This window comes from Eulemur rufifrons, chromosome 2 (genome assembly GCF_041146395.1).
Source record: "Eulemur rufifrons isolate Redbay chromosome 2, OSU_ERuf_1, whole genome shotgun sequence".
NCBI lineage: Eukaryota > Metazoa > Chordata > Mammalia > Primates > Lemuridae > Eulemur > Eulemur rufifrons.
The window spans coordinates 32,979,257-33,267,614 of NC_090984.1; the positions used below are offsets into that span (position 1 = coordinate 32,979,257).

The window sequence follows — 288,358 nt, forward strand, 5'->3', positions numbered from 1 at the left end:
AAAACATTCTTTAGGAACAGAAAAAATTAATGGTACACAAGTGTAGTTAGTAATATGGCATATGATAGCAGAAAGAGCACTAGTTGGGGAGTCAGAAATTGCCACTAACAAGCAAGATAAACTTGGAAAATCCTTTCATTTTCTGATCTCACTTTTTTCATCTATAATATGAGGACACTGAGCAAGTTATTTCTAAATTGACATGTAGTTTTAAATTCTATCATTTTTCACGAACTTTCTTCTTTTTTATTTAAGTTGATGTTTGAAAGTTTTAATGTTTAAGGATGGTAAATATTTGTCAAATTTCAGGGTCTTGGTCCAGTAAAGCAATTCTCAGGCCTCAGTTTTAAGCTTAGAGAAATGGGTTACATAAAATAAAAAGTAATTTATCTGTCTTGTCTCAAAACCAGCTATTTTTTAGCATAAAAATTCAATTTGCCCACTTTTCAGAAAAGCTCATATGTTTAAAGTGCTGCTAACTGCATAATTAATTATGCAGAAAAATGCCTTTGAAAGATAGAGCAATGGTGTTATTCAAGGGCAACCCGGTATACTGTGAGTGAATAAATGGAAGTTTGACTGCCCTCTTCTAGCTGTTAACAAGACACAGTGATGTCTATAATTTAGTTTTATGTGCTAAAAAGTCAATAAGCAAAGTTCCCAGTAGGTGGCAATATGATCACCAATAGAACCTTCCCTAAACGTGCCCCCAGGAAGATGTTGGGGACCTAAGAAACAGTGTTTCTGGAACACATTTTACTTACGTTGGCTCCAAAACCTATTTCCTTTTCTAAAGCTGTCCTTCTCCCTTTCTTCTCGGATCCAAGTCCAGCCCACCTTTTGGGTACCCAAAGCCTACCAGAGGCCTTGTGGTCACGTACACATGGGTCTAAATCATTGCTTTCCCCCTTATCGGCTGTGTGACCATGCTCTTCTCTGAGCATCAGGATTGACTTATAAAGTTCTTCCCCACATGGCTGTGGCAGAGATCCAATAATGTGTCTAGTGCAGGGCCTGGAACATGGTGAGTATTAAATAAATGTTGGATCACACACAGTCTCTACTTGCCCTGTGTGGTTTTAGTAGAAGAAGAATTTTTTTTTTCTGCCTAATATTCTCCACCAGATTAATGAAATCCAATTCCCAAGAATAGGAGACTGGCTTAATGGGATGTGGGGAAATGTTCTTTGCTGCTTATTCATTCTCATTCTCATCTATCTTCTTGTCTCACTTTTCAGATCTCTTGTTACTTGACTACTAATGCAACTGCTCTCTCCACAGTTACCAACTCAGCTTTTAATGTGTGTAATTTCTAGGGAAGTTCCAGACAGAGAGAATGAAGGAGCTCTAGAAATTTCACCCCAAAATATGACTCCTTGGTATAAAGAATTTTTTTTTTTTTTTTTTTTTTTTTTGAGACAGAGTCTCACTCTGTCTGTCACCCCTGTTAGAATGCAGTGGTGTCATCATAGCTCACAGCAACCTCAAACTGCTGGGCTCAAGTGATCCTCCTGCCTCAGCCTCCCAAGTAGCTGGGACTATAGGCACACATCACTATGCCTGGCTTATTTTTCTATTTTTAGTAGAGGCAGGATCTCGCTCTTGCTCAGGCTGGTCTTGAACTCCTGAGCTCAAGTGATCTTCTCACCTTGGCTTCCCAGAGTGCTAGGATTACAGACATGAATTAAAGGGTCTCAGAGATTAACAGACCCTTGGTAGAGGCTTGCCCTCTATCTGCATAAACCAAAAAACCTCTCCCTGTTATCTCAATATATTGCAGGAAGGAAGATCAAGAATGCAACCAGACTGGGCCCAAATAATTTGAAATATACTACCTGTCTCTGAGGTTAATTTGTAAGTCAATCTGTTTCTCCCCCAATCCCCCCTCTATTCCTCCTCCATAGCAATTGTTTATTGCCCCTAAATAGAATTTCCTATACTCCTCATTTCCCTCTCCTCCAAAAAGGCAGGTATAAAAATATCTGAACTTCATTGGGATATTGGGTAGTCAGTCTGTGATTCTCCCCATGTGCCTGGTAAATAAGCCTTTCTCTTATTAAAAATAAAACAAAAATAAATAAATAAGTAAATAATAAATGAATGTTGGGACCTTCTTCACTTCCTGACTCTCTTTTTTAAGAATCCTTGTCTATGGTACTATTGTTTGCAACACTTACTTTGGCACCTTGTATTGTTCCTCAAATTACTCACATGAGCATAACTTGGTTACTAGCTCTCTTAGATATAGAGTCCAAGCTCTAAGATAAGCATCTATCGAACATGCTAGAAACTTGAAAGTCCAGTAACATCAACCATTCAGAAGAAGCAAAAACAGAACTAATATTTATTGAGTGATTCTACATACCAGTCACTGCACTGAGGATTTATGAATGTATTTTCTCCTTTAATCCTTACAGAAATCCCATGTGGTAGGTAATATTACCCCTCTCTACTAATGAAGAAATGGCATTTAGAAAGGCTAATTGATATGACCAAGAGACACAGATACTAAATGACAGCTGAGATCTGTAACCAACATCCCTCTGATTTCTAATTTAAATTCTTCTTAATGAATTTATTTTCAACAACAGTTGCAGAGTTGCTACAGAGTACCCAGGGCCCAGCACCCAACCCCGGATTTGTAGATGGAATGGTGCTTTTGACTGATGACTGTTAGAAACTGGTTCTGCAGCAGTGCTCTAGTGCTGATGTCACTAGACAGCTCATATTTCTGCTCCACCAGCTGCAGGGTAATACAGAGAGGAAAGGAGAGATTGTCGGCTCCTTGACAAAACTGAACTCTAATAACTTACCTAGAAGACAAGCAAGAGAGTCCCTAATCCCTATCTGTATTCAGACTTTTCTTTAATGATATAATTGTTATCTCCTTTAATTGACTCTTAAAAAATTTGATTCTGCTCTATGATAGATCTCTTTTATCTGTATTGCTTTTAAGTGGCTAAATTAATGGCTTTTGAAAAGAAACCCAATAGCTTTTATGGAATTCTAAAGCTGTTGAATCAGCACTGAATATTTAAAAATCCTGATGTTCCGGGATTCTTTAATGGAACTAGATAGTTTATGAATATCTCATACCAAGATAATGATTATATTACTTTGAAATTCTTTGCCTAATCGTTATTGCTACTTTTTAATTATTAAAGTAAAACTATGGTCAAAATTATTGAAGGTACATGGTTGTAAAAATACATAGGTAACAAAAAATGGAAACTTTAAATACAGGTGATCCTTGACTTATGATGGTGCTATATTCTGACATGTCCATTTTTTAAGTAAAAAATGCATTTAATATACTTAATCTACTGAACATCATAGCTTAGCCTAGCCCACCTTAAATGTGCTTAGAACACATACATTAGCCTACAGTTGGGTAGAATCACCTAACACAAAGCATATTTCATAATAAATTATTGAATATCTCATTAATTCATTGAACACTATATTAAATGTGAAAAACAGAATGGTTGTATGAGTATTCAAAGTATGGTTTCTACTGAATGTGTATCAGTTTTTAACCACCATAAAATTAAAAAATCATAAGTTGAACTATTGTAAGTTGGGGACCATCTGTATAAATCTCCTTCAAAATGTCCTTATATGTGCAAGTGTTGCTGAGGATGTAGAGCAACCAGAACTCTCATATCTTGTCAGTGGGAAAGTAAAATGATACAACCACTTTGGAAAAGGGTTTATCAGTTTCTTAAAAAGTTAAATGTACGCATACCATATGATGATCCAGCTATTCCACTCTAGGTATTTACCCAAGAAAAATGAAATCATATGTCCATGCAAAGTTTTATACATGAATATTCATAGCAGCTTTGGTCACAATAGCCCCAATAATCTAAATGGTTATCAACAGATGAATGGATACTGATTCTGGAAGTCTAGCTTCCTGAATGGGGTCAGCTTTCCTTCTTTAAGCTTGGAATGAGCTCCAACACATAAAAAGCTTAGGCATTGTCACTCCCATTCTTACAGTAAGAAAAAAGATAAACAAACTAAAAATTAATGACTTTTGTAGGACCTATCAGAGATTTGAGGTAGCAAGACAAACCACCACACTGAAATCTGGAGAGGCAGGCTGATATGGAGAATCTAGCCAAGATCAGCTTACCTGAAGCAGAGGCTACCAGAGCCGTAAACTGATAGGAATACTTAAATGGTAATTTTGACAAATTGCTGGAGGTCAAGTAAGAATTAATGCACAGTTTTGGCGTGGGAGTGAGGATATTGTAGGTGGCACACTTTCATTGGTTATTCTCCAGAAGTCCCACCAGGTTTTCATGGTGAAGAGCTAAGAGAAATCTAAATAGTAAGAGCTAAAATTTTGAAATATTCTCAAAGAAATTTCCATAACAAAAAACCTTTCTTTCTTTCTTTCTTACTTTCTTTCCTTCTTTTTTTTTTTTTTTTTTTTTTTTGAGACAGAGTCTCTCTCTATTGCCTGGGCTAGAGTGCCTTGGCATCAGCCTAGCTCACAGCAACCTCAAACACCTGGGCTTAAGCAATCCTACTGCCTCAGCCTCCTGAGTAGCTGGGACTACAGGCATGTGCCACCATGCCTGGCTAATTTTTTTCTATATATTTTTAGCTGTCCAGATCATTTCTTTCTATTTTTAGTAGAGACGGGATTTCACTCTTGCTCAGGCTGGTCTTGAACTCCTGACCTTGAGTGATCCTCCCACCTTGGCCTCCCAGAGTGCTAGGATTACAGGCGTGAGCCATCGTGGTGCCCGGACCCAAAAAACTACTCTTTAAGAGAAAAAGACTAAGGGGAAGGGCAACTACCCAACTCTAGCCCTGCTAGGCTTCCTGTCTCACCTAGGGGGGAAAAAGATAAGGAACCTTTGTGAAGGCCACAGCCTAGGGACACAGACCCACTAAAAAACTGAAATTTAATCATAGGATTATAGATTGCTTCCCCTCTGCAGCATTTACCACCATATCAACAGGGGTCCAGGCCACCCATGGATAATAGCTAAAAGAGCTGCAAGGCAGATACTCTATTTAAGAAGGTTTTCTTAGGGAAACTCAGCTACAACAGAAGATATTGAAACAAGGACACTGAAAGAAACTGAAGCCTCAGATACCAATGGCTGTAACAAACAGTAACCACAGCATAACTCCTACAGATATACATAAACTCTCTTACTAAAGGCCTGTTCACCTCAGTTCCCATTATCTAATGCATTATGTTCAGCTTTCAATAAAAAATTACAAGGCACACTAAAAGCCAAGAAAAAAACACTCTAAAGAGACAAAGCAAGAATCAGAACTAGACTCAGATATGATACAGATTTTGGATTGATCAGATGGAATTTAAAATAATTATGATTAGTATGTTAAGGGTTATAATGGGGAATGTAGACAACATGCAAGAACAGATGGGTAATGTAAACAGAGAGACGGAAATTTTAAAAATGAATCAAAAGGAAATGTTAGAAATGAAAAACACTGTAACAGCAATGAAGAAAGCCTTTGATGGCTTCATTAATAATAATAGATTGGGCATGGACAAGGAAAGAATCAGTGAGTATGAAGATATGTCCATAGAAACTCGCCAAACTGAAATGCAAAGAGAAGAAAATGAAACAAAGAACAAAAACCAAAAAAAAAAAAAAAAAAAAAACCCCAAAAAAGCAGGGCAGAATATCTAAGAACTATGTGATATTTTCAAAAGGTGTAACATATGAGTAACAGGGAGGAGAAAAAAAGAATAAAACAAATAAAATATCTGAAGTAAAAATGGATGACAGTTTTCCAAAATAAATGACAGACACCAAAGAACAGATGAGTGAAATAAATGACAACAGTGTTTTAAGGGATGGAAGGGAGGAATGGAAAATTCACTTTTATAACATACCTGACTAACTACCCATGAAATGGTATAGTGTTATTTGAAAGTGGATTTAGATTAGTCATAAATGCATGCTGCAAGCACTAGGATAACCACTAAAGAAATTTTAAAAAGGAGTATAATTAAATGCTGAGAGAGAAGAGAAAATGGAATCATATAATTCCATATATAACTTCTAATATAAAACACAAATTTTGGGCATAGGTTGTCCAGAGCTGGTGGGTAGGATCAGCCGTGTCATTGAGGAACAAAGATCATATAAAATTCTCAATTAAAACCAGAGAAAGCAGAAAAAGAGGAGAAAGTGAAAAAAACATTAACAAGCATAAGGAATAGGAATCCATTATGAATGGATAAAATATTTATGATTGTGATTTATTCATTACATAGTCCTATATTCAGCAATATAAAGGAACAAACTATCGATATAGGCAACAACAGATATATCTCAGAATAATAAAGCTGAGTGAAAAAGCCATTCCCTCAAAGCCAGCCTTTCCCTGGGAACCAGAGAGAGGAGGTGAGGAGGGGTAGGGGATGGGGATCACAAAGGAGTGTGAAGAAACTAGCAGGATTATCTTGATCGAGGTGATGGTTTCATGAGAGCCTGTGTATGTCAACACTCATCACATCATATGCCTTAAATAAGTGAAATTTATAATATGTCAGTTATACCTCAAATAAACAGTTTTTTTAAAAAATGGGCTTACATAAGGAGATGTCTCTCACTGTTGTGAGATGTCATGAAAAAAGCAGTGAGCACGGAGGTCTGAGAGGTCTGCAATTAAATTCATGGTTTACTTGCTGCATGATCTTGGGCAACTTATTCAAGTCTTCTGGATCTGAGTGTTTTTCTCTGTATAATAGGTATTGTACCCATTAGGATTTTGTGTTCATACATATCTAAACACTTGAGAAAGGTTGAAATAAGTAAGGGATGGATTTGTCTCAGGGACACCAATTTTGGGTGTAGGTTGTCCAGAGCTGGTGGGTAGGAGCAGCCATGTCACTGAGGAACCAAAATCTCTCTGCCTTCCTTAGTGCTGGCCGCCTTTCGTTGTGCATTCCAGCAGGAACGAGGAGGAAGGGGAGGAGGCATCATCAACTGACTTCTTGTGTCTCATTAGCCATAGCTGAGTTGCGTAGCTATCTGAAGCTGCAAAATGGTTTGGAAAGATAAATTTTTGTTTTCTAGCTTCTATAGCACAGAACAGAAAGTAGTAAGGGGTTGGATTGGGTGTTGAAGGAGCCAACCTACAGCATCTACCACAGGTACTATGAGAGTAACTAACCTAAACAGTGGTAGAAAAACTTTAAGGGCGTCAAGGTTAAATGTTTGCTGTGAAAACCATAAAATGAAAAGAATCACGTCATTATTTGCTCCTTGTCCTAGTCCATTTGGGCAGCTATAACAAAATACCATAGACTGGGTGGCTCATAAACAGCAAAAATTTATTTTTCACAATTCTGGAGGCTGGGAAGTCCAAGATGAAGGTGCTGGCAGATTCAGTGTCTAGTGAGGGCCCATTTCCTCATAGATGGTGGTCTTTTCAGTGTAATCGCACATGTGAGAAGGGGTGAGGGATCCCTCTGGGATATTTTTTATAAGGGCATTCATCCCATTCATGAGAGCTCTGCCTAATTACCTCCCAGTGGTACCACCTCCTAATACTATCACTTTGGGGGTAGGATTCCAACATGAATTGTAGGGGGACATATACATTCAGTCCATTTTATTCCACCCCTGGTCTCTGAAAATTCAAATCCTTCTCACATACAAAATATATTCATTCATCCCAATAGCCCCCCAACTCTCAACTTGTTCCAGCATCAACTCAAAAATCTAAAGTCCAAAGTCAAGGCCACTTGTATATTCCAGCAGAAAGAAGGAGGATGGTGAAGACGCACCATCAGCTGACTTCTTGGGTGTTGACTGCTTGGATTGGGTATTGAAGGAGCCAACCTACAGCAGCAATACCAGGTACAATGACAGTAACCAGCCCAAACAGTGGTTGAGAAGTTTTAAGGGAATGAAGGATAAAAGTTTGTTGTAAAAACCATAAAATGTTAAAAAAAAGAAAAAAATATATTGCTATATTTGTCCCCTCATCCTAATGCCCCAGGAGGCCTAATCTGAGCAGAGTTTGGCATCCTCTCAAATTAATGCAATAGCCATTATAAGCCCATAATAAACTTCTTAGCTAATGAGATTTTGCCATACACATGTACAGAGTAGTAAACATAGAGTTTGTAAACACAATGGGCTGTGTTTACAGGTCTATTCCATTTGTTGAACTAACAAGTCTGGAGTCAGAATAGCTTCTTATATACCAGGGCTGAACCCCACACTAGGGGGTATTTCCCCATACCAGTAAGCTACTAGCAGACATTCCAAGGAATGCACTTATCAGGTGACCCTGGGAGGCTGCGAGTACCCAGACCAGCACATGGGATTGAAATACAATAGCAAATTTAAGTGACACATAGAGAAGAGACTCATGTCAGGTCTTCATAGAGGCCTTTCTTAACTTCCCAACCTAAGGTGTCCCCTCAAATCATTTATTGTATCTATCTTCCTCTGACTTCACAAATTTAATTCCAGAGAGCAGGGATTTTTTTGTGCCTCATATACAGCTATAAATCTAGAATCCTGAACAGAATTAGTCCCATAATAGATGTTCTAAACCAACCTGTTGAATGTCTTCTTATCCACTTATATGTTTTTCTTGCTTTAATATTATACAGATCACATAGTCCCTACTTTTTGCCTTGTCTTTCAAATGTCTTTAGCCAAAAATAGTATTTTGACCTAAGTCCTGGGAATGGATATAGGGAGAACGTTTGTGAATCATTGAAGTGTGTATTAAAAAATTAAATTCAAAGATATAATCTTCTAGGCATGTTTGGGCCATATGAAAACTAGTGTTTTAGGTGTAGAATGCCTTATCTTTGTAAACCAAGTGACAATGCAGTTATTTCTAAATTTTTACTCACCTAATGCCATTTATACTGGCATATTCTCTGTTGTGTAGGGTTTTTCTTTGAGTATGTTCAGATGTTTAAACCACAAAGAGGAAAGATCAGGCCATATAGTTTGTGGAGAAGATGGGGTACCTAAAGCCTGATGAGAAACATGAGTACTCAAAGCAATTTTCTGCAAACAACATGCCATTGCCACATATTCCCAACTTTGTTATTACTGGGAAAAGTTTTTCTCCTCTTTTTTTTTTTTTTTAATCTAAAAGATTTTTGGCACCTTCTGCTATTGGATAGCTGTATTTAGTTTTTTTGAGATTTGACTCTTCACCACAATGTAATATTAGCAAATATCTCCAAGAACATAAGGTTTGGGCATTAGATTGGTCTTTATTTAGTTGAGATGGTCCAATACTAAGGAGTTAGAGCCACAGAGAAGACTCTTGAGAGATCCACTAGAGGGCAGCAAAGTGTAAACCAAATTTAAATTTGTCCCAGAAAAGCTGATATCGAAAAAATTTGTATTGCAAATAAGATTTCTTAAATGTAAAAAATTCAAATTAGGTCAGTGATGTAAAAATAATTTATGTACAAATGTTTCTACTTTCCTGGAAATAGTGGTGAAAAGACTCACTAGACTGAAGGGCAAAATGAGAATAGAATTCGTTCTAGTTCCAGCTCTTTTACTAACAGTGTGATTTGGGGCAATCTAAAATTTGCTTCTCTGGTCCACATCTGTGATATATAGATTTGCACAAAATGATTCTTAAAGTTCTTTTCAATTCTGAAATTCCATGATTTGTGATTCTATTTCACTCCTTTTAAAATCTTTTTGATTAGGCTCTTAGATTATTTGATCAACCATAACTTGGCATTAATGGAGATTCTGTTTGGAAATAATCACCATTATTTCATGGAAAATTTAGGTCCCTGAAATGTGTTGATTTACTTTCTTGGAAAAATCTACTTAATAAAACTACATGTATATAATCTAGTGACAGTAGTGATTGCAATGTTTTCTGGAATAAAGCCTTGCTGTCAAAATTACAAGCACAATCTGTTTTTATTTTTTAAAAAACAGAAAAATAAAAACCCACAATGATGTTATACATAGCCAAGTTATTGTCTCTCTCCATTTATTGTCCTTTTAAAGTATTTACATTTGTGAAGTCAGTAGTAGTTACCCTACCAAAATTCTAAAATCACGAAGTGGGTTATGCGTTTAAAAAAAAAATGTTGGCTTGAGGGCCAAGGAACTAGTGACTGAATACATAGAAAAGTACATGTTAGATCTGAACTACTGCACGTCATCATTCATTTGGTCAACCGCTGCAAGCTTCGGGATGTCCTTCACTTTGATAGAGTCAAAGAATTCATAGTATTCTTCACAATTGTTCAATGGTCATCTTTGTAAATACCCATCACAATAATCCATATTCAGTTTATGCCTGATTTGTGACTGAAACTGGAACTCTTTTGTAAATAGCATTTTTCAAGAGCACCAATGGATAAAACTGTTAACAAGTGTAGCGGAAACAGAAACCATTTCTGAATCCAGACTGATAATGTGCCACATAAATATTTTCAACTTTTCCAGCCCTCACGTAGGACACATTTTCCTCCTATGTGTATAATAAAGGAAGAAATATGCCTGGCTGGCATTGAATGTGAGGAATGAAGTCAAGTCATTTGTTAAATCATAGGATTATTAGATCTATTATTATCAGAAGCCAGGGGTAGAACAAAGTTCTATGTATGTGCACCCTAGACGGCCTGTTCTAGCAGATTAACTCACCTGGTGAGTCAACAATTTCAGAGGGAAGTTGCACAATCTTACAACTTTAATAAGATAAGCCCTTTAGACCTTGTAGTGTTACTTATATGAGTAACAAGTGATATACTGCTTGCCTGGGTTCAAATCCCAACTCGGCTATTTATTCTGTGCCTCAATATTCTCATCTATAAAATGGGGATAGCAGTGCCTACTTTTTAGGGTTGTCTTAAGAAGTAAACAAGTTAAAATTTGTAAAACTATTATGATTATTATTTAAACTTAGAACATTAAAATGGTTTCATTTTCTCCAGTGCTTTTCCAGCAAGATGTAGCTAAGAGAACCAGGTTGGAGTCCTACTACCTACTAATAATTCGCTGTTGACCTTGGACAAGTCATGTCACCTCTCTTGGCCTCAGTTTTTTAATCCAGGGTCTTAATGTTTTAAAAGTAATACATGCTCCAAGATGGTCTCAAACGATGCTGTGGAATGAACAAACTTTAAAAGGAGGCTATCGGAGCAAATAGATGGCCAAGACACCTTCTAGTTCTAACACTTCATGTAATTCATTCTTTTCCAACGGAAGTGTGTGTGCTACGTATATGCAATTGACTATCTGCATTGGGAAACACTGCAGAACACAGTTCCATTTGCTGAAATAATTTTGAAGGTATCTACGCAAAATATCACATCTTTTACTGTGATAGTTAATCCAGTATCATCTCTCCCAGCAAAGGCCATCTCTGAAACAAAGGCCTGATTAGAAAAAAAAAAAAAAATACACGTTTATTTTGTACAAAGCAGCTGTCAGAGTCCAGTGTCCCCCAGCCGGCAGAAAGCGCCCCGAGGGAGGCCCGCGCCCTCAGAGGAGCAGGAGGGCGCCCAGCAGCAGCTCGCCCTGGCCCAGCAGGCGGCCCCGCTCCAGGCCCCGGCCCTTGTTCTCGGCCTTGACGCGCACGGCCAGGCGGCGCACTTGGTCCTCCGTGAGCCCGTCGAAGCAGAAGTCCTGGTCCAGGGCGGCCTTGCGGCTCCGCCGGAGCACGGAGCTGCGCTGCTTGCGCGTCGTGCGGGGCGGCTGCAGGACCAGGCTGATGCGGCAGCCCACGGCGCGGGGCTCGGAGGCGCCTCCGGCCAGGCCCTCGGCGCGGAGCAGCCGGATGCGGAGGCGCCCGCTGCCCGGACAGTACTCGGCGGCCAGGCGCAGGACGCCGCCGGCGCGGCCCAGAGCCACGGTGCCCTCGGCCTCCAGGCGCTCGGGCCGTGGGCCGGGGAGCGACGGCGGGCGCTCGGAGGACGCTCGGGTCGGGGACTCCGGGTCGGCGCCGCGCTCCTCGTCCTCGTCCCCGCTGGAGACTGAGCGGGCGCGGGCCAGACTGTGACTCCTCCGGGCCCGCAGCGCGCGGCTCAGCAGCCCGTCGGGGGCGCGCAGGAGGCGGCGGCCGCAGGCCCGTAGGGCAAGTGCGTCCCGGGGCGGACGAGGGCCACTGGGGCCCGTGGGGGCGACAGCAGAATCTAGGCACAGGGACCTGAGTGGGGCGACTCGACCGCCACCGCCGCCGTAGGTGTGGGCCCGGGGGCGGGGCGCGGGCCGGGCGGCTGGGGGCCGGAGGAGCGCGGTGGCTCCCGGGTCCCCGAGGAAGAGCGACTCCTTGCGGCGGGTGTGCGGGCTCTCGAGCAGCGCGCAGAAGCCGTAGGCGGTGCGCGCGCGGGGCAGGTGCAGCAGCGAGAGCGCCGCCTGCGAGCGCGGGTCCCAGTCGGTGGGGCCAGCGCCTTCGTCCGTCTCTGCCTTTTCTCCCCAAGAATTCCGGAGCGCAGCCAAGGCCAGGCTGGGCACGAGTCGCGGTGGGATACAGAACTCGGGTATGCGGTCCGGTGTGAGCACGTTTGCGCACGCGGCGGTGGTGCGGACCCTGGCTCCCCGGGCCCGACCCAGGAGAAGCCAGTCCCCGCCCCGGCGGAGGCGTTCAGGACCCAAGCAGAGCTTCTCCAGGCACCACATCTGGCGACAGCTGCCGGATCGGGGCGACCCTCTGTTGGATCCTGCCTGCCTGCAAGGCACAAACAGAGGCCGATCGTCAGAGCGAGCCCCGCAGGGTGCAATAACTCCTATCCCTTTTCTTCTACTTTGAGTGTGTTTCCTCCTGCTTCTCTCGGGAGAAGGCAAAAGACACTTCACGCCCGTATTGCAAACTATTTTTCAGTGATTTAAAAATAATTGTTTTTCTCCTGTCCCGTCTCAATCCCGTTGTCATGTACACTTCGGAATTTGTTGCTTTAGTTTCCATCCACCCTCGCCGGCCTACGGCAGAGATCCTCAAAATGTTGGTTTCTAATTTTGGTCGCACTATCCTCGATGCTAATAAGCAGCTCTTAGGGCAATCATTTCCTGAATCCTAGGACTATTACGTTCTAGTTTTCAGCGAGAATTAAAACAATAATGAATATCCCCTCCAGGAAACTGTGGCTTGTTTTCCCCTTTCAGAGGCAAAGTACCTGAGACGAACCCCCCAGGGAATTAAGCAAGCCGGTGGGTCCCTCCTAGTGTACCTGAAGTCTGCCGTCAGAAGGGTCTCCGCACTGGTCTGCCTGGAGCGCTGACGGGGAGAGGCGCGTAGCCTCGGGGAAATTCAAAGCGCGCGCCGCGGGGTTCAGCACCGGTGCTCAAGGACAGCTGGCGTGAGCCTTTATACCCACTGCCGGGAGCGGCGCTGCCCAGTAACCTGATGCCAGGCCCTCCCTTTCCCTTTGCTACGTGGCTGGATCTGCGGAGCAAATTTGGAAGACCCAGTTTTTTTTCCTCTTTCCTGCTTCAGGTGGAGATATTCTCCTTGGAAACTCTGACAAGTTTGTTTCCTCTCGTGCAAAAGACGGTTAAGCTTTGACTCTATCGCAGTCATTGTGAGGATCGACGGACACAATCAATGTGAATGCATAGAAGCATGCTACATCACAATTAAAATGAAGACACAAGTCGGGTTTGTCTTATTCTTACCTGATACCCTTCCCCCAAATCCGGCCTCCCGTTGCACACCTTTCGAAGTGCTTTACTTGCTTTCTGATTTTCAGTTCTGATTTGAGATGTTCCTTATTGATTATAAACACTCTGGGTTAGGGGAAAGAAACCTTATGAGGTGCTGCAAACGTTCCGTACCTTGATTTGGGTGGCATTACAGGGGTGGATCCATTTATTAAAAAAAAAAAATCACCTAGTTCACTACACTTAAGATTAGGGCACTTTATTGTATGTTATATCTCAATTTTAAAATCACAACCCACTTCTTAAGCCATGTGTGCTGACTTTTTGACTGTGAACAAATGTTTTGGTTGTTGGAATCATCCTTTGGAGGCACCCTGACTACATCTGGCCTTTCTAGGATGTGCCAACCTGAGAGACCCTTTTCCTTCCTTTTGCAAACTAACCTGTGTTCATTCTGTAAGAGAGTTGCTTCCAGCTAGCTCAGGCTGAAAGAGATCTGAGGCATTTTGCTCATGGTTTGGTGTATGATTTCTGCTTAGGATACTGCCTTGCAAACTAATCTATTCACTAAATAATGTTTAATGAATTAAATTGGATTCATGAAAAGGTGATTTCAGAATAGAGCATGTGCATTTTGTTTTCAGGACACACAGACACTGTGCTGGATGATTTACATATAGTTTCCAGACTTGTTATAGAAACCCTGCAAATTCTGATCATTCCTATCTTACAGATGAAAAACTGAGTTTCAGAGGTCAAGTATCTTATCATGGGAGATGGAAGAAATAATACCTATTAATGGGTATAAAATGAGTTGTTTGGGGAATTGAATTAATAGTTTAAAATATTTTGCACAATGCCTGGAACATGGTGAGTGCTGAATACATAGAGGTGGTTAATAATAATTATTATTAATATACACAGAAGGGAGATTGTTAAGAAAATTGGGTCTGATCTATTTTTGATTCCAGAATGGTAGCTCACTATATGACCTTGAGCAAATTACTTAACCTTTCTAAGCTTAAGTATCACATGTAAAATTGGTAATAGTATCTACCTTTAGGGTTGTTGTGAGTATAAAACAGGATAATGCATATGAAGAGTTTAGCATAGAGCCTGACATGCACAATGTTAGATATTATATTTATTATCATTAGAGAAGAGAACAAATGCTCATTAATTAATTAATTCAAAACAATATTTACTGAATGTTTCCTAGGTTCCAGCCACCATGATAGGCAGGTGTGTCCAGGCTGTACAAGATCATATTGGCTGTGTAAATTCATCAGAAGAGGAATGAAATGATGAGGATGAAATATTTGAATTCAATCTGGGTGAAGCAGGAGCAAGAAGAGACTACTGAACATTATTTACATATTTAGGAGGCAGGATTGGTGGATTTCTGGCTTTACTAGCTACTCCTTTGTCTTGGTATCACCTCCACTCCTGGCCAAAATTCTTGGGCCAGGCCTAAATCTATGTGAGAATGATTACCAAATTGTATGCTTGAGGGCCATGTGCATGTGTTCTGACTAAACATTTTAAAGAGATGAGATGCTATTAGTTCTGTGACAGCCCAGGTTGCCCTTGGTTAAAATAATGAGGAGCACAGACCAAAACTCATAGTCTAAGTTGGCTAAGAAGTTGTTAAGCAAGTTAATTAACCTGTTTGAGCCCAAGTTATAAAATGGAGATAATAATATCTACCACATGATTGTTGTGAGGGTTGAAAAGATATGCCTGAAAAATGCTTGGCAGGCAGTTAAGTGCTGGCCAACAGCTGTTATTATTGTATTACCATTATTATTATTATTGTGAATGTTTGGCCAAGGATTAGCTGATTCACACATGGCTTCCTTTAAAAACATTCCTCTACTCATCCAAGTGAAGCAGATTTGCTTTGTTTCTATTAACAATTCACCTGTTCAGTAACATCTTAATAGCATTTCCTGTATATGATTTCTTGAAAACAGCAGAGACATGCCCTTGTGTGGTTGGTCCACTGTAACCACATTAAGCCTTATGTTTTACTTAACTTGGAAGCATAAACAACCCAGTACTCGGGAGGATGGTGTACAAGGGTCAGGAACACACAAATCTGCTCCGAGGAAGACTGCTCATTCCCAGCTCACAGATGTAGCCATGGGAACATCCTGTAATGGACCTGGAAAACAATTCTGTGAAGTGAGTATGAGTAGATCACACACCATCAAGGCCAGAGGTGCTCTCAGAGTAAAAGGAAATTGAGTACTTTGAAGCTGAATACAAAAGTATTATACAGGAGGCTGGATGTCAAGGAAAGCTAGCGTTTAAGACCAGTAAAATACTGGTGTTCTGACATCCATGACATTCAACACAACTAGAGTAGGGAGTGCTCAGGGAAGCAAGGAAATTAATACCGGCTGTGTGATTTTGGGTAAGTCACTGAATATTCTTGAGTTTAATTTGTCTATAAAATGGGGACAATACTACTACCAGCATTACTTACCTCCCAGATCTTTTGTGAGGATTACATGAAAATACCCTACCTTGGTGTAATAATGATATGAGAATAATGACATGATAGCTCATGATAACTGAAACATAATATTAATAAAATGGAATGATGCATACAAAAGCACATGTATACATTCTTTCAAAATTGTAAAGTACTATAGAACTGTAAGGAATTACTGTATTATGCAAGGCATTAATATTGCTCACTTCTCCCAAAAGATTGTACCTTCAGTTCCACTGGCTTGATGGTGCCAGACTGCCTCTGCTGTCTTTCAAATTGTCTGGCACTGTTAGTCATACATCCTTGCAGCAGTTTGTTTCTTAACGTTTTATGGTGCGTGCCTTATCTCTTTTTTTTTTTTTTTTTTTGAGACAGAGTCTCACTCTGTTGCCCAGGCTAGAGTGAGTGCCGTGGCGTCAGCCTAGCTCACAGCAACCTCAAACTCCTGAGCTCAAGCGATCCTCCTGTCTCAGCCTCCCGAGTAGCTGGGACTACAGGCATGCACCACCATGCCCGGCTAATTTTTCCTATATATATTTTTAGCTGTCCATATAATTTCTTTCTATTTTTAGTAGAGATGGGGTCTCGCTCTTGCTCAGGCTGGTCTCGAACTCCTGAGCTCAAACGATCCGCCCACCTCGGCCTCCCAGAGTGCTAGGATTACAGGCGTGAGCCACCACGCCCGGCCTGCGTGCCTTATCTCAACCAGAACATATTTCTTTACATTCGCCTCAGTGTGAGCATACCAGGGGAAAGGGATTGTTAGGGGGAATGAGTAGAAAGAACTTGGGGACAGATTGAAGAGGGTGTTTAAACACTGGGAAGTTACTGGATGTTTTTGAGCAGATTATCAACCTAAGCTCATCTGTGCTTAGGAAACTAACTCTGGTGACAGTGTGGAGAATAGATTGGAGGCAGAAAAACTGGGGGCTGGGAGGCCAGTTGCAAGGTGATTGCATGGTCCAGGGAAGAAGATACGAGGAGAATTTAGCAAATGGCAAAAGCAGAATAGATAGGTTTGGCTGTGGATAGTGAAGAAGTCTAAAGTTCCTGGTAGGTATTTTGACTGTGACCAGCTAGGAAAAACAAATGGTAAAGAATTTGTGTGTGCAAGAGTTCAAGATGAAAGTGGATATTGATAGTATAGTTAGTACTGCTTCTTTCTTTGTACCTTCAATTTTACATAACACCAGTTGTAGCCATCTTGACTTTTTTTCTCTTCTTCAATAGATTTTGAATTTAAGACATGATTTTTTTTTTTTTTTGGTGATCCTGCACAACCCTAGGTGGGTTAAAAACAATACATAGTCTTGCAGAGATTACTTTCTGGCAAAGCATTTAATAAATGCTTGTGATGACAATCTGAACATTTCTTAGGTTTTTTTCTGCTTCCTCTACCTCAACAGCCTTTTGAAATATATTTTAGAAAAAAAAAATTCCAGTTCTCTGAAGAAGCGCATTTCATTGAGTGCTTAAACTTCACCAAGGTTGGAAAGCATCAGAGACAATTTAATGATAACATGGAAGAAAGTGGTATATAAATAACGTGTTACTTATACTTAGGGAAAAAAAGGAAATACCGTGATTGTTTATTTTCGCAATGGGGTAACTAATTAGTGGCATGTGAATTAACTAAGAGCGAATCTTAGGGGAGGGAGCAAAAGAAGTAGTTTCCAACAAAATGCACATTCAGTTCTATCTGCCATTTTGATGCAGTTCTGTTCCCCTCCACCATTTAAATTATTAGTGTGTTTTCAAGCAGCAAAAGGCAGCGGAGACCTTGCCCAGGAGGAGTCGAACTCTTGCAGGACAAGAATGCAGAGTCTCCTTTCCCCGTCCTGATCCACAGGTAAATGGGTGGTCGCTTAGTAGACGCTCAGCTCGGACGCGAGGCCCGGGGAGCGCCCGGTTCCGGCCGGGCCGGGTCCGGGAAAAGGGCTGCGGCTGCTTTGGTCCTGATGGTAAGCTCTGCGGGACTGAAGTCCACAGCAAGCGACGGCTGGGAAGCAGAGCTGCCAAGTAGATGTCCCTGTGCTCAGTAACTCCGGCTTTCCCCTTTTCTTCTCGAATGTCCTTCTCTTCTCGTGCAGGCCGCTGGAGCACGACTGCCTAGGTAGGCCCAAAGTCGGCTTCCCGGCTGCTCTTCAGCCTGCCCCCGGTGGCCGCGACCACAGTGGCCACTAGGCCGCCCACTCGCGCCGAACCCACGCCGCTCCCGGGCCAGGTGGCGGCGCGCCTGCGCACTGGCGGGGTCACGCGCGCGGCGCGGGGGCGGGCCGGCGCCGGAGGGGCTGTCATTCGCGGCGCGGGTCGCCGCCCTCAGCTGCGCTGGGGCGGTTCCGGCTCCTCTCGCCGCCTCTGTCCCACCATGGTGCTGGAGTCGGTGGTCGCGGACTTGCTGAACCGCTTCCTGGGGGACTATGTGGAGAACCTGGACAAGTCCCAGCTGAAGCTGGGGATCTGGGGCGGTAAGCGAGAGGGGCGCGGCCGGCGGGCTGCGGGCGCTGAGGGCCCACGCCGCGGACTCCTCCCGCCCGGGCCCTGCTAAGTCCGCCGCCCGAGACTCCGCCTCCGGGCAGGCGCCCGGCGGGACCCCCTCGCGGTGCGACAGGTGCGAGGTGCCGGAGGCCTGTGCCCACCCCGGCCCACCCGCGAGTCCGCACGGTGCCGAGGTCCCGGCTGGGGGGGGGAGATGCGGCGGGATCACGCCCGCGCTAAGTTCGCACCTTTCCAGTCCTTGAGGCCGAACCCCTTGTCTGCCCATCTTTAGGGGGTCTTCCCGCTGCTCTCAGTATGGCCCCTTGGCTCCACAGCGTTAAACAAAAAAGCCTTTTCTGCCTTGGTACTGCATGGAGTGAGCATGGTTGCCTGGGTATGTATGCTCAAAGAAAGTGGCAGCAAGAAAAAAGAAAAAGGAAATTGCGTTTTCCAGTTATCTTCTCTATCATTTTTTAGGAACTGGGTTCCTTTTCTTTAAGGTTGCCGGGTTTGGAGAGGATAGGTAGGAGATCTTTAAGAAAGGCGTGTCCGTAGGGCTTCTTACTCCTGATGCTTTCAGCTCCTGAGAAAGTGATTTCTTCCCTTAGTAGTTTACTTTTCCGTCCATACAAAGACTTTCAGTTTTGTTTTGGAGCAGTAGAGAAAAATTCAAGCCTCGACCAGCATCGTCATTAATTAGGTGCCTGCTTGGTTGCATGCCCAGGAATTTATGCCAAGGTTTTTATCCTAGAGATTAAGTATTTAGAGGTAGACAATAATATGCTTGCACATGCTTCAGAAAGCTTTATTTGCCTGAATTATGTGTTGAGCTTTGGGGACTTTGAGGGTACTTTATCACTCTACAGAAGATTTGGGAATTTTGTCAGCTTTCCAGGGAAATCCGAAAGACTACTCAACTGGATGGAACAAATAGTCTCTAATGGGGTAGCCACTAGCCACTGTAGCTATTGAGCACTTGAAATGTGATTAGTGGGAATTGAGACGTGCTAGTAGAATGAAATGCATACTGTTTCGAATTGAGTATTTTTCCTAATGAAGCAGGAGAATAAGAATGTAATACTTCATTAATAATTTTTTATGTTGATTACGTGTTGAAAAGATAATATTTGAATATGTTGATCTAAATTATATTAAAATTCATTTCCCCTGTTTCTTTTTACTTTTTTTAAAGCCTGGCATTTAAAATTTATAATTACATATGTGGACCATATATTTATATTGGGCAATGCTGTTATAAAACCGTGAGTGTTGCCCTGAATTGTAGAGGAGCCTGTTTTTATTAATAATAGGTTACTGATCATCTGATTGGCTCACTGTGATTTGTTGAACAGTATGGTGGTCCTTTGGTATACCCCCAGGATTGATTCCAGGACCCAATTTAGGATACCGAAGTTGGAGGATGCTCAAGTCCCTTATATAAAATGGCCTAGTATTTGTATATATCCTGTGCACATCCTCCTGTATACTTTAAGTCAACTCTAGATTCTCTAGATTACTTATAACACCTAACACAATGTAAATGCTGTATAAATAGTTGGCATACTGTATTTTTTATTTGCATTATTTTTTATTATTTTTCATTTTTTCCCCAAGTATTTTGTATTAGTTGGTTGACTCCTTTGATATGTAGGGCCTACAGCACATACTTTGTTTACATACCCCCCATCGCACCAAGTATAATGCAAAAGAAAGGGAAGTAAAGAAAGAAACACTTAGGGAATTAAATGTCTAGTGCCTTCTGCAGAGATCAAGTATTTCTTCAGAATACAGGCAATATTATTTCAAGTTATTCCTTATAGTTTTCAAATATTATTTGAAATTTGAAAAAGCACGGGATTAGCAAATCTGAAATCTGAAAAAGCACTGAGTTCTAGGCCTAAGGTGTGCTGTGCTGCACAAGCCATTTACCTTCCTGGGCCTTCATCTTAATGGTTGTTGACGGTTCTTTATCTTACTTGTTTCTTCATCTTAATTTAAACTTTCACAGAAAAGATATTTTTAAATTCTGAAAAGTTTAAGTCATACTGGGCAGTATAATATTTCCATGTAATTACTACTCAAATTTCAGTAAGTTATAATATTGTGCTGTGTTTACCTCAGACACTTTTTAAAGAGATAAGATGTATGGATACAGTTGAAGGTTTCTTCACCACCAAATCTTATTCTTATCTTTGAAATTAGAAGTTGGACTAGGTACCAAGTAAGGGTCTTTCCAGTGCCAATATTTATTCTAATTGTAAATGTTTTTACTATGACATTGAGAAGTATGCTGCCTGAAGATTTTGAACCTTTTCACAACTGAAATTGAAATGCCATAATTTTATGCCATTTCCCCATGTCTTTTTTGGTGAAATCTAGAAAAGGAGACTTTCTTTTCTTTCACCCTGCTTTCTCTTAGTAAGGCATTCTGCCAGTGACCAACATTAACTTATAATAGTCCTGAGCAAATAAACCCATTTCTTTCACAATTTGTGTCCAGCGAATGTCCAATCAGGAGTCTCTCAGCTTTGTCAGCCCATAGCTCTGCCTCTGTAAAGTTTTGCTGCCTTTTATTTTTGTGGCTCCTGTAAATAAAGCTAGAAGTTATGAGCTTTTATAGTTATTGTATAATATATTGTCTATAACCCTAATTCCCCATTAAAATAGGCAAAATACTTGAGTTGGTTATTTCTGTTCTTTAGAAATTTTTCTGGAGAAATTTGTCTTAAAGTTTTTAGGGTAAACAAATGGGAATATTAAGTTAATTTAATAAGATAGCTGATATTTATGATATCCATGGTGTTGACAAGTTTTACAAAGAATGGATAATTTGATATGTTATTTGAAAACTATTTGCTGTAGGAAATATTTCATGAGTTTGGTCTTTCAGTTTGTCTTGTTGACTATTTAAGTCTTTATTTATTTATTATTTATTTGTTTTTGAGACAGAGTCTCAACTCTGTTGCTTGAGCTAGAGTGCTGTGGCATCAGCCTAGCTCACAGCAACCTCAAACTCCTGGGCTCAAACAATCCTCCTGCCTCAGCCTCCCAAGTAGATGGGACTATAGTCGTGCACCACCACACCCTGCTAATTTTTTCTATTTTTAGTAGAGATGGGGTCTCTTCTTGCTCACGCTGGTCTTGCTTGAACTCCTGAGCTCAAGCGATCCTCCTGCCTCGGCCTCCCAGAGTGCTAGGATTACAGGCGTGAGCCACCACGGCTGGCCAAATTTTTAAGTCTTAAGAAAGGGAAGAATTCATTCTGTAAAAAATTCACAGACCTAGCCATGTGCGGTGGCTTGGGGCTGTAATCCACTTGGGAGGCTGGGCAAGAGTTTCATTTGAGGCAGGAGTTTGAGGCTCTAGTGCATCATGATTGCAGCCTGTGAATAGCCACTGCCCTCCAGCCTGGGCAACATAGTGAGATCCCTCTAAAAAAGATTTCACATATCTGATCTCACTATTCTTTGGAAACAAATGATAAACTACATTGATACATCTTAAGAGTATTTGAGTAGTCTAAAGCAGTGGTTTTCAATCAAGGGTGACTTTGCTCCAAACAGGATATTTGGCAATGTCTGAGACATTTTTAGTTGTTACACTGTGAGAGTAGAGGTGTGTTACTGGCATGTAGTGGGTAGACCGTAGGGGTCCTTTATCCCACAATGCAGAGGATAGCTCCCTGCGCGGAAGAATTATCCAGCCCAAAATGTTAAGAAATCCTGGTGGAAGGAGAAGACTGAAGTTGTCTTCTACATTTAGAGGATATCTATAGGGTGCTGAAAAAATTGTAGTAAGGAGTTAAAAAGGACTTAGAGGAAGTACATTATTCTTATGAAATTTATAACTCAAGAGAGAGGGAAACTGATGTTTTAAGAAGTAATTGAGGCTGGGCGTGGTGGTGCTCACACTTGTAATTCTAGCATTCTGGGAGGCCGAAGCAGGAGGATCGCTTGAGCTCAGGAGTTCGAGACCAGTCTGATCAAGAGCGAGACGCCATCTCTACTAAAAAAGAGAAAAATTAGCCAGGTATGGTGTCGCATGCCTGTAATCCCAGCTACTGGGGAGGCTGAGGCAGGAGAATAGCTTGAGCTCAGGAGTTTGAGGTTGCTGTGAGCTAGGCTGATGCCATGGCACTCTAGCCCAGGTGACAGAGCAAGATTCCACTTCAAAAAAAAAAAAAAGTAGTAATTGAAAGGTTTCGTGTCAGTAAAAATGCATACATCTTTGCTTGGATGATATCGGGAAGTAGTTTTAAGAATAAAAATATTGTGTTAACATGATTTGAAAAAGATTGTGCTGTGCATACATTCACACGTACATAGGCATTCACAATGAAATGCACAACAAACAAAAAATTATAGAGTGACAGAGATGGGGAAAATTATTACAGTTTCTAGAAGCAGGAAGCGTATTGCCTTTAATTTGGAGAAACTAAAACTAACCAGCTTCTCTCTGCCCCCACCAAAAGCCCCGAAACCTTGCTGTTTTCTTTCTGTATTCTTAAAGTTTTTTTTTAATGCCAAGCAATTCCTATGTAGTTTTCAAGTGGTTTAAACCAAATATCCTTTAAAACATTCTTGCCATTATAGAAACATGAGACCCTGATTATTTATTAGCTGTGGGACTCTGGGCAAAATATTTTAATCCTACAAGCTTCAGCCTCCTAATCTATAAAATGGATCTGTGACACTTACTGTGTTTGTGAGACAAATGATGTGAAAATCCTTTGTAATTGTTCATAGTACTGCTAGTAATAGTGATAAACAAACTTACTTGAGTGATGGACAACGGCCTGCTTTGTTTTATTTCATTTTCATAAGTATGTTTCTTCTAACATCAGATTTTAATTTTGTGTAGAGCTAACATTACATATCTAAACATTTCTTATTTTCCAAATAAATTTCTGGGAAAAAAAACTTATTTGCATTTGAGTTTACCCTTATAATACTTACATAGTATTCCCTGCCAGTTAGTTTGTAAGTCAGGCTTTCAAGATTTAGAAAAGTGCCTGGTGGGCATGTGCTGCCTACAGAGGTAGGAGGGTTTATCTAGATTTTTGTTCCTCACAAACTGGTACCAAGAGATAAATTGCACAGCCCTTAGCTATTTGAGGTGTGTCAGGGATATAATTGTTTTAAGAATAACATGTATTTGAAAAGGTACGTTGAAATGCTATATCTTTTGCAATTTGGTTTAAGTAGTATTGTTGCAATGTAGAACCTTTGCCAATTTGATTTTTCAAAGTGATTTCCTGTCACTTTGAAAATCCTCCAGGAAAATCCTCCATTCAGAACTCTGTTGCTCTTACTTCCATTGGATAGGTGGAATAAACATAGAGGCTGTGATGTGTTGGATGCAAGGGTGGCTGTGATGACCAGGAGCCAGGTGGAATGCCTTTAGAATTTGCAGCTCTGCAAACCAGGCCCAGCCTGTGCTGTTTACTGTACTGACCCTTCCCCATGAGCTGCCACATATTGCTGGAACAGAGGAGCCCAAGGAAGGAGGATGAGCACTGGAGCAGGAGTGAGCAAACCTGGGATCTAATTCCATCTCTGATACTACCCAATTGTGTGCCTTTTAGCAAGTCTCTGACCAGTGACCATTAGTTTTTTATCTGTAAATGAAAGGGTTAGACAAGGTCATCTCTTCTATCTTTAAACTTTTGTGACTTGAACAAGGCTGGATCAGCGTGAGATCCTTTACTAGAAAAGTGGTACTGCCACTTTCTCTGTATTCATAGTGAGAATTGGTAGTCAAATAATGTATCTTTATCTTTTCTTTTTGTTCTTCATACAATACTGGTGAATAAAGAGCCACTCTTTGCTCACAGCTGTGAACTATGACAAGATAAATGAAGTTCCAGGTGCATGTTATTTGCAAATCCAAATCTAATATACTGTATTACATTGTCTTATTAGGTACCTAGGGCAGCTTGAGAATGAAAGAAAAAGCAGGTCTCTTTGCCTTCTTTTTGTTTGCCTTGACACATAAAATTATGGCAATATCTAGGTATTTCTACACCTGTAGAGGGATGTTTTTTTAGTCCTTTCCTCCAAGCCTCCCAGTATAGTGGAGGCCACATTTTTATTAGCTTGTCCCATAACAATAAAAAGGTCAATACTGTGTAATGTATTCAGGCTCAGTTACTATCAGTTAAAGCAACGCTTAAAAACTTAAAACTCCTTTCTATGTATTTAAACAGCATTATTAGTTAAAAATGTACTCTTTTTCTAGAAATAGTACTGAGAATTGGTACTTTGGTAACCATTCTGCTAGAAAGCTCTGCCATACCACTCACTATCATGAAATCCTTGAATTGTATGGAAAGGTAGAAAGCTCTTTGGTAACATTGCAGCCTCCACCTTTCTTTAAGAAGGCTTCCTATTTTAATAGGGAAATGGAAAGAGTAAGAGTCTATTGTTTCCTTTCTCTCTTCTACCACATTGTGAACGCCTGTTGGAAGGGATCTAGATTGGTATATTTGGGTTGAATAGCTAGATTCATTTGAAATGAATAGCTACGATATTTTCTTCAGTATTCTTTACTAAAACATCAGTCATTAAAATAGATTCATGCTTTTAAAAACTGTTCATTTACTTTAGATCACTTCCTTGGAAAATAAATGTGTCTGAACATTTTAATATACTTTCAAATAAATAATGAATGTTTGTGTTATAGATACATAAACGAAGTCTTAAAAAATAAGTATATAGCACTATGTGTTCTTTTTTCACTATTTTACAATATGCAAAGCTAGTTTTTCATGGACTATGGCATGGCATTTTTATTTGTTGGTTTTTGTTTTTGATAACAGTTTTGGATGAATCTCTATGTTTTATATTAAGAATATTGACTCAGGAGTCAGGAGACATAGATTCTATTCTTAGTACTGCCACAAAATAATTGTGTAACCTTGGATAAACCACCTAATCTTTTTATACTTCAGTTTCTTGTGTATAAAGTGAGAGGGGATTAGATTTAAACATCTTTGTGGTCCTAAATAGTTCTGGATCCTCAGTTATTAATTTCTGTGTTATGTTTTGAGAAAAAATAGGTTTTTTACAAGTACTAAAACCACCATTTTGCAATCCCATCTCCTGTGTCTGTGCTTTTCCCTGTGGCACTACCTCTTCTGGTAATGTTCCTAACATAATCCTTTGACTTTCTTCTGCATACGCCCTTGCAGAAATTTAGTTACCCTTTTTGTTTTTGGATTTCTTCATATCTCTTTTAAAATTCAGAGGCAAAAAGTGAAAACAGCAACTACATAGGCCTGACAACACTGAGTCTGATTCTTTTATGGCAATTTTTTGGGCAAGAAAAGTAGATTTACATTTACCTTCTGAATTAAAATCCTGTATCCTTTCTACTATGTAGAGTAGTGTTCTGGACATAGCATTGAGTGCCGTAAGATTTGAGCCTTAGCACTACGACTTCATAGGTTGCCATAGGATTCTTAGCCCAATTGTTTAACTGCTGTAAGCCTCAGTTTCTCTTGCTTAATATATATGCCCTGCCTTGTATCCACGAGGCCCTGAGGATTGAGTAATGTAACAGATCTGAAAGTGTTTTCTAAAATACAAAGGTTTATGTTATTATAGTTGTTTCTACCCCAGCACAATATGCATTCTAAATCAATTAAATCAATATTTATTGAGTACTTATTATAAGGAGAGTCAGTAAGGAGTTTATAATCAGGTTGGGGATTTATATAAGGTTAAGTCTTAAGTACCATAAGAAAGGTATATCCTAAACTTTTGTAGACGTTCAGAGAGATTATTTCTAGTTGGAGGTATGTAACAATTAGCACTATATTTCTTATGTTTATTTTGCAGACCATTATGTGTTTTACTTATTTTTAATTAAATTTTTTTTTTTTTTAGAGACAGGGTCTCACTCTGTTTCCTGGCTAGAGTGCAGTGGCATGACCATAGCTCACTGCAACCTCAAACTCCTAGGCTCAAGCTATGCTCCTGCCTCAGCCTCCCTAGTAGTTGGGATTACAGGCCACCACACCCACCTAATTTTTTTTTAGATTTTTTTTGTAGAGGTTGGGTCTTGCTGTATTGACCAGGCTGATCTCGAACTCCTGGCCTCAAGTCACCCTCCTGCCTCGGCCTGCCAAAGTGTTAGGATTATAGGTGTGAGCCTTGGCACCTGGGCCATTATGTGTTTTAAAGGGTATTCTTAGACTTAGGCAGGCTTCTTCCATATTATGCCAGTACCGTTTGATTTTTATTCATAAATGTACCAACTGGGTTGTTTTCTATAATTTAGCATCTATTTCTATTTTATTTTCTGAGATGACTCCAGCTCTTGATGTCATTTGCTAATTTGATGGATTTATTTCCATTTTCTGGTTCATTGACAAAGATTATTAGATACATTTTGATCCAGGATTTACCCCTTCAGTGTACTTCTTAAAATATTTTTCAAGATTGACTTTGAAACTTTAGGTGTGACTTTCCCACAGCATATACTTATCCCATATATTTGTAGCTTATTACTGAGAATGACATGGGTCTTTTCTGAAGCATAGACTGTACCTGTTGCTTACCCTCATCCTGTAGGCCTGTCAGTCCAGCATAGGAGGAGATCACTTCACGGAACTTTCTAGTCTGTCCCCTTAGTCTCTTTGGACTTGATGAGATTAGAGCCTCCTGATTGTGGGATTGGCTTTAGTGCTTTCCTTGCTGGCAGAGTTAAGTTTCGTCATCTCCAATCATTAGTCAATTAGTCATCCTGTCCCTATTCTTTTCTTTCTTTTTTTTTCTTATAAAGATTAGACACAAATATTTACCCTTCTTTTAGTTTTTCAGGAACTTCTATGGCTTCTGTATTTCTTAGTCCTGGTGGTTTGGCTACAGCAGTAAGGTTATTTACATGTGTATAGAATTATTATGTTAGAGTAGAAAAGGAGAATAAAATCTTTCTATTTGGTATTCAGTTAAATATAAAATGGTTGATTTTTAGAGGAGAGCTGCTTTAATCTTGGTTTTACAATTTATTTTTTTAAGTGGAATTTCTAGCATTTCATAGGCTATATAAGAAACTGCTGCATATTTATCCGTCAGATTAGCATGCAGTTTAGTGGAGATAAGACACCTACTGGTTAAATGAATGAATGTACTTTTACCTCATGTTAATCTGAAATTTGCTGCTACTCCTCCCCTTTTCTTTGTATCAGGACTGGTATCTCCTCCTTCAGTGCAAATAATTTATAGGATGTAGCTTTCTTGTTTGGTTGTTATAGTTACTATTTGTGAGACAACATTCACATTTTCAAAGAGGAAATATGCATATGTTTGTTCCACTCTGGGTAGTGGAAATAGACATTTCTTTGTTATTTTTGTGTGTCTTGGGTAGATGTTAAATATACAGAGAATTTAGGTAAAAAATATTGAGGTCATATTGACATTAGAATTTACCTTTGTTTTATTTCCCCATTTCCCTTGTTATAATTTGTATAATAATTTCACATTAAAGTAATATCTAATTATTATAAAAACCAGAAAATACTGAAACACATTAATAAAGAAGCCATCTTTAGTCCTACTACCAGTGATAATCACTGTAATCTCTTTTTGTCAGTCTTTCTACATATACTTGTTTAACTCTGTTGGCCATATTGGTAGTTTTTAGTATTTTATATCTTAAATATCACCCATTACTTTACTTTATCAAAGAACCAAAATGTCACGGCAGTAGTACTAGCCCACTTTTTTAAAAGATACTTATATTTTTACAAACATTATGTTAGTACCTTAACAATGATTGTAAAAACTTCATCTCTAATGCAAGTAACTTCTGAGCACTCCTGGCAGCTGACGACCCACCAATTGAGAGTTACGGGGTAGAACAGTCAGAATTCATGAGCAGGTTTGCAGGTCTGCATGTGGGCCTTAGATCTTGTTAAACTAGTTTGGATGGCTTCAAATATGCACTGGCATCTTTGCAGATCACTCTGTCGACTTGAATAGAGTTCCCAACTGTAATTTTATGTAATTCATTATGTAACAGAAGTAAATCCAGGAATCTTTTTCTACTTTATGTAATTTTAGTGCATATAATGCTTAAGGACTTTTTTCCCCCAATTGGCAAACATGTCAGTCTTCCATGATTGCTTTATTATCTCTACATCTGGGCATACCTGTCATGTCAATTCTGCCTGCAGTATAACTCTTTACCATAACTCTACCTCTTTGATCCTGAAGTCACTGCCTTATTTTAGGTTATCTTTTCTTTTCTCTGTTGTTTAGAAGCTGCCTGTCTGTATCATTTCACTTTCTTCCTGTTACAATACTGTAGTATTTTTTCCCTTTTGTGAGATTTCTTACTTCCCTTTCTCCCTTTGTTTTCTGCAATTTATTTTAGAAAATTTGAAAACCATACATATACAGAAAATGAACTTTATTGTATAGAAATAACCACTGTGAGCATTATGGACAAATCAGCAGTTATTCCTTAGGATAGTGGAGTAATGATTCTGAAATATTTTCATCTGTGTTATATATATTTTGTCTCTCTGTTGTGACCAGTCTGGACTTTTCATCCTAAAGGCTCTTTGTTAGTCTGGCCCTGCCTGCCTTTCTGACTTTATCTCCTATTCTTTCCTCACACCCTCCAGCTACACCAAACCACATGTGCTTTCTGAAGTGTGACTTACCCATGTCTATTTGCTTTTCTTATCTACTTCGTAAATACTTCTTCAGTCTTCCAGCCTAAACCTATGTGTATTCTTGGTCTACCTAGGCAGAGTTAGGTGGTTCCTCTTTTGCATCTTGTGTAGTCTTTGGTTGGCTTGCTAATAGAATATTTCTAAAATTTTCAAAATTTAGTCTCTTCCACTAGGCTAGACTGTGAGTGCTTCAATAGCAGGGTCATTGTTCTAGTAATCTTTCTCTTTCCAGCATCTAATGCATGGTAGATACTTAATAAAGATTTGAATAAATTTGAGATCTGGGGAAAAGCAGATCTCTAAAATGGCATAATCAAATTAAATACACTTTTTAATTTACTCTGAGATACCATGGAGAAAAAGTTATTTGATTGAAATATATGAATGGATAGTATAGATACAATAGTATATTTTTTTCTCATTTAAAAAATTTATTTATTTCGGCCGGGTGTGGTGGCTCACGCCTGTAATCCTAGCACTCTGGGAGGCCGAGTTGGGCGGATCGTTTGAGCTCAGGAGTTCGAGACCAGCCTGAGCAAGAGCGAGACCAGCCTGAGCAAGAGCGAGACCCCATCTCTACTAAAAATAGAAAGAAATTATATGGACAGCTAAAAATATACATAGAAAAAATTAGCCGGGCATGGTGGCTCCTGCCTGTAGTCCCAGCTACTCGGGAGGCTGAGGCAGGAGGATCGCTTGAGCTCAGGAGTTTGAGGTTGCTGTGAGCTAGGCTGACGCCACGGTACTCACTCTAGCCTGGGCAACAGAGTGAGACTCTGTCTCAAAAAAAAAAAAAAAAAAAAAATTTATTTATTTCAAAATATTATGTAACCTCAATATGTTGAGGTTATATATATTGCCTTTGCACCATCCGAGTCATAGCTACAAACATGCCCATCCCCAGATAGTGCTTACCGCACCTTTTAGGTGTGAATTTACCCATTCCCTCCTCCCCCCCTCCTTCCTGCCATACACTGATGAATGCTACTTGCATATGTGCACTTAAGTGTTGATCAGTTACTACCAATTTGATAGTGAGTACATGTGGTGCTTGTTTTTCCATTAGTGTGATACTTCAATTAGAAGAATGGGCGCTGGCATCATCCAGGATAAATAAATATTATGAGTGATTAAGAAAATATGTCATAGTAATTTATGCCTGTATTTAATGTTGAAACTGTAGTTTATTGACCTTTGGAATTTAAGTGAAATACAAACTTTTGGCTTAAGTTTTTATCTGAGCACAAATACTTAACTATCATATAAAATTTGAGTAGGGTAATAGCATCCTTAGGACTTTAGTTTTTATAACAGCATCTGAATGACTATAAGAAAGGTTGGACTAATTAAAGAATATTAGAAACATAAATATTAATCTTTGAGAAGGTAGAATGTTTGCAGTCGTGAAAGACTAACACCAGGTTTCCAGAGAAAAATGTTAATTGACACCATAATTAAGGAATACAGGATAATTGATCTGTCCTTGTAATCTCTTTATGTCCTCCTTTGGAGATTTTTGGCTTTATCATTCAAAATGATGGCTGCTTGCTTTGGCTTTAAAGTTCTTCGGTCCAAAAGGTCCAAATTCTTTCTCATTTTTTTATTTAAATGTTAGCCATTTCAAATGTTTTGTATGGCTTTAAAGTTCTTCGGTCCAAAAGGTCCAAATTCTTTCTCATTTTTTTATTTAAATGTTAGCCATTTCAAATGTTTTGTAGTTTCTTTTATGTTGGGCTAACTTAAAGTGTGCTACAACTAATAACTCTTGTCTATATATGGCAACTATTTTGTGCCAGTAACCTTTTAAGTTCTTTTAGTCTGCTTTGTTTGCCATCGTGTTCTTAGCACTTAGCACAGTTTCTTAGTATTTTTATTTGGTCCTGTGTTATGAGAGGTTATATTAATTGGCGTATTAATGTTATGTTTTTCCTCTTTTTCTTTTTCTAAAGGTAATGTGGCTTTAGATAATCTACAGATAAAAGAAAATGCCCTGGTAAGTTTTTTAAACTACACTAATAACTCAGTTAATTTGGTAAGTTTGCTTACTGGGCATCTGGTACCATGCACCAGATAAAGTGATTGAGTCACTCAAAGAAGGATTACTTATTTAACTATTTGTTGTTTGAAAATCTGAGATTAAAGATTTAGAAATTATTTTTCCCTAATGATTAAAATTGTACCCCTTGGAAACTGTAGTGTTTTTCCTTAATGTAATTTGAGTATATATCTTTGTAGTTGACTTTTTTTTTTACAGGAATATTTTCCTTCAGAATTATCTTTGCATATTTTTCAGGTAAATAGGGATTGATTTTTAACAATTTATCTAGTGAATAATGGTATTTTTGGAAATATATTGACAGTCTAGCCTAATAATAGTATACTAATATTAAGAGGTAACATAGAATTTTTTGGACTCTAGCTCCAGAAAGTAATTTGTGTTATTTACTGTTGAACTAAAAGCGAAACAACGCTCTCCCCCTCACCCCTATCAGGTTTATATTTTAGCCTATTGGGCCAAATTTGTGTTTATGAAGTCACTTAAGAATGAGTTTATTGTTTAATTTTTCAGTTTTCTTATTTCTTAATATCATTGAGCATCAGTTGATCATCGTAGAGTTAATTATGAAACAATATAATATATCTGTGTCTTTCTGGCTTGAATAAGATGATTAAGTAGAGCCTGGCATATAGTAGGTGCTTAAAATATTTAAATTTTCTTTCCCTCTCTTTATATAGGATGCTATAACTTTTAAAATTTTATACATAAATTTAGAATTTATGATTCTGTTGCCAGGGATTGGAATGAATGTTTTTTCTCTATGACAATATTTTATAAGAAAATAAATAGAAATAGAATTGTGGTGACAGGATGTATATCTAATGTTGTTTGAACTCTGTGTTAGCATAATTTGAATTTTGGTTGTAATTAAATACAATGAAATTCTTTGTAATTTAAATTCTCTTTTAATTCAAAGTAGTCACTAGCCTCCTTTTCCCAATTAAACCAGATTGGTCAGGTTTTACTGTGATATATATAGACTCTTTACATTTATTTTGTATGGAAATTATTTCAGGAGGATCAAAATGAACTTGAGACTGCATTTTTAGAAGTGTGTAGTTTACAGTTTGTATCCTATACAATATGAATTCCCTTGAATTTATCTTTTCTGTCTGAGGACAAAGCTGCTTTCTTATTGGCAGTGATTTTTTTTTTTTTTTTTGGTACAAAAACGACTTTTTGTGAAGAGCCATTAGTTTTTTGTTCAATTCCTATTTACCTAGAGTGCACCAGTAATCAGATGATCAGGTAAATTGACTATTTTAGTTAATTGTTACCTAAAGTACTATCTTTCAGTGGTCAGATTTTGGTAGTATTAGTATATATTACATCTAATACAAAGGCTGTACTGATTGGTTTAATTTTTAATAATTTTGAAGACTCAGGTGATCATTATGAATGTCAGTTATTGTTTAGTATTCTGAATAAAAAAGTTATCTGAACTTTCTAGTGGTTTGGAATCTAGGTAGGTGAAAGTTTATTATTTGTTGATACTTATCTAAAGGAAATGCTAATTTGGTAAATAATATGTTGGAAATCTACCTTTTAAAATTTTTATTTAGTCATTTACTAAATATTTTATTTGAGAGAGAATTGTTATAGTTTTCAACTAATTTAGCCTAAAGGATTCTATTCTTTTTCTTCTTGTGTTTCAGATAAGCAGTGCCTACCTGTTTAAATTCATTTGATTTGAATTTCTGTTCAATTTGATTTATTAAAATAAGTAACCAGTTTATTCAATTACTTTCTTTAACTGTAAACTTTTTCTATTTTTCCTATCTTATAATTTTGCTTCTCTGTGAATTCTTTCTTCAAAGTCAAAGTTTAAGTTAATGAAACTCCAGCCTGAGCAACATAGCAAGAAGACCTTGTCTCTAAAAAAATAGAAAAATTAGCTGGGCTTGGTGGCACTTGCTTGTAGTCCTAGCTGCTCAGAAGTCTGAGATGGGAGGATCACTTGAGCCTAGGAGTTTGCAGTTGCAATGACCTGTGATGATGCCACTGTACCTCTAGCTCAGGCAACAGAGTGAGACCCTGTCTCAAAAAAAAAAAAAAAAAAAGTAATAAAACTCTTTTTTTTTGGCCATAAAATGTGTTCTGTATGAGTTATTCAAATATAGAAAATTTGGTTTTTGTTTTTTCTTAGAGATGAGTATATTTGAATGATGATACAAAAGTGATTTGGGGGGAGCTTAATTTAAGATGTCCTTTAAATTTTTTCTTCCTTCTGAAGTGCGAATTGGATGTTCCTTTTAAAGTCAAGGCTGGCCAAATTGGTAAGTACTTCAGTTTTCATTTGAATTATTCTTAGTCCTTTTAGTTTTTTATTTTGCTTGTGTTATTTAATCTAAAATCTTTTTTAGCTTGACCAAAAGTGTGAGAGATTTTTTGAATCACATTAATTAGAGCTTGTAGAGTTCTGAGCCTAATGTATATAATATATAATACATATATACTTCAGTTTTTTTGCGGAAAGGGTAGAAAATTACTCTCTAAAATGGAAGGACATTTGAACTACAATTATGCTCTTTAGGCTTTGGTTCTACCGCATAAAAATATCTTCATTTTCAAAATTGATATCCAAATTTTGTGCTTTTTCTTTATATGTGAAAGTAGTATAATTTGCACACTCTAGTAAATAAATTTTAAATGTAGCTTATTTCCGTTATGTTTTTGTTCAACTGTTTTCACTTGATGTATTATGCAGCAATGTGTGGTAGAGGATATGTTTTGGTAAGTACATGGTCTCTTTCTTTGCAGCTAAACACTTATACTAAAGACCATCTATAAGTAAGCATATATCTTTGTTGAAGAAATTTTTCAATAGAAAATTTTATTTACAAAGTCTTCCCATCTAGACCATGTACCTGATTTTTACTTTTTTAAAAAAAGTATAAATTAAAACCCTACATGGCTTATTTTTATTTTAGAATTTTCACCTATGCCACATCCTCCCATCTCCATCATCCTGCAATTAGAGTACCTCATTTTTCGTCTTCAGTCAGTATTCTGTGTTCTAGGAAGGCTTGTCTTTCATTACTCTAGCATCTCTTAGCAATATCTTGACTATTTTGTTTGGGTTCATTTTATATCACATATATGTGTCCTTTTAATATAAAAGAACATTTTCATGTTTTTGTCTCTTGAAACAGGAGATATTCCCTTAGATTGAAAACATCTGTAGGGCATGTACCATCATTTTTATTAATATTTGTTAAATAATGCTGAATGTGGTGGTGATGTTTAGTGGTGCTCTAGAAGTATAGTTGTGGCCCTGCATGCTTGATTGAAATCCTAGAGTGTAGAAGTTGTAGTCATTCATTTATTCTTTTACCTTTGAAATATTTATGTACATATGCTATGTACAAGACTATGCAAGTAGCTATGGGAGAGGCAGAGGTTGAATATGACATCTTTGTCTTAAGAAGTTACAGAGATCTAAAATTAGGGCATAGATTGAAATTGCATTTCTAGCATTTTCAGTGAGTTACAGTTGACAAGAAATTTTGCATCGTTTATTATATTCTTACAAATAGATTTTTGTTTTGGAGGAGGTTTTCTAATGATTCAGAATTTGTTCTTTTTGCTTTTAATGTATCATAAGGATTAATATCCTTTAGGGTTACTCATTGAGTTACAAGAGACCTTTTACATATAAGGATGCAAAGCATATTTTTTAATATTTCTCCCTTTTTTGGCTTATGGAGCATTTATATTAGTTATTAAATTTCTGCTTAGGTTAAAATATTATACCTAGTGGTGTATACCTGCAGTCCTAGCTATTCAGGAGACTGAGGTAGGAGGATTAGTTGAGCCCAGGTGTTCAAGTCCAATCTGGACAACATAGTGAGACCCCATCTCTCAAGACAAAACAAAACACCTAAAAAACATTATACTTAACCTGTAGAGTCAGTGTGGCTAAGTAAGCTAAAACATGATTTGGTTTTTTAAGAGCTAGATATATTTGTGGGTGCCCCTGGGTTATCCTTTTACATAAAATTTTTAAAAAATTTCCTGATCTCTAAAAAGAAACAGTCATATAACTAACTGAATTCCAGGACCTTTTTGAGAGATGGAGGGAATAATGAGTTAGGATAAATGGAGAGAAGGAAAAGTTTAGGGAACAGATAATACCTTTTTGGTATGCTAGTTAAAAAGGCATTTTCCACTTTTTCAGTCTTATGTGCACCAAGAAGGCAATCAAATAAATTTTGTTAGGAGATTATGAGATAATTACAAATATAACAGTACCCATCTAAATATAGGTGGTACTCACTATAAAATCACCAGACTTAGAAATTGCCCAAAAGTATAACTGGTATTACCTCTAGGCTTCCCTGACAAGGGAGCCATTTAAGAAACTCAGCCAGTTTATAAGCTGAAGAGGAATGAATATTTAAATGGAGAAATAACTTGTTATTTTAACCCGGGAATAGATTCCTAGGTAAAACTGGCTTGCCTGTGTAGCCATCCAGGTGACCCAGAATATCCTCCCTTACATTGCATTATTTTATTTCCTCTTCAGTGTGTTATACTGTTTGAACTTTGAACTTTGAGCATCTTCATTTAAAAATGCCAATGATTGGCGGGGCACGGTGGCACATGCCTGTAATCCTAGCACTCTGGGAGGCCGAGGCAGATGGATGGTTTGAGCTCAGGAGTTCGAGACCAGCCTGAGCAAGAGCGAGACCCCATCTCTACTAAAAATAGAAAGAAATTAGCTGGACAACTAAAAATATATAGAAAAAATTAGCCGGGCATGGTGGTGCATGCCTGTGGTCCTAGCTACTCCGGAGGCTGAGGCAAAAGGATCGCTTGAGCCCGGGAGTTTGAGGTTGCTGTGAGCTAGGCTGATGCCGCGGCACTCTAGCCCGGGCAACAGAGTGAGATTCTGTCTCAAAAAAAAAAAAAAAAAAATTGCCAATGATTTTGGTTGAGTAAGTGACTTAATCATTCACATTCTAGCATGGCTTAGTTGAATCAGACTCTTTTCTCCTAAGTCTTGACCAGCAGTTCTGAGAGAACTGTAGTTTTTATAGTGTCATTATTTTTTCAAATTATGACAGAAGATATTTTATTTTGCAACATGGAAAACTTTAGAGGTAGGAAAGGTTTGGATAGAATTGCTGTAGTACTGTTGAGGGCAAATTGGGGCATTAGCTGCTTGGAGACCAGGAAAGAGGGAGTACTAAAGATTGGGAAAGGATAAGAAAATAAATATGGAAAGACATCAAAGACAGATTTTGTCCATTTCAAAACTTAGCTGAAAGCGTGCCTTTTTTGTCTTTTCTCTATTGCCCTGTACAACCTTTTCCCCATAAAACCCCAAACTTGGGTTAGTAATATTAGGGCTAGAGTTCATCTGTGTTATGAATGAAAGTTTTTGTGGTCTTATCTCTAAAGGACCTGACATTAATGCAATTGTTTGCAACAGAGAAAATGTTTACTGCCTTTCAAGTGATTTATAAGTAGGTATTTGGAATATAACTGGTCTCAGTTGCCTGTAACTCATAATACTATTCATAAAAGAGTATACCTTGCCTTTAGAGCTGTCCTCTTCCAGTCGTAGCGATTTGGCATCCTGTCAAAGTTCTATTCCTTAGGGACACTTCTCGGTGTTGCTCCTTCAATTCCTGGTATCATGTGCAGATATTATTTTACAGTTGATTTGTAGAGATTTAGATAGAACATTATGTGCAATATTAAGATTATTAACAGTTGTCATGCATTGCGTCTGGTTCCAGCACTCTCACTGATGACCTGGGTGGACTTAAGTAATTAATTTAACCTCTCTGGGACTGAGTTTCCTTGTTTTCAAAATTGAAATAATAGCTGCCTCATCCATCTTGTAGTTCTGGAATATTAAATGAGATAATAGTTATCCAAAAGTTTGGAAAATATAAAGCACAAGGTGAATATTCACTTCTAATAGTAATATTATATGGAAAAGATCTTTGTAAACTTTAGTGTTGGAGTTTTTTTCTTTTTCCTGAGTGATACACATACTGTATGCATGAAGAGTTTTGTTATACTTTTTCTCTTACTAGTAAGTGAGAAATTAATATAATTTACAATTGAAATTATGTTTCTTTAGATAAGTTAACTCTGAAGATTCCTTGGAAAAACCTTTATGGAGAAGCAGTTGTTGCGACCTTAGAGGGATTATACCTGCTTGTTGTCCCTGGAGCAAGTATGTTGTTTTAGGTTATGACCATTTAGTAACGTCACAATGAAACTAAATTGTTACCTGGGTTAAGCATTTTAATATATTTTGTAAGACAGAAGATAATTTAAGTAAACTAATCATATACATATATGCATATAAATACCTACATTTTATCATATTTGTATATAAGATACTGTTACGTTATTGTTGAAAAGAATAAATTTAACCATTTAAAAAATTTACTCTTTTCTTCATGAGTAATTATTTTGCAACGAAGGCTGCCTGTTGAATTGAGATGCATTAGGCACATTTACTAATGAGGAATGAAACAAAATATGTTTTGAAAACATACTGATGTGTTAATCTACAGATTTCAGAATTGGAAATTTTTTCCCCGATTTTGTTGCTTCTGATTTTGAGTGAATATCCTCTCAAAAATGTATGTAGAATAGGCAATTTTTTCTCTAGGAATTATAGTATTTTAGTGACTGTTTTAATGTAGTGATGTTCAGTGTCGTTAGTTATTAATTTTTTCAGTTAAAAACAATGTAATGTTAAGAAAAGTTTGATGTTTTAGGGAAAAATTACTTAATCATTTCTCAACCATAATATAAATATAATTTTTATGTTTGCATTTTGCTTTCCAGTTTTTACCATATACATACTTGATTTTAAGTAACAATGATCATCTTATATATACAACACTGATCTGGCCTTTTCACTTAATATATACATTTTTATATGTTTCACAGTTTTCATGGTGACAGTAGATTTTGAAAGGCCGTATGAAACTCTGTTGTGGGCTGGCTACCTACTCTATTGTGGGCTGGCTACCTACTCATTTTTGCTGTTATAGTAAATACTATAAATACTTCCTTCTTATAGGTCTGTTTTATTCTTTTGTGTTGTTTCCTTAAGATACATTATCAGAAATGAGATTACTAAATAAAAAGTGTGTATATATTTTATAATTGTTGATACAATATTACTGAATTACTTTCTGAAAATCTTTTTATCAATCTACAGTGATACCATGTGGTATTAATATTAGATATTAATTTTTTTTGTAGTTACTCAAAATTTTACCACTCAGAGATAACTGGCAATATTCTGGTGTATTTTCTGCTTCTCTCTGCTCCTCCCTCTTACCCATCTACTCACCCTCTTCTCCTCTTTCCCTTTTTCCTATCTTCCTTTCTCTCTATGATTGCTTACCCTCCCTTCTTTGTTTTTGATACAAATTTTATAAGTAAATAGGAGTCATATGTGTTTAAACTTTTTGTAAAACTAATCCGAAGAATGCAATAGTATTTTTGTATTACAAAAAATGACTTATGACTTAACATTACACACATTTATAATGAGGCTGAACTTTCCCATTTGTTTGTTTACTAATTCCATTTCTTTTGTGTGGATTAACTAAATATTTTTAGGTATTAAATATGATGCTGAAAAAGAAGAAAAATCCTTGCAGGATATTAAACAGAAAGAGCTATCTCGAATTGAAGAAGCCCTTCAAAAAGCAGCAGAAAAAGGTACAGTAAGTTTATGTTTCAGATAAGACTTAGATAACTATATTTTAGATGTATTTAATGTCCTTTAAAGAGTATGATTTCATGAGCCTGTATAAGCTGTTGTTCCAAAGAATCTTTTTAAAAAAATCTCAGAATATTGACTAAATATTTTAATGACTCATATGTAGGAAAAAGTAATTGCCTTTTTTTCTGTAATTGTTTTATCTCACTGCCAATTTGATTGTCCCATTTTTTCTTAACCAGTCATTTTTATTGTGCTACTTTAGGAGACTTTTCAAATTTTATGAGTTTTTACAGGGCTGTTTGTTTTGGCCAAATGTTAGTAGTTTCTTTGTTTGCGTTTTTACCTGTGTTCTTGCAAAATAATGAGGTTAAGCATATTACTATAGTGAAATGATGTTTAGAGGAAATGCTGCTGTAATTCTAGTCCTAGCTATCTCTCTTCTTAACATATAGGATATTTTTAAACACTTGATTTTTCAGGTTTCAACATTGTAACATCTTGCCTTAAATTTTAATTTTTGTATCTATCTAAAAATAAATCTGATGACTGTTTTGATTTGTATATAGAGCAAGAATAAGGATAAGGTGAAAAAGAATATTCTATAGAGTGATGAGTTGAGGGACTCAATTAATAATAAGAATTATTAGCATTTTACATTTTTGTGTCATTTAGTGGCACGTGTGTATATTTTTATGATGAAGGAATATATTCTTTCTTAAATGATAAAGCAAGTATTGGGTTAGAAATGGCATAAATTATCTTTATAACAAGATTTCTTTTCATAGCTTAGGCTACTGACATTTGATAGAATCAATGAGAAATCTGTCTTAAAAATATTTTCTCAGTAAAGTTTTTAATTAGTGATTCTAATTCTTGCCCCAAGTTTTTTTGTTTCTGTTTTTTTTTTTCCTTTTAAGAGACAGGGTCTTGTTCTGTTGCCCAGGCCAGGGTGCAGTGGCATCATCATAGTTCACTGCAACCTCAAACTCGTGGGCTTAAGCAATCCTCTTGCCTCAGCTTCTTAAGTAGCGAGGACTGCAGGCATGAGCCACTGTGCCTGGCCCAAGTATTTTTTCCTTATGGAGAACTATTAATTCTTTTACAAAAAATTACAAAACTACTTAAAATAGAAGTTACCATAATGGAAGAATTTTTTTTCTAAGCCTATACTTTTTTCCCTTTTTCTTCATACTTAAGCATATTTTGTCTTTCTGCTGAAGCTTAAATGTCTGTACTTTTAGGAAAACAGTTTTCTTTGTTTTCATTAGTTTTGTGTGCCAAATAAAGCAAGCTGAGAATGGTTTTATGACAATTCAAGTGTGATTTTTTTTCTTTATATTCTGTTTTGGTTAATTAGTGTTTGTAGAAATAGTATTATAAAGATGAAGAGGAAGTTGGAGAGCACTAGAGTTTCATTTCTTTCATGAAACTGTTCAGATTTAGTATATTTTATTAACATAATATGTAATAAATTCATCAATAGGTATATTGACATATACTTAGATTTATTGATACATAATTATACATTTATAATTTGTAATGTATATAATTATGGGTTCTTTTGATAAATAAACCCCAAACTTGTCCTTTTTTTTTTTTTAGATGGAAATAACTTGGGATTGTTAAAAAATATTTCAGTGTTTTCAGTCATGTGTAGGAAAAGTTATGGTATAGCCTCGTCTGTTTTAGTAATTGACAGTTTAATTGGCAAAATGATAACCTGCTATGCATACATTTTGTACTGAGTGCCTATGAAATTTTGTCTCCTGGGTCTTCAGTGCTTCTTCAGAAACTGATAAAAGACTATTCTGGATTATTGGGTTGATCTATGGAGGGTATATATCTATGATATTAATTTTGTGTAAATTGAACCATTAGATTTATGTAATCTATAATAATTACATTATAGCTTCTTGGACAGTAAAATTTTGGTTATGTTGGGATAGAATTAAAAATCAGAAAATGAAACCCAATTGTAACATACCATGTTAGAATTGTCGAGAAATGTTCTGAGGATAAAAGAGATGAATTCAGGAATTGGAAAATATGTTGAAAGAGATTATTTTTCCTTAACTATGAAGAAATATATTTAAGTATCTTGACTACATATATTTTCTAGTTTCTATGGATATGAGTCACATCTTCATATAATACTATACTTGGGAATGATGAAAGACAATGCTGGCCTTTAGATCTTTGACATTTTACCATTATTAATTAATAGTTATTAATTTATTTTCAGACTTATTATTTTTCCACTTATTTCTTGATTTTAAAAGCATGAAAGCACCATTGTACTTGAATAGGAACTCAGAGGGTAAGGAGAGAAGGTGATTCAATGGTGTGAGCAGCAGATGATAAAAATGAAAACAAAATCTTCATGCTGATATCAAAAAACCCCTATTTTTACTTAATTAGTTTCATTTGATAAAAGAGTATTTTCCACTATTGTGGGGAAAAAAAGGAAATTGAATATAACTTTGAGTATATTTCTAGAGAATTTGCTTAACTGTAAAAATAAACTTTGTGATATTTTTCTCCTTTTATTTCATTGGAGAGAGTTTATTTTTCTGGCAAGGGCTATCACACAGTAAAGGGAGAAAGTAAATTCCTAGTAGGGCCAAAAGATTTCCAAATGCTAGATTCTGTATTTAAAATTTGACTTTAGCAAAGTTGTATATATATATACACACTTAATAGTTTTGTCAAAAATACATGAGAAACGGCAGTCTCCTCTTCCACCCTTTGCTACTTTTCTGACCCATTCCTTAGAGGGAACCATATTTTTGTCAATATTAATATTTTGTCATTATCTAATTTATTAACATAAGGCATTATCTAGAACTTCCTGTTATGGTAGACAAGGAGTTTACCTCTCTTAGTATCACCTTTCACCCTAAATCATAATATGGATATATAAAATAATAATTTTTGGCCAATTGTCAATATTTATATTACTATGATAATATAATTATTGTTTACTGCAAAGGTCAAATAATGTACTATGATTATATTTCCTTTCTTAAACAAGCTTTTGTTTTCCTTGAATTTGTAAATGCTTCTTTTTTTATTTGCTTAGTCTTCTATGTAAACTTACCTTTAATTCTTTTCACATGCCACATGAAATCTGTCTGTTATGTAAGTATTGATGTTATTTTCCAATTGCCTAAACCCACCTATTGATACTCTTTACATATTCCATTTTCTTTTGGACTTCTCCCTTTGAACTGGTTATTTTTTAGGCCTGCTACATGGTTGTTACCTTGGGACTGGTCTTCATTGCTCTTCTATGTTTAATTCACTGTTTTCCTGGATCCCTTGCCTGTTTTTTTTTTTTTTTTTTTTTCTTTTTTCTTAGTTTACTCCTTTGTTTTGCTGGAGCACATGTAGAAACTTTTAAAGAAAGGATGCACTGGATATAATTTTCAAAATTCTTTCAAGGCTGAATGTCTTTGTGTTTTACTTCTACACTTGTTTGGTTTGTCTGAGGATAGAATGCTAGGTTGAAAATTAGAATTTTGAAGACATTATCTTCTAGCTTCGAGGTACTTTTGAAAAGTCTGATCCTAGTCTGCTCTACACATTGTTGGAAAAACAAAAAATAGAAAAATCCCTGGACCCTGCTGTCAAACACCTTACATTTTAATTGGGCAAATACGACATTTGCATAATTTTGAGCAAGAGAAAGTGTTGAGTCCTGTAAAAGAGATAAAGATAGAGTGTTATAGGAGTTCAGAATTCATACGTCACGTTCAGTCAAAGAGATCAGGGAAGAAGACACTCTGAGGGTGTATTCTTGAGCTGGGTCTAAAGGATGGATATGCAGAATGGAGAGAGGGCATTCTAGATAGAGGAAACAGTACAGGACAGATAGAGGGGAAAGTAAAAGGAAAAGTATAGAGCATCTTTGGGGAATAACTAACAATTTGGGAGTTTGATGCAGTACAGTTGATTGTAAGGTTGGAATGCTAAGTTTAGGTCAATTTTAAGAGGTCTGAATGCCCTAATGATGTTGCTAATAATGACAATGATAGCAGCTGACATTTATTGAGCATTTACTATTTGCCAGTCATTCTTCAAAATGCTTTATATGAATTAACTCACTTAATAGTCACTACCATATGATACAGATGCTATTATTGTTACCATTTTACAATTGAGGAAGCTGAAAGTTAATAACTTGTTCTAGGTCACACAGCTAGAAAATGGTAGAGCTAAAATTTGAACTCAGTCTAGCTCTAGATCTTATATTCTTAACCTTGTGCAATAGTGAACATTAATTTGTAGCCAGTGGGGGAGTCTTTCTTTAAAAAATCTAAGGAGTGACATGACAGAGCTGTGATTTAGGGAGGTTAAACTTGCAGTGTTGTCTAGGATAGGCTGGATTTGGGGGGAAAATGGAAGTTGATGCCATCTGGCCAGCATTAGCAAGAGTGGCTATAAAGGACTCGGACAGTGTATCTAAAGGGAACAGATCACACTTAAGTAAGAAGAGGTTGTTTCAGCTGACTCTAAAGTTAGTGTCTGGCTGGGCATGGTGGCTCACGCCTATAATCCTACCACTTTGGGAAGCCAAGGTGGGAGGATCGCTTGAGGCCAGAAGTTTGAGACCAGGCTGAGCAACATAGTAAGTTCGTGTCTCTACCAAAAAAAAAAAAAAAAAAAAAAATTAGCCAGGCATGGTGGCGTGTGCTTGTAGTCACAGTTAATAGGGAGACTGAGGCAGGAGCATCGCTTGAGCCCAGGAATTTGAAGTTTCAGTCGGCTATGATGACACCACTGCACTCTAGCCTGAGCAACAGAGTGAGACCCTTTCTAAATAAATAAGTAAACAAATAAGCTAAATAAAAATAAAATAAAATTAGTGTCAAATATCACAGTAATATTTCATTCTAAAAATGGGCAAAGTGGTAGGCAAAAAGAGAACGAAAATAGCAGATTTTTGCCGTTTGAAAATTTGTCAAAGATTTCAGTGAGATATTACCCATAATTGATATTTGCCTGCCTCATTTAATTTGAAATGATTAATTACTAAACTTTTAATCTAGAATTTTTGTTTTAATATTGTGAAAGTTAAGTGTACATGTTGAAAGAATGAAAATGGCATCACTATTTCGATTTTCTTAGAAATAAATGGTTTGATGTCACAAAATTTCAATTGTCCTGTTACATGATTTCTAATTCTTTAAAATTAAGTTTAGGCATATTTTACATGTGAAATTAAAGGTATCTTTTAAATGCTTTGCATTTTGGTTACTGCTGCCATGCGGATGCAGGCGCACATTCAGGGGAGTTCATATATGGCTTGGAAAACTTTGTTTACAAGGACATCAAGCCTGGTGGGTATGCATGGTTAATTGTATTCAACTATATAAGAATTATATTCTTATCCATACTTGTGCTTTTAGTGGAGTCCATTTGATGATGTGCTATCCTTTTAGAAAATATGGAAATGTAATTTGTGTTTTTTCCTATTACCATCATTTCCTTTTCCCCATTTCTGTATTCATTTATTCATTTATTAAATATTTGAGGGTCTTCTTGTGGCAAGCACTATGCTGGATGCTGGTGTTCATGAAGTAAACAAACACAATTCACTCTGCCCTTATAAAGCTTAGAATTTGATCTACTGATAAGTTTCAAATTCAGACTGCCTTTTTAACTTTAGTTCTATAGTACAGTAGGTTCTTAGTTAAATAATTTCTCCTATAGCAGTGTCTTCAAATTTGTAAAAGCAATAAAATGGAACCTTCTTTTTTTTTTTTTGAGTGAGACTTTATTCAGAACCTTGATGGGAGGTGCTCTTCTGAGCTTCTCATATCCTCCTTGATTTGTTTCACTTTTGTAGTAGCTCTGGAAGCACCTTTGGACCACTGTCCTTACAGCATATTGAAATTTGAAGCTTCACAAAAGGCAAATTGAAGGCTGTTTGCTTGAGGATTTACAATAGGATTCTTTTATATATTAGGAAATCCACAAAATGTATTAAAGTAATATTTTTTAATATTTTAAATGATTTATTAAACTTTATATAACACTTCAGGAATAAACTGAACCACACTTACAATTTGTTTTGATTAAATTATAAGTCTGTGCCTCAAAATATAAACAGTAAACCTCATGTAAGAATTACCTCTGTAGTGAAAAATTTCTTTAATATGTTGGGTCTTTATGACAAATAGAAGAATTTGCATGGCAGCTTTCACAGCATTAAGTGAAATTACCCTGAAAGCAGTTTTCCTTCTATCAAATACATTCCTTTAGTAAGTGTGGCTGACTAACTGTGTTAATTTTTCTTACAGTTACTTTGTTTAATGTAAAAGATAGCATGAAGATATTCATGTTTCACTGTCCAATTTTGTAGGTTATAATTGAACCAGCTTTCTGTAGTCTGGGCAACATTGTTAAAAAATAGCAAACTATAATAGTCATGATAAAGACAATCCTTAATTGATTCAGGTTTTTTTTTTTTTTTTTTTTTTTTACGTGCATTAGCCTGGATTAAAAATGAGGTCTAGAATGCTGATGTTTCTGAATTGAGAATAATTTTGTTGATGACATCTTCATTCATTTGGCTAAGACTTCATGTGTGCATCATGATTATTTCCTCTTTTCAATTTCTGAGTGTATATTCGTTCCTCTTTTGATGTTAGTTTCTTTTTTTATTCTACAGCAGTGATTGTCAAAAAGTCAAAACTATTTTCATAATCATACTAAGGCATTATTGATTTTTCACTATGTTGACATTTGCATTGCTGGTGCAAGAGCATTGATGTGTAAAATTGCTTTGCTGACTTCCTTAGCATGATTCGAGGCAGTGATACCAAACTGTACTGGTAGTCATTGTATTCTTCATTACCATGCATTCACAGTAAAAAAAAAAAAAAAAGTGCCAGTTTTACATAAGAACTTCCTTGATGAAGTAGGAAATTCTTTATCTTAATAAACTTCAATTTTTGAGCACATACCTCTTTAATATTTTGTGCAACAAAAGAGGATGTATGCATAAAGCATTTATGCTTACTGAAGTAGAGCGACTGTCTAAAGGAAAAGTATTTATGCAGTTGTCTGAGTCGTGAGCTGAACTAGTTGCTTTTTTTTTGTGGAATACTGTTTTTACTTTGAAGAATGACTGACAGACTATCATTATTCAAATTTGAGTGTTTGGTAGATATTTCAACAAAACAAACAAGAGTTTACTTCAAGTAAAAAAACAACTTGCAATATTTGTTGCCAGTGATAAAAGTTGAGCTTCTGAACAAAAATCAGAATTTTGGAAAACTTGTACTTATCACCTTGAGCTTCACGGCTTCCCAGTAGTATACTTTAAGACTTTTCTGATGAGATTGGTTTGTGTTCTTAATAAATGTGACTCTTGATACTAAATAATGAAAAGACTCAACATTTGGAAGATTTTTCTAATTCAGTAAAGTAATATTTCCATATTATCAATGCATACATATGTAAAAGGTCCACTTAAAGTACAAGGTGGACCATTGATTTTAATTTGGATGAAAAATTTGGTGATAGGGTTTGAGAGTCCACAATGCAATTACCTTTAAAAAACTTCCACTTGTTGAGTTTGCATGTAGTATCCATAATTAAATGAAAAGACCATGAAAATGCACCTCCTTTTTCCAATTACATATCTATAGTGAGATCATATTTTTATCATATATTTCAATTAAAACAGACTATCTCAACAGATTGAAGGCAGAAGCAGATACACTAATCCAACTGTCTTTTTACTAAGTCAGATGTTAAAGAGATTTGTAATGAAGTAAAACATGCTGCTCTTCTCACTACAATGTTTTGTTTGGAAAATATAGTTATTTTTCATAACTGTATGTTATCTGTTATATAATGGTTTATTATTTTTAAATAAATTAATGCTTTAAAATTTTTTCAGTTTTGATTTCCAGCATGGTAAATTTTAAATAGTTATAACCCACACACATAAAAAGGTGTTTAGACTTTAAGTTTTAAGTGTGTTAAAAGGGTCCTGAGTCCAAAATGTTTGAGAACCACTTTTAAAGTATAATTGAGAATCATGAATTTATTCATTGAATTAATTATAATCTTTCTCTAAAGAACTATGCAGCACTCAGATTAGAGTTGAAACTGTTTAGAGAGGTTTAAACATGGTGCATCTAACACTGAGATCAAAGACAGAACATGGGGCTAGAACAAATGTGAAACCAGAAAGATAATTGATTAGGTAAGAAGAGACTCTAAACCCAGACAGCTGAACTTCTGTCTCTGAAAGCTATTGAATCTGAGTGGAATGGTTTTTAGGGTTAGTCTGGCTTTCTTACTTGTTTCAAATGGTATTTCTCTGAGGATCCATTCTTTTTCTGTATGTTTAATTTATGAACGAACAGTCAGGGACCATCATTGTGGCAAGAAATACTGGTAATAGCACTATCTGCATTCTGCTGTATGTTTATTAAATATTTTCTTCTTGAAACACAGGGTTTTATTCTTGTAATCCAAGATTTGGTTCTTAATTTTTTTAGTGGCAGGACAATTTGCTTTGAACTATCAAGGAAGAACAAATTAAAAATTTCAAGCTATCTTTCACATATATTCTCTCATATATTACATTGAGTTTATATATTGTGCTATAATGTTCACATGTGGGTTTTTTGAATTATTTGAACAGATAAGTACTGTGTGCTTTGCACCCAGATATTAGGATAATGTCTGCCCTAATGAAGCCTCCTGCCTGATGGCAAGATAATTATGCAAACACTTCAAAAACAGTATAGTCACTGTTAAATGGAATTCTATGTAAGATATAGGCCCTGGAGCTGCTTAGAGGCCTTCCTATTGAAGGAAGGCTTCATACTGGAAGTAGTGCTGGACCTGAGATTTAGAAGCCCCTAGGAGTTTGCCTGATGAAGAACTTCAGGGAGGGCAACCCAAATTCAGGGAATGACATGTGTTAGAGGCATTAGGCATTAGAAGGTATGGTTTCTTTTTGAAAGTATCAATAGTGTTTCTGTAGTATCCAGTGCAAGGATGAGTGGTAGGAGATAGAACAGGACAGGGAGATAGGGGTCAGATCATAAAAGGACCTTCTGTGTCATGCAAACTCATTTTTATTTTAATGGGCAGGCTGCAGAGAATCTTTGAATAATTTTGAGCAGCCGATTAACAGGCTGTGATTAGAATTTTAGAAGACATCAATCTGGTAGCAGTGTAGAAGGACCTGTAGTAGGAGGTGAGGATGGAGACTTGAGGCTGTTAGACTGCCTCAGGAGTTTAGACTAGACGTGATGCCTTGTAGGCAGTTGCTTATGAAGATTTGTAAGTTGCATAGGACAGGTGTTAGACCAAAATGTGGTGAGGCAGTGTCAAATAAGAGGATGAGGTTTTAAAGGAATTACTAAGCTAACCCAGCATATAGTTCCATGTACATGGTATACTCTTTTTACATTTCTTATATCCTTCAGTTATTAAATAATTTGCTTGTGAGGCATATCATCCAAAGGAAGTCATCTGTCAGCAATCTACCCTTTCATTTCATTTGTGTTCCTATGTTCGTACCATACATTTATCAAAACCTTTCTCTGAAAGTTTTATAATCTGTCATTGTTACATCTCCAGTATTTTGGCAGCATTGAAATTAAACTGAATGTTTGTATTGTAAAGTCATTAATATTACAAAGGGCATTGAGAAATGGATATTTTTCCAATTTTAGTATAATTGTGCCTACTAAGTTATTTTCTAGATTACCAAAGGTTATTCTTTACTAAAGAAGGTTTGTGAATTTGTGTTTGTATTGAAATAGTAGGTCAGTTTAGAATAAGGTAAGGGGAGTTGTACCAAAATTTGCTGTCAGGAAGAATTCTCTTATTTTCTTTTCTGTCCTCTTGTCTGCTAACTTGAATTTTATCCTTTTCTCACTAAAATGCTTCCACTGAGAAGGACGTAAACGTAAAAAGCACAAAAAACATTTTAAGAAACATTTTAAAGGTCTTGATCGCTCAAAAGGTAGGTAAAAGTAGTTTTTATGCCATGTGTTGTTTATACACATTGCCACTTGATTTCTGTCTTGGAAGGTAAAATGAATGTTAGATTATAGTATAACTTCAAAAATAAGTTTTAAGTTGGAAATGCATATTAAAATCTAAACTAAATCTGAAATAAAACAAAGACACTAGAATAGGCTATAATTTCTATTGAGTAGTACCTTAGCTATCCTTTGGTTATTACTTATGAGATATGTGAGAATTTCAACTCTTGAGCTTATATTTTTCAATTTTTTTTATAGATAAACCAAAAGAAGCCAAAAAGGATACATTTTTGGAAAAATTGGCAACTCAAGTAATAAAAAATGTACAAGTAAAAATCACAGATATTCACATTAAATATGAAGATAATGTAAGTAACTTGTTTACTTGGTTTAAGTTAGTAATTAAATATGTATTTTATAATATTCTTGATTTATCTATATATGGATTATCTGTACCCATCTTTAAATCCAAGATTGATTTTTTTCCTGAGGAGTACACTACCATATTTTCTTTCCTGTGTCAGGCTAGTTTTATTGGGCATTTAAATATTAATATGTAAATGTACCATTAAACCTCCATGTGCTCCTTGCTGATCCTAATGTAAGAGATTTTTGGGTTGTCCTCTATTTTTTTTGAATTTTGTTTCATATGTTAAGACTCATAAGGGACTAAGTTTTGCTTTTTACTGAGAAAAGCAGTAGTTCCAAAAGGTGATGAAATGACTAATGGTAATAATAGCCAAAAGGGAACTAAAACCCTCGCCACTTGACTGTAGTCCCGTTCTCTTTGCATTTCACTGAGTTGGATTCACCACCCACAGCTGCTCACATACATGTGCAACAATGTATTTAGAAACCAAATTTCACTCATGACTAACAGTTTAAATTTAACTGTTTAATCTTAATTAAAATGTAAAAAATATTTTGAAGTTAATATGCATTGCTTTGTTTAAAAGTTTGAAACATGTAAGAAACCTTAACTTTTTTCATTTACTGGGGAAATTGAAAGTGTTATTCTATCTCTTCTAAAAATGAATTTATGTTCTTTTTTGTTTTTTATTTGCTTTAAGTTTGAATTGAATTAAAGCAATACTGACATGTATAGAATTTATTTTCCTTTCTTGGTAAATTTTTTGTGTAACTTGATATTCAGTAAGACATTTGTGGCTTTTCAAAAAATACTACCATCTCTATCTTATACCTACTTTATCTCTTAGCTTTATGGAGTCATTAAAATTAAATTTGTTAATAAATAAATGTCTTATAAAACCTAATTCATAAATGTCCTTGTTTGTAACAAACTTAAGAAAATAAAATGTATTCAATACATCATGGAAGCGAAAGAATTATTGTTAAAATTATGTAGAGAAAAGGGAACCCTTATGTACTGTTGGTGGGAATGTAAATTGCTACAGCCATTTTGGAGTTTTCTCGAAAAACTAAAAATATAATTACCATGTGATCCAGCAATCCTATGTCTAGGAACAGTAGTCACCCCTTATCTGTAGTTTTGCTTTCTGTGGTTAGCAAGTTAGTTACCCACGGTCAACCTCAGCCTGAAAATATTAAATGGAAAATTCCAGAAATATTAATAAATAACAGATAAGTTTTAAATTATGAGATATTCTGAGTAGCATGATGAAATTTCCTGCCATCCTGCTCTGTTCCACGTGGGACATGAGTCACCCTTTGTCCATTGTATCCACATGATGTATGCCGTTAGTCAACTCAGTAGCCTTAGTAGCCATCTGAGTAATCAGATCAGTTATCAGATTGACTGCTGTGGTATCGCAGTGCTTGTGGTCAAGTCATCCTTACTGTACTTAATAATGGCCACAAAGTGGAAGAGTAGTGATGCTGGCATATTGTTATAATTGTTCTATTTTATTATTAGTTAGAAATCAGTATGCTGAAGAGATTATCTGCACTCTCATGTTCATTGCTGTATTATTCTCAATAGCCAAGATATGGAAACAGCTGAAGTGCCCATCAATGGATAAAGAAAATGTGGGATATACAAACAATGGAATACTATTCAACCATAAAAAGAAAGCAATTCTGTCATTTACGAAAATACAGATGAAACTAGAGGACATTACGTGGAGTGAAATAAGCCAGGCACAGAGAGACAAATACTGAATGATCTCATTTATGTAGAATCTAAGAAGTTGAACTCACAGAAGTAGAGAGTAAAATGGTGGTTACCAGGGGCGGAAGGAAGGAGAAGATTGTGGCCAAAGGGTACAAAGTTTCACTTTGTGGTCAGGAGGAATAAGTTCTGGTGATCTATTTCATAGCATGGTACCTATGGTTAATAATAATATATTGTATATTTCAAAATTGCTAGAAGAGTGGATTTTAAATGTCTTACCACAAAGAAATGATGAGGGATATATTAATTAGCCAGATTTGATCATTCCACAGTGTATATATGTATTAAAACATCATATTGTATTCCATAAATATATACAATTATTTTTCAATTAAAAATAAAATTATAAAAAACAATAACAAAAAGTAATGGTATGTTATTGAATAAGAACCTCAGTTTGAACTTAAACTAAATTTTAACTGAGCAAATACAATTAGACAGGTACATTATTTCTCTCCCTTTATAAAAACAAATACATAGGTACACAGAAGAGGGATAAATAACATCAATCACATTTAAATTGGTGTCAGAGACAAAAGAAAATAATCTAAAAGAAAATTAAGTGCAAAGGATTCTTAAATTATGCTTCTTTCAATGTAATTACCTTAATTATTGTATATATTAATAGGAAGATAATGAGAAATATAGTGTAAGAAATGGCTGTAGGGAAAATATAATTTATCATAAACATGCTCATTGGTTAATGGCAGTAGTTTGTAGGAAGTGCATTAGCAACTGACAAGTTGTATTTAAACTAGTGAAAGTTTCTTCTGAAATAAGTACAAGTTATTTTGAGCTAGTTGTGTGTAGGTATAAAAAGATGATCATGGAAACAAAGGAAAATGTTTTTCCACAACTCATTATGTATCTGATATTAATTAAAATTAATTAAAACGAGGCTCATAAAGCTAGTTGTGCTTTTCAGCTATACCAGAGTCTGCATTTTTTCCTATTTGAGAAGGGTCCATGTGACTAAACTCTGTGCGAGTTGGAGGGTTTAGAATGTTATACTTTTCCCATTTCCCTAATTCCCTAGTTTCTGTCAGGACCAAACAATTCTATATGACTTCTGAACACCTTTAAGATGTCTGAAACAATGACCCTGGGCACATTGTGGTATAGTTTAAGCACTGTGTATAACTTAGGTATTGAAGATCAGAAATAGAACAATAATATTAATATAACATTGGCAGATTTTGGGTGAAGAGATTATGGAAATTTAGGTTTTCCTAACAAAGTATTTTTGAGGTGTCAAGAAAATTAAAGACTTAAAGAAATAGTTCACATTTCCAAGTGTGAAGACCTTAAATGTTTTAAAAATGATTTAGTGACAGTGTTTTCTGTAACACCTTTTTAAATTTATCTATGAAGAACATCCTTAATAATACACATAAAAAGACTGTCCCTTTTTAACTATCTAGAGACAAGTCCATTTAGTCATAGTGAGTTGTCTTCTAGTAGGAAAAGAATTCCACTGGGAAAGTATCATATAAGTGTCATAGAAGTGTTATGCCTTCAAAAAGTAGATAATCCCAGCCTTCCTCCCCTTTCTTTTCCACAAATTGAACTGGGTTGTGTGACTTACTTGTAAGTACATTTCTCTCTGCTGTGTATTATAAAGGGTAGGGTGTGGATCCCACCTTCACCATCAGTATATTTTAACGTCACCTTTTCTTCTTTGGTAGGTCACTGATCCAAAGCGGCCTCTATCATTTGGTGTCACACTGGGAGAACTTAGTCTATTGGTAATGTTAGCCTAATTTAAAATTTCTGTGGAACCTGTAAAGTATTCTGAAGTCACTTTAAAATTGATTTTAGGTGAACTGCCTAAAATCAACTGTCACTATTACATTTTTTTATGTATTATCTTGCTACAGCTTTTCTAGAAGTTTAACATTTTTAGTGATGCCATTATTACATTTTCTAATTATTTTGATTTGTCCTTCCATGTAACAAATATCAAAATACCATTAGCAAGCAATTAAAAAGAAATAAAAGTGATATCTTAAAAGTGGGGAGAGAAAGGGAAGATAAATTTCTGTAGAGTCATATAATCGTCCTTGGTACAGGTAGATGAATTTTCTAAGTAGCTTATACGTGTGTGTGTGTGTGTGTGTTTGTGTGTGTTACACTGGGATGTATGTAAAGTAATTCATTTTGATTAAGTATTTTATAATACAGTTTGTTTTTCTCTTTAAGGGTAGAGAGTTGTGTTTATACAGGCTGGACATTTTTTTTTCCCTAATAGGGAGAACTCAGTGGTAGGCAACATGTTTGGGTGCATACAATATGTGAGAAAAATAGGTAAATTAGGTTTTTCTGTAGAGAAAAAGATGTGGTTCACATATACTTGAAAGTTAAGGACAATGAGCCATAAATCATACCAGGTACAGGCTTGCCTTATGATTAGTTACAGAGAGGTCCTCAGTAGAGAAAGAAGAGGAAGAAAAATGGAAGGGAGGCAGACTGGCAGAGAAAGAGAAAGAAGGACATGGTTGTGTGGAAGGGTTGAGAATGACATGTGCATATAGGGAAGTAGAGATATACATCAAGTTGAAGAACAGAGCAGAAACAATAAAGAAAAAGAGCTGCAGAAACAGAGAGTCAAGGAAACTAGTGTTTAATATACTGTTTATCTTCTACCTGTTTTCCAAAATGAATTTGAAGTAGCTTTCAATAAAAAAGTGTACAGTAATACATTAAAGAGACCAGAATCTGTTCTGAAGGGCAGAGGGAATTGTTCCAGAAAACTTAGACTAACAATAGTCATCATAAGGGAATGCAGTATATAACTTTGAGCTTCTAGCAGACAAAATAGAAAATACAAAATAGTCATGTATCTCCTATAGTCTGATAACAAGCGTACTAGTATATAAAATATGTAGCTTTTTTGGCATTTGCTCTTGTTTGATCCTTTGTTCAGACTCTTTGTACTGTTTTATTTGCTTGTATTACTGTTGTTGCCTTGTCTGCCTGGTGATTCTACTCAGGTGTTAGTATTTATGTAATGTGTTACCTTGTCTTTCTCATTTTTTAAAAATTTTCTCTTAGAATTTACCTCTTTTATGTTTCCCATTATATTTTATCAAAGACCTGTAATGTATTATTATACTGGTTACCATGTTAATCTCCTTCTATCTAAACTGAGTTCATTCACTAATATAATAGTATCATACTTCCTGTTTAGTGGTTTTATAATGATTAAATGAGATACTTCGTGTAAAACACTTAGCATATTGTCTGGCTCAGTTATTTCCTGATTCAACTACTACTGTGGCTATTATAGCGACAGTAACCATAAATCTGTATCTTTTTTTTCCATACCATTCCTTTCTTCCATTTTTCCAATTAAAATCTCACTTAAATCTAAAGTAATCTTCCCACCTCTGATCTGGATCTCATCTTACCCATGTTACTGGCTCCTTACCTGTTGTACTGTGACTTGACTCACTGCACTGAAACTGTTCGTAACAAGTTCATCAGTAATGCCCTGGCTGCTAAATAAGTTTAGCATGTGGCATTGCTGACCACTCTGTCCTTTTAAAAACATGGTCTGTGCAGTGATTTTCATTCTCTCCTGGTTTTCTTCCTATTTTACGATAATTATTTTGTTTGATTTTTTTTTAATAAAGTGCACCCTCCTCAGTAGTGTAGGCTGGCTCTTTGTTTTCATTCATACCCAATTCTTTCCACAGCTCATACATATATTAACCCAATAATTATTTTCTGAATGAATGAACTCGGTTAAATTAGGACCTCCTCAATTCTGTTTTCATTGTTCCTTTGGTTTTGCCATTTCATATGTGAAGAAACAGCTGACATTAGCTAACATTAGCTAGATGTATTTTCTTCGTAATTTATTTTGTTATAGTTTACAAACATAAGAGCACTATTTTATTACATATATACTGCATTTCAGTTATTTTCTTTTTTCTTTTAGACTGCAAACAAACACTGGACTCCATGCATATTAAATGAAGCAGAAAAAATTATATACAAGGTATTATTAGAATAAAAATTTCTTGTTAGTTTCCTAGGTACAAATACTTAATGTGTTTTCTTGGAGAAACCTTGATGGAGCAGAATGTGCTATTGGAACATGAGTTAAAAGTCTAAGGTCTAGTTTTGGCTTTGCTATTTATTGATACTATGCGACCTTCTATAATCACTTCCCTATTCTGAGGTTTAGGCTCTTCATCTATCAAAGGAAGAAACTGGATAAAATTATTTCCCAAGTGATATTTTATGAAGCATTAGGTAATTGAGATATTTTTAAATGTTGTAGAAGAAATATTCTCTGGTCGAGTGAGATTACTGATTAAAGTACTATGCTACACATAATTAAATGGTATGTTTCATTTTGTTTTAAACTATAGGACTTCACAATACTTTAAATACGCTAGTAAACACTTTGTATCTCCAAGAGGGATGTTTAGCATGTGGCTTCCCCCACCTTGTTGATTGTAGACTCCTCTCCTATCGTTCTCTTCTGGAAACAGTCTTTCTCATATCTGCTGGAGGGATCATGTCTTTCATATTCAGCAAAACATTTATAGGGTCTGTTAAAAAATTCTCAATAAATATTTGATAATTGAATGAATGAATCTCTTGGAAATAGTGTTCTCAAAAGCACAATTTAGCGTATGCTAGACTTAATAAAATCTATGAATAACATGAATATATTTTCCCACCATTTTTGTATTATTTTATGTCTTTTAGAAGTTCAGGATTGCAGTTGGGTAATTTTAGAGTAATGAATTTGAGAATAATATTTTAATATTGATTCATAACTTCAATGTATTAGTTGCTTGACCTCTTTCATTTTTCTTTTATAGCTTATGCAGCTTGATAGTCTTAGTGCCTACTGGAATGTAAACTGCAGCATGTCTTACCAGGGATCAAGGGAACAGATTTTGGTAATTTCAATTTATACCTGTAAGAGCTAACTACACTCCCTAAATTTGTTGAATATAAGAGATCCTTAATGAGGACAGATATCAGTCATTTGTTTAACTTCTGTGTCACTAAATCAAAAGTGTGGAAAATATTCTTTGGCATCTACTGTGTGTCTTCAAAAAAGCAGTTTTGTTTTTGAAGATCTCTGTGTAATCATTCACTAGTTAGTGACATGAAAACCAATAGTATTAAGTTAAAACTGCATTTATGTTTTTTTACACTCTCATTTTGATGGCATTTTTGTTATGTTGTGGTATTTCATATGCAACTGATTACTTTAAGAGTATTATAAAGAAAGATAACTTTGCAGTATAAAGCATATATCCTTGGCAAATGTTTTAGGCATTGTGGTGATGATTTCTTGAATAGTGGAGTATTCAAATTCAAAACTTTTATATGCTAAACTAATCTTAGTCATGTAATTTACTTAGGAGAGAAAGGAAGAACAATTGAATTTTCTGAAGGGGGTTAATTTCAAAGTTCTTAATTTCTCATTAAGATACTGTAACAAATAATTTGCCTTTGAGAATGTGTTTGAGATCCCAATTCATGGATGTACATATATAAACATATGTTTTTTTCAAAGTCAGAGATAAACACATTACAATATTGTTTCCAGATATTTAGAATTTTTAAAAAAATATCTGCTTCTGTATCTTTTTACTAAAGAAATATACTTGTAAATAATGCTCAGTGTATTTTTCTTATGGACTACTAGTTACAAAAATAGAGGAATAAAAATACTGATGTAAGAACCAAGTTTTTTTTCTGTATGTATGGCTGAATATATGTGTATTTGCTTTCTTATTCTCATTCAATTTTTTTGTTTAGGATCAGCTGAAAAATGAAATTCTTACAAGTAGAAAGATACTCCCAAATTATCAATGCAGTAAGTAACAGTAAAAGTTTATTTCTTATTATAGGAAAAATGTGGAATTAAATATTTTAACAGACTTTTTCTGATAAAGTTACTTTGAGAAACAGAACATATTAATTTTATACCTTAGTGATATAATATAACATATTTGGGTTATAAATAATTATTTAAGAATAGATCATAGCACCTACACCACTAGAGAATAAGAGTTCACTCCCTACACCCAACGTCCTTTGGCCTCCACGTATACTTCTTACTTTGTTATTGTAGTCTTTGTTTTAGGATTTAGGTTTTCTTTGTTTTTTTTTTTTTAAATAACTGAATCTCTGAGATCTTAATATTTAGGTTACCCCTAGCATGTACTATTGTAGTGTTAAAATAAACCAACCACTATGAAGATAAAGATTTTTTTAGGTGAGCTGTTCTGTTTTTTGGCAGCCTCACCTTTATTTTAAAACTAAACAAAGCTACCTGCTTATTTATTTATTTTTTCCATCTGTTTTCTTCATTTCAGTTTCATTCTAAAGAAGCCGTTGGTTTGTTTTTATTTAGTATAACCCTTTATGATTGTTCTCAGCTTTCATACACATGCTATTCTGTATGACTCTGGTTCACTGTTGTTTTCTTCATGTTCTTTTATAGCTCATTGTTATTGGATGATAGTTGGCACTTTATCTTATGTTCATAGACTCCTGTATTTAATGATGACAAAATTTTCAAGTACTACTATTTTGTGAAAGCATTTCGTTTCATTGATGATAGAAGTAGTTCAGAAAAATCTACGACTTCATTCTTGGGCATTTTCCATTTATAAATAACCTGCATATCAGTTACAATTTTTGTATAATGTTATATTAATACAAATTGTAATTACCAGAAGGTATCATAATTTTTATAGTTTTAACATTATTTTCACAAAGTTTATCACCCTTTTTTCCCTGTCAGTTTCCCGTATATACCTTTTTATACTACTTCTTAACCTGAAGAATATTTTCTTTAGTTGATTCTGAGATTATGTATATATGATCATTTCTAAAATCATAAAGTGGTGACCAATTTTTTTTTTCTTGAATGAATTTTGTGTTCCTAAATTCTGTCAGTGATTACATAAGACAGAGTTATTGAGATTTCACTTCCTTCCTTGTGTTAGCGTTTTTAATGACTAATAAAATCATTAAATGTCTTGTAGCAAGGAAGAGAAGCCTGATTTTATACAGACTGAATAACTAAGAGTAGATTGTATGTTTTATACATTTTTACATAGAAGCATAGGACTCCACTTTCCTTCCTAGGGATTCCACTTTACTCATTGGAGCTTATTATTATGCGGACAAGTAGATGCTTAAATATTTTTTGGTAGCGATTTTGTTACACATATTTTTGATTACTTTTCTTTAAGAGTAACAGTATTCTCATAATTATTTACAATTGTTCACATGTAAGAGCATATACACATATCTTATGTCTTCCCATGTGCTGTAAGTTTTCCAGCCAATATCAGCCTCTGCAAAACTCTACATGAATCCTTATGCAGAGATGGAGCTCAAAACACCCAAACTGGACTGGAACATGGAAGTACAAAATATTGCCATTGAACTGACCAAGCCTCAGGTACAATTTATTTGGACATTTCTAGCTTTGTTTAGCCTTGAATTTTCACTGTTTTTATCCTTTGTGATTTATTGCTTCTCTTACGGTCTGGTAGTTCTTTTGGTTCGTTATATTGAGATTTGACTCTTAAAGAATCTTTTTTTTAATAAGAGAAAATAGATTTCAAGTTTAAAAAATAATTTCCTTTATTTTACCTGATCTTTTGCTAAATAGTGGAGAATCATATTAGGCTATAGTGAATGACATTATTTCCATTTAATTCACAATTGTTGGTGGAGGATTTTAATATGTTTTTCCCTCCTCAGTTTAATAACAGACATTCTTATATTAAATATTGTTTCTTTAATTTTTAACAGCTATATTAGCAGCTTTTTCCTCCATTTGTTTTGGAAGCATTGTTTCCAAGGTTATCTGTCCAGAGTGTTTGGGTAACAGATCTGGAGAACTGGAAGTGAAAGGAAGACAGGCAATTTAGCTAATTGAGCTTTTAGCCCAGTACTGTCCAATTAAAATGTAATGTGGGTAGGGTGTGGTGCTCATGCCTGTAATGCTAGCACTCTGGGAGGCTGAGGCCGGAGGATGCCTTGAGCTCAGGAGTTTGAGACTAGCCCCAGCAAGAGCAAGACCCTGTCTATCTCTACTAAAAATATAAAAATGAGTCCCAGCTACTTGGGAGGCTGAGGCCAGAGAATTCCTTGAGCCCAGGAGTTTGAGGTTGCAGTGAGTGATGATGACACCACTGCATTCTACCCAGGGCAACAGAGTGATACTCTGTCTCAAAAAAAAAAAAACAAAAAAAAAGTAATACAAGTTGTTTTTGTAATTTTAGTTTTTCTTGTAGCTAATTAGGAAAGTAAAAAGAAAGAGGTGAAATTAACTTTAATAACATTTTATTTTATTTAACCTAACATTTCTAAAATATTATAATTTTAACAAGTAATCAGTATAAAAAATTTAACAAGATATTTTACAATCTTGCCCCCTCCCCCTCTAAGTCTTTGAAATCTTATAGACTTACAGTACATTCAAGTTTAGACTAGACGTATTTCAAGTGCTGAATAGCCTCATGGTAACCCTTAGTTAAGAATTGCAGTAAGAAAAATTAGAGAGGAGGAAGGTAGACTTGCCCCTTTCTCTGTCTTGCGTGACTCTTGTTACCTCTGAGTGTGTGTGTTTTTCTTCCATCCACACAGAGTTGCTGTGTTGGTGGTAAGATGGGTGCTTAGATAGCTTTATCTTGCTTTAGTTATGCAGTAATTTTCTAGAGCAGTTTAAAAATCAGCACACAGATAGCTGCTGCTGAAATGATGGTCCAGAGGAAAAATTTGTAGTTCTAGAGACAGGCATGTTTCATGTTAGCAGTTACAGATACCATATTTTATTGTTTCTAAGACATAGATTTATTTCACATTTTAACATATCTGAAAATAGGATATATATTATTGGTGGTATGACAGTTTAATTGGCAGCAGTTTTCTTTTGTAGTGGAATCTAAAAATTATGTTATAACTTATAATTGATAGTGTCTTAAGTTTGATAAAATACAGTATATTATTGAGTTACCGGGCAGCATTGTTCAGGGAATTTAGAGTCTCACTAAACTGAAAAGTATAATAAAATTTGGTCTTCATTCATGTGTGCAATATAATAAATATAATTTTATTTTTGTTTTAATAGTACTTAAGTATGATTGACCTTTTGGAGTCAGTGGATTATATGATTAGAAATGCCCCTTACAGGAAATATAAGCCTTATTTACCACTTCATACCAATTGTCGACAATGGTAAGTTATACTTTGTTTTTTATTTTATAAGAAATGTATGTAGTTAGGGACTCTCAGAGTTAAAAATTCTTTAAATCCATGTAATCCAGCCACTTTTTTTAAAAAATGGACAAGAGTACGATATCTTTTATATGTCCGTGTTACCTTTTTCGTAAACGTTTTCACTTGTACTCCTGCTCCTAGATTCCCAAATTCTTAACTTAGCATTTAAGACTTTCAACATTAAAAAAGAAATCTTATTTCTCATCAGTCACCCACACGGATTCAATTTTATAACCATACTGGAATACTATTAATTTCCCATAACATGTCATTTTGTGCCTTTATGATTTTTTTTCACAGCCCCATCCTGGAAGATTTTTTTAAATATCTTAATCTATTTAAGTCAGAGAATTGTACTGGGGAATTGAAATATTATTGCTGAGCTCTTAAAGGAAGACACTTAAGAACAACAAAAATTTATAAGATCTGAAAAGTCAAAGCTATTTTTCTGCCTTTTCTTAAACCTTTATATTCAAGTGTGCATTAACAAAATTTGATTTTCAGGTGGAAATATGCAATTGATTCTGTTCTGGAAGTTCATATAAGAAGATATACACAGATGTGGTCATGGAGTAACATAAAAAAGCACAGGCAGTTACTCAAGAGTTATAAAATTGCCTACCAGAACAAGTTAACCCAGACTAAAGTCTCAGAAGAAATACAGAAACAAATTCAGGTATATCTTACATATATTAGTGAGAGCTATTATTTGTGTAATCATCTTTTAATATTAATTCTTCTGCATTTAATTTGAATCAATGTGTAATTTTAGAAAGAACTGAACTCGTCTCTTTTTGAGAGAGAATTTTATGGGAAAATTGAGAGTATTTTTTTCCCAGTTTTTTCTTTAAAAAAAACCAACCCTTTTCCCTCATCCTAATGTCAGAGAAAATAAGATTACTATAAACTATTTGGGGAAATGTATCTGGTTTTTAAAATAATGTTCAGAAAATCAGTATCTTAGCTATTTACATATATGTTTATTAGCTAGCTGTATCTTGTTTTGTTAGTACAAGCCCTGTATTTATATGGTAGTGGCTTTTTTAAATACTTCAATATTTTATTTATAAAAAATAGTTTTTACTCCTTGAGAAAGGAGAGGAATCTTATTTATCCCCTTTTAAAAGATAGAAAACACACACTGAATCCATAATTTGCTTAATGTCATCTGATCTAGGTTATAAAACTATTTCTGTCACTGATTCATAGTGTGAAGAATGAATTGAATTTCTATTATACTGAAATATATGACAATCATCAGTGTCTTATATTAGGAATAGCATAAGTATTGGAGTCAAATGGATTTAGGTTCAGGTGACAACTTGGATATTTACCAGGGACACAAGTTCCTCAACCTTTCAAGTCTAATATTCGGTATATAAAATGGAAACAATATCTGTCTTCCAGAGTTGTAAGAGTCACATGAAATGATACATAAAGCACCTATAACAGAGGTCATCCAGTTAATGTTAGATTCCCCCTACAAATTTTATATAAATTCCTCAAATCAGTTTCTACTTTAGCCTACTTATTAACTTATAGAATTTTACATTCTTAAATTTTGTGTGTTTTATGATGGTGCAGTGGTACAGTGGTTGTAACATAATATAGAATGGGAAGAGTAAGAAGTAAGAACCATAAGGATAATACCTAAAATAAGTCTCCTTAAATATTCTTATTTTCATGTGCATATATGGCCGTCTATGAATTATAATGGTCTTACAGAAAAATTATTATTTTCACACTATGTTTAATGAGTGTTTACTTTCTTGGAATACTTATTTCCTCTTATTGTAAAAATTAAAAAAATGTGGCCTGGCTCCGTAACTTACTCGTGTAATCCTAGCACTTTGTGGGGGCGGATCACCTGGGACCAGGAGTTTGAGACCAGCGTGGGCAACATAGTGAGACCTTGTCTTTATCAAAGAAAAAAAAAAAAAAATTTTGCTGGCATGGTGATGTGTACCTGTAGTCTCAGCAACTCTGGAGGCTGAGGTAGGAGGATTGCTTGGGCCCAGGAATTCGAGGCTGCAGTGAGCTATGATGATGCTGCTGCACTCCAGCCTGGGAAATATAGTGAGATGCTGTCTCTACAAAAAACAAACAAACACCACTAAAAAATTCAAAGCCTAGTGTACATTCAAATTTATACTTTCATTAGATCACAAATACTGGTAATGGACTAGGTAAGCCTAGAACTCATAGAAGAAAATTTTTTTCATCTAATGATCATTTTTCTTGTTTACAAACGTATCTCTTTGTTTTCTAGGACCTGGAGAAGACTCTAGATGTTTTTAACATAGTTTTAGCACGGCAACAAGCACAAGTTGAGGTAATCATTTTTATTACCTAATTTTATGTTTTAAATATGTTAATACTAGTCCTTTAAACCTATGGTCATGGTTGAGTTTTTATTGCTTAATTTAGTCTCAGGAGAAAACAAAATGGAATACTGGAAAAAGGCCACTGACATGAGGGGAAAAAACTTGAAAAATTTTATAAACTTTTGTAAATAATTTGAAAAACTCCTAAAACAAGATTAATAAAAGTTATCCATAATCCTAACAATTTAGAATGCTACTGTTAACATGCTGGCATATAGGCTTCCAGTTTTTCTCCCATGCTTGTATACCTACTTATTTATGATTTTTGTCCCTCGTTTCTTTTACTTTTTCTTTCCTATGTTTCCTCTTTGTTCCCTTCCTTCTTTCTCTTCCTCTCTTCTTTCTTGTCTCCTTCCCTCCCTCCCTCTCTCCTTCTCTTTGTTTTCATCTTGTTTTCTTTCTTTCCAAAATTGGAATTAATCTGCTTATAATGGTTTATAACAGTTTATTGATGCCCTGTGTATATTGCTCGATGTCCTTTCATTTCTAAGGAGTCAGTAACTTGACTTTTTGGTATTTAAAAAAATAAATTACAAATGCAATACAATTCATTTTGAAAAATTAGAAAATGTAGATGAACAAAAGAAGAGAATAGAAACACTCTTCTCACATATTAAAGGTAACTACTATTAATACCTTTCTGTATATCCTTTTAGTCATTTTTATGATTGTAGATCTCCATGTATACTCATATTTTAAGTGAGATTAAAATATATACAGTCGACCCTTGAGCAATGTGAGGGTTCGGTGTGCTGATCCCCCTGCGCAGTTGGAAAATTTGCATACAACTTTTGACTACCCCAGAACTTAACTGCTAATAGCCTGCTGTTGACTGAAGGCCTTACTGTTAACATAAATGGTTGATTAACACATATTTTGAATATTATATGTATTACATATTGTATTGTACAATACATATTGTATTCTAATAATAAAATAAGCTAGAGCAAAGAAAATGCTATTAAGAAAGTCATAAGGAAGAGAAAATATATTTATTATTCATTCAATGGAAAATCATCATCATAAATGTTCTCGTTCTTGTTTTCTTCACACTGAGTAGGCTCAGGAGAAGAAGAGCAGTTGGCCTTGCTATCTCAGCAGTGGCAGAGGTGGACACAAATGTGTGTTTAAGTGGACTTGTACATTTCAAACCCATGTTGTTCAACGGTCAGCTTTACATTTGTTCATTTATTCGGCAAATACTCATTGAGTGCCTATTGTGCTAGCATTATGGGTAAGAGTTTGGACTTGGGAGTGAGATGGTTTAGATTTTGATATCAGCTTTGCCATCTCCTACTTTTATGTGATTTTGGGCTATTTAACCTCTATGTGCCTTGGTTTCCTGATTTGTAAGATGAGATTAATTAATAGTACCTATATCATGGGTGATGTTGTGAGGAGTTCTATAATGCATACAAAGCACTTAAACTGTTAGGTGCCTGGCATGTAGTAATTGCTAAATAAGTATTACTTTTTCTTGGTCATCATTATTATTTGCATTAGCATACAGAAATGAACAAAACAGACACATTTGCAATGTAAACCCATAATTTACATTCTTGTAGGAGAGAAGATTCATAAACAAATACATAAATAAAAATAAAGCAGGAAAGAATATAGATAGTGCTGGAGCTAGGCAGTGGTGATGATTGCTGTTTTAAACAGGGTGGTCAGGGAAAGCCTCACTAAGAAGGAAACATTTGAGCAAAGACCCTGAAGAATGAGGGAGTCAGCCAGAAAGCTATCTAAGGGAAAAGTATAAACAGGCAGAAAGAATAAAGTGCTCAAAGATTTTGGGGTAGGGACATATCTGGCTCATTCAGAGAACTAACTAGAATCATGAGAGAGGAAATAGAGTGGTTAGTGGGGTCAGAGAGGTAAGGTAGCAGAGGATGTGTGTGGGGTGTTTGTGGGAGTTGGGGAGGAAGCCAGGTTGCATAGCATTTTATAAGCCACTGTGTAGATTTTGGCTTTTACTCTTTTATTTATATATATATATGTGTGTGTATATATATATATATATATATATATATATATCAGAATTTGCTTCACTATTTCCCACTGGTTTTATTTAATTATAAGTGATAATACAATGAATAGGTTTCTCTGTAAATTTTCTCAAACATCTCTTATTTTCTGAAGAACAAATTCCCCTAGGTACAGTAATTAGGTGCAGTTAAAAGATATTTGCATCTGCTAACTGTGAAATAGAGGAATGAATACTGGCAAAAACATATTGTTTTAATCCTCCCTAACTTAAGTTGCTTTAGTGTAATTATATCTTCTTAATACCCGTTACAGTTGCTTAAAAATTGAAGAAAGAGAATTAATTGTTGGATACAGTAGACAAAGAAGGATGACTATGAAAGAGAAGGCAATTAGAGTCATCCAAGATGGGTGGTTTTTCATTGTAGTGGAAAGTGCAAAGGGCCAGAGAGTTTATAATATAGGCTGTGGATTGGCTGCAGTTATTTACCATGGGCTCTTAGCTGGACAGGGAAGGGACTGAAGGCAGCAGATGGATATTTGGGAAAAAGTGAAAGGGTTCTGTATCCATCTTCACAGTTAGTCATATATATATTTTATTTATTTTAGGTCTTTCATATATTTTATTTTGAAATAATTATAGATTTACAATACATTGCAAAGATAGTTCACAGAGGTCCTGTGTACACCCCGTTTCCCCCCCCATGGTTACATCTTACATAGTTATAGCACAATGTAAAAACCAAGAGTTTGACATCGATATGACGTGTATGTTTGGTTCTTTGACAGCTCTCGTATTTTTTAAATGTTAATTCTTGTATTTTTAAATGACAATTGTCAACATATAAGAAAGCTTTTCTTCATTATTCTTTATTCTGTTATTTTTTTCTTTATAGCCTTTGTCATTGTTTGAAATTAGTATTTTTATTCGCTGCTTTCATATTCATTTCTGCTTTTTCTCTTAAGTCTAAGATTTTCAGTTCATTTTGAAATTTCTTCAGATTTATTATATGTTGGTCACACCTTTAACCAAGATTTCAATGCTCATAATAGCTTTATCTTTTCTTTTTAAATGTTTTTAGAAATTTAGGTAGAGATTTGGGAAAGGGAGAGGTGAATGTTGGGATTTGTCACCACGTTATCTTGATGTCTCTTATCAAGATATTATTTTTAAATCCTTTCATAGTTTATTTCAATTCATTTTTCCAAAATAAAAATATTTTTTCCTCAACATTAAAAAATATTATCTAATATAGAGTAAAATTTTTATGGGGGCTAAAAATATGGTAACAGTTAAAAAACAATTTAGTGCCTGCCCTTTTAAAACTATCAGTTTACTTAAAAAGATTTTAATAAAATATTCAGATGTTTTACAGCTCCTTCTGTATTTAGATTTATAAAGAACTATTATAAATCCATTTATTTTTTAAGTCCGAATATCAAAGAGAGGTTTGAACTTGCAATCTCTGGTTGCATTTTCCCTAAAAGAATTGGTAGTAGATTCTTTAATGCTTAAAAGCACAGATGATATACATTTAATTGCATGTCATTTCCAAAACAGCTCAGTTTCATCTACTTGGAAAACTGTTGAGGCAATTAAACTCCCTGCTTGATGGTCCCTGCTTTTGTTGAAGGAAACTTATTTGTCGTCATCTCAGTGGTTCAGGAACCCTGGTTGCACATTAGAATCACCAGGGGATTAAAAAAAATACTGATGCCTGGAACCCACTCCCTCAAGATTTGATTTAATTGTTGTGTAGTGGGACTTTGGAACTGGAATTTTTTTTTTTAAAGCTTCTAGGTGATTCCTATGTGCAGCAAGAATTGAATACCACCGAGCTGTGTATCCACAGTAGCGGACTGTCATTCACTTTCCATTTGCAAATCCAAACAGGGCTTGAATGTGTGCACTCACCCATGGCTTGTGACAAGTTTAACATTTTCCTTATGCTCAGTCTTTACATTCACTAATCAAACCTAGTCTCTTTACTATAGAATTCAATTCTTTTCATTTAATTTCTCTTTTGGATTATTTCACTTTTTATTATACACAGGTGCTTACAATATGTTATCAAATCACCCTCAATTTAAAATACTCTATATTCTAAGTGGAAAAATCATTAAGTGTACTTATTCAGGGAATGAGAACAACGAGTCTGAATTACTTATCCCTTTATTCTCTTTATCCCTCTGTTTTCTGCTTTTTGGTTATTCATCTATATTTCACTGAAAAGTGGGCAAAGAGAAGGAGCAATAGAAAATCAAGTCAAAATTTGTTGAGCAAAGAGGATGAAATGAGATTTGAGGACCATTTTTATTTACATCCCTCCTTCCCCTGCCCTGTTCATAGTTAGCAAGCCAGCAATGTATTAATATATGAACTCTGAAATATGATTGTTTTAAACTAATACGTTTTTGGGTGTGGTCACTTTCAGGGGACTTTTCGTCTTATAAACCTGCAGGTCTAGTGGCTCCTTAACTTAAAAATTTGGAAGTCATATTGCTCAGAAAAATTTTACTTGAAACCTTAACTATATATTGCTGACAAAATGCAGCCTCATCAAAATGCTATCAGTTGGTGTGGCAAGTCAGTTAACAGGGGGAGTACGTTAACCAAACCGTATTGTAAGCATTATTTAAGATCAAACTGGCTTATTTTGACTACTTTCATCTAATGTGGTGTTTAAAAAATTAATGATTGTTCTTACCTGGCTACACCTGAAAATGAAGAGGGCATTATTCCTCAATTAAATTTTTTAATTTTTATTTTTTAGGTGATTCGGTCTGGGCAGAAATTAAGGAAAAAGTCTGCTGACAAAGGCGAGAAACGTGGAGGCTGGTTTAGTGGGTTTTGGGGTAAAAAGGAATCTAAGAAAAAAGATGAAGAATCGTTGATTCCTGAAAGTAAGTTCCAACTCAGATAATGCATTGTACACTGATAAGAAACAAGTATTAAATGATATCTTGCCTGTTAGTTGAATTTTTTTTCAAATTACATTTAAAATAAAATTAGCTCAGTATAGTAAACATATAAGCAAATACATCAGGCTGGAACATTCCTGTGTTTATCCAACTAAAATAAGATTTTGATTTTTTTGGGGAAAAATTGTGTCAAATTTAAAATGTTTAAATTTAGAGGCCTCAGCATTTGGCATTCTTTATTGTTACCTTTTACATGGATATTTAATTCCAAGTTTTACTTAAGTTTTAAAAATACTTAAGAAATTCTGAAATCCCCATAAGAGAACTGAATTTCCTTCATGGTATCTCTTTGATTTTTCTTGCCCTAAACCAGCCATGTTTGTTTAACTAGTCAAAGTAGCAGTATATTTGAGATTACCGGGCTAACTTTGCTTTAGGATTTGTTTCTGTTGATTTTAAGACTGTTGTTAGTTTGATTTGACTTTTCAATTGTATCTGTAAAGCGGAAGCAATTAATTTCTTAAAATACTATCTTTTCTTTGTAGCTATTGATGACCTTATGACTCCAGAGGAAAAAGATAAGCTCTTCACTGCGATTGGTTATAGTGAGAGTACCCACAACCTAACTTTACCCAAGCAGGTAATTATTGAGTGGTTTAATAGGTATTTCTGTCTCATTTTACTGTGTTAAATTGAATTGGGTTAGAGTTATTGATTTTTTAAGCAATTAATAAAAACATATTATTAGTTTCTACTTTACTATTTAATTGTTGAACATTTCTAGTCAGGCCTAATTAAAGTTCTCTCTATAACTTTAGATTTAGTTGCTTTAGTGAATGTAAGAATAACCTGATAAAAAGTACTTATTGTAGTGTTAAATTGAATCTTTAAAAAATTTTACCTTAAGAAAAATTTTTAAATTTTGACATGTTAATATAACTCATATGTAAAAGCATGAGCAAAACCAAAATGTACTGCTCATTTGATCAAAAAGGGAACAGGTATGTAACTATTATTAAGGTCAAGATTTAGAATATTGCAGAGCTCCACTGTAGAAGCCCCTGCATCCCCCATCATTGCTTCTGCAAAGGTAACCAATATTCTGATTTTTGTGGGAATCATGTCTTTGATTTCATTTTGTTTTTTGCTGTAAACACTATGATTTTGTTTTGCATATTTTTTATCTTTCTACAAACGGACTCATAAAATATGTATTTTTTTGTGTTTAGCTTTGTTGTTGGGAGATTCAAACCTGTTGTTGCTGTAGATGTATTTTGCTCATTTTCATTTCTGTATAGGATTCAATTATTTGAAAATACCACATATTATTTATTCATACTTTTGTTGATGAACATTTGGGTGGTTTCTATTTTTTGATTGTTATGAATAATGCTGCTCTGAACTTCTAATTGTCTTTAAATGTGTATATGTAAGACTTTTTGTTTATCTGCTTAGGAGTAGAATTGCTTGGTCATAGGATATGACTATGTTTAATATTAGATTCTACTAAACAATTTTCCAACTTGGAGAGTATTTCCAGTAGCAGTATATGAGGATTCTTATTTCTGCGCATCTTCACCAACAGTAGGCATTATCAGTCTTTTAAATTTTAGCCATTCTAAATGGGGATATATAGGAGTGTTTTGTTATGGTTTTAATTTTCATTTCCTGGATGACTAAAGAGGTTTTACACTTATATATTTATTAGCCTTTAGATAGCCTCCATGTGAAGTGGCTTTTAAGTCTTTTCTCCGTTATTAGGTTGTCTGTCTTTTTCTTATTGGTTGCAGGAATTCTTCATGTATTCTGGATATGAGGCCTTTGCTAGTTAGACATGTTGTTAGCGTCTTCCTCCACAATATGGCTTGACTTTTCATTTTTAATTGTGTTGCAAATATCTTATCCCACAATGTAAAGTGCATTTTCACTCTCTTAGTAGTGTCTTTTGATGGCTATTTTTCTTATTTTTAATGTTTATTTTATTTATTAATCTTTTCCTTTGTGGCTTGTGCTTTTTTGGGTCCTGTTTAAAAAGTCTTTTCTCACTGTAAGATCATGGAACTATTCTTCCAGAAGCTTTATATTATTTTACTTTATATATTTAGATGTATGGTTCATCTAGAATTGGTTTTTGTGTGTGGTATGAAGTTGAGGTTAACATTTGTTTTTTGTCTGCTTGGCTATCTACTTGATACAACACCTATTATGGGAGTGACCATGCATTCCCACTACTCTGCATTTACCCCTTAATCATCAGTCAAGTCTTCATATACTCATGGAATGTCATTCTCTACTACATTGGTCATTTGTCTGTCTTTGTAGTATGCTGTCTTAGTTACTATAACTTTATGATCAGCCCTGCAATCCAGCTGTGTAAATCCTTCAACTCTGGTCTTCTTTAAGATTGCTTTATTTTTTCTTGGCCCTTTAAATTTCCATATAAATTTTAGAATCTGCTGGTCAGTTTTTTCAAAACCTGAGATTTTGATTTTATTGAATCTATAAATTAATTTTGGGAAAATTGATATCTTTGTAGTATTGAATCTTCTAATCTGTTAACATAGCATATGCCTCTATTTACCTCTTTTTTCATTTCTCTCAATAACGTTTTGTAATTTTCTCTGTAGAAATTGAACATCTTTTGTTGGTTCTCTGTCCTACTTCTAGTCTTCACCCAGCAAATTTTGGGCCAGGAATTTTTTTTTTGGTGTCTTATTAACGCTGTACAACTATCAAGCAGATGTTCTCTATAGTTTTTTTTTCCTTATCCAGAGGATTGGTCCCAAATACTTAATTTGCTTTTGTGAAAGCTGCTGAATTGAATCTTTATGCCCAAAAATGTTTTATAATTGTTTCATCGTTATAACCTTTAAAACTAAGAGAAATGAATTTTTTTTTTTTTTTTTTTTTTGTTGAGACAGAGTCTCACTTTGTTGCCCAGGCTAGAGTGAGTGCCGTGGCGTCAGCTTAGCTCACAGCAACCTCAGACTCCTCGGCTTAAGCGATCCTACTGCCTCAGCCTCCCGAGTAGCTGGGACTACAGGCATGCGCCACTATGCCCGGCTAATTTTTTCTATATAGATTTTTAGTTGTCCATGTAATGTCTTTCTATTTTTAGTAGAGACGGGGTCTCGCTCAGGCTGGTCTCGAACTCCTGACCTTGAGCAATCCACCCGCCTCGGCCTCCCAGAGTGCTAGGATTACAGGCGTGAGCCACCGCGCCCGGCCAGAAATGAATTTTTGAATCTTTTATAAATGTCTTATCGGAACAGGCAATTTCATATTGAATTTTTAAGTGTTTTTCGTTTATAGTGAGCATATGAATGCCAGAATGTACCATGCTCTATTTGTTACATCGCTTTGTTATTCAACAAATTGAAATAAGAAATTATCAAAGAAAGTAATTATTTAAATTTTAAAACTTTTCATTCTTTCTGTTTAGTATGTTGCCCATATAATGACCCTGAAGTTAGTAAGCACCTCTATTACAATCAGAGAAGACAGAAATATTCCAGAAATACTAAAAATTCAGATAATTGGCCTGGGCACTCAAGTATCTCAGCGACCAGGAGCACAAGCACTTAAGTAAGTTCTTAAAAACTTCTTATTTCAATTTTTCTTTCTAGTTATGATTTTAGGACAAAAAATTGTATGTTATTCAGGATTAAAAAAACTCATTAGTAGTAGCTCTTCTTTAATTTCTTTTCCTTGTATGTACCAAGATAATCTTTTTATCTTTGTTTTTGTTGTGTTATACAGCTATTTGGGTACCTCATCATTTGTTCCACCCTCCCTCCTTTCCTTCACAAATATTTGTTGGATACTGTTTTGATTTATAGGCTCAATTCTGTGAAAGTTTTGAATAGGTACACAGTAAGTTTCTGTTTTCAGGAAGTTTATGCTATTGTTCATTAGAGAAGATATACAAAAAGTTAATAATTCAAGAACAATATAACATATTAGTTCAAAGATGAGAAGGTATTGTAAAATTAAATACCTCATAATTAATGCTATACCAGCTCAGTCGTGGAAGAGGATAATTGAACTAGGAGAAGGCTTACACTAGCTGAATGGAAAGGACTAGGAGAAGGCTTACACTAGCTGAATGGAAAGGACGAGGAGAAGCAGGGATGAGGTGGGAGGGTGTTGAAGCTGGCATGGAAATGAGGAGAGGAGTTCATCCAGGTCGCATGAGCTTTTATTCATACAACGATGATCAAAACTTTTGCAGTATTCTAGAGTTAAATAAAATGGTTTTTTTATCTGGATAAAGAGAGATTAATAAAAACAACAACACCAACAGACCAGATTGTGTGGGTAATAGAATGCCAGGCTAAGGAGATTGAACTTCAGCTCTGGGTAATGGGCATGATCCTGGTTCTCAAAGGTTTTTAAAAGAAAAGGTATATTTTAACCTATTACATTACAAAGGATATTATTTATATCACTTCCTTTTTCTTCATTGGATTGTAGGGTGGAAGCAAAATTAGAACACTGGTATATAACAGGTCTGAGACAGCAAGATACTGTACCATCACTTGTGGCTTCAATTGGTGATACTGCATCATCCTTGCTTAAAATAGAGTTTGAAACCAATCCAGAGAATAGTCCTGCCGACCAGACTCTGATTTTTGAGTCTCAGCCTGTGGAGGTCATCTATGATGCTGTAAGTGCAAGGAGAAAGTGATTCTTTCTAAAAACCATCTTATATTTTTGACATGTGTTTTTCTTATTTCTCCTCTCTCATACTTAACATTTATTTACTTAACAGGTATATTTCATAACACTTTTTTCTTGTTTCAAAAACATGCTTAGCTGTTAATTTTGAGTTTTTTACATGCTATAGATTTTTTTTACTATAATGTTTACACTTATGTTAAATTTTTAAAAATCTAATATACTTTAAAAAATCATGTTTTTTGTACCAGCTACTACTCCCAATTAGTTATACACTGACTTCCTACTTCAACTCCTTATTGTGTATTGTTTCTTTGCTGTCAATGTTTGGAACCAATTCAAAGAGCTTTCGGAGTGATGAAAAGAAATTTCAGTATTGTTGACATGAGAAAAAAGTATCAGCATTTTATGTTATTGAAAATGTTAACTCTCCAAGTTCTATATCTGTGGCTTCACCTTTTATTCAGGCTATCTTACCCATCGTCTCACGTTATCAGTAAGATGGGCATGGTTCACTACTTGTCCCATTGCTTGGAGATTGGCCCCACCCTCCCGTTGAGATCCTTGACTTAATTTTACTTTGCAGTTTAGAGCTGGATTCACCGTGTGTATGGAAGGCAGTATATAAAGACTCCAGAACTCATTGTATTCTACAATTTTAAAAATTGTAGCGTTAGATACATTCACATTGTTGTACAACCAATCTCCAGAACTCTTTTAATCTGGGAAAATCTCTGATTTTTTTTTAAGTTTAAGTTTGCATGTAGGTGAGGAATGAACAGCTTTTTTGCTATTTCTTCTCTAAACTTCAAAGTGCAGGGGAATCCAATAATAGTGTGGAGAAGTGGAATTTCACCTTCTGACTAATTGGAGGCTACAACTAGAAGTAACGTCTGTTGCTGCATCCATATGACACTGGCAGACGTGTACTTGGCACCTTAATGATATACACACATTTGTTGTCTCTCCAATAAGCTTACTAGGGCTATTTCTTTCTCCAATTTCTCTTTCACTCCATAGGGAGATGTTTAATAGTAAGACAGAAGATCTTTAGAGGTCCTTGATTCAAAGCCATAGCAGTTTAGAATTGAGGTGAAACCTTAAAATTTATAATATAAGAAGTACTGTATGTAACTTGGTTATGTTTTGAAATTCTTTCACAGAAAACCATCAATGCAGTGGTTGATTTCTTTCAATCAAATAAGGGATTGGATCTTGAGCAAATAACATCAGCTACGTTAATGAAGCTGGAAGAAATTAAAGAGAGAACAGCTACAGGTAAAAAATTTTGAGTGTTTACATAAGCATCAACTAAACTTAAAACATTTTGTCTGTTCTATTGTAAACATTATATTTAAAATAGTATACGTTGCTTTTTTCTTTATTTTAACACATTGACTGCTACACTAGATAAAAGAATTTTTTCCATGGGGCCACAGTGTTTTATTACGAAAATAGAATAAAAACTTCAAAAACAAAACAATCCTTTCTCATTTAATGAAAAATTTGTTATTTTTAATTGTTTTCTGTGGGTGAGTTATATGCAACTTGGAAAGTAGTTCTTGAGGCTCCTGAGGCAAAGAGACGTGAGTTACATATGCTTCACGAGGCCCTGGGCTGAAAACTAGCGTGAGTTATGTACAACTCACAGGGCAGTTAATGTGTTAAATTCAGGCTGCATTACAGTGCAGGGCGGACATGGCTTACTTGAAGTCATATATACCTGCTAGACTGAGTGAGAAAGAGAATAAGATGAGGTGCAGATGATTATGTCTGCTATTCCTTTCAAGAACATGTGCTCAGATGAGCTTGAGATTGAAAACATTCCTCCATCTCACTTTTTAAGAAACTGTTCACCACTCCGTGTGTGAATCTAGTTTTACAAATACATACTCTTGTATAACATGGCCTCTAAACCCAGGCCCCATTTTATCTAGTTGCTTTATCAAGGAAATAATAAATTCTTCTATCCCTGGATGAAATACTAGCTATGCTAGGTTTAGTATACTGTGCTATGATATGATTGCTTCCCACTGACTTTGTGCAATTTTCACCTTACATGTTGAATTGACAATCTAATTTGTGAGGAAAACTGACACTCCTTCATAATGCTTTTCAGGTAAAATTCTTATTCTAGTTGTTAATAGTATGATTACATATTTCAAATTGACCATTCATTATTTCTTTGCCTTCTTTAGGACTTACACATATTATTGAAACTCGAAAAGTTCTTGATTTAAGGATAAACCTGAAGCCTTCTTATTTAGTAGTTCCACAGACAGGTTTCTACCACGAAAAGTCAAACCTTCTGATTTTAGATTTTGGTACATTTCGGGTAGGTATATATGCATTTTTTCCTCAGAGTTCACTTAAACTAAACCTAGACTTACTTTTTCTTAGCATTTTTTTTCAAGCCTAGCTTAGAGTATTTTATATATATTTTATGGTTTTTAAAACACCACCCCCCCCCCCCAAATTTTCTAGTGGTAGGTGATTTGACATTGAGGACTGGATTACTTCTATGTTCTCCTAATTAGAGAGAAGCATTCCTAGTTTTCATGGTTTCCAGAGTTTAATTGTTCAGTATTATCTGTTGCTTCTATATTTTGACAATAGGAAATTGTACACATATGAATGTATATTTGTTAAAGCACTGTCAATAACTAAATAGAGCAAGAGAACTTCTAGATTTTTGTAGGAATCTAAGCCCCTGTTAAACAGCAGAGATTTCAAAATATTTGAGGAGGCTTCAAAAAGTTTGTGGAAAATGGAATTAAAAGATAAAAATTTAAAATATAAACGTTATTTCTCAACATAAGCTCCGTCAAGTTCAAGACCCTTTTATAAGTGATGATACCAGGCATTTAGTCCATCCCTAAAGAACTAAGGGTCCTGAAATCTAAGCATGTCAACAGTCTTTTTTTTTAATATTACTAACTGAAGAAAACTGGGTGCCCTTTAAAGATTTTTTAAGATCAGGAAACAAAAAGAAGTCAGGAGGAGTCAAGTTAGGACTGTAAGGCTAATCAGACTGAAAGGATGCCTAGTGCTTACCCATCAAAACTCTCACAGAATTGCCCTTGTTTGATGAGAGGAATAAGCAGGAGGGTGGTTGTGGTAGAGAAGGACTCTGGTCAAGCTTTCCCAGGCATTTTTCTGCTAAACCTTTGGCTTATTTTCTCAAAACACCCTTATCGTTCTTTGGCCCTTCAGAAAGTCAATAAACAAAATACCTTGACCATTCCAAAAACCTGTTGCCATGACCTTTGTTCTTGATGGGTGCACTTTTGCTTTGACTGGGCTGCTTCCCTTGGGAGCCACTGCTTTGCTTGTGCTTTGTCTTCAGAATTGTACTGGTAAAGCCATGTTTCATCTCCTGTTACAATTCTTCAAAGAAATGCTTCAGGATCTCGATCCCGCTGGTTCAAAATTTCCATTGAAAGCTCTGCTCTGCTCTGCCGCTGATCTGGGTCCGATGGTATTGGCACCCAGTGGAAAGTGGAAAGTTTGCACAACTTTAATTTTTCAGTTGGAATTGTGCAAGCTGAACCTATTGAGATGTCTGCGGTGTTGGCTGTTGTTTCTGCTGTTAATTTTTGGTCCTGTTTCATTAGGGCCAGGATTAATTTTTTCTCGCAAATTGATGTGATGATCTGCTGCTGGGGGTTTCATCTTTAACATTGTCTGGTCTCTTCTTAAAAAGTTATTCGTTTATAAACTGCTGGTTTCTTTGGGTCATTGTCCCCATAAACTTTTTTGTAAAGCATCAATGATTTCACCCTTCCTCCACTATAATTTTGATGTTTGTTCTTGCTTCAGTTTTAGCAGAATTCATGTTGCTCTTGATAGGGACTTTTTTCAAGCTCATGTCTCATTGTTCTTATTGCCTCAAACTAGATCCTGTTCAGACATGTTGTAACAGGTTAGTATGAATTTATTTTGGTGCAAAATAATTTTTAAATCTGTGCACAGTTTTTCATAATATGCATTTTCCATGAACTTTTTGAAGACCGCTCTTATAGTCCTGAATTGATCCTTGCCACTGGAAAGGGGGAAGGGAAGTAGAGATTGGAACTGAATTCTAATGGCATAATTATGCTTATGGTATAGTGGTGAGAAGGAACAACTCTGCTATTTTGTGGTGAAGGGTGTAGGGTGGTTAGTAGTGGAGCTGAGCCATAAGTGGCAGTTACTTCTCAGAGCCAAGGAGGAGGAGTTGCATGTTAGGCAGGTTATTTGAGGCAGACAGCTGTGTAAATGATCTTCTAATTAATGAAAATGTGCTGAGCACCTATTTCTCAACTCCCAAAGAGAGATGTATGCTAAAATATATTCCTAATAAAGTATTTGTAAATAATTATCAGAAAATTAATCAAAATGTGAATTCATTAAGGGCAATCATTTATTTTAGTTAGGTTTTCAGAAGCTTAACTGGAGTATGTTGATGTATATACTTTGCTGTTTTGGAAAAAAAAATTCAAGTTTTTCCTCCATTTTAGCTCAACAGTAAAGATCAAGGTTTACAGAAGACTACTAATTCATCTCTGGAAGAAATAATGGATAAGGCATATGACAAGTTTGATATTGAAATAAAAAGTGTGCAACTACTCTTTTCAAGAGCAGGTAAACAGTTATTCAACTTTTAGAATCTTGAAATTAATGTTGAGTAGCTTCAGTAATATATGTGTATGTACGTGTGCATATATATCACCCCGACAACCGTCTTGCACACATATACTATTGGTCACTTAAGAGAACCAGATAGGAGCCTATTAGCATAAATCATTGCCACAATATCGTAGATACAGTCTTAAAACCTTAAAGGTAATTAATTATTTCCCAAAAAGCTTTGGTGTTTTCTACTACTTAAGTAAAGATTTTTGGTTTTTTAGACTTGTTTACTTTCTAGGAGCAAAAAGTATTTGTTAATTATCCTTGAATATATCACTTTGGAGTAGGTCATTGGAGGAAAGGGCAGACATAATCTCTGTATGCAGAGTTTATACTCTAGTAGGAGTGATGAGATTTATTAAATATAAATATATAATGCTCTACTTAATTTTTATATCCTAGGAAACTGTTAATTCCTTGAAGGGAAGTACTTACACAGACCATTAAAATGGCTTTTTCTTTTGTATGTACTTAAGTATAATTGTTTGAATTATAAGTGATAAAAAATGTTCAGTCATTGCCATCAGTAAAGATCTGCATAGGACTCCATTAGCCATCGGAAAATCTGTCTTGAGACCTTATTTGAAGAAAAGTGATTATTACACTTTTTTATCATAAAATCTTACTTGATAAAACTCATTTTCACTTTGGAATTATGTGCTAAGCTAGTGTAAATATTGCACTTAGGAACCCCATAAATCTTTTTTCCTTTTTTTTCCCCCCTATTTTTTCCCCTCTTTTCACTGTAACTGTCTACCATAACTAATTCTGAAATCAAGGTAATAAATTCCTGAGGCTTTTTTTTTTTTCTTATTTACTTTGACATGCAAGATGTTATATGAATGTTATGCAAATACTTAGAATTAATTTTATATCATAGTCTTTGACTCTCACCTACGTGTATTATTTAAATAGGTTTTTTAACTTGTATGCTGAAAGAAGTAAAAGTTGGTAATCATTGACTCTGTTTTAACTTAGAATGGTTTTCCACAGAATACCTGATAATTAAATAGTCATTTAATATTTTAAATTGTTTTTTAAAGAGGAAAACTGGAAAAAGTGTCGATTTCAGCATCCATCAACTATGCATATATTGCAACCAATGGATATTCATGTTGAGTTGGCCAAGGCAATGGTAGAAAAAGACATTAGAATGGCCAGGTAATGTATGAGTTTCTTTTGCATTAGAAAATCAACAAGGTGAAGTATATCTGCATCAGTTACTGGATTTTAAGGAAGGAAAGGTAGATTTCTGTAGGAGACAGAAAAAAATGATTATTCTATTTTGTAGCAGAAACACATTTTTAAGAAAATGTATGTTTGAATTACATATCAACCTCTCTTATTTCAGAAGTATTTGGACTTTTATAATATATTCTGTAAAAGTTGGTAATCTGTGTTTTGGAATGGATCCAACTGAAAGTTCAATATCAATGAAATAAAATCTTTAAAAAAATTAGAGATTCTTTTGATCATGAAATCATGTAGAATCCTGAAAAAACTAAGAGAATAAAAAATAGAAACTGAATTTTGAATTTAAGTAGACGGTTACGAAATATTTATGCTGCCTTTTTAAAAACAGCTTTATTGAAGTAGAATTGACATCCAATAAGCTATATCTACTGAAAGTTTACAATTTGGTAAGTTTGGACCTCTTCTGTATATCTGTGAAAGTGTCATCAAAATAATGATGATGATAATGAACACATCCATCACCTTCAAAAATTTCTTTGTTCCCTTTGTACTCCTTCCTTTCCTTCTCTACCTAAATCCTCTCCCCCAACTTCCTGCACAACATTGGTCTGCTCTCTGACATAGATTTGTTAGAATTTTCTATAAATGGACTCATAGCGTTATAACTTTTTTGTTTGGCTTCTTCCATTCAGCATAGTTTGAGATTCATTTATGTTGTTGTGTGTAGCAGTAGCTCAATGATACTCTTTATCCTGTGGATGTTAAGCCAGCCTTGCATTACTGGGTAAACTTCACTTGATAATGACGTGCAGGTTCAACATCCCTAATCTGAAAACCCAAAATTTGAAATGATTCAAAATTCGAAACTTTTTGAGTGCCACACCACAAATGGAAAGTTCCACACATAAGTACTTAACACAAACTTTGTTTCATGCACAAAACTATTAAAAATATTATATAAAATTACCTTCAGGCATGTGTATAAGGTGTATATGAAACATAAATGAATTTTGTGTTTAGACTTGGGTCCCATTCCCAAGTTATCTCATTATGTATATGCAAATATTCCAAAATCTCAAAATTACAAAGTCTGATGCGCTTATTTTCCTAAGAATTTTGGATAAGGGATACTACTCCACCTTGTATTGTTTTTTAAAAATATTATTGGATGTGGTTTGCTAAAATTTTGTTATGAAGTTTTATATCTTTGTTTATGAGGGATATTGGTCTGTGCTTTGCTTTTCTTGTTTTGTTAATGGCTTAATAGTGGCTTCGTGGAATGAGTTTTCTGTAAGATATTGTGTAGAATTGGTATTATTTCTTCTTTAAATGTTAGGTGGAATTTACCGGTAAAGCTATCTGGGCCTGGAGTTTTCTTTTTGAGAGGGTTTTTCACTATGAATTCAACTTCTTTAAAAGATAAAAGGCTATTCAGGTTATCTATTCTTTTGAGTGATCTTTTATATGTTTCAGGTTATTTATTCATTTATTTATTTTTAATTTTTTTTAGATACAAGATCTTGCTGTTTTGCCTAGGCTGAAATGCAGTGGCATGATCATATCTCACTGTAATCTCGAACTCCTGGGCTCAAGTGACCTTCCCACCTTAGTCTCTTGAGTAGCTAGGACTACAGGCATGCATTACTATGTCCAGCTAAATTTTTTGTCAAGATGGGGTCTTGCTGTGTTGCCCAGGCTGGTCTCAAACTCCTGGACTCAAGTGATCCTCCCACTTTGGCCTCCCAAAGTGCTGAGATTATAGGCATGAGCCACTGTGCCTGGCCTGAAGTGTTTTAAATGAGGTTTTGAGTTATTGTTTGTGTGACTCAAGGAATTTGTCCATCTTAGTTGTTAAGTTTATTGGTATAAAGTTACCTTTATAATACATGAAGAATCTGTATTGATGTTCTCTCTCTCACTCCTGATATTAGTACTTTGTGCCTTTTCTCTCATTTTCTTGATCATTCTGACTAGAGGTTTATCAATTTTGCTGATTGTCTTCTGAAAGATCCAGATTTTGGTTTCAATTATTTTCTCTATTGTGTTTCTATTAATATTTTTTATTTTGCTGATTTCCACTTTCATACTTATTATTGCTTTCATCTGCTTACTTTGGGTTTCATTGGCTTTTCATTCCTAGTTTCTTAATGTGAAAGTTGAGGTCATTTATTTGATATCTTTATTATGTTCCAATATTGGCATTTAGTGCTACAAATTTCCCCTAAATACTATTTTACTGTGTCCCAGTAATGCATCTAGCAGTTAGTCATCTGTCAACTTGAGCTGTTCACAGTTTAATCAGGAAGCCAAAGTTAAACAGCAATCTAAAAGTGCTTTATGAGCAGCAGGTAGCTGCCACAAAACTATTGAGACAGGTGAACCTGAGGCAGTTCCATAGAGTAAGGAAGCAGAATAGAAGCAGCTGGCAACAAGTGAGCAACTGATGGAAGGACGATGATGATTCACCAGTGAGTAAAACAGATGTCCCCATGGAGCTTACATTTTAATCAGAGGAAACATAAAATAAACAAGTGTATATTAATATATGATATGTCAGGTGCTGCCAAGTGCTCTGTATAAAAAGAAAGAAAGCAAGACAAGGGGATAGAGAGCAGTAATGGTGCAGATACTCTTAAGTGTTTATGATGAGAAATCTTTGATGCCAGGAACTAAAGTACGTTTGGTGTTTTTGGTTTTACAAAAGTAAACAATAGCCATTTGGAAAGATTTTCATAAAAATTAGTTAACTTAAAAAGGTTTGATTCCTTAAGAAGGATGTGTTTAAATTATCTGGAAACGTGGCTTACTGTAGAACTTCCCGTTTCTTGACAGTGTCTAAAGGATGCAGAAGTGTGATTAGATTAAAACAGGTCCAAGGAACTTTGACTCTGCAATGTAGTCTCTTCTCCCATCCCTTCCCCCCACTATAATATAGAGAAGCTGACCTTATAACCTTACAACTGAATTGTATTTTTAGATTTAAAGCAACAGGAGGACTGCCTTTGATGCATGTGAGAATTTCTGACCAGAAAATGAAAGACGTGCTATGTTTGATTAATAGTATACCCTTGCCACAGAAATCATTGGCACAGTCTCCGGAGAGACAGGTAAATGGATATAATACAAATGCTAAATCTCTTATTTTCACTAGTGTTTTAGAGTAGTACTAGAAAGTCAATCTTAGGGCAAAGGTTATAAGTGAAAGGACCAAAAATACAGAAATGAAAGGAAAATATCTTTCAAATTTATAAGATATGTCTTAAATAGGAATAGAAATTTTCTTTAAAATGATGCAGATAAAACACTTGGTGTAAAATTTCGTCATATGTTAGACTTAAAAGTTCTAGGTCATTTTAATTGGAATTGATCTGTATAACATAAAAGAAATGTTGGATTTCCACTTACTTCGAAATGAAGTTTGAGAGAGCCAACTGATGGTGATACCATTTTCCAGGGACCTGTAGTAAAAATGTACATTAATATTGTAATGGACAGCATGTAAATTATACACAATGACAAACAGACCTACTAGACTACTAGACTTGTACATAGTTTTGTCCTTGTAAAATGGAGGTGGTGGTTGTCTTAATAATTTGTAAATTCCACCCAATCATTAGTTAGTTGATTGCATAGTATGTTTTGTTGGAAGATTTGTATATTATGTGTAGAAGTCTTTCCATCTCTCTCTATCTCTATTACTTTTTAGTCTTTCTCTCATTTATATACATTTAGTCCTGCTGAATGAGTATTTTTAAGAAAACTTTTTGAATTCTTTGCTAGGTGTCCTCAACTCCCGTTATTTCAGGTGGGACAAAAGGTCTGCTTAGTACTTCCCTATTGCTAGATGGAGTGGAATCAGGTAAGGAAAGTATTAATAAAATATTCTTTATTAAAGCAAGCTTATAACTTGTTATATAGAGATAAAATTTTCTGAAAATAAAGGAATTCTGAAAGTGCTATAGTCATTTACTGGTTCTAGTTCCAGTTGTGTTACTAATAGTGTGACTTTGAGTCATTTATCTTCTTTAAGCTCAGGTTTCCTCATTGGATAAATGAAGAGATTTTTTTGTGGTTGACAGTGCTTACTTAAGATTTTAAATAAGCTACTTTTTTGCCTCAATCTCTATGTGTTCCTTTTCTCTAGTTCTGTCCTAATTTATCTCTTTTAATTCTGAACTAGAATGTAAGCTTCATGAGGACAGGACCATGAATATCCTGGTCATTCTGGTGTCCTTAGTGGCTAGTGCAGTCTGATACATGGTAATTGATGCCCAGTGAATATTTTGTTGTGTACTGAATGAATGAACCAGTGAAAAACAGAATTATCAAAGAAAAGATTTGCTATTTGGTTTTAAATATGATTACCACATGCCAGGTTAAGCCATTTTGTGGAACTTTGAAAAAGAAACTATTTTGATGTTTAATATGAAGATTATACCCAACAAGTGAAATTTACTTTTGGAAGATTTAGATTGGAGTGTTTATACAGTTTTCAATGGACATTGTCTCATATCAAATGAATGTTTTTTTCCTTTAGAGTCTGATGATGAGTATTTCGATGCTGAAGATGGAGACTCACAGACTGGCAAAAGTATGAAAGGATCAGAACTAAAAAAAGTTGCAGAGGTCCCAAATGAGGAGCTCATTAATCTTATACTCAAGTTTGAAATTAAAGAGGTATATACATTTTTTTGTCCATAAATAAATATATTCTTATTGTTACTATCTTGTAAACTATCTCAAGCTAGCCCTAAATGTTAAGTATATTAAAAATATGGTACTCTGTCTTCCCTACAGCACACCCATGCACACACACATACTCAACACACAAAGTTTCAGAAAAATGTTATTTTCTAAAAAACTAATGTAAGAATGATTCATGATGTATCTACTTTATTCTGAAAGAGCTTAAAACTCTTAATTAGGGTTTGCTTTTCCGCAGAAAATTTTTATGATGTTTAATTTTTTTAAATTTTTTTACTTTTAAGCTAAATAATATTGCTCATTTTCATGTTTATGATTTGGAAAACTACAAACAACTTAAATTTCCAACATGTTCTTTACAGCCTTTAAAAGTCATGTAGTAAAAGTAAACATGGAATGATGTTCACAATATATCATTATTTGGGGAAAAAAATTACAATACCAAGGACATTATGATTCCATTTAAAATGACATGTATATATTTTCATTGATAAATTACAGACAGTATTCATTTCTGGGTGGTGGGATTACAGTTTTTCATATTTGCCTATTTGCTTCTCCATATATTCTACGGTTTCTATAATAAATTTATATTGCTTTAATAATAAAACACAAAAGATATAAAGTGGAGAGATGTTCCTTATTGACTGTTTTATATCCCAAAGTGAGAGCATGTCCTAAAATATAATGTCAGAAATACCATATTTTAATTATGTGTACAAATCTAAGTAGTATTGATATTTGTTTTAGAGAAAGATATGTTCTCTGCTTTTAGCCTTGTTTGACTTCTCTCTTTCTCTCATACTCTCCTCCAAAATATGAGCAAATCCCTTAACCCTAACTTCAAAATACATTCAGCTGTTTGCTCTTTCCTTCCACTGCTAGTGTATTGTTCACGTCACCATCATCTCTTTCCTGGATTATTGCAGTAGCCTCTTACCTGTCTCTGCTTCCATCAGGTACTCTGTTCTTACAGTTGCCAAAGTGATCTTTTAAAAGTGTAAGTTAGGTCATGTCACTACTCTACTCAAAATCCTCCACTGAACTGACTTTAAATCTCTCTCAGTGAAGGACTAAGTCCTTCCCATGGCCTACAAGGCCTTGCATGTGTCACTTCTTGTGACTGGCTTTATCTTCATTCTCTCCTACCTTGCTTACTTTGCTTCTGCCATATTTCATTTATTCTTCCAATAGTATTTTTCATGTGCCATCATATACCAGACATTGTTTTAGGTACTGGAAAATAGCAGTGAGTAAAGTTCTTGCCTCATGGCGTGTACACTTGTCTTTTATTCTTCCTTATATATACCAAAGCACATTCTTGTGCTTGCTGTTTCCTTTGCCTGGAACACTCATTTCCTACATGGCTTAATTCCTTAGTTCTTTCAGGTATTTGCTCAAATGTCATCTTATTGGAAAGATATGACCACCCGACACAACATAGCAACCACTTTCCCCAACACTCCCTAGAATGTAAGCTTCTTGAGGATAAGGATTGCCTTTGTCCATTTTCTGTTGCTATAAGAGAATACTTTGGACTGGGTAATTTATAAAGAAAAAAGTTTTATTTCTTATAGTTCTTGAGGCTGGGAAGTCCCAGGGCATGGTGCCTGCATCTGGTGAAGGTCTTCGGGCTGCATCATTCCATCGAGGAAAGGTGGAAGAGCAAGTGAGCTTGTGTGAAAGAGAAAAGCACGAGGGGCTGGTCTATAATAGTCAGCTCTTGCAATAACGAACCCACTTTCAGAATAACAACATCAATCTATTCATGAGGGTGGAGCCCTCAGGACCTAAACAACTTCCATTAGGGCACACCTCCCAACACTCTTACATTGAGGGTTAAGTTTCAACATGAGTTTTGGAAGGGGCATTCAAACAATAGCAAGGACCATTTCTGTTCTGGTCATTCTGGTGTCCTTAGTTGCTGGCATAGCCTGTTACATGGTAGATGATGTCTAGTAAATATTTATTGAATGTTGAATGAATGACCTAATGTGAAAAACAATCAGAACCGTTGAAGAAAACAGTAGTGCCATTTGAAATATTTCTCAGTGTGACTTTTTTTGTTGTAGTTTCACATATTTCTGTAGTGAAATTTATTGCATATTTTCTTTATGTCCCAGTTTTAGTGTATGTTTAGAAAATTCTGTTACTAAAATATTTACCCATGATTCTATATATTATACTTTATTATTTCATTGCTTTCATTTAAATCGTTTATATGAAACTTTTTTTAATATCAATTTTGTACTTAATACCTTACTATACTATCTTATTGTCATCTTATTATTCTTCCGTTGATACTCCTGGTTATTCTTTTAAGTATATAATTATATCATCTGCTAATAATAGTATAATTTTTGCCTTTTGTTCAGCATTTATATTGTTCTGTTGTTATAGTTACTGTTGCTGCCTATCAGGTTGCCCTAAAATTTAGTAGCTTAAAACAGCTATTTCATTTTGCTCACAATTTTGTGCTTTAGGAATTCTGGTAGGGCCCACTTGGGTAATTTTGTGTATAATCTTTCATTTGGTTGCAGTTCAGTCTTGTCTGGGCTGCAGTCATATGAAGCCTCAAGCTAGCCTCCATGTGTCCCGCTCATGTGGCTGCCAATTGATACTGGGTGTTGGCTGGGAGCTCAGCTGGCACTGTTGACCAAAACACCTACTCATAGCCTCCCAGCACGACGGTCTCAGAGTAGTTGAACTTTTTACATTGCAGCTGGCTTCTCCCAGACTGAGCATTTCCAGGTGGGAGTTTCATGGCCTTTTCTTTTGACATCAGAGGTCATTATAGTTTCACTTCCTTTCTACCCTATGATCAAAGCATTCATAAGCCTGCCCAAATTCAAAGCGTGGGGATAAAAGCCGCCTCCTCTTGATTGGAGTATCAGAGAACTTGTATCTTTTAAAAATTGCTATGCATATGTTTTATTTTTTATTGGGTAATTATTCTGGCTGTCATTTCCAGAATTAAGTAGTAGTAAGATCACGAACATTCTTGCTTACTTTTGGCTTTAATGGGGATACTCTTTTTTTTTAATCGCCAAACATGATTTTCTTTTTCTCTTTTTTTTTTCTTTCTTCTCTTTCCATCCAGATTCTAGAGCAGATTTTTGTTTTTAAATACAGGTTTTAGAAAATCATATTAAGAAAGAACCCATACATTCTTATTTTATTAAATTTAAAAAAGTAAATCAGTGGAGTTAAATTTCATCATGATGTTTTATAGATGTACTTATATTCTCAATAATAGAATTTAAGATGATAATTTCTGATTATATTAAATAACATGATAGTGGAACAGTATGAGCAAAGCTTCTTCTATTTTCATAGTGAGATTTATAAAGAAAGATTTTGTTTTTGTTATTTTAAGTATGATTCAGACTTCTTACCAACTTTTCACTGGCTGTGCTAATTCTTTTAGGTGATTTTGGAATTTACTAAACAACAGAAAGAAGAAGTTACAATTCTAGTATTTAATGTTACTCAGTTAGGAACAGAGGCTACAATGAGAACATTCGACTTAACTGCAGTGTCTTATTTAAAGAAGATCAGCTTGGATTACTATGAAATTCAAGGTAACAGCCATAAAAAATAGCAATGATTGCCAATAATAAAAATAGCACTTTTGACTATCTGAAACACTTTAATTTATAATAAATAATAGCTAGCACTGTTCTAAGCACTTTACAAGTAATAACTCATTTAATCCTTATAACAATGCTGTGGGGTAGGCAATGTTGTTATCTCCAGTTTACGTGTAAGTAAACTAAGGCATAGATTGGTTATATAATTTACCCATAGTCACACAACTAGTGTGACTGAACTAGCTGTTAGGGGCTTAACCATGGTTTTAATGCTAGAAATCCGGCCCTAGAGTCTATGGTCTATTACCTATTACCTCAGAGAGTTTATAGAAATCCCTTTGATATAGGGAGTATTATTCCCATTTTACAAACAAAGAAAGGCTAAATAAAGAAAGATTAAGTGGCCTACTCAATGTCATGTATCTCTTGAATGGCAAAACCTAGGATTCATCTCTGGTCTTATGATATTGAAAGCCTTATTCTTTCTATTAGTTCGTAGATCACAAGAAGCACCAGGTTATGAAAATAAATATGGTAGGATGTAAAGTTAGCTCTTTTAGAAGCTTTTGTAGTTTATTCATTTCAATGTATATCTTGTGTGCTCAGATATTTGGGACATGAAGGAATGGATGAATCTACAGTAATTAAAATTCCCTAATATTTGCCTAATGCTTTAGTAAATACAGTCATCCCTTGGTATCTGTGTGAGATTGGTTTCAGGATCCCCACGGATACCAAAATCCGCAGATGCTCAAATTCTTTATGTAAAATGGTGTAGTATTTGCATAGAACCTACACACATCTTTCTGTATACTTTAGATCATCTCTAAATTACTTATAATACATAGTACAATGTAAATCCTATTTATGCTGTGTTGAGTTTTGAAATTTGTACTATTTTTTTAATTGTTGTATTATTTTTTATTTTTTCAAATACTTTGATTTGAGATTGGTTCATTCCATGGATGTAGAATTCACAGATATGGAGGAGTGACTATATAAAGACCCGTGTTTTGTGATTTTTTTTTTTTTTTTTTTTTGAGACAGAGTCTCATTCTGTTGCCCAGGCTAGAGTGCCATGGTGTCAGCCTAGCTCACAGCAACCTCAAACTCCTGGGCTTAAGCAATCCTCCTGCCTCAGCCTCCCGAGTAGCTGGGACCACAGGCATGTGCCACCATGCCCGGCTAATTTTTTCTGTATATTTTTAGTTGTCCTGTTAATTTTTTTCTATTTTTTAGTAGAGATGGGGTCTTGCTCTTGCTCAGGCTTCTCTTGAACTCCTAACCTCAAGTGATCTTCCCGCCTCCCAGGGTGCTAGGATTACAGGTGTGAGCCACCGTGCCCGGCCATGTAATTTTTTTAATTGTTGAAAACTTTAGAGGAAAAATGTTTTATGTCTTAGTAATTTTCTGTGGGCACTGTGTTAAGGTAAGAGCTTACTGTCTTGAGGGAAAAAATATAAATAATAAATTTTCTAGGCTATTTTGTCCTAGGGAAGGTTATGACCTTGGAAGTCAAGGAAAAGTTTTAAGATGTCTACGGAGCAAGACTTAATAATAAAAGATGTATAAAATGGTGGGCAAATAATTTCTCCCTCCACAGCTTTTAGAGGTGGTAGTTAGTTCCTTGGTACGTTTATGTAAGGTTATAGAGGACATCTGGTAGTACCTGTTGTTTTTAAGTTAAAAAGAAGTTTAACAGTTCTTCCTTAGGAAAAAAAATCTTTCTTCTTCTAAGTAAGTCATCTCTCTCAGTATAAACAAAGGAAAATTATTTAAATTTCTCCAATAGAAATAAGTTATTTGCTCTAGAATGTTGGAGCTCAAAAGGATATTAGAGATTTTTGTAGTCCAACCTCCTTGTTCTATAGTTGAGGAAACTGAAGTTAAATAACTTCTAGTAAGGACTAGAGATGGACTAGAATTCATATTTCCTGATTTTTATACCGTTGGTCTTTCTACTACCCTATGAATATACATATGGCCTTAAAAATATCTAGAGAAGTTTTATTTTTGAACACAGGTGTGAAATCAAGTGAAAATAAATGTGCATGTTTTTAAGTAAGTTGAATGCCAAAAGTAAGGTAAGGATTTGGATGGGTTTATTTTTTAAACAGTGATGGCCTTAGTATTTAATAACCATGACAATATGCACAAATATGTTTTTAAAGCTTAATTAACAAATTAAAAAAAAGACATCTAGAAAGTTTAAAAATTAAAAAAGACCAATTTATTTGAAACACTTTTTTTCCTTTTTCTTTAATCTAGGTTCCAAAAAGAAACCCCTTCACTTGATTAGCTCTTCTGATAAACCTGGATTAGATCTTTTAAAAGTGGAGTATATTAAGGTAAGGGCCATAGGATGATTATATATTTATTGCATACTCCAAAGTATACCCTTGGAAGGAAAAAGATAATAGTACATTACTAATGGATCTGGATCTGTATCACAGTTTTTAATTACAGGAATATCTACTGTTTCTTTTTTCATCTATACACCTTCTTTCACCTTCACTTAATTTCAGGCTATTACAATAGTACTAAGCTTCTTGTCCCTAGAGCCTGGGGACAAAGTAGGTGCTATTTCTATCTTCTAGGGCATATTTGCATACCTACACTCATTATGGGTCATATATAGGTGACATTTGGCTGAGTATCCTGCATCAGAAAGGATAAAGTCAAATTAGATTGGATTCAGAAGAGAAATTCTAGGATTGGGAAGGAACATACGGTATTTAGTTTCACTGAGGATTTGTTGATTTGCTTAATCATTTAACAACTATTTATTGAATTTCTGTATGTGTTATTGAATGTCTACATTGTTAGGCCCTTGGGATATAGAGATGAAAAACATTCCCTGTTCTCAAGGAAATTAAAGATAGACAAGTATACAACATTTAAAATATTAATATAATGTGATTGATTTTCTGATAAAGAAAAGCTCAAAGCGTTATGGGAGTAGAGAAGCAGGGAAACTGGCCAGGCCAGAAAGCATCTCACAGGAGGTTAATCTTTGAGTTTGAATTTACTACATTTATTCTCAAGGGACAGAACTTGGACCAATCGGTAGCTATGATGTGAGTTAAGATTTTTGGCTCAGTAGAAAGACCTCACTAAGTCAAAGTTCTCTAAAGATTGGATTTGTAAGGAAACAAGATTTCTTTCACTGAAGATTTTTTTAAAAAATAGACTTGTTAAAGACTTTATAGAAGGATTTAAGCATTAGGTGATAGACGGACTAGATGACCTCTATACCTTTCAGCCTTCAGAGTTTATCATTCTGATCGTAGCTACAGTTTCCCAGAAGTGAATGTTCTCTCATGTTTAAAGAGGATGACATACTTATAAAATACATTTATAACTAAATATAAATAAATTCACCAGAGATCATAAAAAAGTGATTTATTTACTTTGATCTTAATTCTTTCTTTAGAACTCTTGTTTGTTTTTTTAGGCTGATAAGAATGGACCTAGTTTTCAAACTACTTTTGGAAAAACTGAACAAACAGTTAAGGTAAGAAATTCTGTTAAAGGAATATATTCTATTTGCAAATAACCTCCTTTGGAAGTCTCTATCCTTTGAGGATAATTTGATGACATAATCAAGGACCAGTAAAAGTTGTATGTAACCTTACAGATACTTACCGTGCTCTGTGTTTATGATTCACCTTACCAAAGCTGTTGTTTCAGCTTACTGTATCATATCCTGATATCCTTAAAAGTTTTAGTATTTTTTCTAAATAAGGGAGTACTACAGACAAAGGAACTTTGGTTTACAAAGAGCTAACAGGATTCTAAATAAACCAAATTAGATTAAACCATTGTTTAATGCAGGGGCAAAAAAGTGAATCCAACTGAGTCAAGGAGAGATGTTGGATACTTTTGAAATTATATTACTTAGGTAGTAGCTTAGAGGAAGAAGAGGCAAAATGTGCTTATGAGTTACATTAAAAGGAAAATGAGAGAGATGAGCTCTTTTGAGAGATTGGAGAATCTGTTGTAATATTGTGAACCTTCCTTTTTGTAGTTTTTATGTCCATCTAGTGATTTGATGAAATGAAAATAAATTCTATAAATAGATTTTTATTTTAATTTGCTATTAGAAAACCACCCATTCTTGAAAACAGTATGTTGTTCCTTAGCTTTCTAAAGTCTTTGTTTTAAAAAATGTAGTACTTTCCCCCTAAGTAATATATAGTCTTTGTTTCTTTTTAAATGATTTGACAATTACTATAGTTTTAGATCATTTAGTAACTGAGAACTCACTCATATTGTCCTTTTTGTATTTAAATGTCATGGGATACCACATTTGAAATAATTTCTGGAAATACTAGTAGCCCATGATAGTTCTAGAATTTTGTCTTTGACTTGTGCATCTTATATAATCATAATGGTCATTGGAGATCCAAGAAACCATATATGTATGTTGAATGTTAGGATGGCCATGAGAAGCAGATTACAGACTCCATGACCATTATGCTTGGGAAACAGAGTAATAGATTATTGTGATACTCTAATGTAACCCTGAAGTGTGTAAGTATAATTTACTCTCTGTATATTCCCTAAGGGAGTTGTGAATCTTCCTCTTCTTTTCTCATCCTTCCAAGCAGTGGAAAGCAGTGATGCAAGCCCAGCTGTGGGAGCCTTTTGGGTCCACTGTGGAGACAGGTTATAATTTGCTGAGGAAAACTAATTTTCTCTTTAAAACATTCTTAGGTGGCCTTTTCATCTTTAAATCTATTACTACAAACACAAGCTCTTCTCTCTTCTATTAATTACTTGACAACCATTATTCCATCGGATAATCAAGACATAGGTGTTGCCAAGGAGGTACAAATTCCAACTGAAAAACAACAAAAAAATTCAACTCTACAGAAAGGTATGAAAACACATTTTAATTTCTTGTTAGAAAGGGTTTTAGAATTCTAGAACTAAATGAGGAATATTAGAGATCATCTAATTCAGTCATTTAAATGCTGTTTTCCCCCCTTGTATCCCTTTCTTATGCAGGTGCATGGTATATAAGGCAAATCTAATCAATATTATTGTTTTAAAAAATGTTTGTATTTGTTCTTATTTTGGTGGTGGTAGGGGATGTCTTTAGGTAGATAATAGAGGAAGAAGACCTATATTTATACTGAGCTCTTCCTGCCCTCTTGGTGGCTCCTGAAGGGGCTTTAGGAAGGGTTAATTTTATCTTCTATTTTACACACAAAGGAATTGAGACTCAGAGACAGAAGGTAGGCATTCAGGGATAGCATCTAATTGGCCAAGAGCCTAGATTTTGGATCAGAAAGAACTCAGTTCACATCCTGATTCTGCTACTTGAACTGTGTGGCTTTAGGCACATTATTTAACTTCCCTGAATTTCAATGTACTTATTTATTTATTTATTTTAGATTTTTTCTTGTTATTAAATTACAGAAGTAACATGTCTCTTAAAAATGTAAACTCTACAGAATATGTAAAGCAAAAAAAAGTATTTAAAATTTTTAAGAGTTTTGTAATTTTTTTTTAACAGAATAATGGTTCATTTAATATAAGGAAGAAAGCTGAATAGAATTTAGATTACTGGAATCTCAGTGTGATGGAATACTTTGTTTTATTTTTAGTGATTGTATCCTCTAAAGATAGTGACATTATTGGCTTCAGCCTATTTGCCAAGTTGAATGCTTTTTGTGTCATTGTTTGTGATGAAAAGAGCAATATTGCCGAAATCAAGATTCAAGGTAAAAGTTCTCAATGGTATTAAAAATTGCTGAAAAGATAAGCTCCTGCGTTCACTCTTTCTCCCCCTCCCGCCCGCCCCCCCCTGCTTCTTAATGCTAAAGAATATACAAATGGAGTGAGCTGTGAAAGCTGAAAGGACCTGATTGCCCTGCTTGCTTTCTTCTCTTTGGGGTGTAGGTGTTGGTCAGAATCTGACCATCCAAATGAAACCCATACACACTCTGGTGTTTGGGACCTTCCTGAGAGTTGTCTGGCAGGTGGAATGGGATACTGATGGCAGTGTAGGCATCCGGTTGTTGGACCGGAAGAAGTGTCAGTCTAGAATTCAGGAGAAGGTCTGTGGATATGCTTTATCTTTATAATATTTTATTTTTTGAATCTATTTATGTTTTTTACTTTTGTATTAACTTTTTATTTTTTTATTTGAAAAAATTTCTTAGATATACCCTTGACTATAGACATTTTTTTATTTTTTAAAATTTCTTAGATATACCCTTATATTATCTTTATATATGATATTTTTATATATAATTATATAGTACATAATTATATATTATATTTATATTTATTTAATCATGTTTTATCTTTATGCAAAACAACCTTACAATGAAGAACAAAATCTACAAGCCCATTAAGGTTTTTTTAGGCAAAATCTGCTAAAACTCAGCTAGCTTTTCCTCTGGCCTTATCTTTACCAACTTATTGTGATCTGGTAAAGGTAAAGAGTATGTTCAATGAGATTCTTTAAGAACTTAAAAACCAGAATACTATGGTCTTTTTTTTTTCCATTGTCCTTTCCAAACTGGCAGTGCATCTAGTAGCCTGAATTTGATTTGTGAAACTTTTCTTTTTAATTTTTTTTATTGATACATAATAATTGTACCTATTCATGGAGTACATGTTACATCTTGGTATAAGCACACAACATGCAATGATCAAATCAGGGTAACTGGGGCATGATTCACCTTAAACATTCATCATTGCTTTATGTTGGGAGCATTTGAAAACTTCTAACTATTCTGAAATACAATAAAGTATTGTCAACTATAGTTTCCCCATTGTACCACTGAACATCAGAACTTCTTCCTTCTATTTAGCAGAATTACCCCTTGATTTGTGAAACTTTTATAGTTTCCGTGTAAATGACTAGATAAAAGGTAAAGAGGACTTCCTTAAATCTCGAGATAATCTATTTGCACTAGATGTGTCTTTTTTTCAGAAGATTGAAAATTCAGATAATTATTTAACGAACTTATAGATTTTAGTGTTTATAAAACTGAAAATACCTAATATTGTCATTTGCTTATCAACTGAGAGTTCAAACATCGCTAAATTTAAAAAAAATATCACCCCAAAATAAAATCATGCAGTGGAAGGAAAGGTCTTATTTATGGTAGTTCTATAGAAATTATAATGATACAATTTTTTTTCAGGCCTTGATTCCTCCCTTTCTCTTCAGTCAAGAAAACAGTCACTTTTTGCCAGATTGGAAAATATTATTGTCACAGATGTTGATCCTAAGACAGTTCATAAAAAAGTAGGTGATAGTAAACAGTTAATATTTTTTGATGCTTGAATATGAGGTTCTATTATAAAATATATTAAAAAACATTAATGAAATATGCTTCAATAGAATGTTTTTATATACATAATCCCTTTTCTGAATGGTCTTTTATTTTGTCATTAACTTTCTGAGTAGAGTTCATTTCAAATATCTGTTTTTCAGGCTGTGTCAATAATGGGAAATGAAGTTTTTCGTTTTAACTTGGATTTGTATCCAGATGCTACTGAGGGGGATTCGTATACTGACATGTCCAAAGTGGATGGTGCACTGTCACTGAATGTTGGCTGTATTCAGATTGTGTACCTTCATAAATTCCTTATGTCACTTCTGGTAAAGTCATTATTTATATATTTTTTCAACTGAGAACTAATTAAATAACTCTGATAATTATGGCAAATATTATAAACTTTAGATTTTAGGGTGGGCATTGTTTTGATTATACAATAGGTGGTATTTATGTATGAATGTAGAGGTCAAAACTACTATTTACCAGTTGAAATCTGAATCATTTGACATTTTTTGTCTAGAACAATTTATTTTTGCTATAACATAATGAAGCTAAATTCTTGAATACAAAACTTACTGAAAAAATTTTTTTTTCTCTGTTCGTTAGACATATGACATTAGCCCTTGTCAGGCAGCTCATCACTGTAAATGGATTATCGGTAATTTCTTACTACCTCTAGAAAAATAGGGTGCAACGGAAAGTTATCTATTGGAAAAAATTAACATATATAAAAAGATGATGGTATTATTATTGATGTGCCTGTGTTGTGTTTGAATTTCTCCTTTTAACTTTATGTCCGTAGAACTTCCTGAACAATTTCCAGACAGCCAAAGAGTCTCTGAGTGCTGCTACTGCCCAGGCTGCAGAAAAGGCTGCCACAAGTGTGAAAGATCTTGCCCAGAGGAGTTTTCGTGTTTCCCTCAATATTGATTTGAAAGCACCAGTTATAATCATCCCACAGTCTTCCATTTCCACCAGTGCAGTAGTGGTAGATCTTGGGTTAATCAGAGTGCACAATCAGTTCAGTCTGGTGTCTGGTGAAGACTACGTAAATCCTCCAGTAATTGATAAAATGGATGTTCAGCTAACAAAGCTCACACTTTCTAGGTATGCTCTCAGTAATTATGGATTTAAGTATTAATGTTTTCCTTGAAATTTTATGACCATTGAAATTCATACCCAACATACTTCTTCTGTTGTACAGAGCAGTTTATTTTTTCATGAACTTTTTATTTTGAAAATTTCCAAACCTACAGAAGAATTGCAAAAATAGTCTCATAAGTGTACCTACATATACTTGTAGATTCACTGTTTACATTTGCTTTAATCTATGTATATACATATTAATATTATTTAAAGCATTTTTTGCTAAATTATTGAAGAATAGACATTGTGACCCTTTGCCCCTTAAATACTTTGTGTGTGTCTCCTAAAAACAAGGACGTTCTTAAATTAACCATGATGTAATTTTCAAAATTTGGAAATTTCCTTTTGATAAATACTATTATTAACATCTAAAATACAGTCACCATTTGGATTTTGCCTGTATCTGAACAATGTCCGTTGTAGTAATCTCTCCCACCCCTGATCCAGGATCACCCATGGCATTTAATTGTATTCTGTAATACTTAGGGGAATTTCTGTATCCATGGAAACTTATTCTGGAATAGTTCTTCAGCCTTTCTTTGTCTTTTATGTTTATGGGTACATAACTACTATGTTATGAATTTTGAAAAGTAAGGTCTAGTTGCATAGAATACCTCTCAATTTGATTTTGTCTGAGTGATTCTTCATGGTTTGATTGAGCTTAGACATTTTGTCAGGAATACTGTGTAAGTAATGTTACATCCTCACTGCTCACACTAGGTGACACATGAAGTCTGTACATAATTCATTTAAAAATCATTTTCTACCGCATCCAAGGAGATTTAGTTATTCAGAATAAAAAATAATGGTTATAAGACAAGTCCAGAAAATAATCTTGGAGAAGGGCTTTATGAAATGCCTGAGAAAATGCTAACTGTCCACCTTACCATGTTGTCTTCGGTCTCTGTACCAGTACATGTGTTGGTCCTTAAAGAAACTGTATTTGATGATTTCTTTTTTTTTTTTTTTTTTTTTGAGACAGAGTCTCACTCTGTTGCCCGGGCTAGAGTGAGTGCCGTGGTGTCAGCCTAGCTCACAGCAACCTCAGACTCCTGGGCTTAAGCGATCCTCCTGCCTCAGCCTCCCGAGTAGCTGGGACTACAGGCATGCGCCACCATGCCCGGCTAATTTTTTGTATATATATATTTTAGTTGTCCATATAATTTCTTTCTATTTTTAGTAGAGACGGGGTCTCGCTCTTGCTCAGGCTGGTCTCGAACTCCTGACCTCGAGCGATCCACCCGCCTCGGCCTCCCAGAGTGCTAGGATTACAGGCGTGAGCCACCACGCCCGGCCTGATGATTTCTTCCATCTCTTCAACAGTGTGAATTTCTTTTAAAAATTTATTCCATTTTTACCTATCTACTGTTTAAAGAAAGAAATTTTCTTAATGGTTCATTGTATATCACATATCTTAATCTGTCTCTCCTAGTGGATTATAGATTAAGTTAATTATAGATTTAGTTTTGAAAACAGCAGCACTGATTCAAATCAGTATTTAGACCAGCAAATAACTGCTTGACTTTGTTTTTTAAAATATGTTGCATTTATTTATGCATATGCATCATTTCTATTTTTCATTAGGACAGTGATCCAACCAGGCATCTCCCATCCTGATATTCAGATGTTGCACCCAATTAACTTGGAGTTTTTTGTAAATCGGAATCTAGCTGCATCTTGGTATCACAAGGTGCCTGTTGTTGAAATTAAAGGTCATCTTGATTCAATGAATGTGAGTATATGAGTGAAGAAAACTTTGCTATTGAAATTTTAAACTCTGAAGACTTTCTCAGTATAAATCCAAATGAAATGTAGAATTTTATACTGAATGGTGTAAGAAAAATTTCAGTGAGACATCGTCCAACAAGGTCCTTATTATTTTCAGTAGAACATTACTTAACTTTTAAATTTGCTATACGTACACATTGGTAGAATTGTATGCAAATTACTTTTTAGCATATTAGATTACATCTCATACTGTATATTTATACACACATTTTTATTGTTAGGAGTATCTGAGTACTCCTGTGATAATTACAGCGTTGAGGGAAATGCCTATTTTTTTTATATTGAGGACAACTCTATTTCATTGGAATTATTATTCTTATAAAAGAATTTATGTATTTTCTGAATTTTTCACTTTTTTAAATTGATCAGATTTTTTTGATCATAATTAATTTTCAGTAAAGATAATATGTTAAGCCATTGAAGCTAATATTGAATCATAAATTATATTGTTTTTTTGTCAATGTTTTATCTATCTTTGAAAATAAAAATTTTAACGTGAAATAAGTAGTAAAATACTTGAGTGAGTAGTTATTATTAACTTTTCAGTAAATGTTATTATCCTGTCCTTTGTGTTTTGTTACTGTGAAATTATTTTCTGTATTAAAATTGTTCCATTTTAAAATGTAATATATATTTTTTTAACATAATATTTCACAGGTTACTCTAAACCAAGAAGATCTTAATCTTTTACTTAGGATACTAGCAGAAAATCTTGGTGAGGCTGTTGAAGACGTGGATAAAGTGAAACCAAGGGTACAAGAGACAGGTAAGAGGCTGACAGTAGGGGGCGTAATATACGTGTCTATTTTACAATTTAGTGAGGAGACAGACAATAAAAATGAAGTAAACGAATACATATTTACACATTGTGATTTGTATTAACAAGAAAAAAACAAGATGCTATTGAGTACAATTGTAGTTGGAGATGATTGACTTTTCTTAGTTAAGCAAACAGTCAGTTACAATTTCAGACTTTTTTTTCTAAGTTGCATGAGTTGAGAGGAGACCATAAAGAAGGGTTTCAAATCAGTTGTGGATTCCTAGAATAATTACTGAATTTGTATGTATAGAAAAAACATTTTGAGTTGGCATGATGCTATGGTAGCACACACTATCTGATTTTAAAATAAGTCTTAGTAGCAAAATACCTGTAAGAATCGAAATAATTGATAAATTACCACTTCCCAAAGATACTGAAAAAATTGTACTACAATAAAAATGCAAAGAAAATTTATTTTATTACAGTGGCCCTTTTGACCTAATGACAAAGTAACTACCAGACTTATTTTTTAAGCTGCAGTATATGTATATTTATACATAATGTACATTTACATACAAGTATATAATGTTTAATTTTTTCAAACAAATGATAGTATCCTATATATATGTGCATTTGTGTGTGTGTGTTTATGGACCTTGCTGTTTTTTAAAAAATTAACCATCTCTTTTGGTGTCCATTCCATATCTGTAGATATACTGTGTTTAGATCTGCTTCATTCTTTTAATGGCTGCCTGGTATTCATTTCTGTTGAAGTGTCATAATTTATTTATTTAATGATAGACATTTCAGGTTGTTTTCAGTCATTCACCATTACCATGTTGCATCAAATATCCTTGTATATCCACTTTCACAAGTGCATGCATATCTGTAGGATAACACCAACTAAAGGATATGCAGTCTTTATTAATCTAACATAAATCCAATCAATAATTAAATCAACAAATAAATTCAGTGAGATTAAAGTTCTGACAGATCATGCTGATTGCCTTCCATAGAATTTGTACTAATTTTGCACTCCCACCAGGTTATTTTCTATACCTTTCTAATGTAGTATATTATCAGATTTTAATATTTTTGTCCATGTGCTAAATGAGAAGTGATATCCCACTGTATTTTTTATTAATAAAAAACCTTTTTTCTATATGTTAATATGTACACTAAAGTACACAAATAGTGTACAGTTTAATGAATTTTACATATGAGTGCACCTGTGTAATCACCACGATCAAGATACAGCACATATCTAGCACCCCAGAAGGCCTCCCTCTTGCCCCTTCCCAGTCCGTACCAAACACCCTGCCGCACATTTACCCGGAGGTAATTACCATTTTAACACATTGACTGCCACACAGAAAAAAAAATTTTTTCCCTGGGGCCACAGTGTTTTATTAAAACAAAATGATCCTTTCTAATTTGTTTTTTTTGTTTGTTTGTTTTCTGTGTGTGAGTTATATGCAGCACAATCCCCATTTTTAGAATTAAATTGTCAATATTAATTGTAACAATAAGAACATCAACAAGTAAGATTTTCATGAACCAACTGCAGGGTTTTGCTTCACAAGGCCCCAGGCTCAAAACTAGCCTGAGTTAAATACAACTCACATGGCAGTCAATGTGTTAACTTGTAATAGATAGATTAGTTTTGCCTCTTTTTGAATTTCATATAAATAGAATCATAAAGAATTTACTCTACGGTGTTTGGCTTCTTTCATTCAACATTTTGTTTGTGAGATTCATCCATGTTGTTGTATGTAACAGTAGTTATTTTTGTTCCTGTGGTATTCAGTTACATGGATGTATCACAATTCATTTTACCCATTCTATTTTTGATGGACATTTGGGTTGTTCCCAATTAGCTATCACAAATAAAGTTGCTATGAATGTTACTATACATGTCTTTCGATGTACTTATATACTCTTTTTTTGTATATGTAGGTAGGAGTAGAATTACTGGGTCATATGTTAGATTTACATTTAGCTTCAGTAACTTATGGTAAATTATACCAAGCAGTTTTCCAAGTGGTTATGCTAACTCACTTTCCTCCCAGCAGTGTATGAGAGTTCCAGCTGTTTCACATTCTCATCAGTACTTGGAATTGTGAATTTTTTAAAATTTAGCCATTCTGGTGGATATATAGTGGTATCTTGCTATGGTTTTTATTTATTTGCCTTACTAATGAAGTTATATGAACATCTTTTCATATACTTATTGGCCATTTGGATATCCTTTTTTGTGAATAACTGTTCAAGTCTGTTGACAATTAAGTTTATTGAGGTTTTTTAATTGATATATGGGAGTTTTAAAATTTATTCTGAATATGAGCCTTTTGCTGATTATATGTGTTATATCTATATATATGTGTTGGTATCTATGTAGAAATATCTTTTCCCTGTCTGTGGTTTGCCTTTTCACTCTTAATGGGTCTTTTGATGAATAGAATTTGTTAATTTTAATAAACTTCAATTTACTATCTTTTTCAATGATCAGTGCTTTTTATTTCCTATGTAAGAAATCTTTGCCTATTTCAGGCATTGTTTTTTAAAAGCAAAATATTTGCTAGAATTATTTCCCCTGTTTACATTATGTTTGCAATAGTGCTAGAACAAGACGATAGTTAAGAAACCTTAACTACCTCAAAGGTAATTACTTTCTCAAAGATAATAATTAACAGCAGTGGTTTTCCATATGGAATTCTGGTATAGTTTACACTGCAGGGTTCCTGTGTGTTGTATTATTGGTCAATATAATGCTAACTCTAATAATAGTAGTAATTAATTTAATGATATTGAGGGGTAGTAAAGAGTGAAGGCTATAAAATCAGACTTACAAATTTGGATTCCACCACTTGTGTGACACTGGGCAAACTACTGCATCTGTCTGAACCTCAGTTTTCTCATCAGTAAAATTAAAAATAAACGACAATAAAGTTCCTAACCTCAAAAGGATGTCATAAGAATTAAATAGAACAATCCACGTATAGCCTTAGAGCAGTGTCTGGCACACAACTATCACTTAGCAAGTGATAGTTGTTATTTTTGTGTATTACAATTTAGAAAGAAATTTTATAGCATTTCAGAGTGTGTGAATTCAGAAAAACAGCATAGGGTTTATATGGCTTTACTTTTGTTTCTTGGTATGGCATAAGAGGGCCTAACCTCCCACCGCTTTTTTTTTTTTTCTTTTCTAGTCTTACCTCTTGTTATCTTCTCATTAGTTAACCATATCAAATTCCATTCTGTTTGCAAAATGTGTTATTGTTCTTTGATTTTCCACACTTTCTTATCTTTTTCTTGGAATGTCTCCTCTGGGTGAGGAGATCTTTCCGCTTTCTTTGAGTGATGCCTCCTCCATTAAGCCTTTCTTGACCTCCCCACAACAATGCCATGCCTTGTTCTGTGCTTACAGTGCATTTTATACAGCGTCTGTTTATACTTCTCCACTTCATGTGACTGGGTGAGGCCTACTTATTTTGTTTATTTGTATTTTAAATGTATAAGTCTCTTCTACTAAACGATGAGTTTTCTTAGGGCCAGAGCTATTTCTGATTTGTGGATTTTCAGTGCCTGCACGAGGTCTAGAGTATTCATATAAGTCCACAATAAGTATTTGTGGAAGAAATGTGTGAATAAAAGTGAATGAATTTCTTTTAAACATTTTTAGGTGAAATTAAAGAGCCCCTTGAAATCTCTATTTCACAACAAGATGTACATGCTTCAAAAGATACTTTAACAACTGGAGTGGAAGAAATTAGATCTGTAGACATCATTAATATGCTGCTGAATTTTGAAATTAAAGAGGTGTGTAATTTTCATCTATTTTTGTATAGTGAGGTGAATAAATAATGGATATTTGGAATTACCTCTACTAAAGTAAACTTGTAGATAATTGATACAGATGAAAAATATCTTACATAGGCTACTTACATGTGACAGTGATGTTTCAAAATTTGAAAGTTTATTCAGGGTGAATTATATTTGGGAGATATAATATTTCATAGAGAAAATGGTAGCATGTCCTATTACATGCTTTTTAATGATTTTAGGACAGTTGGAATATACCTTTCTTTGGATTTCATATAAGAAAGTCCGGAAGGGTAATAGTGACAGAGAAATCCTTTGCAAATTTTAGAAACCCATAATAGAATAAAACACAATATGTCTACATTTTAAAAAAATTGTTATATTACTGTATGTTTTTCACCTGCAGATTTTTGAGGAAAGATTAAATGAATTTTCCTCTTTATTCACACATTTAACAAATATTTATTGTATATGCTAGGTGCTAAGTATACAGACGTACAAGGCAGAGACTTTGAACTCAAACAAGAAAACGAGCAATTAAAATTTTTATATGCTCCCTTTAAAAATACACTCAATGTACTGTTGGAGCTTGTGGTGTTGATGGTAGGGAGGGGCATCTAAGCAGACTGAGAGGGTCAGGGAAGATTTCTTGGAGGAGGTGACATTTGAGTCAGATTTTTAAAGAAAAATAAATCATCTGGGAAAAGAAAAAGGGGTCAGGAACGGCTCTGCATCAGGGTAGAAAGAAACAGGGCTTCAATGCTGGAAAAAAAAAAAAAAAAAAGAATGGCCAGCCTTCAGGCTGCAATCTTTTGTGAGAAATAAAGCTCTCCTTTCCAAAAAAAAAAAGAGAAACAGGCATGAAAGTATGTGTACGTGAGAAAACATAGGAGATGACAGGGACTTGCAAGAACTTCCTTCAAAATCCCTTTATCATAAATAGTTGTATGGAGGTGGTGGTCTTTTCTAAGTTAAAAATAATAAGCTTGTTTAAACAAATGAGGCGGTTCTCCTTTTGTGATCTGAAATACATGCTTTGAAACTATTCTCTTTCATCTTAAACCTCTGAGTTTTTTTGGTTAGTATCAGAGTTAGTGAAGATTTTTAATCTTGGGTAATTGAAACATTGATAGATGAATCATTCTATTTGTAATAGTACTTATTTAACTTACTTAAATCACTTAATTAAATTAACTACATAGAATCAAATAATTCTATTAAGTATTTAAGTAATTAAGAATTAATATGTACATAGAAAACTCAAGTCATTTTTAATATTATTTGTAATACATATTGTGATAGTTCTGCTTCTTTAAGACAGTAGTTGAGGGGACAGTAAAGGGGAAGCAATTTGCAGCCTCCAGGTAGATATTTGGCATTGTCTGAAAATATTACCTGGCAGGGAGTGTGCTAATGGCAACTAGTACATAGAGGCCAGAGATGCTGCAAAATGTCCTTCAGTGCACAGGACAGCCCCCACTGCAATGAATTATTAGCTCAACATGTCAGTAGTGCCAACGTTGAGAAAACTTGCCTTAGGAGTAGTATAAAAATTGGCTGTTTGTCTCACAGATTTTCAGATGGAAGGCCATCCATCAGACTAAGGCTTTGGGGAATTAGGCTGAACTGCCTATTTTTTTTGGTACTTTACCTTTGAAAACTATCAGACTGTTGTGGTGATGCTTCAAAAGTCTGAACAAGTAAATGGGCCTTCTGAGATAGATAATACTAGGCAGTTTTTGGGCTCAATAGAAGTAAATATCTTTACATTGTGTGAATTTCTCATATCCTAATGGTTATTACATTTTTGACTTATCTTCATTGTGTATTAGTGACATAGTTTGTGGTAATACTGATACCTTCTTTTAGGTTGTGGTTACTTTGATGAAAAAAGCAGAAAAGAAAGGTAGACCTTTACAGGAATTAAATATCCTGCACCTTGGAATGGAAGCTAGAGTCAAAACCTATGACATGACTGCTGAAGCTTATCTTAAAAAAATTAGTATGCGATGCTTTGATTTCACTGGTAAGTGTGCAATATCATCTGTGTAAATTGTTCCTTAGGCAGAAGGTCCCTATCTTTTTGTCAATGTAAGACATTTATTTGTGTCACCAGAATTATTTGGTTAGGTTAAATAAATTATTACACTGAAAATTGGCTGTACGTGGTGGCATGTGCCTGTAGTCCCAGCTACTCAGGAGGCTGAAGTGGGAGAATTGCTTGTGCCCAGGAGTTTGAGGTTACAGAGAGCTGTGATCAGGCATGTGTACTCCAGCCTGGCTGACAGAGTGAGACTCTGTCTCTTAAAAAAAAAAAAAAGTAAAAAATAAAAAAAAAGTTATTATACTGATATAGAGGAATTTATTATTTTAAGAAAAATACTAACTTATGTAGTTATTTATCATAAACTAAGAATTTATCTCAATGTCTGTATTTAAAATGAAATACATATCTTTAATGTATACATATTAATGTATAATACTTCAGTACTTGTAAAAAGCACCATTTCATTCTGACTGTGCAATGGAAACTGACATATTAGGAAATCAGAAGCCAGGTATAACACCTAAGTACAGAGTCCATGGACCCTTTTTGAAAAGTTGAGTTAATTTACTAGGAAATATAACTTTTATTTGTTTTTCATTTTTAAATTACATAAGTTTTTAAGTTTGTTTTTAATTACATTAATAGGAGCTTATGAAAAATAAAAATTAAATAAAGGAGTATATAGGGGGAAAAATTTAACATCACTTTGTAGTTTGACTTCCCCTCAAATAAATACTAAATTATTATTTAGTGGGCATCCTTGACACTATTTAAATTCACTTTCTAACTTGCAACAAGCCAACTTTTAAACTTATATGAGTGTTTAAAGTTTATAAGAATGCTATGGGATATCTTTAAGTAAAGTAAACTTGTATTGAGAATAATTCCTAGTTTATGTATTCTGTAAGTTTGTTCTTTAGTATAGTATGATTTGTTTAAATGAAAGTAATACAGTAGTACCAAATGTTATACTAGTTGTAATTGGCTGGTACTAGGTTTTTTGTTTTTATGGAGTGGCTTTCTTTTTTTCAAAGCCAAGTTTATTGAGGTATGGTTATATACAGTGTACTTTACCCTTTTTAGTGTACAATTCTATGAGTTTTGACAGACATACATTTGTGTAACTGGCTGGTCCTGTTTGAAAACATGTTTAAAATGTTTAAGAGACTTTATGGGTCAACCTTGTCTTTTTCTCTTTTAGACTCTAAAGGAGAACCTCTTCACATTATTAACTCTGCTAATGTGACTGATGAACCTCTTCTGAAAATGTTATTGACAAAGGTACCCAGTTTAATTTCTAGGATTCTTTAATGTTTGAATATATGAAGTTATATATATTACCCTCATATTTAATATTACAATTTTCTCTCCTAATATTATTTATTCTAAACCGTTGGTTGTGGTGAATTGTGCAAGCATTTGAAAATCCTGGATATTTTCATTAACCGTCTGAGTTACCCTATGTTGTTGAACAAATGGGAGTAGTACAAAGTTCCGTTGTAATTTGAAGCGAAGTGTGTTATAATCTAGATATATTAGCATTTTTTCCTACTTTTTGGATTAGTATACCTAATCTAGATATACTAGCGTTTCTTCCAGTGTAGGATAAGGAATTTGAAATTTTGCTTGTATAGAACGTGAGAAATGCTTATGTGGTCAGTTCATTTTGGCATGTTCTTCTTTGCCTTTAGGAAATATGTTTATATGGTTTTATTAACATACTTTGAAAAGTATTAACAATATGTGTATTTTCAATGTGTTTCAATTTTTAGTGTTTATAACCCAGTGTTTTAATTTTCTACTATTTGTAGGCAGACAGTGATGGACCAGAGTTTAAAACTATTCATGATAATACCAAACAGAGATTGAAGGTAAATTTTTTATAATTTACTATAAGCCTGGGTTGTGTTGATTAAATCTAGCTCCATAGCCATTTCAGTTGTGAAAATGTGAGTTCTAAAATTAGGAGGAGGGTAAGAACAATAATAGATCTAATTTGTAGATAAAATACATGGATATAGAATTGAAATAAAGTTCTTACAAAAAGTTGATTTGATTTTGTAAAAGATTATTTGTTTCCCAGGTATGAATTAATGATTACTTGGTAAGTATAAAAATAATACTCTTAAAGGGAATTTTGTTTATTTTAGTTCATTATGGTTATTTGGCCTAATATTGATGGAAGCATTGAACATTTGAATTACGTATTTGCATTAGGATTAGAGTAAGAGTAAGGACAAAGATAAAGCATGGCCTAGTATAGACATTGCCCACAGTCCATGAGAGCGTATCATAGTCAGTCTTGGAACCATCTGAAGTGTGGCCTAAGGCCTGATAATACTTCCTATTTGCTTAAAATTCATCAAGTTCTGTTGAGGTTAGAATTGTAGTCATACTTGCAAGTGGGCAGAGCATTGGTTTATTGTGTGGTGAGGATTAACATTGTAATAGTGACTCCTTTCTTAAAAAAGTAAAAATTTTAAAAAGGCTCTTCGTTGAACTATTCTTGTGCTATTTGTATCTGTTGAAGTGTAACATAAAAACGCTATTGTAGCTGAAATCTACCTCTCTAATTGTTCATTATCTTAGGTTTCATTTTCATCTTTAGACTTAGTACTTCATTTGGAAGCTTTACTTTCCTTCATGGATTTTTTATCATCTGCTGTTCCATCTTCTGGACCGTCCTCTTCTGAGAAGGAATCTGAGCTGAAACCACTCATGAGGGAGTCCAGAAGTATCACTGGCAAAGCTGGTATTAATTTTTGAGTCATGGTCTAATACTTTCTATCTGAACTTTAATAATCATATAATAACTTATTTTTTTTCAAGCTAAGATAAATATTTAGCATCTTGACATTACTGCTGCTCTGACAGACTAGGTTAGTTTCAGAAGAAAGCAAACGTTATCTCTATGGGATTATAGAGCAGCTTATGGGGGATTTTAAATAAACTTTGTTTAATATTGATTATTTATATTTCATTTTACTGTCTTGCCTTTATGTAAAATAGAAGTTGAATATACTCTGGGCTGAGGTTTCTTTGCAGTCTTCAGTCCAATGAAAGTGATAAAGAAGTTAAATTATGGATACAATCATACATAGTAACTAACAAAGGCCCGTTTCTATTAGTCAAGTATAGTGGTCAACAATTTGAAGTGCTTTGTGAGAAGCTGAAGGGAGGAATCTTATGGAAGAGACAGACTCAACTTTCGTTTCTAACTAAAACTGTTACTGAGATCACACACAGATATGGGTGCATGTTCCTCTGGTATATTACTTGTGCTATGAAATATTAAGTATGAAGTATCCTGAGTGAATAAAGAACATATGCCTGTTTTTAAGTCAAATATCATTTTAATTATTTTTCTTTCATATTACATGATATAAATATTTAACATCTAGTAATTTAATTTTCAGACCATTACCACTTTGAGTTATATTTACATTATTGGCATCTTTAGTGTAAAAGTGGAAGTACTATTAGCTCTGATACAAGGATCTGATTTTTTTAACAGTGCAACAGAGCACTAATTTTGTTATATACTAGAGTAAAGGAGTTTTACCTTCTTTGCCTCTAATATACTTGTCATATTAATATCCTTACAAATAATATCATTAGAAACACCTCTTCTTTATATAATATATATGATACAAACACAACACAGTAGATAAATGAAAAAGCCATGTTTAAACTCACAATAAACTACAAATAATATAATCCAAAGTAACAGTCTTCGAGTTTAGCTGTATAGTTGGTCTTAGTGGTTTGATTATGCTACAATAAATATTAAGGGAAAAAACAACCTGTCATCATATTGGTAACTAAGAACTGATACTCTTCATGCATTTGCAGTATTATCAGAAGGGTCTGTTTGCTTCAGGCAAGACAGATTGCTAGGAAAATGTACTCTAAATTTATCAATCAGGACCTGGACTACAGTAGATTTAGGGAATCCATTTGATTATGATTCTTATACATGTACATTATAAAATAATTTTACTTTTTAAACTGTTCATTTTTCATAGAATTTATTTTAGAAGCAACAGGATATAATCTAGAGAAATTGGTTTTGTAGCTAATAACATGAACTGTAAGTGCCATAGTAAATAATATGTATTTTATTAATCATCAAACTATTTCAGTTTTTTATGGATTATTCATCTTTAATTTATGAAAAGGAGTTCAGAATCAAAATTTTAGACTAACAGATTTATAGAATTCTAATATAGAGGGTTTTCTTTTTTCACAAAAGAAAAATTACTGTAAAGTTTCCATGTAGTAAATTGTACTTTCAATGTGCTATTAATAATAGTTGCCTTTATTCTTAATTTGAAGGAGAACATGCTAGTTTTTGTCTGATTGGCATTTGAAAATTGATTCAAAATCCATATTAATTACATGGTATCTTAATGGAGGCCTTTTGGTTCCTCATAGTACATTCTGTACTTTTGTTTTAGTGGATTTGAGGTTATTGTGAGTGTTATATCATCTTTGCCATTTGCTAATCACAGGGTTTCTATTACTTTTCAGTATCTAGCAACACCTCTCAACAGGATGTGTTTGATTTAAAAATCACAGCTGAATTAAATGCATTTAATATCTTTGTCTGTGATCAGAAATGTAACATTGCAGATATTAAAATACATGGTAAGTTATTATTCCTTGTAGGTATTTCTGTTTCTTTACATAAACATCCAGGAAAAATTGGCTTGTACATGGTAGATTTCCCATGAGTCATCTTTTGGTTTACTTATATTGAAGACTTATGCAAACTTTTCAAAGGTATACCTTAAAATGCTAGAATTAAATTTGTTATGATGCATTGCTGACTTGAGACATTCTTTATGTATTTAAAAAATTGCAGAATAAATCTGTTTTAATCTCTTATTGTTCTGACTGCATTTTTCAGAGTAATATAACTTTAAGTTGAGAAATGGATACATAGTAACATCTTACTTAGTAAAACAAAGTCATTATCCTTATTTCTGTGGACTTTTGTGCCTATATCACAAGGAAAGGAAGTTTCTAAAAGAAATCTTGTAAGCTTTTCCCATCATTAGCTTGATACAAGAACAAAATATTATATGTGGTGTAATGGTTTAGATTATACCATAGATTCTAAAGTCATCTTGCCAGGGTTCAAGTTTGGACTCTGACACTGGCTGATCTTGAGCAAATTAATTTACCTTTCTATACCTTAGTCCTCTTCTGTAAATGGAGATACTAATAATTATTCATGGGGTTATTGTGAGGATTAAGTAAAATTTACACATTTATGTATGTTTAGAAAAGTCCATGGTACATAGTAAGCAGTTTTTAAATAGGTTAAAAAATCACTTCCATTCAACACATATTACTGTATATATTTCATGAGGGGGCATGGTAATGGTTTAGGCTTGTTACTGTGTCTCAGCTTCAGTTATTGTCTATGTACTGAGGAGCAGTTGTAGAAATAATTATTCCCTTAGAAATTATGAGAATGACAAATTTTTTTGGAGAGCAATCTTAGAAGACTGTGTTCTAGATACAATTTATTGTAGAAATAAAAGTACTTATTTATCAAATGGTATTCATTTACTTTTAGTTATTGGAGCATCAGTTTTAATAATATAATAAACTTTTGTGAGATAGATGTTTTAGCAAATATTATGTCTTCCCAAAGGACCACTTCTGGTCTTGCCAGTGGACAGGATATTTGTGTTTGTAGAAATGTGATTAATTGTCTTTGAAATTTGGTGTGTGTTTTTTTGTTTTGTTTTGTTTTGAAATTTCTACAACTTTTATGTAGGAGATCCCTGTATCCCTTAAAGGCATTATTACCTTTCTTAGTTATCTTATACATGGACGTTGATACCATTAATATGTCTAGTAATGGGTAATTTTTATTTACTCTATATCTTGTCAGCATATTACTGGACTTAAACATCACTGAATTGGTTCACTTAGATTAGGTGAAAAGTTTGTAAATGTTATGTTTCCCCTAGGATTGGATGCCTCTATTTCTGTGAAGCCGAAGCAGACTGATGTGTTTGCCAGACTTAAGGATATCATAGTTACAAATGTAGATTTGCTGTCCATTCACAAAAAGGTAATTAAAAATACATTTCTATGTTGACATTTATTTTGCTCCTTGGATTTGAGATGCTATCATTCATTTGTTCAGAATACATTTATTAGTTGTGTGTCATGTGGCGGGTACTTTATTAGGGATTAGAGATGAAAATGGTAATGGTCTGCTTTCACATTGTTTATAGGTTAGGTCTCCTGGTACACAGTGATTTATAAAAGTTATTTCTGAACAGTTAAGTTATTGATATTTCAATTGATCAGTGATTTTTATAGAAATAGGAAAAGTTATTGTCAAGTAAAATATTTTTAAGTAATAATTTTTAAGGTTGAATTTATGTATTGCTTCTTTATATATCAAGGATTTTGTAATAAGGGAACTTATTTATAATACATTGATAAGGCCTGTACAGCTCTTTTGATACAATAACATGTTAATCTAATACTTTTAGGCTGTCTCTATTTTGGGAGATGAAGTCTTTAGGTTCCAACTGACCCTTTATCCTGACGCCACAGAAGGAGCGGCCTATGCTGATATGTCTAAAGTGGATGGCAAACTTAGTTTCAAAGTGGGCTGTATTCAGATTGTTTATGTTCATAAGTTCTTCATGTCTCTTTTGGTAAGTTTATTGTTTAGATGTATTTCTTACTGAGGCTGAAATATTTTTGCCTATACAACTGAACCTAGATAATGTAAATCATCATTGACAGGGTTGTGTGATAAACGCCCAAATACTGAACAGAATGTTATAGTTAAGGAAATCCCTTATATGATGGTTAACCAAATGAGTTTTTAAAATTACTGTTTTGAATATATAAACTATCATTCTCTAAAATTTCCATAGTTATGTATTTTGAAAGTACTTTTTGATGTTTTAATTTAGGCTTTTCAGTGTTACTTGTTTGATGAAATACTCCTAAGAGTATTTAGCTAAAAGAATTTTTTAAGGAAGCTGACAGGTATTCGAAAGACTAATACTGGAACTTGCAGCTTATAATTGCGATCAACAAGACCATGAAATTCTTTTCTTCTAATGTTATTTATTTCCATTTAAGTGTCATGGGCTGAAGAGTTTAAATCTGCTTATACTTCTTATCAGAAATGCTAATTAAAACTTACAAGTCAAGAATTTCTACTTAAACCATCATGTTCACTTTTTTAGATAGTAATTTATTTGGAGCCAGAAAGGGAGGAGTAAATTACTTTTGTATTATTAATAGATGAACATTAAGAATATTGCTTCTAAGAATGTTCTTTTCCTCATTGAGAAACATCTTTCAGTTTTTAGTTGAAATTGAGATGAGGTACATCTAAGTATAAATAAAGAACCTTTGATTCTGACTAATGATTACAGGGTCATTGACAATTAACCATCTTTCCTCATGTGTGAGTACATTTAAAAAAAATCTTTAGAAATAAGCCAGCAGAACCTTAGTTTCTAAGAGTAAACTTTATTCCTGTGTCCTAGCAGTACAGAATTGAACCTACTTTTGGAGAAGTACAGTGCTCTCTCTCCTCCATTCCTTTCATTTAAATCTGAATTTAAAATGACCAACATTCATTAATAAAAAGAATATTAAAGAATTGTTATAAAAATTTGCCATAAAAATAAAATAATTCAGAGATATAAAAAATGAAATTTAAAGAACTTTTTCTTCCTACAGGTAATTGTTACCTCTGGGTAGCTATTGTTAATAGCTATAGTTAATAGCTATTCTTAGTAACTATTTTAAGTTATTGTTATCTAGCTATTATTAATAGCTCAGAGTGTATATTTTAGACTTTCTCCATATAATCATAAATAAATAAGATCTCTTTTATGTTACATCTTTTATTTAGTTTTTCTTTTTCAAGTAAATGCTTTTTAAAGTGTTTCCTTTTAAAAATAAATACCTTTTTGGGAGAACTCTCTAAATATTCATTTCTTCCAACAGAACTTCCTCAACAATTTCCAAACTACTAAAGAAGCTTTGAGCGCAGCCACAGTCCAAGCTGCAGAAAGAGCTGCTTCCAGCATGAAAGATTTAGCTCAAAAAAGCTTCCGCCTTTTGATGGATATCAATTTGAAAGCACCAGTTATTGTTATTCCTCAGTCTTCAGTATCACCTAATGCTGTTATAGCAGATTTGGGTTTAATCAGAGTTGAAAATAAATTTAGCTTGGTTTCTATGGAACATTTTTCTCTTCCCCCAGTCGTTGATAAAATGAACATTCAGCTCACTCAGTTGAAGCTGTCCAGGTATAAACATATAATTTAATTGTGTATTGCATGTTAGAAATAGGGTTTTCATTTTTGTCTGAGGTGTAAAATACTCGAGTAATTTGTGGTTCTCATTCTTTATTTCTTCTAATTATGAAACCTTGGTCACTGTTTTTTGGTCAGTGGTTAATAGTAGTGTGCTTCATAGAATCTGTATTTTGTCTTACTAAATTTATAATGTGATAATTTTTCCATTTTATAAAAATTACCTGTTAACAAAATTATGGTTCACTCAATACTGAATTTAATTTTTTTCGCACTTTGCACATAGCTATTTCCTTTTCTGTAGGTGAGAGAAAACTTCTTAAAATGTAATAAATTTTAAGATTTATTTCTCATTTTCAGACCTTGTCACATTTGGGAATTCTCAGTGAGGTATTTAAAGGATTATTGAATCCAATGGGAAAGTGTTGGCTCTGTTGAATAGCAAGAGTACTTATTTGATTGTGGAGATGGTTGTTGGCAGGCAAGCTAGAATGACTATTACCATATGTTCATTTAACTTTTAGATTTGGTGAGTTTTTCCCTCCTTGAGTTTGGGAAGTACCAATAGCATTAAGTGCTCATTATACAATTACTGTCTTTATTGTTCAGTTTTAGGAGACTGTAATGTTTGTATGACATTGTACTAGTTGCTTTATCAAATAGTCTTTTTGAAAAATAGAAAATAATGCAGTGGTCATACTGTATGAAAATTATGTCTTTGAAATCAGTGTTATATAGGCTTTATTTTAGATAGTTCTACATATAAGCTTGATTTCTGATTCAGATTGATTTGTGAAAGGAAGTATCTTCTAAAAGAATTCTGATAGAAGCTTTTAGTGTTTATGAAAATGCTGTGTGGAAACTGTTACACTAATGATAGTCCTCATTTAAAACTGTAAATTTCAAATAAATAAATAAATTCTTGTTTTTCTTTTAGAACTATTTTGCAAGCTGGTTCTCCACAACATGACATTGAAATTTTAAAACCAGTCAACATGCTTTTGTCCATACAGAGAAATTTATCGGCAACATGGTATGTGCAAATTCCTGGGATGGAGATAAAAGGAAAACTGAAACCTATGCAGGTAAATACCTAGTATAAAATATATGATAATTGTTTGATAGACTTTTATCATGATCATAGGTGCTACACACAGTTCTAGTGTACATCAGAAGTGATGGTACATTGAAAGAGAAAACTTCGTTAACTGCAAATGAGATCATCCTTGTTTCCCACATTTTTCTTTATTTCATTTTAGTTAGATATTTAAAATGAAGAGGTTTGAGATAAAACCTATTGGAGTCTACTGAAAATATTATTCTCAATTTTGGAAAATTATATTAAAGTTTTAACACAGTTAAATTGTAAAACAATGCAAAGTGATGTTCAGAGACCACCTATTCAAAGCACCTTAGTTTTTTAATGTGTAGAAGCTTTCTTTTAAGTAGAAAAGTGGACATAATTTTGAATAGGTAAATATATTTGTTTGGTAAGCATAAATACAGCAGTATTTTTAATAGTGTAGTTAGCAGGTTACCGGTCGGCTCACAGGAGGAGGTGAGACTGGTTAAAGATAGTCACAGAAGTGTAGGAGTCTTGTGACTCTTGTGTGCCTATGTGTGAAACTGTTGAAGCCAAACAGCAGGAGATGGGGGAGGGGAGGACATACAAAACAAATAGAGTGTGTGAAGAACAAATACAAATTTAGTTTAGTGGTTTTTGATATCTGTGATTATTTCAGAGTTGGTTCTAAAGATAAACAAGAAGGGTCAAAGGAGCAGAGTTTTGCTAGGGAAGAAGTTAAAATTGAAGCTTATTGTGGAAATGAAGGTTTCTGTTTGTATGCACTAGTGTATATATTACATGAGGAAGAACTATTGAATTATGTCTGTTTGGTGTATTTATAGAGTAGGCTGTTTTCTGGAGTATGGATACTTTTCTTAATTTCTTCCTTGCTGCCAAGAGATTTGATTCCAGGTCTAATATTTGACTCTTCCTTTTAAAGATTATGTGGTTATGTGTTTGCTAAAAGCAACAGTAAAACCAAAATGCTTGTCAGTAGCAGAGTGTGGATAAAATTATGGTATATTTATGTAATACACATTGTAAAGCAGATAAAGTGAATGGACTAAAACTATATGAAACAAAATGGATATATCTTAAACATAAAAATGAAAAAAGTGAGTTGCAAAATGTTAGTACAGTTCTATATTATTTCAAATTTTATAACAGGCAAGATAATGCTATATATATTGTTTAGAGATGCAATAGTAGTAAATGTAAGCAAGTATTCATGGGAATAATAATTCTCTAAGATAGTGTCTTTCTCTGGGGATAAAAGGAGAAGGAAGTGGGGTCTCAGGTACACACGGGGCTTCAGCCATATATATCATGGGGAAATGAGATCTGAAGGAATATAGCAACTTAAGACTTGACAAAGCTAGGTGGTAGATTGACAGAGGAGGATTAATTATAGTATTCTCTATCCTTTTTCTTTATGCTTGAAGTATTTCAAAAGAAACAAGAAAAAAATAACAGGTCTGATAGTTTAGCATCGAAATATGATCTTTACTTTCACCATAAGAACCTTTATTAACTCAAGAGTGTAGCCATAGGGAATAAGGCTGCCTAACTTGTCAGTGATCCAGGCCTCTGTAAACACCCCATCTTTGGTCATAGTCTGTATAATTTTCCTGGGTTTGGGGTGCAACTAAGAAAGGGCATCAGGAAGATGACACCAACAAGTTGTTTTGGGTAAATCAGTTTGACAGTGGGGGCTATCTTTCAAAATTGTCCTTCAGACTTATCGAGGGTGAATATAATATATAATACAGTTGCTCTTTTTACCCACAGCAAACTGAAGGAGGTGGTGAAGTTAGCTGCTGTTCAGGCAGCTGTGGTATCTTGGTTGGTATCACCAGTGGGAATGGACACACAAGGAAGTTACAAGGAGTTAAAGTTACACCTGTTATTTGAGGACTAGGGCTTGGGACAAACAGGAAATCTCTGGTCCCTGTCTTGTGCTAAAGTATCTCTCTATTTTCATTTAGGCTGGGAACCAGGCAATTTCCCTGGTGATAGGGACCTAATTTGGGAGGCACAGGGTACTGTGGCCTTCACAGGTGATTTGCTGTACATGCATGCTTGTGTGAATTTGTGTGTAAGTGCTTGAGACAGGCCTTTTGGACCACTGTAAATGTAGGGGAAATTTACAAAAGGTAGAACAATAAGAGCCTTCAAAGAAAGTACTGATTTAATGGATCTTAGCAACCAGTAACAGCTTCGTTAGTTCTAGTTGCTTCACGTTGTTCTGCAGCCACACATGAGGAAGATAGTATTATTCCCTATTTTAAAGGTTATGAAATTTGAGTTAAGGAGACTAAGAAACTTGGCCAACAACACAACTTGAAAGTGGTAGAGCTAATACAGATCTTCCTGATGCAAAATCTCTAGCTTTCTTTTCTTTTTGCTCTACATACTCTACTATAAAGGTAGAGATGAAGAAGATACTGTCTTCCTGATTAGTTTTCTTGGTTTCTAAAAATTCTTTATAGATGCATTTGTTATTGTTTAAGAGGTGTTATTCTTGATAAGTTTAACAAATGTTTTATGTATGTCCAGATGCGTATGTACTGAGATGAAGAGGTACATATCAGGAGAGAATCTTTTTATTTTTTGGTAGAGATCAGAAACTGAGCAGCATTCTTCCTGTATTGAGTTTGGAGGGAAGTAAATAATGTAGAAGAAGGAACTAGTACTGGGTGAGAAGAGAGAGAGGCAGAATGGAGATGGGAAGATAGGGAAAGGGGAGAGAGACACAGGTCCAGGAACAGGATGGCATAGTAACAGATAAGGCAGGGAGAGTGTTAGAGTGCCAGAGGGGGCTTGGATATGGGTGGAAGCAGCAGTGTGCTTACACACCTTAGATGAGGTGAAATGCGTCTAGCCTGGTGTTTGTGGTTCTCTCTCTTACTCTCTCTCTTTAAAACAGACGAACAGTTAGTTAATTTGAGAAACCATAAATTGACACAAAAGTATGATAGTCTGTATTTTTTATTACTTTATGTTAACAAATTATTGGTGGTTTCTGTTAATAGGTTGCTCTCAGTCAAGATGACTTGACAACTTTAATGAAAATTTTGCTAGAAAATCTTGGAGAAGCTTCTTCACAGCCAAGCCCTACACAGCCTGTACAGGAAGCTATGAGAGTGAGAAAAGTAGATGTCCCAAGTGGACTTGACCACCTCAAAGGTACAAATCAATGAAGATGGTTTGCTTTTATTATGGAAAAAACTTAGTATTAATGTCATTTATATTTAGTGGTGTTTTGTTGTGGGGTTTTTTTTTTTTTTTTTTTTTGGTCGAATGTAATATGGTGTGAACTGATTCAGTATTGTACTGTTTACTGTGGAAAATCTTCTGGGGCTGGGACTGCCTCTTGAAGGTCCCAGGGAAGGAGGGAGCTGGTACCAGCATCATAAAGACATAGCAGCCTGAGACTATTTGTTATAAGGATATCATCTGTTTTTAGCCATGAAAATATTAACCTCTTTACAGTCTAATAACACACATGATATTCAATGTCTATGACTTTAAATGATGAAAAAACGAGTGAAATAACATTTCACATAATCTGTTTGAGAAAGTAAGAAGAAACCTTCTATTTTAAAATGACTGAATTCAAAAGGTTCAGTGCTTTCAATAGGTTCAATTTTGATGATCTGAAATTTTGTTTTATGTATCTGACTGCATAATTCTCCAGTACAGCCAAATAAGTAAAGCTGTTACTATGCAAGAATAGTAACTGTGCACTTGTTGCTTGCATGATGCTTATTTACTGTTTACTTATGAAAGCTAAATTTGCTGAATTCACTAGGCACTGAGGTGGTATAACTTAAGAGAAAAGTCAGACTAGGCATGCAGCGTAGCAAGATCCCAAGAATTAAGAGAGAAAAGGACCTTGGTATCGCATATCAAATTCAGATGAGTGAACTACGAGAAAGGTATTCTTGCATAGTAACAGCTTTACTTAAAATCACATGCCTACTAAAAGCTTTTTAATTTTCATATTTATGTTTGAACCATCAGAACATGAAGATTTGACAGACTCAAAACCTTCTGTGGACCAGAATGTCACTCTCCAATTTGACTTTCACTTTGAATCACTTTCCATTATTCTTTATAACAATGATGTCAACCAGGTATGTAGTAAATTTCTATAGTTAAAAATAAATTCTTATTTCTTTACATTCAGCGTTAGAATATTGACTTTTTTTGATGTGACTATCAGTAAAAATGTTAATATCTGTAAAATTCTATTTGGCCTGTAGAATATGCACTGATCCTGCCCTCTGTCTTTACTTTGTTAGTGTTTTTAATCTTACAAGCCTAAGGAAAATCACTGAGAGTTTTATTTCTTTCCAAGTAACATCAGCACAAAAACACATTTTGATTGATCATTAACACAGGAATTTTATATATGAGTGTTTAATTATATGTACAGTTTTATTACATAGCTAGATATATGTAACTATTTAAGAGGAATACTTTAGTAGTGGGTTTGGAGCTTTAGATGATTATTTTTAAATTCATGATTACCCATGATATATAAGCATTAATTATATATTTACTGAATAAATGTTGCATGTAGTAAATATGTATTAAGGATGCCAACTAAAGAATTGAATTAAAGCTTTGTGTCATAATGAATCTGTATTGATCATCTGTTATTGTAGTCCATTTGTATATGTTCATTTATATTTCATATTTTCTAAAAAATATACAATATTCATACATTGTTACTATTGAGTTTTGATCTAGTATATGTCATTTTTGCAATGAACTGCCTTAACTTCTAATGTTTAATATTCATGAAAACATCATAAAATGACCTTGTAGGAAGTGAACAGTAAAATGCATTCTTCATTTCACTTAAGGTACCATTGTTCTCCTGGTTCCTCAGCCTTAGAATTTTGCTATCTTCTTTTACTTCCTTCTTTGTTCACCTTCCTTCTTCATGTAGTTACTGAGTACTGTCAGTTTTTTCTTTGAATGACATTGTTTTCTTTTCTGTCAATTCTCACTGCTGCTTTATTTGAGACTCTTCTTAGCTCATGCTTGTAATCCTGCAATGGCTTCCTTGTTTGTGGTTCTTTTTCCTTTCATCCATACTAGATATTGGCACAAGTTCAGTTTACTAAATGAATTTCTTGTAGCCATTTCCAACTTCCCAATCTACTTAAAAACATTCAGTGTTATATTATTTGAATTTCATCTCATGGAAAAAAATTCAGTTGCTCCAAATTGTCTATATGAAGATACCATATTAGTAACCACATCAGGAAAACATTAGTATGTTGTGATCAGTAAAACATTAGTATGTTGTGATCAGTAGATGTGTCTGAGATCATTTCTATTAATGGGTACAGAAGAGAAGTTTGTGAATTACTTCTATTTTTTATAAGTTAAAGGCATTCAAAGTTTGCCAGTATTAATGTCATTCTGACCCTACTGTCTTGAGGGAGAAAAGGCACGGAGTTCTGACCAGTGTCCTAGGGATTGCACATCACCAGTACCGCTTTTATTGATGTCCTGGTCTCTAATATCACAGTGGTTTTTGCAGAAGAGCTCATGAAATATTTATTAGTTTGATTGATTGACAAAAATCTTTCCTGACTATTTTTATTTGCATTGAACTGTAAATCAGATAAATTTTTATATAATTAACCATTGTTGAATACTTGCACCACATATATGTATTTATTTGTATGTACATATATACTCATAAACATGCATATTATCCTCCATTCCATTTATGTCTTTTAGCACCCATACTTTTACAATTTGTGAGATTGATTGCCTTTAAGCTCTGAATTAAGTAATATGTTTAAAAGTAATTACATAATATTTAAAGATAACTGATTCTTTTGCTTGAAAAATATCCCACAGGAGTCCAAACTTTCATTACACAATGACACTTTCCGGCTTGGTGAACTCAGACTACATTTTATGGCCTCCGCAGGGAAGATGTTTAAGGATGGCTCAATGAATGTCAGCGTTAAACTTAAGACATGCACCCTTGATGATCTCAGAGAAGGCATTGAGAGAGCAACATCGAGGTTTGTCAGCTCTGAATTTGCAATACATTATTTAAGGTTGACATGGGATCTGGCATTGCTACCAGGCATTGCTAGGCTAGGAATCATCAAAAGAGATTTCTGTCTTTTGGTCTTACTTCCTTATTTGAATTGCATCAAGAAGTAGTGATAATTAGATTCAGATGCTTTAAAGTTTACATTAAAGAGAACTTTAAAACAAAAGGGAATGCTGTCTTAAAAATGGGAACTAAGAGAATATAACAGTTTTAATAGTTAAATCTGCATGGGATAATATGTTAGTAATATATTTTTCTAAATTCTCCCCAGTAGAATAATTTTTTAAAAAGCCTTCAAGTTATAGATCTTTCCTTTGTCTTATTATTTTGTTCATGTCTTTTTAAAATAGTTTTGCAAAATTTCTTTCAAAGTTTTGCTAGAAATAGAATCTCTAGCATATTCACGTCATCAACCTATTTTTGAAAGAGTAATTTATATTAGTCCCCTATAAAGTGGGAAATGTGTAATTTCAATAGCTTAATTACATTTTTATTTCTTTCTCTAATGAGACACATGATATTTTGTACTTGATTTTTTTTTGGGGGGGGGAACTGTGTTGCTGCTTAAATTTGGACTCCATTAAATACATACTAGATATTTCTGAGCCCTTTGTTTTTCTGAAAGATCAATAAATGAGGAAAGAGTGCCATCATGCAACTAGCTTTTCCAGTTTGCAAATTTCATGTCTGGGGTAGCTGTCATAGCTCTTTAGGCAAGGGTGATAAGTGCCATCATCTCTTTGGTAGCAGGCTCTCTCCAGCACATGTGAGGCTACAGGGGAATTATCACTGGGGACACTTGAAAAATGCTTGCTGATTTTAGTTGCATTGAATACTTTTGGATTCAAATTTTATAGAATAATATTTGGAGATAAATTCCTCCAGGGGAGGTTATATCTCATAAAGTAATATGAGATTACATTTTGTGTGACCACATTGATGTGTTTTGTTAATTGCTCAAATTCCTTTACAGCATCATTGGTTTGTTTCTCTAGGATTGCACTATAATTATAAAATATTCTGTAATTGCTTAATAATGTGGGTCTTGGCTTTGGAGATTAGGAGACCATGTCTTGGTTGCTAATGGGTAATTAGATCCATTTAACACTGACCTGTTTTCTATTTAGATGACAAACTGAAAGTTAAAAGAAAGATTATTGAGTTATATAGGAAAATTTTAATCTTTTTAATTATTTTAGCAGAAATAAAATAATGAATGGTATATATTTTTTTCAGAATGATTGACAAAAAGAATGACCAAGATAACAACAGTTCTATGATTGATATAAGTTACAAACAAGACAAAAATGGAAGTCACATTGATGCTGTTCTTTACAAGCTGTATGTATGTGCCAGTGTGGAATTTCTGATGATCGTGGCAGATTTCTTTATCAAAGCTGTGCCTCAGAGTCCAGAAAATATGGCAAAAGAAACACAGATTCCAAGACAGACTGTCACAGGGAAAGTTAAGACAGAGAAAGGTTAGCAGAATTTATCTGTTATAGATGACAACTTGAATATTTTAACAAAAGTTACAAAAAGAAAAAAAAAGAAATGAGAATTTAAGAATGCAAAATGAGTTTTCCTTTCAGATTTAAACATGTTATATATAAAAACTGTAGTACACAAACGTTTTTAAGAGACAGATGCAGTAGAAATTGGTTTAGGGGCCAGGAAATTCTGCTCTGGTTCCAACTGTGTCATTAACGTTTCTTTACTCATCCAGAAATAGAAGTAGTTAATCTGGGTCAGTGGTTGACATCCTGTTTTACAGGAGGGGAAACTTCTTTTCAAAGAAAACATTTTGAAAATTCTAGCACACTGAAGAGCAACTGAAATGTAAAAGCAGGTGGGGACATCGTACTCCCCTGGATATCACCTCAACTGCCTAAACTATGTGGAATAGTTTGCAAATGTCTGGTCTAGGTGTACCCTGAAGCCACTTTAGTTCTATATTTCTTTTATTCCAGCATTACCAAGTAGATCAGTGATTTTTTTTTTTATGTTAAATTATAATTGTCTAAGGTTAGGCATTTTTCGAATATATAACTCAGCAAAATTGGAAAACTGACATTTACTGGCAAAGTAAGAATGTTGTATTTTTATTACTTTTAATGTTTCTTAAACAGTGATCATATCTGATATCTCTATTCATACATGCCTTGAATATATTTATACTATAGATTACATGACATTGACTATGAACTTTGGATGAAATCAAAGTAAACATGTAACAGTAGTCTGTCTGCTTATCAGGGTCTCTTTTCCTCTTCCTGATATTCCCTTCTCCAGTTTTCTCCTCCTTGCCCCTGCAGCATAACATTACATATATGCATGTATGTATATAAATACACACACATCTTAATTTTGACAAAAAGAACTTCAAAACAAGATTATTCCTGCTAGGTCAAAGTGGTAATGATCTTCTTGGGACAGGGATCAGATTGCATTATCTTGCACAGTCAGCATTTGTTAATAATTATTTCCTCAGTATTATTAATAGTAATAATAATATTAATACCTAATTAATATATCATTAATTTCACCATGTTCATTATAGCAAAATATTTAAAACAACATAGCAACTTGTAGATAACATGTAGTCAAGTGACAAGATTAACTTGAAACTTATTTGGTTCCTGTTTTGTTTCTTCAGATGATTCTGTAAGACCAAACATGACTTTAAAGGCCACAGTTACAGACCCAGAAGTGGTATTTGTGGCCAACCTGACCAAGGCTGATGCTCCTGCCCTGACAGCCTCATTCCAGTGTAACCTCTCTCTATCAACATCCAAACTCGAGCAGATGATGGAAGCTTCTGTGAGAGATCTGAAAGTGCTCGCTTGCCCTTTTCTCAGAGAAAAGAGAGGGAAAAACATTACCACAGTAAGAATTACCTTGCATCCTAATCTTGGAGTGAAGAATGGCAGAGATGGTTGATTCTTAGAATCCTAGAATATGAGAGCTCTACAGAACCTTGGCCATTATTTATTACAAACTTGGGGTTTTACAGATAAGGATGTTGAGTTCCAAACATATTAAATGACTTAGCCATGGGGACAGAACTGGGGACTACCTCCAGATTGGTTTTGTTTTCTTGTACTATCTTCTATTGAAAAGTATTTGAATTTTAGTACAAATCAATTATCTTTTTCAGCTGTTTCTTTTGTTCACCATAGTATATCTAATGAGTGAATATTTAAGCTTAGAATGAAAAAATTAGAGTCATGTGACCAAAAGAGATGTATTCTGCTATTATTAAAAGTTAATTTCAATTATGTTTTCATATTATTGAAAAATATGATTTTAGTCAATTAATTTAATTACCATAGCAATTATTTTTTAATATCAATAATTTCATTGTAAGAGGCTCATTATATTATGTGACTCATTTGCAGCGGTAAAAATTTGTGGGCAAAGTGACTTGCATAAAGAAATGCAGTGCTAGGCTTCATCTATACTTTATTGTGAAATATTCTTTGATAGGACCATCTTTTGACATGTCACAGAAAGCTTATATTAATTATTCCATTAAAAGCTCATCCTAATTTTTAAAAAATGACAGTTATGTAAAACTAATTACCCTATACAGTTAAGCTGCAAGGTTATTTAATTTATATCTTTAATGATATATCCATCTACTTTGAAGATTTGAAATTTATTCTAATAAGGACCTTATATGATATTCAACACTGACCTGTTAATCATCTGGAAACTGCTCATTACCTGCCTTACTGTAGTCTTTAGATCATTTTTGTAGATATTTCAAAAACATATTTTACAGAGGGCATCATTTTAAAAATATCTTAGCAAAAGGAAACATTTTAAACTTCTGATAGTAAATGTTTGTCATTACTTAAGGATTTGGCAAGAAGAGATTCATCAGAACTGCTTAAATTCCTTTAATAGTGTTTGCAGATTTATCACAGCTCAGAAGAGCCCTCACAAGAGATTTTCAGCTAATTTAATGTCTTTTTGCTTTTAGTAGTAGACTATATAGTTAATAAGATCCCAATTTAAGACATGGTTCTTGTGTGTATAACATATATAATGGATCTATTACTTAAAGAAATGTAAATTTCATTTATTTGTTTCTAGGTCTTGCAGCCATGCTCTTTATTTATGGAAAAATGTACATGGGCTTCAGGAAAACAAAACATAAATATTATGGTTAAAGAATTTATAATTAAGGTTAGTGCCTGTCATATTATTTGAGTTAATTCTTATTCTTCTAACAATATTGTACATTTGCAGTTACTTGACATAGTATCTTTTGACCTCTCTCATAAGTCAAGCTGAAATCGATTTCTCTCTCTGTCCAAAGGACACAAAAATGAGGTGGTTAATATCAATAATGGTAGTAGCTTTACTTATATGGTCATGACCAGTGGTGACTGAACTATGGCTCAAACTCATTTCTTTTGAAGTACCATGTAGGCCAGGCGTGGTGGCTCATGCTTGTAATCCTAGTACTCTGGCAGGCTAAGGCAGGAGGATTGCTTGAACTTAGGAGTTCGAGACCAGCCTGACCAAGAATGAGATCCCTTCTCTACTAAAAATAGAAAAATTAGTTGGGTGTTAGTAGCGTGCACCTGTAGTCCCAGCTACTCGGGAGGCTGAGCCCAGGAGTTGGAGGCTGCAGTGAGCTGTGATGACACCACTGCACTCTGCCTAGGGTGAGAGTGAGACTCTTGTCTCAATAAAAAAGGGAATTGAAGTACCATGTAAATAGCAATGTAGTTTTTTCTCAATATTTTAAAATACTGGAAGTGGTTAGATCATGTTTTATTAATGGATTTATTTTTTAAAGATATAGAGTAGTAAATAGAGGGAAAACTTGAATTTGCATGTATTTTCTCTAAGGCACTAGGTTGGAAGCTTTGAGCTTTTACTGTGTATAAAAAATGTCCTGTACAAGACATTGGGTATAGATGGTCCTTGCCTTCAAAAAACTTAATGACCTATGTTGAAGAAAGAAGTAAATCAGTGATTATAGCTTTCAGTGCTAGAGGCTAGAGGCATGCACAGAGTACAGTTGGTAGCATAGGCAAGGCGCCTTTAATTCAGACCAGGACATCAGGGAAAGCTGTCTGGAAGCAGCTACTTGACAGGACTACTTGAACTGTATTTTGAGAGTCCAGTGAAAGTAGATGGACAGGGAAGGGAAGGGCTCTCCAGACAGAAATGGCAATATGCACAAAGGCAGAGGTGTGAAAAAATTCTTGAAGGACTTAGAGGGGTGGTCCCATATGGCTGGAGAGAATGGTGTGGTGGAGTTGTAGGACTGGGAGCATTAATTATCAGTGATATTAATAAGTCAAGGAAAAACAAATAGTTGACAAGTTAGGAAAGCAATGCAGACTACATCCTCCATTTGGTGATATAATTTTATCTCCTTAGCATATTAAGTAAGAATTATGAGAAGTAAACAATAAAGAAATACATTTAACTTATTTAACCCAGGATTGCTTAAACTTTAGGGAGTTCTGGGTAGCTGATTGAATAGGCACTAGGCCATAAAGAGCTCTATACACTAAGCTAAAGAGAGTTTGAATTTTATCAAAGTTATGGGAAGTTGCTGAAGATTGTAAACATGGAATGCCATGCCCAGATTTAGGTTTTAGAAAATTATGCTGCTGGCAGTTTGGAGGGTTGGCTGAGAGAGTGCTGACTAGACATGGAAGATATCATCAGTGTAGAACAAAGTTACAGTGATAGGAATGAGGAGAGTGAGCAAAGCTACTATCCAAAGATAATAAGAGGTAGAATTTGCAGATTGTGTGGTAAGTCAAGGAGATGCATGATTTACAGCCTTCCTGTTTCAATAAGACAAATGGAAGCCCAGCTGTGTGTATCTTGATGAGGAGCACACACTTTGGTTTACTTAATGCGGTTGATGTGTAACTGAATTTTTCATTTTCAGTCTACATTTGTCTGTTCACCTAACACTACTTTGCTCTGAAGTGATTGGTTTAATTTTAGGTTTTTGACTATTGACATATAACCTTGGTTACTTAAATTTAGGTAACCTGAGCAGAAATCATTGATATGTGGCTAGTTGACTTTACACATGATTCTGTGTGTTTTCTCTTGTTTTTCTTAGTTATGAATTTGATATACTTAAATTTTTAATGAGTTACTTTTTAACTTTTTTATCATGTATATATTATTTCTTCTCATCAGGGAAATAATTTATTTTAAATATTTTTCTGCTTTCTTTTTTAAAGATTTCACCCATAATTCTTAATACTGTGATGACAATCATGGCTGCTATGTCACCAAAGACAAAAGATGATGAATCTAAAGATACATCTAAGGAAATGGAAAATCTTTGGGGTGTCAAGTCGATTAATGATTATAACTCTTGGTTTCTTGGTGTTGACACGGCAACAGAAATAACAGAAAATTTCCAAGACGTCCAGCGTCCATTGATAGAGGAAAATTGTGCTGTTGTTGTGGAGTCAATTCAAGTTACCTTAGAATGTGGCCTTGGGCATCGAACTGTCCCCTTATTATTGGCAGAATCTAGGTTTTCAGGAAATACTAAAAATTGGACTTCCCTAATGGTTGCTGCTGCTGATATGACACTAGAGGTATGGCCACATCATTAATATCTTCAGAGCCAACTTTTTGAAAGTATAATTACAGAATTAAGATATGAGCTCTTCTCGTTTGTGCATGCCCACTGAAAGTATATATGTGAATAGATAATATATTCTAACATTTGATTTGTTGATGTATAGTGTTATTTTCTGGTAATTAGTTTTTAAAGATTCTTTTGCAGAATAATTTGTTCATGGTAGTAAAGTTAAGAGAATAAAGGAAATACACTCTGTATATTGTTTGTGTGTTTAGGTGGGTTTTTAAGATGGTTATGACATATTAATTACCTAATATTTTTTCCTACTGGTTACAGAAATATGTGATTAAAGTTGAAAGATTTGCTTATTATAATTTTGTGCCTTTCCAGGTTCACTATTACAATGAGATCCATGCTGTCTGGGAGCCACTGATTGAGAGAGTAGAAGGGAAGAGACAATGGAATTTAAGGCTTGATGTAAGGAAATCTCAACATATCTTTGTATACAGTGATACCATGCATATCCATTAATATTTTTTAATTCAGTGACTCTCGGGATGTGAGCCAGGATCCTTGAAGGGGATCTATGAGATCAAAAAACTCTTGTCATAGTAATACTCAGACGTTATATATCTCTCATGAGCATACAGTGGAGTTTTCCAGAGACTGTGTGAATGCAATATTGAAACATATTGAATGCAGAGCAGAAATGAGAATTTATCTGTCTTCTCTTAGGGCAGGCACTAAAGAGATTTTCATATGCCCCTCCTTTCACTATATTTTTAAATAGGATTTTTTATTAAACATCTTATTTATATTAACATATAAGTTTTACTTAAAATGAATATTAAAAATGTTCTCAATTTTAATTTCTAATAGAGTGTGTATTGGTAGATTCAACACATAAATGAAGCTCTTTAGGTTACTTGGTGATTTTTAAGGTGAGACCAGAATATTTGAGAACTGTTCTTATAGTTCGTGAACTCTTTTATGTTATTGTTTTATGGTATTTCTTGAGAATACTTCAGAATTCTAGATACTGAAGTGCATTTTTTCAGATTAATGGGAAAGTGTGAGTAAATTGTCACAGCACGCCTCTCTAGGGCAGCCGGACTGAGGAGTCAGGCACTGAAATTGACTCCACAGATTTTTTTGTTAAAGAGGAGTCACTTAACCTGTGTCCCAAGTAAAGTAGAAGTAATAGTCTTAGTAAAGTGGAAGTAATATTCTGACCTAGCTCTTTCTGACATAGGGAGGCTAACAAAGAATGTTTTACAAAGCTCTTGAAATGCTATTAGAACAAAAACTGATGGAATCTGATGGCTAGTTGAAAGCTTATTATAATACTTATTTGTAGGTGTTATTGCTAAAAAGTAGAAGGAAAAAAACTGATTTCCAGACAGTAACTCCAATAAGGATCAATTTATTTATATATTTTTTCAGTCTTTTAAAATTTTTAGTTGTTATGGATACATAATAGTTGTTTATCTTTATAGGGTACATTTGATATTTTGATACAATGTGGCATACAATGTGAATTAGTCTAATCAGGGTAATGGGGCTTTCCATTGCCTCAGGTATTTAACATTTGTGTTAGGAGCACTCCAATTCTACTCTTTTAGTTATTTTAAAGTATATATGAACTTATTGTTGATTATAGTCTCTTTGTTGTGCTATGAAATGTGGTTCATTCTAACTAACTATCTATATATTTGCACCTACTAACCATCCCCACATTATCCCCTCCTCCCCCATCCTTCCCAGCCTCTGGTAACTGTCATTCTGCTATCTCCATGCAATCCATTGTTTTTAATATTTAGCTCCCACATATGAGTGAGAACATGCAAGATTTGTCTTTCTGTGCTTGGTTTATTTCACTTAAAATAATGTTCTCCAGTTCCAATCCATGTTATTGCAAATGGCAGGATTCATTTCGTTTTTGTGGCCATATAATATTCTATGGTGTGTATGTACCACAATTTCTTTATCCATTCATCCATTGATGAACATTGACAACATCTTGACTATTGTGAATAGTGCTGCAGTAAACATGGGAGTGCATATATCTTTTTGATTTTCCCTCCTTTGGATATATACCGAACAGTGGGGTTGCTGGTTCATATGGTAGTTCTGTTTCTCATTTTTTGAGGAACCTCCATACCCTTCTCCATAGTGGTTGTGCTTATTTACATTCTTCCCGACAGTGTTCAAGGGTTCCCCTTTCTCCACATCCTTGCCAGCATTTGTTATTGCCTGTCTTTTTGATAAAAGCCATTTTAACTGGGGTGAGATGATATCTCATTATAGTTTTGATTTGCATTTGTCTGATAACTAATGATGTTGAACATTTTTTCATATACCTGTTGGCCATTTGTATTGTCTTCTTTTGAGAAATGTCTCTTCAGATCTCAGTATGGTTCAGTTTAGACTTCAGAGTCATCTTAGATTGCTCATCAATACATAATCACTAGTTAGGCAGTAGTGAATAAATATAGCTATGCTTTGGGGAATGCAAAAGAGACGGCTATTTTAGCTAACTTTGAGTACTTTCATGGCACAATTCTGAACCCATGCATAGACTATGCACTGAAAGAAAGAATGCTGATCTGTATGATATCAAAGTGAAGCACTGAATATTTTTGGAAATGAGACTTTTGAGATTATAAAGTGACCAGTTTAGGAGAACTTTATTAAGTATTTTAATTTTATTATTAATTGGCTCATAAGCTTGTTATATTATTTATCTTCATAGGTAAAGAAGAACCCAGTCCAGGATAAAAGTTTGATGCCAGGAGATGATTTTATTCCTGAGCCACAAATGGCAATTGGTATTTCTTCAAGAGATACAATGAATATAACAATATCCAAAAGTTGTCTTAATGTTTTCAACAATTTAGCAAAAGTATGTTTGATTCTTGATTGGAATATTTCAAGTGGAATTTAAAAATGAAACATATATGTATTTTTTTTTGTCATCAGAATTAGTTTCTGAAAAATATGTAGTCATGGTATATTTTGGAAAGAATGTACCTTTTGCAGAAATTTTATTCGATGCTGTGTTCCTTTTCAGGGATTTTCAGAGGGTACTGCTTCTACTTTTGACTACTCTTTAAAAGACAAGCCTCCTTTTACGGTAAAAAATGCTATGGGTGTTCCCATTAAGGTTCAGCCCAATTGTAATCTCAGAGTAATAGGCTCTCCTGAGAAAACTGATATTTTTGATGTTGATGCTGGCCAGAATTTGGAATTGGAATGTGCCAGCATGGAACTTTCACATCAAGGGAAACTGTCTATATTGAGCCGTCAGGAAAGCTCCTTCTTCACTCTGACCTTTGGTAGGCCATATTTATTTTATTTTAAGGACATCTTAGGATTGTTTGTATGGGCTTATTTTTGATAAAACATGAAGAAAAAATTTTGCTGTGGATATCTTAGGATACAGCATTTCTAAAGGCTTTAAACATGTAGTTGAAACTTGTCTCTTGTTTTCTTCTAAACTCGAGAAAATCAAACTCTACTGATTTAATTAAGTACCTAACAAACTAGGTAATTCCTATGCCTTTAAATAATACAGTATATAGTGTGCATCAAAAAGGACGAGCATTCAGTGAGGAGAGAAAATAACTATATTCAGAAGTCCTGAAATATTGACAGTAATTAGTACTATTACAAGGAAAAGGAGATGGTTGCTATATAGTTGAGAGAATAAGAAATAAGTTGAATTTTGTTTTAATAAATTCAAAACCCTAAGAAAAATCATTTGGGTCAAAAATTTTGTATCAGTAGCTGGTTTTCTTTCTTTCTTAGTTCCTTTGTCTTAGAAAAGCATTTTGTAGTGATCATTTCTAGTCATGAGGAAAAATACTCGTCATTATTTTGAGGTATTGATGATTATTCTGTCATAGAGAAGTATCAGTAAGTTAATATTTGGAATTCTTTTCACTTGTGCTCTGCCTTAGTACCTCATGGATATACAGAAGTTGGGAATATCCCTGTTGCCAGACCTGGACGCCGATTGTATAACGTACGGAATCCCAATGCCAGTCATTCTGACTCCGTCGTGGTACAAATTGATGCAACTGAAGGGAATAAAGTAATCACCCTTCGCTCCCCTCTCCAGGTGATACTTTAGAGTGACTTCTGTCCCTACGAGTATATCAAGAAATACTAAATCATTTAGCTGAACATAGTAAAACTTCCTTAAGTCAATACTGATTATTCAGAAATAAATAGTAAACTTAAGTGGCATCTATTCCCTATCCAACTTGCTTTTGTAATATTTTTTATTTTAAGTATCTATAGGTTTATTCATTTAAAGCTCCTTTTTGTTGTTTTCTGGGTTTAAAATTAATGAAGTTTTTTTTGTATATTCCTTTAAATATTCAGAAATGAGGAATATTATAGTTATAGTTGGTTGTCAAATAGTATAACATTCTATTCTCTTTGCATATCACTTGGAATTGTATTTTTCAAGTATAAAGGAATATTGGAATGATGTACTCCACTGAAAAAAAATTTAACCTCTTAATCTATGTAAATACTTTTCTACCTTTACGGCTTTATCATACATTTTCTTTTTCTGTGCATTACTACAAGTTTCATTATATGGTCAGCAAAAGAACATTGTTTTCCTGATAATGACATAAGCTAAAAATGAATTCAATTTTTGACCATTGTTATCTCTTTGTTATTAGTATTGGCATGTAACAGACTGTAGGCAAAAAAAAAATCAAACTTGTATTACTCTTCTCAAATTTCTTTTGCTATCCTTTTCTGTGTGGTAATGATGCATCGACAAAAAGTTGTAATTGAGAAAATATGGCTGAAATCTTCAAAGAATAACACATTTGAAAGATAATATTGACTAACAGTAAACATAAGCATGTAATATATAGAACATATGCATATCTTATTAATAATTTTCAACTGCCACTTAAACATCAAATTTAAAATATATGTAACACTTAACTATCCTAAAAGATTTTCAGTTGTTAATAAAAATATCTTCCAATGATGAGTTTGAAATTTTTAGATCTAAAGGTAATGTGTGCCTCTCACATTTTTCTGTTGAACTTACATATATTTTTAACAACTCGTATGTCCTTTTGTCCAACAGATTAAAAACCATTTCTCTATTGCATTTATCATCTATAAATTTGTTAAGAATGTTAAGCTGTTGGAGCGCATTGGAATAGCCAGACCTGAAGAGGAGTTCCATGTTCCTTTAGATTCATACAGGTAGATACTTCTTGGAATATACTAAGCTTTACAAAATTTATATATTTTTAATTTCATGATTTGGGGATCTATATTCTAGATAAAACCTCTGATTTTTATTATCTAAAGATCTATAAAAGCCAGATTTAAGATATATATTGTTTATCCTTCTGTAGGGAAATACATTATTATCATTGAATTTACCAGATGAAAATTCCTTACTGTGTATTTGATGTTTTCGAATTTTCTGACATCTATTTTTATTAGATTGCCTTTGTATTTGAAATGGAAAAAAAAATTTTTTTGAGACGTTGTCTTGCTCTGTCAGCCTGGGGAGAGTGCAGTAGTGTCATCATAGTTCAGTGCAACCTCAAACTCCTGGTCTCAAGTGATCCTCTGGCCTCAATTTCCCAAGTAGCTGGGACTATAGACATGTGCCAGGACACCTGGCTATTTTTTTCTAATTTTAGTAGAGATAGGATCTCGTTCTTGCTGAGGCTAGTCTTGAATTCCTGACCTCATGAGATCCTCCTGCCTCAGCCTCCCAGAGTTCTAGGATTATAGGTGTGAGCCACTGGAACTGAAATGGAAAAAAATTTTTAAATTTTTATTTACAGAGTGTTTTTTCCCCATAAATTTCCTCCACGAGTCAGCTGTGTGACTTTGGGCAAGTTTCTTAACCTTTTTTAGCCATGGTTTCTTTATCTTGTCAAAATAGGAATAAGGCACCCAACTTGTAGAATCAACATGAAAATTTAATGAGATTCTTTTTCTTAAGTTCTTGATCAAAACTTTTTTCCTCACTGTTTTTTGTTTGTTTGTTTGTTTTGGTTTTTGTTTTTTGCAGATGCCAATTGTTTATTCAGCCAGCTGGACTCTTACAGCATCAGTACAAAGAATCTACCACTTACATTTCCTGGAAGGAAGAACTTCACAGGAGCAGGGAAGTCAGATGCATGTTGCAGTGCCCATCAGTAGAAGTCAGCTTCTTACCTCTCATAGTGAATACAGTTGCTCTGCCTGATGAACTAAGCTTTATATGTACACATGGGGAAGACTGGGATCCAGCTTACATTATTCATCTCTATCCTCCTCTCACTTTGCGGAATCTTCTCCCGTATTCTCTAAGATATTTACTTGAGGTATATCTCTTGAATTTTGTTTGATTTTTGTTGTTGGACAGAGTGAATTCTGATTCTGTTTTACGGTATTTTTAGTTGAGGTACGTGTTTTATATAGCATATGTGTAATTCTTTAATAGTATTAATGATAGCAAAAACTGGCATAAAATCTATGTGTTTGGAACTATGCTAGGTACATTACATGAATTAACATAATTTAATTTTTACAGTAACTTCCTGAAGTAGATACTATTATTATACCCATTTTACATATGAGGAAACTGAGTCACAGTTCCTGTGACTGGCCCAAGGTCCCTGCAGTGAGTAAATGGTGCAGCTGGCATTAGAACCCAGGCGATTTGGCTCCTTGATCCCTACCACTTTTCTCTGCTGCATCTGCCGTAAATTAAGAACCATACCCATCCCTTTATTAAATAAAATTTCATTAACTTAATGATAGAAAAAAGCCAATGAAAATATATTTCATCTTAATTTAAGGTTTTTATGTTAATGTTAATATGATTATTTGGCCCAAGGTTCTATTGAAAATAAAAATAATTCCTGGATTTGTTAAGAAATAATAGGGAATATTTTCTAGTAATGAGGTATGATCAATTTTTTAAAGTTCTACATGCCATAATACTTTAAAATACAAAAATCTGGGAAGTGCTTAGAACCTAAATTATTTGTTTATCTGACAATGAGCCATTCCTGGGTTGTGGAGACAAAAATTAATTAAATGAACTAAATAGTATTTATACAAGAGAAGTTTTCAGTAAGGAAGCCAGATTTATATGTTGCTGTTACTTATTTTTAAAATAATTCCACCTTACTTAGATAGCTTGTCAGAGGTGTTTGACATCATTTTCCTTATTCCATTCATATGGGAACCATCAGGCATAGTATGTGAACAGAGAATGAAACTGAAGCCTGGACAGTTAAGTGGCTCATTTAATGACATAGCTCAAATGGTCATTCATAAATGGCCAGGATTCATGAATATGGCCTTTGATTCTTTATATAGATCTGATTTTTTTCCTCAAAACTTTTGGTTACTTGCCTATTAATGGCCCAAAGTCCATTTCTGCCTGTAGCTATGGTATAGTTTTTTAGTGATTACTGGACATTCATAATATGTAAACAAGGTACTTCAGGAAAGACTTGGCTAACTATTAACTGGCATTTGGTTAGTTATTTAGCATTTGTGTAAAATATGGATTTTGTTATTTCTGAAGTTTTAAAAAATACTAAGCAAACTTAGTTTTTGTTTGTTTGTTTTTAGGGAACAGCAGAAACTCATGAGCTAGCAGAAGGCAGTACTGCCGATGTTCTACATTCGAGAATTGGTGGAGAAATAATGGAATTAGTCCTGGTGAAATACCAGGGCAAAAACTGGAATGGACATTTCCGCATAAGTGATACACTGCCCGAATTCTTTCTTGTGTGTTTTTCTTCTGACTCCACCGAAGTGATGACAGTTGACCTGTCGGTACATGTCAGGCGAATTGGCAGCCGGATGGTGCTGTCTGTCTTTAGTCCCTATTGGCTTATCAACAAGACTTCTCGGGTTCTCCAGTATCGTTCAGAAGATATTCATGTGAAACATCCAGCTGATTTCAGGGATATTATTTTATTCTCTTTCAAGAAGAAGAATATTTTTAGTAAAAATAAGGTGTGTTTTCATTCACATAACAAGTTAAAATAGATAAGTTCCTAATCTAGAAACTTGGGAATTATTTGTCTTGCCTACAACCATACTTACCTGTTTGCTAAGTGCCATGGGTATGAATTGGGTCCTATTCCTTTTAAGAAATGCATAATGAAGTGGGTTACTAGGAACTAACAACAACAGTTTCCTGAGACTAAGTTACCTTTTTCTCCAATTCTTGTAGAATTACTTCTGTTCTTGGAGTAGTGTCAGATGGAATGGGTTGATTTTACATACTTTACCAATGATAAAATGGCATTTCTAAAGATGCAGCTGTTGAATTTGGCTGATACTAACTGAGCCTTCCTATATATGAAGCACTAAGCCAGGCCTTTGGGAGAGAAATCTAATGCCTAAGCCTAGTCCTTTGTGCTCTGCTTCCTTCTTTCCTCTTCAAACTCATGTTTTGCTATTCCTCACTACACGCTTTCCCAAGTGCCCACCTCTAGGCTTTTGCATATGCTGCACCTTCTGCCTAGAATGCCTCTTCCTGGTTGTCTGCTATTCATCCTTTGGCATTCTGCTCAAGCTTGATATATGTGAAGATTTAAAATGAGTCTAGATATCTCATCTCATTTGAGTAGTGGTTCTCAGATTTCGGCATGCATTAGAATTGCCTGAAGGGCTTTAAAACTGATTGCTGGGTCTTCCTGACTCTAAAGTTTGATTCAGTAGGTCTGGGTAGGGTATGATAATTTTCATTTCTAACAGACTAACAGATTCCCAGGTGATACTGATGCAGCTAGTTTGGGGACCACTTTGAGAACCACTCTCTTAGAGTATTGATTAATGCATAGTATTATAATTACTTGTTTATGTGTCTGACCTGTGGTTGTCCTCAGGTTTTTAATAATCTAATTGGGTGAATGGGGGTGTGATTAATACAGGGCACAGTTAAATATCTTCTGTAAGACTTTTCTAAAACCCAGAGCCAGAAGTAAACTCCTTACCCTCGTACCTTGATAGCATTTTGTACTTCTTGTATGGCTCTTACCACATTGAGCCTTGCATTATAATCATTAATATTTCCCATTCTCTCTGTTTAGTTGGAAGCTCATTGAAGACAGGAACTATGTCCTATGGTCTTCCATTCTGTCTATCATAAAACCTTTCATACAGTGTCTACTGAATAATGTTAAAGATACAAATTGTCTATGTGCTAAAATTTTAAGAATTTGTTAGCTCTGTATCATAAGTCCAACACTGGAAAATATTTTGCATTGTAATTCTTTTTAAAAACAACACAAAGTCTCATTGGCATACATCTCTAAATTCACTGTACTTACTGCACAGGTGAATGGGAAGGTCAGAACTATGCTTTTGTTGTATTGTTCTCAGGAGTTTTCTGTGGTTGTGTTACCCATTTCCAATATGGATTTCATTATATTTTTATGTGTCCCATGATACTAAAGAAATTTCTTATAAACCAGCAACTTTCTATCAAGTAAAATTATTATAGTCTTTTAGGTTTCTTATATGATGGTGTGTGTTCTCTGATACAGGTACAATTAAAAATTTCAACTAGTGCCTGGTCCAATAGTTTCTCCTTGGATACAGTAGGAAATTATGGGTGTGTGAAGTGCCCTGCCAACAATATGGAATACCTGGTAAGACTGCTTGCTTATTGACCTTTGACTCCACTCACCTTTTTCTATAGTTCAATAAACAAGTTGGCTCCTAAAGAGTACAGAAATTTGAATTCAAAGCATTATGTGAAGGGCTGTTATCTCTCTAGATTTTTATGGCCTTTGATATCAAAGCAAAATCTGAATTTGTCTAAGTTTAAAATAGTGAGTTGAATCCATTCAAGTGAGCAACTTGGTAAATACTCACAGTGTGCTAGAATCCTCATTCCATACCACCCACGTTTCTTAAATCTTAAATTTGACTACTGCGAAAATTTGAATAATCTGATGCCAGTCAACTTCTTTTATTATTGTTTTGAAATTTTTATTTTATTAATAACAAATAATGAAACAGAAAAACGTGAGCCCCTATAGTAATTATAAAGTGATTTATGTTTGGAATGTTAAAAAGTAAAGAATACTAACCAAATTAACTTTGTTATTGCAAGTTTTCATTAAATTACTGATTGATATTTCTTGGATTAGTATCTGGTGGAGCCAAACTAAGGAACTAAAATTGTTTTTCTTAGTGAAAAGATAGTATTGGAATATGGCTTATAGTAGTTACTTTATTTAAGAATTCTTATTTTAAAATATTTTAAGAAGTTTGTGTGTACATGAGGGTTTGTGTATGTATTTCAAAGAGATTGAATAAAGTACTAGAAAATAAGTTTGTTGTTTCCTTTCCATAGGTTGGTGTTAGCATCAAGATGAGCAGTTTTAATCTTTCACGAATAGTTACTCTGACTCCCTTCTGTACCATTGCAAACAAGTCATCATTAGAACTAGAAGTTGGTGAAATTGCATCTGATGGCTCAATGCCAACTATTAAATGGAACTATATTGCTTCATCAGAGGTAAAATTTTTCTTTAATATAGCTGGTTCCTAAAATATAGAAATATTGATATATAAGTAACAATTGTATATAGCTTTTTATCATACTCTACCATTATATTTATGTGTTAAAATGGGACAGCCAGCTTTGAAAGATTTTTCTTTCACATTGTAACTATATGTAAAAAAAATTTTTTTGGATAATTTTTACCACTTGCCTAGTGTAGATGGTTAATGGTCTTCCTCTAGTTCTTCTTGTATGTGTAGGAAATGGATATGTACTATAAAAAGCATATAAAGATAATGTACTATGTATTGTCTCAATAGTCAGGATACTGTCTCTATATTCAAGAAGCTATAATTTTGTTGGAGGAGTCTAAGACTCATATAAATCAACACCTGGAGAGAAAGGTAGCATATGATAAGTTATAGGTGATTATAGAATTTCTGAATAAGTAAGCTAGAAATTTCCTTGAAAATTAACTAAAATTCAACTCTCCCACTTTACAGAAGAGAAAATTGAGTTTCAGATTTTTCCAAGGTTAATAAAGCCATGGGGAGTTGGGATCATGGTGTTCTAGATCAAAAGGTAAAGTTTCAGGGAAGAGGTGGAATTCGAGTTAAGCTTTGTAGGCTCCGTAAGGTTTGAAGAGGTGAGGAGAATGAGGGAAAGAGTGGGAGAAGACAAGTGCAGAGATAAGAACTAGTGCTTGACTTTGAGTTTTCAGCCAAAGCGGCTGACCCTCAGGATAGCTGAAGGTCATTCTTCTTTTCCTGAAAGAAAAGATTATAAAATTATTTTAAAAAATACTTAACAAAAGGCTCAAGAGGAAGGATTTCAATTACAACATAAACTAATTTAGAGCTCTAAGAGGCCTGGTCTTTTCAAGGCACTGACAATGAGTTCCATGGAGTTGGCAACAAATTTGTATTATCTATCTTTGATGTGAGCTTGATAACAGTAGTATTTTTATTCAGAAATAGGATTTACCGAGTATTCTGTAACAGAAGGACATTTTGTATTAGGAACTAAACTTCCAGTTTTCCAGATAAGAAAACTGAAGCTCGAAAATAGCATATAGTTTGATTGAGACCAAACAGCTAAGATGGTAGTCGTATAAGGACTTCCAGCTAGATGTGTGGTGCTCTCTCCCCTGCCTTCTGTCTTTCTGGTTTATCTAGGGTAGGACACGCTGAGGAAGAATTCATCATGTTTTAATTTATTAAAATAGAATATGCATAAAAGCAAATATTACTAAGATTATATTTTTTAAATATTCAAGATATTTGAGGCATTATCAATCAACAGGCTCTTCCATTTCTCATAGTATGATTATACCATAAGTGCATATAGACTCATATATCTGTATTCTTCTGATGAAGTTTCTTTGGTTTCATAAATAGTCATTATATTGTCAGTAATCTTAATATGAGAAGTGGAGGGCATATTTTAAGAAACTTAGTAATAATTTAATCAAGATCAGATTTAGAATTGAAAACTTAATTAGGCAATGTCTTACGTATACCACAGTATTGTTTTAAGACTAATACTAACTTTTATGTTTTTAGTGCCTTCCATTTTGGCCTGAAAATTTGTCAGGCAAACTTTGTGTGAGAGTGGTGGGCTGCGAAGGATCTTCCAAACCATTTTTTTATAACCGCCAGGATAATGGCACTTTATTGAGCATAGAAGATCTGGTAGGTTTTCATATTTTAAAATAAAATGTCTTTGATTTTTAAAATTTACTTTAAAATATTTCATTAAGCCATGCTATAAAAATCTACTTGTAATTATTTGAAGGTGCTTCTGTATCAACATATAACGCCATACATATATTTGTAACAGTTTGGAGCCAGTTTGTTTTTTATTAAGAACTTAAGAAAACAAAGCTTTCGTGTGTACATAATTGATTAAAATTCCATATGTAAGTGCAGGTTAAACCAATGTGTCCAACATACTTTTTTTTTCTGCAATAGAATTGTGGTATCTTGGTGGATGTGAACACTGCCGAACATTCAACTGTTATAACTTTTTCTGATTACCACGAAGGATCTGCACCTGCTCTGATAATAAACCATACACCTTGGGACATCCTCACATACAAACAGAGGTATGAAAAAAAAGAGTTAATGGAAAATCTCATTTGTTTTTATTGCTCTACAATCCCTTCTGGGAGTCACTCGAGTTTCATGTTTCAAGTGTTTTCAGATTTTAGAAGGGTAAGATGGAGCACATGCAGTTGATTACTAATATCCTCAGCATATTTTAAGACAGTACTCTGTAAACAAGCACACTAATATTTCTGCAATAAAACTTATGAATATTCACACCAAGTGGGATAAATGGGAGTATTAATATTAAGTTTCATATCAGGTCAGATCAGGTTTTACTGTCAAATGACTTTTAACATCAAACTTCCAGACAAATCTTTGGGCTTTTGGAGCTTTTTAAATTTCAGAGTGGCAGATTGGGGAGTAAACCTGTTTAAGCATTATTTTTCCTTTGTAATCTGGTAATGTTCAATGAACTCTGTATAAATCTATATTTAGTTTTTTTGGCCAGTAGTATTAGAAGGTTAAATGGGAGAACAGTGAGTAGATAGTGGTGCTGAACGTGTAGTATAGGCTGACAGGGGTTTTGTTGTTCATGCCTGTGCTGTCATTTGGCTTGGATGATGCCGTTATTTGGTGGTGAATAGTTTAAGGCGTTAAACTATATAATAATAATTTTACATATATACATCTATATACACATATAAATATATGCATATATGTAGATTTCTTGAATATTTCTTTATTATTAACTCTCATGGAGTAAATCTAGTGAGAAATTTAAAAGTGCAGATTAGGATTGAATCCTAGTTGGATTACTTTTTTTTTTCAGTTCTCTGGAATGTTTTTTGTATTATATGGACCGATACTTCTTAAACTTTAATAATTAATTTAAAAATCTCCTAAGAATCTTGTTAAGATGCAGACTCTAATTCAGTAGGTTTTGGTGGGGTCCAGGGTTTTCCATTTCCAGCAAGTCCCCAGGTAATGCTGATGTTGGTGCACAGACCACACTTTGTGCAGTAAGTATGGACCTTTCTTTTTTTTTTAAACCCGTAGTATATGTTAAGTATTATATTTGATTAAAAAGTTTAGCTGGGTTTGGTGAGGCACGTTTGTAATTCCAACTACTCAAGAGGCTGAGATGGGGAGATCACTTGAGCCCAGGAATTCTAGGGTATAGTGCTCCATGATCTTCTTGCTTCTGAGTAGCTACTGCACTCCAGTCTGGGCAACATAGCAAGACCCCTTCTCTTAAAAAAAAACTTTAAGCACTGAGTGAAGTTCTTCTACTACTAAAGATATTTGCTATTTATAGCCATTTCTGCAGGTGGACTCTGATGTGCCAATCTTTTTGCCTTAATGAATTCCATTGGCATGATTCTGCCTGGAACAATTCAGAGTGTAACTGAAGCTTTGGAAAGGGCAATATTCTGTTTCTCCAAGCTAAAAACTATTAGTTTAGTGGACATTTTAGGGCACTTATTTTTAGGCAGAGTTGTGTTTTATTAACTAAGGCAATTTTGTAGGACTTTTGTGCCAATCCCCTCATCAATAAACTATAGGTCTGGGTTTCTTGAGGCCAAGATATTCTAATCTTCCCTCTGTTAATTGTGTTTTAGTGGGTCACTGGAACAAGTGGAGTTGCCACCAAGACAAGCTCGACTTTTTGCCTGGGCAGATCCTACTGGTACCAGAAAACTTACCTGGAGATATGCAGCAAATACTGGGGAACACAGTCTGTTGAAGGTATTATTTGATGCTGTGTGAGTTGCCTGCTTGCGAGGGAAGTAAACAAGCTAGCTTCACCAAATCTTCCTTGTCCTTACTGAACTAAAAATGAATTAGAAGTATTTTCAGAATAAATTACTTTTTGACTTTGGATTACAAATACTATAGTTCAAACCAGTATTTTATCTTTGTTTATCCAAGTAGTTTATTTACAATGGAAAAAATATGCCTGCTTTATCTTGCCCAAGTAAAGACTAGTAGTAAAGCATCTTTTTTGTATACATTTATAAAAGGAAGGAATTTTAAGGCTAAGTGAAAATAACTTTATTTTGAACATATCTATACTCCTGTTGGCTGTTAGGTTGTTAGGCATGTAAGGCTGTATGTTTTATTAGTAAAGTCAGGTAGTATGTAAATTATCCCATATAAGACATTTAATGAAATTTTTATTGAAACAATGTTTAGGTAGCTAAATTAATTAAATATGTTATTTATTAGATTCTTATATTCTGAAATGGGCTTAAGAATTCATCTGCTAGTCTCCCACCTGATACAGGAATTGCTCCTGCATTAGTGATAGATCATCTAGTTTCTTAATGAATATATTCCATGATGAAAAAGTTCATATAGTGTCATATACCATTGTCCATTAATGCCAGTTGTTAAAAAGGCTTTCTTGAGTTTTGCTTTAAAGTGGTAATTGCCAGCAGTGATCGAACTATCTTCATTTCTTCTCTCCTCACATTTAATACTACTCAGCAACCACAACTCCCAGTAAGTAGCATATAGACACTAGAGAGAAAGTGGCAATGACATTCTGGAGGAGGATATAAAGGTCAGTGCATAGAGGCAGATCCAGAAAGAATCCTAGTAACAGTGTATGCAGGGATTTCAGTTTTTAATGTTTCTCCTCTATTTGATATTAAAGAACCAGACAGTAGGAAAAGCAGGTGATTCCACCTCAGTCAGCAGATAGACTGCCAGGTATTGAAAACTGAGCTAGAAGCAAGGAAATTGCCCATTTTCTTCCTTACTGAATTGACCTGAGAAGGGAGTTCTGCCCAGACCCAAGTGGACATGACAAGGGAGTTTAAAGAAAATTCTTTGTTGGTAAACACTAGGTCTGCACAGATCTTTCCTTATCTAAATATGAATAAACAGGAAAAAAACAACCTGGGGTTTATGAAAAAACACTTCATGACAAAAATGTAACATTATCCTGTAGATTCAGATTATAGTTACACCTCTGGAAAATTTTTTACTATGGGAGCAAAAGAAAAATTTTAAAATGGATACCTGACATCCTCAACTAAGTTAGAAAGATATGATAGCAGAAAGCAGAGGAAAGCAAGGTGAAACAAAAAACAAAAACAACAAGCTGCAGTGAAAAGGGAGAGGGGAAACAATAGAATCGTTGCATACTATATATATGCCATTAATCCTAAATTTTAATTAGAGAAATTATTTATATAAAAGATTGTATCTTTTTTAAAAAGCTATTAATTAGAACTATTATAAAATCAGAAAGGAATTTCAAAATAATTGAGAAAATGAAAATAAAGCAAATTTTGCCCTTAAAATAAAAGAAGGAAACCTATGAAAATATATAATAAGTGACAGATAATGTTTTATTCAGTGCATATCAGACTTGAAATCTGTTTTTTCTGGTGTATGTATAGCTACTCCTGCTTTTTTTTGATTTCCAGTTACTTGGAATATCTTTTTCTATCCCTTCACTTTCAATCTATGTATGTTTTATATGTTTTATAGGTTGTAGGCAACATATTATTGGGTCTGTTTTTTTTATTCATTCAGCCACTTTGTTTCTCTTAACGGGAGAATGTAGTCCATTCACATTTAATGTTATTATTGATAGGTAAGGACTAACTACTGCCATTTTGTTACTTGCTTTCTGGTTGTTTTGTAATCCTCTCTCCCGTCCTTCACCTGGTTAAATTATTTTCTCTGGTAGTATGTTTTACTTTGTTGCTTTTTATTTTTGGTGTATTTGTTACACATTTTTGCTTTGTAGTTACCATGAAGCTTACAAAAAACATCTTATAGCTATAACATGTTATTTCAAAAAAGATGACCACTTAACTTTGGTCACAAAGAAAGAAAGAAACAAAGGAAAAACTGAAAAATTCTACATTTTAACTTCACCCCCCCATTTTGATTTTATGTCATCTCAATTTATATCTTTTTATAGTGCCTGCTTCTTAACAGGTTGCTGTAATTATTATTTTTGATAAATTTATCTTTTAGTCTTGACTATAGAGATATATTACACATCACAAATAAAATATTAGAGTATTCTGAATTTGTATGTGTACTTTTACCAATGCGTTTTAGAGTTTTATACCTTCAAATGTTTCCTCCCTTCCCCCCTCCCTCTCTCTCTCTCTCTCTCTCTCTCTTCTTCTTTCTTTCTTTCTTTTTTTTTTTTTTTTTTTTTTTTTGAGGCTAGTCAAGTGAAGCAGTGGGAGTGGAGAAGGAACAAAGAAATCTGTCAGTGGTTGTGATCAATTAGTTGTAAACATCATCACTGCACTCAGACCAGCCCAGATGTTTTCTTTTTACACATCAGTGTCCTTTTCTTTCATATTGAAGAACTCCCATTAGCATTTCTTGTAAGATGGGTCTAGAGGTGATGAATTCCCTCAGCTTTTTTTTTTCCCCCTAGGAAAGACTTGATCTCTCCTTCTTGTTTGAAGGAGAGCTTTGTTGGGTACAGTATTCTTGGTCAACAGTTTTTAATTTTTCTTCTTCCCCTTCGGCACTTTGACTATGTCATCTTACTCCCTCCTACAGAGTATGGTTTCCACTGAGAAGTCTGTTGCCATAAAAATCACAGCTCCTTTATATGTTGCTTGCTTATTTTCTCTTGCTGCTTTTGGGATCCTCTTTGTCTTTGACCTTCAAGAGTTTGATCATTATATGCCTTGGAGGTAGTTGTATTTGGGTTGAATCTGTTTGGTGATTTCTAACCGTTCTGTACTTTGATATTTATATCTTTCTTTAGGTTTGGAAAGTTTTTTGCTAATATTTCTTTGAATAAGCTTTTTACCCCTTGCTCTTTTTCAGCTCCCTCTTGACCACCAGTGATTCTTAGATTCACTCTTTTGAGGTTATTCTCTATTTCTTAGAGGCATTCTTTATTCTTTTTCATTCTTTTTTCTCCCCTGATTGTATTTTCCGACAGTCTTTCTTAGAGCTGACTGATTCTTTCCTCTGTTTGATCCATTCTGCTTTTGGGAGCCTCTAATTAATTTTTTCAGTTCAGCAAATATATTTCTCAGTTCCAGTATTTCTGTTTAATTTTTAAAATTTTAATCTCTTTGTTAAATTTCTCTGATGAATTTCTGAATTGTTTTTCTGTGTTATCTGAGTTTGCTGAATTTCCTTAGAACTGCTATTTTGACTTCTTAATCTGAGAGTTCACACATTACTGTCTCATTAGGGTCGGTCACTGGCTATTTGCTGTTGTTTCTTGTTGGCATACGTCTATGACTTCGCATTGAAGGATTAATTATTCCAGTCTTTGTTCTCTGTTTTGGTATTTCTGGGTTATATTTGCTTAGAGGTCCTTTGCAGTTGTCTGTGGGCCCACTTAATCCTAGATTACTGCCTATTTTCGGCACTAGATGGTGCCTTAAGCCCAGATTTGCCTTGGCTCTCAGAAATATTGGCATATTGCCCCTCCTGGGTGGTGGGGGATCCCAAAAGGGATACCTTGGCTGTATGGGAAGGCTGGGTAGGGGTTCATACCCAGAAGACCCATGGACTGTGCCTCCTGTAGTGTGCTGCTGAACAGCCACACTCAATTGGCATCTCCTTTGACTGAGATAAAGAGCAGGGTTTCGCGGGCTGGGATTTCTAGTCCAGCTTTCTCTCTTTGTCTCTACCTGCCCTCAGGGGTTTTTCTCCCTGTAGGCATTGGGGATGCTTCCCATGGGTTGAGGCAGGACTGTTTTTCCTGCAAGGGAACCCAAGATGGTGGGAAAACTGGCTGTCCACCGTGATCTTTCTTTTTCCATTGTAGAAACTATGAGTCCAGGAGGAATTTTCCACACGTGGTATTTCGCATATTGTGGGAGGAGCGTCACAGATAGAGAAATTTCTTTCTCTTACCATCTGCTTGGAGGTTTTCACTTCTCTGTGGCTGTAGGGAACATCTCAGCCTCAAATTCGAGTTCTGGGATATTGCTGGTAATAATCTTGGCACTGATGTTGTGTTTGGTCTTCTGTGGGAAAGAGTGATTGCTTCCACTCTGCCATTTTGGTGACATCCCTCTCTCTGTTGATTTTAATTTCTCACCTATTATAATTTAAAACAAAACCATTAAATAGATGATGATAATGTGACAAAGAAAGAATGATAGCCATAAACCTTCATGCAATGAATAGCATTGCATCAGTATATAGAACTTAAAATGCTAGAAACCAGCTGAAATACAATTGATTAGGGATATTTTAACATACCTCATTTAATGTTTAACAGATCTAATAGATGAAAAACGAATAGAATCAGAGTATATTGGAATAACAACTGAGATTGAACTAAGATACGTATCAAATTTTGTAGTTTACAAAGAAAATTCACCTTAATAAGTAGGTATTTCAGAAATTTGGCATTAAGAGTAAAAAAAATTAGACAGACTATTTTGACCATATAATACACCTCAAAAGTAATGAAATTTAAATGACAGCATTCAGCTATTCCTATGATCCTGATATATCATTTATTTGTTTTTTGTTTTTTTTTTTTCCCTCAAGAAAGCATGAGATGAAGTATATAGCAGGTACTTGTACTGCCTGTTGAGATGACCTGTTGTTATATTTATGTTAAGCCCAGAATGAAGAGGCATTTATTATTATTATTTTAGTGTCTGAAAACAGTGACCAAACCAAGCCTAGTATTTTTAAGTGCTATATGTAAGCCTCATCCAAGAAAGCTATTCTTGGTGAAGCTTAGTACAAACTGATTACCATAGTTGACTATTTGACAATGTGATTTACGTAAATATTTCCCTTGTTGTAGATTATTACAACATAAAAATAAACTAAATTAGTTTTGCCTGAGATTACTTTTCTAATAAAGTTGTGAACCATTCTGTTCTCCAGCTTGGAGATAAGTTATCATGTTACGGCATTGTTGTCACCAAATGATACTCTTGTCCTGTTTAGTGCCCTTTGAGCACTAACTAGGTAACTCAAATTAAGGTATAACAAACTAAGCACTATCAATCTTAGTCATTGTTTGAAAATAATTGGTGAGTATGTTTTAAAGTAGATTATAGCTTTATTTACATCATTTTAATGGTTACAATTTTTCAGTTTATATGCTTTTCAAACTTTTCTAATCTTCCTCAGTTACCATAGTTCAATTTCATGTAATAAAAACTTCTTATGTGTAGGTTTAACAAAAAGTCTTTCTTTTTCTAAGGATGGATGTGGACAGTTTCCCTATGATGCAAACATTCAGATACACTGGGTATCGTTTCTGGATGGGCGCCAGAGAGTTTTGCTTTTCACCGATGATGTTGCCTTGGTTTCCAAAGCACTGCAGGCAGAAGAAATGGAACAGGCGGATCATGAAATAACCTTGTCTCTCCACAGTCTTGGGCTTTCACTGGTTAACAATGAAATCAAACAGGAAGTTTCATATATTGGGATAACCAGGTATGTAAGAAGAAAAATAGGCATCAGAAACGTATAAAGGGCATTGAGCTCATAATATCCAATTTGATGAGAGTAAACTGATACCTGATCTGAATTTCATGTGCTGTACATTCATTCAGTAAAACTAACTGAATAATTGTGTGAACTGCTGGTTAAAAGGCCCCAAGGATAGAAAGATGACTGATGTCTTTGCCTTCACGATAATTGTTGTTGGTTGGTGGAGAAAAAAATGGTTTGCTTCTTTCTTTGTTGTTTGAATGTGTTTTTTAAAATGATTTATAAAAACACTGAGAAATTATACCAAGATGGATGTACATGTGCAATAGAAATACAGAGGTAGGAGTAACTACTTTGTTTTGTGCAATAGAAGTTGGAAAAAATGGCATGGGTCAGGGGAAAGAAACAGAAATAAATTGGAAAAAAGATTCATAGAGGATGCAGTATTTGATATGAGTGTTTCCTCTTTAATGGGTAGTCATTTAGAACTTTGTAGTACTTATTTTCTCTGGTTCTGTTCATACCTATATAAAAATACATTTGAATATATATTTGGTTTTTTAAATGACACTTAATTTGGTAGAAGACTCATTCTGTTTTTGGAGGGTGATAGGTGGAAAGGTTAACATGATACCAAATATAACCAGCAGGGGATCTGTCAATAATCATGTGTTCAGGGAATTAAAAGCAAATTAAGGAGAAAATTAAGTAAATAAAGAGATAATATATGTAATTCTCTGTACAGCACCTGACAAGTTACAGGTTCTCTAAGTGATATCATATATACCATTGGTATAATATTAATATGTTTATGTGTATGTAAGTAGTATGTTGTCTTGGTTATACAGTTCAGTATTATATAGTATTTTTAACTAAATGTGAAAATTATTTTTAGTCATATAGATCTAATTTTCTCTTTTGTTCTTTGGTATAACTTCTTTTTAATATTACAGATGCTATTGTATTTTGTCCGGTTGGCCTTTATAAGGACATTTTAAAAATTCGTCCAAAAGAACTTGATTACCTTTTTTCTCACATCGTATACATTCAATAAAATCTAGATTTTAAAAGAAATAATAAGCCAGTTATATAATTTTTTTAAAAAGACTCTCTTTTTTTTTTTTTTAAAGCAGCTTTAGGCCTAGAGAAAAATTGAGTATAAAGTATCGAGTTCCCATATACACACAACCCTGTTTGCCCTATTATTAACATCTTGCAGTGGTGTGGTACCTTTGATACTATTGATGAGCTAATATTGATGCTACATTACTATTATCTAAAGTCCGTAGTTTATATTAAAGTTTATTCTTTGTGCTGTACATTCTGTGAATTTTGACATTTGTGTAGTAACACATATTCACCATTAGTGTTAAATAGAGTAGTTTCACTGCCATGAAAGGTCTCCTGTATTCCTCTTGTTAATCTCTCCCTCCTACCCCCAAACCCCTGGAAGCTGCTAATCTTTTTACTGTTTCCAAAGTTTAACCTTTTTCAGAATTTCATATAGCTGGAATCATATAATATGTAGCCTTTTCAAATTGGCTTCTTTCACTTAGTAATATGCTTTTAAGGTTCCTCCATTTCTTTTCGTGGCTTGACAGCTCATTTGTTTTTCTCATTGAATAATATTCCATTGAAGGAATATCTTCAACTATTGAAGGACACTTTGGTTGCTTGCACATTTTGGCAAGTATGAATAATGCTACTATAAATATTTGTGTTAAGGTTTTTGCATAGGCGTAAGATTTCACTTCTTGCAGGTAAATATCAAGGAGTGTGATTGCTGGTCATGTGATAAAAGTGTGTTTAGTTTTGTAAGACCAAACTGTCTTCCAAAGTAGCTGTACCATTTTGCATTTTCAGTAGCAGTAAATGAGAGTTGTTCCACACACTTGTCAGCATTTGTTGTTGTTAGTGGTTTGGATTTTAGCCATTCTAATAAGTATATAGTGATATCTTGTTGTTTTAATTTGTAGTTTCCTGATAACATATATTGGTGAGCATCTTTTAATATGCTTATTTGCCATTTGTATATTTTCTTTCATGAGCTGCCTGTTCAGATCTTTTGCCCAGTTTTTAATTGGGTTGTTTTCTTATTGTTGAGTTTTAGGAATTCTTTGTTTATGTTAGATGCCAGTTTTTTATCATGTATGTGTTTTGCAAATATTTTCTCCCAGTCGGTGGCTTGTCTTTTCATTTTCATAAACAGTGCCTTTCACACAGCTGAAGTTTTAAATTTTAATGGGGTACAACTTACTGACTTTTTCTTTCATCACTTGTGTTTTGGTGTTGTATCTGAAAATCATCACTGTACTCAAAGTCACCTAGATTTTTTCCTGTTATCTTCTAGGAATTTTATAATTTTGTGTGTTACATTTAATTCTAATTCAATTTCAGTTAATTTTTGTAAAAGTTGTAAGCTCTCTGTCTAGATTCATTTTTGTTGCATGTGGATGTCCAGTTGTTCCAACATCATTTGTTGAAAAGACTGTTCTTTCTCCATTGAATTGCCTTTGCATTTTTCCAAAGATCAGGTAACTGTTTTTCTTTGAGTCTATTTCTGGGTGTCCTGTTCTGTTCGATTGAGTTGTCTGTTTTTTTCAACAATACCACACTGTCTTCATTACCATAGTTTTATAGTAAATCTTGAAGTTGTATCAATCTTCCAACTTTGCTCTCTCTTTCCGTATCGTATTGGCTCTTTTGCCTTTCCATATAAACTTAGAATCAGTTTGATAGTATTCACAAAATAATTTGCTGGCATTTCAATTGGAATTGCATTGAATTTATAGGTAAACTTGGAAAGAACTAACATCTTGAAAATATTGAGTCTTCATATCCATGTACATGTAATATCTCTCTCTTTATTTAGATCTTTGATTTCTTTGATCAAATTTTCATAATTTTCCTCATACAGATCATGTACATATTTTTGAAATTTTTGTTTATACCTAAATATTTAATTTCTTTGGAGCTAATGTAGATGGTGTTGTATTTTTATTTCAAGGTCCAATTGTTTATTGCTGGTATATAAGAAAGCAATTGACTTTTATCTTGTATTAACCTTGTATCTTGCAACCTTGTTATAATTGCTTATTAGTTACAGCAGTTTTTGGGGGTTTTTTTTGTTTTTTTTTTTTGGTTCTTGTTGATTTTGGGGATTTTCTGTGTAGCCAGTGTCATCTGTGAACAAAGACACTATTTCTTCCTTCCTTAATTTATTTTCGTGTCTTATTGCATTATCTAGGATTTCCAGTATAGTGTTGAATGGGAGTGGTGAGAATGGACATACTTGCCTTATTCCTGATCATAGTGGGAAAACGCCTAGCTTCTCACCATGAAGTGTGATGTTAGCTATTGGTTTTTTATAGATGCTCTTTATGAAGTTGAGGAAGTTCCCCTCTACTTCTAGTTTGCTTGGAGTTTTTATCATGAATAGGTATTAGATTTATATATTTTATAATAGATATTTAATTCACTACCTTCATTGTCTGGTTTCCCCTAAACACATATACTGAGGACATTGTCATTGACTAATATCAATAAGCTATATAAATTAAGATATTATAGATTTATATTTTATCATTATACAAGCAGTATTCTCTGATTCAAATGTCAGCAAAGTATGGCCTGTGAGCCAAATCTAGCCTATTGCCTGTTTTTGTACAGCTTTTCATCTATGAATGATGTTTTACATTTTTATATAGTTGAAAAAAATCCAAAGAATAATATTTTGTAATGCATTAAAATTATGAAATTTAAAGTTTGTTGCCCATAAAGTTTTATTGAAACACAGCTATTTTTATTCTTTTACATGTCTGTAGCTACTTTTGTACTGCTACTCAGTGCACGACAAATCACAGTGAGTGTTTGAGTGTCATATGTATTGCTGTACTGCAATATTTATTTATTTTTTATTACTAATGTAACCCATCATGTCCATACAAGAAGAGAAGAGTGTACTTTGAATTCGCTTTCTTAGGGCATAATGGAATGTGGAGTATCTTCTTATCAAATTTTTGGCAAAGCATTATTTTATTATGTAATGACACTAGAGTCAATGTTTATAAACTAAGTTGTTATCATATTTCCAAACCACAGGAAAGCAATGGCCAGAAAAATTAGAAAATTTAAGGTACAATATCTCATCACAGCAGAATTTCTTCACAAAAATATAAAACAATAATGTGGCTGTGTTTCAGGAGAATCCTGGGACAGTGTAGAAAAACCAGCCTGCAGACTGAGAGGGAGCCAAAAGACCAAAGAATGAAGCAGACAAGTCCATCTTGTCAGTTAGATGAGTTTATCAGAGGTTACTTACGAGGGCACTTGTTCCTGGGTGGCACAGGAATTTCTTCCATAGGAGCTTGCTTGCCTGCAAAAATCCACATCTGCCCACACTGTGGTGTTGCCTTAAATCCCTTCCCAGTGAGTAATGCAGAGCTTTTACATTGTGTCATCGCTTGTTCACAGTGAAACAAATCACACATAAGCAGTACCATCATCATGCTATCATGCAACCCATGTAATGTTATTGATATTACAATTTTCCACTAGGCAGGGATTTCAACATTACAGTTAGCTAAAGGGTACTGTAGGACAACCAAAACAGCCCAGGGCCGTTTGAGCCAGTTTTTAGGGCAAGAAAGTGCTGGGCACTTTTTCTGATCCCAGTAGTTATCTTGGTACCTGCCTAATCTACTTTGTGACAATTTTGCTAAGCACTCTAAGCTAGCACACTGTGTGGTAGGGAACCTACATTTTTCCCTCAGGGTGCAACCAAAGTTAAGTTTCTGAGTGACTCATTTGTGAGCCAAGCAAGAAAAGCCTTTTAATTGAATCATTTCTGATTTCAGCAGCTAAAGAAATGTGTCTTGAGAAAATAAACTTGTTTAGGGCTATTAGCCTTCCAGTGAGAACAGTTGCTTAAAGAATTGGGGACATTCAGAGCAACATCAATAGTCAATTAGAAAAACAAGGCAAATGGTGTTGAGTGGTTTTCCTTGGCTCTTGGTGAGTCAACAGATGTTACCAGTTGTATATTTGTGGAGTTAATGCTAAGTTTGAAGTGACTGAAAAGTTAGGCTCTATGAATCTGCCTAGAATACGGGTGAGAGTATTTTCAAACACATTGAAGAGATAATACTTTGGTGTAAGCTGAAGTGGAATCTTCTAAGATATATTACAACTGATTGTGGGAAAAATATGTGTGGAGCAGAAAAAGACAAAGCAGTTGGACAAACTTACAAAGCTTGTGAAAATGTAAAGCATTGAAAGCATTTGTCAGTAGGTACTTAGTGGAAAATATTAGATAGAATCCCTCGTGTGTTATCAAGCCATTAGCATCAAACACTGAATTTTATTCGGTCTTATGGACTGAATCATCATTTTTGTGAATTTTCGTCAGAAGTACAAGCTAAATGTCCTGATTGGTGTTCCTACACAGGAATTTGATGAGTTAGCAGCAGTAACTTTTTTATTATACTCAAGTGAGTTCTAGGCCAAGGTTAAAATCTTTCTGAACAAAAAGAGCCACCCTCAACCACTATTACGGAAAAGTGAGTGGGTTTGGAAATTAGCTTTTGCCACAGAATTGATACTGTTTCTTAATGAATTTCAATCTAAAATTGGAAGGCAAACAGTACTTACATGTACAACTTATACTGCAGTAAAAAGCCATTTCAAAGACAACTAATGTTTGAATCACAAGTAATACCAAGCTGTTTTATATATTTCCTGTGTTGGCCAAAGTTAAAACAAGAAGCAAGATCTCCACTCTCATACATGTTTTGAGAGGGTATTTTATGACCTGCAACTTCAGTTCCAGCAACATTTTTCCCAACCCAATGCAAATCAAATTTCCACCTTTCAGAATCCATTTATGCAGTTGAGGAGCTTCCACCTAATTTTCAATTGGAAGTGATTGGTCTGCAGTGTATTGATATGCTGAAAGGCAAATATCAAGAGAATAATTTAATGGAATTTTATAAATGCCTTCCAAAAAAGTAAATAAATGCCTTACAAGTGATGTATATGCTCAATTAAAATAATATATTCTCATAGATCAGTATCAGTATCTGGCAGTACCGATCTGCGTGAAAGGACATTTTTAAAGATGCTCATTACAGAACAGCATTAACAGATGAAGATTTGCAATTGATTTTGATACTAAGTGGCAGTAATTAGGTCAAATGTCTCTTGCTCAAAAGAAGTTTAGTTTTCTCATAAATAGACTTGTGTTTTTAAAAATTACACTCAAGTATTATTTTATATTTTAAATTTCAGGGTTAAAAAATTTATCGAAGATTCTTTTTCTCTCTCCTGAGTACCTGCATAATAACCTCAATTTTGTCTCAGCACACAAAGCTTTTAAAACATTTATTATATGGCCCTTTGCAGGAAAAGTTTGCCAATTCCTTAATTAATTGATGTCAATGTGTGATAAAAAAATATTTTCTTCCCTACCCCCGTCTTTCTGTAATTTTGCAACACAGATATAGTTTGTTATTTTAAAAAATCTCTTGTTATCAATATAATTTTTATAGAAGGTTGATAGTTACAATAATCTGGAGTTGAATAAAAGTTCCACAAACCTAAATATGTATTCCTGATTTAATTTTCTTTGTGAATTATTTTAGTTCTGGTGTTGTTTGGGAGATGAAACCAAAACAGAAATGGAAGCCGTTTAGTCAGAAGCAGATAATCTTATTGGAACAATCCTATCAGAAACATCAAGTATCAAGAGACCATGGCTGGATTAAGCTAGACAGTAATTTTGAGGTATATCAAAATTTTTTTGTTTTGATTTTCATGTGTGTGTATTGTGGTGGTGGTGGTGGTAGTAAGTAAAATTTTAATGCCCAAGGAAAGATGTGTGCAGAAATTAACTAATAATATATTAGTATATTTTCAGTTAAAACATATTGTTATTAAATGATATACCATGAAATAGGACTCAAGCCTGTTTTTCTTCTGTATTTTTATAATTTGTTCTATTTACAAATCAGTTTCATGGAACTTGTTTTGTTTTCAGTAAGATTATAGAGAAGATTGCTTATTGAAACTTTTTCTCTTATGATTTGAATGATACTAATACATGTGACTAAGTAAATATAGTTTACTGATGGAAAACATACAAAAGCCTGCTCAATTAAGTTCATTAAATGTGAATGATTGTTGGACATGAGTAGGCGTCCACAAATAAAGGTGTGCCCTACATGGGCTCTTACCCTGTTAAAACTACAAGTCACTCACCTTTCCTCCAAGAAGACTTCAGAAACTTGACTGCAATTTCCAGCTTGCTGTGGTTTAATCATGCAATTTGCTTACTCTTTGTCTTTGGTGTCTGATGGTTCAGTTTGCTCTGGTTGCCAGTTATGTTCCCTACCTACCCCTATCCATGTTAGCTGTACTTAAATGAAAAAAACTGTATGACTAGTGTTACACATAAACAAGCTATTAACTATTCATTGTAAAACAAAGTTTAAGAACTCTCTGGAATTATCCATTACTACTGAATTTTTTTTTTACATGCAGCATGTTTTTTTTCAGAACAAATTTCTGTAATTAAAGTTTCACAATTGTTTTCTTGTTTTTCTAATAACTTTGTTAGAAAAATTATGCTTCTGCTTCAAAGATTTCAACTGTAGATTACCTTGAGAGAGATCTTTTGGTGAAACACAGAGATAAAGATTTTTTCTTTCAACTTGATTAAATAAACATATTTAAAATGGAATAGCTACTGCGCTAATACCAGCTCATCACAAAGCCATGTGCTTTTTCTTCCAGGTCAATTTTGATAAAGTTCCAATGGAAATGCGCCTCCCTGTTCGGTGTCCTATAAAACGAGACTTTTTATCAGGGATTCAGATTGAATTTAAGCAGTCTCGTCACCAGAGAAGTTTAAGGGCCAGGTTGTACTGGCTTCAGGTAACATCATCATCCTCAATTAAATAGCTATGTCTCATCACTATGGGAATCTTGGGAATGAAATTTCTTATTATAATTGATATCTTTGCTTTCTGTTTGTATGTTTTTTCCCCCTTCTCCCACATATCCTATGGATTCAACATCTTACTTACACTCTAAGTCCAAAGACCTTGCGGCTGTGGAGACTATTTAGTTTGATCAGTTGGCATGCAAAAGTGTTTTCTTGCACTGAGATTATATTATTGTTAAATGTTTCTTTGAATTTGTCGTGGAGTACCTAAGTAAGAGTTTCCATTGTCATTCTTCATGGCAAAGAGCAGAGCTTTCTTACTGGGCATTCTTTTTGGATGTTTGCTTGCTCCCTCTCCGCCTCTCTCCCTTCCTTCCTTTTAACTATTGAATACTATTCAGAACATTTTTATCCTTTTCTACCTGTCCTCTTGTTTCATAGTCAGTCTCTACTTACATTTTATTTAAACCTTAGACAATTAAAATCTCACATTGATCCACAGGTACAAATATTTCTGTTAATGGTACACGTACTGTACAGTGTTAATGCAGTTATGAGGCTATTTATATATTCTTTTATTTAAAGGCTTGTCATTGCTGAGGTCTGTAAGAAGTTTTACAGATTTAAAATGAACCTTCTAATTGTACTACGTATATGTGCAGATACTCAATTATGAAATTAATGGCTTTTTCTATAACATTGTCTTTGAAACTAAAAATTTAAATCTAATTTATTTTAAATCCTGCTAAGTTGGTCTTCTTTTCTTTCAGATTGATAATCAATTACCAGGTGCAATGTTCCCTGTTGTATTTCATCCTGTTGCCCCTCCAAAATCTATTGCTTTGGATTCAGGTAAATAAGCATTAAGTTGAAATACAGATATACCATATTTATAAATGTTAAATAGACATTAGTTTAACCTAGTATAAAGCATGTTTTTTTCCTTGTGCTCTTTCTTCCTCGTAGAGCCCAAACCTTTTATAGACGTGAGTGTCATCACAAGATTTAATGAGTACAGTAAAGTCTTACAGTTTAAGTAAGTAAAGATTCCCCGTTTGTCTAAAGGAATTTAAAATGGTAATCTACCTTGAAAATAAATTTTACTCCTTTTTAAAAAGTGACTCATATAAAAATTATCTTCCAACTGAACATATTAATCCACTTTTGGTCAAATAATCTTTTATGCTTCAACTTATTTTAATAACAGTCTGTACATATTTTAAAGTGTAGAATTCCTTCAGCTTTCTTCTACCCTTTGTAACCCCAATTAGAACATAAAATAGTACATGAAATATAAATGACATATGTGTTTGTGTTCTTTAATGCTATTGCTGTGAACTTTAAAAAATGCATAATACACCCTATATCATCTAGTTGTATTTGTCTCTTTTATGGCATGATAAATGTGGCCATTTGGGCCTTTAATGCTAAGTGTTAATGCATCAGTATTACCTTGAGTGAAGCTTTCACTCTAGTGAAAATGTCTAAGTAGACTTTGATCTTATTAACATAATTTTAAAGAGATGAAGGAATGAAATCTTAACTGTGGCTTTTGACTAAAATCAGCTTTAACGTTAAAAATTACAAGGTTTAATAAAAATCCTTTTCCATTTTTAAAAACAAATTTTCCTTAGGTATTTTATGGTCCTCATTCAGGAAATGGCCTTAAAAGTTGATCAGGGGTTTCTAGGAGCCATTGCAGTACTGTTTACCCCAGCAACTGACCCTGAAGCCGAAAGAAGACGGGTAACAATTTTTATTTCTTTGGAAAAATATAACATTTTTAAAAATTTTAATTGGCCTTTTTTGAACAAAATCTAATTGTAGTAGAGAAAACACATTAAAGTAGAAATTCTTGATTTTTTTTTCAGACAAAGTTAATACAGAAAGATATTGATGCTTTAAACACAGAATTAATGGAGACTTCAATGACTGATATGTCAATTCTCAGTTTCTTCGAGCATTTCCATATTTCTCCTGTTAAGGTTTGTGGTAATTATTATTTTGAAAATTTAGTGGAATTGTTGTAGAATTTTAAAGGATGTGTGTACAAATGTTTAATTTATTACATCACATATTTGGTGAGAATTTTGTTTGATTAATCGGAATAATTAAGACAACTCTTGGTAACATATGTACAGCCTTAATTCCCACAGAGAAACCACCAGAGCATGTTCCCTAGTCTTGAATTAATAACCCCTTTATTCAAAGAAGAAGCTGACAAAAGCATTTCTTAATTAAGCGTAGAAGTGCTTGCCAACGTTTAATGTTTTGGTTGCACTTTGTAACTGCTATCACCATCTAAACAGAAAGCTATAATGGGGGCCCAAACCAGAATGTGAAAACGCTGAAGTAGGTATTATACTGTTGATGTGGTGTTTTTCCCCCTTCCAAAATTTGATTGTAACTAAGGGAGTGGAAAATTGGATACCTTTCACTTGCCTGATTTTGTGCTTTATGAATCCATTTCCTTTTCCCCTTTTGTTGTTCTTTTTAGCTTTTATTGAGAAAGGTGACTGCTTAGTAAATTCACAAATGCTGTCAACCATAATGCTCTAAGCTTGTGTAATGGGCCAGATTTACAATTAAGTAACTCTTTAAAATATTGATGATCCTCTACATTTTCAAAAACTGTTTACAGAACATTATTTTCAATTTGCATTCACCAGTCCATTCAGCTAAATGCATGAATTTTTAAAATGGAGTTATTTTTAATTGATGTATTAGTTTGATGACATCAGACATATGCATAGTGTCAGGTTTAAAATTGATAGTGCTTTATGTGATAGGCTGTACACAATTTGTTTCTCATTAAGTGAAAATCAGTTATTTATGGGATTGAAGAATACCTTCAACAGATATTTGCTGCCCATTTTCAAAGTTGGTGTGCAGGTATAATATGACTTCATGGAGTTTATAATCTAGGGAGGTATTAAAGTCTGATAATTTACTTACTCATGTTCTTAGGCACACTGGAATTTGTGCCATGAAGTTGAATAATGAAGAATATGGACCACAATTACTGTCCTTAGTCCATTGTGATTTTGCCCTACAGAAAGGCTGGATCTCTGTCCAGCTGTGCTTAGCTTTCCTGGGTCCCAATACTCCCTAACTCTGTACGGGGGCAGAAGTTCACATCAAAGGAAAAACCAAAAGCCAGGCATTCCTGGCCTTGCCCCAAGTCCACTTTACTTGAGCTTTATATTGATTAGGTAATATGTGGAATGATAAAATGGGAAGGGGAGAGTCATCTGCTTTATTTATACATGTTGAATTACCTTTTGCTTGTGTCTGCTTGCATTATTGCACTAATTAGAAGCTACATGAGAATGTGAAAATCTCGTTTACTGAGTTGGAGGGTCCATGGAAACTGAAAACCTTATTTTTTAAAAAATTTATTTGGAAACTTAATGATTGTTGCCTTACTTGTCATGTTGTTATTAATTGTTATGATTATTACATAATTTTTATTGTTATTTGTTGCCATAAGTGATTTACCTTAATTGGATGAAAATAAATGATTATCCATTATTTTGACTGGCCAGTGGATTTGTTTTTCTTCTTAAAACAATTACGCCATTTTTGTAAAGTGTATTGGTCTCTTCCATATAAATACAATGGTACTTATACACTTTGAATAAAATTAGAGCTCTGTTTTTAGAACAGAATAATTTTGGATTTTGTCAAAAAGTAAAGAGAATCAAATATAATTGGGTTCTGTATAATGTATAGAGTGACAAATAATAGCTTTCACTAGGACTCTAATTGAAAGATACTGTTTTTGTATCTCGAAGACCTGGTTCCTATGTATGCAATTCTTTTGCATTTAGCATTCATTTATTGAAAATTATTTTTATTTTAGTTGCATTTGAGTCTTTCTTTGGGTTCTGGAGGTGAAGAATCAGGCAAAGAAAAAGAGGAAATGATTGCAATTCATTCTGCCAACCTGCTGTTGAAAAGCATAGGTGCCACTCTGACTGACGTGGATGACCTTATATTCAAGTAAGACTTCTGTTCGAGTACGTTGGGAAGCAGGTGTGCCAAGGTCATGTTTCTGGATATTAATTCTCTCCATTTGTGCAGTGTTAGCTTAGAAAAATGATAACTTGGCCGGGCGAGGTGGCTCATGCCTGTAATCCTAGCACTCTGGGAGGCCGAGGTGGGTGGATCGCTCGAGGTCAGGAGTTTGAGACCAGCCTGAGCAAGAGTGAGACCTCGTCTCTACTAAAAAATAGAAAGAAATTATCTGGCCAACTAAAAATATATATATAGAAAACATTAGCTGGGCATGGTGGTGCATGCCTGTAGTCCCAGCTACTCGGGAGGCTGAGGCAGTAGGATTGCTTAAGCCCAGGAGTTTGAGGTTGCTGTGAGCTAGGCTGACGCCATGGCACTCACTCTAGCCTAGGCAACAGAGTGAGACTCTGTCCCAAAAAAAAAAAAAAAAAAAAGAAAAAAAAATGATAACTCTTACTACTCATACTTGAAGAGTTTGGCTCATTTCTAATTATACTTTTTAGATATGCTTATTTTATTCATAATGACAAGGTAGAGAGTCATATTTTCTTTGGGTACTCATATATACATGAATATAGAATAAATTTGAATTATTTTTGTTGTATATTATAAATTGACCATGTTTTAAAACAGACCCACATTTATAAATATGTAGCAATAGGGTGAGATTTCAGTATAATTGTATGGTAAAGTATAGATAAGAAGAAAAACTTGCTATATTTAATAGGAGAATATGTATCTATGCCAGATATAAATTAAATATTAATAAATGTTTATTGAATTGAATTTTCAACAGTGGTATTAGAAAAAGTAGTTTCATGGGAGGAAAAAACCCATTTAGATCATTTTCACCTTAATGTGTACACTACCAAATTTCGGAGTAAACAAAGGATAAAATACCAAATTCAAACTGAAAAAACTAAAAAAAAAAGTTAATTGCTATCAAATCTTTGAATAGAAGTCTTTATAAGTTCAAAAGCAATGAAAACAATCCCAGTGAAAATACAAGATAGATTTGACAACATGAATATTAAACACTACAATAAAATCAGTGAAAACAATTAAAAAGATAACTGGGAAAATATGACAGAGGATTAATGTCTTAATATTAAATATTGATAAGAAAAACCTAAAGATTTCAATGATATAATGGACAATGGATAATAGGTAATTCACAAAATGAAAGATACAGTGGCTGATAGTTGAAATGTTTAGCCATATTATCAAAAAATACATGCAAATTATTAAAAATTTCAGAATATGAGCAATCGTAGTAGAGAGGGTGAGTCTAAGAAATGGGCACTTTCTTATACTATTGACATTAAGTGGAAAACTTCATGTATCAAGAACATTACATATTTTTGTTGTTTTTCATTCAGTAATTCTCTTTTTGGGAATTCTTTTAAAAAAATAATCTTGAAATGCAAAGAGTTGTATTAAATATACACATGGCATCATTGATTATCATGTAAAAAATTGGAAATGTCTGACAGTAGAACAATTATTTGTGACAACACTGCCACGTGGTAGAATGCTATGCATCCGTTAAAAATGGTTATGAAGAATTTTAAGTTACATACAGAAATACTTATCCATAATGTTGCGTGTAAAAGTAGCATACAAAATGTTTTAAATATTTTATAATTGCATAGTAAAGAAAATAAAGAATTCAAAGTGGGAAATGAGGAAAAGAAAAAACTTTAAAATCTACTATGTGGTGAGATTATGGTGGACTTTTTTAAAATTTATTTTTGTTTTGTAGAAACAGAGTCTCACTCTTTTGCCTAAGCTGGAATGCCCTGGTATGATCATGGCTCACTGTAACCTTGATCTCCTGGGCTTAAGGAATTCTCCTACCTCAGCCTCCTGAGTAGCTAGGACTACAGGCATGCAGCACCACACCTGGCTAATTTTTAAAAATTTTTTATAGAGATGGGGTCTCGCTATGTTGCCCAGGCTGGTCTTGAATTCCTGGCCTCAAGCAGTCTTCCTGCCCCAACCTTCCAAAGTGCTGGAATTTCAGGCATGAGTACTGCGCCCAGCCTATGGTTGACTTTTTAAAATCATTTTACTCTTTATGTATTTATGAAAAACTTATATGGGAATGCATTGTTTTTATGATAATTTGGTTACCATGCTATTAAGATATCAACGATATTATACGTGGTAGATGTACAAAGTTAATTTTGAAAGCATTAGCTGTGATTAGAATTATCTATCATTGAAATTTTTTTTTTTTATTTTTTTTATTTTATTTTATTTTTTTTTCAATTTTTTTTTTAATTTAATTTTACAGAATCAAAGAGTCTAACAGTATATCTTGTTAGATACAGTATGTCCTCATAATGTATACATTATTTCTTGTACAATGATATGAAATAATATGGGAAATATTCATGATAAATTATTAAGTGAACAGTGCAAGTTAAAAACAATAGTTTCATATTTTTTCCCCACCCCCCCATCATTGAAATTTTAAGTCCCTTTTCTATCATGTAATCTTAGTATCTTTTAATCTTTCCTTTTTCTCCTCCAGACTTGCCTATTATGAAATTCAATATCAATTTTACAAGAGAGATCAGCTCATGTGGAGTGTTGTTAGGCATTACAGTGAACAGGTAATTTCCTATCATAGTAGCTCATAAAGCATATACTTCATAAAATATCAAAACAAAACATTTGTGTGTGATTGTGTAGTGTGCAGTAATGTTTACTTAATTTACCTCAGTGTGCAATCTCATTACTTAATGGTTTTCTTGAATGATTGATTTCTATTTATTTAGTTCTACCTCTGTTTATACACCTTTTAAAATTTCCTCCAGTTCCTTTTTTCCATTGCAATTATACTTTTACCACTTTGGGAAGAATAGTGATTTTGGAGTCATTACACTTGATTTCTTCAGTGATTATAGTTTCTAAGTGTAATTTAGTGTATTACAAGAGAAATTCGAAGCCAGTTTCCTACCCGTGCCTCAGTTACTCTGTGGTTCACGTATGTATGCACAGAGACGGAGTAGTTGTTGCAGGCTACTGGGGTGCCATTGCTATACCATGGAACTGCAGGGTGACATTTCTCTTTTCTTCCACCACTGGTACGTCCTTTCTCCTATGGTGTGTATGGACATTATGGTTATTATATTAATATATTCAAATAAGGATATATTTTCCCTTTTTTGTTTTAGTTATTGATTATTCTCTATCTAGTTTTATATCAATAGTCATGCTAAGGTAATAAAAGCGACTAACAATTATTGAATTATATATTCATTTAATATGCATACTTATCCATGCACAGTCAGTATGACCCCCATTTTATAGATGAGAAGACTAAGGCCCATAGTTACTAAGTGACTTGACTAAGGTCACATAACTGCTAAATGGCAGACTGTGCCTCATACATAGCTCTGTCTAATTTGAAAGCTCCATATAAAGTGTTAGCATATTGCCTGCCACCTAATGAATGATCAGTTAACGGGTGTGGTGGTCGTTATGCCCCACAGCTTTTCTTTAACACAAATTTAAATTTTATCAGTAAACCCCTTTTTTTCTATTTCATCATGATATTATTTCTTACAACAGTTTTAACGGACTTAATTTAATTATTTTTTTTCTTTAGTTCTTAAAACAGATGTATGTCCTTGTTTTGGGGTTAGATGTGCTTGGAAACCCATTTGGATTAATTAGAGGTCTGTCTGAAGGAGTTGAAGCTTTATTTTATGAACCCTTCCAGGTATTGATCTTTCTTTTATTTTAAGGATAGGTATAGAAAAATGGATGTTCTATTTTTTAATGACAAACAATAATTTTTATTTTAACTGTATTTAAGAATGGAATGTTTAATGTTAAAATAATAAAAATATATCAATTTAATAAATTAAAAGTATGTCAGATAACATTGAAAGATTGTTTAGAATTCGGTGAGCATTTCTAATATCTGGGCAATAAAACACACCCACATTTTCCAGGATTTAATGTCGTTGTAAGGATATTTAGAGTGCTGGCTGGGTAGATAAGACTGTGTCAAGGCTGTTCCACCACTGTGGAAAGGACTAATGGGGCATAAAAAGCAAACTTTGTTTCATATTCAAGCTTTTATCTAATCTCTTCACCTCCACTTAAAGGATCTGGGAGCTCAATGTGAGAGGGTTTTAGAAGAATAAAGCAGAGAGATACATGGGAGAACAAGATAGTAAAAAATTTCTGGGCTCTTAGTCTTGTTACCAGCACAGCTTGCTTTAGCAGTCTGATAAACCTTTGTCCTGGGAGGCCAACTTCAAATTTTGATTAAAGTCAATCATTTACAGCCATCCGATTTGTGTCTTATAGAATTTGCTAAGATCATGTGGGCTGAAAGTATCTTCAAACACAATAGATAGTCTATCATATTTGGGGTAGAAGGTGAAAATTGTTTAATCACAATGTTTATGGATCTTTGCAGATTCTGTATCTTTATGGAAACCCTGGAATATAAGATTAAAAGTCTTAAACTTAATTTTATTCTTTGGCCAGGGTGCTGTTCAAGGCCCTGAAGAATTTGCTGAGGGTTTAGTGATTGGAGTAAGAAGTCTCTTTGGACACACAGTAGGTATGTATCATATGTTTGTGTATTTGTATATATTTTTATTATGTTATAAAATTCTTGGTTATGCTTATATTTAATAAAAAAGAGATCACTTTCCTAACAATCTCTTTTAAAAAACATGTTTCTTTATTTTAAAATGGAATACAAGTCAACAGTGGCCTGCTGGTATTTTTTTATGTCTTTGTAGGATTGAACCAGTGTACTTTAGTTTTATTCTTCTTCTTGATAGATGGGAGAAATTAACTTCTGCATTTTTTTATGTGAGGCAGATTTTTAGGCACCTGGTTAAACAGTTGCATGCTGTATATTGTGATAATGCTGTTAAAAGAAATGTGACTTCTCTGAATCTTTTGTTTAAAATTTATTTTATTTTTTTTTAAATTGGCATGTAGTAATTGTACATATTTATGTGGTGGAGTGAAATTTGATATATGCATACAATGTGTGATGATCAAATCAGAGTAATTAGCATATCCATCATCTCAAACATTTATCATTTCTTTCTGTTGGGAACATTAAAAATTCTCTCTACCAGCTATTTGAAAATGTACAATAAATTGTTAACTATCATCACCTTACAGTGCTATAGAACACTAGAACTTCTTTCTCCTATCTAGTTGTAATTTTGTATCCATTAACCAGTCTCTCCTCATTCTTTTCTCTCCCCCATAATTCTACTCTTTGCTTCTGTAAGCTCAAGTTTTTTTAGCTCTATAAGTGAGAACATGTGGTATTTGTCTTTCTGTGCCAGACATAGTTCACTCACTTAACATACTATACTTCAGGCTCATTCATGTTGTGACAAATGACAGGATTTCATTTTTAATGGCTGAATAGTATTCCATTGTGTATACATACCACATTTTCTTTATCCATTCACCTGTTAATGGACACTTATGTTGATTTCATATCTTGGCTGTTGTGAATAGTGCCGCAGTAAACATGGGGGGACAGATATCCTTTTGATATACTGATTTTCTTTCCTTTGGATGTATACCCAGTAGTGGGATTGCTGGATCATATGGTAGTTTTATTTTTAGTTCTTTGAGGAACCTCCATACTGTTTTCATAATGGTTGTATACTAACTTACATTCCCACCAACAGTGTGTAATGGTTCCATTTTTTCCACATCCTCACCAACACTTGTTATCATTTGTCTTTTTGATAATAACCATTCTAAGTGGAGTGAGGTGATATCTCATTGTGGTTTTGATTTGCATTTCCCTGATGATTAATGATGTTGAGCATTTTTTCATATACTTCTTGGCCATTTGCATGTCTTTTGAGAAATGTCTTTTCAGATCATTTCCTCATTTTTTAATAGGATTGTGTTTTTTTGCTGTTATTTGAGTTCCTTGTGTATTATAGGTTTTAATCCCTATCTTTTGATAGGTGGTGCAGCAGGAGTTGTATCTCGAATCACTGGTTCTGTTGGGAAAGGTTTGGCAGCAATTACAATGGACAAGGAATATCAGCAAAAAAGAAGAGAAGAGTTGAGTCGACAGCCCAGAGATTTTGGAGACAGCCTTGCCAGAGGGGGAAAGGGCTTCCTGCAAGTGAGTCTCCTGCTAAATCTTCAAGAAATCCTCAACTTTTAAGTATACTTTAAAAATATGTACTCTAGCTGGTTGTTTGAAATTTAGAATGTTACTTATGAGTCTGGGTTAGTCAGAGTGGCAGTGATGGTAAATCATGGGCTTTCTAGTTTCCTTTTTACTCGCCTTCGCCATCATCACCATCAAATCTATTGCCCATATTTCCAGACTTGGTTTGGTGTCGGGCTAAAGTAAAACTGTCATGATGACAGGTTAGCACTAGCGTGGAAGATGCGGACGGAAGGAGCAGAGATGTACAGTAGTGAAGGCAGCTAGAGGGAGGAGGAGGTCTTCAGACCATTGGTAATTAACCATTTCTGCAGGAGGGATGTGTGAGAGTTAACTGTTGATAAACCGGGAACTGCCTTTCATTACTTTTCAGTACTTTTAAAATTATACAGGTAATGTATGAATCCTGTTTAATTATAGAGGTAACATATGATATTCTCCTTTTAATATGAGAACTTGTAAGTTCTCCTTTTAATAAGTAAGTAAAATAATGTAAGTAAGGCTGGAGTGCTCTTCACTCAGGTCCCCCTTCCAGAGGTGCCTCATCTTTTCAATTTAGTGTATATCCTTGCAGTTCTCTTTATGTTTGTTTATAGAATATACACGTAGCTTTAGTTACTGCTGTTACTTGACAATTAAGAATGTATTAATGAATTTATGTATTATTTTTGGAAATAATTTCAGGAAACTGTAACCACTGTGTGTGACAGTGATTTGTAATGTTGTGTGTTGTGTTCTCTGAAGTGCTGTATTTGTCAAGTTATTTGCTGTCCTTGGGAGTCCCTTTATCTTAAATTTTCTACATTTTCACTAAGTTACAAAGTCATCTCATTATAATTTATAATTATATCTTAGAGATTATTTGGCTCAAGTTACTCATTTTACTCATGTGGAAACTGAGGCTTACAGAGCTTGTATCAACTGCCCATGGTCTCATAGATGATTGGTACCAAGCCCAGATTTAAAAAATATTTCCACCTGCTTTACTGATTTCTGTTATAAAATTTTGCTCCTGAAAAGTACTTTCATTTAAAATTTACTATGATATAATATTTGTAAAATCATGGTGCTTACTTATATGTGTTATATATGTTTTGTTCACATTATCAAATAAGTCCTGAATTTTTTTAAAGTTATTTCCAGTATGTCTGTAGAGACCTCTAGTGGTTGGTTTAAAATTAAGCACCATCTAGTCAATGGAGACTTTATGATTGATTTCTCTTTCAGGGAGTTGTTGGTGGAGTGACCGGAATAATAACAAAACCTGTGGAAGGTAGGTTGAGAAAATTTCCTTCTTATACAAAGTCTAAAGAGTTGATGCATGGTAAACATAATAAATGTTACTGCCACTATATGTTTAAGAGAATTACTGATTGGATTTTCTATTCATAGTCTTAAATTGTTTAATAAGTATATTTTCCTCAGAAAATAGAGGGTTAAGTAGTAGACTATAATGCAGACTTTGAATGTCATTTTCAGCCAGGCCATAGATAAACTAGATTCCTTTGGGCCCTCAATACCACCAATTAACTCATTTTTTTGTTTTTTTTATCCCATTAAAAAAGTACATTGTTCATTTGATGTAATTCCTATCAAGATCCCAGTTGGTTTCTTACAGAAATTGACAAGCCAAACCTAAAATTTATATTGAAATTCAAGAGACCCAAAATAGCTGAAACAATGTTGAAAAACAACAAAGTAGGAGGACTTACACTTCCCAATTTTAAAACTTACTATAAAGCTACAGTAACTAAGACTGTGTGATACTGGCACAAGAATAGGCATATAAATTAGTGGAACATAATTAAGAATTGAGAAACCTTTACATTTATAGTCAAGTGATCTTTGACAAGGGTGTCAGATAATTCAATAAAGAAAGAATAGTCTTCAACAGATGGTGCTGGAACAACTTGATATCCACATGCAAAATAAAGAAATTAGACCCCTGCCTACACCATATATAAAAATGAATTCAGAATGGATTAAATACCTAAATGTAAGAGCAAAACTATAAAATTTTGAAGAAAATATAGGAGTAAGTCTTCACGATTTGGATTAGACAAAGCCTTCCTAGATATGACATCACAAGCACAAGTGACAAGTGAAAAAATAGATAAATGGAACTTCATCAAAATTTAAAACTTTTAGGCTTCAAATGATACCATCAAGCAAAGGAAAAGATAGTTCACAGAATGGGAGAAAAATTTTGCAAATCATACATCTGCTAATAAAAGACATATCTAGAATATATAAAGAACTCTTACAACTTGATAATAAAAAGACAAATGAACCAATTTAAAATGGACAAAGGATATGAATGTACATTTCCCTAAAGAAGATATACAGACGGCCAATAAGTACATGAAAGGCTGCTCAACGTTATTTGGCATCAGGAAAATGCAAATCAAAACTATAATGAAATACTGTTTCACACCTACTAGGATGGCTATAATCAGGATTGAAGAGGATGTGGAGAAATTGGAACCCTCATACACTGCTGTTGAGAATGTAAAATAATACAGCCACTTTGGAGGAAAATAAGTCTGGCAGTGCCTCAAAAGGTTAAACATAGAGTTGCCATGTGACCCAGCAATTCTCCTAGGTATACATTAATACCCAGAAGAATTGAAAACAGGTGTTCACACAAAAATATGTATGTGAATGTTCATAGCAGCATTATTCAAAATAGCCAAAAGATGAAAACAACCCATCACCTGATGTATGAATAAACAAAAGGTGGTATATCCATACACTGGAATATTATTCAGCCATAAAAAGGAATCAAGTATTGGTACATGCTACAAAGTGGATGAACCTTGAAAACATAATGCTAAGTAAAAAAAAAAACAAAAAACCAGTCACCATAGACCACATACTATATGATTCTATTTGTATTAAATGTCCAGAATAGGCAAATCCATAGTGATAGAAATTATCTCTAGGCTGGTTGCCTATTGCCTATGTCTGGGAGTGGGGAGAGGAAGGGAGGAGGGGAGGTAAATTGGGTAGGATTGTGTGGGCAGGGTTTGGGGGAAATGGGGATTGATTTTTAATGTACATAGGATTTCTTTTTGAGATGATACAAATTTTCTAAAATTGATTGTGGTGATGGTTACACATGTCTGAATATACTAAAAAGTATTTAATTTGTATACTTTAATGGGTAAATTTTATGATATGTGAACTATTACTATATTTCAATAAGGTTATTATATTTTTTAAAAAGTATACTGCTTGAAAAATCTTCTGATGGTCAGCACAGAAAAAGAGAATGTTTTCTGGTCAGTCCTTAGACCTTCTAGGAACAGGTACTGATGAAACTCTTGGATCAGTAGTTGCCAAACTTGAGCATGCCTTACCTAGAGTGCTTATTAAAACACAGATTGTTGGCCATACTGCCAGAGTTTCTGATTCAGTAGTTCTGGGGTGGGACCCAAGAATTTGGATTTTTGACATACTTTGAGTACCACTATTTTATCATGATAGGATTAACTTTAAGTTCTTTAGAAAGCCAAATTCTTGAAGCTTCCTGGGTAAAACAGTTCAGTATTTTAAAATATCTTTATACATTCATTGTCCTTGGTTTTCCAAAGGTGCCAAAAAGGAAGGAGCTGCTGGATTCTTTAAAGGAATTGGAAAAGGGCTTGTGGGTGCTGTGGCTCGTCCAACTGGTGGAATCATAGATATGGCCAGCAGTACCTTCCAAGGCATTCAGAGGTAATTGAGTGCATACTGTGTGCAAGGTATGTGTCTGTGTGCTAATTGTTGCTAGGAGTGCATAAATTGTTTACATACTTTGGCTGCTCCTAAGGATCTTAAAGTCTAATTGAAAGCTATGATAGCTTCATGAGGTAGAGGGCCACCAGAAATGAATAAGAAAAGACATTTTTTTAGTGGCTCAGCTTCTCTTTTATTCAGCAAATGTTTATTGGTATCTACTGTATGCCAGGCATGGTGCTAGACACCAAAAATACAAAGACTAGATGACCTAGTCCCCGCTTTTCTTATTTTGGTATTTCATTTTCTTTTAGAAAATGGTAGGGGGCTGGGAGTCAGATTCTCACACATTTTCTTACATTTACACTGATGCCTCATTTAGGGCAGCAGAATCAACTGAAGAAGTGTCTAGCCTCCGTCCCCCTCGCCTGATCCATGAAGATGGCATTATTCGTCCATATGACAGACAGGAATCTGAGGGCTATGATATTTTTGAGGTAAATTCTGTTCTTCATGGTCGGGAGTGAAATTGAATTTTGAAGATTTCTAGGTCCAGGATTTCATAGGTGGTTCTTAAAGTTCCTGATTCATAAACTTGTTTGAAGGATTACACATGATTTGTAGAGTAGAATCTGATTATTTGTTTTTTTATTTTAGTGTAACATGTTCAGTGGAAATAACTGATGATTTTTTTCTGCACAGGAGCAAGGCGTTTTTTGTGCAGAATAGATAATGTTAAAAGACGTCATAGGCAATATCACTATTTCTGTGATAGCTCATTTAGTTTACATTGTTAATTTTGGCTTCCTGCTTCGTAGCTAATTGTTGGAATTTCACTGCTTCCATTTCTCCCAACCAAATAACTTATTTGCATTACTTTGTAAATTTAGATTTATTTTGGTAAATAGAACTAGAAGAGAGGAAAAAAAAGATGATATACTACTATCATCTAGTTAAACCTTAAAAAAAATTTCAGTATTTTCTTGCTTTTATTTTAGTTTTAACTTTATTATATTTAGGTAATATATACATATATAAATTGCTATTCTTCCATGACTGGCTTTCCCCCAAAAGAAATTTATTAATATTTTTCTACCTGAACTTTAAAATAAAATGACTCTTTATTGTTCGTAGCCTTTGGTTTTTATTGTATGTGACTCCATTTTAAAATCATTCTGCATGCTTCTAACTTTATTTTCTTTGTTTTTCTGCCTACACAGCAAGAACTGGAAATACAGGAGTAAATGTTTCCTATACTACTACTTGATTTCATCCTTAAAAATCAAAACAAACTGTGGTATTTACTGTGTGTGAATTAGATTGTCAATTTTAATGAAATTTTCTTTACAACGCTCATCTCCATCTGAACTTTTTATAGTAGTGGCTTGATGACAAATAAAAATGGTGGTATTCCTAGTCATACTGTCCAGGAATAAGATCAGTATAAAAGATTAAAGGATGCAGGAAATCAATTTTCTCCTCTATTTAGTGGGTGAAAGACTTTATTGAGTTCAGAAGTGGATAGTTTTCCTATCATTTTGTAAATTTTATCTTTTCTTATGGTGTTCGTGTGCATTTCAGGTAGTTGAAGACCAGGACAAGTACTATGTCCAGTCTAGTGAATGTGTTCTTTTTGCTTGTAGAGTCCTAATGCTAGAATTATTAATACATAGCTTTCTGTTTCACAGGTCACTCTAAGTATAATCAAACTATGGGACTACTAATTGGGCATATGTTTTAATAATTGAAGTGTCAGTTGCTCAAACAATAGTTGGCACATGAATTTTGAGGATATATTCCTCAATTTATCTTTTTCTTTAACCCTTTGGTAATGTTGCTAAATAAACGACAGTTATTTTATAATTAAGTTATATACATTCTCGGCCTTTAGCATTTATGCTTTTGAAAAATTGAATCCCCTTGTTATTCTTATTTCATAATTATTAGTTTAATTAATGTAAATAGAAGTAGGAAATATAATTAGGCAAATTGAATATATAGATGTCTTTCTTTTTATAAACTAATCCTTTTTGCTTTTAAATCGTTAGAGAAGAAATCCTTAAAAAAGATTGATTATCTTAACGAGAATAAAAATGTTATCATCTTGAAATTAGTGCCCCCATATTTAATTCTCAAAATAAGTTATATTTTACTTTCTTTTTTTAAATAAATGATGGAAATGTTTAATTTAGCAGTGTCTTAGCAACATTGATGCTTCTCCCCAAAATTGAAACCAAAGTATAAACTTAGACTGAATGTGTTGTATATTTGAAGAGAATGAAACTGTTAACATACAACTATTCAGCTGCATTATTTATTTTGAAAACCATAGTTATCAAAATAACAAATTGAGTAGTTTATATTTAAAACAAGCACTTCAAAGAGGAAAGAATAACATCCAAAGACCAGCCTATGCTAGGTATACAAAAGAAATGACTCTGTCCTTAAGGGACCAAGTGTAACAAAACATGTAAATATTTTGAGTAACTGATGAACTTTTCTTGTGCCTACATAATTGATGGTTGACAAAAATGTCACTGCATGTATAGTTTTCTGTGGGAACCAAGCACAATAACTAATTCAAGGTGTTGTCTTAAATCATTACTAATAATTACCCTTCCTCAGATTCTTTGCTTAAAGTGACATTTTTTAAATTTTCCTGGATATATTGCTGTTTTAATGAGACTTTTGGGAATTCCTAGAACTCGTTAAGATTTTTTCCTTTACTTATTGCTTACTTACTTTTTGTTTAGTTTTTTATGTTATTAACTTTTTCCTTGTGACTTCTTTTTTTTACAACTATGTCAATAAGCACAAAACATCAAGAAAAACTTTTTGTTATTTTAGCTAGATATAGTTATATTGTCTGATTTATTAGTTTTTGGTAAGATATCAGGCAACTTTTAGACTTTAATGTATTATTATAATTACTGGAAGAAATAGAATGATTATTACATTGAGAAGACTTGGTAGTTTTTTCCAAGGGTGGCAAGTGTAGACATGGATAATTAAGAAATTTAGGCTATTTCATCTTTTGTCCATCTTGCTGTGATTAGTTAATACAGTAAGAAGTATTTATTGATTATCTAGACTGTGCTGGATATACAAAAGAAATAAACTTTCTATACTTTAGTGTCCAAGTATAACAAAACATATAAATATTAAAGAGCACCAGAGTGTATAATTATGTCCTCCTGGCCCTTATTGTAATATGGGCGCATTCTAAACAATTTATTTGGGGATCTTTTGATCCCCATTTTGTTTTTCTGTTGAGTATTTCTCTGTATTCTTTAATACTCAGCTTTGAGAGTTACTAAATTATATACTATATTTTTAGGATATACTCTCTACTTCTGTTCTCCATATATATGTATCTATGTATATATAGCCAGTTTTTTATTTAATATTCATTTTGGTTCACATACTTAGGATCATACAGTATTTAAAATGGTGTTCCTTTTTCTTTTTAGTTAAATTTTTCTATGTTCTTAGAAATGCTTCGTTGACATTTTTAATTCTTGCATTACCATCTATTGTGGTAATCTTACATTGTCTAGTTGGTGATTCTTAATTCTTGACATTACAGTTGTTTCTGTTATTTTACTAACAGTAATAATGCTGTGACAAACATCATTGTACATTTTGCTTTTTTTTATCTTATATTTATTTCCTTAGAATTTATTTGAAAAAACTGAATTACTAGGTAAAGGACTTTTACAAAGTATTGTTAAATTCCTTAAGTTTCATTATGAGAAGGAAGAGTGAACATTTTATCAACTAATCTGGTTGTCTGTTGCTTTCAGTGACTGAATATCTTAATCTGAATCTTAGAATGCAGCGGAGTTTTAATAGTGCTGAAAACAAGGTTTTCTAAAATGTATTATGGTGATAAATGTACTTTAAAAGCTCTCAACGGCTTGAAGCACAATAGCCTGATAACTAATGAAAATGCATACAAGATAGAAAGTGGGTAGTATTTCTGGTATTGTATCTCAAATCTAAATATTTTAACATATTTAAATTTCAGCCTGAGAATGCACTAAATTATTATGTTCATTTCTCATTTTCTCTTTGAAGACATTGAGACATAAATATGAAAAGATTTTAGGTAATTCACACAGGTGAACTGTTAAGTAACTATAGTGATGAAATCCACACTCTCTTCTTTAGAAGACTCATTCTAAAGATGAGATCCCATTTCTTCTTTGGCTTTTTGTAATTGTCACAGAATGACTCGGAACCACGCATCTTTTAAAAATGTATATTCAAGCATTGAAATATTAACATCAAGTGTACTTTCTTTGCTGTGATTATATTGAGTATTCTATCCTTTTAATAATATTGGTGTTATAGTCTTAGTTATAAAATGTTAAAGTCTTAATGTATTCAGTATGTTTATGTTCTGTATTTTCATATATATTGTCTGATTTTCAGTCATGCATTATAGATGTCAATACTGTTTCATTAGCATTCATTATAAAATCTCTTGTTTTTTAATGTGTGTTGACTAATTCAAGTCACAATAGTTTTGAGACAGTTGAAAATAAATGTATTTTAATGGGCTACTATTTATACTTGAATTATTTTATGCTTGATTTGTCTTTAGAAATAAATTGTGCCAGCTATTTTGAAATCTTAGAAATTCTTTATGTCCATATTAATATTGTCATTCCATTTTCTTTTCTATCAGAAATATAGTTTGCTATAGAAATAAACTCCTCAATGCCTGATTAATCTATAAGACCAAATGTTCAAAACCATTAAACATCAGTTATCTTGGAATTTTATTATATGTATAATGTCTACCTCTGTGTAAATCAGTGGGTCTTAACCTTTGAGAGGGACCACAGATTGCTTCAAAAAGTTTGGTGAAAAGCATGAACTGTCCTCTAAAAAAAGTTGCAGAACCACATTTTCAAAATTTTATATTCTATGTTAGGTGGTTCATAGACCCACTCCAAAGTCCTGCCATGGATGTCTAAGAACCTCTGTGATGTTAATGCAGTAGTTTTATATTAGCATGTTTGTTATTTAATTAAAATATGTAATTATTTCTGGTAGATATTTTAAAATTTCTAAGTTACTATAGAACAAAATACATTTTTCAAGAAGATAACTTGGTAAGCATTTAATACACTTTTTTATTTTAATGCAACAGTAGAAGTTAATTTATACATATGCTATGAATATTTTTCTAGCTTCATATGCCAATTTGTAGAATTGTACTTTTGTTTCTAATAAACTTTGTCCTAACACTGTTGTTATAATTAGCTAATATATGGTATTGTAAATGCTGTTTGAATGCACATACTTCCCGAATTTTGAGTCTTGTTTCTCTTTCAGAAGCATATCAAAAAGTTGGAAGGCGAGACTTATCAATACCACTGTGCTATTCCTGGAAGCAAGAGGACAATCCTTATGGTTACTAATAGGTATTAACTTGAAGTGATATTTTTTCAAATGCAACTTAGTTGTGTAGATCATAAGAATTTTAAAGGCTAAAATGGCAGAGGGTTTGGAGAACTATACTTCAGTGTCAATGAAGTATATGTTAATTTTCATAGAATCACAAGAATACAGATCTAAGTAAGTCCTTTGAAGTCATCTATTCCAACTCCTTCATGTTAGAGATACTGAAACTGAGATTTAATATGATTTAGGAGTTTATCCAAGTTATACAACTACTGAGAGACAGAGTCTGGAATAGGGTTCATACCTGCAGTGGTGATACCATTATATGTGAATTACAAATCCAGTTATGGAGTGTTAATTCATGAATCATTTTTTCTTACTAGATTTTATTTGAGGTGAATAGCATACCCCTTTTAAAGAAGGGCATTATTTCTGTGTGTAAGTATTTTGGAGTGGTAGATAATTTTTCCAAATAAAAGAACTTTGACTAAACTACTAAGCTTATTTTCCTGGGATTTACCTTAGATAATAAACTTATATCCCCAAATTATAATTATAGATTAATAATTTTCAGAACTTCATAAGTGATGTATTTTGTAGGATTAAGGCACAGTACTATTTATAGTAGGCAAAATCTAAATAAATTTCTCACTACTGTGTTTAAATATATTTAGATGAGAAGGAAAGAAAGGAAAACTGAGTAACAGAATTTTGTACTTTGAAACCTACAAGTTTTTTTAAAGAAAAAGTAAACTGGTCTTATCTAGTCATATGATTTGCCCATTAATTAAGAGGTAAAAATATCTACAAAACAATCTCTAAAAGGCAGATTTTATGCATTTGACAAGTAATTACTTATTTTTATGCCCATAATTTTATATTGTCTTCATTAGATTAAACCAAAAAACAATGTTCATTTGTACTATGTATTGCACTTAGCTGAGAGTGGCAATGTATTAATTCTTTGTCATATTCCTTTTATATAGATCAATACAAGACAATGGGAATCATTTAGATTTTTTTGTAATACTACTTTAGTATTTGTTTGATTTCATGACATTCTGTAGGAATATTACTGTATACAGTATATATCTGGTTTTCCTTCAAGTAAATTGAAAAATCATAGTAATTTTAAATTTAGTCACTGATGGAGCTTTTTAGGAGGCAATGAATAAAATAATACTCCTGACCAGTGCAATGACTTAGTCTCCCTACTAGCTTTAGTAGACTCTTTTTAACAGAAATTTCTTTGTTTGAGGTATTTATCATTATGCTAATCTGTTTGACCTTTAATGAATGGTTACATGAAAGTAGTAACATTTCTTCCAAATTCAGTATTCTTTTTTTTTGAGATGGGGTCTCATATCTCACTGTGTCACCCAGGCTGGAGTACAATAGTGCGACCATAGGTCACTGCAGCCTTGAACTCCTGGGCTCAAGTGATCCTCCTACCTCAGCCTGTAGCTGGGACTACAGGCACGAGCCACCATACCTACCTAATTTTTGTTTTTATTTTTTTTGTAGAGATGGGGTCAGAGTCTTGCTATTTTGCTTAGGCTGTTCTTGAACTCTTGAACTATGTACAAAAAAATGCATTATATACATTTTAATAATGTAAGTTTTTCATGTAACAATATACTATGATCATCTTCCCAAACCATTATTCTTTGACAACATGATTTTTAGTGACTATATAATATTGCTTTTGTATGTATACTATAATTTATTCAGATATTCCCTTACTATTTGACATTCGGTTTTCTTTTTCCCAATATTTTATATATTTGCAGTGAAATTGTTTTCTATTATTTTCTCAGAACAAATTCTAAAGAGTGGGATTGTTAATTTAAAAGTTGTAAAGATTTTTGAGGTCCTTTCTGTACATTGCCAAGTTCTTCTTCAGAAAAGTTATATCAGTTTTTTACATACCACTCACAATATATGAAAGTATCCTTTCTTCTCTGTTTTGCTAAGATTATCTATTATCATTTAAATTTTTATTTTTGCTAGATTGATGGATGGAAAATAATTTTTGTTTTAATTAGCATTTCTTTGATGACGGATGTGTATGAAAATTTTAATATATTAATATCTATTTGTACTTTCTATTCTGTGAATTACTTGTTCATATCCTTTACTCATTTTTTATTGGTATATTAGTCTTTTTCTTACGGAATTTAAAGAGCATTACATAATGATATTAACCCTTTTTATCCAATGCATTATTTTCATGTTAATGATTATATATTTGGTTTTCTAATATGTAACACTTTTAATTTTTCCATATTGAAATTCACCCAGAATTTGGTCGCATTATTTTTTTTCTTATGAGTTTTTAGAACCAAAACACAAGTTCTCATGACCTAAATTTCTTAGGCTATAGCTCCACTAATTGGTCTTAACTCCTCAATAATTTATTGTAGTAATCTTTTTAACCATCAATATATGACAGATACAGCGACACAGAGATGAAAGTTACATCTCTGTCCCTTCTGCATCTGAAGGGGGGAACCTACAAATTGTCAGTGACATCATAGTGTGATAGCTGCTAAGAAAAAATAACATATAGAGACTCCAAGAACATAGGAAAAACTCTTTGTCCAGTAAGGTGGGGACTAAAATGTCATAGGGAAGGTGTCAGGGAGGCCTTTTAGTTGAGGGAGTGCTTGAGCTGAGTCTTGCAGAGTATGGAGTTGTCACACTGGTAAACAAGAGGCAAGCAGGGGCATAAAACAGCCTGGCACTTTGACCAGTATGCTGAGTATGGAATGGCTGGATGGTGGGATGTTAATGGAGAAGCTCCGGGAGATGAAACTAGAGTCATAGGTGGCTGCTCGTGAGATCATGAGGGTTTAGGTTTTATCATTAATGTGATGGAGAATCAATGTTTTAAGTTACAGTCTGTTATATGCACATAGTACACATGAGTAATCTCTTTTTTCTTCCTCACTGACGACTTATAAACAAGGAGTAATATGATGAGGTGTGTAGTTGTGAAAGATCTCTGGCAGCAGGTTGGATGCTGGATTGGAAGAGGGTTAGACTGGAGGCAGGGAGGCCAGTTAGAGACTGTTAAAGTTCTCTGTTGCTGCACGACAAATCACCACGAATCCAAGCCCATTTAATGTTGTTGGCAGCATTCAGTTTCTTGCAGTTGTCGGACTAAGATCCCTGTTTCCTTGATCTCTGTCAAGCAGGGGGCTACTCTCAGCTCCTAGAGGCCACCCTCATTCCTTGCTGTGTGGCTCCTTCCATCTTCAAGCCAGCAAGCGTGCTTTGAATCTATGGCTTCTTGTTTTCTGACTCAGATTTAAAGAGTCTATGTGATTAGGTCAGGCCCACCTACATAAACTATTTTTGCTAAAAGTCATCAGTGCCATGTAACAAAACCTTATCATCCATCATAGTCACAGTGCTGGGGATTATACAGGGCTATATACCAGGGGATGGGGAATCTTGGGGACTGACTGTGGCAGTTACCATGGTAGGAAGTGGTAAGGGCCTAAACTCAAAGAACGGGGGTGGAAATAGTGGGTAGACTTAAGAGCCGGGGCTTGGTGACTGATTGGATGTTGAGGAGAAGGAAAGACAAAATGACTGTCTCGTTTTTGTCCTGTTACATTTACAGTAATTTGAGAAGAAAAGGTGATCTTTTTGTTTTTGTTTTGTAACTTAGTTTGACCTAGTTTTGAGATACCAAAGTGGAGATGCCTCAGCAGTCAGGGGGACAGATATAGAAAGATAGATTGATGGATGGATGGATTAGATATTTTATATATATACACACACACACACACACACACACACACACACCTATGTACGTACATATGTATGTGATAGATAGATAGACAATTAGAGTTTAGATAAAGAATTAGAGTTGAAATCTCAGAGACCACTCAGAGAGTGTGTTGAATAGAAGACGACCAAGATTTGAAGCCTGGTAAATATGGAACAATAGGAAGAGAATGAAGGGAGACCTAAGATGGTAGGAGAACAGTAGTATTATTGGGATAGTCAAGAGAAGAAAGAGTGTAAAATATTCAGAATAGTGAATTGTGTTTGGCACAAGGGTTTGTAACAGCCATCTTTAACTCTTAGCCCTATCATCTGATTCTCAACTGGGGCCAGGGGTGGGGGAGTGGGATACACTTCCTAGAAAGTGTTTGGAAAGTATGGGGGTATTGGAGGTTATCACAGTGACTGGAGGACACTACTGGCATATATTAGGCTGGGGCTAGGGCTGCTGAACTTTTCTACAGTGTACAGCACCATCTCACACAAGCCCGAAATTTCAGTGGCACCTCTGCTGAGAAATACAGTGCCGGGGTCTATTTTAATTCCCCACACTCCAGTGGTCACCAAGTTCATTCTCATCTACCTTCTAAACATCTGGAATCTAACCCTTCTTCTCTCTTCTTGAAGCCCCTGCTGTAATTGAGGCCCTTTAGTGTCTCCCGATTGGACAGTTGCTGTGGTTTGCTGCTTTGGTTGTCTGCCGCCCGTCTCTGTGCCGCCTCCCTCTGTTCACCACTAGGGTGTCACTCTAAAACAAGAAACTTTTTTTTTTTTTTTTTGAGACAGAGTCTCACTTTGTTGCCCAGGCTAGAGTGAGTGCCGTGGCGTCAGCCTAGCTCACAGCAACCTCAAACTCCTGGGCTCAAGCGATCCTCCTGCCTCAGCCTCCCGAGTAGCTGGGACTACAGGCATGCGCCACCATGCCCGGCTAATTTTTTCTATATATATTTTTAGCTGTCCATATAATTTCTTTCTATTTTTAGTAGAGACGGGGTCTCGCTCTTGCTCAGGCTGGTCTCGAACTCCTGACCTTGAGCGATCCACCCACCTCGGCCTCCCAGAGTGCTAGGATTACAGGCGTGAGCCACCGCGCCCGGCCTAAAACAAGAAACTTTATCATATCATTTTCTATTGCCTATAGATTAAAGTCAAAATTTCTTACAGTGACAAAAAGATTTTCAAGGCCTGGCAATAAGCTCATTTTCTCACCATATCACCACTGTACATGTCTGGTACTCCAGCTACTGACTTCCACATTCCTCAGATAAGTCTTCCCTTTTTTGTACTCTTACATATGTCCGCGTGCTCCCCCTTTGCCTGGACTGTCATTTCCCGTTTCCCATGTGGAGAAATCCGTCCACTCAGGAATCAACTCTTGGGTCACCTGCTTTATCAGTACAATCTGCCCCTCTCTCCTGTGCTCCAAAAGACTGGTCTGCACCCTGTTTGGTGGCACTTGTCTAATTGTGCTGTACCATTTCCCCTTCTAGCCTGTGAGTACTTTTCAAGCAGAAACTTTATCTTCCTTGTTTCTCTGGCATCCTAGGTATTTGTCAACTTAACGGTTCTTCTACTTTTCTAGTTTTGCTCTCTGTAATAGAAACTTAAAATCAAGTATAGTTATATCAGTAGTTAATCTGAATCACACACTGGGAAATCAATGTGGGACTCTTGTTTATTTTTTTTTATTGCTATTGAGTAAAATGGGATACCCTGCGATGAAGTACATACACGTTAAGTGTTTGAATCTGATATTTATTAATATTAGTAGGCCTAAAGTGAATCTTTGCTGACATTTGAGGTTTGTGACATTTCTTGCATATTCTTTCTTGACTGGAAGGCATAAATGACTGACAATAAAGAGCAATTAATAATTTTCCAAGTAAAACATTTTCAGGGGCTTCTGCCTTTACTACTTCCCAGATGACAGGACTGCTTATTCCTTATGTGTTTCAAACATGATTTCCCTATCAGTTTTTTGGTCAGTTACAAAAAAAAAAAAAAAAGTTATACTTTTCTGAATCCTGCAAGATTGGCAGAAGGGGAATTTTTGAAAGTCTGCTTCGTTAGCTGAGTAGTTACCATATTTACTCTTTGACAGTTATCTAGACTTTTAAAAAAATGTGAGGCACTTTCTTTTCAGTGCCAGTTTTTATTGTTTACTAAGCCAGTGCTACCTGTGCCATCCAGCAGAGTGAAATATTAGTGAGAATAATTGCCTGTCTTCATCACTACCTGTATGTTTTTGTTTTCTTTTACAAAACAGGCGAGTGCTGTATGTAAAGGAAGTTGAAATCCTAGGCCATATGTCGGTAGACTGGCAGTGTCCGTTTGAAGATTTTGTATGTCCTCCTAGTGTCAATGAAAATATGCTGAAACTTTCGATTAAGGTAAGAAAACATGAATCATATTTTTAGAGCTAAGAATTTATTAAATGAGTAGAAACTGATACTTTATGACAGTTTTAGTGCCATAATTATCGTTATTATTATATGCTTAGATGTAAAGAAAGATGTAGTCAGTTATTTGTGTGACTGTACTTTATTTTCTAATAGTCCTTGACTGTATCCAGTGAAATATCAGTCTGTCCGCCCAAAGAATTAGGATTCTGATATGCTGATATTTCTTTTTTGGTGAATTAAGCATTAATAAATAGAAGATTTTTTTTTTTTTTTTACTTCATATGGATACTCATTTTGCTATAATTAGGCATTTTTGGAAAAATTCCCTTTTTTAGGCTTTCAGGAGATTATTAAATGATTTGGTAAAAATAAATAATATGTCTAAAATACCCATATTTTATAATATTTGGCATTTACAGAATATGTAACAATACTTTTATGTCTTTTATCCCCATCATTTTCTAAGAAAGAACTTTAGTAAGTAATTAGCAAAAATGGTACCCCATGTTTTGCTTAGTTGTCAGATTCATGTGCTTAACTTTGGAACATGTGTTTATTACATTATATATAATGTATTATAAATGTATTTTCATGCCTTTAAAAAAAACTATGCATTGTCATCATAAATATGGTAGTTCTTATATTTGTTTTTCCTAAACAATAATGTTATTTCTATTACTAAAACTGTCTGAAAAACCTACCATAAAATTTAATAGAGATGCAAGTACTGTTATTCTTTAATTGATGTTAACTTTTCTTGAAGATCTTCAGTCTAACGCTCTCCCAACTGAGCTATTTCGGCCAGTGCTTGATGTTAACTTTTCTTTTCATGAAAATTTACAAATAAAAGAACTACCTTGTCACCCTACCATTTTGTAATTTCAGCATTATCTCATTGTACAGTGCCAAAATTTAAAGAGTGCCTTGGCGTATGAAACACAATTTTCAAACTAGGAAAGACTATGTCACTATGCATATATTTTACAGTTTTCTCAGCTGTCACTTTTCTTTCACATCAGTGGTGAGAATTGACTCAGTGTATTTTACATTATATAAGAATTTTATCTATCAACCAAGGAAATGAAGGAATGGTTTTTTGATTTGTCGGATGTGATGAGTTATCAAGTGGTGTTTCTGTAGGCTATTTATCATAGCCTGTAGAAAGCCATTATTTTATACAGATTGGTCTATACTCATCTAATTTTATAAATTCTAACAACTCACACATGGTACCAGTATCCTTATACCAAGATGATTTATTTCGTATCATACTTGAATATGTGTATTTGGTTAGTCTACTGATTATAAAATAGACATTTAAGCATTTTTTTCTTCCTCAGCATAATTTCTTTTCTGTCATTGTTTCTTTTGAAACAGGAGCAGGGTCTGTTCCACAAGAAAGACAGTGCCAATAAAGGTTGTCTTCGGAAAATTTACCTAAAGGATACCACCACAGCAGAGGTAAAAGATTTATTTTAAGAGCACTCTTCACTTTTTTTTTTTTTAGCTAAAAGGTTAAAAAAACAAAAAGCTCCCGTTACAATTAGCAATACCCTTTATTTCTCCCAAAACCTCTTCCAATTATAACTTGGTTGGTTATATAAGCTTAAAATAATAAACTGTGGACTCGGTAGGGAGGAAGGGTCTTATTTTGCATTACGTATTTGGACTGTGTCTTTGTCCTTGGCTATTGGACCTGTGTGGAGAGCTCCAACTCTGGCTTTTGTACCTTTCTCTTCCACCAAATGAGCCTGTACTTGTCATTACAATTCGTAATAAGTATTTTATTTTGCAGAGAGCGTATCATGCCATTGAGGATGCACAGTCAACAAGACACCAGCAAAAATTGATGAAGCAGTCATCACTGAGACTTCTCAGGCCCCAAATACCATCTTAATCACAGATCTCGGGGAGGAAAACCAACCATCAGTCTTGTCTATAAATCACTGCTTTATATTGCTAAAGAGAATTTTTCAAAAACTCATTTAGTTTTATTTTTCTCGAATAGCTAGTATTGAGTTTTCTACTTTTTTCCCCTTTTAGGTTTTACTCTAATTTTGTAACCATGTGTATTTTAGCAATCCACTTCTACGCTGCCACCTCTATGGATCAGACCATTGAAGGAACATCACTTCAAACTCAGAGTGAAATTTTCATTGATATTAAAATTGTGAAGCAGAGGGCAGTAGGCTTATTTTTAATTAAAACCCTTAGTGAAGAATAAGAAAGGACCTTAGAATGACTAGTGTTCTTTGAAAGGTTTTACCCATAGTCAAATGTTGGACACTTTAACATTTTGTTTAAGGGTGATATGATTTGTTTAATAATTGAACTGAGATAACATTTTTGGTAAACAGGGTCATTGACTGAAGAAAAGCCACTAAAGGGAGAAATGGCATGTTTTCTTTTTCTTTTTTTCATGAAAACACTGTTTTTCTCCTAAGAAAACAGGTTTTACTTTGGTGCTTATTTTTCCTCCTTGCACTATAATAAAAGAAATATGGACAATCAAACCTTAAAATATACTCTATTTTTGGTAATGGAGTATTCACAAAAATTTGGAAGTTATTTAGATGCTCTTTCAAGATGAACTTATATGGCACAATTATAATTTGCTAATATATGAATATATCACATTTTAAGTTTTTCAAGGCTCAGAGATATGTAAAATTTGGTATTTTTATATTTCCAGAATTGTTTCTTAGAAGTTGAAAGACTTTAAAGGCATCATAAATTAATGTTTAATTGTAATGCATACCTAGAAATGTATTTTAAATACTTACTAGGAAGAGTGAAAAATCTCTAGTTGCTTTATATATAAGTAAAATAGGCTTTGAAAAATAAGTATTAGATATATTCTTTGAAGGGGCAGGCCCATGAGAGTCAGTTCACTGCAGTACTTTTTATCCTTTTTGCAACTCACTTATGCTGATCAGAGATGCACTGTCCATTAAAACTAAAAAATACTCAAAGATATTTAATTTTTTGGATGAACCTTTATATTTGCTCATGGTGTTTAACATGGCATTTATTTCAAATTGCTGAATTAATGATGAGATGAAGATGTGGACACACTTGGTTTGCTCTATTTGTATTTATGTGTGGTAGTGGTTCTATCATCATTATTCATGTTTTTAAAGACCTGGCCATAAAACTTTAAAAATTTTCCTAGTGCTATTTAATGTATAATCTAAAAAGAGAACGCAATAACTAATGCCCTAAATGTTTGATCTCTGGTAGTCAGTGCCTTTTTAAGGTATTCATTTTTGTCTGTGAAGAAAAATATCATATATAAAACTTCTAGCTTTAAACCAAATTTTTATGTTAGTGATTAAGTGGAATTTATTAAAAGGATCATTATAAACAATTTCATAACAAGTGTTCTTGTATTTTGTGTCTTCAAAACTGACTTAATCAGGAATTTGGGATATCTAATTATATTTTTCATAGGAATCATAGCTATTGAAAACGTCCTAAATATTTAAGAAATTATATTACACGGATAGTTTATTCTAAAAATGCATGAACAAAACATTGACTAAGAAAAAGTATAGAAATTGATAAATTCATTATCTCAGTTGGTTTCAAAATCAACATTCATGTATTTGTAACGTTTTTATTTGATTTAATCTCCTGGGACAGAAGTAATTCATTGGTAAAGTGCAATAATGTCTACTGTGCATTTTTTAAATGCTTTGAGAGTCAATTATTTGCATATGAATTACTGAGAGAAATAAAACATTTGGTACATTGTTCACAGGTGTGAAAATTTTTTGAGTTTGTGTTATTCAGGTAACATTTGCTTTTACTTTTTGTCTTTCCTTTTTCTTCTTCTGATCCTATAATAGTGAAGAGTTAGATTAATAGTTAGTGGAGGGCTTCAAAACTTGCTAGTAAGGGAAAGCTTTTTCCCGGGGGTCCTACACCCCTTTACCACATTGCATCAGAGAATGCAGTTGACCAAAGGCCCAGTTGCACTTTGAAATCCATTGCTGCATTTGCATTGAGTCCGTGCCTTCCACGGTTCCTCTCAGCCACTGAGTGCGGCAAGTATACTAAGACAGGCCCTTCGTGGGAGACACAGAACTCCTCTGATAGCTGACTTTGGTTTGAGGACTTTTGAGTGGCCTTATGGAACCTTTCTTAAACAGCATGCCCTGCATGGCAGTCTGGGATGCTTCTACTCAGTCTCTCTCCCTCTCACCCCCTCTCTCCCTTCCCCTCCATCATCCACTTGGGGCTCAGACTACAAGTCTGAAAACTCACCCAGGCCTGCATTGTCCAGTGGGAAGGGTCATGCTGAGGACTGTAGCAAAACAGGGGCATCAAAATAAAAAAGGAACAAAAAATTGGAAGAGTGCACCCAAGCTTTACACGAAAAATTCAATCTAAGGTGGACTTCCCCACGTGTTTCATGATTTAGTATTGTTTTCATTGTGAATTATGTACAAAGGGGGACACTATCATCTTTTTGGTGCTTTGGGTCTTCTAAGCTTATTGATCTGGTGCTGCCTGGGCATGGATTTTTAACAAAACTCCATGTATATTTCAAAGGTACAGCCAGGACTGAAAAATAGTGTTTTGGATTTAAAATAATCAGACTTGTAAAGAGCTCTACAGATCTCAATGCCAGTTAAAACACAGAGTTGGAATTACTGCCAGAGCTAGAAGAATCATCTTTTTATTGGGGAACAACCAAAGATTCTTAGAGGATAGCAGGTTGTTCATCTCTGGATCATCTGTCTTCTAGGTAGAAGCCCTTTTGGTTGAGAATCACTACCAGAATGACCATCAGTATTGGTGGAAGTGTGTTCTGTGCCCTGTGTCTTGGCTCTGAGAAAAAATTGAGACTCACTGGAGCAGAGGGAGCACATTTCTCTTGGTTATGGTGCCTTTAGTGGAAGAATTTAGGCTTAATCTTTAATTCACGCTGGAGTGTTCTTACGTATGGTCTAATACTATTGTGACAGTTTACTAGTCAAAGTGAGAAAATAAAAACTTTGGATGTGAGACATTAAAACTTATCTCCATTTCTAATGCACGGTCAGAACTAAGAATCAAATGCCTGGTGTTCTACCATAAACCGTCATAGAGTTCTGCTGATACCGGAAGCAGAAAAAACACACCCAGGATGCATACTCCATCACAACTGGCTAGGGGCTTGCCAAAGAACTGATATTTTTGAGCATTGTACGTGACATTATGGAGTAGTAATGTAACAAATGAGCAGGTGTTCAAAGATTGCAGTTTGAATGGAGGCTATAAAGTTTGAGCTTCACCAGAGGATGCTGCCGCAAATTAGTTAAGCAAGCACTTATTGATGGTTTAAATTAAGCAGCCACTCTGGAACAGGGCACATTTCCCTTCCCTGTGGAGTACTGTGAGAGAGTCTTAACCTACTTTGACACTTCTGATCCAATCTTCCCTACTTCATTCAATTCAGAGTGATTCATGCTTTCAAAAATAGTAAAAAGAAGAAAGAAAAAATAGGGCATGAATTAGAGGATTAACATTAGAGTTCTTTTTTCAATAAAGATTTCCTGGACTCTACAGTCTTTTCAATAATCTATGCTATGGGGTAGTAGATTTTTTTCTTTAAGCCAAGAGAAGGGAGTCATACTCCTGAGAGATTTGGAATAGTTGTAAAGTCTGTGGGACATTTGAATATATCTGGAATTCCTGGTGTAGGAAACGATTGCTTATGTAAAAGATTCCTACAGTTAAAGTTTAAGGGCCTGGGAAACACTCTTTTCAAGTTGACCCCAAATGAACAGAATAGAAATCTTGCATGACTATTATTATAATCCAGGTGGTGAATATATACTATTGAAAAGACTGTTTTGTAAGTGCCCTAAAGACTGACTATGCATGACTTAGACCTGTGAATAAAAATATATTTCCCACTCTACCTAAAATTAATGCTTAATCAATTACTGTTGAATTATAATGGAGCTCTTTTAGAAACACTAACAATGTTTATTTTGTGTTTAATGGATTATTTTTAATGACTATTACCACTCATTTTTTTAGCAAAAATAATTCACTTGGGAGCTTTTGTTTTAGTTGTACTTACATTCGTAGTATTGTAATAATAGTTTATGGTTGGAAGGGCCTTAAATTGAGCATCTGTTTTTTTGTTATCCACTGAGCCCAAATCCTTAGGGCCATCAGAATAAGAATGACTTTTTCTATATATAGAAGCCTGTGTGTGGGAGCACTACCTAATAGAATTAAAGAATAGATTTGTGTCTACCATTCATTCAGCAAGCACATGAGTCTTCTTTTCAAGTTCTCATCTTTTCCTACCTAAACCATCCCTAATTAGGCTTAACTTCAAGTCATCCCATAATCCTGGTAGCTCTCCCTAAACAGTCATCCATGTCCCTCTTAGGAGATGGTGTGCTAATTTGCAGGAGTGTTCCAGGAAACAGCTAAGGCAGTTGATACTTGGATACTTGGACAATTCCATTTTTCTACTACTTTTCTAACAGTACTAAGTATCCTGATCTATTAAAGCAATTACTAATATAAAGTAAAATTTCTCATCGTAATTTATTAATCTTGTAACTTTTACTTACATAAGAATATTATCAAGTTATCCCCTTTATCACTTTTACTAAAAGAGTGAATTTGTGTGGTACTATAAGTTTAAAAATCAAAGACCCTAAGAAAATCCCTTTACCTCTCTTAGCCTTAGTTTCCTCATTTGAAAACAAGACTTCTGGAATGATCAGTTTAAGAAAATGTGAGATATGTTGCTTGAAGAAGTTTTTATTTGCTCTTTCTCAAAACATCCCCACACACATTAAATATACATTCTTAATCAGTGGGGTTTTTTTGTTTGTTTTGGTTTTAACTACAGAGCCTTTAACAGATAAAAGAGAAAGTGTGAGAGATTGTTGCTAGCCCTTAGATGGAAACGGTCGGGATGTAGAGACTGTGGGTAACTGAGTCCCCAAAGAGAGCCCCTGGAAGACCTGTGAGCAGGAATGGCCAAGTCTGGAGCCGGGTTGTTGCTGTGAAAATGGGATCCTGCTCCTCCTCCTCAGAGGCTCACCCTTACCAGTGCTGGTCAGGTGTCTGAGAAGCCACGCTGTGTGAGGTGGCCACAGCTAACACCAGGCCAACCTGGGCTCTCCGTAAGACATCACACACTCAGAAGACTTCTCTGCTAACCAGCCTTGTCATCTGAAATTTATTGGAATCATTGCTTTGGATAAAGGAATACAAATGTTAACCATGTGGGTTAATTTGCATGGATTAAATTACTAAATCAGAGAAAAGACATTTTAGTAACTAACATACTAAAGAGCTTTACAGTTTATAAGTCCATATTTCATCTTTTATTCTTAATAGCAATCCCATATGGCAGATAATGATATTTCCATTTTGCAGACAAACAAGGTTTTAGAAGTGATTTACCCAAGTTCACATAGCTGGATAGTGCAGTCTCAGGAACTGATCTAAAAGGCGAAAGATTTATACGATCTGAAGAGAAGCCAGAGTATAGGAACTGATTTAAATCACATTCCTTTCCTATCACACTATGCCACCTCTTTGTAAACACAACAGCCTGCAGAGATGGACCATTTTTAAGCTGGAGGAAGCAAGATAGATAAAACAAATTATAACTAATATGGATGCAGCTTTAAATATTTTTGACTAGTTGTGCATGCATTCAGATGTTCTTTTCTGACCCACTTGCATGAGAAGATGAAAAGACGTTCTGTGGTTACTTGTGGCTTCAACTTCTCATAGTTATCATCCTTTTTCCGTAGGAAGTTTTATAGAGTAAACGCAGGCTCCTCATGTGCCACTAAATCAGTCATCTGGTTAAAGCCATGTATTCTGGTTGGGATGAATTTATGCTCACCTTTGGGAGACTTACCACTAAATGGTAGGTTTACATTATGGTATATCCAGTAGCGTATTTCAGATGCAAGTAACAGAAAATTCTGATTTAATTGGCTTAACAAATAAGGGGATTTATTACCTAACATGTTGGAAAGTGACGTAGTGAGACATAGATGGCATCCTGTTTTGTTAGTTCATGACACACTACCATCATCCATGAAGGCAGAATCTTTCCGTCTTTTTGCTTTGCTGTCCTCAGCTTGGTGGCTGTCTCCTCTCATGGTCTCTGAATGGCCAGGACAGTTTCAGACAATACATCTTTTAGAGAAATAGATGAAGATAGATGCAACAAAACAGACTAACAACAGATCTGTGTATACATAGAAATATATAATACAATAATAAGAATAGTATCTAAAACTTATATATTTCCTACTATATAAGTTTTAGGCACTGTTCTAAGTGCTTTACATATTCTACTTCATTTAATCTCAAAGGTGACATTAAATTTTAGGCATAGCAGCATTATTCATAATAGCTAAAAGGTAGACACAACTCAAATGTCTATCAAGAGATGAAGGCCGGGTACGGTGGCTCACACCTGTAATCCTAGCACTCTGGGAGGCCGAGGCAGGTGGATTGTTTGAGCTCAGGAGTTCGAGACCAGCCTGAGCAAGAACAAGACCCCATCTCTACTAAAAATAGAAAGAAATTAGCTGGACAACTAAAAATATATACAGAAAAAATTAGCCAGGCATGCTGGCACATGCCTGTAATCCCAGCTACTCGGGAGGCTGAGGCAGGAGGATCGCTTGAGCCCAGGAGTTTGAGGTTGCTGTGAGCTAGGCTGACACCGCGGCATTCTAGCCCAGGCAACAGAGTGAGACTCTGTCTCAAAAAAGAGATGAAGAGATAAATTGTGGCATACAGATATAATGTAATAATATTCAGCCATGAAAAGGAATGAAATACTATATGCTACAAGATGGATGAATCTCAAAAACATTATGCTAAGTAAAAGGAGCCACATTCAAAAGGTCACATCTTGTATGATTTCTTTTATGTGAAATACCCAGAATAGGCAAATCTAAAGAGACAAAGAGCAGATTGCTGGTTACCAGAGGCTGGATGAGAGGGAGTGACTACTTAAAAGGTATGGGGTGTTCTTTTGGGTGATGAAAAGTTCTGGAACTAGAGAGAGTCGGTGATTACACAACACTGTGAATGTACTAAGTGCCACTGAATTGTACACTTTAGAACGGTTCATTGTTAATGTGAATTTTGCCTCAATAAGACAATTTTTCAGTCAGCAAAGATAGACTATTCAATAAATATTACTTGGGAAATTTATTCATATAAAAAAATTGGATTCATTCCTCATACCACACACCAAAATAAACAGCAAGTATATTAAAGACCTAAATGCAAAGAAGTATTTTAACCTTCTGGAAGAAAATATGGGAGAATATCCTTATGGTCTTGAGAAGCTAGAATTTTCTGTGAGAGAAAAGACCATTAAAATGTTAAGTGACAAGCCACAAACTGGGAAGGGATATATGCAACCAATACAACTGCCAAAGGGTTATTATCTGGAATATATGAAGAACTCCTTCTACTCACTATGAAAAAGACAACAACTCAATTGAAAAATGGGCAAATGCTATGAACAGACAATTTGCAGAAAAGGAAAACTGAAAGTTACCCATGGACATGCACATTGAAATAATCAAATGGTCTTTTACATCTGTCAGACTGGCAAAAATGGAAGTTTGGGAACAGCTGATGTTTCTCAGGATGCGTTGACACGCACACAGTAAAACATTGCCGATGGGATGTAGAACCACTTCAGCGAGCAATTTGGCAATGCCTACCGCAGCTGAACACACGCGTATATACACAGCAGTTCCACTTTAGATATCCAATCTAGAGAAGCTCTCATGCAGTCTAAGCAAAAAGAGAAATAAGTAAGTACATAAGGTGTTCACTGCAACACTTTAAATAAAAACAAAACTGTGGAAACAACTGTCTACCAGTAATGGATTAAAAATATGCAAAAGAATATTAAAATCCCAGCTGTAAGAAATGAGCTCTCTCTCCCTATCTCTCTCTCATTCTCATGTATATGTATATGCATATATATGTATATATATGAGAGAGAGAATCTAAAAAACAAAGATTTGAGGGAAAAGAACAGTTACAAAAGGATATAGATCATGTACATTTAATAATACATGAGTCATACATGAAAATTATACATGCCAACTTTAGGAAAATGATTATTTCTGGGAAGGGAGGGTGAGAGAAGGAATGGGGTAGGGAGCGGGATGGGCTTTAGTTATATCTGCCATGATTTGTTCATCAAATAAAAGAGAGATTGCTAGAAAAAAACAGTAAAATATTGACATCTGTTAAATCTGGGTAGTAAGTAAATGGATGTTTAAAAGATTACTTTTCACATTTTCTGTATCTGAAATGTTTCACATTTAAAAGAAAAGCCAGGCTGGGCGTGGTGGCTCATGCCTGTAATCCTAGCACCCTGGGAGGCCAAGGCAGGAGTATCGCTCGAGGTCAGGAGTTCCAGACCAGCCTGAGCAAGAGCGAGACCCCCATCTCTACTAAAAATAGAAAGAAAATATATGGACAACTAAAAATACATAGAAAAAATTAGCCGGGCATGGTGGCGCATGCCTGTAGTCCCAGCTACTCGGGAGGCTGAGGCAGAGAATTGCTTGAGCCCAGGAGTTTGAGGTTGCTGTGAGCTAGGCTGATGCCATGGCCCTCTAGTCTGGGCAATAGAGCGAGACTCTGTCTCAAAAAAAAAAAAAAAAAAGCCAGAGGGAAGAAGGAAGGGAGAGAGAGAGAGAGAGAGAGAGAGAGAAAAGCGTGGCGTCATGGTCAGGACAGTACCTGAAGGACTGTGTCAGCACAGCTAGGGGAGGCGGGAGCCTCCCTCTCTCCCATGGCTGTGCGGTGGTCCCCGGTTGCAGCTGGGGCATCCCTCGCAGGCCAGGCCGGAGCCCCCCATGGCTTTCTGAAGGGTTGCTTGTCCGGGAGGGCTCCTGGTGAGGGACGAGGCCCTCAGAGGAAGACGTTGAACTAACTCTGGGTCTTGGCAAAAGGCAAGAAGGGAAAACGGGGAGAGGGGAAAGGATCAAACTATCCCGGAGGCGTCGGGCTAAACAGAGCCACCTGTGTGTACCTGCACGGTTCCTGGCCCTGCCACGTGGAGGAACGATGGAGGTACGCCCTGCAAGGAGGGGACCGCGGATCAGAGACGTCAACAAACAGGAGGGGGAGGACTGGCTGCCCTTGGCTGAGCGACCTGGGTGGGGCTGGGCCCGAAGCCCCGGTGGGGACGTTGTCGTCACAGCAGAAAGCTACTGGACGCTGCGTACGCCCAAAGCAAAGCGAAGGCCAAGCTCTGAGTGGGACTGCAGACAAGATGATTAATTGGAATACTTAAAATTGGTGATTTTAAGACATCCCCACCCTCCCACAGCCAGCTGACATCCCTTCTGACTGGCAGGAGACGCGGGTAAGTGGGGTGTGTTGGGGGCAGCGGGGGCCCGGGTGGGGGTCGGCGCCTGGAGAAAGTGACTCAGAAAGTGACCCTAGAGAAAGTGACTCAGAAAGTGACCCTGGAGAAAGTGACCGACAGGGGCAGTGTGAGGCGCTGCTCTGCGGATGGGGAGGAGTTGAGGGACAATCACCGTTCCGATTAAGGAGACCCCAGTCCTCCTCCCTCACACCCCACTCCGAGCCTGGCAGTCAGGCTGAGAAAGCAAGAGAAATACGGATGCCTTCCCTCTGGAGAAGCTGCTGTGCCCAAGAGATTTTTGGCATTTTGAGATTTTGACATTACTATTTCTGACACTTGAGGTTCCCCCCAACGAAGTGGCTGGGTTTGATTCTGACGTCTGAGGGCCGCTGCAACCATGGGGAACCACGTTGTCAGAGGGATAACGAAGGGCAGAAATAAGGCCTCTCATTTCTCAGAGGGGTAAACAGGGTCCCAGAGGGTCGTGGGGCCGGCCGGGGGGAGTACTAAAAGGTCGTCAGTCAAACTTGAGATAGCCACATATAATGCACGTATTTTTTTCTCTTTAAGATAGAAATGCTATATAGTATAGTAAAAATATACAAAGTCAGACTACATAGAAGGGAATTTCTAAGGCAATCTAATTCTATGACTTTCAAGTACAAATAGTTTCAGTAACTTAAACTAGGCTATCAAAGTATGATCTGGCCAGGGCTCTGGGGGACCCGCTTTAATGAATTAAAGTTGATTCATATCTCATATACCAAATGATTGTCAATTGCTCCTCCTAAGGTAATTGAGAATGCTTGAAAGGTAATTTAAGTGATACTTTATACTATTAATTAGCTGTACCTAACTTTTATATTTCATTAATAGAGCAAAGGCCTGGCTTGAATTACTTTGACAACCGAGCTACTGAGGTTTTCTGTGTAAGAAAATGTTTCTGGATGTAGCACGGCACTACAGGAATCTGGTTCAGATTCCCAAAGCTTTTGACCTACTGTGGACACTCATTTAGCATTTCCATGTGTCAGATTAGCCCTGCGACTATCTGGTTTAGCCAATAATTAAACCTTTTGATTAGGAATCTCCCTCTACTAAGGCAGAACCCACGTACCTGAAACAAACATGTCTTAGGGTTGATCTGACTAATTAATTGAGAATCCAGGGCTTTGCAGAGTTACCTTGTTGCTTCTAGAAACATTTGCTTTTGATTCAATATCTTTGTTAAAACAGAGATAAGCACAATAATGTGGCCTCCCAGAGAAAGATAAGCTCCCACTCATTAGTTCTCTGAGGCAGCTTGCCACATCTTTCCTCCTTCCTGTGAGAAATACATGGAAATACCGTACAGCTGCCTCCAGAATGGCTCTTGTCTTCATGGGGCTGGCCGTCTGAACGGGAGACTCAACACAACACAACAAGGCCAGAGTAAGGATACTTGGTTAAGGATCAGCTCAGACAGATCTCCCACTACCTGCATTTGATTCCACCTTTTGATTTCCCCTTCTGTCCCCGCAAATCCCCCTTTCTCATTTGTCCGTTTTCCTCATTCCCAGCTGCTGAAGAGGAGAGACTCTGAGCTCACCTCCACTGGCGTTGAGCAAGGCCCACTGTGCTACTTGCTATGTTTGCCTGGACCGCCCCACGGAGAATGGGCTAGTCACTGAGGACAGAGAAGAGATACTGTTGTTTATCTCGGAGAAGCTGTTTCTTTGTGGTGTGGGCACCTCGTGAGGCCCCAGCTGCACAGACCTAAGACAGGAACACCAGTTTTGCAGTCAAAAGGCCTGGGGAGGGGTCTCGGGCTGCCCCTCACCTCTCTGAGTCTGTCTCCTTGATGGGAACTGAGTAGGTTGGTTCTGAATGCACTTCCAGTCCTTTAGTGGGTTGAGTAGGTTGAACCATGAGTAAAAAATCCCAGTTGCAATGAGCTTGGAGTTTTTGTTTTTGTTTTTAAAAGAATGATGGGTGTATTTGTCCTTGGTGAAATTTAGAAATCTTTCTAGCAATCAAACTTGCAACCTAGAAGTTGTTAGCACAGGTCAATTAAAGAAACATTTAGTGGATAACCTACCATGTGCCAAACACTGCCCTAGGCTGAGGACACAGAATTAACCAGTCTCTCCTTATCTGGGCCATTTGGCCTAGGAAGCACCAACGTAAGGAGAGAAACAATCACAATCAGCTCTAATAGAACTTTATAATTTTCAATGCTCTTCAGATCTGGAGGATAAAGTTTCCTTACTTTAATTCTCTTGCAATAGAGTAAACTTATATATTAATATCTCGAATATATTAATATATGCATAATTATTATTAATCTAAACACACTTCAATTGTATGCTTCAGAATTAAATTATGAAACACAGTCTTATTAATGCAAAAAGAAAAATGGACAGGCATGTTGATGGATTTAGTTACCTTTTATAAATGCTGAATTGGCTTCTTGAATTAAAATAATCATATGTGTCTTTTGAAAAGATATTTACACTGACAGTTTATAAATGCTAACTAAATTCATTCCAGACCAGGCAGCCAGGACCTTAGACTGGAGGCATTTAATTTTAGGAAAGGTGAAGTTTAAGATTAATTAATCATTTGAATTTTTTTCTAAGCATTATCAATAATGTTTTGGTAAGTGCTAAAATCTTACCAAAGTAGAGCCAAAGTTGTGTTTTTGCAGGGAGTGTCTCATTTGCTTTACAATCTCTTATTCAAAAGCTGTGCTTTTGGTAAATTTGTAGTTTATGTCTTTCTGAGATTACTTACCACTGTTTTGTGCACCGTTCGATTTTGGTCTTCAAGTTTCCAAATGTATTCATGTGATTTAGATGGGAGACACATCTCTTTTCTAAAGGCATCTTTGTATAAAAACCTTTTGCTGAATGCCTATACGATATCCTTTTCCTTTTGAGCAATTACTTTAATTTGACCTTTCTGATTTGAAATTCTTTTTGTTTTAGAAGTTTTTTTTTTTTTCATTCAGTCAGCATCCTTTGGTTTAGGTACTTTAGCAGTGGGTTACTATCCTTGCCAGTACTTACAACACTTATACAGGAGGAAGGACAGCGTAGTAGAAGACCATCGAATGTTTAACCAAACAGATGGGGCAAATCCCTGCTCAGTCATCTTGTGTCCCTGTTTAGTTTCCTTAACAATAAAATGGAGATACCTACTTCATGAAGGTGTTAGGAGAATTAAATACCTACTTCATGAAGGTGTTAGGAGAATTAAATGAGATTATGCATATAAAGTGCATGGTGCTCAATGCTCAGAGAAACCAAATAAAAGATAAATTCCTAATGTTCTTTGTTTTTTTTTTTTTTTTTTTTCTTTTTTTTTTTATTATATATATTTTTTTTTTCAATTTAGTTTTACAGAATCAAAGAGTCTAACAGTATATCTTGTTAGATACAGTATGTCCTCATAATGTATACATTATTTCTTGTACAATGATATGAAATAATATGGGAAATATTCATGATAAATTATTAAGTGAACAGTGCAAGTTAAAAACAATAGTTTCATATTTTTTTCCCCACCCCCCCTTTCCCGAGTCAGCACCTTCAAGTGTCACCACTCCCCAAAAGGTGTGCAATGCACTCGTTGTGCAGGCATACACCCATCCCCTCCCCCACCCCCCACCCCAGTCTGATGTCCAATTGGTGTCATTCCCAGATTTGTATTTAGGTGATGATCAGGGAAACCAATTTTCTGGTGAGTACATGTGATGCTTGTTTTTCCATTCTTGGGATACTTCACTTAATATAATGGGTTCCAACTCTCTCCAGGAGAACCATAGAGATGTCGTATCTTCATCATTCCTTATAGCTGAGTAATATTCCATGGTATACATATACCACAGCTTACTAATCCAATCATGTATTGATGGGCATTTGGGTTGTTTCCACATCTTTGCTATTGTGAATTGTGCTGCTATAAACATTTGGGTACACGTGCCTTTGTTATAGAATGACCTTTTTTCCTTTGGGTATATGCCCAGTAATGGGATTGCTGGGTCAAATGGCAGGTCTACTTGAATCTGTTTAAGATACCTCCATAATGCTTTCCACAGGGGTTGCACTAGTTTGCAGTCCCACCAGCAGTGTATTAGTGTTCCTGTCTCTCCACACCCACGCCAACATGTGTTGTTTTGGGTTTTTTTGATAAAGGCCATTCTCACTGGGGTTAAGTGATATCTCATTGTGGTTTTGATTTGCATTTCCCTGATGATTAGAGATGTTGAACACTTTTTCATATGTTTGTTAGCCATATTTATATCTTCTTTTGAAAAATTTCTATTCATGTCCTTTGCCCACTTTTTGATAGGGTTGCTTGATTTTTTCTTGCTGATTTTCCTGAGTTCTAAATAGATTCTTGTTATCAGTCCTTTATCTGATGTGTAGTATGCAAAAATTTTTTCCCATTCTGTAGGTGATCTGTTTATTCTCTGGACTGTTTCTTTGGCTGTGCAGAAGCTTTTTAGTTTAATCATGTCCCATTCATTTATTTTTGTTGCTGCTGTGATTGCCTTGGGGGTCTTCTTCATAAATTCTCTGCCTAGGCCAATGTCTGTAAGAGTCTTTCCTACATTTTCTTCTAGAATTCTGATTGTATCACGCCTAAGGTTTAAGTCTGTTATCCACCGTGATTTGATTTTTGTGAGAGGTGAAAGCTGTGGGTCCTGTTTCAGTCTTCTACAGGTGGCTAACCAATTCTCCCAGCACCATTTGTTGAATAGGGATTCTTGTCCCCGGAGTATATTCTTTCCCGCTTTGTCAAAAATTAGGTGACTATATGAGGATGGTTCTATATTTGGATTTTCTGTTGTGTTCCACTGGTCTGTGTCCCTGCACTTGTGCCAATACCAGGCTGTTTTAAGAACCACGGCCTTGTAGTATAGTTTGAGGTCTGGCAAATTAATACCTCCCATTTTGTTTTTATTGCTTAAAATTGCTTTTGCTATACGGGGTCTTCTTTGATTCCATACAAATTGTATAATTATTTTCTCTATGTCTGTAAAGAATGATGTTGGTAATTTAATAGGGATTGCATTGAATTTGTAGATCACTTTGGGTAGTATAGACATTTTAACAATGTTGATTCTTCCGATCCACGAGCATGGTATATTTTTCCATCTATTTGCAAGTTCTGCTATTTCTTTTCTCAGTGTTTCATAGTTTTCCTTATAGAGGTCCTTTACCTCTTTAGTTAGATATATACCTAGATATTTTATTTTCTTTGTTGCTATTTTGAAGGGTATTGAGTCTTTAATTTGGTTTTCCGATTGACTGTTATTGGCATATATAAATGCCTCTGATTTGTGTATATTAATTTTGTAGCCTGAGACTTTGCTGTATTCGTTAATCAATTCCAGGAGTCTCTTGGTTGAATCCTGGGGGTTTTCCAGATATAACATCATATCATCAGCAAAAAGTGAGAGTTTGATCTCTTCCTTCCCTATTTGGACTCCCTTGATTTTGCTCTCTTGCCTGATAGCTCTCGCAAGGACTTCCAATACTATGTTGAAAAGTAATGGAGACAATGGGCAGCCCTGTCTGGTTCCAGTTCTAAGTGGGAGTGCTTTCAGTTTTTCCCCATTCAGTATGATGTTGGCTGTGGGTTTGTCATATATGGCTTGTATCATTTTTAGGTAGGTTCCATCAATGCCTATTTTGTTAAGCGTTTTTATCATAAAAGGGTGTTGAATTTTGTCAAATGCTTTTTCTGCATCTAATGAGAGTATCATATGATTTTTGTTTTTGCTTCTATTTATGTGGTGAATTACATTTATAGATTTACGTATGTTGAACCACCCCTGCATCTCGGGGATGAAGCCCACTTGGTCGTGGTGGATTACTTTTTTGATAAGTACTTGGATTCGATTTGCTAGTATTTTATTGAAAATTTTTGCATCTATATTCATGAGGGAAATTGGTCTGTAGTTCTCTATTTTTGTTGAGTCCTTTCCAGGCTTTGGTATTAATGTTATATTGGCTTGGTAGAACGTGTTGGGGAGAACTCCATCCTTCTCAATATTGGAGAATAGTTTATGTAGGATGGGCACCAGTTCTTCTTTGTATGTATGGTAAAATTCAGGTGTGAACCCATCTGGACCAGGGCTTTTCTTTTTGGGAAGGTTTTTTATTGCTGTTTCGATTTCAGTTCTTGATATTGGTCTGTTCAGGAACTCTATTTCTTCCTGGTTGAGCCTGGGAAGACTATGTGTCTCTAAAAATTTGTCCATTTCCTCCACGTTCTCCAGTTTGTGTGCATAAAGATTTTTGTAGAATTCATAGATGATATCTTGTATCTCTGTAGCATCGGTTGTGATTTCTCCTTTCATGTTCCTAATGGAGGTTATTAGAGATTTTACTTTTGTGCTCTTGGTTAGTCTAGCCAGAGGTGTGTCTATTTTGTTTATCTTTTCAAAGAACCAACTTTTTGTTTTATTAATTTCTTTGATTTCATAATTTTTGATCCAACATTTCTGTTAAATATCCACATTCAAATACTGTTATTACATATAATAGGTTGTATCTGTATCTAAAACCACAGAACATTTAATTGCAAAGGCATATCATAATCAAATATTAATAACTCTTATATGGTATTTAATTCAATTTTAATATCAATTTTTAGTTTACATGAAAGTGTAGGCCACCCTGGTGCACGTCCACAAAATAGGACTGTGTATATCTGCTCCAAGCATTCCTGGAATCCAGTTTATACGAATGGGTGTGCGCTGCAGAATGGATTTTATATTTTAAAGAGACTAATAAAAAGACCAAATGCTCTGGAAATGAAGTGAGGCGTTTTAAAAAGAACAGCCACTATTTGTCTCGGTTTTCAGACCTCCTATTTGACAGGGCTGTGCATGGGTGTGATGCCCAGATTTGGAAGTTCCCTGAACCAGGAGAACCATGTGTGAAACGCATCAAGGGAGTAAAGCTGCCCAAACACCAAACTGCATTGTTTTTCTTGGAAGTGGAGAGAGCTGCTGTTCAGAAAAATTTCCAAGGTTTCTGTGATTTGTTACGAATCGAAAGTCGTTCCCTAGACTGGAGCACAGGAGGCACCGAAGTCTGCCCGCCAGTCAACGTGGAAGCAGATGTGTGCTGGCACTCCCGCAGCACAGGGAAGAAAACCCACGAGAAAAACTCCCTTGGCTTGGCCGGTTCTGTTGCTTTTCGCCTCTCTCCAGGCTGTCTTTTCATGATCTTCCACTAGAGGGCGCGCAGCCACCAGCAGTGCCCGTGCTCCAGCGGGCATCTTCTCCGATCCGGCCCTTGGCTTCCGAGTGGGGTCCCAGGGAACAGTTCCGGCCAACTACAGACTCGGGAGCATTCTGGGTCCGACCCGGGCTTCAGGGATCCCTCGAGAAGGGACCCTCCGATTCCCTAAAGAGGGTGGGGACTGTGAGAGCCCTACACTTCAGCGCTGGGATTTCAGAAACCCTGATGAGGGTTTTACATTTTCCATCTTTTATGTCACTTGGATTCAGAAGGACGCTGCAGGAATGAATAATGATCCCAGGGCCCTGGGGACTATATGTCCTGAACCCCAATTGTCAGGCCCTACCAAGCACATGTGTCCTTATGGGAGCAATAGACTGGAATATTTGAAACCAGAACTGCAGAAAATCCAGAACAGATGGTGTCTGTGATCAGGGCACGCTGTGTCCCAGAGCCCCTGGGCCTCCCTGCCCCCGCCAGACTCGGCCCTGCACTGGCACTCTGTGGCTGAAGGGGATTACTCCAGACCCAGAGTTCGAGCGAGCAGGCCCCTGGCTCTTGGTGTGGGGGTGGCGCCCCTCTCGGCATGCTCTGTGACCCCCACACTGAGCAGGAGGATGTGACGTGTCTGGTCCTCTACCCTGTGCCTGCCCCATTCTGTTTCCTCCTGGCTCCACGTTTGAGGAGCTAATTTTGAGCCACCTACCCCTGTATGAATTTCTTCTGACACTCTGTAGCATTTGAGGACAGTAACCGGGCGCCAGGTTCCCACTGTACTTTACAAGCCTTACAATGTACCTTTGCACACGTGTTGCCGTTTGCTACTCTTACAGCCATTAGGCAGAGGTAGGAATAATGACTCTCGTCTCTCCCGCCTCACAGGTGAGAACGGAAAGGCTCAGAGTGAGGAAGTGCTGAGATTAGGACTAGAACTCACATCATCTCATTCAACACGGATTGCTCATAACGTTTTAGCAGTAGGAACTGGGGGTTGACTTCAGAGAAAGCCTCTCACTCCGACCTTCAAACTCATGAGTGTGTGTTAGCAGGAGATTGTGGCACTCCCTCCAGACTTTCGTCACAAAATGGCAGTGATGTTTGTTTCCTGGATGGGTTGGAGGGCGTCCTTCGCTGGAGGCAGGAGGATGCGCTGGACACGGAGGTGGCTTCTAACCACACTGTTTTGCAGAACAAAGCACCCAGAAATAGTTGAATCGGTCCCTTGAAACACAAGCACGTTCGTGTAATTGTATGAAAGCAGGCGGTTTCCAGTCCAATTAATAACTATTGTGGAGCGTTTTAGAGGTGTTCGGACCAAAAAACTGCGCGCGCTGGGGCGCTCATTGTTCCAGGCTGGGTCTGTGTCCCGCGTGAGGGATGCAGTTCTCCCACTGGCCACAGGGTGGCGGAGCGACTTCAGCTTCTTGCTTGTGTCAGTCTCCGGCCGAAGCTCGGCTCTGGCCAAGAGCAAAATGGGGCAGCTACGACTGCGTTCAGAGAGACCTGGGCTTCACGTTTGTGAAAACTCTTAATGCCAGTGTTGGGAGATGGTGAGGAGAGGGGGTGCTGGATTCTGAAGAAATAGAAGGGGCTGTTCCAAGGAGCGCTGAGTGGCCAAAGTCTAATCCACCCATGGGATGGCCCCATTAACTGGCAGGTGACGGGTGAGCTCTGTCCTGAGGATGCCCACCTTTGGGAATTGCAAAATGATCGCCTTTTCTCCCATCTCTGTCTGAACTTTCTTTTCTATGTTGTTTGTCCCCCTGGTTTTTTTACTCATTATTTCTTAAAGGAATGGCTTACGTGTTGGTATACATTTTGGAGGAAATAATGTTTAACGGGGCAAGGATCCATTTTTGAGTCCCATATTGGTATGTATGTTTCTAACATGCATGGCTGTATTTACTGGAATGATGAGAGAAAATATTTAAATTTGGGACTAATTTGGACCCTCGGGGATGTGCAGGCACCACACACAAACACGCACACACAGACACCATAGCTGGCACCTAGACCTGAAGGAGCATGTGAGGTATGTCTGTGCCTGTCGTGTGCATCACAATGCACGTGGGAGCCAGGCTTCCAAACCCCGAGGCCTCACCAAGCTCCCAGGCTTAGGTGGAGAGGGCAGGAGCCAGCATGGACCCCACCCATGCCCATGTAGAAGCTCTGGGCTTGCTCCTCCTACAGTTCTCCCCAAACCCTTGGTGCCATGTATAAAGGTTTAAGTGGTATTAGCAAGATTAGCAGAAGGAAGGAAGGTTGAATGTCAACGTGGAAACAGTGTTCAAGCACGTCTTGAGAGATAGAAGAGCCCCTAATATTTTTTTGTAGAAGTAATTAATATTCACTTTCTCTCATTTGAGGTCATAGACGTGTGCAGTGTATGAGTATGTGAGACACACACGCACACATGCACCATGAAACGGGGCTGGGAGAACTGCTGCTAATATTTCAGTACAGAGTCTGTACATATTTAGCTTCTTTCTTCCTTCAATATTTGTGTTTTTTTGTTGACATTTGTGTCATTCATTAATTTAATCTTTTATATACATTCCTAGAACACCTACTATGTGCCAGGTAAGTTAAGATGAAACAGGATCATGCTTATTTTTAGCAAAAGATCCCTGGGTATCTGTTTTTTTAGTTTTTTGGTTTTTATGGGTTTTTTTCTTTTTTTGAGACAGGGTCTCACTCTGTCACCCAGGCTGGAGTGCAGTGGCATCATCATAGCTCACTGCAGCCTCCAACTCCTGGGCTCAAGCGATCCTCCTACCTCAGCCTCCCAGGTAGCTGAGACTACTGGAGTGAGCTGCCACACTTGGCTAACTCTTCTATTTTTTTTTGTACAGATGGCGTTTCATTCTAGCTCAGCCTGGTCTTGAACTCCTGGCCTCACGTGATCCTCCCACCTTGTTTTTTTTGTTTATTTTGTTTTGTTTTTGATAGGGAAAAAGCGGTGCTGTACAGTTGGCTGAGACTGTGGGCTTGGGGCAAGGCTGTCTGGGAGTGAATCCGGGCCCAGGATTTTCCTATCTGTGTGTCTTTTGTTCAGTTTCCTCATCCCAATATGTGGACCACAGTGGTACCCACACCAATGCAGTGTTTTCAGGACTCAATGAACTGATATCAAGGGCTTTCCACATGCTCATAGAAAGAACTCAATAAATATATAGCTCAAGGAATACATTATTCCTTTTTCTTTATCAACTAATGCGTTTCATAATCCTCTTCTAACAAATATCTACCCTGTGCTTATAGATTGGCTACTGTGAGAAATAAAGATGAACTGGACCCAGTCATTTCTGCTGGGGGAGCTGGGGAGACCTGTCGTTGTGGCCCCCGGGGAGGGGAGAGATGAACCCACCACTCTGGGCTCCGATGGAGGCGGGGGAGACCCGGCTGTGGCCCCTGCCTCTGATTCGGCTGCCTGGCTGGGAGCCCCGTCCCCCTGAGTGCTGCTTCTGTGTCTTCTCAGACACTGCAATCCCTGAAGGACAGTACGACCTTCAGAGACACAGAAGGTCCCTTCACCAGTCAAGAAGATTCTAGGGCTTGGGGCCGTTTCCTTAGAGCTGACTTAAGCTCCCGGTTGCAGGGACTGAAGCCCTGGGTGGTGGAGCCCTGTGCTGCCTTTTGGGGCCTGGCAATCAAGACGCAGGTCCACGCTGGTGCCCAGGTGCTATCTGCTCGTTCTAGCTGGGCTTCCTGGGCGGTGCCTGACCCCAGGTTCCTCCCGCTGGACCGATGCAGCTGTGTGGGGAAACCGTGTATTTAGCTCCCCAAGCCTTGAGTTCCCGGGGGGGTAAATGAGTAAACCCCCAGCCCTCAGCAGAGGTGGAACAGTGCCCTCGGGTGGCTCTGAAAGGCCGAGAGGTTCCTGCTGCCCCCGGCCACCCTGTGGCTCATGGCTGGGTGGCCAGACCCTGCAGGTAAGGCGACCTGCTGGGAGAGAGACAGAGAGAGAGAGGGTGAGCGCCCAGCACCTCAGCCCCACCACAGGCGATATGGTGATGATGAGGAAGAGCAGGGCTAGGAATTGGACACCTGAGTTCCCTGTCCTGCTTTCTCAACCAGGTGACATAGCGCAGATTAGCTCACCTCTCAGGGCCTCGGTTTTCAAATCTGTACAGCAGGGGAAACCGCTGCTGCCGCCTCCCTTGCTGGGCTCTGCCGCAGGTGTGACCTGGTGTGGCCGTCCGTGGAGAGAGGCTTCTCTGCAGGGCCACCAGGCATCCCAAGGCCTCCACCTCCGAGTCTGCCCCCAGGCGAGGAGCAGCCGCAGTGTCCCCAGGTTATCCGTCCTCACCACATGGCCAAGACATTCACTGCCAGGCGCCAACGCCACTCAGTTTTGAAGTCACGGGCTCTGACATCCGCAAACATCTCCTTTCCTCAGTCTCCCACTTGTGTCTCCTGCTCCCAGCTGGAGTCCAGATGCTCCCTCGCACGGGGGACCTGTGGGGCCCCACGCCTTTCGCTTCACCCAGACCCACAGCTTGCTCAGTTGCCACAAGGCCTGTGGGTGGAAACGCCCCAGCTGTGTGCCCATCCCCCAGCCTCTCCAAACCAAAGCACCTTTGCTCCTGCGCCTCAGGCTTAAGGCTTGAATAAAGAGGAATATCTGGGCACCACGGCAGGGCCAAGAGAGCCAGAATTCCTCTGACCCCCTTGCACTACTCAGGAGGCTTTGCCCCGACCTCGGCGTTGCTGGGCTGGTTCTCAGCGTTCTCCACTGGAGCTCACGGGGAGGGCACTTACAGCGTTCCCTCCCCCACTGTCCCCTCAGCATGCCCTGGTGCTCACCTCCCTGCAGGGTCACCTGACAGGGCCCAGCGCCTCCTGCTCCCAGGCCCTGGCTGGGTGCGGGGCCTGCGGTGGTGACTGAGACGTGGCCGCCGTCTTCAGGGAGCTCGCAGGCTGGCTGGGGGAGTCCCACTGGCTTTAGATCCAGGCTTCATTCCTGCATCCCTAAAACAGGTTTCTCTGGGTCCCTCAGCGGAGTGACACCAACCATCCTTGGTGTTCCTCTAACCCGCTGATGCCTGGCTGTCATTCATCCCCACCAACAGGTATGTGTTGAGCACTTATGTGTTCCAGGGGCTGGGCTGGGCGGTGGAGAGCTTTGCAGCGGGCAAGGCCATTTTCCCCGCTGAGCGTCTTGTCTAGCGGACAGACGCAGCGAAAGTAAAACTACATAAATGATCATATGTAGTAAACCAGGGATTGTTATATAGTTGCCATCCTTGCCTCTGTCCTGTGGCGTGCGAGGGTGCTGCTGGCTCCTGACATCTGGCTTTGTCATCTACGGACGTGCCCATCCGCTCCTGTCCATGTTCTCATCCCTCTGGGCTCCTCATTGGAACCACAGAATACACGAAACGACCCGAGCGACGATTTTCTCAATCCCGCCACGGATTGTTCACAACTGGGACCACTCCAGATGCAGAGGAGAGAAGATAATTCTCTACCTGCCGTGGGTGCCCCGGGGCCAAATGTTCACACCGGGGTGTTTTCCTTTTGTTGCTTCTTTGTGACGTGTTCTTCCATTTTCCGAACTCTTAACATTGCTTTCTCTAGCTTCCTGCTTCTTCTGAAGCCTTTCTTTTTAAATCTTCTTTCTTGAACTGTTTTCTCTAGCCTGTACCCTCCCTCTTGAGCACAGAGGGGGAAACGGAAACCCCAGGCAGGGGTGGGGCACTTTCATCGGGGAGGGGTGAAGATTCTGTTTGACTCAGAAATCTACACATAAAAGGGGTGGGATCTAAGGTAAAACACATGCTACTGTGTGTGGCCCAACCAGGATTTTTTTCAGATTAACCATGAAGAGGAAAACAATCAAATTCAGCAAATATTTATATTCCCTCCCCTCCCCTTACAACAGGCAACTTTGCAATAGAACAAGATTCTCTGACCTATCTCGTTTAAATGTGGCTTCTCTGTCCTCCCTTTAAAGTGTTATAAATTTAGTTTTTTGGATAGATAATAAGCATGCATGCCCCAAACCTCAACAGGTACAAGGGGCACGCAGGGAAGACCACCTTCCTCCCTCCTGGCTTCTGAAGCCACCTCACTCCTGCCCCAAGGAAACCACCCCCCTAATTTCTTTCAGTCTTTTAAAATTGCAATTCTCTTTATCTGGATCTCAGTTCTTTCTTGATACAATTCTCATGACCAAGGGATCAGAATTGACAGGTGAAGTGAAATGAATGGGCCATCCTGGCTGGTGGGGAAACTGAGTCATGATGACGGCTGGGCAAGAGGAGGCATTCTGGCTGATGGTGGTGGGGTTCACTGGCCGCAGGCATGGAGGCTCTGGTCATGTTTGCTAGCAGCCCGGGGTGCATCTCTTTCTCCTGCTTCCTTCCTGTGCTCCGCAGCTTCTGCAGGGGGAGGGGACCCCATGAGGTGTGGGCTGAGGCAGCCGCCTTTACCCACTGCAGCCTGGGTTCTCTCTATTCCTGGGTGCAATGCTGACACAAAGGGCATAGGCAGGATTTTCTTCCAAAAATGTCCCGCCAAGCTCTGGCTTTGGTGCTAAAGGGGGTTCTGCAGGTTGAAGACAATGATTTGTTATTGTTATTATTTAATATTCATTAAGTGCCTGTAATGTCTTAGACGACATTGAGAAAGATCCGTGGCTGGTGAAATTACACTGAGCTCAGAACTGGCCTGGTGCCCCTTGGTCCCTGGCAGGCCAAGTTCTGGTTTCTTCTATTTGCCCACAGGAGTGACCTCACAAACCAGGAATGGGAAATCCCCACCAACACGCACCTGCCGAGAACTCCCCTTAGAAAAGGCATTGGTTCTCATCTTTCCCCCACCTTGGGTTAAACAGGAGATAGTAATGCCGTTGCCCTTAGGAGTGAGAGAGCCAGAGAGGGAAGGTGACCCAAAAAGGTGACAAAACAATCAGTACAAACTGCATCCTTGAGCCAAATATATGACATCAGCAACGCTGGGCTTGGGTCTTTTGCCCCCTTTCCCTGGTTGGGATGCTTTCCCCTTGACATACAAGGATCCTCATTCTGGTTCTCCTTTCAAGACCACCTCCTGCAACAACCATATACTTATTCATACTAAAGAGTAATTGGCTGATAGCTAACATTGTGGGGTTCTTAGCATGTGTCAGGCATTGTGCTAGGTGTTTTACCTCTATTATTTCATTTAATACTCCCAACAACCTATTGTGGTAAATGCTGTCATTAGCCACATTTTATAAGTGGGGCCACGCAGTGTTAAGGCTGGAGGAGCCAAGGTGTTCAGCCAGTACTCGTAGCATTATATTTACCACACCTGGGAGAGTTTACCCTTTAACAAGGCAGAACAGCTTTAGGCTGGGGAGTTTCTCCCTGCCTGAACATTAGAATCACCTGGGGGCTTTTAAACACTCCAGTGCTGGAGCTCTTTTCCTGAGATCTGGATTGACCTGGTCTGGTGGGAGAGGGAGAGCAGCAAGGTATGGTCGGAACACTACCAGGTGACTTGAATGTGACTGTAGGTTTGAGAACTCCTGCTGACAGGAAGTCCAGAGGGAGGGGCAGTGAACACCGGGAAGGAGTTAAGGGGTGCGTTGGGAGAGACTGCCGCCCACGCTCGGAGGGGTGGCAGCTGTCACTGCAGTTACTAGAGGAAGCTGGTCTTGACCCCTGGCAGGGTGCAAATGAATTAACTGTGCTTGCACGTGGTCGTGTCTGGGCCAGTGGAAATTCTGTAGCCCGGGGACCAATTTGTCAAGGCAGCGTCTTCAGGGTGGCTCTCAAAGGGATCCATTTCATGGAGGGATCCAGGGCCTGACCTGTTTTTCTCCCCACCAGAGTGGCTGGCTTGACTGGAGGAGATGCTCTTGCAGGGCTCTGAGGGGCCTGGGAGGGGAATTCGGGGCAGGTGGTGAGGGAGGGGTGGGCAGGAGCACAGCACTGGGGAGATCAGACGAAGACAGCTATAGTCCTTGGACTTGTGCTGCCGGCTCGAGACTCCTCTCATGGCGCGGAGAACACCTGGTCCAGGTCTCTGAAGGCAGAGTTCGTCTCTCTGTGGTTTTCCCCCAAGGGCATGAGGCCTGTGCCTCCACTAGGTGCACCCCGGCAGGGCAGGGCTGCTTGTTCACCAGTCTGTCCTCATCTACATTGTAAAGGGACCTTGTGGTTTGAGAGTGTGTCTTGTTCATCCCCCATGCTTAGCACAGAGCCAGACACATAGTAGGTGCCCAAAAGGATGACCCGCTGTCTCGGTTTGCATGGGGCTGAGCAGGCTCCTGGGATATGGAACTTTCAGTGCTAAAATGGGGAAAGTACTGGGCAAACTGGGACAAGTTGGCCACCTCAGTGCCCAGGAAAGCCTCCGAAGTAAGAGCCCCAAGTGGCAGGAGGTTGGCTTCACTAAGGCCCCAAAGCTGCCGTGGACAGAGTTGGCATAGCCTGTCTGGAGGTCAGCTGTCTCCCTGAAGGGTGTCTCAGACAGGGCATGTAGACCTGCCAGAGTCGTCAGCCCCACCAGTTGTTTCCCATTTCTTCTGCTACCCGGGAAATAAACCACATGGGTGATAGGGGAGAGAGGAGGGGAAGAAAAGTCTTAAGCCGGAAACAGAGATTGCTCAGGGGAAGGGGGGAAACTCATCTCCACTTGCAACTACGAAGAGAGTGATGTTTGGGCAACAAGAGCCGGCTAGAAGAATGGGACAGAAAAATAAAATAGTCCTGGGCACAGTGCGTAGTAATGGCTACTCTCCTTTGAATACTTGTTTTGTGCTAGCTGCTGTAATAAGTTTTGTTTTGTTTTAAAATTTATTTGAAAAATACAGAAAAAACAAAAAAGTGAAACTGTGCTATAATCCCACTGCTATTCTGGGGTGGTGAATATGGTCACATAAAGGAAGACTCCCTCTGCGCTCACCTGGGCCATGCAGGGCGTTACCTTCCCAATGGACCACAGATAGGGGTTTGGGGCCTGTTCTGCCCGACTTTCTCCCACGTGATGCAGGGATGCAGATGCCTCTATGTCTATACAGACACGTCTTTACAAATGGGATCAGTCTGTACATTTTGGTCTGAAACTGCTTAAAAAAAAACCCCGTATATAGACATTCTTCTTCCCAGATCATTGAATAGTGATCTTCTGTGTAGCACGCCAGTGTATGAATGCAACATAATTTTTCTACCATTCCCTTATTGGTAATTTACTCAGATATTATTATCATTTTGTTATAATGACGCCTCATTAAACCTTTTTTACATATCTTTATGCATGTGTACAAACCCTTCTGTTGAATATATTTTTAGAAGTGTCTGGATCAGAATTCATCCACATTTTTATCTTTGTAAATATTGCAAAATTGACATCCAAAAGGATAGTACCAATTTATTTTTCCAACTTCATTTTTTTCTACACCCATGCCATAACTAGATGTTATCCTTAATTTTTTTTTTTTTTTTTGCTGGACCTGTGAGTGAAAAGTGGTATCTTGTTATTTTAATGTACATTTCATTGACCGTATTTCTGATACAAATTTGAACATCTTTTCATCTGTTTCTTGGCCATTTGAATTGCCTCTTTTGTTCATATCTTCTACCTAGCTTCTCTATAAAGCCCTTGTATTTTTCTTATAAATTTATTGCAGATCTTTTTGTATAAGAGACACAAACACTTTGAGCATTACACTCTATTATCCTCTTTTACTTTTTCAAATAAAGTTTTAATTTTGATATGGTAAAATTTGTTAATTCATTTCCGTTTTCTCTCTCTTGGGAAGATCTTCCTCGCAATGTTATAATATAAAACTATTCTCAATTGTATTCTAAAATTTCATGCTTTCAAAAAAATACTTAGATCTTTTATCCATCAGAAGACAGGTATCTAACTTTTTTCCTTTCAGAGGGATATCCTATTTTCCCAAGACTTGAAATGTCACCTTTATCATATATTGAACTCCCACATAGACTAAGATATATTTCTATGCCTTCTGTGCTTTTCCATTGATCTATTTATTTATTACAATGTCATTACTGCTTTGAATAGAGCAGCTTTTTGCTACATTTTCTATTTAAAATGATGTTCACCATCACTCTTCTTCTTCTTCAAAAATTCCTTGGCAGTCCTGTAAGATTTTATAGGGATTGTACCATCCTTGCTAAATTTTTCTCCCATACTTTTACATTTAAGTGAATGCTGCCAGGAAAAATCTGTAGGACCTCAGAGATACCAGTAAGTAGGGACTGTGTGACAAAGTGAAGAAAATCTAACAAAGGAGGAACATACACTTTAGAGTTTTGTTTGTTTTTTAATCATGGATGAAGTTAGCACACAAAAAGACTTCTATCTTTTGCTTACCTTCTCTATGCATTTTTGGGTCTGAAAAGACTAATACTTGAACATATGGCTTCACTGTTCCAGCTGTGAGCACCCTACCTGTCCTCCCTCCAGGCTTCCCAGCTGTGCCACTGTTCCCAAATCCAGGTGAGCTAGAGATGTTCAAAGATAGAATGGGCTGTCTTACATGGGGAAAAATGAGTTTCTACTCACTGAACGTGTTCAAATCTCTTGATGGGGTTATTATAGAGAAGATGGGGTCCCAGGGTCTCATCTAATCCTGAGAGTCTCTGATTCTGGGACTTAGCAATTGAATATATTAATGGGAAGGAATAACATACAATGCATTTAACAGGAATAGAAGTGGAAATCACAGAAGGGGAATGAGGTCTATCAAGTTTCACTGGAATGCAAATCTCAACCTGAAGAGAAGGTGCGGGTAGAGAGAGACACAGGACTTTTAGGAGATGATGGATAATACTTTTTAAAGGCAGAACACAAAACTGGCATGAGGCAAGATCCAGGAGTAAGAGAAGACTTCAACCATCTGGGCATCAGCCGGAGTCTCAGGTTTCTAAAAATAGATAATTCTTATCTGGCTTTGCTGATAGTTTCATGCCCAAAAGATGAAGGGAGAAAGCAAAGAGGAAAGCTGGCAATTGAGATCAGAAGAAATTTATTTGGGGGTAGAAGACAAAAACTCCAGAAGAAAGTGGCCCTAGTCCTAGAGTCTATCGAGGAAGGAAGAGAAGCTGAGAACAAAGTGAGTCACATTATCCACACTTGAGGAAAAGCGTCTAAAAGGATCAAGAGAAGAGATGTGATTCTGACCTCTCAAAGTCTTAAAGTTGACATGAATTACAGAGACAGCAGGCTCTATGATGCTATTATGTCTATATGATCACGAAGGACCCAAAGAGAAAGAGATGGGGAAGACTCTTAAAGAACCAGCACAGCCCCACAGAAGAGGGGAGAAGGGGTGGATTAGTCAGGGTTCTCCAGAGAAACAGTCCAATAGGACGGACACACACACACACACACACACACGTACTTTAAGGAATTGGCTCACATGATTGTGGGGGCTAGCAAGTTTGACAGACCTTTAGGTTGGAGATTCAGGTAAGAGTTGATGTTGTAGTGTTACGTCTGAATTCTGCAGGCCAGCACAGGCAGGGTTCCTATTTTGCAGTCTTGAGGCAAATTCCTCTACTTTGGGGAACCTTAGTCTGTGCTCTTAAGGCCTTCAACTGATTGGATTAGGTCTACTCACATTGTGGAAGATAATCTGCTTCACTCAAAGTCTACTGATTTAAATGTTAATCTCATCTAAAAATCCCTTCATAGCAACATCTGGAGTGGCGTTTGACCAAGCAACTGGGCACCACAGCTTAGCCAAGTTGACACATAAACTTAATCATCAGAAGGAGCATATGGCCAAGGGCAAACACGAGGACACTGTGATCATACCAGATGAGTCCTAGGAAGGCTAAAGCTGAGAAATGGCTGAAGAGCCATCAAGAGACCAGGGTGGGGGCACTTAAAAATTAGCATCCAGTAGACAGATGGTATCTTAGTCTGTTTGAGCTGCTATAACAAATTATCATAGAATGGGTGGCTTATAAAAAATAAAAATTTATTTCTCAAAGTTCTGGAGCCTGGGAAGTCCAAGATCAAGGCACTATTCAGCCCTCACAACTGAATCATCTCCCAAAGACCCCCACTTCCAAACATCATCACATTGAAGAGTAAGTTTTAACATATGAATTTGAGGGGACACAAACATTCAGACCATAGCAGATGGGGTGCCCAGCATAGTAGGGTGCAGATCACTTATCTTCTCTCTTTATCAAGAAGTATCTCTAACCTGGACTAGGTAAAATATAAGTGTATGAAAGAGACCTGAGGCTGAAGATAAAGGAGCCCCCAAGCACCTTTAAATCACCAGGTTATGGGCCGAGACCATTTACAGCCCAGGGCACTAAATGTTCCTAGAGATGTGATCACTGAAGCCCTGTCTGAAATTTTACAGAAATCATAGAGAGCCACAGGGGGCAGAGCATTGCAGACTAGCTATTTGGCTTTTCATAAAGGGAACATACTGCATGTAGTCTTTGGCCAACTTCTAAAACAAATTACAAGCCAATGGTCTGAGAATTTAGAAATCGAGGGTTGCAGTGAGCATGCCGGCCCGGGGTAAGAGATTTGCAATGTATTGTGCACCTGTGGACTGCATGCCTCACCCCAGGCCTGGGCGGCATTGCCCTCATTCACTGTAGTATCCCCACTTGTAAGTGAACAGAGTGAAGGGAAAGGGTGTGCCCAAGATCCCACAGCTGCAAATAGAAGGACTCAGGTCATTAGCAGAGCTTGTGTTCTTTCTCTTACTGTACAGCAGGGGCTGTCAAACGATGGCCATGGGCTAAATCTGGACCGCCAGCTGTTTTTGTATGCTCTGTGAGCTAAGAATGATTTTTACACTTTTAAATGGTTGGGGGAAAAAAACACAAAAAAAGAATTATATTTTGCGAGATGTGAAAATGATATGAAATTCAAATTTCAGTGTCCCTCAATAAAGTTTTATTGGATCACAGCCATACCCACTTTTTTCTATATGTCTATGGCTGCTTTTGTGCTAGAATGGCAGAGTTGAGTAGTTATGACAGACCTTCTGGTTTTCAAAGCCTAAAGCAGGGGTGGGGAACTTGTGGCCTTCTAAGTCCTAAAGTGTGGCCTTTTGATTGAGTCCAAATTTTACTGAACAAATCCTTTTATTTTTATTAATACATTTTTGTTCATCTTTTATATTTTTATTTTATTTTTAAAATGAATGTATTTAAAAAACCAAAGAATAAAATATGTTTCAATGAAATAATCCTCCTAGATTGACTGGCACAATTAGAGCATTAGTAAGCCATAAGGGCTAAATTGACGGCTACTATGCTCATGATTTAGTTCTAACTTCTCCTGCCTGACAGGAGTCCCTACTGGATGAAGCTGGTTGGCAAGAGTAATGGGGGTTGAGTATGCCAGTCTATTATCAGCTTTTGACAATGGTGCACTGTGTTTTTGTTTGAAGTGGAATTTGTGGATAGTTGCACCGCTTGACAGTATTTTTTAATTCTGTCTGCTTAATAGCCCATCATGTCAAAGAAGACCCAAGAGAATGCTGAAGGAAGAGAACAGATTTTTTAATGAGGATTGGGAATTGCAATATTATCTTGTTTCTGCTAAAGATAAGATGCTTTGCTTGCTTTGTGATACTGCAATATCAACATTAAAGAAATTCATTGTTCATCAACATTATAACCTTCCTAAGGACAACAATATTTTAAATTAGAAGGAGAGGCACGAAAGGTTGTGTTGCAGAAATTAAAAGATGAAAAGCAAAAGCAAAGACATTCTTTCAAGCAGCAATAAGACCTGGAAATAATGCTACTGAAGCAACTTACAATGTAGTTCATATACTCAGGGAAAAAAGGAAGCCATTCAGTGAGGTCGAAATTGTGAAAGAATGCATTGATGTAGGATGCTTAGACCCTGATAACATTTCAAACAACTGTCTCTTTCAAGAATCATAACTGATCTGCAGCATGAATTAGCCTTCAACTTAACAGAACAACTTCATGCAATACTTCAAAAGGAAAATATATATTATACAGTCTCTTTGAATGAATCAACTAGTACCTAACTGACTTGGCACAGGTTTTATACTTCATTTGGGTCATAACAGAATATTTTCTTTGCTATGAAGCGTTACTCACTTTGGGCACTCTTGCGAACAGAACACAGGGAATAGATATCTTCAACTTTGAAGATAAATGCTGTGAAGTTGGGCTGAATTTAGTAAATTTAGTGAGTGTATGTACTGATGGTGGACCTTCCATGACAGGAAAACATGAAGGGTTTATTGCACAGATTTAAAAAAGTATTAAAGGAGCCAGATGCTCTCATTTCTTTTCATTGTATCTTGTATCAGCAAAATCTTTGTGCTAAAGCTACTATTTTAGTAGTAGCTTTGCAACAAGTTATGAGTATTGTTAACTATATTGGTGCAAATGCAACACAGCATTGTCAGTTTCATAACATGCTAAAGTTGAATAATGAGGTATTCAGTGTGGATTTGCTGTATCATTCCAAAGTGTGTTGGCTATCGCAGGGACAGGTGTTACCAAAATTTTATCTCTGTGAGAACAGATAGTTAAATTTTATGGAGAACTGAATCAGCAATATGAATTATTGAAAGAAGATTTCTGTAGGAATGAAGCATTTATGTGTGATATCATGTCAAATCAAAATGACTCTAATATTTCTTTGCAAGGTAAAACTAAGTCTATATGTGATATTTGGCAACAAATCCAAGCGTTTCAAAATAAGCTGTCTTTTTTCAAAACACTTCTTCAAAAGGAAATTTTGGATGAACATTTTTCCCAGTTAGCAAAGGACATTGATGAGCAGGATGATACATGCGAATCATTTGAAGATTTGAAGCAGCTGTTATAGACCTATTAATTAGAGAATACAATGAAAGGTTCACTGATTTTAAGAATCATTACATCACATTCAAATTATCATTTCAGCCTCAGTTGATATCACCAAGGTACCTAAAGAACTACAGATGGATTGAGCTCTCTGTAGATGACATTTTAAAGTCATTGTTTGATGCTAAGAAAGATCCAATTGAAATATGGAAAAATGTAGTAGAATGCCCACACCTTCAGCAATGTGCCCGAAAATGCTTTTTTGCTTTTCAACCACTTATTGCTGTGAATCTAAATTCTCCTACTTAACCCAAATCAAGACGCCCTTAAGATCACAAATGACTGATACTCATCTAGAGGATCAACTGAAACCGCGGACCTCTATGCTGCAACCAAATATTCAAATGCTTTCCAACAAAAAGCAGACACAACAAAGTCATTAAAAGTTTATTTAACTTTAAAATTAACAAATAGTTTTCATTTTTGAAACTATTAAGTACATAGATTTTTACAAAACAAGGTACATTTTTAAGTTTCTTGAATACAGCCTGATTTGAGTATAGCTAATTTATGTGGCCTTCCAACATGAAAAGTTTCCCCACCCCTGCCTAAAATATTTATTATTTGGCCTTTTACAAAAAATGTTTGCTGACCCAAACTCTCCAGCCTCTTGGCCTGTTCTTCTAGAGCTCCGGTGTTAACAATTACCAGAAAAAGTTTATGGGACATGTCAGAACCCGGGAAGGGAAAATATGAGGAATGTTTTTCATACTGGCATAGCTTGAGTGAGGTAATTCCATGGAACACTGGGAGAGAAGGGGAGACACCGGACAGGCAGGGTGATGAAAGATCCTGGGATTTAATTTAATTTCATTCAGTCTTTTAGACAATGGGCCTAGCTTTCAGTAGGGCATTTGCAAAGTCTCTCATGATATCCCTGTGGATCGAATAGAGAAAATGTGGATTTGATGATAACAATTAGATATATGTGCCGTGGGCTGATCAACTTGTACTCGCAGGATTTGATTAATAATTTGCTGGCAACCTGAGGTCTCTAGCAATATGTTGTAGGGCCATGTCTTTGAACCTGTCCTGTTTCACATTTACATCAAATATTTGGATAAAGGAACAGACAGCATGCTTATCCAGTCCAAAGTAAAATAAGGCTGAGAGCTTTAGCAGTTTGAGTCAGAAGACCTGGAGTTTCATATTAACAGGAAGGAGACTATAAACCAAGAGTGTAATATGATGAAAAAGTAGATACATTCTTAAGACTAAGAAGAGAAGTATAGTGCTCAGATCTAAAGAAATGACAGGACTTGGATTGCATCGGATTGATGTGCGGGGGCATCGCATCCTGTCTCAGGCTTCATATCTTAAGAGAGACCTTTGCAAGTGAGATGACCATGGAGGAGCTTGGCCAGGGTAATCAAAGGTCTGGGAACAACATCACAGGAGGAGTAGGAGAAGGCACCAGGGTTATTAGGTGTGGGGCACAGAACTTAGGGTATTGTCTTACTTGGGTTCCCCAGAAACAAACTCTGAGACAAGGATTGGGTGCATGTATTTTATTTGGGAATTATAGAAAACACTGGACGGGGGGTAGGGAGACAGGGCCAAGGAGGCAGCCAGTAAAGAGTTGCGTTATCTGGCCGGCTCCCACTGTGATTAACTGGGGCTTAGTGCCTCAGGGAAATGCTGGGAAAAGGTGTAGAACATGCATCTCAGTCATCTCATCCAAGGCCTGAGGGACTGGGGCATTTGCATGTCAACTGCCATCCATCACTGATTGAGGGCTGTGCCCAGGAGGGAGAGGCCCTAGACAGAGATGAGGACCCTGCAGTGGGAAGGCTGTATGGGCAGGGTACCAGCACATGTGCTACAGGCAACAGACCTCGGATACTGGGAGAACTGTAAGGTGCATGAAAATTACAGGAATCAAACTGGAGGTGAAGGGGAAGAAGCTATTTCCAACCCTTGCAGCTCCACACGCTGGTGGCTTCACAAGGCAGCACGATTGCCAGCAGCAGAGCCTGAGGGGCCAGATCTTGGAAACGCTGTGGAGAGATTCTGGTTTCGAGGGAAATGTTGAAAAGAATGGCATGCTGTTCCTTTCCAGGTCCAAGACGCTCTCATGTTATGATGAAATTCTCATGGGATATTGAGCATTGGGCAGTGCGTGGACAGCTTGGTGGTGACGGCGGAGGGCTGGAGGAGGGGTGCCACTGCTGGCCACCCCCAGCCCGAGAATCATACCATGCTCCTCATTCTGCCAGGCGGAGATAAGACCGGGGCACTGTCAGCTCCCACCAGTCCCGGGCTTTGATTCCCTTGACTCCCCAGCATCAGTGTTGCTGAGCAAAATCGAAGGGCACTTAAAACAAAGCCTCAGTTCAAAAACATAGCTTTGGGCAAAAACGTTACTGCATGAGGAGGTGCGGGTCCTGCGTGCCCACCAGTCCCACAGCCCTCAGCTTCATTTCGGAGGCCTGTGGGCTCCGTGGCTGCGTCCCGTCCGCACCCCTCCCTCCCAGACCCTCTGTGTCGGAGCTCAGCAGCTCACGACAGAGGCAGCTCATTATTTTGCTGCAGTTGACTTGAAATCTGAAATCAATCGGGTATCAAATATTCAGTCCTCGGTTTGATACTGTTTTTCAAAGGTGCAATAACGTTCAGAAATGACACTGCATTTCCTAATTATGAAATTCTGTCGTTGCCGCTCAGTCTAGAATGAGTTGGCTTCAGGGTTTTCTTTTCTTTTCTTTTTTTTTTTTTTTAAGGTTTAGCATACAGTGCGATTATTTTAAAATGGCTTTGGAAGCATATATTTCATCAGCGAATTACGAGTGTGCTTATTACCGAAGTTTGGAGGCGATTTGAGAGGAAGGATAAATGAGCAGGCTCTGGGGGCCTGAGGAGGATGCCCTCCCTCGCCGCTGCCCCTCACCGGCGCTCGGGAAGCCTTCACGTCAGGGCCCCTGGGCCCCTGCCCACCTCTCTCACCTCCCACCAGTCAAGATCATTAGCAATTTGGGGAACTCCTGCTCCCCATGGGAAGCGTGGCACTACTGAGTGGAAGGGTGGAGAAGGGGGTGGGGATTTAGCCCAAGGGCTCCCTGAGAGTCAGGGGTCCCCTTGAGCATGAGGAGAGCTGCCGGCCACACCACAGCCTGAGCGGGGACACGGATGCCTTTGGGAGTAGTGGGGCTGTTGAGGGAGCTCCCAACATTGAAAATGTGCTCCGGAGCTGTCTTAGTCTCTTGAGGCTGCTATAACAAAATGCCATAGGCTGGCTGGCTTATAAACAACGGAAATTTATTTCTCACAGTTCTGGAGGCTGGGAAGTCCAAGATCAAGGTGCTGGCAGATTGGGTGTCTGGTGAGGACCTGTTTTCTGATTCCTTGATGGGCAATTTCTCCTGCTGTGTTCTGATATGACCTCTCTGGGGTCTCTTTTATAAGGGCATTAATCCCATTTATGAGGTCTGTGCCACCATGACCAAATCACCTCCCAAAGACCCCACTTCCAAATAGCATTACATTGGGAATTAGCTTTCAGCGTGTGGATGTTGGGAGACACAAATGTTCAGTCTATAGCAGGAGTGGATTACTGACACACACAGCGGCAGGGTGAATCTCAGAAACATGATGTTGAGTGAAAGAAGCCAAACAAGGATGGGCTGTGTGATTCCACTGATATTACTGTTCTAGAATAGGCAAAACTCATCTACGGTGAAAGTATCAGAAGAGTGGTTGCCTCTGGGGAGGAGAGGATTGACTGGAAGGGGGCACAGTGTGTGGTGAGGGAAATGTTCTCTGTCCTGATGAGGGTGCTGTTCCATGGGTGCATATGTTTGTCAAAGTAAATTGAACTCCACGCTTTAAAAAAGGATTGTGCTGGCCAGGCATGATGCCTCACACCTGCAATCCTAGCACTCTGGGAGGCCAAGGTGGGAGGATCACTTGAGGTCAGGAGTTCCAGACCAGCCTGAGCAAGAAAAGCAAGATCCCATCTCTACTAAAAATAGAAAAAAATAGCCAGGCATGGTGGTGGTGGTGCATACCTGTAGTCCCAGCTATTCAGGAGGCTGGGGCAGGAGGATAACTGGAGCCTAGGAGATTGCAGTGAGCTATGATAATGCCACTGCACTCTAGCCGGGGTGACAGAGTGAAACTCTGTCTCAAAAAAAAAAAAAAGAAAAGAAAAGAAGAGAAAAGAAGAAAAAGGATTGTGGTGACTTATTCCCACCTTAGATGAATGTAGATAGAAACTCATAGACAGTTGCAGCCTACCTGGAGTCTCACAGGTGACTCAGCTCCCACAGGAGATGCCACCTCAAGGGCTTACATTTGTTTTCTGTTAAGAAATGGAGTCGCAGCAGCTTCCTATTCTTGCATAGGGGCCTGTCCTGTTATCCTAGCCATGAGCTAAATACCTAAATCCTGCCCCACTCTCAGGGGAAGCAGCCTTATTTTCTGAGTAATATATTCAACCTGGAGCCCACGCCTGGCAGGACTAGCATAAAGTCACATGCTGGAGAACAGAAGCCGATGACACAGGTGTGCCTCCCGGAGCTGGTGCGAAGGGAGCTGCCTCATTTGCAGGAGATGATACTTACCCAGAAACTTACTTTTTTCTTTTTTCTTTCTTTCTTTTTTCTTTTGGTAGCAAAGACCTCTTCACATTGACAAATTATGAATATGTAGAAAAGATGGTATGAGACCACTCCGCGTCTCTGAACTGAGGCCAGTTTAATTCCTAGGACTCTAGTCACTGGTACTTTTCCTGCATTTTCAGCAGCACCTGAAATAGATTTTGCTTCATATGAAATGCAAAACACTGCAGAGTAAAAAGCTCACCCTGGTCTCTGATCCAGGCGAGTGTTCTCAAGCCTGGTGTTCATATTTTTTTCTCTCTGTCTTCAAAATACTGCCTTGCTAAGCCCACAGATGGGGATCATACGATAAGTAGATGCATAATATATTACCCAAAATATTCCACCAGGCATCTTCTCTTACAGGTCAGGAGGACTTGCAAATGGAGTCTTTTGGTCACCGCATTTCCATTCGAGAGAAAGTCCCTCTCGTAATTAAGATTATGTCAGCATTTCCATTACAGAACCCGGTGGTAAAATCCACTCTGAAATGCAGGTTGGTTTTAAGGCTCTCGGTCTTGGAGAGAACTTTCTCTCTCTGACAATGGTCGTGCCGCACTTTTTCCCTGGGAGACTAGAGAGGCGTGCAGGGCTGTGCTGCCCCGTGCAGCCATCGGCGAGCCTGGCTGATGGTCAAGGGGCTGGGGAGAGGAGGTCTGCCCGGGCCCCCTGGTCTCCTGGATGGCAGGCAAGCACAGCGGGAGGAGCCTCTCAGTTCCAGCCAGTGTCCCCTGAACTGTCCTCTGCCGAGTCCCTGCGTCAGAATCGCCAGGGCAGTGCCTGAGCTGAGATTCTTGCCCTCCTATGGCACCGTCTACCTGCTCCCTCAATCAGAATAGCCAGTCTGGGGCCTGGGAATCTGCATTTTATAACTATGTTTCCCAAATGAGTTCTTTGGCCAGGAAACATGAAGTCATGCTGTTCTAGGCTTTGCTATTTTGTTGCTGGAGGCCTCAGCCAAATAGCTTCTCCTCAATTTAACTTGTATCCTCATTTATAAAATAATAGCTGCCATTCATTGAGAGCTTACAATGTGTCAAGCACGTTCTAAGAAAGTCCCATAAATTCACTCATCTTATTCTCACAGCAGCTCCAGGAGATTGGTACTATAATTATCTATCCAGAGAGGTTAAGGAAGTTGCCCAAATCACACAGCTAACAGAGTTGCAGAGTAGGCTTTGAATCCAAAGTCGGGATAATATAACCCTTACCATCCTGGGTTGTTGGGGGTAAATGAAGTAGGAGACATAAAACTGATTTGTAGCCTGTGTGGTTATTTTTATGGTATTTTTACCACAAGTTGGGTAAACGTGGACCTGGTTCCATGTCTCTCTGTCCAGGTCCCTATGTAGGACTATCCTGGCTCGCCCCATTCTCCTCTATTTACTTCTCTGCCCTTCCTGGTCCCGCTCATATCTGACTTGTGAACAGCTAATCTTACCAGCTAATTTACACTCAAGTGTTAATAGACGATGATAGCCTAATGCGATTGCTTCTCTCAGATAACATGCTTTCAATTCAGCTGCAGTTTTAACTCAGAATTTCCTAATCTGCCCACACCAGGGACCCCTCGCTATCTTCTCCCTACCAGCCCCACGCTCTCTGAGACGTTTCTGAAAGAAGCAAACTTCATTAACTAATTAGGAATCTATCCCCTATATACAGCTTTATATTTAATAAAATGGAAGATAATCCATGGGTATTATTTCTGAGGCTTTTTTGAAATCTTGAAAACTTGAGAAGAAATCCTCCTCATCTCCAGCTTAATGGGTCACCAGTGTCTGGGGGAAGGCGTTATCTGTCCCCAAGGGGTGACAAGTAACAGGGCAGAAAGGAATCTGTCAGAGTGGTGGGTGCAATTCTGTGACATGTGTCGCGCTCTGTCTGCGGGTCAGGCGGGCCCTGCTCGCCAGGACTTTCGTCCCCAAGGAGCTGCTGAGAGGACAGACAGCTCATGGGGCGGTGGCTGGTGTACGGTGCCACAGGAGTGGGATGGGGGCGCGGCCAGCTGCTGCCCAGGGAGGAAGACATGGCTAGAAGTTGCTGGGAAAGGTGAGCGTGTTTGCCTGAGAATCATGACGGTCCGTCTCCACCCTGTGCAACTTGTCCTGTGCTGTATTTGATTAATTTATATATTCCCTGTGCTCAGTATATTACCCAACACACAATAGGGGCTGGGTAAGCGCTGGGTGCGTGAATGACTTGGTGGCTTGTAGCATGGTCTGTGTCATGCCCTCGTCTCCCACGCTGGGCTGTCAGCTGGTCTCTCTTTCTTAGGGTTAGTACTGAACGCCTGACATCCTGGGAAGCAGTCCCGGGCAGACGGAGATAGCTGGTCAGCCTACATTTTTCTGGAACGCTTTTCTCCAAGATACCAACAAGGCAAACTCCTTCACTGTCACTGGGCCCTTGCCCAAGTCTTACCTTCTCAGTGAAGCCCCTGCCTCTCCCCAAACCACTCCCCGTCCCCTACTTTGCTTATTTGTTGTTTTAATAGCACTTACCATCTTCTTTTGTGCTATGTTCTTCACACATTTATTATATTTATCACCAATTTTGTATCTGTTGCCACTAGAATTAAGCACCAGGAAGGCAGGACTATTTGTCTATTTTGTTTCCAGACTTAGCCCAAATGCCTAGAACAGTGCCTGGCATTTGGTAGATGCTCAGTGAATACTGAATGGCTGGCTGGCTGGGTGGCTGAATGAAAGACGGCTCTTATTTTCTGTGCAGACTGTACTAGGTACCATGGGCAGGGACTTAAAACAGTGAGAACTATAACTCCTGCCTTCAAAGAATTTATAATCTAGGAAGAGAAAGATAGCAAGAAGGGGTAATCATGCCTTTCCTATTTGAAAAAGATTCATCTTTTATCCAGAGGCCCACTATATATGATCTAATTCCTTCCACTTTTGTTGGGTTTTAACCATTTCTATGCCTGATTCCCACATCTCTGTCTCCAGCGCAAGCCTTGACTCCAATCTTCAGCCTGGCGACGTCTCCCTCATGCTTGCCACAGCTCCACAACTAATCCCCAGGGACCCCTGGCACACGCTGCTTCCTGTTTCCTCATTTCTATTGATGACACCACCACTTAGCTAGTCTGTCAAGCTGGAAAACGGAGACTCATCCTTGACCTCTTTTTTCCCCCTCACCTCTCATATTTATTAAACCATCAAGCCCCATGGATTAGCTCCCAAACATTTCTCACATGTGAGATCACTTTCACTCTGCACCAACCGTCCTCCTTCCCCTGCCTGGTCAGCTTCTCTGCAGCAGCCTCCCGAGTCTCCTTGCCCCGGCCTGGTTCCCTCAAGCTCAGCTCTACACAGCTGTCACTCTGTCCCTACTGAATGCCCACCACGTGCCAAGCCCAGTGATATGTACTAGGGACACGGCAGCGAACAAGACAGACAAGGATCCTATTCTCATCCGTCAGTGGGATCCACACAAATATAAATCTTACGCTGGTCCTCTCTGGCTCACAACCTTCAAACATCTTTCAACCCTTATTCCAGTGATCCTTAACCTGTTTGGGTCATGGGTCCTTTTTAGAATCTGATGAAAGCTGAATCCATGCACAAAAGGTTCCTTACAATTTCTGGGGAGAGGACAGAGGACGCTAACCTTGGAAGGCTGCAGACTTCAAGAACCTTTAACCTGCATGAACAAGTTTCGTCCTTTTATATAATACAACCGGCCCTTCCTGGCCTGACCTTTCACCCCTCTCCCCACCTTACCTCTAGTCTTGTCCACCTGCCCAGCTCTTTGGTGTCCTAGCAACATGGAACTTTCTGAAGTTCCCCCCTGTGGGTCATTCATTCATCCAGTGACCATTAATTAAGAACCCTATTTCTTTATATTCTGAGTCACCAGACCTACAGAGGTGAAAAAGAATATGACACTTAAATTTATATTCTGACTCCATGCCTTTCTCTGGCTCAGGCTGTACCCTCTCCTGGTGCCCCTGTGGCCTTCCCCGTTACGTGGCCAGTGTCCACTTTAAATGTCAACTCGGGCATCTGTCTTCCTGGAAGACTTTTCTAAATGTAACCTCCTCTCCATATTGGCTTTGTATTGGATTCCTTCTCTGGGTTCCCATATTCCCTTGTAAATATCTGCCTCTCTGCCCTTGCTACATTATACTGTAGTCATCTGTTTACGGGGCTATTTCTTGTACTAAAATAAGAGCTATTAAAGGACAGAATCACTTTTATTCTTGACTGTTTTATCCTCAGTGCCTGGCATCGATAAATATTTATTGAACAAATAAGTAAATGAACAGGAAGAATAAATAAGTCTAGAAAGGCTAGATCATACCTCACCGAAGGACAGCCCTGAATGCTCACCTACAAATTTTGTTCTTTATTGAGTAGTGTCTTAGTTCAACCTGCTATAACAAATTGCTGTTGACTTGGTAGCTTAAACAACAAATGTTTATTTCTCATAGTTCTGGAGGCTGGAAGTCTAAGATCAGGGTGCCAGATGTTTGGATGCTTAGTAAGTGCTCTCCTCCAGGTTTGCAGATATCTGTCGTCTTGGTGCAGCCTTGCATGGCACAGTGAGAGAGAGAGAGAGAGAGAGAGAGAGAACATATCCCATCATGGGGACTCCATCCTCAAGACCTCATCTAACCCTTCCCAAAGGCTCCATCTCCAAATACCACCATGTCCGGGGTTAGGGCTTCAGCGTGTGAGTCTCATGCACTCGGTCCCCAGCAGGTAGCTAACAGAAGAGCTGCCAGAGTGTTGAGCAAAGGACGATAGGGTAAGAGTGAGTCTTTGTGATCACACATCTGGCAGTGGCTTCCCAGATGGGTTGGAGGGGGGTGGGCCTGTGGCCCCGGCAGGGTGTAAGCGCTAGTTTCAGGAGCAGGGCAGGAGGCATGTGGGGACACAGCTCAGGTACCAGCTCCACCACTTTTTCGCTGCGTGATATTTAGTGGGCACTTCCCACACCTGGCCTTCATTTCTCCACCTGTTAAACAAGGAGGTTTAATTGGATGTACTCTGGGACCCTGCTGTATGCTTCTGCGTCTCTCCTGCTGGATATTGCCTCTCCGCTGCAGGCCCAAACCTGCCGTGTCTTTAGGAGCCAGAGATTTAGTGGCCGGTGCTAGAAACGGTCCCTGGAGGCTACCATAGCACCTCGTGCCGTGCTTAATTTGGATGCCTGGATAGATAACTCCAACTTGGATGGCATCCGAGGGTATTTCAGGGTTGATAGGAATCTCAGATGTCACCAGGGCTTTGACTGCCGGATAATTAGGCCCCAAGCGACAGCTGGCTACATCTTCAGCCCTTTTGTCCCATGTCGACTTGGCTCTCGCTCCCTCATTTTCTCTCCTTGGTGTTGAAGCAGCTGCTGGCTGTGATCTTCCTGTCGGGGATCGGCCCCTTATCAGAGCTGGACAAGGCCCCCCTCGGAAGGAAGCCCGGGTGGGTGGGTGAGGCTCGCGTGTCCACTCCTGCCTCTCACAGGCTGCTGCCTTAAACCAGACCCAGAATGCCCAGGGCAGGAGAGAATGGGAAGAAAACAGTGTCTCGCATGGGGCCCCCGAATGCTGTGCTCCCACGCTGCCCGGCAGGGGCATCAGGGAGTTTGTCCCAGGGCCTCACGACAACCCTGGCAGGTGGCTGCTTCTCCTGCACTTGATAAATGAAGGCATTGAGACTGAGGAGCTTTCCGAAATCGCCGAGCCAGGGCTCTTTAACTCTACAGCCTGTCTTCTTTCTAGCCGGCCAGGCAGAGAGAATTAGCACCGTGAGATGGTAAGTCGCCCACACTGGGACTTTGTATTATTGCAGAAAATGGTAGGGACCTTGGGGCCTGAGGTGTGGGTTTGAGTCCTGGCTCTGACACGTGCTGTGTGGCCTTAGGCAAGTTACTTCACACCTGTGAGCTTCATGTGTCTTTACTGGCTGTTAAGCTAAATTTGGCCTGAGGATGCCTTCGTGCTTTGAGTCCTTACACAAGGAACTGCGACCTAACTCAGTGCATACAATTGCCAAAAGCCTAACTTAGGAGTATCCTCTTATAACAAATAGCTGAGTCTGAGCCAATCAGAGCAGCTGAGCTTCAGTCAATCACAGGTGGCCAATTGATCAGGCCAGGCTCTCTCTTTGCTTAATTAAACTCTGTTAAATTTAATTCATGTGAAGTTTTTAACACTGTGAAATGGGGGTGATTCTGATGCCGAGGATGTTCCAAGGAAGGGAGAAAAGCCCCCTGAACTCACCAAGTGGGTTCTTGGCTTCACACGGGAAAGAATTCCAGTGTGAGACGACTAGCAACAGAAAGTGTATTGAGATAGAGACGGACAATAGATCCTACTCCACAGGCAGAGTAAGGGTCCTTTTCCAACCAAAAGAGAGACCCCTTATGGGGCAATGGTAATGTTTTTAAATGTTCAAAACTCCTGTACGTGACCAGCATTGTCTTGGGGTCAGGCCATAAAGGTTCATCATAAACTGCTGTCACAGAAAGGTACTTAACCGTTTGTAAAGGATTCAACTTAGTAATTCATCCATCCTCGGGTGGTCCAGGGCCAGTGACTTGCTGGTGACGTCCTTGTTCAGGGTAGTTAGGGTCTGCATCGGTCAAAATGTCTGCACTCATGCTCAGAAACCTTCCTTTTCTGCCTCACCTCTACATTATTCCACTCACTGTACACACTGGTGAGGAAGAGCTGGGACAACAGATGCTAATTCCTGTTACTGTGCTCTGTGCTGGTGATCTTTCGGAGGGTGGCAGGGGTGACAGTGAGCAGCTCCCCCCTTGCCAGTTGGAGCTGAGCTTCCATCCTGGGAGTTGTCCTGCCCACCTAGGCCCATGGCCGACCCCAGAGGGGGTCTTGGCTGCCAAGGGTGGCCAGAACCCAAGGGGAACGTGGGCTCCAGGCGTCCCAGGAAGTGCAGGACCACTGTGGGAGGAGGATGGGAGGGGCATCCCCAGGGCACCCTTTGGCCCTGCCTTTCAGGGGGCCCTAGCATTATAGGGAGTGGGGCTGAGAGGCCTCTAGGGCTTCAAGTGGGGGGATGGTGAGAGGGATGGAAGCCCCTGGCGGGAAGCCCAGTGCCCGCTTCCAGCCCTGGCACTCGCCGGCTGTGGGGCCTGGGGCAGTTTACACCCTCTCTGCATCCTACTTTCTGCACCTGTGACTTTTTCAGTGTATCCCACAGGCTAGATTTGAAAGAAGGGAGAAGAGAGGCTGAATGGTGAATAAAAATACTGAGGTCGTAGAGTTTTTTTAAAAAAAATTGAGGTTGCTGGTTCAACATGGATTTTTTTTTCTGATTTGTGAATTTATTGATATGAAAAGTCTTACAAAGTACAGAAATAAATTGTATTTTGGTATAATTGAATAAATAAATCATCTTTGTTTCAGAGACTAATAGCACTTCTTTGGAACTTTGCTAAAGAAGAAATATAGGCTATTTGATCACTGTCGATAAGAAATCCTTTTTATTCTTTTTTTCCTAATGTCAATGGCAAGAAGACCTTGGTAGAGATCATGGCAGAAGCAGCCAGGAAAAACAAAACCTTCCTTGTCCCTTATGACTATTTTGAACACGTCCACTGAAAATATTTTTACCTGTTGACTCTTATTCCCCAACAAGGACAAACATTTTCTCCCTTGCACGCCTCTTTCTTTTCATCTTCAATATTAAGTCTCTCCATGAGGCCCTTTTCTGGAAACCAAAATAAGTATTTACTTGATTATAAATAAGGACACAGTACATGGTCCTGGACTAACACGGCACACGCATCTGGGCTTGATGTTTCTCTATTATTTATTGTGCTATCAGCACAGCTTCTCAATTGAATCCTGGTCTTAAATCAGGGCTCCCATCACAGAGCCTAATGTGAGAGAAACAAGATGCACCAGCAGCCTCCTTTCTCTTTCCCCCCTGGCTTGTCAAGCAGTCTGCAGATGGAGACTCGACATTGAAAGGTATGTGGCGAATAACTCTGTCTGGTTGCTAATGATACTGTGATGTGGCAAGACACCAGCTATCGCTGACACTCCAGGCAGATCTGCATTCTAGAGGAGGGAGACCCAAACTCCTTTGTCTAATAAGACATTTAGCATTTAGAACATACAGCCAGAGCACCTAAAGGCATTTAAAATTTTTTCGAGTCTTATGGGAAATGTAAAAGGGTCAAGGAGTTAGGAGAGTTGTATGGACTCCGAGGTGGACTCAGTTGGTTAAAATTCACTGGGGTGGTGCTTGGAATGCCTGGATTTGGTACGGGGCTGGTCCCCTGATGAGCTGCATCTGGGTCAGGTGGCTGTTATCCCATTCGACACACACAATGTGGAGTGCCAACTACGTGCCAGGTATAGGGCTGCATTCTAGAGACGGATGTAGGGGTCAAAAGCCCTGGTCCCTGAAACCTATACTCTGAAGACACTTGGACAAATACTGCAATATCTTGGGAAAGCTTCTGCAAGACTCCCTGTGGGGGTAGCTGGAAGGCTTTGGGGTGTTAATGGGACTCTGGACTTTGGCGTGTTAATTCTAAAATGGATTCCTGAACCTTCCCCTCCAACCTCTGCCTCCTAGAAAGTAGTGGTGACCCCCAAGTTTCCAGGAGGGTGCTTTTCAAGGGTCTCCTTTGTTCACTTCCTCGCAGTAATTACCTAAAGGGCCAGCAAAGCTATTTCAGGTGAGATCGTGGATGAAGCTCTATGATGCAAAGATAGATCTCTCTCTCCCTGGCCCCTGCAGCTGGCGGGGAGGAGTAATGGTGCGACAGCAAAACTCGGCCCCCTTTCCTGGCCGTCGCTTGCCAGGCACGGAACCAGTGACGTGCTGGTAAACTGGTTTTCTGAGGGGGAGGACAAAAACCCTGATTTTCAGTGTCTGCCAATTCCCTGGTATAAATACTCCCATCATGGCCAATTTAAAACTGTCAATGGCTTAACAACTGGCTTGAAAAATTCCAGAAAATGTAACGGGCTGTGGTGAGCCACGGGAGCTGGCGCCAGCACACCACTGCATGGGACCTGGCTTAACCCTTGTTTCCCCTGAGGTAACAGCGTCGGCTCTGGTGCCTCCAGGGCTGAGGTAGACATGGGATGAGGTAGGCCACGTGGTAGACTGCCATGCGCCTGGCGCACAGGACGGTCTCAGGAAATGTCAGTTCCCTCAGCTTTGCCTTTCTGCATCCCAGGAATAGCAAAGCGATGTCTGTATCACCACTTATTCAATTAGTGAGCATTTATTGAACATCTACTAGGTGCCGGCTACCCTGCTAGGCTCTAAGGGTTTAAAGTAGACTAAGACATGAGCCTTGCCTGAGGCTCCCTACACATCACTTTAGGAGGCGAAGTGATGGGTCAGAGCCATGGATGGCGACTCAGAGGTTATTGCTGTGAAACAGCCGGGTAGAGGCCACCATGGGAGCAGAGAAGAGGTTGCAAAGAGGAACAGGACATTGGGGAAGGCTTCTTGGAGGAGGGGACAGCTGTTGTATTCTGAAATAGGAGGTAGATGTAGAGGGAGAGAAAGCCCTGCCATTAGGGTAGACAAGCAATCTTTTTGTTCATTATCACTCCCTTAAGGAGCCTTTTTAGACACTTTTTCTCTAATCACCCCTCCCCACCCACCATGCAAATTTTAAAATATGCTGCATTATCTGTTTATGTGCTGCATGCATATCTGTGCTTTATATATGAAAACTGTAGGATTTTTTCTGCTCTCCCAGAATCAAGGGGGTAATATTTCCCCTTGCTGAGAATGCACGCTGTAGGCCAAAAACCCTAAGGGGGCAGAAACCACAACTCCTCTTGCTAACCATTAAACACGTAACACGCCATGGATAATTATTTGCAAAATAAATGAATACAGAAATAAATGTCAGTGCCAGTAGAAGAACTAGTTCAAGAAGTGGGGCAGCGAACAGCATCGGGTGAATGAGGAAATGCAGAGTTTTGCTCCCATTTACAAATAAGGAAACCGAGACTCCAGAAGTGGTGGGATTGGAGAAACAAACTGGGTCCGGCTGGCAGGTGCTCGAATGCCAGGCTGAGATGTGCAGTCAGGGCGTGTGCGAGATTCCTAACCCCCAGCTCAGAGTGAGGACAGCTTATCAGGTGACTTGTAGGACTCCTTACTGCCCCTCTTAGAGATGAGCCCAGAGGGTCTGTGCTCTCGAAGGCAGAGATGAAAAACCCCGGCTAACTTATTATGCTCCCAAGTTTTAATGAAAGAGCTACAATTACCAGGCTCTCTGCTTTTGGCACTTGAGAATCCATCTCCATTTCCCCTTTCTTTCTGAAGCGACAGTGATTAAGGATTCATTCTGCACATAAAACAAGTGATCAATGGCTTCTGGCAGTTGCCATTGTCTCTCTCTCCCCCCATCAGTAGACAATGTATCTTGGGGAGCTGCCGGGGCCTGAGAAAAATGAGTTTGCCAGACACAGTTCTATTTTGATTTAGATCACAAATAGCTCAGCTCAGTTTTTACATTGATAACGAGGAGATGGGTTCCATTTCCCAAGTTCTGCAACCTGAGAATAAGTCCATCTCTGTTGAGAGAACAGCTGATCGTTTTGTGTGAGTTGTAATACACTGTACCCCGATTTTTATGGTCAGGTTGATGTGCAAAGAACCTCGGTCTGACTGACCTGGCTCTTTCCCTGAAACCTCAGGGATGGGTGAGGTCTGGTCTCTGAGGGGTTATCACGCCCAGGCCGGGCAAACCTGTCCTCTGGGCAGCAGTGCCTGGCTTCTGCCCTGGAGGGAGGGTGAAGGCATGGCTGGGAGGCAGGACTGTGGCCAGGGCTGCAACTCCGAAGGGGGTTGCAGTCAGGGGTGGGAAACCAGGAAGAGCAAGTTGTTGAAAAGTGAGGCAAAACTCCACTCTCTTTCATGGAAGATATTTTAGACAGCCAGCCAGCCAGATACCATCCTTTCAGGGAGAAGGATGGGCATTTGGGGAGAGGAAATTCAACCCCCAACCCCGACCTTCCTCCAAAATGATCTCCTTCCCTCCATCTCTTTTCTCCTAAAGGGGAATAAATACTGAATTTGCACCTGAGAAAGTTTAGGAGTTTAGGAGCAGGAGCTAGCCACAGGAACAAAAGGTGGTTCTGTGAGAGCCGTGCTGATCGTAATCCCCAAAGACTCCACCCCAAGCGCCGTAATCTCCAATGGTGGAATCTCGAAAGAGTCTAAATCCCTAAGATCTAAAATCTCTCACATCTAAAATCCCCCAAATCACAATCCCCAAAGATTAAAATCTAGAATGTTGAAATCTTGAAAGCTGAATTCTGGGGAAGGGATGAGTGTGATTTTGGTTGTATGCAGGATAGTTGCATCATGTTAGCTAGAAGTATTAACATTGACTTTGTGTGAACAGCATTGTGCATGTATATAGAAACATTGAAGCTTCCTCGTTAAATGAAGGAATATCCTTTTTGTACATCTGGATTTGTGAAAGTTAACATTTCTCAGGATCTCAGCTCTTTGGGGACTGCATAGGCAGTGGTGACCCATTGTGGTGTTTGATCCAGCTCATGAAAAGACTTAGGTTGCTTGTCATGATATTTTAGATGACTGCATGTATAAAGCTGGGTGTGCACAATTGCCAACCATAGTGATGTTGTTGCAATCCAACCAAGTTCATTGCCTGCTGCTCAAGAGGAAGCTAATATACTGACTGAAACTGCAGGGGTTATAGCAGAAAAAAAGTTTAATATTGCAGGCACCATGTGAGGAGACGGGAGCAATTTCTCAAATCTATCGCCCCAAGAATTTGGGAGAAAGCGTTTTTAAAGAAGTTTGGTGGGCAAAGGGCTAGAGAATTGGGTCTGCTGATTGGTGGGGGATGAACTCATAGGGTTGGGAAGCAGAGATTATCTTCTCAGGAGATTTCCTGGGTGGAGGGGGTCTTAAGACTGTTGGATCCATTCCCACACCTTTTCACGGGTCCTGTTGGCCTCAGTGAGTCCCCCTGGAATGAAGATTCTGAAAAATTCTTCAAAGACCAGTCTTAGGCTTTATAATAATAATGTTATCTAGAGAAGCACAAGTCTTGGGCTTTGCTATAGTGATGTTATCTACAGAAGTAGTGGGGAAGTCACAAATCTGACACCTGTCAGGGAGGATAGTGCCATTAAGCAGTAATGTTACAGCAGTAAGGAAGTTAGGGAACAATGGTTGGTTAAATTCTGGCTATATCAATACTTTTATAAAAATCAGACTTTGACTTCTACTTATACATTATGGCTCTAAATAACTTCAATATAGACAGTTTCAATATGTTTATACATTTTGCTTTTTGACCTATTTTTTAGTGAATACTGTTGGTCTGCTCATAACTATTACACCCATGCAACTGTTGTTAGTATACCTGAGTGTTTATGCTTGCAAAAATATGTATCTTATTATTGCCTGCATTATGATGTAAAGTGGCTTATGGAGGTTCTGTCATGTTTTTATTCAAGGGGATTCAAATAAATCCTCTTTTAAAATATACATAAATGCCTTTTAAATAATTGTCTAAAATTATTTTTTCCAGAATTATATTTTCAGGATATTAGTCTTTCAGGATTTCAACATTCAGAATTATGGCATTTGGGATTGTGTCTTTTGGGATTATGGCCAGAACCCCTATCCTTTTGCCAGCACCTGACACCACACAGTTTTGATTACTGTAGCTTCACAGTAAGTTTTGAAATGGTGAAGTGTGAGTCCTTCAACTTTGTTCTTCTTTTCAAAGACTGTTTTGGCTCCTTTGGATCCTTTGAATTATTATACGAATTTTAGGATTGACTTGCAAATTTCAGCAAAGATGGGATTGTTGCACTGAAGCTGTAGATTAATTTGGGGGCTTTAATTTTAAAGAACAAGGTGGTGTGGAAGTGAGGTAGTATGGTGTAGGGGAAAGAATGGGTGGAAGCTTCGAAGTCAGGTGACAGGTGGACATCCGTTCATGTCTGACCTTCCAGCACTGACTGGCAAATCAGTTTTGTGATCTTGGGCAAATCAGTCTTCTTCTTTGAGGCTCACATTCCTGATCTGTAGAAAGGCCTAAGGATGATGACTCTAAAGGTGCTTTGAGGATTAACACATTCACTGCCGTGTGTGTTGTATGTAACTCAGGCTGGTCTGAGCCCCGTGTGAAGTAAAACTCTGCAGTTGGTTTGTGAAAATCTTACTTGTTAATGTTCTTATTGTTATAATTAATATTGACAATTTAATTCTAAAAATGTAGATTGCCTTGCATATAACTCATGCACAGAAAACAATAAAAATTAACAAATTAAAAAGGATCGTTTTGTTTTAATAAAACAGCATGGCCCCAGGGAAATTTTTTTTTTTTCCTAGTGTGGCTGTCAATGTGTTAAATGAGTTTACCGTGCAGGCTGTAAGGACAATGTCTGGCACATAACTGTAGCATACATTCATTTCCTGGGGGCATTGGAGCTCACCCAAGTAATAGGAGGGAAACTATCAGGTTAGAAAAATGTGGAGACTGGAAAGGACCTCTGTAATTCAATTAATGCATATTGAAATTTCATCGTCTGTGACCTTAATCTTTCTTTTGCCCTAGAATACATTTTCCTCCACAGCTTTGACAAAATCCTATCCACCCCTGATGGCCTAGTGGGAAGTGATCTTCCCTTTTCTGAACGCACCCAACATATGTTCTTCTCTGACAGCATCTAATTCCGCTTGCCTCTTTTTTCCAGATTTTGGTATGAGTCTTGACTCCACTTCTAAACTGTAAGCCCTATAAAGGCAGGATTCAGCTGTGCCTTCCTTGACATATCAGTGTGGAGGGCTTGATAAAGCATGGCCCCATTCATGTCCCTACAAACACAGAGGGGTGTGTGGGGTCTGATTTCCCTGTACTCTTCCCCCACTTTTCCCGAGTACACACATACCCGGCCCTATGCCCCATCAGGCTCTGCAAACCAGGGAAATATGTAAGGTACAGGTGAATTGACTCTTGAAGACCAGATCTGTTTCTCCTAATTCTTTCATTTAAGCTCCAGAGGGAGCTTTCTTCTGTCTTTGGTGTGGGAACTTCCCCGACCGACACACCTGCGGAGGAGGCCAGAGACCTTGCCAGCAGGGAGGAGTCTGATTGCTTTTAATTTTGCCAATTTGACAGCTGAAAAATAGTATTCTGTCTTGATTTGTATTTCTTTCATTACTGCTAAGGTTGAATTTTTTCATATGTTTGTTAGCCATTTTTATTTGTTTTTTGATTAAATTTTCCACCTGAAGTATTTCAATATTTGGATTTCAACTGATAGGGAGGAGACTGGTGATTAGTAGGAGATGCAGTTCAACAACTTGTTAGGGGGCTGATCAGTCAGAAGTTTGAAAATGGTTCAATATGGAGTGTGTGTGTGTGTGTGTGTGTGTGTGTGTAGTATGGTCTGTGCTCATAGGTAGAGACGCAGCCTGGGAGACTCAGGGACTCACCATGGACCTCATTATGTGTCACTTTAAGTCATGACGGGACTCTTAGGCCAGGGGCAGCAGCCATGTTATGTTAGACCTGGCAGGCCACATTGAAGATTCTGGTTTTTATGCTAAAAAACAAACAAATAAACAAACCCAAAAACCACTGAAAATACATAATGAGATTAGTGTTTTTAAAAGATCATAATTTGAAGAAAGAGCAAGATAATGGCAGAGGTCAATGCCCAAGAGGCTTGGAGTCCAGTGAAAAGGGTAGGTGGAGCAGTTTGTTTCTCCTTCCCTCACATCTCTGGCAGTCAGCAGGCTCCAGAGCTGCTTGAGAGCCTTTCTATCCTCATGAGCCCAAAAGCTGCTGCCACCAGTGAACTGGGAGCTACTTGAGGACAAAGCGCCAGGCTACCAGCCCCCTGGAGGTGCTTCCCGTCTGCACAGATCCCCAGTAGTCTAATGGCACATCTCAAGGAACTAGAAAAGGAAGAGCAAACCAAACCCAAGTCCGGCAGAAGAGAAGAAATAATTAAAGTCAGAGCAGAACTAAACAAAATGGAAAACAAAAAAATGCAAAGGATCAGTGAAACAAAAAGTTGGCTTTGTGAAAAAATAAACACAATTGATAGAACCCTTGCTAGATTAACCAGGAACAGAAGAGAAAGGACCCAAATAAGCTCAATCAGATATGAAAAAGGAGATATTGCAACTGATAGCACAGAAATACAGAATATTATCTGTGAATACTATGAAAATCTCTATGCACATAAATGTAGAGGAAATGGACAAATTCTTGGAAACACACAACCTCCCAAGACTCAATCAAGAAGAAACAGAACTCCTAAACAAACCAATAATAAGCAACGAAACTGAAACAGTAATAAAAAAGCTTCCAAAAAAATAAAATAAATAAAAAGCCCTAGACCAGATGAATTCACAGCTGAATTTTACCAGACCTACAAAAAAGAGCTGGTACCCATACTGCAGAAATTATTCCATAACATTGAGAAAGAAAGAATCCTCCCCAACTCATTCTATGAAGCCAGTATCACCTTGATACCGAAGCCAAAAAGGAATACAACAAAGAAAGAAAACTACAGACCAATATTTCTTATTAATATAGATGTAAAAATCCTTAATAAAATACTAGCAAACTGAATTCAACAGTGTACCAAAAAAAAAAAAAAAAAAAAAAAAAATCCACCATGACCAAGTGGGCTTCATTCCAGGGATTCAAGGATGGTTCAACATACAGAAATCAATAAATGTGATTCATCACATAAACAGAAGCAAAAACAAAGACCATATGATTATCTCAGTAGATGCAGAAAAAGCATTTGGCAAAATTCAGCACTCTTTCATAAAAACCCTCCCCAAACTAGGTATAGAAGGAACATATCTCAAGATTATAAAAGCCATTTTTGACAGACCCACAACCAACATCATAATGAATGGGGAAAAGTTAAAAGCATTCCCACTAAGAACTGGAACAAGGCAAGGGTGCCCACTGTCACCACTTCTATTCAACATGGTGCTGGAAGTCCTTGCCAGAGCAATTAGGTAAGAGAAAGAAATAAAGGGCATCCAAATCTAGAAAGAGGAGATTGAACTATTGCTTTTTGCTGATGACATGATCTTATATCTAGAAAATCCCAAAGACTCCACCAAGAGAGTCCTGGAATTGACAAATAATTCAGCAAAGTCTCAGGTTACAAAGTCAATGTACACAAATCAGTAGCATTCCTAAACATCAATAACAGTCAAGCTGAGAGTCAAACAAAAGACTCAATACCATTCACAATAGCTGCAAAGAAAATAAAATACCTAGGAATATACTTACGCAGATAGGTGAAAGATCTCTACAAATAGAACTATGAAACACTGAGGAAAAAAATTGCAGATGACACAAATAAATGGAAAAACATATTACGCTCATGGATCGGTAGAATCAACATTGTTAAAATGTCCATACTATCCAAAGTGTTTTACAGATTCAATGCAAACCCCATCAAAATACCAAGTTCATATTTCACAGATCTAGAAAAAAATAATTCTATGCTTCATTTGGAACCAGAAAAGAGCCTGAATTGCCAAGGCAAACTTAATCAAAAATAACAAAGTTGGAGGCATCACATTACCAGATTTCAAACTATACTACAAAGTATAGTAACCAAAACAGCATAGTAGTAGCACCAAAATAGAGACAAAGACCAATGGAACAGAACAGAGAACCCAGATATGAACCATCTACGTACAGCCAACTGATCTTTGAGAAAGCAGACAACAGTATACACTGGGGAATAGAGGCCCTATTCAATAAATGGTGCTGGTAAAATTGGATAGCCACATGTAGAAGATTGAAACATAATCTATATCTCTCACCACTCACAAAAATTAATTCAAGATAGATAGACTTAAATATAAGGCCTGAAACCATAAGAATTCTAGAAGTAAATGTTGGAAAAACTCTTCTAGATATAAGCGGAGGCAAAGAATTTATGAAAAAAATCCCAATGGCAATCACAGCAATAATGAAAATGAATAAATGGGACTTGAATAAATTAAAAAGCTTCTGCACAACTAAGGGAATAATCAACAGAGCAAATAGACAACCTACAAAATGGGAAGAAATATTCACAGGGTATACATTCAATTAAGGGTGATAACTAGAATCTACAAAAAACTCAAGCAAATCAGCAAAGAAAAAGCAAACAACCCCATTAAAAAGCAGGCAAAAGACATGAACAGAGCTTTTCAAGAGAAGATAGACATATTACCAATAAACATATGAAAAAATGCTCAACGTCACTATCAGGGAAATGCAGATTCAAACGACAATGAGATATCACCTTACCCCAGTTAGAATGGCTTTTATTAAAAAGTCCAAAAACAATAGATGCTATTGTGGATGCAGAGAGAAAGGAATGCTTATACGCTGTTGGTGGGACTGCAAATTAGTATAACCTTTATGGAAAACAGTATGGAGATTCCTCAAAGAACGATAAGTAGACCTATCATTTGATTGAGCAATCGCAATACTGGGTATTTGCCCAAAGGAAAATAAGTCATTTTATCAAAAAGATACCTGCACTCAAATGTTTATTGTAGCATGATTCACAACTGTAAAGATGTGATCAGCCCAAGTGCTCATCAGTTCATGCATGAGTGGATTAATACAATGTGGTATATGTATACTGTGGAATATTATTCATCCATGAAGAAAGATGAATTAAGGCCTTTTGCAACAATTTGGATGGAATTGGAGACCATTATCCTAAGTGAGGTATCTAAAGAATGGAAAAACCAACAGCACATGTACCCGCTACTAAACTGGAACTAACCTGAGTCCCCAGGTGCACAGAGGGAAGGAAAACTCAGTGGAATGTAAGCAGAGGGGAGGAGGATGTGGGTAAAAACCAACCTAATGGGTACAATAAACACTATCTGGGTAATCGGCACAGTTATAACTCCGACTCAAGCATAACAAAATCAATACATGTAACCAAAAACATTTGTATCCTCCTAGTATTTTGAAATAATAAAAAAGCATGATAGATACATTTTATCCATGTTCTCTCTGTGAAATGCAAATTTTAGTAGCATCCTAGCCATCTACATAGGGCCATAGCTGAGATCTGTTTCTCTTAATTCTTTCATTTAAGCTCCCTTGCTGACTTCAGATGTTTACACCTCTTTCAAAACATCTCTTCTGTGTGCACAAGCTTATGATCGCTTCCCTTGGAAAAATAGAATTGAACATTGCACAGTCCTGTTGGGGTAAGATATTGATTTTTGTGTCTGTTGCCAGTTAATTACCTACATGTTTGATGAAGGCTAGAAGGAGGCAGGGGCTGGAGGCAGGAAGGGGGAGGCATCCGTGTACTCCCTCGCTGTGTGCAGAGCTCCTGGCACATGGCCCGAGCCGTTGGAGCAGGATGGTCAGGACAGAGTCCAGCTGGGGCAGTCCTGAGGCCAGGCTGGGACAAAAAGTCAGCACCTTGTCTTTGCCCAGAACCCGAGAGAAAGGCTTTGTGGACAGCTGCATTGGGCTGGAAATGTTGAGACCGACGGTGGGGACCAAAACATGACTGTGCTCCAGGTGCTGGGGACAGCCTGGGTGAACCTGGTGCCACTGAAGAACTTGATCCTTGGGAAATGGCAGGTGATGGAGGAGACTAGGCATGGGGTGTGGATGGTGGAGGCAAAGGATGAGGGTGAAAAAGTGGGTCTGGGCACCTGGAGCAGGTGGTGGGATTTATCCCTCAGGTGAGGGGAATATAAAGGTGAAGCAGCTTCATTTAGAGTACTCAGGGAGTGAGTCAGCTGCCCATGTCACTGATGGGCTGTGAGACTGAGGGGCAGGACCATGCAGGCTGACTCTGGCTTTTGGTTTGGGAGCCCGGTGAATGGTCTTTCCAGGAATGTAAAATACATTCAGGGATGTAAGTAATAAGTTCTGAGTTGACTATGTTGACATTGAGGAGTCTGTGGTACATCTAAGAAGATGAACATTTGGGAGAAAGATGTGGGCTGAAGATAAAGATACAGGCAAAGGTTTGATAGTCACCAGCTCTGGTGGTAGCTGAGTGTAGAGGTGCATGTCAAGTTGCCTAGAGAGAATGGCATGTGTGAAAAAATGAACAAGTCTCAAGGAACACCAGGATTCATGGGTGGAACAAGGAGAACCTGTGAGAAGTTTACACCACAGCATTGTTCTAGAATGCAGAAACAAACAAACAAACAAAAAAAACAGTAGTAGATGGGGATGGAGGCCATAGACTTGCTGGGCCCTGGGACTTGGGAACAGGCAGAAGTGTGTCTGCCATAGGGTGACAGGGACCAGAAACTCTAGATTCATGACTAGCAACTGGACCTAAGGTCACTGGGAAAAACTGGGGACTGTGTTTGGCCCCATCCCTTCAGAATAGGCCAAAAGAAACTTTGATCAGTGCTTGGAGCTGTAGCATGTTGTAGAGCTGAATGCCTGGGTGAAAGGAAGGGGCAGAGGAAAGTGCGTCACTAGGACCTCAACCAGCAGTGGCCAGGTGTGTGGATGTCCCCATGATCACCCTGGAAGAAGAAACCTGAGCCACTGTTACCAGACCTGGCCCGGGCTAGGAGTGCTAGGGTAGAAAAATGAACAACTCCCACACAGGGAGGAGTGAGAGGAGAGAGAGAGGGGTGGGAGGGAAAGAGAAAATACTCCCTCCATATGAACTTGCTAAAGAAAGTTCCAAAGCACATGAATGAACCTAGTGCTAAGAATGATAGCAAACAAGTTCAAAATTCAGTAAAATTCACTCCCATTGAAGTGGGAATAATAGAGCAATCTGAAAATGACTTTAAAATGAGTATGCTTAAGATTCTCAAAGATATAAAGGGAGGAGTAACACCTAAAAAAGAGTAAGAAATTATGAAACAAAAACAGACAGGTAGAAATCAAGAACAGGTGTGTATGAAAATGAACTAATTAGCCATTGGAAATGAAAAAAACAAGTAATTGGAATAAAAACATGTTTGGGAGACAGGATCAGCTCTGGACAAGATAAACCCAAGAGAGCATCAGTAAACTGGGAAATAACACTGTGGAATTTATCCCAAATTTTGCAGAGAGATAAAGAAATAAAAAATATGAAAGAAAAGTTAAGAGACCTGGAGGATAGACTGAGGGATTCCAGCATGTGTCTAATACGACTTCCAGAAATAGAGAATTGAGGGAATGGGAAAAAAGCTGTTTTCAAAGAGATGAAAGCTGAGAAGATTCTGAAATTGAAAAAAGACACTAGTCCTCAGATTAGAAGCACACACTAAATGCTGAACAGGAATATGCCTAACACTGTGCCTGGCAAAGAGTAGCTGCTCAATAAATATTAGTCCCTTCCCTCCCTCCCTCCCTCCCTTCCAGAAACAATTACTGAACATCTGGTATGAACTTGACACTGTCCTGGGTTTTGGACATAAACATGATAATTTCCCCCTGACCAAGAGGTAAGAGTCTGGCAGGGAAGAAAGACATGTAAGCAAGCACATGCCGTAAAGTCACAGGGCCTGTGGCAGGAATAGCTATAGAATCCAGAAGATGTGAAAAGGAAGGACAGGTATGTGCATGTGTGCAAGAAGCTTCACAGAACAGGCGATGCCTCAGTCGTTTTGTGGAGAGCATGAGTGAAGGAGTGGAAACAGTGTGGACAAGGCCACACAGGCCCCCGCCTCCATGTTTGGGGAAACCGCGATCAGCTCCTTGTGTTGGAGTGTAGGGTTTAAGGGGCACGCGTGTATCTTTCCTCTTTTTATCCCACGTATTATGAACTCCTCAAAGGTAGTTTGACTCTGTGGGGTCCAGTATTTTCCCAGAGCACATCCTGCAGGTTTCCTAAACAGCTGACCTTTAAAAAATACTTGCTGACTCGCCTGCATAGACACAGAGCTATCTTAGTGCATGTATTTTATAGCCAAACTCCTGGAGAACAGAGACGCAGTGCCTGCTACAGATGCTTTCTGTTGCTCCAGCTCAAGCACTGCTTAAACCCAAATCCCTTAAAGGAAATGCTCCAACAGCCCCTAGGGTGGTCGGGAATACCTTGGAGACAGGCCCGTGTGCCTTAGCGTGTGCTCTGCTGATTCGCTGAGGAAGAGCTTCACAGCTTCTCTGTTCTTTCATCTGTCACTGAGGAATGACAACGGCTTCCACCTATGTGTTTCGCAGACATGTTGTTATCAGGGACATTGGCAACACTCTTTGATATGTGGAGATGAAAGATGCTGGATTAATTCAAAGCTTTATTTGTTGTTTTTTTACTATTATTAATAGTTAAATTGCCGAACACACTTCTGACAGTCTTGTCAGAGCTCTCAGATACGTCCTCTTCCCTGGAAGAGTAAACATTGCCTTCAGAGGCTCGACTATTCCTTTTTTTTTTTCTTTCTTGGCAGCAAAAAATGACTTCAAATCACAGTATTTAGGATGATGATATTTTTGATGCACTCTATCCTCTTTCAAGCTCTCATTCTGCTCCCCACTCCTGTTTAAAAAAAATGAAAGGGCAGGAAAAAATGGAGATATCAGCGTTGGCTTGGTCTCCAGAGGTTTCGTGGGGCCACCGTGAGGGGACAGATGTTGGACGGTGGGTGAGGAGGAGTGGTCACCCGGAAACAAAGACGTGGTGGGTGTCTGAGGTTCAGGTCTGAAAGCCCTGGCTGTCGCTGTCTCCAGAGTCACCTCTGAGCACAGATTTTACTTCTTTCCTAAGACACGAGTTTCTTGAGAGCCTAAATTTTGTGCTACTGTCCTGTCCTCTGGGTGGAAAAGAGTGACTTCAAAGCTAAAAAAGTTTACACTTCAGTTTCTTTCATCTCAGATTCCACTCAAGGCCCTAGGAGAGGCCCTAGAAATGTGTTCTCATGTTTTCGTAAAATTAGAAAAAGTAGGATATTTTGACCACAACCCATTAAGACCAACTCTCTTTCCAGTCCAGCTTCTTCTCCCCCATGCTTGTTTTTGTGTCTGGGTGGCGTGAAGTGGCCACAGACATTTTTGGTATCCTGCTGAAGGAAAGTTGATTGGGAATATGCCAATTCGACTGCAATTTGGAAAGATCATGTGGAACATATCAATAAAACAAAAAGTTACAGACTCCTGATTTGGACTATATGAAGAGCACCTTCTTTTGTCATCTTTATTTATTGAAGAACTGGGAGAAAATTCAGATGAAGGTTAATAGACTGTGAAATGAAAGCAATAAGGTGAATGATTACATCAATAAAATCACTTCCTGGTGTCAGATTGTAACAAAAATTTCAAATTCTACTAAAAGCAGCAGTTCTATAAGAAAAAGAGGTACATTTTGGAAAGAAATACTGAGTAGCCTTTTGGATTGTTTGCTAATCCAACCAATGATGGGGAATGAGCCATATAAACGCACTCGGAAAAGATTTAATTTCTTTCTTTTTTTTGCTGATCTGATGTGAAATACTGATATCAACAAATAGAATAAAAGTCACCATACATCCCTATAACAAGGACATTGATAATAAAGTGATCAATTAAAAAGGTATTTGATGAGCTATTCCAGAGAAAACTTGAAAGGCACCAAGATCTTATAGCTCATATGTGAAATAAACTGGGTTTCCTAAATGTTACAGCAATCTTAAAAGCTTATAAGCCATTATCAATACTGAGCTGTGAGGCAGAAAGAAAAAAAAGCTTCTCTAAACTGTCAGTAATAAGAAACAAGATATAGACGTGGAAAATAAGCATATGAAAAATTGCTTAACACCGTTAATTATTAGGAAAATACAGCTGAAACTACAACCTCTTAGAATGGCTAAAATACAAACAAACTGCCAATATCAAGTGCTTGTAGAACAACTAGAACTCTACATTGTTAGTGGGAATGAAAAATGTTAGAGCCACTGTGGGAAATTCTTAGGAGGTTTCTTATATTAAACATGTACTTACCATAAAGCCCAGCAGTCCTGCTCTGGGTATTTATGTTAGAGAAATGAAAGTTATGTTGATAATAGAATATTTATTTGAATGTTTATAATAACCTTATTCTTAATCACCAAAACCTGGAAACCATCTGTCTTTCAACCAGTAGATGAATGAATAAAGTGTGGTACATCCATGTAATGAAATACTACTTAGCAATTAAAAAGGAATCTGATTCACCCAACAACATGAATGAGTCTTACATGCATTTTGCTACATGAAAGAAACCAAGCCCACATCTTGGTTTCTAAATATCATTCTCCAGTGAAAGGAACCAGGGTTCCTTAGAGAAGTGGTTGATTCCAGGGCTGGAGTAGGGAAAACACAAGATAGGCCTGAAGCATCTTTTGATGATTGAAAGTAGAAAAGTGCAAGAAAGAAAGGAAGGAAGAAATGAAAAAAAAAAAAAAAGAAAGAAAGAAAGAAAGAGAAAGGAAGAAAGAAGGGAGCATGCCAAAAGGGTATAGGAATCAGTCTTAAAAAGTTCCTAATGGTCGAAACTAGAGGAATTTGAGTCACAAAGTAAATTAAGATAGTATTGCATTATAACCCAAGGAATAAAATAAATATCCCTGAGTTCAGGCTCATACAAGAAGTCACGGAAAAATAAATGTAGAAGGAACAACTCTTTAATGCAGAAGAATTCCACTTAATAAATGTAGAAGGAATGAGAGACATAGAAAATCACCATTAAAACCACAGTATTACTGTAATAATAATTGCTATAAGCAAGCTATATTAATGGATAATAAAATTAGTAGGTGAAAGTTTAAGGACAGCCAAGATTTCTGCATAGTCTCAAAATATCTCCCCTTCAAATATGTATTAAATACAAAGGGAGAAATACTAACTTTACAGGGGCGAAATCTGGCAGATGCTACATTAACCAAGTAATCAAGATTAGCATCACCAGTAATAAGAAATAGGACATAATTCCCCCTGATGTGATATGCAGAGGGCATCTCACCTCTGTGGAGTTCTTTCTGGTAATGCATAAGCCCAATTTAATCATGAGAAAACACCAGGAAATTCAAATTAAAGAGCATTCTGCAAGGTATCTGACTAGTGCTCTTTAAAAGGGTCAAGATCATGAAAGACAAGGAAAGGCCAAAGAATGATCACAAATTGGAGGAGACTCAGGAGACACAACAACTAAATGCAATGTGATTTGGACTCTGGAACAGAGAAATGACGTTAGTGGAAAAGCCAGTGAAATCCAACTAAAGTCTATATCTCAGCGCATGGTATTGTACCAATGTTAATTTCTTACTTTTGATGATTGTATTATAGCTACATAAGATGTTAACAAGAGAAGGTGGATGAACTCTTTGTACTGTTCTTGTAACTATTCTATAAATGTAAAATTATCTCAAAATAAAAAGTTTTAAAATTTTCTGTTAAGTATATACTAAAGACTGAATTATCTTTCTAATTTTTAGGTAAGAAATACAATAAAATAATTGCCACATGAAGAGGTAATGAAAGAGTATGCAGTCAAAAATGTAGAAAAATAATATCACAGAAGTGTGTAAAGCAGTTAAGAAAAACATTGTTATTTTTCTGGATTTTGTGATAGTTTATATTTGCCAACTTCTTATATTTGTTAATTGTTGCTGAATTTTCTTATTTTATATAAATGTTCTGTTTTTGTACTTAAATTTGTATTTTTAATCATGTATTAAGAAAATTCGCTATGATTTGAGTCCTCCAAACATGGATCAATCTGGGAGTCGGTCCCAAGCCGGGCCCAGAGGGAGTATCTGTTGCACATGTAGGCTTCATGTCTTATTCCTTCAATTTCTCCTGGCCTGGTGACTATGAAAAGGACAGTTTTTTCCAACGGTTCACCCCTATTTTTGCATAACGGTGAGGCCAACAACCCACTGATAGTTTTAACACAGCCACAGTGCCTTCAAAAGACATGGATCCAGTGGTTAAATAAAGTCCCTGAAGTCCTGCTGACTCCAAGTCCTGCTGACTCCAAGACTCTGCTTTTAAATTTCTAGCTTTCTGTCTAGTGTTTCCAATTTACATCCCTTTCTGTGTTTTATCCTCTATTTTGATTGAGCTTCATTATTTGGGGTCTCCAATGATGAGAAATATATTTGCTTTTTCTCCCCTTTTCTAGATTTCTGTTATTTTCTGTTCTGAAAATAAATATTCTGTCTTTGAAATTAAAGAAAAAGAAAATCCAAAAAAGAAATCAAGAAAACGATGTCATTTATAATAGTTTCAAAAAAGGAATAAATTTAACTACAGAGATGAAAGGTCTATTCATTGAAACCTATAAAACATTGTTGTAAGAAATTGAAGAAGACTAAGTAAATGGAAAGATATCCTGTGTTCACAGATTAGAATTAACGTTGTTAAAATGTCCATACTACCCAAATCTATCTATAGATTCAGTGCTATCCCTACTAAAATTCAAATGACATTTTTTACAGAAATAGAAAAAGAAATCCTAAAATTCATATGAAACCACAAAAGACCCCAAATAGCCAAAGCAATCTTGAGCAAAAACAACAAAGCAAGAGGCAACACACTACCTAAATTCAAAATGTAATACAAAACTATAATAATCAAAATAGCATGGTACTGGCACAAAAAGAGATGTATCGATAATGGAACAGAATAGGGAACCCAAAGATAAATCCACATATTTATGGTAAACTGATTTTCAACAAAGGTGCCAAGAACATGTAATGGGGAAAGAATGGTCTCTTCAATAAGTAATGTTGGGAAAACTAGATATCCACATGCAGAAGAAGAAAATTGGACCTTTATTTCACTCCATATACAAAAATCAACTGAAATGGATTACAGACTTAAATGTAAGGCCTGAAACTATAAAACTACTGGAGGAAAATATAGGGGGAAACCTTCTTAACAGCAGTTTGGGCAAAGGTTTCTTGGTTATAACCTCAAAAGCACAGGCAACAAAAGTAAAAATAGACAAATGGAATTGCATCAAACTAAAAAGCTGCAACATAGCAAAGGAAACAACAGAGTGGAGAGAAAATCTACAGAGTGAGAGAAAATATCTGATAAGGGGATAATATCCAAAATATATAAGAAACTCAAACAACTCAACAACAAGAAAACAAATAAACTGATTTAAAAATGGACAAAGAACCTGAAAAGACATTTCTCAAAAGAAACCATACAAATGGTCAACGTGTGTAACAAAATGTTCAACATCACTAATCACTAGGGAAATACAAATTAAAAGCACAATGAGGTATTACCTCACTACTGTTAGTATGGCTACTACAAGAAAGACAAGAGATAACAAGTATTGGCAAAGATGTGGAGAAAAGGGAACCCTTGCACACTGTTGATGGGAGTAAAAATTAGTAGAGACATTATAGAAGACAGTATGTAATTAAAATTAAAAATAGAAGTATCATATGGTCCAATAATCTCACTTCTGGATATATAGCCAAAGGAAATGAAATTGTATGTTGAAGAGCTATCTGCACTCCCATGTTTATTTCAGCATTGTTCACAATAGCCAAGATATGGAATCAACTTAAGTGTTCATTAATAGATGAATAAAGAAAATACACAATGGAATACTAGTCAGTCTTAATAAAGAAGGAAACCTTGTTATTTGTGACAACATGGATGAACTTGGAGGGCATTATGCTAAGCGAAATAAGCCAGGCACAGAAAGACAAATACTGCGTGATCTCACTTGAATGTGAAATTGTTTAATTAAAAAAAGTTGAACTCATAGAAGTGGACAGGAGAACAGTGGTTACCAGGGGCTAGGATGGGTGGAAGGAGGACCGGGGAGATGTTGGTCAAAAAATACAAAATTTCAGTTAGGAAGAATAATAAGTTCAGGAGATCTATTGTACAACATAGTGACTATGGTTACTAACAATGTATCGTATAGTACTTGAAAATCGCTAAGAATGCAGATTTTAAATGTTCTTATCACAAAAAAATAACTATGTGAGGTAATGGAAATGTTAATTAGCTTGATGTAACTGTTCTACAATATATGAGTATCAAAACATGTACAGCATAAATATATGCAATTTTAATTTTTTAATTAAAAATAAATATGTATTTTGAAAAAGAATTATCTCCAAGATATTCTATTCATACTAGCCATTGTAAATATTTTGGTATAGCTTCTTCCTGTCTTTTCCTTATGCATGAGGATGTGAATATGTTTATTTTGAAGCATAATTGTGATACTACTATATGTACAACTTTGTTTCCTGCTCACAGTGCAATGTAAATATTTTATCACAGTGTTTTATGTAGTCTTTACATACGTCATGTTAATGCCTGCATCCTCTCCTATGGAATGAAAACCTGGTTTACTTAGCCATTCCTGAATCACTGAATGCAGTGATGGACTTTATTCATGAAGTGCGCATGCGTGTGTGTGTGTGTGTGTGTGTGTGACTTTTTTGAAAGCACTAAGGAATGGCAACCAGAAAACTTTGGCTAGGTGTAAGAGCACTCTCTACTAGGTCCCTAGAGTTGTCCCTTGGAGCCTGTGAGAAGTAGGGAGGCAATACCCACAGAAAGACAAGTTTTGGTTCTAGGAAGGGTCTGGAGTTCAGCTTTTTGGTTAAGCTAAATAGTTTTCTCCTTCCAGGATGAGTGCCCGAGAGAATGTTTATTAAGCAGCAGGAGAAATGAAAATTAATGCAAATGTCTATTAGCCACTAAAGCCCAAGGAAAGACAAGAATGAGACATTGCAGCAGAGAGGAAATGCAATCCATAATAATGGAGAAAACAGCATGTGTGGAAACTTCCAATGAAGACAGAGACTTACAGCATAATTAAATCAAGTCCTTGGACAGCGGAGAGACAGGGCTGTTAATGTGCTGAAGCCCACTCTGCAGCAGAGGAGGCTGAAGATGCATTAGAGAGTAGAGCCTTGGCTTCCCATGTCTGTGGAAGCCACACTGATCCTGTGGTCCAGTATCTCAAAGAGAATAATTGTGCTAATTAGTAACATGAGTGATACGGAGGGCCCTGATTCTGCAGATTTGCCTAGGGTGATGGAATGCAGATGGTCATTTATTTATCTGGAAAAACCAACAATATTTTACCAAGGGAAGAGATGATTCAGTTAATACAATTTTGACTCCTGATTATGTGTACAGTTTGCCTCTAAACAACCCACATACTTTGAAGGATATCAATGACATTCAAAAGCCCAGAAATGCTTGGCATGGGAAGAACAATAGGAACTTGAGACACATCAGCCCAGGAACTCTGCAAAAGCCAGTTTAGTACTTTGAGGCAAGCTGGTATGGGAGATAGTCAACAACCTATCAGAAGCATCCCAAGGATTATCAGGGCTGTCACTCAGCTCAGAGAAAGGGCTTTGTATCAGAAGCCCCAGCTCTTGCCATACATGCCTTCTTGATGCCCACAATGTCCCACAAATGTTTCTAAACAAAGCAAAAATGCTCTTCTACACAAATCGGCAGACCCTGCCAACTCAAGAGAGTCAGCATCCTCTCAGAGGCCTGCTCAGCTGCTCAATGGAGAAGAGAAAATCAAAGAAGGGAAATTGTTCCTTTGGTGAAGAATGGAGCAGGCAGAGGTGATTCTCCGTACAATGTTGGCATCTGACAGGACGAGAGTTGTTTCTGAGCCAAACTTAGAGGGGATGTCATTGCCCTTTTTAATGTGATTTTTTTTTTTTTTTTTTTTTTTTTTGCCTAATGGAGGCAAAATCATTTTGTGGATTTATTTCCAATAAGGCAATGGTTTTCAGAGGGGAAAGGTAATAAATCTCTGTGACAAAAATAAGCCAACGGCTTTGGATTCTGTTTCCTGCCACCCATAGGATGATGTTCCCCACTTTGGCATAGTATTTGAGGCTTTGTGATCATGCACTTCTGCATTGTTTCCCATCATGTTCCTGCCTCCTGCTCCAGCTCACCTTGTGGTTTCTAGAACATGTTATACTCTTTTTCAGTCTTCTAGGTTTGAAATGTTGATGAAATAGATGCTTTTCTCTGTGATAATGCACTTTCCTCTGGTGATCTTCCATGTGTTCTACAAGATGCAACTTGACATTCATTCCTTCAGAGAACCTCTGTATCAGGCAAGGCTCCCAAGGGAGACAAATAACGCACTCAAATGAGGGTGAGTCCAGGAGGGGTTAATAAAGTTATCAGTAGAAACACAGAGTTACTGTTCATAGAAGAATGGGCAGGGTGTAGACCTGTCAGCACTCCTGGTCTGAAAGAAATAAGAAAAGGGAGCAGTTACCAGAATTCAAACCCAGAAGGACAAAATCACACATACAGGCCGAGCTTGTGAGAAGTCAGGCACAGCTGATCCAAGGCTCTGATGTCCTCTTTTCTCTTCCTCCAGTCTCCTGCTGCAGCTCCCCATTAGCCACACCCAATAAGAAGCCAGAGGGTGTAAGAGTCTTCGTGTTGTGGCCTAAATGGATCAGCCCAGGGCAGAGAGCAGGGCAGGGTAGAGAAGGAAGGAGAGTGGATCGAAGGAGAAAGTGGAAAATATTCAGCATAGTCCACCCCTATCCCTATACAATCAATTCTTACCCTTTATCTATGTAAAAGATAGATATCTATGTAAAAGGTCATATTCTCCAAACAGCAAATATAAAATTTGCTGTTTTCAATTTGGTTTCACTTATGTGAGAAATCTAACCCCTTAGCCACTATTGATATTCTTTATATAAGGTAGTGGGGTAGGGGAGGGGGAGAACATAAATAATTAAGTAACATAGCTATTGTAGCCCTTACTTCTATAGTAGCCTGAGCCCCAGGTGCATAAGCAGCTCTTTACTACCAGATCCATGTTTTTCTTGTACTCTATGAGCCCCATAGGTTAGTTGGGATTCTTTACTTCATTTCTATATTGCTGAAGATACTGAAACCTTAATTCCTGCAAGATCAGAAGCTTTGGTGGTCTTGATTTTATTGAGTTCCACTGATTAAGTCATTTGGACAAAGGAGTGCTTAAAAGCACTCCAGTGAGTATTTGAGTTTCGAACCTAGTCCTTATTCTATTGGGTGTCAGCAGATCATTTTCCACCTGGTAATTGGCATCATACACATGCACACCAGCCAGTAGAATGACTCCCTTAAATTCCTTTTTGTTCAATGGCATGAGAAGCCCCCAAATGTTCAGAGGGCAATCTCAGCTTCTAATTCATTGGAACCATGACTTCCAAACCTACTGAGCCCAAGGCTGTGGGGATAGGAAGAAGAAATTCTTTAAGTGAACTTTTAGGAATAATAGTCAGGGGAACCACTCCCAATTCCACTACCAGTCTCTTGAACCCAAGCAAGGGAAAAGATGAAATCAGATAGCAGCTACTGGTTCAAGGTATGTTTTGCATCCTGTAGGGGAGTAACCTAACCTCACAGGGTGTTTTTTCAGCTGGTACTGTAACTAAACCTTCATCAGGCTATTTTATTGTTCCATCAAACCAGTTTCTTTTGAGTATTTTAAGACCAATTAATTTCTCAGTGTGAGTCCAGGTCTGACCCTTTGTTATAAAATGTGGCCCCTGGTTGGAGGCAACATTAATAGGATACCACAGTCTTGGATAAGATATTCTGTAAGTCTAGGAATAGTGGCATTAGCACAAGTAGTTTGGGTAGGAATGACAAATATACTGGAAATGTGTGCTTAATCCTGTAAAAACAAATCACTGCTTACTCCATGATCAGAAGGGTCTAATTTAATCAGATAGGCACCTGGTAGCTGTCTGGTCCTTCCGGGGACTGGTGCTGTTTAACATTGGTCTTCACTGATGTCATGTTGTATTATCAAAACCACAAGGCGGTTTTGGCCTAGGTCTAGTTGCTTGCTGCATAAAGATCCAATTATTGAGAAAAAGAGGAATGCTAAGGAAGATTTTTTAAATACAAAAGATGTCTTGTCAGGAGAACAGGAGAAACTGCTTCAAATCTGTGTATTAGACTAATAGAGATCATGAGCTCTTTAAGGAGGGGCCACGTAGCTTGGGGCAGGTTGTGGTGTAACTAACAAGGGATCATGTGCATTGGGGCAGGTCATGGGGGATGGTGCGTCTTGGTGTCAGGAAATCTGTCTAGGAGCCGTCAAAATTTCTACTCCTTTGTCATGCAAAAATCCCACCATTTCTGGGAAACAACACTGAAAGGTCATCAATTCCTATTGGCCTGAGAATCCAAAACATGAGAGGACAGGATTATAAAAAACATACAGAGGTCACTAAACTTTATTCATACAGCCAGCTACGGTTGGACACTCATTATTGAAGGTAGCCTTGATGAGTGCAAGACTGTGTTTTTCAAAATATGCATATCCTTTATCCCTGCAAATACAGCCACTCGGTAAGTGACCAGGTATCATACTGGTTGAGCAAGTACCAGGTGACCGGGAAAAGGGGTTACCCAATACCCACAGAATTGGTCATCTTATCTACCTGCAGAGGGCTACCTCTACTGTGGATGCCTCTGGTGGGTTTTTAAAGGGACAAAATATCTTCCCATTCTGTGCCCACTCTGAGAGTTTTATCCCCTTTCTTCTCTTCCAGTCTTCCTTGTTTCTACTTTTCTATTTTGGTTCTGACCAGCCAACCTACCTACTCCCCAGTAGAACCTTAGGCCATTTCTCCTTTTGTAAGATACTGGTTCTTAACCTTGGTATGTGAATAGATTTTAGGGAGTTCATGAACTTGGATGGGGAAAAAAGTTGTATCTGCATTTTCACTAACTGAAAATCAGCATTTCTTTTAATTACGAATGTAGTTAACAAAACACAGTAGTGCTCGTAGTACCTGTGACTTTGTCATAATAGAAATCACACAGTATTTAATAACACATTGGAGATTTTTTTTGTGAATATCTTAAGATATCTGTGCAACACTGCTTTGAAAATATAGCAGTTCTTAGACATGTTGTTAGAAGAAACATTCAGTCTTCTTACACACATACACTTGTGCAACAGTGGCACTAAAGGTAGAGTTAGTTACTTGTTCTTAGTTTGGTAATCCAGATACCTACGTCACTTTCCAGTATTCCCTACCTGCAATTGATAAAATTGTGAAAGTAGGTTAGCAGTGTTGAGAGTTTGTTGAAAGTTTGAAAAACTGGATGGTTCAAATGAAAATTCTTAACTCTGTATAGGATACTTCCAAATTTGGATTTTCAAAATAAAAGATTGGAGAGGTGATAGTAGAGCCATGTATACTAGACAAGGTCGCACTGGTCTGTGGACTGGAGCAGAAGAGAGAAAACTGATAACAGCATCCTTGTTAAATGGTGAGATCTGGTCTGGAATAGTTGATTTTTAAAAAACACACTTGGAAGTCTGTCCTTGAGAATTGGCAGCTTTGCCATCCCCCTCAGTCTACAAACAGACATTTCTCATTGCAGCCAGCCTCTCGCTCTTGCTCCCTATGTGCATGCTAGGGGTTTTAAAGAAGAATTCTTATTTTGTAAGTCCCTTGCAGAAACTACAAAGCCCTTTGGTATTTTGGAAAACAAAACTCTGCCTGGAAATAAAAGCTTTAAGACTGCACAGATGGTGCTTCTATAATACTTGGTGATGCATCTACTTTTGGTATATTGTGAAAATGGAAGCTCCTTACGTTGGTGTCACTCATTTCTTTTCACACAGCCATGCATTGACATCATAGACTCTTCTAACACTTCTGAGAGAAGCTTGGTCAGGAGCCATAAAGTCAGCAACTGTATCAGGAGCAGATCTCTGAATCATATATATTAAAAAGATTTTTCAAGAAATGGAGTGGAGTATGAGGAGCTTTTCTATCACACTGAAGTCCTCTAGCAAGAGGGCCTGGTAGCCACTGCTGACAAACTAAGGGCAGAATTTTACCTTCTCTCAATGAAAAAGAAAACCCTGCAACAGAAAACAAAACAAAACAAAACAACCTCAATCCAACTAAAAAATAAGCTAAAGACCTCAATAGACATTTCTCTAAAGAAGACACACAAATGGCCAACAGATACATGAAAAATGTTCAACATCACTAATCATCAGGGAAATGCAAATCAAAGCCACAATGAGATATCGCCTTACTGTAGATAGAATGGCTATATCAAAAAGACAAAAGATTAACAAGTGCCGGTGAGGATGTGGAGAAAAGGGAACCCTTATACACTGTTGGTGAGGATGTAAAGTAGTACAGCCATTACGGAAAACCGCATGGAGTTTCCTCAAGAATTTAAAAATAAAACTACCATAAAACTACCGTATAGATCCAGCAATCCCACTACTGGGTATATATTCAAAGGAAATGAAATCAGTATGTTGAAGAGATATTTGCACTCCCATGTTTATTTGAGCACTATTCACAATAGTCAAGATATGGACTCAACCTAAGTGTCCATCAGTGAATGAATGGCTAAAGAGAATGTGGTATATATACATAATAGATTACTATTCAGCCATAAAAAAGAATGAAATTCTAGCATTTGTGACAACATGGATGAACCTGGAGGGCATTATGCTAAGTGAAATAAGCCAGACACAGAAAGACAAACAGTACACGATCTCATTCATATGTGGAATCTAAAAAAGTTGATCTCATAGAAGTAGAGAGTAGAATAGTGGTTATCGGAGGCTTGGGAGGGGTATGGGGAGCAGGGATAGGGAAAGGCTGATCTGTAGGTACAAAGTGATAGTTGGGAGAAATAATTCTGGTGTTCTAGTCATAGTAGGATGTCTATAGTTAACAACACTGTTTTATATATTTCAGAATAACTAGAAGAGAGGATGTGAATGTACTCATCACAAAGAAATGAGGTGATGGATTTGCTAATTACCCTGATTTGATCATTACACATAGTAGATATGTATCAAAACATCTCCTTGTACTTCATAAATATGTGTACTTATTATGTATCAATTAAAAATAAAAAATAAACCTAAAAGAAAAAGAAAACACACTCTTGAATTTTTCTAAAATATAATTTTATCCATGAGTTGCCTTACCTTGCAGAGATTTTAACCATATGAAGAAAATAAATCTTGCAGTTCAGGGTCTTGAAGTTACCATTACAGATGCAACTGAAAAATTAAAAACTTTCTTGCCTCAGTTGCTGATATGGAAGAAAAAAGTAGAGGCCAATATCCTTCTAAACTTTAAACTACTGGAGGAGTTGCTTTTCCAAGATGGACTTGAGATACAAAATTCTCTGTCAATTTCTTCGAAAAGATAAATCAGAAAACACCTGGAAACTCTTCAAAAGTCTTTTAAAATTTATCTCTATCTTCTTGGCACTGAAGTTGAATTATGGATCTACAGTACGTTTCTCTCTGATATAAACTATATTGAAAATGTGGACTGAGCCAGAGGAACATGTTGAACTTAGGACAAAAGACTGACTATAAAAATACCCCTTACAATTAGGAGTTTAACTAAAACGGCCTTGAAAAATTTTGATGTTCCTTGAGAGAAATCTTTCTTGATCTTGTGAAATGATCTGTGGTGACTTTAGTTCCACTTGTAATATTGTGTCTTTGTGAATAGTTGTTTTTTAAAATTTGTAATCATGAAAACAAAAAATCACAATTGGATGTCAAATTTGACATGTGTGTTGCCATCTAAGGATCACTCCAGAGTTCAATGTTCTTTGTCAAGCTAAACACCATTGACATATAGCTTAAAAAATAAAATTTTACCTCAACTGCCTATATTATATTGGTATTTAATGTGTTAATAAAGAAGCACATAATGGCTATATCAGAAATACATATACACACATATATAAATTCTAATATACACAACTAAATATGTCTGTAAAAATATAAATCTACATTTCAATATGATTGGTTTTCTTTGTATGTCTTATATATTTTATGTATTTAAAAGTATTAATCTGAAAGTGTGTCTATACACATCACTTGATTGCCAAAGAGGACGATGTGACATGACAAGGTTCTGAAGCCCTGTTCTAAGTGCCGGATCTTCACAGAGGTCCACCTTCAAGGGCGGCAGCAGGTAGAGAGGAGGGAATGGTGACTCCGGAGGGGCCAATGGAAGATACACTCATGTTTTCTCTTCTCTTTCTCCCAAGACTGTGTTCCTTCACCATACATTTTATTCCTCTGTTACAGTAACTGTATTCTAATGATTTCAGTTCAGTTCTGCTCAGCAAACATTTTTGAGCACCTACTGAAATCCATAATTATATTGCTTAATACTTGAAAAGTGGACATCAGCACCTCCACTTTTTAGAGAAAATAAACTTTGCATATTAACCTTCTTTCTCATCAAATCATGCAGGCAAGGAGAGGAAAGATTCCGAACAATGCAAGAGAGGTAAAATGGGTCTGGGAACATTTGTCCACAAGTTTGTTAGCTATCGTTAGATGATGCAACAGGCTGGTGACAACTTTATGTGTGCACTATAGTCTATCATAAAGAATGGAAGTTCAAATCTGAATATTTATAGTGAATACTACAGGCCTGTAAATAACATCAGACTCATTTATAGGAAAATTTACCAGGCTGAGATTGGCATCAGCAGTTTTTAATCTTTCATAGGGCTTAGAGTTTTCTGGACTGTCTATATCTCCATGTGTGTACCTATAAAAGTTATATTCACATGCAATATGCATCATTTAGGGTTCTGGAAAGCACTGCCACTGCCCTAATTTAGGACTTCACAGCCATCTTTTTCTTTTGCAATAGCCTCCAAGCTATAGCCCTACCTCTCCTTTCTTTGTCTCCAATAATATGTGTCATAGACAAGGCAGATAGTAGGTTTAGGTGCTAAAATCCTTTTCCAAATCCCCATAATTCAATTTCTTTTTTGCTGAGAGAAATTCTGTTCTGTTCCTCCATACTGAATCCTCAGTTTCTCTTTTTCCTGGTCAGATCCATTTTAATTGGAGGACTGACCAAATCCAGTAGGTTCAAATGCCACAAAGACTTGATTCCAAATCTTTATAGCTATTTCTTTCTTAGTTTCAGACTCATACATGCAACTGCCTACTGCATGTCATCACATGCAAAGATGCACTGGGGCATCTCAAACTCAGTATGGCCAAAAATAACTCATTGTTTTTCCCTTTAAACTGGCTTTTTAACTTCTCAACAAATGGTGCTGGGAATACATAGGTAAATAAGTGAACCCATACCTTACAGCATGTAAAAAATTAACTCAAAGTGGATCACAGACCTAAAATATAGAACTTAAATCTTTAAAGGTTCTAGAAGAAAACACGGGATAAAAATTTTGAACTATTGGGCAAGGCAATGATTTCTTAAATAAGACACAAAAGGCTTTAACTGTAAAAGAAAAGTTTGATAAGCTGAACTTCATCAAACTAAGTACTTCTCTCTTTGAAAGCACTGTGAAAAAAATAAAAAGACCAACTACAGGCAGGGAGAAAATATTTGTAAGTAATACATGTGAAAATGGACTTGTATTGAAAACATATAAAGACTCTCACAATTCATTAATAAAACAACCAAATAAAAAATGGACAAATAATTTCAATAGATACTACACCAAAGATATGATCTTATAAGAACACAAAAGGATATTTAACATCACTATTCATTAGAGAAATGCAGATTAAGGCCACGATGAGACACCATTACATACCTATTAAAATGGCTAAAATGAAAAAAAAGAAAACAACAAAAAACTAACCATACCAAATGCTACTGAAGATACAGAGCAACTGGAACTCTCCTATGTTGCTAGTGGGGATGAAAAATGGTACAGGCACTGTGGAAAAGTTCGGAAGTTTTTTATAATGTTAAATCTATACTTCCCCATGCAACCTAGAAACACCACTCCTAGGTTGTTACTCTTGAAAAATGAAAACAAATGTTCACACAAAGACTTGCATGTTCATAGTAACTTTATTGATAATAGCTCAAAACTGGAAACGACCCAGATGTCCATCAAGTGGTAAATGGATAAACAACTTATGGTACATACAATGGAATGTTACCCAACAATATAAAGGAACAAACTATGGATACAAGCAACAGCATGGTGAATCTCAAAAGCATTATGCTAAGTAAAAAAAAAAAGTCACACAAAGCACCAGATACTATATGTTTCTATTTATGGAAAATTCTGGAAAGGCAAAACTATAAGGACAGAAATCAGATCAGTGATTGCTGAGGTCTCAGGTAAGGGGAAGAGAGTGACTTCAAAGAAAAATGATGGAACTTTATAGGGTGATGGGAATATTCTACCCCTTGGCAGGAGAGGAAGTTACGTGACTATACATGCTTGCCAAACCTCATATAACTATACATGTAAAATAGGTGAATTTACTGTATGTAAATTATACCTCAATAAATCTCATATTAAAAGATTGTTTTACAGTTAAAAAAACTTCTCCTCTAGTGTTTTTCTCATCAGACACTGGTTTCACCTTCTAACCAAGTCCTCAGCCCTGATATCCATATAATAATTGATTTTTTTTCTCCCATAATACTTCAAAGAAGCAGTTACAAAGTCAAACAAACGCTTCCTCCTTTAAAACTCCCAAATCTCTCTTTACCTCTGCATCTGCCCTGTTTCCCTTTCATCCATGCCATCATCTCCTCTTGCCTGGATTGTTGTGACACCCTTGAGGGACCTCTCTGATGCTGGCACTGCCTGTGCCACTGCTGCTGAGTAGATCTTTGGGAAACTCACCCCTTCTTCTGGCATTCTCCTGCTTAGGACTGCTCAATATTACCCATTCAGTGCCTGTAATATTAAGACCACCCTCTCTTTATGATCTGGCCTTTGCGTACTTTTCATTCTCATTTGCCATCACCCTCTCATCAACTCCCTGAGCACTCTAACCTCACAGAGCTTCTTCAGTTCGCATGAAGTATTTGTGGTTCTCAGCATAAGTTATACAAAAACTCTTCACTATATTAGGAATGTCCTTATTCCCTTCTCACTTGGCCAACCCGGTCATCCTTCCAGACTCTACCCAAACATACCATCACTGTGGAAAGGCTTTCCTGGATTCTCTATTTGGGCAAGACACCCCTGTGTATGTGTGCGTGGCACCCCATGCGTGGCTTGAGCATAGATCTTTCTGAATTGTATATTGTAAGGCTAAGCTTCTTGAATGCAGGTCCAGTGTCTTTTCTATTCACTTGTGTTCAGAACTCAGCACAGTTCCTGTTACATAGTTGAACTGAATGTTCACTGGGCAAATGTTTCATAGAAATGTCCACTAGACAGAATTCCTGAACAAACAGCATGACAGAGCTCTCCTGAATGGGGTTGTTAGGCTGATGGACTGGGCTTCGTTGAAGTTACAGAATTCCCTGACCTTGGTACCTCCCCAACCAGAGGCTCCCAGCCCCGCTCCCTGCCTCTGCCCATCAGCAGCACTGTTCTACCAAGCAGCCCCCACACCATTCCCTATACCCAGGCCCATGGGGATTTTCTCTGACCCAAGTTATTTCATAGCCAATGGTCCATAAATTATGAGGTATAACTGTTGCATTTGTGCAAAGTTCCTTGAAGAGGATTATTAGAGAAATAATCTAATAAACAGGATGTTTTAATATGGAGAGCATGGTGCATAATTTGATACCACTCCAGTATATAGCATTTTTGTTATCTGCAGCCTGACCAATACCAAATTTGAACTTGAACAGTAGCATACAAAGGGGTCTATTTTCAGCACTTATTGCTTGTGAGCAAGCTCTGTTAATGCTATTAGGGATTGTGTGCTCTCATGAGAAGGAGACGCAAAGCAAAAAACATGTGTCCCTAAGTCTTTAGAAATGCTAACTGGAGTCCTCTGCCAGTTAACTTTCCCGCTTTCTCTTCCAGAGGCAACTCACTCCGGCCCTATTAGGCAAAAGACTCTCACTCCTGAAGCAATGTGTGTGTAAGTAGGTGACTTTGATGCAAGGCAAGAACAGGGCTTCGTCCTGGATAAAGGTCGATGGGGAAGATAAATGCTCCCTCTGTGTCCATACTTCACACCGGTGGACAGAGTGATAGTCAACCTGTTTATTTTCCAGCAAAGGGGACGTGGCCATGTGACACGTAAAGAAAGAGCCTGCATTTACCTCCCAGATATTTGACCCTGTCCTTCTGAGACTTTCCCGAGCATATTTCAAGTCTAAATCCACAGGAGAGCGTTTCCAGAGCACATGACCCAGCATTTAGACAGAGACGAGGAAACAACCCGAACGGAGATGCATTAAGGAAATCCAATTCCATGACCTTCATCCGTGTCAAGCATAACACCTGCATCTCCTGTCAGTTTTTGGTGATACAGCTTGACTGTCATTTTTCTTCCCACCTTATAAAAGTTCGTACCTTAGGAGTTCCTGTAGGAAGCACATGATTAATCTTTTATAGACCTGTTCACCTAGGTTTGAAGGTAGTTTGCTTACAACGTTGTCATTCCCATGAACCCTGAATCCCCCTGGGGAGGGTGAGTGTTTGTTGAGCCAAGGACCCGGCTGAAAGGTGTGATCAGTCCAGTGCAGCTTGAGAAAACACGGAGAACTATTTGGTTTCAATTCAAGAGGGGTGATTTTTAAAGACAGTCAGTGGCTGATGAAAATGTATTTTGTTTATACAAATCTGACCATCTTTTTGTACATGTGTTTGTGTGAGGGATTGTGTGAGCTTGTGGGGCGGAGGATGAACACTTGCATGAACAAAACTGTGTCCCATTCTCAGGTCATGACTTTCCAAATTTTTTTTTTTTTTTTGGTAGCAGAAACTCATCATCAAAATCTCATAAGAAATAAGCATATTTAGCAGATAATTTGGTAGGTATTTTAATATCAAAATGTATTTTATAAGTTCAATAGTTGTTATACTGCACATTTAATCAATGAAAGCAGGGAAGTGTTGGAGGAACACAGAAAGTTGAAACTGCTAGTGACTGATGACAGTTGCAATCTTTTACAAGTTTCAGCATCCACTTTATTTCTATTTTTAAAAATATTTAGGTTGTACAATATCAGGAAGAGCCAGATTTATTAATACATAGGTCAGTAATTGCAAGGTGTAAGTTTTTTAACAGCTTACCTTACAATCTCAGAATGTCCTTCAATTAAGAAGAAAACACAGGAGAAGCTTTATTTCGAGAGCTGAAAAATAAAGTTATCTGGTGGCTCCAAGGAGCACATTGGTGTTTTCCTTTATGTTAAAATTTGGAGCATAACACATTAGCATGTCCACATGCTTTATAACAGTTTGATAAATAGAAATATTTGTTTAAAAATGAGAATAGAGAGTTCTGGTTCTATGGAACACACTTTCCTAGTCTCTCCAACTAAAAGTAAGGAGAAATCCAGGACAGGATGCACAAAGCAGATATCTGAAGACTCTGAAAAGCAAATGACAGCAGGCAGATTGGGAAGGACACCAGAATTTCAAGCTCCACCAAACTGGCCGTGAGGAAGTTTCCCTTTTTGTTTTCCTCTGGCCTCACCTGGCTGGGATTCAAAGGCAGCCCCAAACCTGGAAGCACACACAGGGCGTGGCCACAAAACTCTAGGAGAACTCCTCTCTTTCTGGGCTGAGGAGCAGCAAAGGGGTCCCTGCAAGTCAGGGAGTGGGAAAATTCTCTGTTTTTTTCCTCTTCTTCTTCTGTGCCCTATCCCTAGGCAATACTCCAGCAGCATTACCATGACAACCATGGTGACTGGTAGGTGTCTAAAATTCTAAGGGAGGAAACCCTTCTTTCTGACCAGAACATCTGTCCTCCCAAGAGTGTGGAGCAAATCCCCATCGCTTTTTTTTCCCTTTCTCTGTGCTCCCAGTGCTTGGCCCTGCACGCAGGCACGGTGGTGGGAAGTTCACGGCAGAGTGGGGAAACTGAAGCCTCAGCTTTCTGGCTGGAGGATGGGGAAGACAGGCTCCAGAGAGCCAGAAAGTACTGGGGAGATCACAGAGAGAAGGGAGGTTGAGGGAGTGATCCCATAAAGCTGTGTATGAATTTCTGGGTTCACTTTTGACCTGTGCATGCATGAATATGACCTAAACAACACACCACTGGCTTTGAGAACTGAGCTACAGGGTTGAGCCTCATGGAGGTCCCAGACTGGCTGTTCTGGCACACACACAGGACAGATCTAAATAGCACAGCCAACACTTTAAAATCTGGACTGACATTGTAACCATAGCTCACAGAAGGCAGATTAGAATTTGCAGCCTGAACCTAACCTAGTTGATCACCTACTAAAACAAATAAACAAAAATTAACATTCTTCTTAGGATTTAAACAAGACCTAGGATCTCATAAATTAATATTCAAAAGGCCCAATCCAATCCAAAGTTTGGATTATATCCAAATTTATTCAGCATTTGAATAACCAGGAAAAAATACAACATCCAAGAAAAAAGGTAATCAACAGATACTGACCCTAAAAAGGCACAAATATTGGAACGATCAGAGACTTTAAACCAGCTATTATAACCATGCTTAAAAAAATATGGTCAAGCATTCTTGAAATTAATAGAAAGTAAGTCTCAGCAAAGAAATAAGACATGCAAGAAAGAACAAAATGGAAATTAAGAACAGAAAAATATAATAGCCAAAATAAAAAAAATTTACTAGCTGGTTTCAATAGCAGAGTGAATATGACAGAAAAGAACCAATGAACCTTATGATAGGTCAATAGAAATAATCCAATCTGAGCAACACAGAGACAAAGAGATTGGAAAAACAAAAAAGAAACAAAAACAAACTAGAGTCTCAGGTACTTGTAGGAAAATATAAAAAAGAAAAAGGGAGAGAGAGAGAGATTTGGATAATATATTTGTATATCAGAGAGATTGGTAAACATTGAGTCAAACCATTGGTTAAATGCAGGGAAAATCTTTGCTTTCCTTGAGGAATTAGTATGTTATTTCTTTAAGACATGACATATCACTGACTATTTCCCTGTTATTTTTGTTGCCAGGAATCTGTGAGTTAAATTTCAGGCCCAGCTATAAGTTTGGAAACTTGCAGCCAGCTCTTTCAGCACAATAGGCTAGGAAAAAATAAAAGGGATAAGATTGGAAAAGAAAAACCAGAACTGCTTCTATTTCTATTAGCAGATGACATGATTGTCTCCACAGAAGACCTGTGGAATCTAAATAAAATATTAGAACTAATAAGTACATTTAGCAAGGTTGTTGTATATATTGGCTACAAGGTCAATATACAAAAATCAATTGTATTTCTAAATATTAGTATTTCTAAATATTGAAAATGAAAATTTAAAAAAATCAGTATAATTTATAACAGCATCAAAAACAATAAGATACTTAGGAATAAATCTAAGAAAGGATGAGGAAGATCTCTGCAGTGAAAACTATGAAACATTGTTGAAAACAATTAAAGAAAATTGAAAGAATAAAAAGAAGGGTTATACCATGTTTATTTTGATTTTCAAATGTTGTACCAGCTTTGCATTCCATGTATGAAACCCACTTAGTCATGGATTATTAACATTTTCATATAATTCTGGATTTGATTTCTTAAAATTTAAGAATTTTTTCTTTATGTTCATGAGGGATGTTGGTCTTTGCTTTTCTTCTAAAATTCAGGTTTTGATATTACGGTTATGCTAACTTCATACAATGATTTGGGAAATTTTCAATCCTTCTCTATTTGCCAAAAAAAATTGTGTTTGATTGGTGCTATTTCTTCTTTAAATTTTTGATAAAATTAATTTGAGATGCTATCTGGGACTGAACTTTCCACTGTGGGAAGGTTTCTAATTATTAATTTAATTTCTTCAATGGCTATTCAGATTATCTGTATCTTCTTGTGTCAGTTATGCTAATTTATATCTTCCAAGGAATTGATCCTTGTCATCTGATTTGACAGCTTTATTGGCATAAAGTTGTTCATAATATTTTTTCTTACTGTTTTTTAATGTGATATCTCTAGTGATGTCCTCTCGTTCATTTCTGACATTCATAACCTATGTTTTACTCTTTTATTTTTGATCTGTCTAGTTGTTAAAGGGGATATAACATTTTTTTGTTTTTATAGAACTAATATTTCTTTACCTTTATTTATTCTTTTGTTTCTCTATTTTCTATTTCATCAACTTGTGCTCTTCTCTTTCTTTCATCATTTTACTTATTTTGGTTTCAAATTGCTCTTTTTTGCTTAGCTTCTTAAGGAGGAATTTCAGATCATTGGTTTTATGTATTTTTTCCCCTCTAAATTTATTGCATTTAGAGCAATAAATTTGCCTCTCAGAAGTGCTTCATCTATATCCCACAGTTTTAAATTGGTGTATTTTTGTTATCACTTTTAAATATTTTCTGATTTTCTTCATAATTTTTTCTTTGACCCATGGGTTATGTAGAAGCATTTGGTTTCATTTCCAACTATTTGAGGATTTTCCATATATCTTATTACTATTTTCTAGTTTCACACCCTGAATGATTCCAGTTCTCTTAAATTGACTGAGCCAAGTTTTACTGCTCAGCATACAGTTTTCTTCAGTGAATTCTTTACACGTTGACTTGCGGAGAATGTGTGTTCTGCTGTTGGATGGGTGCAGTATTCTATAAATATTAGTCAAGTCACTTGATGATGTTGCTCCAATTTTTATTTTCGTCTACTTGCTTTATTGACAAAAAAGCCATGTTAAAACCTGTCAGTATGACTTTCAGTTGGTATATTTTACCTCTCTGTTCTGTCAGTTTGTGCTTCATGTATCTCGAAGTTCTGTTTTTGGATGTATACATATTTGGAACTATTATATTATGTCTTCTCCCTGAATTGATCCATTTATACTTTCGAAAGGTCTCTTTTTATCTCTGGTCCTTGTTTTTAGGACTACTTTGTTATCTATAAAGCCACTTATGATTAGTTCTTGCATGGTGTAAAATTTTCCATCTTTTACTTGTAATTTTTCTGTCTTTATATTTAAAGTATTCCTCTCATAAGCAGCATACCTGTTTGATCTTTATTTTTCATCTAGTCTGACATCCTGTAATGAATTATTGACATGGTTAACTTTAAGTCTACTCTTTTGCTATTTGTTTTCTGTTTTTTCCATATGTTTTCCTTTTGTTGTTCTCTCCTGATTACTTTTTGATTAGATGACTATGTCTGAGTATTCCATTTTACTTCTTCTTCCATTGGACTTTTTATCTATCCTAGTCTTTGTTTTACTTTTTTCCATGATTTCTCTAGGAATTACAGTATACTTCCTTAACCTATTATGATCTACCATGAATTAATATTATACTACTTTGCCTATAATGCAATACATTTACAATGATGTACTTCCAATTACCCCAGGCCATCCTTTGTGTTTTTGTGACATATTACTTCTGTGTTATAAACCCATACAACATTGTTATTTTGTTTTCAACAATTATATTTTAAATAAATTAAAAAATATATTATATTGTTTTACCCACATATTCACATTCTATTGCTTTTCATTTCTCTACGTTGATCCAAGTTTCCATCTGGTATAGTTTTCAATTAACCTAAAGGATTTCCTTTAATATTTATTGGAGTGTAGGTCTGATAATGATGAATTCTCTCTCTTTTACTTTCAATTTTATTTTAAAAATATATTTTACTGTATATAACATTCTCGGTCATCAGTTTGTTTTATTTTAGCTTTTAAAGATATCATTCCACTGTTTTCTGTTTTGTACTATTTTTAATGGGAAGTCAGTAAACATTTCTATTGTTCCCCATAGGCAATGTGCGATTTTCTTTGGCTACTTTTGGGTTCTCTCTTAATCTTTGTTTTTTACCTATTTGACTGTGATATATGTAAGTGTGGTTTTCTTTGTAGTTTTACTACTTGAGTTTATTGAACTCCTTGTATATGTTGGTTTATATTTTTCATTAAATAGAGATAAAAATAAAATTATTTATTTGATGAAAATTATTTCTTTACTTTTTTATGCCCTCATTTTTCTCTCTTCTACTTTTGGGAATTCAATTATGTGTATATTAGCTTGATGTTTTTCCACATGTCACTGAGAATTTTTTTTCCAGCCTCTTTCTGTTTTAATTATGATGCTTTCTATCATCCTATCTCAACGTCATTTTCTTCTGTAGTGTCTGTAAGCTCATCCAGTGGATTTTTTCTTTCAGTTATTATATTTTTCAGTTCCAGGATTTACAGAGTTTTTAAAAAATAGTTTCCATTTATTTACTGAGATTCCTGTTTTCATTTATGTCCATCTTTTCAAAAAGTCCTTCAACATATTATAATAGCTGTTTTGAATTCTCTATCTGCAAAATTTTTATCATCTCTGTCATCCTTGAGTCTGTTTCTATCGATCTTTTTCCCCTTGTTATGAGTTATGTTTCCCTACACATCTAATTTTTTTCATTATGTACTGGACATTGTTTAGAGATTGGATTTAATTGTATTTCTCTAAAAAGTTTTGTTTTAACAGGCACTGAATTTATGGTTGTATTTATTTGATACTTTTTGAGCTTTATTAATAAGATTTGTTAGGGTGAGTTTAGATTTGTCCTTACTCTGGGCTGGAGTCCCAGTTGCATGAAAATTCAGCAAGGTCTGGAAACCCCATTAAAAATTTCTATGTTTTGCAGCACTATGTAATTTCTGTATTCTTTATTTAGGTAATATTGCCTGTGCATGTACAGCTAAGTACATGCTCTCAGCGTGTTTAGCTTAGTATTCTACCAAAGAGTTAAGGGGACCTCTACATAAATTTCTGGAATTCCTTCTCTGTGTAGCTTCCTTCTCTATGGTACCCCGTCCTACAAATCCCCTTTACTTCATCAGCACTACATTCTAATCTATACCTCTTCAACTCATCAATACCTCAGAATTCTGCTTGGGCACCACTTACCTAATTTATTATCCAGAAAGTAACTTTGAGCATAAAGGTGGTAGTGGGTGGTAGCCATCATCTCATGTATTTTTCTTCTCTGAGGGATGACAGTCCTGTGCTGAGTCTTCTCCGAAGGAGGACAGTACTGTGCTCTATTATGTTGTTCAGTGATTGATAATAACTTATTCACATATTTTGTCTAGTTTGAGAGTTGTTTACAGCAGGAAGGCTAGTCTGGTACCAAGTACTCTATCATGATTAAAAGCAAAAGTCTCTCTTATTTTTTTATCGAGTTCAACCTATTATTTAAAGTGCAGTTAACTAAATCTGACTTTTGTTTCTCCTTACCCTCCTTAAAACAAGTTAAAAGCCTATGTGAGCAACTAAAATATCAAGGTCTAAGATCATGAAATATATCCAGTTAATACTACTACACTAACAAATTCTACTATGAAAGCATAAATTGGCATTTAAAGCTTGAAATATGAATTTGGCACGATAATTTCTAAAACTCTTTCAAGGAAGAATTTAGAAAAGGGTAGCCAATAGTTCTCTATAGATTTAATATTTGAAGTTGTTTTTTTCCATTTGGAAGCATTGATTTCCTCCAGGCATGGGTTTTTATGTGAGGCACTGATTGACGTGGCTGCCTTAGGATGGCAAGTCCATGCATTTTATATTTTATAATCTCCCAACATCTTGATTCAGGCCTCAGAGTCAATGATTGATTACAGTGTTGTCTTGAACCTTGTGATGGGTTGTTTTGTTTTAAAACTTAACCCCTGTGGGTAAATCAGAGAGGAGTCTACTATTTTGTAGATCCTCCTTTAAATGGTTAATTTTGTGACCATTCATTCAAATTCCTATAATTTGTGATTTGTGGTTGTTTAGGCAAATGCTAGAAAAATTCAATCTTTCTCAGGTAGCTCTTTCTTCTTAACAGAAGCAAAGATTTTAAGGATGCAGAAGACTCCTATCCCCATTTTCCTGAGGTGACCTTGACATGCAGAGGGATTCAGGGTTCCATATGTTGTAGAACATGACTCTGAAGAGTTAACCACATTGTTTGGCTTCCCATCAGTGCTCCAACTGAGTGGAACAGGAGATGAGCTCAAGATAGTCTGAGCTCACAGATTACAGAAACAAAAAAGCTTGTAGGTATCTCCACTTTTGTTTTCTAGTTCTCCTTTGCCAAGGGCTGGGGACTGCTTACTTCCTCAGCCTCTTACTAGTCTCTCACTCAAGATAGTGTTTCTTAGGCTCAATATATAGAGTGTCTCATACAATCTCAGCTTTTTTTCTCTGGTGGAAAGAGCTGGGAATAAACGTGGATATGTGGACAGTGTTATATTTTAATATTCCTAGTTATATTTTAATAAACTATTAAAATATTTCCTAAAATCATTGATTTTGTCATACTTGGTTAGGTTTACTGTTTTTTTTTTTCCTATACTTCTTGACAATAATAAAGCTATATTTGTTTAAATAATATTTCCCAATCCAGACTTTCTCCCTAGTTAGTGTAATGGAATCAATGACATTTTGCTATATTTTAATTTTGGGTCTCAAAATGGGTATTTTTTCCTTAGTTTCAATGCTATGTAGATTTGTAACATAGTTGAGCAAAAAGTTACATTATTCATTTAATTTAAAAAATGCTCTTAGATAATTTTCAGGCTCTATTGATGGAATATGTTTATTTGCTGTGATAGTTCAATGTTGTCTAATCCCATGCATGAGTAAGCCACAAATATGAGACGCTCAGGCCTCCATTTATCTTACATTGCCATTAACTCACTGTCCCAGGATATACTCTTGGGAATGGCTTGCATGGAAAACTGTGGAGTGGGTGAAGTAAAGAATTTCTGTAATGTTCCACACTTAGGAACATTTGGTCTATCAGACCCACTTATCTTTGGAGATCTCATGATGACCTGGCATTGCAAGGTGAGTTGAGAGTTCCCTGAATCCTCATGTATTCATACATCTCCCCCCACCCTTTCTACCGTGAAGATTTGTTAGGACACTTGTTTCAGACAAAAGGTTACCTAGACTTTTTACAATTTTTCAAACTGAATTGGTAGCAATCTTTAACTTTCTGCATGCAAAGAAAGAGAGGAGATATGTTAGTAATAACTAAATTTAGTACAAGTCAGAATTTATGGAGGATTTTCTAACTGAATCCTTACAATAATCCTGGGAGGCAAGCAACATTATTAAAACCATTGTACAGAGGAAAGAATGGAGAATTGTAAGCCATATCATACAAGGATTCTATGGAATGTAAAATGAGAATAATGTGATAAGTGAGTAGAAAGATTTTGGAATTTTGAAAATCATATTTTGCTTTTGATAGAACTGAAAGGTATCTGTGAAGTCCAACTCCACAGTCTTATTTTTCACAGAGATTGAGACCCAGGAAGTCAGGGACTTTCCAAGAGTTGAGGGGTCGCCTGGTGTCAGAGCTGGGGAAGGGCCCCTAGCTAGCAGGGTACCTCCTAGGGCATAGCTGACTCTTCATGTTCCCAAGAAGCTGTTTTCTCTGAGCTGTTTCTTAGGACTTTTGTCCAGACTGAGTATGGGAAGAATGTCTGACTTGTTGAGGTCACCTTAAGGGCAGGTAGCTATCTACTCAGGTGTGGCATGTTCTGCTCTAAAGTCACCTTTGCTCTAAGTCATTGGGTCTCTCAAGACCCTCATTAAAATGCAACTCTAAGCCACGGGAGGGAAAGACATGTAGGCAGTAGGCTCCATGGTTACACTAGCATGGGTTAGTCTAATTGGCTTGCTGTCACCTTGCAGTTTGACTTCCAAGGTGACAGCAGGCTGGGCTGGCCCATTTGGACTGGGGAAGAAGCAGAATGAAAGGCTAAAGGGATGGTAAAGGTGGACCTAAGTGGAGCACTGTGATGGGAAGTCCTGGGCACAGCAGGTTGAAAGGACACCAGGCTTCACTTAGTAAGTATACATAGGACCACTTGTACCCAGATCTTTCAGTGTGACTTCAAGGATCGATTGACCAAGCATTCATTCATTCATCAAACATTCTAGATTTCTGGTGTTTAAGGAATTTTGCAGAATCTATTATAGTTCTGCAAAACTATAATCAAAACAATACATTATTGAGAACCAAATATAGACAAGGCACAATGCTAGACATTGAGACAACACAAAGATGAAAGTGACCAAGTCTTTGCTCTCAAAAAGTCTACAGTCTAGTTCACAAGTAAGTACAATGAAATAAAAGGGAGGTGAGGTAGATGCTCAAGGAAGTATATAGAAAGTGTTATAAAATGGGATAGAGAAGTTTTCTGTAGCTGAGGGGAATTAAAGGAGAGTTGATAGAGGAGGAGTCATTTGAACTGGCCTTAAAGGTTGAAAAGAATATTATTAATACTCCCAAATTTTTGTCTTCAGGCTATACTCTTCCCCTAAGCCCAGTCTCATACGTCTGCTTCGTCAATAACCGCATGCAGTTATCAAATAGGTATTTCATATCTGACGTGTCTATAATTAGGCTTTTGATGTTACCACCCCAAACTGGCTTGCTCCCCAGTCTCACTCATCTCAGTTAAGGGAACTCCATTTTTCCAGTTGGTCAGGGCTTTTCTCTTTTCCTAAATCTACCCCTTTCATTTCTTGCCAAAACTACACTTTATACATTCTGTAGGTTATTGCTGTGAGACTTAGATTTTTGATGTGTTAATGAGACTGATACATAGCTAATAAGTACTCAATGGTGTTTAAATAAAAGATCTGATGAAAGATGATATTTTAGACTTGTAAGATAATCCACCTAGAGTCTCTTATGTGTGCCCAGGACTTCAGACGTACCTGTATTGTATAGGGGCTCATTCAGTCTTCACATTGGGGTCACACTTTCCCATTCGACCAAGTGTGGTCTCACTGTGCATTTTCATTTGATTTCACAAAAACGCCACCACAAATGTCTTTATTTTTCTCATTGCACATATGAGGAAACTTAAGGAGAACAAGTGGCTTACCTGTGACCTAACATCTGGTACAAGGAAAAGTCTAGACTCATAGCTTGGCCCTAAATCCTACTGGGCAGCCTGGGGCCTCTAGTCATCCAGTGGTTCAGTCTGAGTATGAATGAGGGAACAGTGGTAGATTACGCTGGAAAGGAAGTCTGGAATTCCATTATGGGGAACCTGAAATGGCACTCAACAGTTAGAACTTGATCTTCTGAAACTGGGGTCCCCATAATAAGACCCACTCCTTCCAGGAGTGTGCTAGGCAGTCCCTTAGGGCACAGAAAAATATTAAGATTTCTATACCTCCTCTTTCTAAATAATATTTTTTGTTAATGTTTTATAATATATTAATATATTTGAGGGTGAGACATGAATATATATAAGCCCATATATGTCTGTATCTCAAAATTATTTTTATTGGTAAGAGTGCAATGATGCTTTTTGAGCAAGGCAGTATCATGTCGACAGTAATTGTTTAAGGAAATTAATTGTGGGCAGTATAGCTGGGGGCGTGAAGAGAGGCCTGTCCTCAAGGGCTTATGAGCATACCAGCTAGTCTGTTTTGTATAGGAAGCCAAAGTGAAATTACATGACTGAAAGTACCCTAAAAATATGAAATAAACAAGAAAGCATACTAAAAATGCAAACAGAATTTGTAGTTAAAACTTCCCAACAGCTGATGCTAGATACTTGGAAATCAAGGACTCCATTAAAGGCTAAGAGGAGAAGCCTAAACAGTAAGATGAAGAATTTGGAACGGATGCTGGGGAAACCCTTTTCAGATCTGGCTGGGCAGATTTTGAATTGTTTATTTACTTGGCATTCCTACTGACTATTCTAGAATCATTAGAGTCTTCTATGTAGAAAAATAAAATCACTTTAGAAAGTGGAGCTTTGCTTTGATGCACTAGACTGAGTTTTTAAGGCATCTTTACCTTTGTATACAGGGTAGCATTTATCATTCTGTGGTCCAGCACTGATAAAATATTAGCAGAAAGGCACACAGTGAAGGAAACAGCCGTGTGAAGAAATTGACTACCCAAGCATTAATAAATAGGAGGTTCGGAGGTTCTATTTGTTCTAAACCTCCTCAAGCTTTAACATTTTTTATGCCCAGAAGCAAAGGCAACATTTTCCTGTTTTTTTTTTTTTTTTTTTTTTTTCCCAAACTGAGCTGAACCTGTGTTTCAGGAGCTCTGGCTTGAAAAGCTTTTATTTTATAAGGAACAAAGTGGCAAACTTTCTAATTTAGTTAAAATTCCTGTAACTTAAGAACCAGTTATAAAGGATCTCGGTGCAGAACAGTCTGCTTGCCAGAGTGAGGACTCCACTGGCGTGACAACTATTTTTAGGGAGAATGCTGGCAGGCAGCATTCTAATGAAAGGGACAACAGAAGTACTCTAAATGCCTTCCCTCTCTGTCCAACCTAGATTGGCGAAAAGGCCGGTTTTACAATCACATTTCCTTTAGTTGAAAGATTTCATGTATCTGTGCAAATTTTGTATGGTTGAAAAACTGCTAAGTTCCACGGAGTGGGGGACAATAGCCATTTGCAAATCAGTAGATTAATCGTTGTTGTTTGGTCAGGAATAATCAGTTCTTGGCTCAAGGAAGGTTGGATTGAGAGACATCGAATTTTAACGAGGAATGTAACTAAAAAGAGTATTGAGTAAACCTGAGTCACTGTAAATAAGTGAAATTTAAGCTTTTCTTAGAGGAAATAATGTATTTATTGTTATGAATGCCTTTGTTGAAGGCAAGAGATTTTTTTCTTGTTTGTTTGTTAGAACAAAGGATTCTACTTAAACAACAGAAGTATAAACAGGACATTCCTCCCTGGTGGCCTCTGGCTTTGGGTTTCTTGTGGTTTGGCTTCTTGTAAAGGGAATGGTGGCTGGGGAGAGGAAGGGCAGAAGGAGCCCTGTGCTGGTGGAGGTCAGGACACTTGGGTTTGTTTTGCCTCTGTCAAGGACTGACTCTTCAGTGTGACCTTGAGCAAAAACTTCTGTTCTTGGGTCCCAATTCCTTTCCTATCATATGGAATGGTGCTTCCAGAGGCTTCCTCTAGCTCTAGGAGTGTGACTCTGTATTTATAGCTTTCCAGGTTTCTCCTTTTTTCACTAAACAACATGAGAGTATCTTTTCTTTCATCCAACAACAGAGCCCTGCTCTGGGCTGGCCTTGTACTCTACCTGTTAAACTTGGGCTATCAATTTTGGATGCATCCTGATTTTAGAAATGTTAAACAAAAAGATAAGAGTGCATACTGAGGATGATACACTGTAGCTATTAAAGGTAGTGGAAAGTGGTGGAACAGGTGCTGGAGGAAGCAGCAGAGAGAGGGACAGTTGCTCTGCCTGGGAGAGGGTGTGTTTGAAGGGCTTTAACAGGCTTCCGGGTCAGCTGAGAGGCAGCGTGGCATTAGATTGCAGCCTGCCTGAGTTCTAGTCTGGTTCTACCACTTAATTGCTGCATGACCTAAGGCAAGTTTCTTCATCTCTTTATAACTTGGTTTTCTCATCTGTAAAATGGGGAGGGATTAGGGTGATAATTGCTTCTGTTGGATTGTTGTCAGGGTTAAGGGAATGACCATATGTAGTGTATTAACATATAGAACAGAGCCAGGCACTTAGCAAGCACTCCCTGAATGTTAGGAGTGGCGCAATTGATTGTGTGATTAATGCCTGGCTCCCCTGACAAGATATGAGCCCCAAGAAATAGGGGACAATTTTGCTCACTCACTGTAGTTCCTAGTGCCTATCCATGCCTGCCATATGGTAAGTACTCAATAAATAATTGCCAAATAAGTGAGTTTGTTCTTTGGTATCTGCTATTGAACATTAGCCAGCTTTCCCCTTTATCCGTGACAATATACCCTATCACTGATTTCACAGGCTGCCTGTTCCTACTCTTAGATGAAATGAGCGTGATAAAAACCCATTGAAATTAATTGTGGTACAGTTAGCAAACGTCTCACAGAACTATATTCCTAGGTCCTTGCAAATGATGGGTGTCTTTGTCTTATCAGCCTGTAGACTCTGGCCTACTAATAAGCACAGACGTAGATGCTAGAAATAAATGAGTAAGAAGACCCGCTGTTCCCACAGCTCAACTTTCTCAAGGCTGTGCTGATGGGAAGGCAGATGATGTCCTTGAGCGACTCCACAACCTAGATAAGGCTGTCTAAGACAAAGGGATTGTCCCTGCTTTGACAAATGGGACTGACCTTCCAGTCCTGGTAAAACATTCTGGTTTCAACAAAGTCTGTATCAAGTGGGAGATGATATATGGCTGGAAGTATGTAAATCCACAGGCAAGTGTTAACGGGCTGCCTCGTTATGCAATTAACCCACAATTCACAGGCACATCCAAGAAAAGCAGGGATGTTCTATTAGCCATCTCTTCTGGCTTTTTAGTTAAGTGGCTGTATTAAGAAACACTTCTGAAAAAGAAAGATTCATTAGTCGTAGATTCTGAGTCTCCGTCTGAATTAAGGCTCTGTAATTCAGCCTCAAATAACACTTGTCTAAACATAAGATGAGTCAATTAGTAGAATTGGAGGGATATTAAGCTTTCTTTGTATGTTTTCATTTGTGCCACCCCCAGCAGTCAAGGAAGATAACTGCAGAAACATCTTTACTCTCTCAGGCGGGAAGTGAAGTGGCAACCGAGGAATGAGAACTTCACATTTAATTTGAGTCAAAGGAAGAAAAGACATTATTTGGTTCTCCGGCCTTAGTTTCAGATAGGAGCTTGCCTCAGCGTCCATTATCTTTTTGTTTGATCCAACATGTCAGGTTGGTTCTCCTTTGAAATGAATCCGAATTCCTGTACTTTTCCAAACTTGCAATTCAATGTCGCTGTATTTTCAGATACTGAGATTTTGAACTATTAATTGAAAGTTTGATTTAATTTGTTAAAGTGAGGACCTAGGAGGGCATGATAATTATCTTCAAATCGTTGAAGGTCTGTCATGGGAAGGATAAAAAACATTGTTCTGTAAGGGTGTAGGACAAGGGAGAGATGGGGCACAGGGAGTTTTTAATTCATTATTAGGATGGATTGTTTATCAATCAAGGGTGAGAAAAAAATGAAATGGGTTGTCTCAGGAGGTAGTAGGTGTCCCATGCCAGGGCGGTCCCTGGATTTGCCAGGGATTGAGGATTGGGTAGTCATTAACGATGCTTTCCAATATTGGCTCTCCTGTCATTCCAATCACGTGGGGGAATGAAATTCGTGGTCCCCTTGTGGTCTAGCAGGGCCACGTGACTGCTTCTGGCTGTGAGGTCAGGTGTATCATGTTTAACTGCCTGGGTGAGACTTCCAGAGTTTTCCTCCCCTGCCAGTGTAATCAAGGAACGTGGGTGTAGGTGGAACTTCCATCAACCCTGCTCCTGGGGGGATGATGGTGAACAGAGACCCTTGCCATCATCCTGCGTCAGACGCACAACAAGAGGGAGAAATGAACTTTCGTGTTTTAAGCCATCACGGCATAACCTAACTCCCTCTGAACATGGATTTTGTTCTTATTCTTGGACAGCAGCAAGCTCAGAAAGGCAGATCCCTCCCCCAGCCTTGGGGTTTGGGTTCTGATCGGTCATGGCCAATCATGGCACTTTCACCTCCCTTTTCCAGAGAAAGACCCACCCAGGGCTGGCCCCGTGACCGGCCCGTGACCGAGCTCTAGCTGGTGAGAAAGGTCTTGGGTAGGGGAGCTTTGGAAAAAAATTTTCTTTCCTGGTAGAAAGAGGGAAAAGAGCAAGGAGGAGAATTATTGTTTTTTTTTTTTTTTTTTTTCTGCTTTTGATTGTTTCATGCGAGTGGGATCATGATGCTTGAAGAGGGGAAGAAGGACGTGGTCTGTCTGACACAGAGAGGGTGACACATTTGTGGAATGCAGTATCCCTGGAGATAGCAGAGAGTGAGTTGTGAGGAGTGGAATTTCCACTTTCTAAGTCCGTGTCTGGCCAGTTGATACTTCCACTCCAATGTGGAAACACAGGCTCCTGAAACTCAGGTTCAAAACCTGTTCCTCCTCTGAGGGTCCCTGTCTTAGCAAAAGGAACCATAACCCTCCCTGTTGTATGCTCAGAAACCCGGACATGACTCTTCACTCCTGCCTCTCCATCGCCTGTTCCCTAATACTCCCCAGCCGTCCTCTCCTCTCCCCCCGCCTTGCTCCTGTGGCAGCTCAGGCCACAGTGCCTCTGTGAGTGACCACTGACCTTACTAGAGGGCCTCAAACCTAGCTCCCCGTCAGCTTAGGTCCATCTTGTGGCCGGAGGGACCTTTCTTATAAGCACCATGTGCTGAATGACTGCACCACTGGAGCTCCCAAGGGGACCTTTCTAGAACAAATTGATCATCATATCAGCCCCCTGTTTGAAATAGCTTCAGTGGCTTCCTAATGTCCCCTGGATAAAGTCTCCTTGGCCAAGTTTACAAGACTTTTCGTGGTCTAGCTCTGGCTGTGTCTCCAGTCTCGGTTCTGCCACTCCCACCTGTCTGCCATCTTCTCCCCGTTCTTAAGTGCATACCTGCTGGTCACAGAATGCTGCATGCTCTCTCTTCCCCTGCCCCCGGTGCATGCGAACCCACTTCTTGGAAAAATCCCTTCCCTTCTCTCCCTCCCACCTTGCCTAGTGGACTCCCCATCCTCCTGCAGTCTTATTTCAGTCATTCCCTTTCCATGGGAGCTTTCTCTCACCGCCCCAGTGCCGGCTGGGCTGACCCTCTGTGCAAGCATCACACTTTTTTCTGCCACTATCTTAGTATTTTTCACCACGCGTTATAATTTCCTATTAATCCTCTCTCTCGTCCAGTAGATTGTAACCCCTTGAGGGTAATGATCATCCTTTCCGTCTTTGGAAAAGGGATCTGTCATGTTTCAGGTCCCCCAGGAGGCACTGTGTCACAGCGCAGTCTGCCTCTTTGCTAGGCAGAAGACGTCCGTGCATGTGGGCCGAGGGAACACCGCTGTGGTGACGAGCCAGGGATTGGTGGCAGGAGACAGGACAGGGAAACGACTGGGTTAGACAAGGCTCTGGGTCTGGAAGTGTAAACTAGGCAAACACCGTGTGTATGAGGTGGCCAGAAGTTAGAACAAGAGCAGGGATAGGAGCTGAAAAGGCATATCTGGGCCTGGGACATCGTCCAGCTGGACAGATTCTGGGCAAAGGCCCTGGGAGGAGAGAACACCCAGCTTGAGGTGACAAAGGCCTCAAACAAGGGCTGCCTCTGAACACAGAGCCGGGGTGGGGGGGGTGGAGCTTGCTTTCTTTAAGGCATGGAGAACTCAGCTGACCTTAGAGAGATACAAGGTGGAGCAAAACCAGAAGCCCGTGTTAAACTGGAGAAAGCTGGCTGTGTAACCGTGCATGCAGCTGGGAATCTCCTGCCCAGGACCGTGTACCCCAGGATCCTCCACTGTGCTGTAGATCAGGCCTTGTGTTCTGAACAGGCAGAAAACGGGAGGCAGAGCTGGGCTCCCAGTGCAGGAGGAGCAGAGCTGTGGGCCCGGGCCTGGCCTCCCGCTGAGAGAGGCAGCCCTAAAAATGACAACAAGCAGAGGTGTGAGGATGTCCCCAGCTTCTGTAACAGAGAAGCAAAATGGCTCAAGTTGGTGATGGATCCGTGAAGACCCACAGATCAGAGTGAAGAATTAATCAAGTAGGAGAATCAAAACTGGGCTGTTTTGGAAGAGAAATTTACCGAGTAGTAAGTGTGGCCCCTAAAGCCAGAAAATGTACTTTTCTCGGGCCAGCGTTTTCTAAAATCTCACCCCGGCACTTCATGTGACCATCTAGCTGTCCCCAGAACTTACTCAGAATCCCCGTGAGATGGTGCAGGCCTATTTGCTGGAGTTTTTGAAGGGTTAAGGTGGACAAGGAATCCATGCCTTCCTGGTGAACCCAGGAAACCCAAATGATGGGTTAGAATCTTCTAGGAAAGGTAGGATAATGGAAAAACCTGTCTCTTGGCTCCCCACTGCCTCGGCGGGGCCACGGTGGCCTCCACAGTCAGGTTTCCAATTTCCTCTACAGCCAGGACTTTGCCCTCGTCCCCTCCAAATGCTGATCACACCAGGATTCCACAGGGGCCACTACTTTTTCTTTTATGTTATGGGATGAAACCTACCCTGACGACTCTGCCCTCCCGCCTGGCCCCTTGTTGATGCTCTCTGGGTATTCTTTCTTAGCCCTGTTTATTTCTTTTCCATAACAGTGAGTCATTCTTCACAGCACCACCATGAGTGAGCAAAACATCCTGGTGAGTGTGCCCAGCTGGAGCACATGCCACAAACGCGCTTTCCACTTACTGTCAAGCAAGTCAGACTTTCAGACACCATCAGATTTCGAATTAAACTTAATGCTCTCGGAGACTTTCTGTCCGTACCCGAGAGAATTTCTTTACAAATATGTATCTAATCACTCTTCTCCCTTGTTTCTGTTTTCTTAAAGACCTAGTATTTTGTTTCTCATGGAACACATACAGCTCATGCTATTTTCTATTGTCCTTTGTAAGCTCATAAAATTTATCACACTCCATGAAGATTTTATAACAACCGAGAGAATTTCATAACAAGTAAAATGTTTACTGACCAGTCATGAACAGTGACATGATATAGACTGAGAAGAGCCCCCTGGTGTAAACGCAGTCAACTTCAGTGGTCAAGTTCAATTTGCCTGGTGTTCATTGTGTCCCTACTGGGCCCGGCATTGCATTTATATAAAAGAGTTAGATTTTCCGGAGAAATAAACAATATTCAAAAGATGGCAAAAATGACTAAATCTGCAAAACAGAAGTTGTCACCTAACATATCACTCAGATTAAAGGTGACCCAAGCAGGAATATCAAGGTGAAGGCCAAGGCGCAACCTCACAGTGAGAACAGGAGGGGATGAATATACTAGATTCAATTTCTTCCATTAGTGGACTGCAAGATTCTAACCCTTTAAATATCAGCACTAATGAAGGTACATGACCTGAATAATAATAGTAGTAATAAATGCTGTGTGCTCTGTATTCTAAGAACCTTACATATTTTATTTCCTGTAATTTCTACAACAGCCCATTGAGGTAAGTACTATTATTGTACCCATTTCACAGATGATGGGAATTGAGGCACAGAGAAGTTGAGTCACTTGCCCAGCTAGAAAGTGGCTGAACTAGGATTTGAACCCAGGCAGTCTGGTTCCAAAGCCTGGTGTATATTCGTGCCTTCCCAGACAGAGGATGAGAGCAAAACCTTGTAGTCAGCATTGACTTTGTAGTCATCATTGACTTTGTAGTTCATTTGCTGTTTCCACTTCAAGCAGTTCTTTCTTACCACTTATAAATAAATACATATAGTAAGACTTGTTGAAGTCTAGATGCCAGTTTGCATTGTTCGAGCCCTCACTGGTCTGGAGTTTGGGGAGAGATCCTTCGAAGGTGCTTAGTGGGGTGGAAACAATTGTCTGACGTCAGTAAAATCCACCGGCCAAGACAAAGTCAGGTCCCAGTGAGAGCTTGACACATAAGCCCCTCCCCTCAGGACTTCCTCTTCCACCCAGGCCTGTTCAGCTGGTAACTTTTGGGCTGTGTGTTTAGTGATGCATGTATGTGGAACAAAATGGTGTTTCCTTATATTTTATTCAGAGGGACAGGAAAGGAAAGAGTTGGAAATTAAAAAGAACGTGGTCCTCCACTTGGGGCAGACCAGCCAAAAGAGAAGGCAGAGTCCTCTCTGCTCACACCTTGCCACTCTCCTTCGCACAATCTCCCAAGCACCCTCTGAGCCTTGGCCGGATTGAGGGTGACATCATACTGCATTTCAGCCCCCCAAATTCCACGCATTTTCTAAGGCCCGGCTCAAGACTGTACCCCTCTATGATGCCTTCCTGGTCCTCCAGCCCTCGCTGCCTTTCCCTTCCCTGAACCCCTTAGCATGTGGTCAGAAACACAGAGCTCCCTGGAGTATTTTTACTCGCTGTTGTTATATAAGTCTTCTGCTCTGTACCAGTATGGAAAGTACTGGCAGATGGGAACCGTCGCCTGACTTTAACCTGCTCCCACAACCCCCTCACTATACTGGCCTACTGTCTACTGCCTACTGGTGGATTTTGATTATATCCCAGACATTTCAGCACAGGCTGTGTAATCTGTGGATTTGGAAAAAAAGACGAGAGAGAAGCTTGAGAGAAAAAAAGGTGGTTTGCTTTGAAAGAAGAGAGGTGCCTCCCTAATAAAAGATAAAATGGCCAAATGGGGGTAGGCTTGTGCCCCTGAGATAAGAGGAAAGGTCATTTATTTAAACGGTAAATGGCTAGAAATGCAGATCGGATTTATAGAGCTTCTACAAATCCATAAAAAATGCTTGCACACAGATGCATGCATAATAATCCTGAATTGGCTATGAAATTTATCTTCATGAGTAAAGAGAGGAAGGATTGTTGATGCTGTGATAATTTTTACCCCATCTTTCCAAGGAAGACAGGATTAATACCAGGAGAGATAAATCATGATATGATTTTTGTATATATGCACAAAGCAAACACAATGAATATTTGATTTTCCCCAACTTCTGCAGGGCTAAATCAATTTGAAGAGATAATGGTAGAGGATTAAGTTATTGAAACGTGTGTAACTATAAAGTTTTGAATACAGTTAACTCACAAGTTATTACAATTTCAGGATAACATCTGTTATCATTGAAATAACAGATGTGTTGTATATTGTGAAACTAAGGGAAAATTGGATATGCACACAGTTTTCAAAAGAAACCAGGCTCGTATTAAATTATTTGCAAAATCCAACCCTATAAAAATTATTGCAAAGGGTACACTAGCTGAGGGGATATCCTCCAAATGAAGCTAAAACACGAACAGTGCTATTACTAGAAAGTCACCTTAATATATGAAGCAAACAAAATGTTATATGAATTCTTGTGCTTTGTCAAATTAGAGAGAAGGAGAGTTATCATACTTAAGGCTGTATAAAAATTTAAAGCCATAAAATGAAAAATAACAAGTCAAAAAAGTGGGCTTGGTATAAAGAATGATCACCGCTCAGTGATCTTGGTTTTATTCCTTTACTACAGTAGCTAAACTACAAACTCCTCCTGAGCAGTGAGTTGTGTCCACCACCCTTTCACCGATCATATTTTCTGAACCCAGAGTTGGGACATGTACTTTAATGAGAACATGTGGACATGCAGAAATTAGTAGAGAGGCTATTTGACATTGAAGCTTTCTCATAAAATCCAAAAATACGTGGTCACTTCCTGTGTTGGCCTGCAAATTGCTGGCCTCAAAGGAGAGGCTCAGAAACAACTTACTGGTGCGTTTGAATTGCAGCCTACTTTGCCAAGTGCCACCCTTGAGGTGCCTCTGTGAGTTTTCTGATTACATTATTATGATTACATTATTAGTGGCATTCAGCTAGTGTTTTGTATAGAGTTCTAAAATCTGTTGCTACATTTTTATTTTCTTACTCCACCTGTTCACAATTGTGCTTTTCTTTTCTTTTCTTTCTTTCTTTTTTTTTGAAAGGTTTGGGGAAATAAATCCCACTGTATTATTATTTATCAAGGATCATGGGCAGGAAAGAATATGCCAGAAGTGTGAGATTGAGGTGGGGGGAGATCTAATTAAGCTTGACTCTGTCTGGTTTTCAATTCTACTACCGTTGACAGCTTGCTCCTAGGAGAAAGTGGTCCCAGTTGGTCTCTACCACAAAAAGATTTTTAATAAAATATTCAAGATAGCTGAGGACCTTTAGAATGGGTAATTTTATTCAACATACACTATGATCTTCCTGCTGGTTATGGGCTCTGGACCAATACCCAGGAGCTTCTCTTGGAGTGCATAACTATTATGCATTATGTTAGAGTATTCTGTGAAAAGTCAATTTACTCAGAGTCAGATACACCATATTTTAACTTTGAGACTAAAATTGGCTCTGGGGTTTAGTTTGCTGCCATAATTAAATTCTTATTGTTCTGCAAACCTTAGATTTATTTTTAACTGTTTTGCTGCTGCATTTTTAAAAGACTGATGAATGGTTAAAAAAGAAAGAAAAACAAAAAAAAATGTGAAGATTCAGGAAGAATGCTCCGATAAAGTGCAAACTTTCATTAAATAATGCCTGTAGTGAGTTTCCCTGCCGTTGGCTTTGCCTCTGGTTTCGAGAACCTGCCTAACCAGGCCTGGAACTTAATGAGGCGACTCCCTTCAGTGTCTTAGACACTTAGCTCTCAAAAATCTCTCTCTACAAACCAATTTTTCCCATCCATTACAAAATGAGCACGAGAAATTGAATGTGTGGGTTGAAATCCCTGTTAATCAATTGGACTATTCCCTTTGGGTTGTAGTTAAAGACCACGTTTTCATTATCTCCAATAATTAGCATCATCTTTTTTTTGAAATTAACTGAATGGACTGACACAATAATCTGCAGTGGATGTGTCATGTGTCTTTCCATTATTAACTTTTTTGGGAAGAGGAAAGAGTGAGTAGGGGAAGAAATGAACGATGGGAATTTTTTTCTTATCTGGGTGGCATTTAACATGAGCATGTGGGGGGTGGTGGGTGTCTATTTTAGATGATCTAAAAATGTAATGAACATGAGCTTTGGAGACATAATCGACAGCTTGGGTCCTGTTCCTACAACTTACTTGGTGAGTGAAATTCGACAACTTACTTCTCTAAGTCCAAGCTTCTGCCTCTATAAAAGGGAGATAATAATGATGCCTTTCTCACGTGGCATTATTGGAAAGAGAAGGTTCCCTATAAGAATAAGGTTGTCATGAAGATTCAATAAGAGAGTGCATGTGAAGCACTTAACAAGTTACTGGCATTTAATAAATACCCTATGCATTGTAGCTATTACTTTAGATGCTGTCATATTAAATGAAATTTTTATTTATTCATCAGATATTGATGGATTCACTTAACTATGCTCAAGACTACTGACTAGGCACTGAGAGGCATACAGAGTTGAGTCCACTGTCCTGGTAGGGGGATCAGATGTCATCAGAAATGACTGTGGCTTGGGTGGGAGGTAGCAAGTGCTGTGGAAGATAATCAGGCAGGGTCCAGTGCAGCGGAGCTGATGAAACCAGTCTCTCCACCGAGTGGTCGATAGCAGAGGAGGTGGAGCTCTCGTGGGGCAGCTCTACAGAGTGATTTTGAAGGTGGTTTCTGGCAGCAGAGCCCCCAACCTAACTTTCCTTTCAAGGGTGTTATGGACTAAATGTTTGTGTCCCCCCGTACTGTGCCCCCTGTCCAAATTCATATATTGAAGTCCCAACCCCCAGTGTGGTATTCGGAGGTGGGGCCTTTGGGAGGTAATTAGGTTTAGATGAGGTCATGAGGGTGGGGGTTCCCATGATAGGGTTAGTGTTTACTTATGAGGAGAAGAAGAGAGACCAGAGTGCGCTCAGTCTCCACGCCCCCACCCCACCTTGTGAGAACAAGAGAGAAGGTTGCTGTCATCTACAACCCAGGAAGTGATGAGCTCTCACCAGGAACATAATCTGCTGGCACCTTGATCTTGAACTTCCCAGCCTCTAGAGCTGTGAGCAATCAATGTCTGTTGTTTAAGCCACTCAATCTATGGTATTTTGTTATAGCAACCTGAGATGACTAAGACAGAGGCTTTCTGTGAGCTTCCCATCATCCTTTCAGTGAATCCCTTTCTGTTTCAACTAAGCAGAGTCCATTTACTGCTTGCCACTCAGAAGCTCACTGAAATACTCCTCCACGGCAGGATCTGGACTCTGAGGTTGTGGTGCAGCTTCCATCTCTGTCCTCTCTGCCTGTCTTCTCTTTTCATCCTGCTCCAGTAGGCTAATTCCTTCCAGGTTCTTCCATTCAAATTCCAGAGTGGGGGGATCTGATTGGCCCTGTTAATGACCACAGGGCAGAGTGTGACATCAGACCACCTCAATGGGCTGTATTCAACCTGGAGATTGGGTCACCCTGGGTCTAATTAGGTGTCAAGATGTGCTCAAGGCAGAGCCTGAAGCCTCTTCCCTTAGCACAGGGGCAAGACGGGGGCATGTCTTTCAGAAAGGGGATAGTGAGCATAGTAGGCACCATGGTTAACTTTTCTAGTACAGTTTTCTTCCGATAATATAAAGCAGGCACAAGCTGGCAAGATATAGAGGGGGAATTTCAGGGCTGGGATGGAATTCCTGGGAAAGGCTTATCAGAGAGAGGAGCCAACTCCCTCTTCCTCAGAAGTCAGCACGATTCTAATGGCTCCTCCTGACTGTGTGCTTTCAGCTGTGTTCCCATGAAATATTAGACATTCTTTTATTGCAAAAATTTCATATTCTGTTTGTGATATTCATGTCTCTCTCTCTTTCCTCTTTTCTGTGAATTCTTAAGGGTCAGGAACTAACATATTAAAAACAGAACCTAGTGTAGAGCTGGAGCCATACAAGTTCATATTGGGTAGGGTGTTGATGGCTATGGTAATAAACAAGTCCCCAATCATAATGACTCGGACATGACAGGTGGGAATTTATTTCCCACTTACATAAAGACCCAGATGGGAATTTCTGATTAATGGGTGGCCTTCCTCTAAGCAGGGATGAGGGGTCAGGACCCTTCTGTCCTGTGGCTTTACTGCCTTCAACATGTGACTTCTGAGGTCTCCATGCTTATCTCCATCAGACTAGAAGGAGGAGTCCACATTCAGAGTTTTCTTAGCCAGGCATGGAAGTGGTACGTATTACTTCCATTCACTTTCCTTTGCCTAGAATACAGTCACAAGGCCACCCCTAGTACAAGGGGGATCAGGAAATACAGTCTCCCTGTGGGCCCAGGGAGAAGAAGAAATGGGTCTGGCATGCAGCTCGCTAACCTCTTAAATCTTGAGCTGAGCCATGAAGAAAAAGGAGGCTGTGAATGGACAGAGAGTGGGGGAAGACATCTCAGACAGCAGCCGGCAGGAGGGCTGCAGTGTGGGAATGAGAAGAGAGGCCTGGCTGGAGGGGCTCAGAGTGAAAAGTGAACTTCTACTTCACCAAAGTGTCTGGTCTGAGATTTTGGTACCTCAGATGAAGGAGTGCTGTGGTTGAAGGTGCTCCTTTGGAACCCAGAATTCCCGGTTCAAATTTCAGCCCAGACACTTAACTAGCTGTGTTATCGTGCATAAGTTCTCTGTGCCTCATTTTCCTCATCTGTAATATGGGGAGAGAAACAGTATCTCCCCCTCAGGCTTGTTGTGAGGATTACATGAATTAAAACCTAGAAAAGATTTATAAGAGTGCCTGGCATACAATACAATTTCAATAAATGTTGCTATTTTCACTTATTCGGTCTAGGTTGTGTGTGTGTATGTGTGTGTGTGTGTGTGTGTGTGTTTAATAACACCATGAGGACAGAGATAGTAATATAGGGGTAAGGAAAAAAGAAGGGAGGGAGGTCACAGGATTTGACTTCAGCTCTGTATTTGGGTCACTGACCAATAACACCATAACGCTCTTACTAATCTTAGTACTTCAGACACTCAATGCTTTCTTCCGATTGCCTTTGCTGTCCCACCAATTATCAATTGGTTCTTCAGTGACATGTGGTCTTTCATTTTGTATTTTGTGTTACGACATAAATCTTTTCTCTCTCTCCTACCTTTTGTCTGAAATTTGGCTCATTTGTGTGAGAACATAATGCCGCTCATTAGTATTGGTAGGACCCAGCTGCTGCTGGCTCCTTTAGAGCGGGGCCCCGCTCCTGTGGGTCTTTATTTTGTGGGTGTGCTGTCCATTAATGCAAGGTCATTGCCAGTTCCTGCACTTGTTTCCTCCTTCCTCTCCGTGCCCTTTCTGGCTTGCCCGTCCTTTCGCTGGTGGGTTGCCTTCCACTGTCAAAGGTCACCCCTGACCCACTCTCCACTCACTCGGGGTGCAAGGTCCTGGGGTCCTGTGGCAATATCCACAGGCCAGCAGCTGCCTCAAGTGCAAGTCTGGTTGGTGGCTACCCCTGCCAGCTGCCAGGCGGGGTGGGGCAGCAACTTCGGGACAAGGTGATGGGCATTGGGCACTGACGTTTGATGAACTACCTCTCTGCATTCTTGCTTCACAGAGAGGCTGGGTAGCGTAGGTTTGCCAAGTCCTCAAATAAGAAAACACTGTGTTTCCACTCGACTTCACATTCGGAAGTAAACTCTCTGGGCAACTTCTTGCGTGAAGCTCATGTAACTTTAATGCCTTGTCCTGGCACTGTTTACTTGTCTGGCTGGTAATGGCCCCTTTGCATGGCCTCCTGGAGGACAGGATTTGTTCCCTGCCTTGAGGGCGTGCCGTCCCAGGTCAGCAGATGGCCTTCTGATTACTATTTCCAGTCTGTCTTACCTGACCATTCCTTCACTGTATGAACAGCTGTTTCCTTCACTTCAGTGCTGCCCAACCGGATTGGTGATTTTTCTTCTGTCCTTTTGTTTGCACAGAACATAAATCTTTCTCTCTTTCTGACCTGGCCTGCAGTTCCATCCACCTGTGCCCGCCTTGAGCAATATATAACTCTCGCCAGGTTCTGTTTCCCTTGCTCGCTTCAGCCTATAAACCAAACTTTCTTCTCCCTTCCTCCCCCTCTTCTGGGCTGATTCAGCACTCTCGTAGCACCTGGCTGCCAGTTAACACTTAAACACAAAAAAATACATTATTTTATGGGTCTGACCCGAACTGGAAACTTCCGACAGAATGAGATGCGCAACAGAAAGCTCAGTCCCCTTGGCCTCCTTTCTCTTCCTTTTCTTGAGTCTTAGGAGACTTAATTTACACCAGGTTAGCAGCGACTGTGCTAATTGAAAATGAATTAATTAAACAACTTGGTACTTAGGAAGGGTTTTGAGCTGTCAAAGTATAGCCGGTCATTGAATCAATCCAGTTAAATGTTTAACAATGATCAGAAAAATTGGATATGATTTTAAGAAAGGAAAAGGGACCTATGTGTTCCTAAAAAGGCACTCTTATGTATTCCAGACCCTTCCTAGTCAAATGCTATTGACCTGTCTCATTGCTGCAACTGTTTCAGTGGTGTTCACTTTTATAGTTTTATTTTGGTTTCCTGGATTATGGAAGAATCCTTCTACATGTCTTCTTTTTTCCCCCTCTTTTTATTGAAGGCATAAAATGCTCTCAAAACACTGTTCCTCACTTCCAGTTGAAAACCAAGAAAGTGAAATACTCATGCAATAAAGTTTGTAGCAACAGGGGAGTCAGGAAGAAAGGACTCACCTGTGGTTATAAGAGCTTTGTAATGAAATGAATGAGATCCTGTTACATTACAATCCAGAATCTGCCAAACACACACAGACATGCAACTGTTCATAGGAGATAACTGATGGGTTGAGAATTCTTAGCTGTCTTTCCATTTCTTCTGAGTGTTAAGCATGTGTGTTTTAAAGGTGGGTTTCTTTCTCTCTCGCTAGTTTTTGTTTTGCAGTGGGCCAATATTTGGTGTATAATTCAAACTTAAGGATTGGAATGAGAGTTTAATTGGTAAGGAGAGTCTATGTTGCAGATGGGATGCCTTCCAGTTGATTAGGCTGAATCGACAGGGCTGCAGACATCTGCATGGAAAATGTCGACACTCCTGCCATCTGGCAGGCCTCTTCCGCTCATGGAATCGGCATGTCGAATCCCACTTGGATTAACTGATCACCCCATTTCTTGACAGAGCAGAATAACAGTTTATGGTATTTGTATGTCGGTTTTTATCTTTTAGTGTGTTTTCACATCTGTTATCTCTTTTGATCCTCACATCAACCCTATGAGATAGATAGGACAGACGTAATTTGCCCATTTTCTATCTAGAAAAAGGAGATTCAGAGTGGTTTACCTGGCTTGTCCAAGGTTATGGAATTAATTACTATCAGAACCAGAATCATATGCTTACCATCCCGTCAACTTGTCTAGTGAAGCATTTTCATGTTGCAACTTCCTTAAAAGGTATAGACTTTAAAACCTAAAAATAACACATAAGGGCAGCAAACTGATGTTCATGTAGAACTCTTCAACTCCGACAGCAAAGCTCACCTAGTGTGCTTTGTAGTACAGTGTTACGGTGGGTGTCTCTAATGATGAACTTCTGGCACTACCAGATGGTGAAGTGCCACCGGTTGTGTCATCACATCAAGGTATGCAATGCACAGTGAGTGTGGTTTTGATTCTAAGGCCAAACGCCTGCTGATGAACATCTCTCTCTTGAACATTTGTAATTCATGTAAGGTACTTACATTATTTTTTAAGGAAATAGAACATTCGGTTATTTGGAACACTCATGCCACTGGCATTTTGTTATTCACGGGGAGGAGTATAAAACTCGGGAAATGACAGAGACAATAAAGACATCTAGTTGAGTGTGTTCATTTTAAAGATGAAAGAATAGAGGCCCAGAGAAGTAAATGACTATTTAACAGCAGACTCTAGTCCCGTGACTTTCAGTCTAGTGCCTATTCACCCAGTGTCACATCAGGGATGGGAACCTAACCACCCAACCTCAGGGAGGGCGACAGAAGCCTTCCCAGGGAGACCTCAGGTTGCTCTCAGGGTGACCATGTGTATAAATAAAATCGCATTTTATACATAGTTTTCCTGAAAAATATTTTATATGTACACACACAATTTGAAAACATGGAGTTTAGAGAAATAATTTATTAAAATATTTAAATTAATAGATGCAGAGATTTTTTTTTTCATACTGAACTTCTGCATGAAGACTTGTTTAATAATTTGTAAATTCCCTAGGAAGTTAATATCAATAAACTATCTTCTTTGTTTGAGGGGGGTTAGCTTCTGGAACCATAAATCTCACATACTTAGTAATAGCAAATATTTAGTGAGAGCTTGCCATATTTAAGCTCTTTGGTTACATTTTCCCATTTAATTCTCTCAAGCACCTTATGAAGCTCGTACTATTATGATCCCATTTTACAGACAAGGAGGCTGAGGCTCAAAGAAGGTTGAGGCCACACCCTCTGTAAATGGTAGAGTTTCCATTTAGTCAAGCTGGTCTGACTCCAGAAGCTGCAACTTCAAACATTGCCCTTCTGCCTCTCTCATCATATTTCAAAAAGAGTTTCATGAAATTCTTATGCTACTTGATTTTGCTGATAAGCATGAAATAAAATGCAAATTAAAAATACAATAAATGGCTCAATATTTTCTGCTAAGGATTTCCGGATTTGGTAACCAGGTAGTGCCAAGACAGATGCCCTCTTGAATAGGTGCAGGCGGATGCTGCACCAAGGATGCTGACCCCTGCAAACATCTTATAGACAGACTCCTGGGGGTGGAAACATCTCTAGCAAGTTCTATACCTCTAAAGGAAAGTCTAATGACAGATAAGGAGCAGTCTCACTGGAAACCTCTTTTATAATTTGGACACTTGTTTTAAAGATAATGAAGATATATACTTTAAAAGGTAGCAGGAAGTGTGGAAATAATTATTAAATTAGGTCGTAAAGCCCAATTTATGTTTTTGTTTGTTTCTAAGTTAGGAATAGTGCAGTAAGTTACATAATTTTTCCTGCTTATTCATTCTCAACCAAATTTTACCTGCTGACCACTGAAGAGTCGGTATGAATCACAGGTAGACTTTCCATTTCAGATGGCAGTACTTGGAATAATTAGCTTTTGGTTTTGAAACCACACCAATTTAATAAGGAAGAGCCTGCTGCGAGCTTAAGCAACCTCAGAATATCTCCTTTACAGCTCCATTTTTTCTTGACTAACCACCAGCTCTTTCAATAAACGTGAGCGTATGAAAGAAAGAGCTACATAAACTTTTATACTTTTCATATTCTGTTTTCCTTTTAAGTTGCAAACTCAAGCCTGATTGTACGGCACTCCAACCAAAAGACCCCCTCAGGCAAGAAACACATTATGGAAAGCTATTTATAAGGTTTAAATTATCCATATTAACATACTTAAGATTCACCAGGGTGGTTTCTAGATGCCAGATCCAATCCACAGTGAAGCTTCGGTGTTCAGTTGCATGGTTGACTACATAGGTTCTCACAGGAGAAAATGCAAGGTGAAACCACAGGCCTGGAAGATCCCTGGAGGAGTTAACTAATCTATCCCCCTGCCTACGGCAGGACCAAAAGCAAAACCCATTTAGGTTTAGGTACAGGCCTATATTCTTGTTTTGTTTGCAAAACCTGATTGGTTCCATCTCTTTCCATTTTTAAAGTGAAAGCTGTAGGCCAAGTATGAGAGAAAAAAATTACTTAGTATATATAGACATACATGTTTACAGCCAGCCCTTGATCATTAAGTATTTATAGGGATTCTCCTGTATTAAAAGGACAGCATCAAGCTCAGAAAGTTAACCCAGTGTAGGTAAAAGCATAGTTCATTCTCACAATACAATTTGGCTAAGAAGACATGACATATCTCAGAAACATTTATATTCCAATTCAAGACAGCACTGGAGTGTCTTGACATGAGTATTAGAGACCTAATGTGTACTAGCACAGACAGTTCTAATCACACTCACTGGGACTTCTAGTCTTTTTATACTTTCATGTCCTGGGACTTCATTCACAGCCTTTCAAAATTACAAAAGCTTATTTCAGGGAGGTTGGGGACATACAATTTTCCTGTCTTGAATTCTTGCCCAGAATGTATCCTGCTCCCTCTGTGCCTGTCCCACTGCTAGAAATAGCCAGTGTCATCAGATGGGCAGCTGTAAGAAACCCAGCAACGCAGGGCCAACATCTCCATGCAAGGTTGTGGTCCAAGGCATTCCCCTGGGCTATGGGGAGGCTTTTTAACTGGGGAAAAATTGGTCACTCGTCTCTCACTCTTCTCTCTTCCGAAGTAGGGTCAACAGCCTCCTACCTGGGTCAGAAAGCATGGAATTAAACAGAAAACCAGGTGGAAAAGCAACCTTTCATGTATTCCTGCAGTATTTCAATGGGCTTATGGGCTAGATTCTGAGGCTACAGAAATGCACGATGCCCTTGTTTGTGAAGAGCCCAGGATAAACAAGTAAGCATGATGCTGTGCAAAGGGCAGTGACCTCTGTGCTGCAGGTACTGGAGGGGCCAGGAGGGAGTGCGATTAGGTCAGCCGTGAGTCTGCAGAATATTTCATCAATTAAGTGACATTTAAACTGGGCTTTGGAGGATAGAGTATTTCATCAGATGGAGAAGCTGTCACAATCATTCTAGGAAGAAGGAATTCTGTGTTCTGGGACACAGAGAATGGCAGGGTAGAAGAACTGTGGAAAGGGGGACAGAGTGCAACAGCAGTTTGATGACCACATATTATAAAGGGCTTTTTACAAAGCTTGGCTTGGGAGTTTGGATGCAATCCAGAGAGGAGGATGGAGAGAAGTGATGGGAGTCCACTAAAGCTCTTTAACAGGAAATGACATGTCTGGTTCATGTTTTAGGAAGATCACTCCAGCAGCCAGTGCGTGGAGGGAATACTGAAGTGGGAAAAGCCCAGAACAGGAAGACTGGCTTGGAGGCCATAGCAAGAGTCCAGGGGAGACAAGTTAGGGCCAAGCCAAGACAGAGAGAGAAGATGTTGGCATCATCGGGGATGGCTGGATTTAGACTAAATCTTGTGGTAAAGGAGAGGAAAGGCTGGGGAGATGTTTTGCTTTTCTAGAAATCAGTGGAGAAGAATGGAACATGACAAGAAGATCACATTTGGAAGGGGTGAAGTGTAGAGCCCAGGAATTTTTGAAATAAGTTTAATTGTAGACATGTGTCCAACATGTGTGTGGGCCAAGCAGTTGGCCACGTTTAGGTCAGTCGAAGATGTACAATGGCAGAGTTGAGGAGGGGCCCACAGGTGGGACAGGATAGCAAGACCCACCATAGATGGCTGATGGGTGCTGTCGATTTGGGAAATGCTCCCGTTGCTGGAGCACCTCCCTGTTAGGTTCAGCCACACTGTGGTCCCCGTGTGTCTGTGCTTCTCCAACTTTTCTGCCAAGACGCCTCTATACCTTGGCAGGGGGCGGGGGGACAGGGCTGGGACTGGAGGAAAAGGAGAAATTTTCTCTCAAGTGTCTGTTTTATCTCAAAAATGTATTTCATGTCTGAATTTTGCTGCACAAAATATCCATGTGTGTTTTGATATAAATAATGTTTTAAATTATTTACCAGTTAAATTATGCATGTTGATGGCTCCCCACCCAAATCTATGCATAGCCGGGGCTTTGGGCGCCCTTGGTATGTGAAGCACAGATCTGGTGGAGATCTGACCATTACCAGGGGCAGCTCTTCTGCTCAGGAGGGGTCCCTGTGTGCTTGCGTGTCAGACTGTGATGGCTGGAATCCCCCAGCCATACCCTCGGGCAGAGTATGAGCTAATTCCAATTTTGTAAAAAGAAGCAATTCAGAGCTGATTTTTTTTTTCCTTTCTTAAAAAATGAGACCAAATCAGATTATTTATATGTTTGGCTTTTTTTAAATTACAAAGATAGGACACAGTGAAAAAAAAACTGGATAACATACAAGTGCATAAAATATCAAGTATGTGCTACCTTCCTCCTCCCTCTCGCTCCCTCCCCCAACTCCCAGTTAAGGGGTGCCTATGTGAATAACTGAACGCGTTACGAATAAGGCCCAGTAACTAGCAGCAGTTAGGAGCCTGTTAGAAATGCATATTCCCAGGTCCCACCCCAACCTATGGATCAGAATCTGTATTTTACGAAGATGCC

The 288,358-nt window shown here is 37.0% G+C and overlaps 2 protein-coding genes across 5 annotated transcripts; one reads left to right on the plus strand and one right to left on the minus strand.

Moving 5' to 3' along the window:
* Positions 1 to 11,442: 11,442 nt before the first annotated feature.
* LOC138375560 (C2 calcium-dependent domain-containing protein 4A-like) lies at positions 11,443 to 12,675 on the minus strand. The gene has a single exon (XM_069459254.1). The coding sequence runs from the start codon at positions 12,627 to 12,629 to the stop codon at positions 11,493 to 11,495; it is 1,137 nt and encodes a 378-aa protein (XP_069315355.1). The 5' UTR covers positions 12,630 to 12,675; the 3' UTR covers positions 11,443 to 11,492.
* A 5,797-nt stretch (positions 12,676 to 18,472) lies between these two features.
* VPS13C (vacuolar protein sorting 13 homolog C) lies at positions 18,473 to 182,401 on the plus strand. 4 transcript variants are annotated; one of them, XM_069483234.1, is made up of 85 exons: positions 18,473 to 18,572; positions 31,213 to 31,256; positions 33,556 to 33,598; positions 37,417 to 37,512; positions 38,922 to 39,023; positions 44,304 to 44,366; positions 48,959 to 49,024; positions 49,305 to 49,414; positions 52,884 to 52,943; positions 55,139 to 55,198; positions 56,034 to 56,114; positions 56,986 to 57,043; positions 58,515 to 58,642; positions 60,320 to 60,426; positions 60,973 to 61,144; positions 62,738 to 62,800; positions 67,613 to 67,742; positions 68,306 to 68,400; positions 71,203 to 71,345; positions 72,234 to 72,426; positions 73,601 to 73,715; positions 74,636 to 74,772; positions 76,937 to 77,060; positions 78,152 to 78,269; positions 81,280 to 81,409; positions 82,083 to 82,161; positions 82,840 to 82,979; positions 86,434 to 86,587; positions 88,865 to 88,944; positions 90,051 to 90,110; positions 91,313 to 91,475; positions 92,209 to 92,325; positions 93,760 to 93,863; positions 94,053 to 94,220; positions 94,700 to 95,004; positions 96,628 to 96,775; positions 97,489 to 97,597; positions 101,274 to 101,410; positions 103,283 to 103,439; positions 104,662 to 104,741; positions 105,272 to 105,331; positions 106,050 to 106,212; positions 107,991 to 108,107; positions 109,445 to 109,548; positions 109,979 to 110,146; positions 111,462 to 111,766; positions 112,710 to 112,857; positions 115,871 to 116,024; positions 116,862 to 116,974; positions 118,722 to 118,891; positions 120,163 to 120,407; positions 121,583 to 121,812; positions 123,025 to 123,117; positions 125,154 to 125,519; positions 125,897 to 125,983; positions 128,259 to 128,408; positions 128,577 to 128,841; positions 129,466 to 129,626; positions 130,623 to 130,744; positions 131,571 to 131,865; positions 133,127 to 133,516; positions 135,055 to 135,159; positions 135,870 to 136,034; positions 137,582 to 137,710; positions 137,990 to 138,123; positions 139,687 to 139,813; positions 145,242 to 145,477; positions 152,113 to 152,254; positions 153,263 to 153,403; positions 154,184 to 154,265; positions 154,380 to 154,449; positions 155,048 to 155,159; positions 155,285 to 155,398; positions 157,276 to 157,415; positions 159,967 to 160,048; positions 161,047 to 161,160; positions 161,940 to 162,015; positions 163,406 to 163,569; positions 164,845 to 164,890; positions 167,211 to 167,334; positions 167,717 to 167,831; positions 172,678 to 172,766; positions 178,808 to 178,931; positions 180,321 to 180,404; positions 180,739 to 182,401. In XM_069483234.1, the coding sequence occupies exons 1-85, from the start codon at positions 18,473 to 18,475 to the stop codon at positions 180,838 to 180,840; spliced, it is 11,262 nt and encodes a 3,753-aa protein (XP_069339335.1). In that variant the 3' UTR covers positions 180,841 to 182,401. The 4 variants fall into 4 exon arrangements, with proteins under 4 accessions (XP_069339335.1, XP_069339344.1, XP_069339351.1 ...); XM_069483243.1 differs by lacking the exons at positions 44,304 to 44,366; positions 48,959 to 49,024; XM_069483250.1 differs by lacking the exons at positions 172,678 to 172,766; positions 178,808 to 178,931; positions 180,321 to 180,404; positions 180,739 to 182,401 and adding an exon at positions 168,555 to 168,578.
* Positions 182,402 to 288,358: the final 105,957 nt, after the last annotated feature.

What these genes read in the sequence shown, in the direction of transcription:
- LOC138375560 (XM_069459254.1), bottom strand. Translation starts at nt 12,629, where the DNA reads ATGTGGTGCCTGGAGAAGCTCTGCTTGGGTCCTGAACGCCTCCGCCGG.
- VPS13C (XM_069483234.1), top strand. Translation starts at nt 18,473, where the DNA reads ATGGTGCTGGAGTCGGTGGTCGCGGACTTGCTGAACCGCTTCCTGGGG. An exon ending in AAATACAGAAACAAATTCAG is followed by an intron (nt 61,145 to 62,737) that starts GTATATCTTACA and finishes TTTGTTTTCTAG; the next exon opens with GACCTGGAGAAGACTCTAGA. An exon ending in CACAGTCTCCGGAGAGACAG is followed by an intron (nt 81,410 to 82,082) that starts GTAAATGGATAT and finishes ATTCTTTGCTAG; the next exon opens with GTGTCCTCAACTCCCGTTAT.